This window comes from Haemaphysalis longicornis, unplaced genomic scaffold (genome assembly GCF_048455015.1).
Source record: "Haemaphysalis longicornis isolate Haplotype H1 unplaced genomic scaffold, Haemaphysalis longicornis Haplotype H1 scaffold_10, whole genome shotgun sequence".
Taxonomy (NCBI): domain Eukaryota; kingdom Metazoa; phylum Arthropoda; class Arachnida; order Ixodida; family Ixodidae; genus Haemaphysalis; species Haemaphysalis longicornis.
Genome location: NW_027526204.1, coordinates 119047961 through 119316701, shown reverse-complemented (window position 1 = coordinate 119316701; position 268741 = coordinate 119047961). Strand labels below are relative to the sequence as shown.

The window sequence follows — 268741 nt, the reverse complement described above, 5'->3', positions numbered from 1 at the left end:
CCACCTGCCAGGAATAAGGTACAGTATAGCCCACATAAAGCGAACCCCGTTTCAACAAACTAGCGGCTATAACAAACAAATGTACGTTTCCCGTCACCCTTTGGAAACATATTTTGTGTCCAGATATAGCGAAAATCGGATATAACGAACTGATTTCCGTTCCCCAATGTGTCCGTTATAAGCGGGCTCGACTGTACAATATCAAGAAGCTTTTGAAAAAGCGCTATGTATGTGATTGTTGTCACCTTAACAGCGGCGATGGGATCATGCGCAAGAAATTACAAGGTACGCCAATACACCCTGCAGTTCAATAGAAGCATTTTACTTTTTTGTAGCGTTAGCTACACTGGCCGAGGTTGAGCAGTTTTACGTGGCTCCTGGAGAGCCGTGCTACGCATGCGCGAGGAGGAGTGATGTCTCACGGCGCACAGCAGGTGCGCCGGAGCTGCCACCACGCGCCTGGATTGGATTGGATTGGATTCAGTTGTAGTGGATTAGATTTGATTGTAAATCGTTTTAGCAGCAGTAAGCATGATAATATCCTAATCCTAGACAACCAGGAAACCTAAGGATTACCAGCTGAACCTTAGCAAAGGCTACGTATATCCACGCATAGCCGAGTTAAGCCACTGCTAATTTTTCGTCTCTTTGTTCATAAATTTGTCCTATTTTGTTTGATGCCAAAAAAAGCATGATCCACCTTTTCTGACAGCAAAACTGGTGAGGAAGTACAGTTACAAATGTTTAATACAACGTACTTGAGACGGCGTTGCCCGTGGATGTTATGAGAAGGTGGGGGCTCGTAAGCTCTTTCAAACGAACAGCTGTTTCAAAGAATCAATGGTCCAACTGTTAGACACGACGAGTAAGGGTTTGTCTCCATTCGTTGTGTCGCTCAGCCGGATTTTGAAAAACTCGTGTTGATTTCCTAGAAGCCGAGAAATGGCTAAGAATGCTTCACAAGTCAGCCTCCTTTTTCGGCAGCTGTTAATCAGTCGACGTATTATACCTGGCTTTTTCTGGCCCTTCTTTGTTTCGAAATGTTGCAGACTAAACAGCTCGGACAATGTCGTGCATTGTAAACCACTCACAAAAGACGAAATCGAACATGACTCTTTTGAACGGTATACTGGTGCCGTGGCTTCCATTGCTCTCCACGTCTTAAAAACTCTGCTTCTAAGCGGGCCCACAAAAAGGTATTTTTCAAGCTTTAGGTTCCTCGCTCGCTAGTGGGTGCGGCATTATGAAGACGCTCATCAGCGAGGTAAAATGGTGAAAATGTTAAAGCTAGACACAGTGAAAGTTGCACTCCTCTTCGCCGTGCTCGGAATGGCCCCTTGTGAAGGTACGTATATGTTATGTTCTTTCGACCACTCAAGGCGGAACAGTGGTGGTGGAGGTGGGTAAGGAGGAGGTAGTAGTATATGTAGCGGTAGTAGTAGTAGTAGTAGTAGTTGCAGCCGTAGTAGCTGTAGTAATGGTAGCAGCAGCAGTTGACGAGTGGCAGCAGTAGCCGTAGCAGCAGTAGAAGTAGCAGTAGCCGTAGTAAACGTAGTAGTAGTAGTAGTAGTAGTAGTAGTAGTAAACCTAGTAGTAGTAGTGGTGGTAGTAGTAGTCGTAGTAGTAGTGGTAGTAGTAGTAGTAGTAGTAGTAGTAGTAGTAGTAGTAATAGCAGTAGTAGTATAGTAGTAGTAGTAGTACTAGTAGTAGTAATAGTAGTAGTAGTATAGTAGTAGTATTATTAGGCTTTGTTGTAGAGATACGACTATTTAGTTGCCGTCCAAGGCAGGTGTCCGCCTCGCCCTGTCCACCAGCCTGAGTTTGTCCTCGGGGTTGGTGCTGGCCCCTCCCACTGCTCCTTCGCTCGTTCGGAAACGAATTGTGTGTTGGCTCTCACGCGCTCCCACGCCATGTGGTACAGAGGGCTTGGAAGAGAGCTGCAGTTGCATTCGAAGTCGTTATTTTATGCGTACATCGTGTGTGGTAGTGGGTGCAGCGCCGGGCGAGTTTGTATGTAGTCGCCGCTTCCTCCCTGATGAGTTCAGGATCTGGTAGTGAGTACGTCCTTCGGCCTAGTAGGTAGGGCTTCAGGTCGTCCTTGAATCTTCTGGGGATTCCGAAATCGGAACAGAAAAAACTAAAGCAACCATGGTGTTTTTATTCGCACTGTTGGCACCAAGATGCTGGCATGCAAGTTCGTCACGACATCCCTGTTCGCATATGCAGCTCAGCGAATAAACACGCGCTGCTGTTACCCAATAAATCCTGTGAAATTGTGCTCTAACGAAGAAGCCTCTAACCCTCGTGAAGCAACGTTGAAAGTTATATCTCTACGAAATAAGCTCATTTGCTGTTTCTAGTTGCGGAAACTTCAGTTCGGCGTGTGGGCTCCCCGCCCTCCAAATATATAAGTATTTTTTAAGAATTTGTTTTTCCCTTCTTCAATATGTGATTCATCAAGGTCCGAGTGCTCGCGGAGAGTAATGCCGTAAAAGAACAACCAATCACAAGTGCAATATTGAGTCGCTAGAAAGGCGAACATTTAATTAGTGACGAGAGCTTTCACCTTCTCTAGAAGATTTTCATTAGCTCTCAGAAGATCGACGCCGTTCTTTAGGGCGAAGAGGAACAGCTGGAGTAAGTCAGTCTGAATTATTCCAAGTCGAGCTAATGCTTACACGTATGTCGAGTTGTATTATGCTGAGCTTGCTACAAATGACGAAAAGGGCAATTAAAACACGGATAATGCTGTTCCGTCATTATTTGCGCTCGTGCTGTGCCTTCCTACCTAGCCTATGAAGCTGCCAATTCGACTGTCCCACTTCAATACCACCCGCTTCCTAAGAAGAAACTAAGAAATCTTAAGAAATTCAGTGAATTGTCCACTAATGCCTAGCATTCATTTGCCTCCTGTCTAGGGTGTGAGTTCTTTACAGCCAAATATGGCTACGAGTAGCGAAACACGTTGCATAATTTTATTAAGTTTTCTTTTGTTTCTTTTAGTCAATGAGGTAAATATATACTATTACAGCGATTAAGTGCCTTCCCTTTCCTAATTATGTTTTTTTTTGAGGACGCGAAGCGTACTTTAGAGTCGGTCCGTTTACGCTATATTTATAAGTGTTCCCATCGTTTTTTTTTTTTTGCGGACTTCTTCTTTTTATTTTTCGGTTTTCATGGGAGATGTATAGGATGCACATTTTCGATTTTGTCGGATGATTTTTGTGGAAATTTTCGTTTTCTTTTTTTATTTTTTGGTTTGTCTAAGTTCTGTCCGACCAATTATCTCTATTTACGCTGTTATGATGATTAAAGAAGTTACTTCCGCCAAATCTGCATTTTTTGTGGAAATGCCGAGCGTTACACGGTCCAGTATGCGGGCATGCTCGGCAAAAATGATACGCATTACAACAAATCGAAACAAAGGAGATAAACCTTCGTGTAGGGCCAAAAAATTTGATTTTTTTCTTGGGGGAGGAAAAAGAGTTACGCACTGAAGCTACCCCTGGATTTTGCTGCGAGCAGCAGCGGCGCTTAGTTTTAGAGGCACTGCATTATATACACTTCGGATCCCCTATCAGGACAAATGTTTCTTCAACTGCTAAAGCTTCAAGAAAACTTCATAGCTTCCTTTTTAAGCCTTATGTCTGGTTTTAAGGTCAATGTGAAATTTCCCGTTGTACAAGGTATTTTGCGTGAAAAAAGCCCGGTCACCGCTACGAACGTACAGCCACTCTCAACAAGCGATATATGAAACCGGTGGCGCACAGACGCAATTCCGTTACAGAAAAAGCTATAAACAACCTTTTCTTACCCCGTTTCTCTCTCTCTCTCTCTCTCTCTCTCTCTCTCTCTCTCTATATATATATATATATATATATATATATATATATATATATATATATATATATATATATATATATATATATATATATATATATATATATATATCTCTTAACTCCGGTGCTAGCCTTAACCAGAATGCGACCGATTCCATCACAGTTCATACACAACGTCGTTTTTTATTCGTACCACTCACACGTTGGAAACACTTGGGGAAGCGAGCGAGCAAACGTCTCCTTTAAATTATTTCCACGGCAGAAAACGTTCGTGACTTTTTGCAGCGCATAGCGACAGTCGGTACTGTGTCCATGACCTTCATTTCTTTTAACTGGAGAACATAATTTGCCAGGCCCTGTGAAGTATGTCGCGCGAATAAAAATACTGTTTGCAGAGATAGAGACATTGGCCATTTATGAACGCTGCTTAGCGCAATAACGCTTACACAAAAAGCGACTAGTACTGAAAAGCATTACAGATTACAGCCCCAATGTGCATGCGCATCAATCGCGGGACTATGAACTCAAAAAGATTAAAGTCATAGGCACGTCCGCCAGCTTTATATCTCAATAAACCAAATCCCCACAAAAGCAATGACCTACGTCCGCGTCACGACGCCGCCGACGGGTCCTCCGCTTCTACGGGCGGTTATTTATGTATACTGCCGGGCTAACTTACTCCTCCCCAAAGGTTGAGTCCCTATCAAGCATACAGCTCCCCACACAGTGCTCGTAAATCCCAGCGAACGTCTTCACCCGTCTCCGCGACGAGAGCCTATAACGAGCGACGCGGCCAATGACACAAGATATCTCGGGGCTTAGCCTTATGATCGGGCAAAACATTTCAGAGAAGACTCGGAGACATATACTGGGCCCGATTTCTGTGGCTGGCCCGAAATCCAACGAGTCTGATTCAGTGCGGTACGCTTCGGTCGTCAGTCAGCCGTTACGCAAGTTGCGAGTCCAGTTAAGCCTATTCAAAGCCGCACTTACGAGTGCGAAAGAGAACAGGACCTGTTTTGAGTGCGGACTGGCGGGCCATGTAGGTGTGGCGCCAACCCCACTCGTACCCCGTCTGGCGTTCGTGCTTAACCTTCACTGTTAGCAGCTAAATGTTACGAAGAAAACAGCTCCCTCGGACTACGCCCTAGTTTTCCATGCCTCGTTTTGTTAGTTTGTTAAGCCTCGGCCGTGGCACTGGATGTTTTGACAGCCGGTATACTCTAAAGGGACGCCCTCCGTATACACGTAGGACGTATGCGGTATATTGAGTATTGGTTCATCAAAAATTCTCCAGAATGATTAATAGGAGCGGCCAAGTGTGCAAATTCGGCGAGTGATATGACCTAGCATTCAATTTGAGGTAAAAAGGGCATCTTCTGCAAGGACATCGCGCAATGCGAAAACGCCATTCATACCTTGCGTGTTGTCCCTGCGCACATTCATTTTTTTACTCAAGTTTTCCGGCCCAATCTCGGCACTCAAGACTACCTATGGTTACTACGAAGAGTTATTAACTGGACCTCACGAAAGCTTACACCAGATTACCCCCTGGCAGTAGACATGCAGAAAGCGTTTGATAATGTTAGCCAAGAAGGCATACTCAAGGAGATCGCGCAGGCCTTCCCCAGTCAACGAGCGCAAACCTGGATACTCAGTTTTCTTGAACGCCCAATTCGGCTCTCGACCCAAGATGATAGTGGGACCCCCAGCACATTCTTCCTCGACAGAAGGGTACCGCAGGGTTCCATACTAGGGCCAATGCTTTTCAACCTGGCTACGAACAGAGTGGCCAGATCCCTCGAACAAGACACGTCCGCTCGCTTTGCTATCTATGCCGATGACGTCGTGGTGAGGACGGAAGCGGTAGACTATCCAGACACTGAGCACATGCTAACGGAACTACAAGCAGCCGTGTTCAGCCTTGAGAGATCCCTCACAGCCCTGAACTTGCAATTGTCCCCAACCAAGACAGAATTTCTCAGTGTCGATGGCCGCCAGGCCACAAATCCGGATTACCAGTTACGGCTTGACATGGGAAACACTACACTTATGTCCCAGAATGGCACTATCCGGCTCTTGGGCATGGAAGTTAGCAGCTGCAACAGTCCCAATGCATAGATCCGTTACTAAAAACGACCTGGCGGCAAACTTTGCATTTAATTACAAGAATATCGAACAAGTATGGTGGAACCCAACAGCGCTCATGTCTCACCCTGGCTCGAGCCGTTGCAATAGGCCGAATGAACTATGGCTTTTCCACTTACAACCTCCGAGATAGACATATGAAAGACCTCGGTGTATTGCATCGTGCCACTATACGCGCCATTACGGGCCTCCCGCAACACACCAGATACGACCTCCTGGAGAAAGAAGGCTGCACCACTTCTACCCCTCCCCATCCTAGTGGAAGAGACAAAATTGCATCATCAACAGCGCCTTGACCTTACCCCTCAGGGAAATTGATCGGATTGGATTAGATTGATTAAACTTTATTTAAGCCGGCAGAACGACGTTTTTACGCGCCGCGACGCGGGCCTCGGCGTCGTCCTGGTGGCTACTCATCCGAGACGGGAGCTCGCGGTTGCCGACTCGCGAGTCTCATGCCTTGCGAGCGCCCGCAGGACCAGCTCTGCTGCAGGGAGACTGAAGACCAGAAGCACATCTTATGGAACTGTGTCACGAGCCCAATGGAAGCGAGGTCAAGAACCATCCCGCCACGGCTTGCAGAAGCCGCAAGGAGCTACACCTACGAAAATCAACACTGGGCCGTCCTCAAGGGAAAGCTCTCCAACAATGGGACCACCAAAACAGCCGAACAGATATCTCCAATATACCACCTGCTCTTCGCCATGGGAACGCCCGGCACTCGGCTTACTTCGTCGCCGCCCCATAGCGCGACGTCGTAAAAGTGTATACACTTTTACGACGTCGCACTGTTCCCGTATACGGGAACAGTGCATTGGCAAGCTGGCCACCGCCAAAGGCTCCGAGGAATTGGACATCGTTACAGATGCAGCTATTAGCGGCATGAGCGCAGCAATAACCTGGACTTGAGCCGAAGACCCAACCCTGAACGGATCTCGGCAGATCAGCAACACGTACGGTCTTACTTACAATGTCGAGCTACTTGCCATTCTTGGAGCACCCCAACAAATTCAGACCTCCCAGCAACCCGAATATCACCATTACCACTCATTACCGATTCACATTTTGCCCTCCAGGAACTCAACAAGGCCTATACCGATAATCTCACCGCCAACCACATTATAAACACAGTTCAATCCTTGCACGGACAAGGCATTCATATTCGTCTGGCTTGGACACCTGGTCCCACAGCTGGAGGGACTGGAAACCAGCAAGCACATAACGGAGTGCCTTCTTTCGACTCGTCTCCAGGCTACCCCGCCCGCTGACAAAGTCTCACCTACATCTTTAACCTGGTATCAAAAAAGACGACAACTGCGGCAACAACGTCAACGGCGGCTCCAAAAAGATGATGATGATGATGATTTCTATTGGTTTCCCCTTTGTATCGGGGTGATGACATGTCATCTTACCAAAAAGAACTAATATACATATGTTTTACACTTTTGGTTCAATACTAGCGCTGCTTAGGGCAGGCACAAAAAGCTTATTAGGCACAAAATACTTTTTTTTTCCTGTTACAGGTGGTAACTGTCCTAGGCAATATTCCCCTCTCTGCTTTTCGTCCACCAGCATTCTAATCTTCTTTTCGTCCCCTCGACAGCCTTGAAGGTAACTTCCTCTGTGATACCCTTAAATCCTAGGGCTTCTGAAAGCCCAATATTCCCTTCATGTAGATTTGGATGGATACCCTCACATTCTAACACGATGTGCCGCATAGTTTCTGTTTCTTTTCCGCAGACCACGCATACCCCATCATTTTGTGAATACTTTCCCACAAAACTCTTAGTTCGCAGGCAACCTGCTCTAGCCTCAAAAAGCAAAGCACTGCCCTGGGAATTATCGTAGAATTTTTCCTTTCTGATGTTCATCTTCTCAGCCCTGTACATCTCTAACGACGTTTTAGCTTCCATTTTTTCCCTCCATTTATTCGTTTCAATCTGCCTTGCCTCTTTTTTGGTTACCTTGGCTGTTTTCGATTCCCCACTGTTCTTTATTACCCCCCCCCCCCTCCCGGGCTTTCTCCCTGCTTGGATGTCCCTCTCTCGGCAGGGCGAAATCTTTGTTAACAAGGCATGCGCGGACGCCTACTACACTCTGGACATTGTTCGCAAATGGTACCACGGCAGCACACCCCTTTCATCCGCACCTGCGTGCAATTTCTACGGTGCCGCTAATACCCTCCCGAACTTGTTTCACCTAATATGGTCATGTCCGACATTCGAAATCGGCCGAGAACAGCTCGTAGCCTATTGCCCACCACCACGTACGAACGCGGAACACCTGGAGCGCCTGCGTTCCGATGCTATCCTTCTCGAACGCGTAGGAATTTATTCACTTGCCAGTAGTCTTTAGAAAGCCGTGTAGAGCGGTCTGACAGCCCTAGTAGGGCCTGCAAACGGACAAGTTGTGTTTAATAGGGTACATGAGACTTTCATTGAGGCTTTCGACTCCCCTTCCCTCATCTTCCAATAACCCCCAGGGCCTCAGGCCTATTTCTAAATGATGATGATAAATTCTTTTATTAGGAAGGGGAGGACCGAAGGTCGCTGGAGGGGGAAGAGGGGGAATAGGGAGGGAGGTAGACGCCCACTAAATCATGCTCGCCAGGCCACTGGCAACGCCAAACTGGGCTAAGGTCACCAGGTGTTGAGGATTTTCGAGAATGTCCCTATGTAATGCTTCTATATCTGAATTTTGAAAAACATTATGGTCCAGTCTATGAATATCAAAAGCGGAGCAGTGCAGCACAAGATGGTCCATATTTGCTTCACACACAGTGTGACAAAATGTACATGTGCAGGGGGCAGCGGTGCCAATGCCCTTCTTCCTGTCAGCAAGTGTCTGCCACTTATGGATGATATGAGGTGTAGTGGCCATGTTGGCAAGTACTTTGTTAATAAATATTTCTTGCGATCGGCTGAGGGGTAAATTCTTAAAGATTTGTGGAGGGGTAATGCTTTTTAATCTCTCGCGGTGAAGAAACCGGAGGTAGAATCGTACTCGCGCCATTTCGAAGTGGCTGCCTGGCAGCGAGTCCGCGTAGGGGTGGTCGCGGAGGTCGGGAGATCCGAGCAGGAGAGGCTGGAGATGTACAGGTAGAACTCCAGATTGTGAGGTGGCAAGAGCATGTGCCACCTCGTTACCACCCCCGCGATCCCCGACGTGTCCCGGCGTCCAGGTGACCCTAGCGTCAATGTCGTTCCTCTGCTTGTGCTGGAGTATCTGGCGGATGCGTTGAGCAGTGGCGTCGTCTGTTTTTGGGTCCTCAATGCTACGTAGTGCCTCAAATGAGTCCGTATATATGACGGAAGGCCCGGTGTTGTCCCTTAGAGCTGTCCAGATAGCCAAAAGTTCTGCTTGTGCAGGTGTTGCGTGGTCCAGTGTGCAGACGTAACGTCTGGCGTCTCTGGTTGAGGGTTTGTACCAAGCCAAGGCCAGACGAAATCCATCGAGAGCGGCATCAGTAAATACTGCATTGGCGTTGTGCTGATTGTGCCTATGAGAGAGGTGCTCTCTGGCTGAAGTGGCGTCATTTGCGGGGGGCGTGCAAGTCTTGGAGGGGTGCAGGGTAGGAAAACTCAAGGTCGTTGTTTCGCCTGGAGTGATCCGAGATTCTGTACAGACTCGTCGGGTGTCCCAAAGCAAGGTGTCTTGGCCCTGTATTGTGAGGTGCAGCCGGTTGTCCAATGACGACTGAGCGCCTCTGAGGATGTCCTCGATTGGCGGTAGGGGTGCAAGGTCCCGTAGCTTCCGTAGATCGGTGAATTTGGGAAGGCCCGTGATGGTCCGAAGGATGTGTCGGTGGAGAATTTGCACTGTCTTTTCAGCTGTTTTTGACAGGGTTACGACTGTACCCCCGTAGGTGATCTTACCAATTGCAATAGATCTCAAAAGGATCGTGCAGGCTGTCTGTCGTGTTCCGCCGAACTTATTGGAAACGCGTTTGATTGCGTGTAGGACCGCAGGCCATTGCTTTTTGAGTTCCATGATCCAATGACGGCCCGTGTTGCAGCTGTGTATAGGAATGCCGAGAATTCTGACATGTCCATGCTTAGTCTGAATTTCATGTTGTCCCAGTGTTAACGTGATTGCCTCTCCTGCCAGGAGGGCACTCCGCCTTCCATTGACACAGAGGAGTTCTGTTTTCTCCGGTGCTAAGGTAAGTCCTAGTTTTGGAAGAGTTTCCTCAAGTGCAATTAGCGCAGCCTGGAGCTCGGTGGCCATATCTTCAATATTCCCACTGTAGTCCCGTCCCTCTGTCCAAATGGTGATGTCGTCCGCATAAATGCTGTAGCGGGCACCAGTATTAGTTTCAAGCTCTTGGGCCACAGTAAGCATGGCTACATTGAAGAGCAGGGGACCCAAAATCGAACCCTGAGGGACACCGCGATCGAGATAATATGTCACAGGCTGGAGACTGCTGGTGCTCCGAAGTCGAATTGGTCGGGCCTCGAGGAATCTGGCAATCCAATCGAGAGCACGCTGACTGGGGTAAATGTTGGCCAGATTAGATAGAATGTGTTCCTGCTTGACATTGTCAAATGCTTTCTTTATATCGACTGCCAGGATGTAGTCTGGTGGTCCCTTTCTTGCGTTTCGGTTCAGGACCCTCCGAAGCAGCCAGAGGTTATTATGAGTTCCCATGTTGGGTCTGAACCCGGCCTGAGACGGATGTAAGCCTGGCTTGCAATATTCGATGTAGTGGGTTATCCTGGTGTGTATCATTCTTTCCACGAGTTTGCATATGGTTGGTGTCAGCGATATGGGGCGGAGATTGGTGACTTTTGTCGGGTCTTTTCCCGGTTTAGGTATTGGATTAATAATTGAAAGGCGCATGTGTTCCGGGACAGTTCCCATGGTCCACTGCTCGTTTATGATTTTCAGCAGAGCTGTCTCAGTGTCTTCGGTTAAGTTTCGCAACATCTTCCAAGTAATACCGTCATGTCCCGGTGCTGAGTCACTTCTGCCATGCTTAAGGGCGGCATGAAGTTCTCCCAGCGTAAAGGGGTCGTCTAATTCTGCGTTTGTAAACTCGAGCTTGGGTGTTTCGATGGGAGCAGGTGGCGTAAGGCTGGCGTGAGGAAAAAAAGATTTAATGATTTCCTCTTCGAGCGTATCGGTGTCTTGGCGGAGAGTAAGAGTTTCTAGCGGAGAAGGGCCTCTGCCTTTGTTGAGCATTTTCCGGACGACTGCCCACAGCTGCTTCATTCCTTTAACTTTGCCAAGCCGCTCACAGGTAGAGACCCATTGAGCTCTACTGAGTTCTTCCCCGTGTTGCTTGATGAGCTTGTAGGTGTCTCTGATCTGACGGAGGGTTTGATATCTTTTACCGTTGGTCTTGTACTGATGTGTCAGCTTATTAGCTTTCTTCCACAGTGCTACCATCCGAGAATCGGCTAGTCCCTTGTCTTCTTCGCCAACTGTTTCTTCGGTTGCAGAGCTCAGATTGCTTCGCATAAGCTGAGCGAACTCTTCAATGGTGTCGAATTCGGCCCCTATGCCATCTCGGAAGTGAGACCAGTTTACGGCTCGGATGGTTGTACGCTGTTTTCGAATTTTTTTATTGATGGTAACAATAATGGGGTAGTGATCACTGCCCCATGTTGAAGAATGCGTCTCCCAATGCTTGACTGCTTTCAGGGAGGAAATGGTCAAGTCAGGCGTAGTGTCGGCTTGTTTCGCATGGAGCCCTGCTCGGGTGTGCACTCCGCTTGTATTGCAGATATGAAGCGGTAATAGCTCCAGTTGATCAGCCAGGAGGCGTCCTCTCGAATCAGTGGTGGCATATCCCCAGATACTGTGCTTGGCGTTAAAGTCTCCCCCTATGATGATCTGGGTGCCACTGGCTTCGTGCACTAATTTTGGTATCCAGCTGTACTCGTCCGGCAATGTGGTGCCGCTATTCGGTCGGTAGTATACAGAGGCAACCACCAGCGAGTGCTGCCTGCTTTTGCCGGGGAGCCCAAGCTTGACTGCCACAATCTCTCTGTATTGATTGCTTTCCTGTGAAGTCTGCATGAGAATTGCAGTGCATGACTTGTGGACTAATACTGCTGCCTGGCCTTTCTGTGAGGAAACTGGGTCTATGCGCCTTCTGGAGCCGTGGGTAATAGTTGGGTGCATGAATGTGTGATAATTTTGCACCGAAACTTTGCCTCTTGTTTCCTGTAGAAGAATAATGAGGGGTTTGTATTGGTCTACATGATATCTTAATGCCTGGAAATTTTGAGAGATGCTCCTACAGTTCCACTGTATGCATATATTTGTTGGAGTTTTCATGATTAGTCTCTGCTGCGATGACGGGCGCGTCGGTAGTTTCTCTTGCATTCGTCTAGGTTAGCTTTCAATTGGGCTAGCTCCCGCTCGTTGGCGTCTTTGTGTTCCTTAAGTAATTCGTCCTGTTTTTCTAAGGCCCGTTCTATTGCCTCCATGCGGGAGTTCATTTTCTCGAGCAATTTCGTGATTGTATCCAGTGGCAAGTCCGTTGAAACAGGGTTCCGTTGTCCAAGAGGGAGGGGTGAGTTTTGTGGCTCTTCTTGCATCGCGGGTAACTGTGTTTTGGGAGCCTCGGTTTTGGGTTCCTGCGCTACCTTCGATAGCACACTTGGTTGCGACGTAGCGTTAGATTTCGAGGGGCGTTCCAGGGAGGTTAAAAGATGTTTCTTGGGGAGAGGTAATCCAGCTGAAGTTCTAGCCTTTGCGATTGGCTCTGGGATGATTGCTGGCTGTTCGCGGTGCCCTTGAGAGGCCTGCATCCAAGACATGATCTGTTTTTGCATTGCTTCAAATTTTTGCTGAATGAAGCTTTCCATCTGTTGTTGGAGCTTGCTAAGGGCGCCTGCCGGGACAACCTGGGCTTGCTCGACACACGTGGCCATAGGCTCAGTCTTACTGTTGTTTACACTCATGTTCAAGGCCGTTACCTGGGAATATGACTTGAGGGGGGTTCCTGCATTCTTTGCTAACGCTGACGCAAGCTCTCTGGATTCAGCTTTAGCGGGAGGGTTTTGTTTGGGTGCTGAGGAAGTTTCGGCTTTCCAGGCTCTGGTTGGGCAGGTGGGATCCAGCGAAATGTGGCCTGCCGCTTGGCAGGCTACGCAGAATGGGGTCTCTTCACATTGCTTATCTTCCTCATGCATGCGACCGCAGTGACCACAAACAGCCCTTGAAGGGCAGAATTTGGCCATGTGCCCGAGTGCGTGACATCGTAAGCATGCCAGAGCCCTAGGCCGATGCTCATACACAGGGACAATTTCGTAGTCCAAGGAAAGTCTCTTGGGGGGACGTGGCGTGTCAAAGGTGATTAGAAGCATCCGTGACTTTCCCATGATTCGAAAACCCAGAATGTTAGCTGATTCACACCGAATGTGATTAGCAATGTATGCCTCGGTGTGCTCTGGCCTAATCTTCACGACTCCTTTGCTAGTGACCTCAGTAGGCTGGGTTGCGTCCACGATCTCAACAGGAATCCTGCGCGCCTCACCTGCCAATGCCGGGGGCAGAGTGAGTTCTCGCTGGGCTAATAAATTTTCCAAGTGTTGTTGATCCCTAATGGAAAGCCGAACTGCATTGGCCTTAGCGATGTACCTAAATGCTGAGTGTTCAGCTGCAACACTGCTGGGAGCAGTGTGTTCGATGAGGCGAGTGATAACTGCCTTGGGGATTGCTTGTACGGACATTTGGTTGAGTGGCCTGACGAGCGCGAGAAAGTGAGGCCTACTCACCCGTTCCGCTCGCAGTTCGCCCTGAAGTCGTTTCGTAGTGTATCTTCGGTACGTGACGGTGTTCCACTCTGATGGGTCCTCGTCTTCATCTTCCATGCTGTCCTCTGTGCTCGTCATCGTGAATGGCGCCGTCGGGGGTGCCGAGCCGGCCGCCCCCACGTGTGTGTTGACAGCTGTGTTGATATCCCGATGGTCCACGGTGGTTTCACTCGGTTGAGAAGCCGTGCTTGCTGTTGTGGAGTGCTCGAAAGGCTGATGAAGGGCCGCCGAGGGTGAAGGGGTGCTTATCGCGTCCATAGTTGCACTGCGCCGAGGCCTATCACCGGCCGGCGCGGCCGAACACCAGCTAAGCCTAGGCGTGGCTCGAATTCGCCCGCCGACGTGAAGCAAACGTTCTTCCAAGAAATTGCGGCGAATGGTCCAGAAAGAACACTGTCCACTCACTTCGGGTGTGTTCACGGTCCTCTGCACCAAAAATCGCGGACGCACTGTGAAAAAATTTCACTAAAACAGCGAAAAAATACAGAGCCCATGCAGGGCGTGTCTGGCGGGCACGGCTGCAGGTGGCGCCCCCCTATTTCTAAATAAAGTCATTCATTCATTCATTTACTCAAGTGATATACTGCGCTTCCTCATTCGCCGAATTCGCACGCTTGGTCACTTCGATTGGTCACTCTAGAGCGCTGTGGTGAAGACGACATACGTGGGCTTCTTAGACTGCACCCCCCTCACCTCCTGCTGTCCGACACGCAATTCTGTATTCGTGCTCCGCGTGCTTTGCTATGGCGAGGCGTCTTCGGACAACCAGAAAATAGTCAGTGGTGAGTCCAGGACAGATAATCTAAATTCCCAAGTGCAAGTGACAAAACGTTTTTGAATATATATTGTTTTTTCTTAAAGGGACCCTGCAACACTTCCAATAAACTCTTTCACTCTTTCCTTCACGTCTGGGAGCAGTGCAAAAGCTTTACTTATCGCCTTCACGGAGCGGCACTGGGTGATCTGCTCGTCGCAGCAGATGCACCTTCCGTTTCTGCTTTGCCTTCGCGGCTTCCTTTTTAAAGTGGCTATCGAATGCGTCCATTGCCGCAACTGAGAGAAAGCCGGCCAACGTAATTCCAGAGGTCGAAGAATGTTGAAACCGGTAAAGAGGGGAAAATCTTTTGAGCAAGTTTTTGAGTTACCTCATGGGCAGAAAGTTGTAATTTTTGTTCGAGTTTCTTTGTGACCCCCTAATCTAAAAGTACTGGATTTATTGGTTGACTACGTTCTGGTAGGATTGAAGATTTTGAAAAAAAAATACTGGAGAACGTTTTGCAGGGCCCCTTAGTTCTTTCAGCCCTGTTTCTTTTTATTTCAAGCAAAGTAAAGTTTTCTGTGTGTTTTCTTAATTTTTGGATCCCTGTAAGCACACAGACAAGAAATAGCGCTGGTAGTGCAAGTGTTACCTGATTAATTAATAAAGCAAACAATTTGAACTTCTGCACCATAACATTTTTACATTGAGCAGAGACATCTTTTTTTATGCTGTCCTAAACGTAATCCCCACATGACCCTACAAACAAAAAATAAACTTCGTAGTGCACGTATTTATAGATTTAAGCTTGGGAATAAAACTAGGACCTTCGTTTTTTTTTTTTTTTTTTTTTTTTAGCGTCAACGTCGGAACTTTTTCTTCACTGGACCTTCTTCTTTGGAGCGCCCAGCTCCGCTAAAACGCAACAATGGTGACATCTATCGCAATAGACATCACTGAAGAACAATTCCACAGAAAAACGGCAGTTTCCGTTCCGTTCTGTATTAGCTAGAGGAATTTTTATGCGATATCGTCAATTGACACCCCCATGGACGAAAGGGTTAAGAATGCATGAGCATCTCGTCCGCCTTGCTCCTGCTTTAAGGCCCGTTCACTCTTGCGACGAAAGCGAACGACAGCGACGGGAATTCTGTCGCGCGACCAAAATTGACCCCAACCGTTCGATAAGAACGACCGTCACGCGCCAAAGCGACGGAATTCCCGTCGCTTTCGCTCGCTTTCCTCGCAAGTGGAAACGGGCCTTTAGAAGTCCGCATCGCCGCATTTTTCGCGTGGCCCTCGTGCACCGGAACGCATGTCCCATACACAGCGGGAAAAAAAACCTCGTACACCGGGAAAGAAAGGCAAGAAATACTGAACAAATTTCAAATTTCGCGCTGCACATCAGTAGTTACGCAATAAGAACCAAAACCCCTTTCTTATTCAGTGAAAGATTTTGAAAACGCGAAGCTTTAACCCGCGCAACTTGAGTCAAAGTCCGAAATCCAAACACCTTCGACCGTGTCGGAATGTTACGATCTTGAATGGACGTCACCTTCATAACGCGAGGGTTCGATTCCGAGCTCGCGAAGCCTTTTTTTTTTTTTTTTTTGAGCGCTTGATGTGTCGTCGCTTATCATCATCGTGCACCGTTCTGTGGAACCCTTTACGTAAAGTTAGCTTTTCCCGCAGTGCGTTTTCACGCGGACGACTCACGCCATCAGTGAGGCGTAGAAACCTTCGCCTTAAAAACCGACGTTGCAGTATTTTGTTACAGAAAATGGCCGCCGACGTAGAGAGTAAAGAACAGGTTTAAGTGCGTATGGGAAACGAACACCGGTCCGCCGGGTCAGACCTGAGTGCGTCACTATTACGCCACATCAGCACGTTGCCAGCGACGGAAGAAGGCTTAACCTATTGTGGGCGTTGCTGGCGCCGTTTCGCGTGACAGGTGAACGTTGCGGCACGCGAGTTTAGCAGGTCCACCGCAGGTGCAGAGAACTCTGATTCCGGAACAGCTATTGCATGACGTGTCCCCAGTCTTCCTTTCAAAGTTATCATCATCATCATCATCATCAGCCTGTATACTCCCACACCAGAACAAAGGACTCTCCCATGGATCTCCAAATATCCCGGTCCTGTGCTAACTGCGACCAATTTACCCCGCAAACTTCTTGATCTCAGATGCTTACCTAACTTTTTCTGACCCCTGCTACGCTTGCCTTCAAAGTAATGCGTGCTAAACGATGAAGAAACGAAAGCCACGAGAGAAGGGCTTGAACGATAGAACGGTAAAAAATTACACCATCTTGCCGGAGGGGAACCCTGAGTAGTATGCGAAGCAGCCAAGGGGTAGACTGAAGTTCCCATTAGTTTTCAGTTCGTCGTTTCTGTTGACGTTCAGCTACGCGTGCCTTCGTTGTATCAGTAGCTTCTTGACGTAGTTTGAGTGAGTGAAGAACATAAGGCTCGTTCGTAGCTCATGCTCCCGTCTCGGTTTGTAGCGCAGTGAGAGGAGCGCCACGTACCTCCCGTTGCGGCCAGATAGTCGTGGGATCGAAACCGGGTGCTGCCTAACTATTTCTTTTTATAGTGGACTGCGCTGACGTCAGCCCAAACGCTGACGGGGATGAAGAGACGCGCATGCGCAGTAGAGTGCGGACGGCAGACAACGACAACGAGGGAGGGAGGGACACAGCCCCGATCATGAGATGCTTCGCATCTAAAAATCTGATGAACGTCACCCAGGTCTAGGCATTATGTTTTCGCCTTCGAATCACGTAAGGAGACTAAAGTGGCCCCAGCGATGCTTGCTTTATGTTACCGCCTCACCGTTTTCCCGAGGCTAGGAGATGGTGGAACAAAACTTCTTTCGTAACCAGCACTCATTCACGCAGTTTGTGGACTTTCCTTTCCGCTGCTCATTGTGCTTATCGTTATTCAAAATATGTTTAATGAACCGGTCAATGGTTATTCGCCTTTAAAGTACACAGCCGGTTGTCAAGCACAGCCGGTGCAACCCACGAGTTCTCACTCCCGCTCTTCTTTTTTTTACCCGCAACAACGGAAGTCGAGCCACGTGCCAAACTAAGAGAAGGCCCTTCGAAATTTATTTTCTGACATCAAACTCGCCTTGTCGCTTGCATCCACCGAAGGTACACGGCTTCAGCCCAGCAAGTGCAGCTTTGTTCGTTTACCAACGTCCTGTCAGCCACACACGCGACCAAACCTTCTTTGCGAGGAGCCAAGCATTCAAATTAAACCCAGCGAACCACGAAGCCACTCCAGCGTATGAAGCTGCTTACAAGCATAATTACTTCCACACCGAAGGCGCTTTATAAAACTGCTTTCCCCCCTTTTGCGTGGCGTTCCATCGAACGGACCTGTCGGTTCTTTTCAAACGACACGCACCCGGTCCCTAAGTAAACTTGTAAGCAATCCCGACTGCCGGGAAAGCTAATTTGCATCCCACTGGGCTGAATGGGGGTGTTTGAATGGCGTACAAATAGGAACGTGCTCGAGCAAGCGTGTGGCGGCAAACTGCGACCAAATAAGCAGACATACCCAGCTTTCTCGCTCAAAATTCCGACCTCTCAGGAACCTAGCAAAACCACTTCACGAAAGTGATATTTGGCGTAAAGCAAGTAGTCAACGTGAACATCAAAATACTAAAATAATATTCCAGGATTATGAATATTTTGTGTGTAATTCCATGTCAAATCTTACTCCCCGTGCATTTCTATGGAAAAGTTTCCATGGCTCAGGAACCCGCCGCGGTGGTTCAGTGGCTAAGGCGTTGCGCTCCTGAGCACGAGGTCGCGGGTTCGATTCCCGGCCGCGGCGGTCGCTCTTCTGATGGAGGCGAAAAACAAAAATGCCCGTGTGTACGAGATTTCGGCGCACGTTAAAGATCCCCAGGTAGTCAAAATTAATCCGCAGCCCTCCACTACGGCGCGCCTCATCGCCTGCGTTGCGTCGGCGCGTTAAACCCCACAATCAATCAAAACCATGGCTCAGGAACCTAGTCGCGCAATGTGCGAGACTTGAAACTGCGCACAAAGCAAGTGTTCTCCCCCAATGTTAGCTGCGCAAAATAACTTTACATTTCGCTGAAGAACTACGGAGCAATCGCTGTTGAAAGGACTGCCACGAGCGGGAAAGCTGCACATGATAAACGAAGCCGCCGGGACTTTGTATGATCGCGTAAGCGTGGATATAATCTGCCGAAGTGGGAACAAGCTATTGACGAATTTGCTATCGCCAATATGCCGAAGTTGCTGCGCTATATCTTATTTCTGTAATATGAACCAACTCCCCCAACAACACGTATTATGTTTTTTTTTTTCGAAATCTTAAATACTTTCAGTAAACACTCAACAAACACATCCCGTACTTAGAATAAGAGGTCGCAAACTATCTCAGCCAAAAATCGCTGCTTGATGCCCATCATATAGCTTTGAAACTTGCTCAAAAGATTTTTCTCTCTCTACCTGTCTTGGCGTTTTTCGCGCGGTCAAATGACGTCATTAGAGAGGTAAAGCGGCTACTGGCCTCATTTAAGCGTTTAATGGCCTCATTAGCTTTATTTCAGTTTAAACGAGCCCTCTAACAATTTTTTCAACTTTTTTCTAAATCTTAAATTCTTCCAGAAAATACTCAACAAACACATCCAGTACATAGAATACGGGATCGCGAACTATCTCAGCCAAAACTTTTCTGCTTTATTCCCATCATATAAGTTTCAAACTTGCTCAAAAGATTTTTGGCTCTGTCCCAGCCTTAGCGTTCTTCGAGCGCTTGAATGACGTCAGTAGAGAGGTATAACGGCTATTGGCCTCATTTAAGTTGCAGAAATAAAAGCATCCAGTAGCCACTTTAAAAATAGCGCCACATAAGCACAGCAGAAGCCGAAGGCGGATCTGCTGCGACGAGCAAATCACGCAGCAACTATAGCTTTCACAGGGCTTCCAGACGAGAAGGAAAGAGGGAAAGCGCTTATCGGAAGTGTTTCACCGTCCCTTTAAAAGCAGAATGGCGTGGATTGGGGAATGCGCAGAGCGAAGAACTCAAGATGGAGGAAACGGAAAAAAAATGCATGCGGTTTCTACGCTTACATGTAGTGTACACTGATGACGTTCACTGATAGTGTACACTGATGACTATGACGTTCATAATAACTCCCTCAAGTTCACTACATTTTAGGGTTAGTGAACTTGTCGTCCGTGCTCTTCTTTTGCAGTGTTCGCGCCCATTGCCGTCTTTCGTTTGATTAGTGAGTGGGCTTCACTGTGCAATCTATGACGTGCAAGAACCAGCTTACAAACACTAAGTTTACACAGATCTTATCAAAGCCAGGTTCCCTTCTAAATATAAATGCGTTGCTGAGGAGACATTTTAAGTGCAGAGCACTTTAGAGGCTCGCTTTGTCGTCGTAGCTCGCTCGCTGGACTTAAGTAGAGCCGGCGTTCCGTCATAGCCGCCTTCGTCGCGGCGTAACCCAGAGGCTTCGAAAGCCAAGCGGTTTATATAGTTATAAGCGTTCAAAACTCGTGAACCGCTGGCGCTTGTTATACATCTCCCCGTTTTTTAGCGCAAAGAAAACTGCAGGTACGTTTGAGGCAAAACATTAGTAATTAACCGGCAGTGCCCGCGTTCATTTAGTTAGGAACGCTCGTTGGGTTGGTTTTTACGATAGTAAGCGAAAAAAAGTGGCAGTGCAACGCCGGCACGTGCGGACGGAAAAGCAAATACAATAAGAACAGAACTCCCGCTGGCGCAGTTTCAGGCAGGGGGCGCGCGAGCACTGCGAAGGCGGGAAATTTATTTGCATTGGGTGGTGGCACTGAGCAGATAACGGCGCTACAGCCCATTATGGCGAATCACTGCTCTGCACTTCCGACAGCTTTCACATTGAGTGTAACGGCTTTAATTTTTTTTTCTAGGGGTGATATACGTATTTCGGTTCAGCAAGGCTTGGGAGTGGGCTAGTTGGTGTTTTAACATCTTCAAGTGCAGAGGTGCGCTGCCTGACACGAAAACGTAGAACAGGGTGAATAACACAAAAACAGACAAGGTGAGGCGCAAACTATCAACTGTTTATTATCTTGTGAAGGGGGGTGGTTATATATGACTGAAATGAAAAACATACACGAAAAAATAACAATAAAACGCTACACGTGACATGATATCTATTCCTCACTCAGGAAACCTATTTCACGCGCCGAAAGCCGGATTGAAGGGGAGCTAACGCAATCTCCCTCCACTCCTGACAACATTGCACATGCTTCGTATATCTCGCGAGTAATCTTGTCTTTGGAGCGCAACAAGATGGTTGTCCCCTCAAAATCGGGCGAACAACTCTTGTCGCAACTCTTAACATGCGCGGCCAAATTTCCATTTGCCGCCAGTTGCGCGCATGCATTCTGATGTTCCCGTAATCTGTCGTTGAGACAGCGGCCTGATTGCCCCACGTACGACCTACCACAGGAGAGGGGGATCTTGTATACAACACCCTCTGCGCAGTTGACGAACTGGTGCCTGTGTCGTGTGCCACATTCGAAACCTTTTTTCGTCTTTTGATTTGCAGCCTTGCACAGTCCCTTTAGTTTCAACAGGGCAGAAAATACCACCGGAATATTATGTTTGGCGCCCACTTTCTTTAGCCGGTGCGAAACCCTGGGAATGTAGTTCATGACAACTGGTCGAGTCTTAGGTCTTTCCTTGTTCTTATCTGGGCTGTTCGCGTTTTTCACCTTCTTCAGCACTTTTTCTGCAACTGATACAGGGACATGGGTAGAGTAACCACCCTTTTTCAGCGTTGTGCATTGGCGGTCTAGGCTGTCCGTCACAGTGTGCGAGCACGATTTCGTGATTGCCTGCGTGATGCAGGAAGTTGCAACTCCACGCTTAATCAGTTTCGTGTGGGACGAGTCATAAGGCAGCAGTCCATTTTCCCCTCTCGTGCGGTAGGCCCAACATGTGTGAAATTCTTCTTCTTTTAAAAACAGGTCAAGAAATTGTAGGCACTTGTTTTCCGGCTTTTCGTGTGTGAAATCTAGCCCCACATGCAACCGGCTGAACTGTTCCATAATTTTACGGATGGCACTGTCGAGGTTTATTCGTATCCGCTACGTCGACGACTGTTTAGTATGCATGCCTTCCCGAACAAACCTCGACAGTGCCATCCCTAAATTATGGAACAGTTCAGCCGGTTGTATGTGGGGCTAGATTTCACACACTAAAAGCCCGGAAAACAAGTGCCTACAATTTCTTGACCTGTTTTTAAAAGAAGAAGAATTTCACACATGTTGGGCCTACCGCACGAGAGGGGAAAATGGACTGCTGCCTTATGACTCGTCCCACACGAAACTGATTAAGCGTGGAGTTGCAACTTCCTGCATCACGCAGGCAATCACGAAATCGTGCTCGCACACTGTGACGGACAGCCTAGACCGCCAATGCACAACGCTGAAAAAGGGTGGTTACTCTACCCATGTCCCTGTATCAGTTGCAGAAAAAGTGCTGAAGAAGGTGAAAAACGCGAACAGCCCAGAGAAGAACAAGGAAAGACCTAAGACTCGACCATTTTTCATGAACTACATTCCCAGGGTTTCGCACCAGCTAAAGAAAGTGGGCGCCAAACATAATATTCCGGTGATATTTTCTGCCCCGTTGAAACTAAAGGGACTGTGCAAGGCTGCAAATCAAAAGACGAAAAATTACCCCGCATTTCCCCGAGGGGGAGAATGTGAAAGTGCGAATGCACGGTTGTCGGCCCGCTTGCGGCGCTTGCGCTCGGCCCCCGCAGCCCACCGCCTCGCCGCCTTCTCTTCCATCTCTTCCATCGGGTTTGTAGTATCACGTGTACACCACGCAGTTATCAAGCCGCTATAACGCCGCTGAGTCGCCAACGCACGCCGCTGACGACGTAGTTTGAATGGGTTAAAGATATAAGGCGCGTCTAACACTGATATCACCGTCGCGTCCGTAGCTTGGTCGGTAGAGCGTCGCGCTGCGGTCGCAAAGTCCTCGGATCGAAACCTGGCGCCGGATGCTGTTTCTTTTTCAAATATAGAGGAGCACTGCGGACGCCAACGCCGCCGCCGGCGGTGGATGGTTTGGGGTCGCTTATAAAGTGTATTCACACTTAAAAAAGGTTTCGAATGTGGCACACGACACAGGCGCCAGTTCGTCAACTGCGCAGAGGGTATTGTATACAAGATCCCCCGCTCCTGTGGTAGGTCGTACGTGGGGCAATCAGGCCGCTGTCTCAACGACAGATTACGGGAACATCAGAATGCATGCGTGCAACTGGCGGCAAATGGAAATTTGGCCGCGCATGTTAAGAGTTGCGACAAGAGATGTTCGCCCGATTTTGAGGGGACAACCATCTTGTTCCGCTCCAGCGATAAGATTACCCGCGAGATATACGAAGCATATGCAATGTTGTCAGGAGTGGAGGGAGATTGCGTTAGCTCCCCTTCAATCCGGCTTTCGGCGCGTGAAATAGGTTTCCTAAGTGAGGAATAGATATCATGTCACGTGTAGCGTTTTATTGTTATTTTTTCGTGTATGTTTTTCATTTCCGTCATATATAACCGCCCCCCTTCACAAGATAAATAACAGGATAGTTTGCGCCTCACCTTGTCTGTTTTTGTGTTATTCACCCTGTTCTACGTTTTCGTGTCAGGCAGCGCACCTCTGCACTTCAAGGTGATATACGCGAATATGAAGAGCTGGAGGTGAGCAAATGGCCAAAGGGAGAGGGTGCACCGAGGTGAGAAGGAGGGGAGTGGATTTTCTCGTATGTAGACGCAAAAAGGACAGTTCCATTGTAAAAAAAACGGATAGATTTATTTCTGACTGTACTAAGCTTCACGAGTACTTAGGGAAATATTTCAATATTGTGTTGCATGGTTCAGGTCACAGGAAAAGAAAAGAAATGAGATAATTTTGGAGAGTTTAATAACTGTGAACCATTGAAAAATCAGACGTTCCGACATGACCATTGAGTCATTGCGTCTGGACTGTAATCAAAGAAAGGTACTCCGAACATTACAATAGCCATAACAGAAGATAAAACCATTCAGAACGTGCTTTAAGCGATTGTCGAGCATTTAAACGAGTCTTTAATTAAACGAGACCTCGATTAATGTCAAACTAGGACCGGAACTATATACAGAGATCAAAGCGCAGGCACCCAAATTAGTTGTTCCACATTCAACGGCCACTCAGAGCAATATTCTGTGCACACGAAAGATCAAAAGGCTCCCAACTTCCGCTTAGGACACCATGCCGCTCATACAGAGAGCAGTCTTTATTAATGAACATCTATGCCCAGCTACGAAGGAATTGCTCAAATACGGTAAAGTGATGCTTCTTTTCTTTGGTTGGTGGGAAGGTCACGAAGCGAAAAAACGAAGCCACGCCTATTTTATCCATGCGCGTGGCAATGAATACCGATCCAACTATTCAAAAATACGTTTGCAACAATTCTCTCGTACGGCTCCCGTAAATGGCTGGAACTACTCGTGATGTCACCTTTGCGGCAACCACTCCGAATATTAGGTATTGTTTACATCTTAAAGCAGCCATGAAGACAAAATAGAAGCTTGGTTCATCAAAGACACTGCTTTGACCCGAAGAAATTGCAATTCATCGCAAACTTCAGACAAATTGCGTTATAATGGTGGTTTTGACTGGTTGGTGCATACTAACTGAAATTGAAAACAGCTCAGAAAGACGAGCATGTTGCACAAACATACAAGGGTCAGCGCGAGTGCGAACTTCATGCAGCATACCTTACTCACAAGGCAGGCAGCGATTACGTTAGTAAGCCTTCTGTTGAATTACGAGCTAAGAAAATCCGCTATCTGGATTTATAACAGAAAAACAAACACTAAGAAAAAAATAAATTAGTAGTGGCTTAGCTCTGCTATGCCAGGATATACGTAGCGTGAGCTCAGGTTCAGAAATCCAGTCCAATCCAAGCCAGTCTAATCCAGTACAGTCCAGTCGTGTCCAGTCACTGCTCCTCGCGCATGCTCAGAACGGCTCTTCACGAGCCACGCAAAACGGCTATCAAGCGGCTCCGGTGCAGCGTCAGACTTGGCTACTGCGTAATTGACGCGCATACCTGGGCACGCGCCGGCGCCAGTGCGTCTGCCGCGGCTATGACGCAACACAATCCAACACAATCCACTGTAATCCAATCCAAATCCAGGCCAAGCCAAGCCAAGCCAAGCCATCTCAATGTCCCTCGCGCTTGCGCAGAACGGCCCTTCACGGCACACGCGAAACGGCTCAACCTCGGCCAGTGTAGGTTACGCTACAAAAAATTACGCCATCTTCCCGTAGGGGAACCCTACGGGAAGATGGCGTAATTTGGCGTAAGCCATGGGGTCGATTCAAGTGCCCATTAGTTTTCAGTTCGTCGTTTACGTTAGGTTGAGGTACGTAGCTACCGTTATATTTACCGTTTGGTTTCCATGTTAACTACCAAACTTTTCATTTGCCGGAACTACGAAATGGGAAATTGCGTTGACCCCATGGCTGCTTCGCATACTACTCAGGGTTCCCCTACGGGAAGATGGTGTAATTTTATTGGAGGGGGGTGGGAGGTGTTAGAGTGGAGAGGCATTAAAGATAGAGAGAGAGAGACGTTGTACGTGGTACGGGTTTGTCTTTATATAGGCATTATCATCATCATGTTCAACGTAGGTGACGTCGAGCAGTGGTTGGCGTTTCGCTTTGATTATGACCGCCTTATGGTCTGAAATGTAAAGTCAAGGGCTGTTGTAGTGGATGAACCCTAAAGTCGCTGAAGATGAGGTCGATGCACGTTCCCCGGATGGTTGTGGGCTCGCACGCCGCCTCCGACGACGATGAAACGTCGAAGGCGCGTGAAGAATGCTCGTCTCGTGCCGGCCCAGGAAGACACAGGCAACACTGTCGCTCCAGGAGCCCTTAAAGGATAAGACACCACTGGGTGTTCAGCAAGCCGAGCAAGCGCAGTGGGGGTGTGGACGCCGCACGGCGGAGGGAGGGACATAGCCCCGACCATGAGATGCTTCGCATCTAAAACCTGCACTGCCCAGGATTGCCTTTCCTTTCCTTGCGCCCCTTGCCACGTGTTAGATTGCTACGCTGTATCAGCATTGCTCCCTTCTTGGTCAATGGACGTGTATAGGCATTGCGTTGTGTGTGTATTGTTTGATGTCCTTACTTTTTTCTGTGATTCCTTCTCTCCTTCCTTTCTTTGGTATGTCTCGCAAGCCGCAAAATAAACCCTCCAGTTGCGTCAGCGCCGTGTGTCGTCGTTTCTTGTCCCGTATTTTCGCGCTGTTTTGAATTTCAGTTAGTTCGAACAAATAATTTTATATTAGTGTTTTACGCGCCGACGCAACGCAGGCGATCAGGCGCGCCGTAGTGGAGGGCTCCGGATCAATTTTGACCACCCGGGGATCTTTAACGTGTGCCGAAATCCCATACACACGGGCGTTTTTGCTTTTCGCCCCCATCAGAAAGGTCCCAACAAATGATTGAGATACTAAAGAAAGCACGTGAAGCAACGCTGACCCCCAAGCAACTGTGCGGCGACTTTTCTATGACGTCACAGAATCTTCTTTGTGCGATTGGCTAAAGCCGACCTAAGCCGCGGCCAAGAAACGGGACTGGGATAATGTAGTGTGGCCTCTAGTTTCCTCTGATCATAGCACTTCAATGCGAAAGTGCAGTTAAACACTGATAGATTTTTTTTAGTGTTGGCCCATATGATGTCATACCTGTCCGTAATACGTCACTATAGCGCAAAATTTGAAAGTTTTTCTTGGGCTACTTAAACGCAGAAATTTTGGTCTGTCTGTCTGTCTGTCTGTCTGTCTGTCTGTCTGTCTGTCTGTCTGTCTGTCTGTCTGTCTGTCTGTCTGTCTGTCTGTGACTCGATTCAGCCATCCGGCCGCAGAGAAACGAAATACCACAGCCAAATCTAAAACGATCTAAGTCTGGTGTTAGTGTTCATACTTTGTTGTTGAACAAGAACAAGACATTACGCAAATATCAGTCAGCAAATCAGTACATGAGTAATATTTGCAGTGTTTCTCTATTAAAAAATTTATGGATGCTCGTTTTTTGCGATAGCAAATGAAATACTACATCAACGGCAGAAAACCGTCGCCTGCTGTTGCCAGCGCTAACTCCTGGCGGCATTTAAGAAATCAAACTGCAATACCAACGAAAGGTTACACTGGATGGGATCCACGTTCCGCTTGAAACGCTCATGCTGTAGATAACCTTAGTTCTATAAATGTTGTAGTAGGGTGCCTTGATTCGCACGCGTCTCCAGCGTACGGTAGCGCTGGCATCAAGACACCGCACTTGGAGTAGTAGAACGCGGTAAATTTAAAGTGGCTTGAGCGAACCTCTAGCGTGTTATCTTGCGAGGAACGAGACGGGAGAGGGACAGCATGAGAGGTGAGCGGGAAAGAAAAGGGACGGCCTTACTTGGCAGGGGCGCCTGTTATCGTCTTTCGGCGGCACTTGCAACGAAATGAGCAGATAAATAAACCTTTTCATTCGTTAATCTTAATAAGATCAAAGCATGTTCTGGGCTGTGTTGCGCATGCGCAGTTTCATCTTCCTGTCGACTGCGCCAAGTGCAGGTCCGCTAGCACAGCCCACTGATAAATTGGAAGCTCCCAGGACGAAGAAAATAAAAAGGTCTATATGTGTTGCGTTTTTGTTGAAAAAACGTCTTTCGTTGATATAATGGAGCTGCCTGAGTCAGGAGCTACATTCTTTGGCAATCCCTCAAGCAAGTCCCTCAGAAAAGACACGCGAAATATATTTCAGTCCATTTTTTTATTTCAGTTTGCGCCAAAATGATGACGTCCGGTAGTTAGTATACCTTGAGCGCACTAGCTTACAAGCGGTAGCGTTGCAATAGCTTCGTCTGGAATCGCTCGGACGAGCAAGATTAAGATTCCAAAGACGCCGGTTAAACTCCGACTGCGGCTGTCATTTTTGTGGCGCATGCGAAAAACAAAAACACCTGCGTGTCGATATTTCACTGCTCGTTGAAGATCCGTAGGTGCTCTAAACTGAAATTCGTAGCCCTCCCCTACAGCGCGCCCCACTTCCCGGGTGCACGTAAAACCCCAAAATGTGAAAATTTCAAAATTTTACACCACGTGGTCGGGTAACAAGTTTAATAAAGAGTGATTCTGACAGTAGCATAAATTGTAAATTCTCTTAAATTAACGGGTACGAAGCACTCGTGACACAACTATTCAAAATGTGAAATTTTTTTCGGCGAGTAACGAAATTAATTGGTGTATAAAACACGCACACGCGCGCAATTTTTCTTTCCTCAATGGCAGAACAGAATAGCTTCGATATTTTTACAAGCATAGTGACGTGAGTTACTATGCACTCAGCAACACCCGATGACAATTAGGGGCGAAGCGCCTTAGCAGCTCGGGCTGTCTGCGTCTCATGTCGTTGCCCCATGTCGTCGCATTCTCATGTGGTAACGGTACTAAAGCACCGGTACACTAATTTTCCGACGCCTCGCTCTAGAACGTTTCATCTCCATGGCCAAAAACGCGCACTAAAAGAATCCACCAGGACACTCGTTTTCCAACATTACACGCTACTTCTTAACGTACACCATAGATTGCTGCGGCGTGTGACACGAACTTGCGCCCAGTATGTCTCTCATTTATTTTCTCAAATCCGGCTCAGCAGGCGCGCGATTGCTCCTCCCACCGGCGCTTCTCCGGCGCCCAATCAGCGCACGCCGTGTGGCAAGAGAGGGAATTACCGTCTTTGAATACACTTATACACGGCATGCTTCGCCCCTCCCCAGGTTTCACGTTAGTGGAGATGGCCAGAGATTTTTTTGATACTGACATCGACGCCAACCAAACATCATCCAGAATCTTGCTAAGCTGTATAAGAAATCATTTTACAGCGAAGCTGTTGGCCTCTCGTTGGTCGGAAAATTTCGTGTCGTGAACAAAAAAAACCCAGGCAGGACTCAGCAGTTCTCGCCCAAGACGCCGAGCGCGTGCGTCAAGCTAATCAGGCGTACAGTTTAGAGCTCAGTATACATGTAAAGAAAAATACCACAAAACCAGCATCGAAACCGCATTATGGATGATAAGGCACCGGTAAACAATGGGAACAACCCCCCTCCTCCATGTGTTCTGGTAAAGATTAGGTTTGCAGCAGCTCTCGAAAGGGCAGGGGAGGTTGACGTCGTTCTAGGGCTAGTGTATGCGTCAGACTAGGCAATACCCAGCAGTTCTCGCCCAAGACACCGAGTGCGTGCGTCAGGCTGATCAGGCGTGCAGTATAGAGCTCAGTATTCGTGTAGAGAAAAAACACAAAACAAGCATCCAAACCACATGATGGATGATAAGGCGCCGGTGAACAAAGGGAACCTTCCCCCATGTGTCCTGGTAAAGATTAGGTTTGCAGCTGCTCCCAAAAGGGGAGGGGTTGACGTCATACGAGCGCTACAACATGCGTCAGGCTAGGTAGGACCCAGCAGTGATCGTCCAAGACGCCGAGCGCATTTGTCAGGACCCAGCATTTTCAGCCAGAGAAACCGAGTGCAAGCCGAGACAACAGGGAACATTTCACACCTTCCCCATCAGCATGTGTAGTGGTTTACAACGGCTTCACTGGATATCTATTTTCGATGGGCAAGATGGCGCCATATTTTAACAACGTAGCTGTTGTAGCTGGACGTAATGTGTGGCACGTAACGCGTAACGCGTTAGAAATACCAAGAACATGCCGAGCGCTTGTTACCGTGTGCTTCGTGGCGACCGCCCAGCGTCCCCGGCACGCGCAATGGCTTCAGAAAAAAAAAAACTGCCGAAGACCCCGAGGAGCGAGAAAATCCCGAGCGCTCGTGAGCGGGTGCCCCGGGGGGACGGCCCAGTGTCACCGGCTCGCGCAGTGGCTTTAACAAAAAAAATACAGGCGAAAACACGGAGGAGCGTCTCGCGTTGCCTAGCAACCAACAACGCCACCGCTGGCGCAACACCAGCTCCACGGAACCTCGTCGCGACTCCAGGAACGCCGCGCATGCGTCGTGCACGTACGCGCCGCCGCTGCCCCCCCCCCCCCCCCTAGCTGTCGGCAAGCGCTACCGCGCATGTGATGCTTGGCATGAGGAACACGACGATATCGATGCATATAACGATGACTACTACTAGAACCTTAGATTTCAGTCAACCTAAAGAACAAGAAGGGTTTCGTAAAGGCTATTCAACAATGGACCATATTCACACGATCAATCAGGTGATAGAGAAGTGCGCGGAGAATACTGAACCCCTATATACAGCCTGCATAGATTATGAGAAAGCATTTGACTCGGTCGAAACCTCAGCAGTCCTTCAGGCATTACGGAACCAGGGTGTAGACGAGCATTACGCAAAAATACTAGAGGTATTTACAATGGGTCCACAGCTACCATCATCCTCCACAAGTAGAGCAGTAAAATACCTATACGGAAGGGCGTCAGACAAGGAGACACAATCTCTCCAATGTTATTCACAGCATGTTTACAAGAAGTATTCAGAACATTAGATTGGGAACAGGTTGGAGTAAGGGTTAATGGAGAATACCTCAGTAACCTCAGATTTGCTGATGACATTGCCTTGCTAAGTAACTCGGGGGACGAATTGCAAAGCATGCTTTCCGCACTGGACGGACAGAGTAGAACCGTGGGCCTGAAAATTAATATGCAGAAAACTAAAGTAATGATCAATAACCTCAGGACAGCACAGCGATTTCAGATAGGTGGCGAGGCAGTAGTAGTGGTAAGCGAATATATCTGCTTAGTCCAAGTTGCGACCCCGAATCCCAACCATGAGGCAGAGATAATTAGAAGGATAAGAATGGGGTGGAATGCATTCGGCAGGCAGTCTCAGGTAATGAACAGCAGCCTACCATTGTCCCTGAACAAGAAAGTGTATGACAGCTGCATCTTACCGCTACTTACCTACGGGGCAGAAACTTGTAGGCTCACTAAGAGGATTCAACTTAAATTGAGAACGACTCAGCGAGCAATGGAACGGAAGATGATAGGTGTAACATTAAGGGACAAGAAGAGAGCGGAGTAGATCAAGGAACAAACGCGTGTTAAGGACATATTAGTAGAAATTAAGAAGAAGAAATGGACGTGGGCAGTGCATGTAATGCGAAGGCAAGATAACCGTTGGTCATTAAGGGTAACAGAGTGGATCCCTAGAGAAGGCAAGCGTAGCAGGGGGCGGCAGGAAGTTGGGTGGGCAGATGAGGTCAAGAAGTTTAAGGGGATAAATTGGTCGCACTTAGCACAGCACCGGGGTATTTGGAGATTAATGGGAGAGGCCTTTTCCCTGCAGTGGGCGTAGATATACTGGTGATGATGATGACTACTAGCACAGTGCAAAGCGACGATAGAATATGTAAATAAACAATTTCAAATATGCACAAATGCGTGGTGATGTGTCCTTCAGTTATCACGTGGAAAGAAATCCTGCAGCTTTGCTATGGTTCAAGCCTTGCGCGACAGTTAGAGCTTCAGTTTTTTTAAGCTATTTACCACCTGGTGGGGAGAGGCATGACATATTCACGCATTTCTATGCATCCACCGATAAATCTTGTGTCATTATTGCTACACATTTATGTAGCTTTTCTTAGTGTGATTGTTATTTGCCTTTTCGACTCCTGTTCATGCGAGTCTACGGAAACGGCGGAAAATTTCGAATTGCCCAAACTTACAATTAAACACAACGCAAGCTCTAACCACTGTACGATCACGACTGAGTGAGCAACGGAACGGAAGATGATAGGTGCGACGTGAAGAGACAAGAAAAGAGCGGAGTGGGTCAGAAAACAAACGCGTGTTAAAGACATATGTAACAGAGTGGATCCCTAGAAAAGGCAAGCGTTGCAGGGGGCCGCAGAAAGTTAGGTGGGCAGAGGAGATCAAGAAGTTTGCGGGGGTCAATTGGTCGCAGTTAGCACTAGACCGGGATAATTGGAGATTACTGGGAGAGGCTTTTGCCCTGCAGATGTCATATATAGGATGATGATGATGATGATGATGATGATGATGATGATGATGATGATGATGATGATGGTGGTGGTGGTGGTGGTGGTAGTGGTGGTGGTGGTGGTGGTGGTGGTGGTGGTGGTGGTGTTGATGGTGAAAATTGCACAAAAAAGCACATAATGACATTGTTATAAGTTCGCAACACGTCTCCCCTCTTGACTCCGTTCAGAATGTCGACTTTCGTCGCCAAGTAGAGTGCCCGACACGGGTTGCCATGGTAGTTGAGATTTACCTCTAAATTCGAAGCCTGAAGCCTCCACCACACAAACTGTGCCCAAGGCGGTGTGCGCAACAAAGGTTGAGGACCTGAAAAGAGGAGAGAGAGATGCGTTCGCTGGCGTGAGTCTAAACTGGCCCGACGCTTTATCACCTGCGCCCTGCCTCACTTGCAATGGCGCTGACTTTGAAACAGAACACGACGCTGTATTGGCCTTGAAACTTTTGAATTTTATGGAGAAAAGACGGCCACTTCGACGTTTTTATTCGAAATAACTTCCAATTGAACGATACAATGGGTTTTAGCTTGGAATTATCGAATACCGTACTTACCCGATTCTAACGCGCACCTTTTTTCCGCAAAAATAGGCCGAAAAATTTCATGCGCGTTAGAATCGAATACGAAACCGAAACTGCCGAAACCGCTGAAATTTCGTTCCACCCATCGCCATCGCCATCTCAAGATGGCGCCAAAGCTTTTAGCAGCAATTTTTCGGATCTAGGCGCCTAGGCTTTTTTTTTTTCGGCGTTCACACAAATCGTCAAACTATTCCACTTGCGTGCTTGATAACAGCAATGGCAGCAGCGGCAACGAAGGTGCGCCGCGTCCGCGGCTTACGAGCGGCTCCCACGCGTTCACAACGAACGGTTGGCTGAAGCGTATGCCTCTGGAGAAGCTCGCGCGATGGGCATGCGAGGCGTGGGCCACGATCCCATCGAATATGGTTGAACGTTCGTTCAGAAGTGTGGCATCGTTAACGCGCTTGACGGCACCAATGCCGAGACGTTGTGATCAGCAGAGAGCGACGAGGAGTGAGATGAGTGAGATTACTTCGGGGAATAAATCGCCCGTTTCTCTCGCATTCGTTTTTCTTGCTCACAAAGTTCCTTGCGCATTACAAACGGAGGTGCAAGTTTTTTCGGTTTCTTCGCCTGGAAAATAGGGTGCACGTTAGAATCGGGGGAGCGTTAGGATCGGGTAATTACGGTAATATCTTCAAGTGGATTCCATGTAAAATTTTCGGCACAAGCACAATTCTAATTAACCAAAATTTTCAATTAGCGACTTCAAATCACCGAGAGCCTACTGCATTTTCATGTATCTTTCATTTTTATGTCGTTTACATAGTAAATGTAAATTAATAAGAGGCTTCGGTTCTTTGAAGTGAAAAAGAGTTCGCGTTTCATCCCAGGCTCACCTACATTGCCATGGAGTGAATAAAGTTACGCGGATGCTTGGAGCTTCTTGAGAATGGGAAGGCAAAAGCCCAGTTTAACCTTCCGCTGATCTCCTGTAGAGCTTTTTTGTTCAACTTTCATGTTGCTTAATCTGGCGCTTAGTCTGCTTCATCCATCGCCGCTCCCTCCCGACGGCGGTTACAACGAGCGGCATTTCGAGCTTCTCCATCCTCTTCCGCTGTGGCGCACTTTCTCGGTCTTCTAAGCTCGCGACTGGGGTTTGATGCGTCGTCACCCATAGCGATCACCCATAGCGATGTGGAACGAAGATCTGAGCCCACGCGGCGACGTGTACTGGGCACATCTATAAAACGTTCCTAAGTGCGTCGCCCATTCTCGAAACCCTCCTGCGGCGCTTCTGTTTCCATTCCCCGCTCGCGCTCCGATTTTCTGTGCGACTCTGTGCACCCCACAACAATTTTCAGTGCCTCACGCGTTTTATGAAACATAAAGATCTAAGGCTTGAGCCTTAAAAGATGCTGCGGAGTTCAAACTTCAAGCTGTCAAAGCTTGAGTTCTGAGAATGATAGTTAACTGCAATTTTAATACAGCTGTTACCACGGAATTCCGCCAGAAATATGAAGTCAGGATGCTAAATTTCATTAAGCATACCTGAGAGCTGACGTCTACTGGACTGTTATTCTGTTTAGCGAGGGAGATTATAGATCCGTTGAGGTGAGCAATTTTCATGTGCTTGAGCCATATCTGCCTCATTTTTGTTCAAAAACACACAGAAGCCACTAGTGTGAATTCTTAAGTACAGTCTCCGTTAGCACGGGTTGTGTTACAGATTTATACGTACTGACGGCGACGATAGTGTCTTAAAACAGGTACAGAAAAAAAATTCAGATCACACCGATTGCGAAATACTGCAAATATAAGGAAGCCAATTAATGGTTATTTCGTTTCACACTGCACTGGAAAGCTTAAAAGGTCAGGAAATTCAAACATTTTTTTTCTTAGCTCTGCTTTCATCTGCGGGAACTTTTAGTATATAATCTATCTGAGTTTCTCGAGGTATTTTCAGATGTTCATCGTTATGAGCCGCTTATTTGCAGACTCCTTCCAAAGTACTACCGGGACGCTTTCCGTAGACAAACAAGCGTGAGTAGAGTGCAAAGCCTTGGGGTACGCCATCAGAGCGAGCACGCGGCGTTGAGTTGACTCCCACTAAGCAAACTTTTGCCGCATCCTCACCGATCGAGGTGCCGTGATGTGCAGTTTAAACGGGTGTCCCCGTCTTCAGAATTTAGGAGCATGCAGTTCTAACTTCCCGCGCGTATGTATGCATTAGAAAGAAGACTGAAGGTGTGAAAGTGAAGGCGGAAGCTTGAAAACCCTTGGGGTTCATTATAGCAGAGTCCTTCAATGCTTTTATTATAGTAAGTGCCGTCACGAAGACGGCGGTGATGGAGCGTCTTAAATTAGCCGAAGTTTGTTTGAGGGAACTTGTGCTCTAGAATAAACATAAAATAAAGCTATTATCAGTCGAGGAATTCCATGGCACGCCATTTGGTCGGCCAGAAAGGACTGATACAGCGCCTTCCTTTCTAGAGGTGTGCAATGGCATCTGGAGCATTTTCCATCAAACCCGATTTTTGTCGGTGAACGGCGAACAAGAGATGGTATGACGCCCACAACAACAAGCGCGTGCTTCTTTCTTAGTTAGTATGAGGTCGCGAACCTAACTGAAGCGGCACCAAAACATTTACCAAGCATTAAAACAGCATTCCTTTCGGAAACAAATTCCCATAATTAAATATGACGAAGCATAGAGCGATACTTTTAGTGGTTATAAAAGGTGACCCCCATTCATCCATTTATTTTCACTTTTCTCATGAAATTTTCTTTAGCCCCTTAAAAAGTGAGTGAGTGAGTGAGTGAGTGAGTGAGTGAGTGAGTGAGTGAGTGAGTGAGTGAGTGAGTGAGTGAGTGAGTGAGTGAGTGAGTGAGTGAGTGAGTGAGTGAGTGAGTGAGTGAGTGAGTGAGTGAGTGAGTGAGTGAGTGAGTGAGTGATCATTTAGAAAGTGGCGCGCTTTTGGAAATTTTTAAGCGTAGTTACAAAGCTGCGAACTATGAGTAAACTTCAAATAATAGCAATGGAGCGCATTCATAAACCAACTAATCGACTAACAACTTAGAAACACGGAACTGGAAACAAAGATATAATGACAGATGCAACCATTAAATAGACAGGTGTATGGATCAGGCGAAAAGCTTTATTAGGGTGGAGAGCTAGCCAGCTCTATGAAACTGTTTAAGTGGTCTTCTCATCGATTTCCCCTCCTACAAGTGTACAAACATCTTACAAGCGTTGTACAAACGTCCTACAAACATCCTCCCGCACAACATATAAATGCGCGTACAAATGTTGGTTGTATCCTAGATGCTACTGCAGCTTCGGAGCCAGCGCCGAAGTCGGAGGAACAGTTGGAGCAAGTAGCCAACGAGGACTGTCGCGCCAGGCACCTGCAACCAGGCCACTCCTTCGTCCACTGGCACGCCGTGGCCAACGTGACGTCGTACTACTACCGCTGCAACTTGGACAAGGCCGTAAAGGTCGAATGCGCCAACGGCAAACGCGCCGACGGAGCCAGAGACGTCGTCTGCGAAGTGTTGCACGATGGTGAGCGCTTCCTGTTCCTCCAGTGTCCAGAAACGCGTTGACGAGTTGCCGCCTACGCAATAGTTAAGGTGTTTTGCTATATACCGAATGAGTTCGAGGTATCGGATTCGATTTGCGGTTGGTGACGGAGGCCCATTAGAGAAGAACAGAGTATGGTCTGGCGAATGCCCGGAAAGCCAGAAACTCAGCCTCTTCGATAGCCTACCTGGTACAGCATCGGACCGATATTCCGAAGGTCGTAGGTTCAGGTCTCATCCGTGGAGCATGTTTTTCTCTAGTTTCATTTTAGAAAATGTTGATTTATTTATTTATTTATTTATTTATTTATTTATTTATTTATTTATTTATTTATTTATTTATTTATTTATTTGTTTGTTTAAGTTACCCTCATGGCCCAGGGCATTATTGAGGCGAACGGTACATTGCAGTACAACGCAAACAAAAATAACAAACATGAGAGAACATGACAATGCATTTACAAGGCAAAATAGAAAAAGAAAAAACAAGATACATCAGTGATTTCATCCCGCTCATACGCGTACTAAAATGCATACACCCAAGAACTCCCATATGACAATGCATGTAGTAATGTATCAGTAAACAGATGGTCCATGAAAAAGATGAAGTTCTGGAGTGAAATGTACATAGGTTTTGATTGAACGGTACTCAGAAAGAAAAGCAATGAAATAAATAACTCGTCAGGTAAAATGCAAGTGACTCAAACGTCGCTTAAATTCATCAAAATTGTTTGTCAGTGCCAATGATCCTGACAGATGGCTCTACTTTGATGCTGTGTTGCGGATGAATGAATTGAAATATGCAGTAGTGTGACAACGCGGAATGCCAACCTCCCGCGGATGATCAGTGCGTCCTGAAATGTAAATTGGAGCACTTAGTAGTGTATTTTAGGTGTGTGTTTTGGTGATAAATTTTAAATGGACCTTGCAACACTTTTTTCAACTTTTTTCTGAAATTTTAAATGGTTTCAGAATGTAAAGCCAGGATGCTCTGGTTACTCAACACATCCAGTACTTAGATTAGGGGTCGCAAAGTCCCTCAGCCAAAACTTACTGATCTATGCCCATCAGATAACTTGGAAACTTGCTCAAAAGGTTTTTCTCTTTCCCTGTCTTGACGTTCTTCGACGGCTCGAATTACGTCACTAAGGCCATGTAGCGGCTGTTGACCGGTTTTCCTTCAGTTGCAGCAATGAACGCTTTTCGGTAGCAACATTTTTTAAAAAGCCACAAAAACAAAGCAGAAATGGAAGGCGTATCTGGTGCGACGAGCAAATCGCGAAGTGCCGGTCCGTGCTGGCGATAACTCTAGCTTTCGCAGTGGTTTCAGACGTGAAGGAAAGAGTGAAAGCGCTTATCGAAAGCGTTGCAGGGTCCCTTTGAAGAATAGGCGAAGACGTGCTACATTTGAGTGAGTTTCATTTAGCAGAATTCTAGCGCATCCGCACTCCGAGATATCCAACTGCGGAGTTGCATTGCCGTTCGCATGATTAAGAGTGCTAGACAGCGAATACCGGCCGGCTTTATCGCGGCTGAGAGCTTTATCCCGGCCGAGCTAAAGTGGAGCTGCGCGAGCGCGCCTCCGCTCTGATAACGCGCGGTGTACGTTTGACGTGTGACGTCAATACGTGAGCATGACTTTGCGGCGCTTTGCAGCCGCCGATCTCCATGGGCGTGCGTTCGGAGGACCGAATTATCTAGCCCATAGTTCGGCGGGCAATTACATTTTCGGAAATTTAACGCTGGATATCGGTGTGACTAATGATCGTCTACAATTTTCACGTTACAAAAACACGACTAACTGCAATAATTAAAATAATAGTTAACAAGTACTAACTGAGTGTTACCGTAAATATCACTGCATACTGGTCGGCTCCTCGCCACTTTTTCTCACACTCCTTAGCGTAGCATTTTCCTTCTCTCTTCTTTGCTGCGCCGACTTTTGAGCGCCGCCAGGCACGGATGGAACTCAACCTTGAGCAGCTCTGCTGCTCGCGGGTGGGTGCTACGCGTCGCTAGGAATGGAAGGCTTTGAGCCATTTGATCTGCCAAGGTCAGCGTGTCGTCTAATGCTGCAGCATCAAAAATCTGATAAGGAGCAGAGACAAGGCCATCCCAGGCATAGCTAGATGAACTGTACAATCAAAAAAACAAATCGGTGCCTCAGTTTGAGTTATCAATAATGAAGAACTTAGCCAGATAAGATGATAAGAGGCGCCCCACGTGCGCCTCTCTTTCCCGTCGTACTGGAAGAATCACCGAACTAATAATCTTGTTGGTGGGCTAAACAGAGGCAAATGACACCAAAATGCCCTTATTTTCCGAAAGAATGTGTTCAATCGACGTAAGGGAACATGCTGCAGGGAAAAAAAATTTCTGGTTCTTGAGAAAACTACAAGCGGTGGGTCTCAGAGCCAAGAAATTGGCGAGAAAAAACACAATTTTACCCATAGACCACTGCGGCCGGACAGCGACGCCCGTTTAGCAGCTGCTGGGGGCAATACTAGCAGTGTTCTAAAAGAGCCATGTCAAGGGCGCTACTGAGGGTGCGTCTAGGCGACCAGCCCTGTCCCATATGCCACCCAGTTCAAAGAGAAGCCTATCTACACCATTATCGTGATTGCAACAACACTATGATCATCATCTTTCTTCTTCATATGCGTTCACCGCGGACACGAGTAGTAGTAGTAGTAGTAGTAGTAGTAGTAGTAGTAGTAGTAGTAGTAGTAGTAGGGGTAGTAGTAGTAGGGGTAGTAGTGGCAGTAGTAGTGGTGGTGGTGCTGGTAGTAGTAGTAGCAGCAGCAAAAGCAGTAATAGTAGTAGTAGTAGTAGTAGTAGTAGGCCTAGTAGTAGTAGTAGTAACAGAAGCAGCAGTAGTAGTAGTAGTAGTAGTAGTACTTGTAGTAGTACTAGTAGTAGTAGTAGTAGTAGTAGTAGTACAAAACTTTAATGAGCCATAAAGTACGAGCGGTTCCCTAGTCCGGGAATCCAAGTGATGACCGGGACGCCGATGGTTCTCCTGACTACTGAACCCGTATCTAAGCTGCGCCGGCTCAAAAAATTACTTCCATGTCTAAAAGTATACATTTTTAGTACGTCACGTTAATAGGTATGCGACTTTGCCTTGCGTTTTTCTTCATTGGCTTACAGGCACTGTCGACCCATACGACTTCAAAGGGAAATGCCGGTGCACTTGTTCCAAGACGTGAATCACCAGCTGCAACCAAGTGTGCGTCCGAGCCGGCCGGGGAAGTCTTCTTCACAATAAACACTAATTGCTCCCAAGATCGTTCGTAAAAGACTTTGGGAGTGTAGAAGCCATGACCAACGATTAAAGGAGCCACACGAAGACAAAATACAAGTTTGGTTTATAAGAAAGACTGCTTAGTCCCGATAACAGTGATACCAATATCATCGCAATCTTCGAACAAATAACGGAGGTATTAAAGAAAACGTGTGAAGCAATCGCGACCCCTGAGCCAATTCCCCGCAACTTTTCTATGACGTCACTGAACCTTGTTTGTGCGATTGGTGGCCGCCTAACTGACCTGTCGCGACGACACATGACTGGACGTCTGTAATGAGGCCTCTAGTTCCATTTGACCGCATCACTTGAATGCTAACGTGCAGTTAACGCACTGAAAATTATGTTTTATTGTTGGCCCGTATGACGTCATTCTTGCTGATAACACGTCACTGTGGCGCAAAATTTGAAAGTTTTTAAATACTTCTCGCTTTTTTTTCGTTAAAAAAAACATCTTTTGTGGCTGTAATGGAGCTGAGTGAGATACTGAATCGTAGTTCCTTCAAATTAAACCAAGTTGTATTTTCTCTTCGTGGCTACTTTAAAGGGACTCTGCAACTCTTTCGATAAACGATTTCATCCTTTCCTTTGCGTCTGGAAGCATTGTGGAAGCTATAGTTATCGCCAGTACAGACCGGAACGGTGTGATTTCTCGTCGCAGCGGATCCGCCTGCCGTTTCTGATTTGCTTTTGTGGCGATTTTTTTAAAGTTTATACTTAATGCGTTCGTTGCTGCAATTAAAAGGAACCCGGCCAACAGCCGCTACACCGCTGCAATGACGTCATTCGAGCGCTCGAAGAACACCAATACCGGGAAAGAGATAAAAATCTTTTGAGCCACTTCCTAGGTTATGTGATGGGCATAAAGCAGCCATTTTTGGCTGCAGTAGTTTGTGACCTTCTATTCCAAGTACTGAATGTGTCTGTTGGGAACATTCCAAAAGCATTTAAGATTTAGAAAAAAAAAATTTAAGTGTTGCAGGGTCTCTTTTATAATTTCATAGCTAGCGAGTAGTCCGGCTGATGGAAACGTAACATATTGTACTGAACTCCTGGTCATCAGTTCGTCCTTCCCAGAGGCCCTCGAACCCTTTCTTCAAGCGGCTCCCACCACGTCATCCACCCTTCACAAATGCGACCACATTGTATGCATTGCCCGTTCCCGTTCATGCGTTCCCCCTCATGGCCTAATGCAGTCGCAGTAAATCTATGTTTCATGTATGTTTCGTGTTCTTAAAGCTACACCTATGGTCTGTGAATGTCTCAATTAAATTGCTTTGAATCTTAGCTATGGTCTGAAAAAGTTACAGTTTATAAGCTTTCCTATTTCAACTGTTTATTCGTATAGCAGTGGTCCCAAGCTATACTTAGGGTCCGTGAATAGTTCAATCGCTTTGAATCTTAGCTATTACCCTTATAGAAGTTATAGTTTATAAGCTAGCCGATTTCAAATAATGACTCGTATGTATAGCAGTGGTTTTACAGGGATTTATTGTAAATCGCCCTTAGTCTTCTAAGGCTATCTAAATCTTACAGCAGTTCCGTGGCGCTAGGAAGCAGTTCCTAGCGCCACAGAACTGCTGTAAGACTTGGGTAGCCACGGGAAATGTTTTAAAGTTCAATAACGTATCTATAGAACGTTACTGGAATGTAAGGGCACAAAACCCATCAGTGCCTAGAGAAGCAAAAGTTACGTAAATGAGTAAATTAAACACAAACGTCTTCCCCGCCTTGCTATCCCTTAACGTTTTTTGGGCAGAGGCATCTCAAGCATGACAGAATATAAAGACTGCGGAAAGCACCCTTGCGGAAAAAAGGCACACAAATAATCAGTTGATGTCTGTATAGCAATTCCTAGGGGCAATTAGACCCACCGAGTGAGCCGAAGGGGGAAACGCAATGTACACACTACACAAAAAATGCAAAAACATTGAGGACCACTTAAGCGGTGATTCGAGCTTCAAACTTAAAACGTTCAAATCGAGTGCAAAAACACATAAAACCATTGAACTAATCCGCTGCGTAAATGCCAGTACCGTTTCCTTTTCCCTGAAAGCTCACTTCCAGAAAAGAGGTTTCTACGCACTGCCGGAAAACAATGATGACATAAAATTAAAACTAAAAACAATTTATTCAGGCTTAACTTCCTTTGCTATCATTTTAGCTTCCTTTCCTATAGCTCATTTAGCGACACAAGCGGTGCGCTTCCAAGCCATCCCATTATTTTCCACGAAATTTATTCAAATTTTTGAGTAAGGAGCACAACTACTTTATGGCCGCGATATTCATGTGGAACAACGTTTTTTCCTGGAATGGTAGCACTGCGGCAAAACTTCCTGGGACACTTTAATTGAACAAGCGTACTAAATAAGGTGGGATAGTTGCTGCAAGATGCGGCATGAAAAAAAAAAAACTTGCGCTACAAACATTACACTCCATCTCTCAATTTCTTCGAGAGGGATTTTAAGTAAATGAAGTTATGATCGATATCTTACATGTGGACGGCTTTCATGGCTTAAAACAAGAATGTAGTCGTCGTTCTTCAAAATAGGAGTGATGAATTATTGCAGTGTATACTTTCACCTTCGTTTATGTCGTTTGAAGCACATGTGTATTTTTTGTTTCCAACTCGCTCTAAAATTGCTGTACAATGATGTCGTTACAAGGTGTTTCACGTACACGGTACCTGATCATGTCTGAGCATTGCAAGACCACTCATTGAAGGTTTTAGTATAAACCAAAGAAACCTTATTATTTTAGATTTTAACTTAGCGAAGACACTAGCGGGGCACCCCAGAACTTTTCGTGATTAGTCGCGAAACCGGACCGGACAGTATGGCTCAACTGATGTGCTTGCCACTTAAAGCAACATTTGGCTCTTTGAGTTTCATTGACTTTACAGACGACGTAAACCTGCTTTAATAAGTTCTCTTGCAAAACTGGTTGCGCGCAGTCTCACACGGCAGCCTCAGGCCGCGAAGGCCTTGACGAGCTCCGAATCGTGGTTTCTGTGCCAGGTCGTGTAATGCTTTCGCTGTTCAACCGCAATCGTGTAGGCTTCTGACAGAAGTCGGCTGTTTATCGTGCTCGCCAGGGCCGCTGTGAGGAGGCTAACCTCATGGGTCGTCTTGGCATTCTGGGCGACAATGCTGAAAAGCGCGTCGCGAACATCCCTTTCAATCTTGCCCGTGTAGTTGGTATCCACCGTCTGCCACTTTGAGAGCAGATACTCCAGCATCACGTCACTGGAGATCTTCGAGGTCGCCACGTTGTGCATCACGAAAGTGCTGTGCTCCTTCAGTAGGGATGACACTGTCGTCTCGTTGAGCAGTTTCCACAGCCGCTGCCGGTCCTGGGTGCAGCTGAGACCCTGGAGCACCGCGTCTAGTGGAACCGGCATGTGCCCTGGTATAAAGGCGGAGAACAGCTTGGACCAAAGCATGTCCCATAGCTCTACGGATCCGTGCTGTATACCGGCGCACAGTAGTTTTCCGTCCGCTAGCGGCAGTCCAATGATAGTCTTCCCTGGACCGGTCATGTAACTGTTCAGCACTTCTCGCGCGAGCTGAAGGCACTGTGGTTCCCCGTACCAGCACGCCCGCTCCATGATGTGTCTTTGAAACGCCTTGGAAGTGTTGTACGAGCCCTTTATGATTCGTCCAACGAAGTCCTGCAGTAACTTGTGGTTGAATGACTGCCAGGGTTTCTCGAGCTCGCTCTGAAGTAGCAGGGCGTCTAGCCTAGACGCAATGCTGCTGTACGCTGCCCAGACGTTGTGGTCCTGCTCATTCTTCAGGATAGCGGCAGCCTTGAAGAAATTTCCGAACGAGTTCACTCCCGCGTCAGCTAACTTAAAGATGTCGTCCAAAACGCGTATTCTTGTACTGGCATCCAGGTAACTGGCGTTGTGCAGCGCATTGATTATGGAAGTCCATTCAGTCGGTTCGTAGTTCACCCTGTAGAAGCCTAAGCCCTTGCTGTTAAACAGCACAAGCTCATCGTTGGTGGCGTTGATAAAGAAGTTAAGATCAGACTGCAGCAACCAGAGCTTACCTTCCGTGATATTGCCAGAATTTTTGTAGACAGTGTAATGCAACGGAATCTGCCATGTCTGGTTAAAGCACTTGGTGCTGCCGTGACAAATTGAACTTTGGGACAGCCGTTTTAACCCAGGCTTGTGGGCGTAGTTTCTCACTGTGACGAGAGGATACCCGACGTTGTTCACCCACGTCTCCAACTTGTCCGCTATGTCGGAGGAGCCGTTCTCGAGCCTAAATGCCAGGAGAAACTCCTTGATTCCCGTAGATCTGTAGCGCGTTCTGTTCAGGAAGGCGGCTACTGACGACACGAATTCCTCGACGGTGAAGCTCTGTAGGACGACGTCCATCACCATCTCAGCTTTACGCATGAGCGGATGGTCGCAGATCCCGGGAATCCACCTTCGGGGTCTTGGCAGCATCCTTTTGTTGTCCTCAGCCTGCAAAACTTCGGCGACGCGTCTTGCAAGGAGGCTGTCGGACACCTCGGACTTGAACAGATCCCTGAGCATGAGGCGCTGAAAGACGAAAGCGAGACCTTCGAAAAGCCAGATGTCTTCCCACTGTCGAGAAGAGACGAGGTTCCCAAACCATTGGTGGACGACTACGTGGGCCAGCCTCGTCAGCACCGCCTCTCGCCTGTCAGCATTGCCGGACTCTTCATCATAAGCCACGGCGGGAGCACCAATGATTATCAGACCCCAGTCTGGAGAGATGCTCTCCCTTACATCGGGAATGGCGACGATGTGGATCTTTTCAAACGGCAGCGGTACCCTCAACAGGCGGCCCATAAAGCCGAACATTTTCACGAAAGACTTGAGAGCCATTTCGAGGTAGGGGACGTCGTAACGGATGCCGTACAGTTTCGAGTAGCCGTCGTTGATAGCTTCGAGTCCGGTGAACACCGCAAAGGATAGCTGGGAGGGAGAGATTGGCACAGACATATCGAAAAAGTCCCTGCGTCTTTCTTCGCTCACTGCCGTGGTGTTCTTTAGGTCCCAAGTCGAGAGGGATTCGTAATTTTTGTTCCTCACGATAGACAAGTTGAAGGTCGCCTTAAGACTAGGCTCGTCGAAGCAGGGAAAGGCATACCTCGCTTTGCCATAGAGCAAGTGGGCTGCCATAACCTTGGTCACCTTGCCACCTTCTCTGGTGTAATTTCTGACCACTAGACCAGCGTTGTCGGCGCGAAACTTTCCGCTGAAAGTGGCCGTAAGATTGTACACCGTGCCGCTGACGAGCTCGAAGCCGAGGTCGAACACCACAGTGTCTACGAGTTCGGGCTGAGAAGCGCGCTGCCTGATGACCACGTGGCTGATCTGCTGCGTTCCCGAGTACGTACTGATGTTGGCCTCGTGCACAGTGATGTTCAACGCGTGGGCCGTTATGGACGTGGATCCCTTCTCGACGCAGTCGATCACTACGTTGACCTTGCCGTCGTAGTATCCTCCGACTTCAAAGTCGCTCACGTTCAGCTCGAGGTCATAGTGAACGGGTACCACGTTGCCCGGAAGCGTGGTCTTCTGCTCGGTCTGCGAAGAGATTCTTCCCTGGGAAAGAGCGGAGTCGATGCCCAGTACCGACGGGTGGATTGACGACGTTGAGTTTTTATTCTTTAGCCGGTTCGGCACGGCTAGGAACGACATGAGGAGCACGAAACTAACGAGGCAGGCGAACAGGACGAAGTTTCGCACCTCGTGGTCCGCACTGTTTGTGGACGACTGCGCGGAGCCCGAAAGTCCGAACGGCAGCCAGTCCAGGAACCTCCGCCGGGGTTCCGTGGGTGGAGGTCGCGGCTCCGGTAGGAGCCCCTCGAGGAGCGTTTGACTCTGCCTCTGCATTTCATTTCATGTCGTCGTTCTCTTCTGCCATCTTGGCTGCGCTTGGCTCAGCTCAGTGTGCGAGCCGTACCATGTTAGTGATGAGAGCAATGATAGTAGATGATAGCGATGATGCCAGGAATCTCAGTTTTAGTCCTTCCACGCTGAGCGCTAAGATTAATGACCCTAAGTTTTCTGGGACAGGCTGAAGGGACAAGATGAGGTCGCCGAGCTGTCTCAGACACGGATAATGCACCTGGAAAGAACGCACTGATTCTGTCGGCATGGGTTTCCGAGTGATATTGGCTAATCATCCGTGACTTGCGCGCAAAAATAAAGCGAGGGGTGCAGCCTTTAGCGTCCTAGCCTCCGCCCTTTATATTAGTAAAAAATAGCAACGTTTTGTGACCAAACTCTCAGAAGCATGCGAGATGAAAGGGAAAGATGTATGTACCAAACAAAAGGTCTGCCTACGAAAGGGCTTGGTGCCACATTTAGCCCTCCTGTCAGCGCGTTGGTCAAAGGGGCATACCTGGACTGACGGCCTTGTGACGAGTCTGCAACAGATCAGCCCGTAATTTTTGACCACGTTAAAATCGTAGGACCTGGAAGGGCCTTGGATAACCCCTCGGTGGTCTTGGAGTGACGTCGACGCTCGTCCTAAAAACCGAGATTTATGAAAACTATCAAGGGGAGAAGTAACTGCAAATCGCAATTAAAATTAGTCGTGTTCTTCTCTCCTAAGCCAAAAATGACATATGGCGGTGCTTGTAATTCATATTCTGCTTTTACTGCACTGCCACTAGAAGGGTCGAAACAAAGAAAGTGGTGCGTATACACTTAAGCATAGCTACCCACAGAGTAGCGGGTACTTACCGACCTGTAGTGGACAACGCTGCATAATTAGGAATAATGCAAACATCTGCGGGAACAACCAGGATTCATGAAAAGGAACCAAATGAAACTGGCTAGCATACCAAGGTCGAATCTACAACAAAACGTTCCATAATTGTTTTGACTGCTTGCGCAACATTGTCAAGAGTGATTGAACAACTCTTATTTTTCCCAATACGGGGATGGTGAAGAAGGAAGGCGGAGTCCTCTTCAGTAGTTCCCCCCTCAGACGGCGTCCAAGATTCCTTGGGCCCTGGCGGCGTCTTCGGCCACCTGTATGGCCCAGAGTTGAATTTCCGGGTCTGTACTAAGCATCACAGTCTCCCAATGCTACCAGGACGTCATTTGTAGTACGTTCACGGTGTACCTCAGTAGGTGCGTCATTACCACCACCATCTTGAATGTTGCGGAGAAAACGCAGTGTAGCATGCTAGCTTCATGGGTCGGTAGGTAACTATCGACTTTCTTGCAGATGGTCAACAGGCTAATCATTATTTATGGTAATTATCAGCTCATCGGCACATGGGATGGCATTAGCTAAAGCAGTTTTTTGCGTCCATGGTCTTCATCAACGCATGAGATGGGCCAGGAAGTTAAAGGCACGCCATATAGTAATTGTCTCTTGGCCGTGATCTCCCCTTCGAGTGGCCGAGTACCCACCCTTGCCAGTGATCCCCCCACACCGTTAACGAACGACTAACTGGATCAACCTTTCCAATACCAGAGCATTGCGCCTGCAATACTGAGAGGAAGCCGTCAAGCCTTCCCTGGAGAGGCGTGCGCAGTCTGCCAGAACTTGCCCTGGGCGAGGCATTTGAACACAGTAGGAGCATTTGGCAATCCTGTCTTAACCCAGTGCGTCTGAAGCTAACGCTCAATTCTGTTTCTCCCATTTCGAAATCCCCAAAATTACGAAGACGTCTAGGCATCTTTTGCGATATCATGATCGCGAAAAAAATTATTACGCCATTTGACGAACGTGTCCCTTAATTATTATCATTATCCTTTTTTTTTTTCTTTCGAGCCTTTTTCTTTCGGTTACTATAACTTGGCACACACCCGCGTCACGTCCCCGAGAAAATAACAGATTTACCGGAACAGCATTCTGACACCAGCCTAATAGCTCCTTCTGCAATTGTAATAATAGAATTACTCCCGTAGTTCTCAGTACGTGTCTTTAACACATGCTTCCAAGCCGAAGGCCACAACGCACTCACTGGGTTCGCGTAAATCATTTTCCTTCTCCACCTTTTTTTTCCTTCAGCGTGCCAAGCGAATCCACACGACACCGGCTGCGACATTAATCATTTCTGCCACGAAAAGCGGCCTAGTACGGGCAATTTGAACGTGGCCTACATGATTTTTAAGAAAGCCCTCGTAAGACGACCTCCACGAACTGAGCCCCCCTTCCCTTCTTCCCCCGCTGGTCACAGGCGTTCCTTTCCATTAAAGCGCACAACAGAATACTTCGGCGAGACAACCACTCACCGTCATTGCAGATTTCGCCCTCCCTATCATACTGGATAATGACAAATTTGCCTGCTGAAGGCCGCTTTACTGCTACTGCTATGCCGAGAGAGAACGCGCTCGGCTTCTGGTGCTCCCGTACGGGAGCCGTATATATTCAGGAATTCTATACTCGCGTCGGGTGGCAGCTGCCGCCGCTGCTGCATTATTCAAGCCAAGTGTGACTCAGAACCAGATTCCTTCAAGCATTGAAGGACTCTGCTGAGAACTCTCTCGCAATGGACATTGCCGCCCAACGTGCCGGGCGACCAGCGGCCATCGTTATCACAGGGCGTGTGGCCGCTAAAAAAGCAATTGCTGAAGGAACGTGCTTGCAAAAAAATTAGCAGTGGCTTAGCTTGGTTACGCCAGGATATACGTAGCGTGAGCTAAGGTTCAGCTGGTTATTTTTAGCTTTCCTGGTTGTCTAGAATTAGCTTGATTATCATGCTTACTGCTGCTTCAATGACACAAACACGGTATACGCATTATGTGACACATGTATATTTATCAAGGGGCTCCGGCACAGCGTCAGAAATCGCCCTAGAGCTAAGCTGGCTCCACAGGCGCACGCCGGTGTTGCTGCGACGCACGAGCCATCGGTTGCACACCTGGCCACCCCTCGCATGATCATCAAGGGGACCGGGCCGCCACGTGCGGAACGGAGGTCGGCGAAGACGCTGGTCGCGTGGGGTGTGTGAGAGACGCCGGACAGCGAGCAACGTTCTGTGCGCCGTATGCCGTCACTGCTCCTCGCGCATGCGCAGCACGGCTCTGCAGGAGCCACGCGGAACTGCTCAACCTCGGCCAGTGTAGCTCACAAAAAAAATGGCGCAGCTGTGACTACTGGTGCGTGGTTGGAGAAATAGCAGACCTGGCAACCCCTCTCCCTTCGTCGGGAACCCGGCTGTTGCACCTGACATGGATTTAGGAACTTTCCGCCGAAAGTTCTCCATGACTGGCAAGCCCGTATCGCTTCGTCAGCAGCCTTTCACATCTCTCCACGCGCTAGACTCTGCTACAAGCGGCTTCGCGAACTCGGCGCCTGTAGCGCGATCTCTCCGCCTGTGCTCCCCGCTTCAGGCCCGAACGCACGTGAACTGGAGTGTAGAAGAGCATGCGAGAGGTCACGCCTTGAACGCAGGGCAGAATGTTCTCGAAGGTAGAGCTGGCCGACGCCGGGCGCTCCTCACCACGCTCACGTGCGCTCGGTATTTTTTCTTGGTATTTTTTTTTCTGGTTGCGTTATACGGCAGAACTAGGAGCATAAAAAGCTCTGCTGTTAAAACAAAAAGAAATTAACGAGAAGACAGAAAGATTTGCATGGCATTACGGGAAATCCTGCAAACAAAATAAAAAATAAGTGAAAACTGGTTCTAGATTGAAATTTTGCAGTTTCTAGATGAAAGACACCGAAACATTGCAGCTTTGATTAGTCCTTCTTGCGTACGAAGCCTAAACCTTTAAAGTCAAACTACGTCAAACTTTCTTGGTTAGGCTCATTTTGAACGAAAAAGGAAACATCTGGGTAAATCAATTCATAAATAAAGCAATCATTTTTTTATTATTTTTTTATTCTGGCCAAAACAATTCGACAAATCCACCGAAAAGCAGCTGTTGTAATACCGCTATGCCTAAGGTAATAAACCAAATCCACATATCACCCTCCGTGAGTGCATTGCCCATGCATCCTTTCAGCTCTTGCGACTGACTACACTGTAGAGGTCACTCCTCATCTGTCTAGTGACCGGTATCTGGTTCCTGACGGCCTGCAGATAGTCGAGGTCGACGTCAGCGATAACCGTGCCTTCTTCGTGTCCGGCTGAGGCGACGACTTTTCCCATGGGATCGACCATCATGGTGTGACCCCAGGCGGGCACCGGAGCACGTCGATCTGTCGCCGGAGACGTCGTGGCCACGTACACCTTGATAGTGAAAAGCGCCATTAGATCGTAAGAAAGTGCTCACTCACAGGTCAAGTTTTACTGGGTGCAGATGTAAGAACTGCGCTGGTAGGGTATGAGCAACTAAGCACTGCGAGCGGCGACGTGTTTTGCGTACAGAGTATTAAAAGGCACGCAAAATGGCGCCAAATTTGAAATACAAGTGGATGCCTACGTTGCTTTGTAGGTTCCTTAAAAATTCAATCGTACAGACCACGAAAAGAGCCCCCAAGTTGCGCACGTAGTGCCATCTAGCGTCTGGTCGATTTCGCCACCTTTGCTATCTTGTGTACTAAAAGCAGCACTTAAAAAGATCACTGCGTGTACTGCTGGTATTGACTTCTGGAGTGAATATAAATGCTGCCGTGTGCCCCCTTCCTTAAAGCTGACAGTGTGCATATTTTAGGACGTCCTCATTACGCCTTGCCAGGGTAGCTGGGCTGGTATCACCACCCCTGCTGGAGATTTGCTGTCTCAGTAATACGACATACTTTACGATCGTTAGGCCTGGCATGTTTGTCTTGAAGTTACTTCTAGTAATACCGAAGCACTGGCAATTTCACCCCAGAAAAAGAACGCAAGAAACCTAAGCACTCCTTATACTTAGTGAATGCGTAGCTATAGCGGTCACTTGCGGAAGGGTAGGGCGAATTGGCCTTCTTTTTGCATGATTTTGCGATTTCACGATTTTGTCAATTTCAACGTCAATATGGAACTTCTGCTGCCGCCAGCGGTACATTTCCGTTTACAGCATTCTAGATAATCTGCTTATTGAAGCCAAATTGCTCCTACAATTCAGTGTCCCTACAATGTCAACTTCAATCAACATCAATTTCAACGTGCCGCAAGGGGTACATTTCTGTTTGCAGCCCTCCAGATAATCTACTTATTGAAGCCAACTTGCATCTACAATTCAGTGTCCCTTCAACGTTCACTTGGACCTGGATCAATATTGCGCTTCTGTCTAGGAAAAGGCATGTTTAGGGTAAATGGTGCGCCCTAAACTTCACACCTGTCACAAACACTACGTTACTGATTGGTAAACGGACTGCGAGGTGCAACACTGCCACTATTTTGGGCCAGCGAACCTGGTTGTCGACTGCCCTGATCCGTTGTAGCAGCTCCCAGTGCATCGAACCGGTGGGAATGCTGAATGCGCTTGGGTAGACCAGCAGCTTGCAGCCTCGCTGAGCGTAGATCTGAGCCATGGGGGCGAAGCGAAGGTCGTAGCAGATCCCAAGGCCCACCTTGAGACCAGGAGTGTCGAAGGTCGTCAGCGCGTTGCCCGCGGCGAAGCTGGCCGACTCCTGGAAGGTCATTTTTCCCGGAATGTCGACGTCGAAGAGGTGAACCTTGCGATGTTTCGCGATTAAACTGCCGTCCGGTCCGTAGACGAGGCAGGTGTTGTACAGTTTTCCTCCCTCGACCTCGGCCATGGAACCGCCGACGAGGTAGACGCCGTGTTTCTTGGCCGTCTCGGCCAGCATGGCGCTGGTGTCGCCGGGAACGGGTTCGGCGTTCACTGAGAAGTACTGAACGCCGAACGGGAAGCCGAAGCACTCTGGCAAACAGACGATCTTTGCGCCGTTCGCGGCAGCCTGCTCGACTTTGATTCTGGCCGTGGCCAGATTGTCGCTCTTTTTAGCCTTGACGATGTACTGGATCAGGGCGACGCGAATTTTGCTGCAAGCCATAGTTATCACTTCCTCGCTTACTGCCGTACCTGTTTGTACCTTACACGCAAGCTATTGAAAGCGGTGGTCATTCACAATGATGCTAATACTGGTAGTCATGATGGTGACAATGATCATTCTCATGAACTGCCAAACACCCAAGCCAAGGGTTGGCGACAAACTGGACATTCCTGCCAACGCACCCCAGATTTTTCCCCACTTCCCAACCCCACCTTCGAGCACTGGAGGGCTTCCCTGGCCAGCTGAAGCTGGTGGTCCGAGCGAAGACAGCCCGTCGAAGCCAAGGAATCGTGAACTAGGGATGCCCTTCACGGGGCGAGGCCCATAGCATCAGCCTCTGCTCGACGAATATATTTATTCTCTCTCTCTCTATCTCTCTCTCTCTCTCTCTCTCTCTCTCTCTCTCTCTCTCTCTCTCGTAGACGAGTGGGTGAGACGACTGGCTCTAACTCCGTTGATCTACCAGGCAATAGGTGTGAATCCTGCCCGTAGTTTATTTTCTTTATACTGTTATACTGAGTTTTGTGAAACGCTGGAATCAACGAATTGCTAAACAGCTTCGCTGTTTAAAAACTACAGATAAAAACCCTCCCCCGGCGAGAGGCACTCGACACGACCTTCACGCAGTGGCTTGAACTAAAAAGAAAGAAGAAACATAGAGCGTGTAAGCTCGCACCTCGTGAGGAGCGCCCGGTGTCGTCCAGGCTTGGGATCCGTGAGGAGCTCCCGCCTTCGTTGTCGGCGGCAGCGCGCCGGGTTGTGTTGCCCGCGCTACATTTTTGGTCGGTTGAGGGAATTCTGGAGCGGGGTCGTTGAGACGGAAACTGTCAAAGGACCGTGCTGTGTGGCGCTAGCGCCATCTGGTTTAACGGTGTATACACGGAGCCCTTTGAAGTTGGCCTCGATACTATACACATATGCATCGTTGGGGAGACATTTTTTGGGGGGCAAGATAAGAAGCTTGGCATCTAATTATGGTGGCCATAAGTCACAATGTCATCACAAATAGGGATAAAATAGTCATAGTAGCCGAGGAGTTCTATAGAGATCTGTACAGTAGCCGGGACATCCAGGATAATGCCGAACGAGAAAGTAGTTCAAACTTCAGAGGAGACAGACGTCCACCAGTAACGACAGAAGAAGTAAGGATGGCTTTGAAAGAAGTGAAAGGGGGCAAAGCACCTGGTGAAGATCACATAACAGAAGACCTCTTGAGGGATGGCGGGCAAATTGTACTAGTAAAATTGGCAAACCTATACACGCAATGCCTAATGACCGCGAGTGTACCGGAATCGAACGCGAACATCATCCTAATCCATAACAGAGGTGACATGAAGGACTTGAAAAATTACAGGCCGATCAGCTTACTGTCAGTCGTTTACAATGTACTTACCAATGCGAACAGAATTTCTGGCACCTTAGATTTCAGTCAACCTAAAGAACAAGCAGGGTTCCGTCAAGGCTATTCAACAATGGACCATATTCACACGATCAATCAGGTGATAGAGAAGTGCGCGGAGTATACTGAACCCCTATATATAGCCTTCATAGATTATGAGAAAGCATTTGACTCGGTCGAAACCTCAGCAGTCATTCAGGCATTACGGAACCAGGGTGTAGACAAGCATCATGAAAAAATACCAGAGGATATTTACAATGGGTCCACAGCTACCATCATCCTCCATAAGGAAAACAATAAAATAACTATAAGAAAGGGCGTCACACAAGGAGACACAATCTCTAAAATGTTATTGACAGCATGTCTACAAGAAGTATTCAGAACATCGGATTGGGAACAGGTGGGAGTAGGGGTTAATGGAGAATACCTGAGTAACCTCAGATTCGCCGATGACATTGCCTTGCTAAGTAACAGGGGGGACGAATTGCAAAGCATGCTTACCGCACTGGAGAAACAGAGTAGAACCGTGGGCCTGAAAATTAATATGCAGAAAACTAAAGCAATGATCAATAACCTCGGGACAGCACAGCAGTTTGAGATAGGTGGCGAGGCAGTGGAAGTGGTAAGCGAATATATATCTACTTAGGCCAAGTTGTGACCCCGGATCCCAACCATGAGGCAGATATAATTCGAAGGATAAGAATGGGGTGGGGTGCATATGGCAGAAATTCTCAGATAATGAATAGCAGCCTACCATTGTCCCTGAACAAGAAAGTGTATGACAGCTGAATCTTACCGGTACTCACCTACGGGGCAGAAACTTGGAGGCTAAGAGGGTTCAACTTACATTGAGGACGACTCAGCGAGCAATGGAACGGAAGATGATAGGTGTAACATTAATGGACAAGAAGAGAGCGGAGTAGATCAAGGAACAAGCGCGTGTTAAGGACATATTAGTAGAAATTAAGAAGAAGAAATGGACGGGGGCAGTGCATGTAATGCGAAGGCAAGATAACCGTTGGTCATATAGAGTGACAGAGTGGATTCCTAAAGAAGGCAAGCGTGGCAGGAGCGGCAGAAAGTTAGATGGGCAGATGAGATCAAGACGTTTGCGGGGATAAATTGGTCTCATTTAGCACAGTACCGGGATAATTGGAGATTAATGGGAGAGGCCTTTGCCCGGCAATGGGCGTAGATGGGCTGGTGATGATGATGATGGTCCCTGTGTATCGCCAAGAATATAGTGAGGGCCTTTATTGGCCCTCTATTGGCTTCACTGCTCTGCAGAATGGAAATGCACTGTTGGGAAGACACTTTATCAGGCGCAATGTAAGGAGTCTGATATCGAAGTATGAAGACCCCAGCACATTTGATTATCTGCCCACAAAGACCCTACGTATCTCTTTGGTAAGCTGTGCCCTGGGCACCCTGAGCGCCGTCTTTTCGTGAAAGTCTACGTTTTTTCCCGTGTCCGTCTCAGTGTTCTTAACAAGCGCAACTTGCCCTCAAAGGAATGCTACACCAACTAGCCCGACATCAAGCTTTACTGAACATCACCTTCGAAGTCGGCTTCATTGCACAAATATTGGTAGAATGGCGTTTTGTAGCGTGAGCTACACTGGCCGAGGTTGAAAAGTTTCGCGTGGCTCCTGGAGAGCCGTGCTGCGCGTGCGCGAGGGGCAGTGACGTCTCACGGCGCACAGCTGACGCGCCGGAGCAAAGCCACCTGCCGGAGCCGCCGCCGCCGCGACTAAACTAGGGTAGCCACGCGTACCTTAACTGGACTGGACTCTACTGGACTGGACCGGATTGGAAATCGTTTTAGCAGCAGTAACCATGGTAATCATGCTAATCCTAGACAACCAGGAAACCGAAGAAAAACAAGATGAACCTTAGCAAACGCTACGTATATCCTGCGTAGCCGAGCTAAGCCACTGTTAATTTTTTTAGGGTCAATTTGAGGGTTTTTACCGCCTGCCTCCATTGACACCATGTATTGTATACTGATCCTCCCTAAAGTCGGCTTACTGCTGCACAGGAATGCATTGCTAGGAATACATCTTTTGTAGGGCAATATATGAGCAGTTGTATGAAAATATCAGAGGCCTAGTTTCTTTTCATTTTCTTACGCGGCAAAAGTGTGACACATCGAACGTTAAGACAGAGGACGGTTTTTTCGTTTCGAATGAGCAAGTACAAACAAACAAAAATCTGTCCAGAGAAAACTTTGCGCACTGAAATGATGCATCGAAATTGCCTTAGTTTGACAAGAAGACTGAACGGAGCAGCGATCGACTGGCTGAGCAAACAGGTCTAAAGAAACATCCTCGTGTACCTCCGCTTCGCTCGCCTGACACAAGAAAGTATATTTGCAACAGCAGCCCGGGCGCGACAAAATTTAAATAAATTTGGTTGGGCTGAGCGGCCAGCCACCATCGAGACTTGTTAATCAGCAAAACATTTGGACTTCAAATAATCTTGGACACACTCTATTGAAGTGACATTTATATTATAGAACGTCCATATTAATTTACGCACCTATATAGAAATAAAAAGGGCAAATGGTTCTTTAGAGCTAACAGATTTCAAACAACCAAAAGTCTGAAATACACCGTTTGGCGCCTACCAGAGTGTTGCCAACTTGCCAGGAATGCAGGCGGAATGCATGATTACTGCCGTGCATTTTGTAACACGAAAACAAAATAAATAAATTTTCCTATGTCAAGCTTAAAGCCGATCGAGTTAGAACGGTGGTTTGGGCTAGTTGGTGCATACTAACTAACTGCTTTTAATTCAACTTAAAACCGATGCGCACAAGGCGCGTTTACAGGGTTCAACATGACGGGCATTCTATTTGCTACTTCACCATAAAGCCTTTCCATCAAATGCCGGCAGTGAATCCTTAAGGACTTTACCCACTGCTTCAAAAATCATAAGAGCTACAACTTGTCCTGCCTCCACATAAAGCACACAATGGTACTCCCAAAGACTGCAGCTGCAAGTGGCCAGTGCCTCCATTCTCTTTTCACTGAGCCAAATACGTTTTAAGCCAACTTTGAACCATTTACTGATCGGACAATGAAAGTTTAATTGCTCCCTTCAAAATAATAAATGCGCGACTAGAATAGACACCGTGGCCCACAGCATTCTTTCTAGAATTGCTGGCTAATAGTGCGAATCAGAATTTTCGTCACTTAACCCGTTTTGTTTTTTTAACCTTCCCATGTGTTCTTGTTGAATTCAACCACTGTGTTTTACCGTTACCCCCATTGCCGATTACCGTCAACCTTCTCCTTAACCGGATGTTTCAACCATGTCACGTTGTTCTAAACCATAGCTCTGCCCCTCAGTGATCGTATGTCACGGCACTACCATAAAGGCTACCAAGTTTCCAGTGTTGTTACCAGGTTAGTGGGAACATGCCGCTCCAAAGCGGCACAGACACTTCGCATTGGTACCACAGCAACACCAACGTTAACTACCCTCTTAAAATAAAACCTATTCTGAATCAGTGTTACACTTTGCAATTGTTGCTTATAAATGAGGACCTCAAACTAAAAATTGATCGCTGGTGTCCTACAACTAAGACTTTGGCAAGCAAAATGGGTACGGATCGGATTCTACAGCCCGATGGCTCTAGGTAACTAAAAATGGACGGAGTGAAAGCATAGTGGCTTTCGACTTAAAAATACCTGTACTGAAGCCTACTGAAGCCCATACGTGCACTGAAGTACTGAAGCCTACGTATAATGTGAGCATGCTGATTAATCGCACAAGTTGATTGATTCTGGGGTTTAACGCGTCGACGCAACGCAGTTGATGAGGCACGGCGTATTGGAGGGCTCTGGATTAATCTTGACCACCTGGGGATCTTTAACATGCGCCTAAACCTTGAAAACATGGGCATTTTCACTTTTCACCTCCATCAGAAAGCGGCCACCGCGGCTGGGAATCAAACCCACGTCCTCATGCTCAGCAGCACAACGCCATCAATCCCAAAAGTAGCAATCAGGCAGGCAGCAAAATACGTTAAAGCAAAATGTCCCCTTTGTTTGGTGATGCGAACGAGAGTATGTGCCAACCTAATGTTGGTGATGTCATCGTGAAGTATCGAGAAAACGTGCGATTGCACTGTGCTGCATCAGTAGATGCTGTTCAAGCAGTGCACACCAGGGTATGCGTCAGCCTAGTATAAGCATGACTGTAAATTGAGCGCACAAAAAAAAAAAAAGAGGACTGAACAAAAAAGACACGAAGACCAGCGCAGACTAAAAACTGCATCTTTATTCATCACACACCACATATATACCCTCTTTCACAACATCCGCGCATGATCAAATGTGTCCTATCGGCGTCAAATGAAACGCGAACACGAAAATATGAACCTGAACGCACAAATAGCACGATTTCTGTCCATGCAAGCCAAAATGACGCGTGGATTAGTTACAAAAACGGAGTTGGGAAAAGTGGATTTCCAAATATGCCGATAGCATGCCATTATATGAACTCTAGGAACAGTATTTTTCAATTTTGCACGTTTCGGTTGATATTTTCATGTTCGCGTTTCATTTGACGCCGATAGTACATGTCACGTCATACACGCAAACACAAGAAAAAAGGCACTTAACGCTTTACATTATCTCATGTCGTCTAACAACTTAATTTTCTTATCGGACAAGGCTACTGACGGTTGACTTATGGTCGATTATTGACTTATGCAAGTTCCCTTTATTTTAGACATTTGCCAGGCTTCCACTATCACTCTTGAAGTCCTATCTTGGTGGTGGAACTCCGTCAACGTTTGGTCAAACAACGGCTCGCACTTCACCAGTTCCACCACCAAGATAGGACTTCAAGAGAGATAGCAGTAGCCTGGCAAATGTCAAAAATAAAGGGAAACTTGCATAAATCAACCGTCAGTAGCCCTGTCCGATAAGGAAATTAAGTTGTTAGACGACATGAGATAATGCAAAGTGTAAAGCGCCTTTTTTCTTGTGTTTGTGTGCATGATGTGATACGTACACATTTGATCACGTGTGGATGTTGTCAAAGAGGGTATATATGTGGTGTGTGATGAATAAAGATCCAGTTGTTAACCTGCACTAGTCTTCGTGTCTTTTTTATTCAGTCCTCGTTTTTTTTTTTCTTTTTTGTGCACTCAAGTTAGTCATGAAATGTCACCAACTAACCTGCATTTCTGTGTTATTAATGTTAGCAGTAGCAGTAGTAGTAGTAGTAGTAGCAACAATTTATTGATCTATAAACTAGGAATGGTTCCCTTACCCTTATCTGATGTACATTGTGGTCTCACTGTGAAGAAGCGGCTTGTCCACACCAAGGAGAGCTAAAGAATAAAAGTAAATTTTTCCAAATGCAACTTAACTTATCATGACTTATGAATAGCCTATTACAGAGCATGGCAGGCCAAGGTTTTGTGGGCCATGCAACCATGCTAATTTACGGACAGCCTTCAAAAACCATACGTTAATTTGCTTCAACAAAATGGACATCAAGCCATAATGACCACGCAGTCAGTATACCAGTACACACATTGTTTTGAAGACATGTACAGTGCCATTAAAATAATTTTTTTCTTTTTTGTTACATTAGGAATTAATCATTCTCAGTTTTGCTCTCTTTATTTTGCAAATAACGTCCACTTCATTGCTTCCGTTTCCCAAATAATCACAAAGCTACTGCCATTTAACGAAGGAAGGTGTTTAAAATATACAAAATCCAACACCATCACTGCAGTCAACATACACAACAACCTCGATGCCAATTTTAAAAACCCCTCAAAATAAAACTTATTCTGAATCAGTGCCACACTTCGCAATTGCTTCTTATAAATGAAGACCTAAATCTAAAAATTGAGCAATGGTGCCCTTAAGCGTGCATGTGCATTTGTACGATCGGCGCTTTCGTGTTGCCGTATGCACGTGTCGCAAATGCAGTTGATTCCGCCTCAAACACAGACCTCATCATTTGGTACCGGTGACTGAAATAAGAAAATCTGCACTGACCCTACTCCAATTTGTTCATCAATCCACCTTCATCTGTAACAGGTGCACGCATTACTCCTAGTATGCAGTGGACGGTGTCACTGGGTCTCCTGTGTTTGAGGTGGTGCACATTTGACAATTTGTTACCTGGCTTGATTGACAGGGGGAGGAGTTTAACACGCCGACACAACGCAGGCGGTAAGGCACGGTGTAGTGGAGGGCTCCGGATTAATTTTGATCACCTGGGGATCTCTAATGTGCACTGGAATCTCCGACACACGGACGTTTTCGCAGTTCACCTCCATCAGAAAAGTGGCCGCTGCAGCCGGGAATCGAACCTGCGTCCTTTGGGTCAGCAGCAAAGCGCCTTGGCCACTGAGCCGGGTATTGGTATCTACAGTCAAACCCGTTTATAGCGAACTGCAATATGCACCGCGATTAGTTCGATATATCCAATAGTTCGATATAAGCGAACCCACCTACAACGAGCTTATTGTTACGAGTTCGCAATCCGCGGGAGCCCCCCACCCCCTCCCCAACTCCGCCATCCGTGTATGCAGAAACGAACACAGTGCAGTAGCCATTACCGGACCAAAATAATTCATTTATTGCAGGTATCAAAGCTACTTTCCGCCTTAACTGCCCACGTTGCAAAAAAAAAAAACGGCGATTTTTGTTTCCATTTTCGTTTTGGCGGCTTCAACTAGCATAGCATTCTCTACACGAAACATTGTTTGCACCATTTCGAGTCCGCGTCCTCAAATATCTAAGAAGCATTGGCGAAACACATCGACTGCCGAAAGCGCTTCATTATAAGCGTCAAACGGATTTCACTCGCGATATCATCGGGAACGTTGGCGAGCTCTTCCCACAGTTCACCGATGCTGCTGTCTTGGTCCGCACTCACTGACTGGGCGGGTTCCCTCACGAGTCCCGCGCATCAGAAACAGTTCCGGAAAGTATTGGGCGTCACGTCGCTCCGTGCGAGGCGCAATGTCTCGGACGCGGCTCTTGCTCCGAGATCATGCATTTCGGTGGCCATTCTAGGCGCCCAGAGTTCGATATATCGGATGTGAACTTCGTTATAAGAAATATGTTTCCGATGTACTTCCGTAACTTAATTATTTTTGTTCGATATATAGCATAATTCGCTCTATCCGGGTTCGTTATAGCCGGGTTTGACTGCAGCTGCTTTCATGGTTTGATGCTTCTTGCGTTTTGTGCTGCCGTGTAAGCAACAATTTCTGCTCATTTAGGCTATATTTTCAAGTGTTTCCGTGCAGTCCTCGTCTTGATGTGCGGCAGGCACAACAGTGCTGCATTCACCTCAGCCACTTATCTTTCGCTGTCACCATCCGACAACCCTTTGCGTACACTGCATGTTTATTTCTTTCGAACGTGGCCACAGCATCACGTTATTAGATTATTTCCGGTGTAGAGTAGCGCTTAAAAGCGACACCAGGCCTGGTACCTAGGTGAATAAACATATTGTGTGCTGTGACAAAACGACCGGACCACAACGGCAAAAGAATTGGGTTGCTCATGAAGTAAGCTGCGAAACAACAATTTTTGTTGGCTGGCTACAACAATGTAAAAACTTGCCGCTGCCAGAGATGCACACTGAATGAAGAACACATTCTGCATTTCCACCTGCGGCTTCGAATAAAAGTCACCGCAACCTCCGATACATGCCGGCATGCTGTACAAAATAAAAGACTCCAGAGTATTAACAGGCTGCTTTTGCAGCTGGCAGGAACATTCTCAAATGGCTGGCATGCAGTGCCAATCCTGCACACTATTCCGATGCCCCTGTCAGCTACAAGTTAATTTCAACTATGTGTAACCAAAGGCAGCTGAGAAATCGGGATCCAATACTGTTATAAACACTGCATGAAAATATTCAGGCTCGAGCACCCCATTATTATCGCTTGCTGGCAACACGGCAAGCATGGTAGCTTTGCTTAGTGATGCCACAGTGCCGCAATACGGTTTAAGGCCCAGTGCATACTATCTATACACTGGCTCAATCGTCGAGTAAGGTGGCAAAAGTTACAACCCAAGCTGACAACACTAAGAAAGGTTTAAGGCTTAATAATAGGAGACCATAGCAACTCGTGCTACAACACACATTATTAAAAAGAAAAACAAGACCCGTGGAGTTAAGAAAGAGCTACTGACACACGTCATGACTAATTCCCCACACATCACGAGGCGCGCGTGCCATCACCCGCATCTTTCAGGTTCACAACGTCGTAGATGTCGTTCCTCGTCTGCTTCGTGATCGGTATCTGCTTCCTCACCGACTCCAAGTGCTCGAGGTCTACGTCCCCAAAGACGATGTCTTCACCGGCTTCCGTCGCCGCAACAACTTTGCCCATGGGATCGACGAGCATACTGTGAGCCCACGCGACGTAGGAAGCCCCTTCGTCCCGAGCCGGGGACACGGAGGCCACGTAAACTTGGTTGTCGAGGGCCCTACCGCGCTGAAGCAGCTCCCAGTGAAGTGGACCAGTCGTCATGTTGAAAGCGCCGGGGTAGAACAGAAGTTTGCAGCCCTGCTTGGCGTAAAGCTGCGCCAGTGGCGCGAACCGGAGGTCGTAGCAGATACCGAGACCCACTTTGCAGTAGGGGGTGTCGAAAACGCTGAGGTTGCCGCCGGCCGTGAAGCAGTCGGACTCCTTGAACGTTATCTTTCCCGGAATGTCGATGTCGAAGAGGTGGAGCTTGCGATACTTCGCGAGCAACTCGCCGTTCGGCCCGTAGACGAGGCAGGTGTTGTAGAGCTTGCCGTTTTCGGTTTCCGACATGGAGCCGCCGATGAGGTAGACGCCGTTTTCTTTGGCAGCCTTGGACAGCATCTCGCTCGTCTCGCCGGGGATCGACTCGGCGTACTTGGGGAAGTACTGCACTCCGTACGGGAAGCCGAAGCACTCCGGCAGGCACACAAGCTTCGCGCCGTTGGCCGCCGCCTTTCTAATTTGCTCGCCGGCCCTGGCGAGATTATCTGCCTTGCTTGCCTTCACGGCCATTTGGATGAGAGCGACCCGAAAGCTGGAAGAAGCCATTTGGGGTAGCGGGGAGTATTGCCGAATGGTTTTAAATCACACTGCAAACACACACTGCAAAACGACGCGCGGGTTATCGGTGCGACGTGGTTGAGATTTCCGGCAATCACGTGGGCTTTGAGCAGACGGTCATGTCGAAGCTGTGGCGCAAGTGGTGCCTTAACAGCTGCTTGTTTTAGCAGAAACAAACCACAAAGAATTCGTAGCGTGATAACGTAACTAACAAAATAACGAACACCCGCAACTACCGACGCTCGCAGCGCTCCAACGGCTGCTACGACGTCCGACTTTTCAAGAAATAGAACACGACTATTTCGACGGTAACAGTAAAGGTATACGGATTATTCTGACGGTCAAGGTTTGTTTCGACCAGTATGAAACTCTATGGTTTCGACGACGGAGGGGATGGTACTGCTACAGTACGGAGAAAAGAAAAGGGAAGACTTTTAGGGGTGGAGTACCTTAGGGGATCGGGCTGTTGGCGACTCCTGTCGTCGTCGTCTCTGCCGTCGACACGGTAAATCAATTTGTCAGACGATGATCAGAAAATAAGTGTATAATGAATAAAACCAATTCAAAATAAACTAACATGACTTACACTATTTTAAAACACAGTAATTATCAAAATTTAATTGCATAACAAACAGAAATCGGTAAATTCTCTATCGAAATTGGTTTCAAATGCCAGGTTTTCTCCTGTAAAGCATTCTTCTTAGCATGCTTCGGCGTGTGACACGAAGACAACTCACGGCCAGTCTGTCTCTCGTTTAATTGATAACCTGTTTCTACAGAGAGGGTGCCACCGCCTCAGCAAGCGCACGATTGCTCCTTCCACCGTCGCTTCTCCGGCAACCAATCAGCGCGCGCCGGAGGGAGCGGCAACGGCTCGATGTTGGCTCCAGAAACGTTCTTTTCTGCGATAAACGCTTGCCCATTAGCAGCAATTTTGTTGTGGGAAACACGTCGCACACTGCATGTTTCGCCACTGCCCAGCTAGGTTTCACGTTAGTGGAGATAACCCGGTGTTTTTTCACTTTCCATCTGCCAGATTAATTATTGCTGCCAGTGACCGGTGCTCTTCAATTATTAGTTCTGGACTTGGACGCAGTTCGGTGTTCGTTTTTCGGGTGAGTTGCACCCAGAATCATCGGTTATGACACCAGATTATGCGTAATTACTACTAATCATTAATAATTAGAAATGACTCTGGCTTGTCAGTTAGCGCAACCGTTTTTTTTTTTTTTTTGCGGTTGGGAAAAATTCAAGACAGACTAATTTCGTGGCGTGATTTGGGCGGACGGGATCTGGGCGCCTGAATGTAGCAGTTATTACAGTTACGTATGAGGCTAGCTACAGCAAATGGTGAGCAGAATCATAACCTAGCCGCTCTCACGCTGAGTACGATCCTACCCTAATCTCACCAAGGAACAACACTTTCACCCACTTGTAAAAACATGGGAAAGCGCAAACATATGTGCGCCTCGCCTTTCCGAAATCTTTCCAAACCTGACCCGGCTGAAGGATCGGACTGCATGGACTCTCCAGCGTCTCCAGTATGAACACTGGTAGATACCTGCTGGGGACTGAGGTACCTCCCCCCACAGGAAAAACCCCTCCAACAACGTCCCTAACGTAACACAGCTCTTGTTTGTTTCAAACGTTCGAAACCGAAACTTCCGTTTATGCGTTCAAAATTTGCGCCACTGGCGCGGCGTGCCGTGGAGGGGCGCGGCAGTCGCTTGGGACTGTCACGTTGTCCCTGCTGTACGCACTGTGTGCGCTCGCGCTGTTCATTCTGTCGGCATTTGTAGCGAAGAAAGCCCGAAATAGCCTGCAATTTTAAGCCGGGGAAAGCCCGGAGCCGTCGACGACTGCAGCTGGTTTTCAGTAGAACTTTTTTGACGGTGCAAAACTCTTCGGACACATTGCACAATGGGTTTGCAGAAACTGCCAAGGGGCTTGTGGGTGTTCGTGGTTCTTGAAGTTTTGTTGCTCGCGTCCAACGTTCCGTGCGAAGCCCACAGTCATCTCAACAAAGAACGGGTACTTGACGGAACCGATGGATCCAGGGGCCAGAACCACGTAAACGTTGAAAAGCACGACTCCAGCTTCGATCACGAGGCAATCCTCGGTAAGCCAGTTTCGCATTGTAGGAAGCAAGAATGCTGCGGGTTTGTGAAGGCAATCTTTGGTCATATCAACGATGATGCTAGGCCAGCACACGTTTAATTCTTGGCGGTTGAGCAATTGCTGCAGCCGGAACGATAGACAGGCTTTGCTGCTAGCGAGGTCCGCGCGTTTCAACGGGGCAAGCTTGGTGCAATCTCGGCGTAAAACTGCGTTAACTAACCATTTGTGGTGTCTCTATGTGACGGTACAAATTCGGCAAACGTTTTGCCTTACCTGCCGTAGGATCTGTCATGGTGCTCATGGAAGAAATCATCACGAGACTACTTTGCCGCAGTCTTCAATCTACACTGTGGCCCGCGTAATTTTTATTTATTTATTTTCAGGGAGCAAAGATGCAGCCGAGGAGTATGACCAGCTACCTCCCGAGGAGGCGAAGGCGAGGTTGAAAGAGCTGGCGATCAAAATGGACAAGGACAAGGACGGGTTCGTGGACAGGGTTGAGCTGATTGACTGGATACTACGTTCCTTCAAGTAGGTACCGCATCCACTGAGCTAGCTCGAAGCTAAACGCCTTATGATGCGCTGACTGATGAGCTGCGACTGGGACAAGCACTTTTGGTTAAGAATTGACATGCGTGTCTTGACTCTTGTATCATACAGATGCAAGATGTGGCATTGTGAGTTATTATTTGTCAAACAAATGCTACCTTCCTTCTCACAACCTCAGCACCGATCTAGGGATGGTGTTTATAGCTATAGTTAGTTCGTGTGCTTTCTTCGGAATCGAAATGCTCACATCACACAAAAAATGCAGAACAGGACGGTTTTCCTGGAGAGAGCCAGTGGACCCATAAGGATTGCTGCATGCACCTCAACTGCCTATCTGTACTTTGAGGTGTGAAGCTGGGCTGGTTAGTTTATGCTTACGAAAAAACAACTGAGAACAGGATGAAAGAATGAGGAAAACGACGTACACGGACATTGTGTTTGTCATTTTCCTTGTCCTGTTCTTAGCGCGTTCTTTTTTTCTGTGAACTTTGTACGAGTGCTGCAACTTGGCTCAGCTCTCGCAGGGGGGGCTGGAGTGCTAAAGTGCTGTGTTATTTGTTGCAAACCAAGTGCACCAAAGAAATAAACTTGATTTGAATGTGTCGGAGGAATTCTGCTTCAGTGCAAAGTGACCCACAGGGCAAGCCCTGCCGCTTTGACTTTTGCCGCTTTGTTTGAAAAGCAAACAATGCAACTCTCCGATACACTGCTTCTGAGGACGTGGTACATCTTTTACGTATGTTCTTGTGACGATAGGTGAAGACTCCTTCATTGTTTCTATAAAGACCAAGTCCGCTAAGATCGCATAAAATGCTGTGCAAGTACTTCGTATGTAGTGTGAAATTGAGTTTTGCTCCCGCTGTTCCGGTCATAGTGGACTTGAGCAGCGATAGTGCATGGCTCAGGTTTCTTTCAAAGGGCACGGGCCTTGTGGGTTTTCAGTTTTCTGAACAACATAGGCTTAAAATCCTTCACAGACAATTTTAATATAGGTCAGCTCTTATGCAGGGAGGTAAACTTTTCTTTGCTGGCTTTGGGCAGTGCGTCATTTGCTCCGTCCTCAGTGAAGCATACGATGCAGATGATGTGCTCTGTAAATGGATAAATGTGGGCTTGCACATCTGATATTTCCATTGGCTACGCTAACCTTTGTGGTGCTTTTTAAAGGCTGCAGCTGTGTTATTTTAGTTGCTCTCTTCGTTTTTAAACTGGACACCCTGGTGGCTGTTCATAAGTTCAGTTTATTTGGCATTAGGCTATAGTGTTCACTTTCAGTTTTCATTGCTTTGTATTGTCATAGAACATGACGGTGGATTAAGGAAAAGTGTGCGTGCACATATTTGATTATACTCCTCGCCTTTTGCCTTGAAAGGAAATTTAGCCCTGCTTTTTTTTTTCCCTTTCTAAAGTTGCAGGCTAGGGTTGTAAGACAATTGCAGTCCTGTAGACCTCGACGGGGCTTTACAGAGTCATCCTTTGCACGCACAAGCTGAATTTAACAGGGTAATTTATTTTAACTCGGCACTTATAAAGAATACAATGGTAGCGTTAAACCGTTTTTTAAAGTGAAATTTTAGACATGTAAATGCGTAACTTGGAAGGGATAATTCACCAAAACTGTGGAAATTTACTTTCAAGTGTTGGCTTTGGGGGCCCGTGTTAGTATTAGGGTAACAATACCTACTGTACCTAAAAAGCATTTCAAGTCTTGTTTGTGGATAGAGATGTGCAAGTGCGCCAGCATTCCATAGCATTTTGAGTGCCGACCATCAGCTGTTGAGTTTCAAATGTTTCGTGCCAGGCTGGGGTGCGGTTTAAGTACCCTGAAGAACCACCTGAAGTCTCGTGCAGGCGTGGAACCAGCAGTTTTAAGAACATTCTTGCTCATATAAAGCTGAAAACAAGGGCTACGTCAACGTCTGATCCCTGTGCCCGCTCCAGATACTGTACATGTCAACACATACAGCCCGGCCGCATTTCGCGCCGGATACACCGAGCACACGTACTCACACATAGACTTGGCAATCGGTTCTGCTGTTCTTTTTCCACTCGTTGAGTGGCAGGTGGAGAAAAACCCGCTTGGAAGTGACCATTTCCCAGTATTCCTGAGATGCCTAGACAGAGACCCTTACACTCCCACCTCAACTAAAAGGTTTAAAGAAACTGCTGCAGACTGGGAGAAATTTAAGCAGAAATCTCAACTCACATACAGTTCCATAGAACACTTGGGTATTGATGAAGCTTGTAGCCTTGTCACGGCACATATCCTTGACGCTGCAGAGAACTTCATTCCCCAGACTTCTGGTAACACAAGTAACCTAAGGCGGCCCTGGTGGAATGAAGAGTGTCAACAAGCAGGCCAGGCACAGAACAAGGCGTGGGGCATTCTTCGCAGGTACCCCACTGCGGACAACCTTGTAGCGTTCAAGAAGCATGGGAAGGCGCATTCGCCGTCAGGCCAAAAACAATACCTGGAGGTCCTTCTTAACTTCAATAAATTCTTTCACCGATACAAGAAAGGTTTGGAACAGGATAAGAAAACTAAATGGACAAAGCACACATGGCTTACCCCTTGTTGACACCACTGGTGGCACCCTGGAGGACCAGGCAAACGCGTTGGCACAACACTTCGAACACGTCTCAAGCTCTTCACATTACACAAGCACATTTATACACTACAAAAAGTCAGCTGAGCGGAAGTCCATACGTGACCACAAGCAATCAAACGACTCCTATAACTCTCCATTCTCCCTTCACGAGCTCATGACTGCGTTGGCTGGTTGCAAGCCTTCGGCACCAGGTGCAGATAACATTACGTACGGCATGATCAAACACCTTCATACAGACACAATCGATACTCTCCTGTTTTTATTTAACAGAATATGGTGTGCTGGGCACTTTCCTAAGGCATGGAAACAGGCTATTGTTGTGCCACTGCTGAAAGAGGGAAAGGATGCATCCTGTGTCTCAAGTTATCGTCCAATTGCCCTGACCAGCTGCTTGTGCAAGCTGTTCGAAAAAATGATCAACAGAAGGTTACTATACTTCCTGGAATACAATGGTATTCTGGACAGCTGCCAGGCAGGTTTTCGGTTGGGCAGATCAACAACAGACCAACTTGTCGCTTTTGAATCCTATGTTAACAAACAGTTTTGTATGTCCATATTTTTTGATCTAGAAAAAGCATATGACACTGCCTGGCCTGAGACCTGAAATCTTTTGGAATTTGTGGGAATATGCTTAATGCCCTTGAAAGCTATTTGTCTGAACAAACATTCAGAGTGAGGGTCGGGGCTGCAGTATCCGGGCTGTATATGCAAGAAAATGGCTTTCTTTAGGGTGGAGTACTTAGTTGCACACTTTTTATAGCTAAGATGAACACACTTGGAAAAGCTCTGCCCCGTACCATTTTTTACTCCATTTACGTGGATGATGTTCATATCAGTTTCCGGTCCTGTAACCTGTCTATCTGTGAACGGCAGTTACAACTTGCCACAAACAGGCTTGTAAAATGGGCCGACGAAAATGGCTTTAAGCTAAATCCTCAAAAGAGCACATGTGTCTTATTTTCCAAGAGGCGTGGTATTCACCCTGAGCCCACCGTCCAGCTCAGTGGAGTGGCTGTGCCTGTGAAGAAGGAACACAAGTTTTTAGGGATTGTGCTAGATGAAAAGCTGTCATTTATTCCACATATAAAGCTACTCAAAATAAAATGTATAAAGGCAATGAATATCCTAAAAGTCCTATCCCACCACTCCTACGGCGCAGATAAGATGTGCCTGCTGCGTCTCTACAACAGTTTAGTGAAGTCGCGGCTGGACTATGGGAGCGTAGTATACGGGTCAGCTTCGAAAACCGCTTTAAAAATGCTTGACCCTGTTCTGCACCTTGGGCATCGCCTTTCGTCAGGAGCCTTCCGAACGAGTCCTGCACAAAGCCTATATGTGGAATGTGACCAGTGGTGCCTGGAAGACCAGCGCTTATACACAGATCTATTGTATGCCATAAAGCAACATCCATTAAAAATCACCCTTCTTCGTTTATTGTCAATGACACCTCTGCTATGCACTCGTTTCTCAGTCGGCCCTCTATATCTATGCCTTTTTCGTTGAGAGTGAGAGTGCACGCTGAAGAGCTTGGGGTTTCTTTTAGCGAGACTTACAAAACTTGGATCACAGACCTTGTTGCTCCCTGGGAAATGTCCCCGATTTCTTGTGATTTATCTTTCAGAGCCATTTACAAAAGAACTGCGCCAAGAGAACTCATCTTGCAGCACTTCCTACATCTACGACACAAATACCCCTACACAACGTTTTACACAGATGCCTCCAAGTCCGCCCATTCTGTGTCATGCGCTGCACATGGCCCAAACTTTGCTATCACAAAGACAATGAACAAAAATACCAGTATTTTTACAGCTGAGGCACACGGCATTTTAACCACTGTGGAACACATTACAGAAACCAGAATACACAGTTCCATTATTTTTACAGTTTGCAGTCCTCACAAATGCGCTGAGTGTAGTATTAGCTCTCCATTCAGGAAAACCAACTAGAAACATTATTTTAAACCGTCTTATCAAATCCATGATGTCTGCTTACGCTCTAAAATTGACTGTAGTAGTGTGCTGGGTACCTGGGCACAGTGGAATTTCAGGCAATGAAATTGCTGACCAGAATGCTGCTGTGGCGGCTCTCCGCTGTGTTGTAGATATCCCACATGTGCCCTACCTAGACATGAAACCACTAGTTCGGAGTATGCTTCGGAGGCGCTGGCAGGTACAGTGGGACACACAAATCGAAAACAAACTGCACATTATAAAACCACACATAGGGAAATACAACACAGAGAAACGGAACAGGTTCACAGAAATATCAATATGCAGATTAAGAATAGGTCACACACACGCTACACACTCATACCTTTTAAACGGAACCCCACCACCATCTTGTGAGAAATGCGGACGAAGACTTACAGTCCTCCATGTATTGATTGAATGCTTGGCATACCATGACGCAAGGAAACGACACTTCCCAGAACTATACACCTACACGATACCCTTACACCCATCCTTGTTTTTATCTGATCAACCCCCGATTAGAAGTGAACGCCTTTTAGCCTATCTCGCTGACATTGGATTTTTAGCACTCATCTCATACCATGTGTGACATCAGGGCCACCCAATGCAAATAGTGAGGGCGGTTCTGAGCGTTTTCATAACGTGCCAGGGACGTCACCGCCATCCCTGCTATGTTATGGCGCTCCCAGCACACACATAAACATCGTCACTGTTACCTCTCATCTTATTCATCTTCGCTTCTTAGAGTAAGGGCCCTTTACACCCATATATACACTATTTTTATGAAGTACATCACAATCATCGCCATGGCATTTTAACAAATGTGACAAAACAAACATTGTCTTGGCGCTCTTTGGCCTCAGACGCCCTTGCGCCAATAAAATATACATAGTAGTAGTAGCGGATACACCGAGCAGCGCCGGGAACCTGCCGCGAGCCGATCCAGGCAGTCCCGCTGTTTCGCTGGCGGAAGAGCAGGAAAAGCCTCATATAGGCATACATGTGGTCTGGACTTTGGCGTGTCATTCCTTGTGTTTACACTGGTACAAAGTATAATCACATAACAGAGCATGTCACTGTATTTTGTTCAGTCAGCTATCAATCCTTGATATGTTTATTTTTCTACCGACTTCGCATTTCATTGACTATTGCAGTTCCATAATTTCTGCTGTATGAAAAGCATTGCTCTGCCCATCTTGTATTTCCTCCCCATCAACAAAACTGTACAACTCTCTTTATTGCGGAGCTTTGTCTTTTTGGCACTATTTCATTGCTTCCTTGACCTCCCTCTTGGTTAGAATGAGCATTCTGTGTTTGCTTAGTCGGAATTTTACTGAAGCCATGTCTGTTCAATTGAACGGATAGCAATAGAATGAAATTTAAGAAACGTGCAACAAGCTCAACATTCAACAGCAGTTCAATAAGGTGTTCCGCTAAGCACAAGTTTACTATTCACATTACTAGCACAAAAGATAACAAAAAGGCGATTACTTAAGCACGAAGACTTCTACCTTCACCGCCATAATATACAAATGTGCCACGCGTACAATCCACTGCGATTCGAAGGTTATCGCGGGAAAACTACTCTTTCAAATCAAGCAGACAACACCCGCTTTAGCAAATCTTCCATGCCAGTTTCGTTATCGTCGGCGTAGATAAAAGGCAACCAAGTCTGTACTTGATAACAACGAATGTAAAGCTTGAAACCCAAAGGGTGTCAAGTCAGTCGTGCCGGTCATTGCTGTAGCACGGAACAGCCAACAAAGAGAAGAGTGCGAAATCTTGATTTTCATGGTTCCAAAATGAAACCGTAGGACAGTGACACGAGTGGCCGCTCGATGCTGGCACGATAACTTTATAATCGTGCTCGACTGTACTTCATAGCTGATAAGAAAACTTATTAGTCCCTTTCCTATAGGAAAATACAAAACATGCGAATCGTGATAGTAAACACCCAGTGTTGGCCTCCACTTCCGCCTGACGAACTTCGAGGACCGCGCGCCAATCACGATCACACTCACGAGCACGTGCCCGCATAACCGCCTGCTCTTGACGAACGAATCACCCGTGGCATACCCATAGATGGTGAACAGGAATTTAGGTCATCATCATTATCATCATCATCATCTAAGCTCCTTAAGGTGGGCTTTACTGTTAGCATTCAGCATACACAAATCGCATGTCAAAGTCAGTTATTTCAAGCTTCGTTTGAAAAACAACGCGCAAGAAGCCTTGCTTTGCGCGTCCCATCTCTTGGTCGACCGCCCCCCCCCCCCTGAAAAAAAAATTCCTGGCTACGCGCCTGGATCGCGCAAAATGAAGCAAAAGTGGCCAGCCAGGAGAACCAGTCCAGCTCCACTGGCCGCGCTTCTCTTAGGACTGCAGCAGGGGCGTTGCATGCAGGTTTGCCTGGCCAGCCAGTCGCGTGCTGCCGCTCACTGGCCGGCTGGGTCAGCTGGAGCGTCACTTCAGCGTGGCCGTAACAGCCACGCTCTCCTGAGTTTCGCTTCCAGAATCTGAGTTTTGGTGGTCGTTTGTGCCATAGATACGCATATTTCAGGTGTCATATTTTGTTTCTTGCAGTCTTTGCAGTCAACATTCATAAAACGTTTGCCCTTACTGTGTATGCTTGTGTTGCGCGTGTTTGTGAAGGTTGCTCACGCAAGAGGAAGCCGAGGAGCGTTTTGAGGACGAGGACAAGAACGGCGATGGGAAGGTGACGTGGGATGAGCACGTGAGCGAGGCGTTTGGGTCGACGGAGAAGATTTCCGGCAGCGACACTGAGGACAGCGACCTGAGGGTACGAGACGGGAGTTTTGCCCCGATCGATTTGATTGGTTGTTGTGTTCGTCCTCTTCATATCTTGGGGATGGTGTGTGCCATCTTTTTATAGTCTGTAAGGAAGCCTTGCAGCCATTTACCTAAGCCATAGCTAAGAAACATTACTGGGCAACTGTTGAGGGGCCCACAAAAGAAACACAAAAAGCACGAAAGAAACAACTTGTGGGTGGTTGTTTTAATTTATTGTCACTTTGTCATCCAAGAATTCTTTTCTTTTTCATTTTTGCACCTATGCAAGTTAGGGACAAATCCAATAAATGTGTCTTTGGTGCCAATATATTGCGTAGCAGCAGCTTGTCGACTGTCGCCTACTGCGAATAGCTGCAGTAAAATTAGCCACGAAAAATACCTCAAAGTGTACAGTTGTGGTGAAAAAGCGAGAAGATTATACTTCGGTGAGGGCAACAAAAGGGTCACTGGCAACAAAAAGTATGTTTATGCAGAAAGCCCGTCCTATGTGGAGTGAATTTACATGCGAATTCGCTGCTACGGCGTCACTCGTGCGGCAGAACGACTTATTTTTGTTGCGGTGGCAGTAAATCGATGTGCAGCACGCAGTCATGGGCACGTTACCGAAAATAAGTAACAGTGTTACAGTTACAGTTACCTAACCCAAAAAAGTAACTCTGTTACAGTTACAGTTACAGTTACGAAGTTTCCAAAAGTAACTAGTTACAGTTACTGTAAAAAAGTAACGTTACTTTTCCATTACTGTATGAAACTAATTAATACATAACAAGATTTAGCTTATTAAATAGAAACGTACGAAGGCATGAGGGCCCAGGCAGCGGTTGCACTTGCTGTGTCGGCAGAAATGGCTGCCAAACGTTTGAAAAAGTACAAACATGGAGGCCGAACTTTAGTACTAAGCTTGAGGACAAAACAGACGAAACAATCAATGACAACTAAATTCATTTTCACCTACAGTGTTCTCGCTGGACCGCCTTGCATAGTGAGGGAGAAGGGGGAAAAAAGGATGGGGGTGGTGGATCGCCGGAAGGCCCTTTGGAGGAAAACGGAAACGGATGTGGGAGTACTTCGGTTGTCAAGGTGTTTTTGAAGGCTACTAAAAAGAAAGCGCTGAGTTAACATTTTATTTCGTTGTACTTGTCGTCGGAGATGGAGACCAATTTGAGCTATTCCCGAAGCGACGTTTGTCCGTAGGCCCTCGGAGTCGTTCTCCTGCCCCAACCCCCAGCCACCCCCACCCCCGGAATAAGCCAAGGTTATTTCCAAAGGGAATAGAAACGGAACTGGACGCTTTACTGTTTTTTCCTGCGACCCCTGTCCTCACAAATGCGATTTTTGTCGCCTAGACCGAGAAACACTGTTCTCCCAATACCAGCCTTTCACAGCAACCACGTCCCCGATCCCAGAGCCCGCTCCCTTCGTTTTCTTTGAGGCGTAGGCCGAACGAAGCTCGTCCAAGTTTTCTTTGCGCCCAACATTCAGAAACAGATGTAGCTACAGTATTCGTTTCTGCCCAGCTCTGGAAATGAAGTTGCGAGGCTTTCCAAGAATATTTCCTCGTGTAGCGGCAGTGTGGTCAGGCGTCTTGCCGGCCAAGATGCTGGGTGGTGTGTTGGGGTCATCTTATGTGTGAAGGGGCATGGAATTATTTACTTCCTCGAGCTCGTTGGGGTACTGTTGACAGCTCGACAAAGCCTTTAGACCAGGGGTTTCAAACACGTGGTCCCAAATACGGCCAAGGGTCTCAAAAGCGCACAATGGTCACAAGCAACTGCAGCTTGTGAATCGAACACTCTACAGTGCGCACAGGGCTGGACGAGTGCGGGGACGCCGAGAGACTCCCCGCGGCGTTTTATGACCCCACAAACGGGGCTGCACGTCGCTATTGAGAAGGCGACGCATTGGCGGGAGTTTTCCAGGCTTCCGTAAAAGTGCAAAGGCTTCAGTGCGTTGTGCAGTGTTTGTGGATGTTTTTTTGTTGTTTTGTTTTTTCCTGTTCGCCTTTGTGTCAAACATTACTGCGCCCCAGAAGTGGCGAAAATGGTGCAGCCGCGCATCGTACTCTGAGCTGTGCTGTCAACATGCGCCCACGTGCGCTTAGGCGCGTGTCTCAGCGTTATTTATGGTCTGGGTGAGAGCGACATCACGCTGCTGAGGGAAATACTGCAGCTCATAGCTAAAAATTTCGAGCCCTTAGCAGACCGCGTGGGACACCACGCACACGTGTACGTCTAAATATTTTTAGTCCAGCTGTTTTTCACCCATGTGAAGGGAGTGAGCTGGCATACATGAAGTAGGCGAAGGCTCTGCAGAAGAAAGTCTGAAAAAGTTGAAAGCAGAAACTGTACATCGGCCGTTAACGAGTGTTGCTGTTGGATACTTTTTTATAGAAATGAAGTAACTGTAACGGTATTTCTCGTTACAGTTACTCCATAAAAAAGTAACAGTGTTACAGTTACAAGTTCCTTCAACTTAAAAGTAACTAGTTACAGTTACAAGTTACTGAAAAAAGTAACTAGTTACCGGTAACGCGTTACTAGTAACTAGTTACCGCCCAAGACTGGCAGCACGTACGGCGTCGCAGCAGCGAATTCGCGCATAAATTCACACCATTGAGAGAGAGAGAGAGAGAGAAAGAGCAATCATTCTTAAGCTCTTTTTCAGTTAAAAATGTGTTTCCAAGCTAGAATGGAGCTCCGTAAGTTATTAAAGGCTGCTTCTTTCAAATTGCACAAAGTTGTATTTGGTATTCGCGGCCCCTTTAACTACTGCCCTTTTAATTGTGACGGTGCCAGCTATTAGCGGCAGGCTTAAGGGAACTATCTTTTGTTTGTATGTTGTAGTAATTGCTCCATGCTATACAGTAGACTCCCATTAAAATGAAGTCCATGAAGACCATAAAAAGTGCCAATTAACCGAATTTCCAGTTGAACAAAAAGCACAAGAATAGCATTGTTATTAGTCGACAACACGTCTCCCTTCTTGATTTTGTTTAGAGTCTCGACTGTCATTACCAATTCAAGCGTACGACATGATTTGCTGTGATAATTCAGGGTTATTGCTACAGGCGAAGCCTAAAGCATCTACCACAAAAACTCCTCATACAAAGCTGTGCGCAAAAAAGAAGTTTAGGAACCTAAAAAGTGAGAGATACGCACTTTGGTGCGAGTCTCAACTGAACTGCCGCTTTATCGACGGTGCGATCTTTCAGTTGCAATGGCGCCGACATAGTGCAGGGCACGGCGGTGATTCGGCACTTACGATTTTAGCTTTTGTCGAGAAATGATGGTTATTTCGATTCCTTTGGTTTAAAATAACTTCCAGTCAGCCGATGTAATGGGTTTTAGCTTCAAATTATTGAGCGATTCCTTTCATTGAATTGCATGTGAAATTGCCGGGACCAGAACATCACCGCCAGTTAAGCGACTTAGAATGATCGAAAGTTGACTGTATTATGCATTCCTCAATCTTAGTCCTGCTTTTTTTTTTTCTTCGTCTTTTTCTTCACGCTTTGCTGTATGTAAAAAGACCAGGCCCTAACGATCTCCGCTGCTCACCAATTGCAAAGTAATGTTTGTCCATTTGTCAACTATGGGCATGTCTGTATGCCTGCTTGGTGCCGCGATCTTGATATATTCTTTTCTCTGAGTGAAAGTTCAGCTTTAAGTAGCGGCGAAAGTTTCCCACAAGAGTTCAACAGGTGACCTTCAAGCAACCTTTTCAGCAGTGCAGGCCTTATTTGACCTTTGTAGCTTAGACCAACTGTAGCCAAAAAAAAAAGAACATTTTATTTTTTTGTAGATCCTTTTTTACTCTGCGCTAGCAAGTATTGTTCATGTGCAGGCGTGTCATTCATATCAAAGGTTTTGTATTTAGAGAAGAAATTTCGGTTTTCTGTGTGCGGAAAGAACTCCTGTAATGCTACCACCAAGGCGCGAAACGACAGCTCTATCGAGAAAAGGACAGGTGCTTTTGCTAGTGGGAGTGTTGATCATTTCACCGTGCGTATAGTTTGTAAGCAAAGTCTGTACGCACATCTGCATTTCCCTGGGTATGATAGAAATAGCAGCCTTCTCACATTTTCTTCCATGTCCCGCTTTTTGTTTGGGACGGCTAGAGCTCAAATTACAACCACCGTTTTTCGCCATGGTCAATTTTCATGTGTTTTTCTCTCTGTGATACGAAACGGTGTCACAGAACAGGCTTTATTCACATTTTCCGCCTGTTTCTTCGACACACCCTTGTAAAATCACCTTGCATGGTCAATTTGCTCATACATTCCAGTTAACCTCAACTACATCAAACCCTGCGCAAACGGGAAATTGAATTTGTTGGTAAAATGAGTAAATTTGTGAAATTGGGGGTTGTAAAATTGGCCTTCAACTGCGTGTGTAGTTTGGGGAGGGTGAGAGGGAAAGAGCAGCAAGATGGGCACTGGGAAAGCTTGTTGTCTTTCTTTTGTGTGAAAGTAAGTGTCAGACAAAGACCGAATGTTAAAGGAGAAAACTGAATTCTGGACGCATTCAAAGTTGAGGGAGCTTTCGATCTATCGGGATACTAGTACACCCACCACGGTGGCTTAGTGGCTAGGGCGTTGTGCTGCTGAGCCCAAAGACGCGTAGGGTTGCCACCTGCCCGGTTTTGAACCGGCCCGACCGGTTTTTTAAACGGCGGGCCGGTTGCCGGTTCATACTTAAAACTGGCCATCATTGGTCGGTTTCTTGGCCCTCGTGCCATGATTATGTCCGTTTTGGCATTTTATAAGCGTCAATTCAACAACTAAGACGATAAATATGTGACGACAAGCTGCACAAAGGCACGCGAGCAGAGGTAATACGCGGACGAGCGCGCTGCCTGAGATGGAGGGGGACCTGAGGGAGGAACAAAACAACGAAATGGTGCCGCCGCGGTCAGCAATTGCAGTTACTTTTCAGTGAAGCATATACAGAGCAATAACCAAGCTCTCAATCACTTTCAGTACAAACGTTGTGTTGATTTCTCTCTAAGAAAACGCTACAATAAAAGGCACTGCATGTCAAAAACATGGTGTCCTTTTTTCAATACACATGAAAAATTCTATATACCACGCCCCTCCCCCACGTTCCAAAGGACCGGTTCTTTCTCTTTTTTTTTTTTCGGGGAAAAGTGGCAACCCTAAAGACGTGGGTTCTATACCGGATGCGGCGGCGAGTTTCCAGATGGAGGCAAAAAGTGAAAACATTCATGTGTGAAGATTTCGGCACACGTTAAGGATTCCCAGGTGGTCGAAGTTAATCGAGAGCCCTCCACTATGGCGCGCCTCATAACCGCAAGTGTAACTTAGGCACGTTAAACCCCATAATCAATCAAATCATCAGGGTCCTAGTACGATTGTGTCTGAAGATTTCAAGTTTGAAGACTCTAAGAGCACGTTTAAGATGGCTATCTTGGAGGAAAGGTCAAAATACATACACGATTCATTTTGAAGAAAGTAGGAGGAAGCCCTGCAAGTCTTTTTGCTCCGTTGGCCTGTGCAATCTCTCAGATATTTAGATTTTGAGGCTCTGATATCCAACAAAAGAGAACGAAAGTCCGTTGCACTTCATTCGAAGAGGTTACAAGTGCAGCGTAACACACGGAAAATTCACTGACAACAATGGTTTTCATTTCAGCTTCTCGAGGAAGACGACCGGTACTTCAAGGCAGCTGACGCGAACGGAGACGGCGTTCTCGACAAGGACGAGTTTCCGAAGTTCTCGCACCCGTCGGAGTTCCCCGAGATGAAAGAGGTGGGCAGTCTTGCACACTGGCTCGCAGTAAGAGAAGCGAAGCAGTTATTCGAGTCACCGTGTGCGTTCGCTAGTTGTGTAATCATCATCATCATTCCATGCAAGTCCAGTGCAAGACGAGAGCCTCTCCCATTGACCTCCGACCACAGCTGTCCTGCGCTGCTTCAGTCCATTCTTTTCCCCCGAACTTCCTTATTTCATTTCTCCATTGAGTAATTGGCCTTCCTTTCTTTTTAAACCCGTCTCTCGGTATCCACTCTGTCACCTTGGTGGTACACCGGTTGTCATTTCGCTAATTACGTGACTAGCCCAAGTCCATTTCTGTTTCTTTATTTCAGCTATGACATCTACTCGAGTTTGCTCCCGGATCCAGGTAGCTCGTTTCCTCTTTTTTAATGTAACTCCTAGTGCAGACTAAAGGTAATACAATAAACCTTGTTATAACGAGGTGGGTAATAACAAAATAATATATTGAGCAAATCATAATTCCCCTTGAAATGTAGCAGTAACGAAAGTTGAGCTAGTTGGTATGGTTGAATTCTTCTAACAGTGCTAAAATGACGGCGACAAAGAAAGAAAGACAAACACAGGCGCTGACTATCAAATAAAAAGTTGATAGTCAGCTTTTAGTTGATAGTCAGCGCCTGTGTTTGTCTTTCTTTGTTTGTCCCCGTCATTTTAGCACTGTTAGAAAAATGTCCCCTTGAAGGACCCCATAGAAAGTAGTGTATTTAGAACCTCATTTTAACAAGGTAATATTGCCCGTTACGGGATATAATGAACAAATTTCGTTAGGCAATGAGATGTTGAGCAAATTTCACAACAGTGTGCAATGTGGATTTAAAACGGTGCGCAATACAACTGTATTTAGCAGTTCAAAACTTCCGCCATGACGCGTTGGATGGCGCGCCATGCGTCATTTACTGTGCATGCGATTCCCACTTTCGTCTCGCTGCACACGGCACGCGGCCAAAGCACGCGGCACGCATGGCTGCGGCGCACTCGCCTGCGAACGTGCGCCGTGGCCCGCGGATACCATGTTGCTAAAATTGTGTGTTTTTTTGTTTTGTTTTGTTTTTAGTCCTTTAGTCTTACTTTGTATTGTGCTGCACGTGTTAATTGAGCAGTATGAATGCGCTGGGCAGGAAGCTAAAGCAAAAGACTAACGCCAGTCCAGAAGGCGGCTATGACGAAAGCCGTCACATCAAGCACGTAGAATCGGAAAGATGCATCAGCGACCAATTACGCACTTCATCGCAGCAAAGTCCGTTTGAAATACAAGTTACGTATTTTGAGCTCCAACAAAGTATGTGTAAGACTTTTCCTTTATATCTCGGGTTTGCGGTTATATTTTTGTGTATCGCCATGTGGCGAGACCCAATTTCTCCTGCTAATTGCTTTAGGCAAGTACAGTACAGAATATTTGCAGTAAATGCCTGCTATGGCTATAGCGAAATGTTGGTTATAACGAGCAAATCGCGGCGGAACTTCAATTTTGTTGTAACAAGGTTTAACTGTTCTCGCTGTTGGGATATTAGTACTTTCCTTGCCTTCTGCTGTTCTTGCCAGGAGACGACCTGGCTCTAGTTTTTTGGTGAAATCAGCTACAGTTGAACCTCGTTATAAGAGACACTGATGTAAGAGACAAATTGGTATAAGAGACACTATTCACCCACATGGTTGGCTGCCCTATCTTTCCCATTAAATCGACCTCTTTTGTAACAGACATTGGATGTAGAAGACAGTTGGTTATAAGGGACAAGTCATCCTTGAACTTTAATCAATAATCTCGCTTGTAACAGACATTTTCACTTCAGATGCAGTGCCACCAGTCACTAACTGCAGTTGCTTCCATTGTGGAAACACAGGTGGACGACAGACACCTGCAGACGCTATTTATTATCACTTCAGAAAACACAAAGTAATTCAGTCAGCTATGAAATGACAATGAGAAGCCCTGCCAATGGAAATGCAACTGACAGAAGTGGTTGAAGCTTACTGCCATCCATTGGAGCGCGATCGCACATGCGGGCTCTCCCACTCGCGTAGCTCCCAATCAAGAAGCACTGCAGATGTTGAGTCCTGCAAGCGTAATGAATAGCCTGAGCACACAGCGGAAGCTGTGCGCTCTGGCTATTCATCAGGCTTGTGAACTCAACATCTACGATTCATCTTCCACAAACAAGGAAAGGAAAAAAAAGCTTGTAGAATCAGTTGTAAAAAACAGTGTAAATACAGTCGTGAAGCAAACAAAGTTTCATAAATTCTGGGGGCCAAACATAAATTAGAATGAATCTTTTGAAACATGCTGTAGCGTTCTTTTGAGCTTATTTTAGTCATACGGTGCCCACATTGAACTATGGGTTGATCAGTTAGTGAAAACATAATACCCTGCTTATAAGAGACATCTCTTATAAGAGACAGAAACTGCTCCCCGGTACGTGTCTCTTATAAAGGGGTTCAACTGTACAGTGAAATCTGCTACCCTGCTGCTAGTTGCACAAAACAACAACAAAAAAAAAGATTACTGGAACTGTCTTGGCTTGGCTTGTTTAACGGGCCGTTCTATGCTGGCAATGTTGCCTGACGTAGTAGTTTCCTCACCAAAACAAGCGAAGAAAAAGCATATCAGGTGCCGGCACCGTGAAAGTCCGCCGTTACCATTCAGTGAACACGTTTTTTGCCCAAAATTTAGTCTGTTGTAGCTGATGCTCTGTTATAGCCAGGTTCATTAGGAGTGGAGCGGGTTCCACTTAAAATGCATGGGGACCAAACAAGCCAACAGAAATAGTCTGTTGTAAGCAGAAGTCCGTTTTTGCCCAATCGGCTGTAACGAGCGTACACTGTAGGAGAACACCTGCACGTCAGAGCCTATGTCATCACCCAACACGTACCTTCCCACCCGAACATCTGCGCCACAACGCGCACCGCTTGCACCTGCCCGTTGAACCCAAAGGAAATGCTATGCGTTGAGAATGCGGTTATGGCACAATCGGATAGGCGCCGGTTTGATAACACCTAAGACCCAGGATTGATTCGTACCTCAGGCAGCATTGTTTTTTTAAGTGCAGAGCACTTTAGGGGCTCACCTTGTCGTCATAGTGGGTGTCATCGCAGCGTAACCCAGATGCTTCGAAAGCCAAGCAGTTGATATAATCATAAGCGTCCGAAAAACCAGTGAACCGCTGGTGCTTGTCATACATCTCCCCGTTGTTTAGCACAAAGAAAACTGCTGGTACATTTGAGGCAAAATATATGTAATTAACCGGCAGCGCCTGCGTTCATTTAGTTAGGAACGCTCGTTGGGTTTATTTTTACGATAGTGAGCGAAAAAAATTGGCAGTGCAATGCCAGCACGTGTAGGAGGAAAAGCAAGCACAAAAAGAATGGAACTCCCGCTGGCGCAGTTTCAGGCAGGGGGCGTGCGAGCACTGCGAAGGCAGGAAATTTGAATTGCATTGGGTGGTAGCAGTGAGCGGAAAACGGCACTAGAGCCCATTGTGGCGAATCACTGCTTTGCACTTCCGACAGCTTTCACATCGAGTGGAACGGCTGTAATTGTTTTTTTAACTGCTGCCTGTTAGAGCCCCTTGGGAAAACATTTGAGTTTGTGTGTCAAAGTCTCTATCTCGCTTACGTGGCCGCAACCATAACCACCATGAGCGCGCAGCTGCTGCTGCAGGTGCTGACCTCCGAGACAGTGCCATCTTTAGTACAGCGGTCCTAAATGCGACAACATTGTGCGGTTCACTGCTGTGTATTGACGGACAATGCGCATGTCTCGCATGATTCAGTTTCTTCGCCCGCCAAGCCTGTGTCATGTGCGCCTCGAGGCAGTTCTTCTTGCTGTGGACCTCATTGACGCAACTTACGGCGCCGGTGACAACCACCAATTTAGAATATTCACGCCCAGCCATGCAGCTGTCAATCGACTTGGCCAGACCCCATACGTCGGAACCACGTGCAATCTCATCAAGACTATTTGTTGCAGACTGCGTGAGACACGCGATATAGTCGTTCGGGTAGACTGGGTACCGGGACACGCAGGTGGGATCGGCAGCAAGATTGCTTACACGTGCGCAGGCGAGCACGTTGAACTCCGATCTAACCCGGTGTTACCCGTCCAATTCACATGATACGACCCCGCTGCAGCCAGGCACGCGTCCAAGCAGTCGCTACGGAATTTAGTTCCACCAGACCCCGCTGCCCTTCCCGTTGGATTGCCCCATGGCGCACAAGTGCTGCTGCACACACTGATGATGTGTTGGCCATTCGGCGTGCCTACGTGCCCAAGCGCCACGAGCATGCCATCCAGGATTAGCAACCTGCTGCCGCAGTTGCGTGCACTGCCTGCTCCTCAGGAACCACGCCCAGTGTACACCACATGTTGTGGGAGTGTCCCTGCCTTCAAACGCTGCGTTCAAAGTGTCTCTCACCCAGCGTTCAGTGGCTTGAGTACTGGACAACGCCGCTGCAACCCGCCAGTACACGGGAGACGCTGCTTTCTCTGTGGTAGTTCGCGTGCTCCTCAGGCCACCGAATGTTACGTTCAAACTTCCCCCCCGCCACCATCTTCCTTTATTCCCCAAGTCGACCGACGTGTCCACCTTCTCTAATACAGTTTTGTTTATGTTTTTTTCTTGAGGCACGCCTTCCCCACACCTGCTCGTGGGCTCCTTGCCTTCTCGCCACTTCCCCTCACATTTCTTGGCCTAAAATTTTCCTCCTCACTACTTTTGTGCGCACATTTTTGGGCGACTCCCGGCACTGCTGGAACTCAAGCTTAAAAGCTCCATCGTTAAAAAGGGGTGAAAGGGAACAAAAGACACCATGAGCCTTGCCGAAATGTTATTTTTTGCTGCGCACGGGCTTGTCAGTTTCATGCCCGACTAATATGCGTGTCGCTGAGAGGGAAAGGGTCGACCACATTTTTGAGTTTCACTGGCTGGAAGTTGCTACATCACACACCTCCATCCATCTGGGCATCAGCCTGTTTGACGTCACAAAGCAGCAGAGCCACCATTTTGTGTCCTCTCAAAACTGTGACAATAATATTGATTGTAAGGTGGTTCCAGCAACGTTTGACACCCATATTTGCGTAACTTGTCGTTCATGATGCCCGTAATTCAAATTTTAGTCGCTCAGTTTCACACAAATAATGCATATTTTGTCGCTGAGTATACAGCAGGGGTAGAACAGCTGCGCCATTTGCGCCTTTGAGCGCCAAACTTGTTCACCTGCACCATCCTGCGCCGAACCGCCCCTGTTGCACCAAACCACAGCACCCGAATTGAGCCGCGATATACGACTTCCATGATTCCCCGTGCCCGAAAAATTGGCTGAAACGCTGTGTTTTCAGTTTCAAGATGGTTATGGTTTTAGTTTCGTCAAGGCTATGAGCGGCTATGGAATTCTGCTGTTGCTTAGCTGTGAGGCTGCAGGCACTACGTGCCTTCTTCCTCCGTCTTCGCTTTCCAATTTATTTCTGTCGCATGTGCACGGTTTTCTGTGCCAGTGCTGGCCGCTGCGCCACGATCGATAAAAATGACTAAAAGTGAGCGAAATGTTTTTGCGTCACATCGGAAACAGATGGAATAATATTCGCATGAAAGGTTTGAGTTGATTGGAGGTGAACTTCAAATTAGTCAACCATTTTTGACGAGCATAACTGCACGTATTGAACGAACGTGGTTTTGGACGCTTTGCCCCTCGCTTTGTAGTTCGGTTCACATTTTTTGTGAGCTAATTACTTGTTTTTGCCCGTGAAACTTGAAGTTAGCCTGGCCTGTGTGGATAATTGTCCAGCATTAATTATGCCTTCTAACACGCTCTCGTTACGCAGTCTATGGTGTACGTCCTTATTGACCCTTACAACTCTGTCCTTTGGGGGAAGACAAAGCTGTGTTCTGCTTTGCACTCACTGAAACCGCTGCTCGATAGAAAAAGTGCAAGCCAGCTGCTTGTTTTACGGAATGCCGCCATGAGTTCACTTAGCACTGCCATCTACCAGACACGAAGTGATGCCTGTTTGATTCTCTTCTGCTCTGCGCGTGAGGTTTACCCCTTTTAACAAAGGTAACGCGGTGCACTCGCTGGTGCCAAAGGTGCGTAATGCTGCATATAGTAAATTTCCAGATATAGTACGAGAACTGCATTACTGCTTCGGGGTGGGTTCTATAGATAACAGTAGAAAGCCTCATATAGTATATAAATAAATTTAATTTAATTGGCAGGGGGGCTGGCACAGCGGCCTGTGCCGGCCCCTGGTCAAACAACATTTCTGGCTGCTCCAAACCTGCTCCGAACCGGCTCCGAAATGCTTTTGTGGCTCCGTCAACCCTGCTACAAAAGGCAATGCTGCCTGCTCTCAGGACTGCTCCCAAACCCATGAATCCTGTTCTACCCCTGATACAGTTAAAAAGGTTTCTTTATAAAAGTTCAATCCTTGCGTTAAGGCAGCAATCCTGGTTTATTGTTAGTGTTTGTAAATTTAGCAAAGTCTAGGTTGTTACCCCATGCAAGTTTCTAAAAGAAGAACTGAGATGTGTAGAATGCAACCAATATGTTTCTCGTGTCGTCACTTTCTCTCTTGTTAAACATTTTCAGTAACGATCCCTGCTCCCTTCATTGATTCTTTTTGCCAGACGATGTACGAGGAGACGATGAAGCGCAAGGACACCAACAAGGACGGCTACCTGACGCTGGACGAGTTCACGAGCGAGGACCCGGACAAGCCGCTGAGCAACGAGCAGTACATCGCGGAGAAGGAGCGCTTTGAGGTGGACTACGACAAGAACGGCGACCGGAGGCTCGACAAGGAGGAGACCCTCAGCTGGCTGCTGCCAGGAAATGAGTAAGAGCACGTCAAGCACTCCGTTCTTGTTCTTTTTACGTTCCTTCCATTGCTGCTTGTTCACCTTGTTTTCTGCTCATGGTGTTAAAAAAATTATGGTGCCTGCTTTTGTGGGAGCCTCTGCAAAATCCAGTAGCCATGGAGCTCTATACTAACGTACCATATTTTCGAGCATGTAACCCGTCCCTGCTTATAATCCCCACCCTCACTTTCAGCTTGCCAGAAAAGAAAAAAAAATTGCATATCGCCCGCACATTTGATACAGGAAAGGCTGCACCAAAGGTACTGCTCAAGCAACACATCGCATACTGCGTAGACAGAAAAAGTGTATATTTAGCAAGTGGAATACACTGACTGCAAGGCGAAATTCACAATTCACCTGGTGTCACTGCTCACTGCTCTCGCTAGAGCTATCACTTGAACCGCAATCCTTACTGTAGTACACAAGGTCACCCGCCGCGGTGGCTCAGTGGCTAAGGCGTTGCGCTGCTGAGCACGAAGTCGCGGGTTCGATTCCCGGCCGCGGCGGCCGCTTTTCTGATGGAGGCGAAAAGCAAAAACGCCCGTATGTACGAGATTTCGGCGCACGTTAAAGATCCCCAGGTGGTCAAAATTAATCCGGAGCCCTCCACTACGGCACGCCTCATCGCCTGCGTTGCGTCGGCGCCTTAAACCCTACAAATCAATCAATCAGTACACAAGGTCATCTTCATGGCCCAACCCGGAGTGCAGCTTCACAGCACAACACGCATTGCCATGAAGCTGCACCAAAGGAAAAGCCCCGCGTATTATCCGCACCCCTACTTTGCCACTGAAATTTTCTCGTTTTTGGTGAGGGTTATACACGTGAAAATATGGTACACATTCGAATTGAGACATATCAAACTCCAAGGGGATTGCGAAATAGTTTGATACATCGATAATTTTAAATATAAAATATGCCCATTCAGAGCTTATCTGATAGCTTTGCACATCACTGTGAACTTTCACTGATTATGACAAGCGATAGCTTACTAATTTTTCTCAAAGTGTGGGCAATTCGAAGCGCAGTGTGCACTTAATTTAGCCTGAAAAAATTCCGTTAGCTTCGCTTGCTTCTTCTTCTTCTTCTGTGTCGTCAAGTTCATCAGACTATCTTCACGCTTACTTGATGCCATCTTCACGCTTACTTGATGTACCCCAACAGCGGCAAGTCACACTGGATGCTGACACAAGCTGAGCTGCAGCAGGCGGTAGTGAACGTTGTCAGGGTCGCTAGTGTTGTTCGCTTCTTGGGCATTGGCGATGTCTACCACGATCCCCTCATTGTTGCAGATCGCCACAGCCTCAATGTTGTCGGCAGCCCTTACAAACTCGCACTCCGGGATGGCTCATGGGAACGCTGACGTCTCAGAATTCACTCTCGAGCACGCACACCGTTGTGCTCTGTGTTCAAGTGCTTCTTGTCTGGGGACACCACAAAGCCGCTTTGTGGAACCAGTTGTGGGAACACGCACGCAATGCGCTTCAGGATGGCCGGGATGCGCTACCTTCACTTTTAAGTAAGCTTTGTTGCGCTGTGTCACGCTCCAAAGTGCTGCGAAGAGTTTTGTATGCTCTTGCAACCAACGGCGCCTTTTCATTGGTTGCCCTCCACCTGTCGAATGATAGGTGCACATACCTGCCAACTCTCCTGATTTGCCTGCGAGACTCCCGATTTTTTGCCTGTACTCCCGATTGTACAGGAACAGTCATACATCTCCCAAAAAAAGTGCCCAAACTGCGTTGCAAAAAACACACACACACACACACACACACACACACGCCGCACGTACGCACACACACACACACAGACACACACACACACACACACACACACACCATCAAGCAACATCAACACATCATAATTTTCAAGTTGGTAGCCAGCCGAAGTCAGTGGAAGTCGTACGCAAGCAACATGAGTTTAGTGAGCATGTAGGCATAGCATCTGTGTAGGCCTTTTTTGTAGCTCCATTGACAACATCACGTTGTTGAAGCCAAGGAAGAAGTATTTGCAGCTTTTTTTAAGGCGTTGTACTACATAATTTTCGTGTTTTGTGCTACCCCGGGAAGGCGAGCACTTCAAATTTGGCACAACCTGTGCATGTTATGTGAGCGTGGCGCACGGCGGGAAAAATGATATAAAACTGCATTTGGTAACCACGAAGCACCGGAACATTGTTTGTGCCACTGTTAACCAAGGGAACGTGGAGAGTTTCTTGGTCAACAGCAACGCCATTTTGAATTTGCTTATTTGCTTAGTTTGCGGACTGTGGCCTTGATATCAGGGCTGATCTCGTAGGCTAGACAGGTCGCGTATGCTGCCCCCCCTCCCCCCTTCCAGTCTCCCGATTTTTTAGGTCCCCAGGTTTTGGCGGGTATGTGTCCACCTTCATCGCTAATTCTAACCTCTCCCTTTTTTTGTGACTATGGCTTCGAAACACGTGGCATGATGCTGCTAACAAAACTTGCATCACCCCACGCCTGCCTCTCTGCATCAGCAGAGCAACACTAATTGGTCATTGCTCAAGTCCCGTTGGTTCCCTTACCTTCTTCTTTCACGAGTAATCACTCCCCGTGCTGTCGTTACCATTCAGCCCCATGCTAGCCCTGCAAGCAGGTGTCGAAGGCCACCAAAGCAATGCTGTGCCACCTTCAATACACAGAGCGGCATTTTGTAGATCGCTGATGGACACAAAGCTGAGGTTTAGTATCATCGTGGGGCTGTGCACTTGCGAGAAGTCATCACCACCACAGTCCCATCAGAAGAAGTGCAGTTGCAGGGTCACTTGCGGTGCGGCGTTCGATGTATCAAATGTGCTGGTGAACGGGAGTTTGATGCCTGCTTACAGCAGCGCTGTACTTTTGCATGGTATTTCCAAGGGCATGCTTCTACTGTTCTATACATGCAATAATTCGATGTATCTTGGTTCGATATATCCGGGTTCGACTGTACTAGAAGGAAAGCTGCCAGTGGGGCCATGGGGCTGCCATAGTTTCCATTAGAGCACTGCACGGGCCTGATTTTAAGGCCCGAGCCCGGCCCGAGCCCGCTTTGTGAAGCCCGAGCCCGACCCGGGCCCGTAACACCGAGCCCGGGCCCGGCCCGGGCCCGGGAATTTATAAGAGAGCCTAGCCCGGGCCCGGCTTGGGCCCGTCGTCTCAAGCCCAGGCCCGGTCCGGGCCCGTCGCCTCAAGCCCACGCCCAGCCCGGGCACGGTCTATTTTTTTTTTTTTTTAGCCTAGGGAGGGCCCGCATGTGTGTGACCAGGCCTGGTCTTAAGCGTTGAAGAAAATTTATTATATTTGGTCGAGTGTCTTCGTAGCGGGAAATCAGACGGAGCATGTAGTCTGTACAAGCACGCCATAAATTGTAACGCAAAAAATAAGGGTTTAAGAGTACACGTAGTTTAGCTCACACCGTCTGCAGTTCACGCCACATGGGCGTAATAATAGCTCGTATTCTTACACGAGAGACACCATCACCGTGGATCACCAGACTTGGCAACTTCATGGGGTTGTTTCGGTCACAAGTTGGTATTAATGAAATTTCTTGCTCTCCATTTGAACCCACGAGTATGTGCGCGCGTTGAAATATTTTCCCTGGAGTGATTGTTAAGCGGCGGCGCTTCTCTAGCACGCGAGTTTGATTTCCAGCCACGGCAGCCGCATTTAGATTGGTTCGACATCTAAAACACACGTACATAGACACAGGTGCACAGCTCCAGTGTGGCTTAATTAATTCCTTCCCCGCTAGGGCATTCCTTGTAACCGTATCTTTGATATGTTATACACCAAAATATAAAATCTTGATGCAGTACATGAAATGTCATTAAAGTTACAGTATAGTGCCCTAGCAAAACGCGTTTTTAAAACAATGTGTACAACTAACATCAAGAAGCGCGTAAAAGTATACTCAGAATATTCAATTTTATGCTCTTTTCTACACTTCACGTCGGAACTATTAACGGCCGGGCCTATGAATTCAAGCCCGAGCCCGACCCGGGCCCGTGGCGTCGAGCCCGAGCCCGGCCCGGGCCCGCGGCACTGAGCCCGAGCCCAGCCCGGGCCCGTGGCACTGAGCCCGGGCCCGGCCCGGGCCCGACGATAATCGACTTCGGGCGGCCCGGCCCGGCCCGCGGGCCGGGTCGGGCCCGGGCTTTCGGGCTGGCCCGGGCCCGTGCAGTGCTCTAGTTTCCATAGTTATTTTACCTGGCCTCCAATGTGGCTTCATTTCACTCCTGATGCCAGAATCAAGAACAGTAGCAGCATTTTTTCTTGTTTGCCTGGCGTGAAGCCGTTAAGAAACCCCTAAACATGAAAAGCTATGCCTTTGTATTTTAACGACCACTTTAAATAGTCTTTAAACAACAATGTCGTCATTTTTTGCAGCCTGAGGCAACTCTTGAGCTTGTTCTTGGGCAATGCCAAGTAACGATGAAACGCTCATATAGGCATGGCTCATCTGGACACTAGCACCATATTTTCTTCTGGTATATATTAGACGAAAACTATGCTAATAACTGTGATGAAGCTATGAAAGCTTCGGCCTATTTATAGTTGCTAAAACAAATTGGCAGTCCACCTTTCAATGAAAATGGCATCAAATGCATAAGATAGGAAAGAGCCATATGAATAAGTGAGGAAGAAGTTCCGTGTGCAAAGTTTATTGATTTTTGGTCAATTCTGAATTCAGATATAGGCCAACAAAATGAGGCATTTGTTTTTTTTCATGCCAGATTACTAATACCCCTGTTACAATGGCACTTGCAATGGCCATTAGTGCAAGCGGCAGTTGAATGCGGGAACGGCCGTGGGAACGGAACGGCGGTGGCTGTGCTCACACAGCCATGGTCAGTCGGTTCAGTTCCATTTGGAATCATGTGGCTCTTAAAATTTTTTCTCGAGAACTTCAAAAAATTTTTTTTTTCTGGGCTCTCATGCTGCCATCTAGCTCTGCCTAATGGCCGTTAAGGGCAACTGCCATTTTCTTGAACCGCCGTTGAAGTGCCCATGTAACAAAGGTATGAGACCATTCTGTCTAGCAACCACTGGGCCTTGGCTCATCTCCCAAGGGGTATGGCATAAGTGGGTATGGTACCATGGCAGGTTTCCATTCTTTTTTTCCGATGCTGGACGCACCTTTGGATTTATTTGTAAGCAGCCAGTATTTTTGTCATCTGTGGCGGAGTCACAAACCCTGGGGAATTATTCATTTGCTTCCTGAAGCATGTAATGAAGTAGAACTTGTGTATAGAGCCCCGAAATGTCATACCAGCAGATGAGCTTTGAAGTAGTAGTTTAAACCCCATGCAGCATGAGTTCAATTTGCGAATACTGGATTGTGTAGCATTCTCCAAATGTGGGGTAGGAGTGCCCATTTGCTCATGTGTATGTACAAAGAAGAAATTAAGGGTGGGCTGGATGTCGATTCAAAATTTTAATCCACCTAATCGGCAGGCTTTAATCGGTCAATTGATCGAGTAACCAGTTGCACTGGTGTGTGAATGAAAAGTAAAAAGATATTTTAATAAAATTAATAATAATATTGGAAGGAGTAATGTCGATTATTTATTGAATCAGGATCATCGGCACTCACTATAATCTCAGGGGGAACAGATTGATCGTGGTTCGGTTACGCCAGAGTCACTCTATGCTATGGTAATCCAGTGTGAGTGCCCGCTCGCATTTTTTTTTGTATCTTGCATATTTGTATTAGAAATAGACATTTTCCCGTCTGTCTTGGCTATCATCTTGTGGTTTTCATCACTGTTATCTCTGAGCATACTTGCATAGTTTCTGCTGTTACGTAAGGCGGGTTATTCTGAACACAGGTATGAGCCTTCACCAGCTTCCGCAGAACTTTAACATGGCACTCTTGGGTCATGTCGCTCACGCCAATCCAGCCAATTAACCGGTTAAACGAATTAACCACGACTAAAGCAATAATTGATTGATCAGAAAGTTAATAAATCAGTCGCCCACCCCTAGTACAAACTGCATTTAAAGGCCAACTGCACTCAAAATTTCAGCCTCTTGAAAACACCATTTCCATATAGTCTCCTGAAAAAGAAAGCAAGATGCAAGATACGGCAGCTGAAATACGCTCGTGGACGCCGCAAGAGGTCAGCGAAAATCGGCGACTTTGAAACCGAAATCGAGGAGAGCGTGGCCATTAAAATGACGTTGCAGCCGGCAAGCGAGCGGCCGGCCGGTCAGCAGCTCGGGAGCAAGCCTGCGCGCAAGCTCTACGCGCGCGGGGCATCAAATGGGTGAAGCGTTCGCAGCAGAGCTCGACCGGTTCTCCAGCTGGCCAGAGGAAGAAGCCCCCGTCGGCTGGAGCGTCACAGGCGCGTCATGGCAGTTTACGCGATCCGCCGGCAGGTGCAGCGTGGTCTGCGGCGGAGCTTTTTTAAATGCTTCTGACTGATTAACGAGGCGTTTCACGGGGCTACCACTCGTGTCCCAGCTGATTTGGTGGTACTTACTACACATTAAAAATACGTTTGGTCCAGGTGAAATTTGAGTGCAGTTGGCCTTCATTGCCTGGCAGTACCATCTCCGCCTGATAATGACAGTTACCAGGGTCATCGTAACATAATAAATTAAGCAAAGTATAAAGCAATTGCGGATTAAACTACAAATAGGTGTTGATACAAAAAGGGAAAGCCGTTTCTCATCGTTTATTGCCACCATGGAAAGAGCGAGGCTCAGCGGTCCTTGGTGATTCAAGCGCAGCGTTCTGAACCCATGCGCGTGCCTGCCACAGTCCCCATGCACGCAAACGTGCCACTTCGTTTTCCATGCCTCTATCATCATCATCTAGACTGACCATGCTGGCGGCAAATTTAAAATCAGTGAAAGGTGTAACGTAGCACCACCAGAAAAGTGTGTTCACAAATGGTTTAAAGCTTTCACATGATACTTTTCCGACTGGCAGTGGTAGGGGATATGTAGAGTAGACAGCTGTGGTCAGAGCCCACTGTTTATTCATGCATTTTATATTGCTCTCGCAGCACTGGCTATACTATCCCATAGCAATGCTAGTACCGCATTGGGGTGCTTGTCACTTCATAGTTGCTGTTGTTATTTGGGTATAAGGTCACGTCTGATGTGACTTAACAAGGGGAGTACAAGTATGTGAAACCTTACAGTATCAAACCTAAAAATCTAAAGTTTGTTATCACAAATTGACAAAAAATAAAAAATAAACTCGAGTTGATGAGATTATGCGCCATTGGAAACAATAAATACCTGGCTAAAAGCACAAGCGAAATATTGTGCCTTTGGGAATGAGCCTGCATGTATCACACTCTGGGCTAACCCAACAGGCCAATGCTCAGTTTTGTACCTAAGCAGCTTGAGAGTGACCATATTAAAGGGAAGGATTGAAAGGACTCTGCAACAGTTCCGATAAATGGTTTCACTCTTTCCTTTGCATCTGGAAGCACTGCGAAAGCTATAGTTATCGCCAGCACAGAGCAACACTGCGCGATTTGCTCGTCGCAGTAGAACGCCTTCCATTTCTGCTTTGCCTTTGTGGCTTTCTTTTTCAAAGTGGCAGTCGAATACATTTACTGCTGCAACCACAGAAAAGCTGGCCAGTAGCCGCTACACCGCTGTGGGGGCGTAATTTGAGCGCTGGAAGAACACCAAGACCGGGAAAGAGAGAAAAATATTTTGGGCACGTTTCTAAGTTATCTGATGAGCATAGAGCAGTAATGTCTGGCTGAGGTACTTTGCGACCCCCTAATCCAGGTACTGCGTGTGTTGGTTGACTTTATTCTGCAAGCATTTAAGATTGCGATAAAGTTAAAAAAGGTGTTGCAGGGTCCTTTTAAGGCAGAGTTGTCCCATGTGCCAAGGAGATAAGATGTGCTCCATGAGCGCCCTGCTCACGCCCCTCGCTATGCGTCTCCGGCGCTTTGCGGGAAAGCCTGTCGCCACTGGCGGAGGGTGCTTTGCGGCGGTCGATCAGAGGCACTCAAAATGGCGATACATCCATGCCTAACCATCATCAACAAGTCATAATTGCATCTATCTGAGTTTTTTGAAACAATGGTCCCTTTGTTGTTTTCAAACTTCGAAATACTTTATGTTCGGGGAAGTTTCTGAATAGTGCCATTCAGTTAGAAGCCAAATTCAATACAGCTTTACTGAAGTCGATATTCCAAAGCTTGAATATTCGCACATTCTCATCAACTAGAAAATCCTGTGATTGAAGAGTGACTAGAAAGGGTAGAGACAGTTTAAGGTGGCAGACCAGTCTTAGAGCTATTTTTTATTTAGTTACCAATTTTAGTGCAACTGCATAGCATTATGTATAGAGTTTTTTACGCTGATTTGAAAGCAGCAATTAGATTTTTTGCAAGCTGATTATTTCTTGAGATAATAATAATTGCCACAATTTCGGCTTGCAATTAGAAAATAAACGCTTCATGCAGATGGGCAATTACCACATGGCTAGGCAGACAAATGACTAAAGAATGCAATGTTGGAAAAACTTCTTTGGTTGAGCTATTTTTGGTCATTTTACAACACACTGAACTTCACTCCTCCAGCGCTCTGCCAGAAATGGCTCACAGGTGGTGTCAATTGAGCACAATAATAAATCTCCAAAGCCTCCATTTGAAAAATTTGTTTCCAGCATTGTATTCTCCATACATTCAGGTATCAGAAGCCAAAAGAATTACAGTTGTACCTGGTTTGGGTGCTGAGATATCCAAGGGCAAAATGCTAGCTTCGCATTGCAAGAAAAGGGCCGTTTCACCATCGAATTCTGCACGAACTGAGCTGTAGAGGGCACTTTAAGATGCTATTTAAAATAAAATTGGCTTTTGATGAGGAAATTCGTGGACTGCTAGAAAAATGGCCGTGGACACCGAAAATGCCATTTTTCAGAAAACGATTTTTTGACCATTTTTAGGCCCCAAAGACCCATGTGCCCCCTTAACTATAGTTGTTCTCTTTGCCTACTAAGTTCCTTATCAAACCCCGTACAGCTTTTCTGGGCGTTCGCGTCTTGCTCATGACAGTGCCTACCGACTTGTTGTTGCAGTGAAATTGCGGAACAAGAGGCGGAGCATCTTCTGGCCAACGGCGACACAGACAACGATGGCAAGCTCTCCATCCAGGAGATTGTCGACCACCACGAACTGTTTGTTGGAAGCGAAGCCACCGATTACGGCGAACACCTGCACAACACGAGCAGGTTCAACGACGAGCTCTAGACATCGTGCATCGTCTTCCAACCGGTGTCTCTTCTTACCACGTGGGGTGCGAGTGCTTCTGCGCGAGTTGTGGACGTGGGGAAATGAACCAGGGTGCATTTGTACGTGTGGAACAACTCTTTGTGTTTTTGTTTCGTGAACTTGTGTTTCCTGTGTGTGTGTGTTTATGTGTATGGATTCAATGCTTAGCATTTATTTATCTTTACCTTTGAAGGTGGCGAGAACTTAAGTCCTTTTTTTATTGCTTTCGAACAAGAAGAAAAATGAATCTCCGACACTGTCTTCTGAGTGTGCTACATTTTTTGTGTGGGTGATAATGTTGGCATATTTTGCTGCCGTAATTATAAGTCGGGTCTGGGGATCATGAACTGCTCACCATGGCAGCTCAACGGCCAACATGGGCAGCAAAACGCAGCATCACAGGTTGCATTCCTAGCTTGTTCTTTTTTTTTTTTATGGATGCATAAAATTAAAATGTCAATGTGTAAACGGTTGCTATGCTCATTAAAGATTGCCAGGCAATATACGCTAATCAATAACCCTCCAACACAGTGTAAGTTGCGGCTCAGTTTTAGCTTTGGTGCAGAAAGCTGCAATTTGTTTTCTTCACAAATTAAGAAATATTTCAAATTCAGTTGGAATAGTAGGTGTCGAGAAGACGTGTTAACACAGTCTAGACATAGATCACGCAGGAGTGAGCCAGTGTAGATGTGACATTAAACACGAGTAGGCAAGCAAGCAAGCAACTGGTCCTGCAGAAATGGCGGTCAAAAAATGAATTCAGCTGGTGCAAGATAGGAGTGGTTCAAAGGGCCGTTGTTCAGTAGTGGATACCCAGTGGCTGACAGGGATTATTATTTTCATCTCTGAACGAATCTCCTAAACTTTACGTGTATGGCGACAACTGTATTTCATTCACTTTTCTCGGAAACTCAAAGGGGCCACAGTTGACCCTAGCTACTGCCAACATCACCGAGCCAAACGTGAATAATATGCAGAATAAGTGGTCCTTGGCGCAATGATTTCTAGACAGCTGAGGAGCACTTTTGTAGTGTTTGTAGAATCTTTCAATTACCTTATGTAAGTATACACCTTGATGCACAGTAGACTTTCATTAAATGCATCCTGAAGCTCTCTCTGCCATTGCCCTGCCATTGCTATGACGTCCTATAAAAACGTTTGTTAATGTGATCGGTACTGGAGGACATGGCATATCAGAAGAGTGCGCATTTCTCCCCGTAGTTGAATGCACAGTGCAATATGAATTCAAATTGAATAGCACTGTATGGAAACGTCGAATATTTTGAAAGTTTGAAAATGCACATAGCTCAATGAACAACAAATTGCTGGAGCTATGTTGAATGAAAATGCCAGTTCCACTAGTCCCAAGCATCGATCTCATCCGTCTACCCTACACTTCGCATAATGCTTTCTTGTGAGCGGCCTGTTTATATTTGTATCACAGCATGTTGCAAGTGGTGATCTTTGTATTTATTGGGTGGTGGCTGTAATATAGCACGTTTATCCACAGAGGAAGGCTCAGGCACACTACTACGTTACGCTTTAACAAACTTAATGTGGAGCGGAATGAGGGAAAGGGCACAGCATTTAAAAATAAGAGAAAATAAAGGTAGAAAGGGAGGAAGAGAGCTTAGAGGAAGTGGCAGAGATGTTTCCAGGAAGTATCGTAGAACAGATAGTAAGCGCGATTCACAACTTTGATTTGCTCTGGACAAGCTGAAAACTTGGACTTCACTTGCCTCCCCTATCCAAGGTAGCACGATAAGTATCAGGCCCAGCTTGCATTCCAAGAAAACACAAACACCTCCATGTGGTGTACGGATAAGCCACTAACTACACTCCATATAATACAGTGTAAGGTGTGTGTACCTCCGATGCATCATGGGTTCCAATGAGCTGGGAATGCTAAAGGGGTGACCGGTACAAATAAAAATGTTTCAGTAAAATAGAAATATTCACACTGGCTGTGAAAACAAGGTTTTTATTCTCTGAGGCTACAGCCAGAAACACATGCAAAGAGCGTTTCTTTGGGGCTAAACAGAAAGGAATAAAAAAAAGCGGCCTTTTCCAGTCTCGAATCGAAGGCAGTGATTCTACTCAAACTAGCTCCAATTTTTTCTCCGACATTTCAGCGGTTAAATGTGTACGCAGGAAAGCCCTTCACGCCAAGGCCAGATATCTTGAAGATGGACCCGGCGAGCGGTTCTGCTTGAAGCCGCTCCGTGGGCAGCCCTTTCCAGGCCGAAGTGACGTACAGCTCGTCGTAGTTCTCCCCGCCAAAGCAGCATGACGTTGTCCTAGACACGGGCAGGGAAATGGTCCGAAGCAACTTGCCTGCAGAGATGCCGCATAAAGGAAGAATGTTACAGCAAGGATGAAAGGGCCATAACAGGACGAAAAAAATAATCCCTCACGTACTTTGAAGGTGAATTCTGGTGATTACTTAACAACTTCTTACTACTACACCGTAATTGCGTCTTTTAAGTGCAAAGCACTTTGGGCGCTAGCCTTGTCGTCGTAGCTCGCTCGCTGGACCCAAGTAGAGCCACATGGCGTTCAGTCGCAGCGGCTGTCGTTGCGGTGTAACCCAGAGTATGGTCCCTAGAAATATATGCTAGTCTGCCGTCCGCGCGCTTTCTCTATGGGAAGGCGTGTCCGCGCCGCTGATGCAAGCACAGCGCTGCGCAGAGGGCGCTACGAGCAATCGGAGCGCCCGAGCGGCCGGAGCGAGAGCGGCCGTAGGCCGGCCTTTGCCCGGCGCTACTGCCGCGGAGCGTGAACGCGCATCGGGGTTTGTCGGCCACTTAGAGCGATGAAATCGAATGGTACGAGGTCAATCAGCTCACAATTGAAGGTACGATAGTACTATAAGACCTTTTAGTTTCACGCCCCGAGTTTTTCGCGAATTGGGCTACGGAGCCTCTTTGCGGCCGCTGAATTTCGCGAATGAGACCGAAGGATGAAACCGCAGCAACCAGTGCAGCCGTTTCACTACCTTTTCATGTCTCACTGATGGCCTATGTCACCTCGACAAAGCACTGCAGGAAAGCCAACTGTCTCTGACGATGGTGATGTTTGTGAGTAAAGTGAGAGCAAAAAAAAAAAAAAAAAACTCTTCCCGTGGTTAGAATCGAAGCTGGCTCATCGCGTTATGAAGCCGACGTCTATCGCATTGCGCAATTCGAACATGGTCAAAGCAGTTTGGGTTTGGAGAGGAGTGCATGGACGTGCACATGTAATTAGTCAGGAAAATTATTCACTCCTCCACTCCGCAACAATGGTTGAACACGAAGCTTTCTTCGCGTGAAATCAAACGGCAAAGGGTCGATGTCAAATATGGCGCGATCATAAGTCCAAAATGCGTGCGAGTCAAAGTTAAAGCTCAATGATTCAAAGTCAAAACTCAGACGACAAGGAATCGCTCACAAGAAAGCTTCGCGTTCAACCATCAATCTTCAGACAGTGAGATCCCGTTCAAAAAGAGGTCCCTGCGGCACCAGAAGCTGCGTTTGTTCCACATCGAAACTACCGGGTCATTCCCGAACGTCATTATTGACGGTGACAAGCACGCAGCCGGCTGGTAGACTGACAAGAAGAAAAGCGAAAGCTTGAGTAAAATGTTGTGACAGCAAAAACTTGTTCCTATATACTTTGGGCAGAGTGCGGGGGGAGGGGGGATAAAGCAAGGTATATATGGTCATGACAGTATAAATAAACCTCAATATTTTTACTCCTTGGTTTCAAACAGCCGCGATTATAATGATTGGCCATAACACAAATATTCTCCCGTTTTGCTTTCCTCGCGTTCGTCTCGCAATTCACTCCGAGTGTGTGGGTGATCAAAAAGAACCTGTGCAATGAGGAATGCAAGTGAAGTTACTGATTTGCAGCCGGGTGTTATTAAAAATCAGTTTCACATACCCAATGCTGGCGAATGTTTCAAATCGTGGTATTCACGAAAATTACAGGCACGCCAAAGAGGTTTGATAGTACCCAAATTTTTGAAAATTTCGAGGTAAGCGTAGTGTTGGGTTAAGCGAAATGCGAAAAATGTATGGCCAGATCACTGGAATAAGAGCTAGTGCTGGTAACAAACGCTCCAATGCACAGGGACGCTTCCGGAATACAGGCAAAATAATTTGCAGAAAAAACTTTTTTTTTTTTTCGGTATTGCGGAAAAAAAACTGCGTGATGCTCGCCTGTTTCGCCTTCGCATCTGGTCCCGAAAAAGTGTTCTCAAGCTTCTCAATGCCGCATCAACTGTTGGTCACCAACGCCATATTCTATCTTGCTGTGAAGCAGGCAAAGCATATGTTTTTCTTGTTCCTGCCATTTTTGGCACTTCTTGAGACACGTCGTCGTCCACATGATCAGAATCGTCTTCCCCAGCTATATCAACGATGTAGGCGTCGGGCAGCACTACGATGACGGGACATCGGCCGCGCACAGTGCGTACCCCGCGCAAATTTGCCGTTCGCGACGGTGTTCGGCGCGTAATGGGAGCTAAGCCTTAACCGAGAGCTTGTCAGCTGCCTGCAGCGGATGTTGCATTGCGTCCTCTTTGTCAACATTTCGGGATATCCGTGGTCCCCAAAAAGTGGTTTCGAGACAAAGGGTGGAAAATGTCGCCTATGGCAGGTATATGCACGGCAAAAAAAGGTTTCCACTTAACCGATATCGATATATCCATGCAGCGAAATGTAGGCGAAAAGGCAGCGAACGTCGCCCGGCGGCGGCTCCGCCGCCGGCGTCGAAAATACGGCTGTTCGTCGGCGATCTACGCGAGCTAGATGTCGAACGCGCGGCGGCGAACGCGACCGGAAGCGGCAAACTGCATTTTGAGGGCGCAGCCAATCACAGCCTCGTACTTCGTTGTACTTCCTGTCCTGTCTTCCATCGGCGGCGTTCGCCGGGTCACGTTGCATGGAGGTTGGGGCGGACGAAAACTGAGCGGCGCGTCAAACCACGGCGTCCGCCGCGCCAAGTTCGCCGAGAAACTTCGCTGCATGGAGGTATGGAGAAATCACTGTATCTGATGACTGAAGGTGATAAAACTTCGTATGCATGTGCACACCTCTCGTTTTTTTTTTTCGGCATTTACGTTTAACAGATTCCCAGTTGACTTCCCAGCTGCTTTATTTACATACACGTACAGGGGACAACGTCCTGGGGAAATTTCAAAGAAAGACGGTTCCAAACAGCCATACAAAAAAGCGGAGCGCCGACACACCGCACACACATTTTCACGCACTGACTAATCCATCGGTTAACAACGGCGGGGGTACTCACAAAGAACGGTTGTTTGCTTGGTAATCTGAAGTCCCGCATGATGTCTCCAAGCTGGAACACCGTGCCGTGCCGGCAGTGTTCCCGAAGCCCCCGAGTATGTGTCGAAATCGGTTCGACACATACTCGAGGGCTAGCGTAGCGACACGATTCCGCGGTTTTTACAAGGCTCGATACTTCATAATACGCGAAAACGTACTCCTGTCACTGCACGCTTCGGTTAAAACTCTTCGTGCTGGTTAGAACCAACTTATTTGGTAAATCTGGTTTGTCGACAGAAACGGATAGGATTCGAAAAGGGTAGTCAAAATGGGCTGAACCCGCCCAGAAATAGGGCAGAACTACGAAGGCAGCAGCGGCACGGCAGAGCGCCGTCCGCCGCTGCCCATCGCGCCCGCCGGCCACCGCGCTCCGATTGACTGCAGCGCCGCCGCTGCATGCATCACGGAGGAGCCCCCTTCACGGCCGGTGGACGGCAGACTAGCACATATTTCTAGGGACCATACCCAGAGGCTTCGAAAGCCAAGCGGTTTATATAGTCATAAGCATTCGAAACTCGTGAATCACTGGCGCTTGTCCTACATCTCCCCGTTGTTTAGCGCCAAGAAAACTGTAGGTACATTTGAGGCAAAATATGCCAATTAACCGGCAACGCCCGCATTCATTTAGTTAGAAACACTCGTTGAATTGGTTTTTACGAAAAAAATATGAAAAAAAGTGGCAGTGCAACGCCGGCACGTGCGGGAGTAAAAGCAAGCACAAAAAGAACAGAACTCCCGCTGGCGTAGCTTCAGGCAGGGGGCGCGCGAGCACTGCTAAGGCGGGAAATTTGAATTGCATTGGGTGGTAGCAGCGAGCGGATAACGCCGCTACAGCTCATTGTGGCGAATCACTGCTCTGCACTTCTGACAGTTTTCACATTGACTGGAAAGGCGTAAATTTTTTAAATCATGGTTTGTCTCATCTTTGCCCCGCCACCATGTAAAAATATTTTATCTGTGATACGCATTTTGTTGTTGTTGGAATGACAACTCACCCGTTTCTGGGTCGATATTGATCACCCTTCCGGCATCCCAACACGCCAGCCATAACTTGCCATTGGAGTCAACTGTCATCCCGTCAGGTAAACCGCAGTCTTTGTATTCGTCCCTTACGTTGAAGTCTATGAATACCTGCTTGTTAGCTGCATGATAGAAAGGGGGATGGCCTTAATTTCCCAGCAATGTGCTCTTCGCACAGGGAAGGTTATTCATTCATTCAAGAATTTCTACAGACTGTGATCAGATCACTGACTGAAATTTTCGCAGTCAAGCTTAATTTCTATCCTCTACACAAAAAGAGCCTGGCTAGAATTTTATGGTTTAGTGATCATGGACAACCCAGATATGTTAGATAGTATTGGGCTGGTACAAAAAAGCATGTATTTTTTTTTAAATATCGACATATGATCTCGAAAGGTCCAGCCAAAGGTCCGAATGCCCAGATCCTAAATAAAAAAAAGGGTAATTGGTACATCGAAATACAGGTGTTTTGTGTACTCAAAATGCTGATGATAATAGCTCGGCACAGGTACCAGGGTAGGAATTAACGTTCTCATAGATGGAAGCGGGGTCATCAAAGGTCAAGGCATAGACACAGCACACCAGACACCATGAACCATTCAATGGTCACCATCTGAATGCACCTTCAACAGTTGCAACAAACAAAAAACTATGAAGCGCTCAGTACTACTTACAGAGTGTTCCGCTGGCAGCGTCGAAGCCGAACGAATAGACAATCCGGCTGTAGGAGTCGACGAAGAACATGCTCCGGTTGTCTGGCGACCACGTCATCCCGTTGGATATGCTGACCTTGGTAACATGACTCCTCACCTCCAGAGTGACCGAATCGACGCTGAACAGTGAGCCGTTCTCCTTCTGCAAGATGTTGTCTCCATCCATCTGGCTGAGCGTGCCTTGAACAAACAATTAAGATACCGAGATTTCTGTGCATACCTCCAATGTGTTTGAAAGGTAGGTAGCAGTGCAGGGACTAAGCCTGTTTTCGACTCGCCTGAATTGCCAACGTAAAAGATACTTTTGACATTCTGCATTTCAGATTATTACCGCCAGTATATCCCTCGCGTTCTGCCTTGCTCGCCATCATCTAGGCTCTCCGCAACACTAGTTCAGACGCCCTCCTCAAAGATCATTCATTGATTGATTGATTGTAGGGTTTAACGCGCCGACGCAACGCAGGCGATGAGGCGCGCCGTAGTGGAGGGCTCCAGATTAATTTTGACCACCTGGGGATCTTTAACGTGCGCCGAAATCTCGTACACACGGGCGTTTTTGCTTTTCGCCTCCATCAGAAAAGCGGCCGCCGCGGCCGGGAATCGAACCCTCAGCAGCGCAACGCCTTAACCACTGAGCCACCGCGGCGGGTGCCTCCTCAAAGATCAGTTCACTAGACATTTATTTTGTTACTGGGTCTTGTAAAAAGTTTCACAAGAGTCGCAGACTCTTGGAATATTTAATATAAAACATCAAATCTAAGTCGCCCTTACGGCTTTTGTATTACGCTTTCTGAAAAAAAATCACGCCGTATCCACGGAATGAATGATGGTAAGTGGGGCGAAGCTCGAGAGGGGGAGATCATCGGTAACCGTAACTCTCCCGTGAAAGTTCGCCCATTACATCATTAAGAAAGACGTAAGACTGTGTGCGTACATTGTACAAATCAACTTTTATTTTCGGAGTCAATGCTCCCAGGCCCAGACCTGGTGAAAGACCCCGCGCCATCGAGGACTAACCCGGAGCTCTACCACAATTTGTCACGTAGGATGGGACACAACGGTAAAGAAAGAACTTTTATTTAGGGCGAACTTGTGCCCGAACAAGACGAGAGGAAACGAGCAAAGGTCCTTGCGTCTCGTTCGATCTCCGAGAACGACTGCCTGCGTTCGTGGCGTGATCTCTTGCGTGATCTCCCCCTCGCAGTGCACGTGCGCTCGCGCCTCCGTTGGTGAACACAGACAAGCTCGCGCTCCCGGTGCCGAGTTTGCGCTGCCGGTTGCAGCCGGTTCTTGCGCGTGCAACGCGGCCCACTTTGCGACATCTCCGAAAGCATGCGGCGGTCACGTACCACGAGACACAAGGGGTGGACAGACCGATGGCTTTAGGAGCTTCGCCCCTAAAAAGAGTATCAGTTTAGAATCGATTAAACAGGGTACATATGTCGTTAACCTCAACAATTTGCACCAAGAGTACGCGCATTTGAGTGGGCGACCATGTTATAAAAAATTCTGTGCGAACAGAGATATGCTGGAGCGGGTTCTTGCTTGGCCACTCTTTGGTGATGTCAAGTTCAGCTGACTACTCCAGAACTAAATGTTTGGTTGGCTTAAAATGCTAAATTTTTGCGCGAAATCTTCATTAACACGCAGCTTACCTGCCCAGAGGCGACCAGCAACGTCACACTTGCCATCGTTGAAACCGTTCATTGGTTTGTCGGCATCCACTTCCGCCAAACGCGTGGTCTCAGACGTCGTCCAATCAAAGCTTCGAACTTCCCTGTTCAACGTGATCACATTCAGGTTGGGATTGGATGCGTATGGAACGACAAGTGTCACAACGCCCTCTGGAACAGAATACAAAAAAGGTGAAAGCAAACAAGTGTAAAGCGGATGCTGTAATGCGGCGGTTCTCCACTATGAGTGTGCCGCGGACCCCTTTCAGGTTCGGAAAAGGGAAGGGCTACCACATGATGAACTATGTTGATCGTGTCGTAATGTCAATTAAACAACTTGCAATCGCAGCTAACCTCACCCAGAGACTTATTTAATGCCCTCCTTTTAGGGGCGAAGTTCCTTGGGGGCTGGGGCTCTTGGCATCTCCTGTCGTCGTCGGAATCGTCGTTGTAATCGTTGTTTCATGTAGTCACTGTACTAAAACACCGGGAAGCTCACTTACACCTCGCGCTAGAACATAACGCGTGCTAAAAAACAGTCGTTCAAAACAGACACTCGTTCAAGCCTCACGCCGGAGCGTTGCGTAACGTGTGCTAAACAAACACCGGGACACTCTTTTACGCCTCGCGCTAGAGAGGTTCGGGCTTCAAAGACAAGTGACTTTTACAGCAAAGTTGTATACGCCTCGAGCGCGGCCTGTAGGGGCGCCACTGAAATCCCCCTAGCGGCCCGTTTCGAAAGCAGGCGCGGGAGTCGGCGTCCCGCTCCCCAGTGCCGCAGCTGCTTTTGCGGCACCTCCACGACTGAGATTTACCGTGTGCGGGCGTTTGAAATCCATGTTTATGTGGAGCAGTCACTCTGTTCGCAAATGAGGTGTGTTTTCGAGAGTGTAAATGTTTCTGACGCGATCTTAGTGTGGCATATTCGGTCTGTATAAGCGCCAGGTTTGTCACAGGCCAGCGTCGCGGAACCGGCGTGTGATGGAGCCGATTGTAGTTACACTGACCTGAATTTACTAGCAGTGTCTCTGTAACCACCGGTTCCTCAGATGTTCATGCTACGGCTATACGGTATATGATTTAAATTGGTTTTGTGAGCTTACATATAATCAGCGGGGCACTCATACCTGACAGCACGCCAGTTAACGTTTGCCAATATTATACTTCAGATATTGATCACCACCATTTAAAAGCCAGTCTGTGTTAATTTCTGGAATATTCAACAAAAGTACGATGGACAATGCATAATTATACTCGGGAATCAGCACACGGCAAAGTCTTGTTGTCGTGAGGTGAGCGCCCGCAAGCATTCATCTGCTCCTCTGCGAGCAGCGCGGAGACGGGCTTAGAATAGAATCCGCGTCCGCGACTAATGCTTCTTCGAAATATCGTCATATGGCACAGGGAGCCTGCAGAATAAAGCAGAAACTGAAATCAGAGGACCTTATCACATACCACTCTCTTCCAACGACACCTTTCATCACTTGTTGAACAGCCTACCCTGTATACTTCCAAAAATGCGGCCGCCGTATGATCAGCTGTTCGTTGAAGTAGAAAAACAAAAGGAGAGTAAACGCGAGATTTTTGTGTGCGTGTGTGTGTGTGTGTGTGCGTGTGCGTGATTACTAAAACGTTCATTGCTTGATTCCGCTCCGTATTTGTAGACGGCGTCCCCCTCCTCCTCCCCCCCCCCCCCCCCAACGATGTCTCGCGAAATAGCAGTGCATTTCGCGAATAGTTGGTCTAGTGAACCCTACCTGGCTTAATTTTCGATAAACGTCTTTAGCATGTCAGAAGCTGCACTGTTTCTTTTTTTTAATTTCTGTTAGAGAATTATGTTTCTTAATTCCGCACTTGCACAGCATTTATTTTTCCGTGGTTTCATTAACTTGCCTTGGTGTGTGGGCACATATTTAACGACGCACAGCTAGGCTTGGAATATACTTAAAATTTTCGCATGGTTTGTATGCTTATAAAACGCATAAGTTATTGTCCGGGATTGGGTAATCACATCCCCGAAACATATTTTTCTGCGACTTATATATTCGAAACGAAGCCGCATTCGTTGTCGACGCTGCAAAATGAAGCCAACCTTTCATTGTGCCAGTATCAGGTCTAAACGAGGCGACAGTAGAATTCATTTGTGCCTGATGTTTTGGGGGTGACAGGGGTGATATGTTGCTACCGTCGCCGACGCCCGGAAGAGCGCCGACGAAGCGCACAGCACCGCGTCCACCGCGTCTCCGGGTAGCTCTTGCAGGCGATCGCGTATTCTACGAAGACACAGCTGCTTTTTAAGTGACCTAAACGTACTCTTTGACTATAGACGTCACATAACAAGTTTTTTTCAGGGCGCGGAAAGGCGAAAAGCAGCGAAACAGAACCTAAACACTGCACGCGGCCCTATCAGCCACGCAGCGCAAATCCCGTCAACGCCGCGGAGAAGCGGCGGCAGGCGGCGCAGCGATGGCGAAGCTCGAGGCGTATACTCTACCCCCCAACGGTGTCATCTCCGTTGGCAAAAACGCCAAGGCGCCAAGAATACACTTACATTGCATGATTTGCCCCTCTCCGGGTTTCACACAAGTGGAGATGTTTTTTATGTCTCTTATGCATATGCGTGCAATGCTGTCAAACAATTTGTCTTGCAGCTAAAAGTCACCGAGCCTTTTGTGTGTCTGTCTCTACCGCATAGCTCGTGTGTCGTGCAAATAGCCAACGTTAGAACATTGGCTACATGGAGAGATTAAACGTAGAAGCCATGTAACGAAGCCGCCTTTCTGCATTCACAGTTTTTAAATTTAGCACAAAGGAGAAATGAATGAGGCATGGGGGGGGGGGGGGGGGGAGAGGACTGGGGGAGGACGTCGCGGACCCCTGAAGTGCCCTCGGGGTCCCCAGGGGTCCCCGGAACCACATTTGCGGACCACTGCTGTCGTATGCTTCGTGCAATATGTGCCAGTTGTCATACGGCATCCTGGAATGATAATCGCATCTGCTGCGGCCTGAAGTACAACTATCATTGCTGAAACTCACGTGTTATGTGAAATTTTGCTGGGGATCAACACCGAAAGAAAGAGTTGGGGTGTAAGGACGCCCAGAGCGCAGACCATTTGCAAGTAACAGCCCTTAATAAAAACTTAACAGTGCTTAACAGTCTTTACCATAAAGGAGTACTGACGCAAAATTTTGAAGGCGAGATAACTTCGGATATAGATTGGTGGGAACAAACTTACATCACCTGCAAAATATCAGCGGCAAATACAGACTAGAACAAAATCAATTTTAAAGTGTGCGAAACGCGACTGAGCAGCTAGCGGAGGACTTCGCGCAATCCACGTTCCCTGGATGTGAACTAAATAAACAACATCCAAACACGTCCCGAGTTAGCGTTGGCCGCTTCCGCACTACCGGCGTTTCTCGCCGGCTCGCCGCTCCGATCGTTGGCGGCGTAGGCGCCGGGATTTCGTTGGCTCCTCGGGCAGCTGGCCGCGACGAAAGTTCTACAGTGATTCCGGGCGCTCTGTATATTTTTACTGCTTTTTATTACACTGGGTGCGAAAACGCACCGGGAACACGAAAAGCGCGCTCAGCGAGCCGCACGTACGGTCGCTGCGTAGGCGGCGGCCATGGCCGCGAAGTGGCGTAGGCCGGCGCAGGTTTAGCTTGTTACCGCTGCGCTAAATGGGACTCAAGTCCCGAACAAGGCAGCACATACGAGAAAGGAGTTAATGACACGATGTCGAGTTGCGTTAGAAAATAGTCATCTGCACCGCTTACGAGAGCGGCAATGGAATACCCGCCGCAGTGTTAAGCCTAACACATCTGTAGGCAGACCTGCACGCCTGGCAGACCGGCCGGCTGCTCCCAGCGCGCGTCTCCCCACCCACTGTCTCGAGCGTCGCGCGTCGTTCTCTAGCCACAGAGTATTTCTTTCTCTATGCTCTATCTGCGGCAGCAATTTGCACTCGCGGCGCTTGCATCACGCCCACGGTCACTTTTTAATTAAGTGGCTGACGAGATCGGTACAGGCATTAGCAGAAACTGCTGCCGACACAGAATCGACAGTGCTACGGCAGCTCTGCTGTGTGATATCCGTCCGACAGTCACGTGGGCAGCTTTGTTTATACCAAATCCAGCCTTCCGCGGAACCCGCTGAAACCAAAACTGCGACTGGCCGCATTAAAACGTCTTTAATTAAACAACCATCGCGCTCTGAAGGAAATAAAATTTCTGCACTTGATAAAAAGGTAATTATCGCGAAAAAAATCAAGATCCAAAATTTTTGTGTCTGTTCCATTAACGAAAGTCCCGATTTAACGAAGATATCCTGAATCCCCTCAGACGCCAAAGAGTTCAATGCTTTGACTAACTCGAAATAACGAAACCATGACCCGTCCTGGTTTAACGAACTTTTCTGAAAAATGTGACTCAAAAGGTGTTACTGTTGGCCTATTTTGTGAAGAGCACCTCAAAATTGATTCATGGCGCACCAAAGTGACATTGCGGGACACCTTTGTCCCGCTTTTACGAAACTGCGGGGCGGAGAACGGGGGGTGTAAAGCAAACAAAGATCACGGACCTTTTTTGGTGGGAAACAATTTTTTAGTTCCCCGTGGGCTGTTCCTGTTCACGTAACAATTTTCGTGGTCTCCTTTCACACGCGAGGGTTGCAATTTTATTTTCGGAGCATTTATTCTTCGCAATTACCACGCCGCATAAGCTTGCTGGATGCGGGATGCGGCTGTGTATTATCGAATGTACCGTATTAGCTTACCAAGAAATGCCTGACTCGATTTACCGAAGTTCTCGATTTAATGAAACAATTCACGACTCCCATCAACTTCGTTAAATCGAGTTTTCGCTGCTGTAACAAAATCTCCTTCAAAACTCGTATTTAGTTTTTTTCAGCATAACCAAGCCTTCCAGTGGACACTCGAGCTTATTATGAGGCTCGTTTAAGACATATATTCGGCCCGTAGAAGTCAGCAACTTCTTCGAAGAGTATTTATTTGCGCTGTTGCATCGACATTACAACGGTGAATTGTTCGGAAATTAGTGATATTAATTGTTAGGCCGCGGTGGCGCCACTTTTCTAGTGGAAGCGGAAAGCAATTGCCGCGATTGGATTGGATTTATTGTGCCTGCAGTTGAAGTCCAAGTTACCACTTCAGACCTGGCCAGTGTCGTCCTCGCTGTCGCCACCAGTGTTAGAGGCCTCCCGCCCGTTGCCGAGCTGCGAAGACTCCTGCTTGGCCAATGCCACGATGACCCGCTGGACGGCCTCGAGTTGGAGGTCTTGGTTGTCTGATCGCTTCGCCTCTTCAAAGGCGGGCGGAAGTCTTCCTGATGTGGAATCTTCTGGGAAGTTGAGACAGTCCCAGGCGATGTGCTCGAGAGTCGCGGCGGCTTTGCGACACACCCTGCATGTACCGCCGGGGTATGCATTCAGGAAAATCTTGTGCATGAAAGCCGCGCTCATCACCCTTCTTGTTTGGAGCTGCCTGTATATGACTGCCTGCTCCCTGCTCAGCCCTTTACAGGGCGTGGGAGCGCGCGTCTGGCGAGCCGATAGGCCTTGGTGATCTCTTTGAAGCTAGCCATTCTGTCTCTTGTGCTGAACCACAAGTAATCACCGCTCGACCCGGCGCGGTGTATACTGCTCGTCGTGCTGGCCGCTACTCTGATGCTCCCCCCGGCATCGACGACAACCACGGCGAACCCTCTTCTGCTCGCATATTCGGCAGCATCGACGAACCGGATGCCCGCGTCGCCGGCATGTAGGTACGCCAGCGCCTTGGCCCTCGCCTTGCGTCTGCCTTCATTGTATTCGAGATGCACATTACGCGGGATCGCGTCCACGCGGATTTTGCTCCTGATCTCGTCCGGGACGGGCGTCTTGGCCCATTGTTGTTCGTGGTATCGGATTCCCAGCTTCTTCAGGATCCTCCTGGCCTGGTCATAGAGAGCCTCTCCAGCTGGGCGATCCTCTGGGCCTCGGCGATTTCGTCGAGGGTGTTGTGGATGCCCACAGTGTACAACCTCTCCGTGCTGGTGGACTCGGGAACTCCGATGACCGTCTCGTATACCCTCCGGATGACTGCTTAGAGCTTGTTCTTTTCGTCCCTCTTCCACGTGTGGTAGGCGACCACGTATGTGATGTGGATCAGGACTAAAGAGTGCACGAGCCTCGCGAGGTTCTCCTCGCGAAGTCCCCTCCGTCTGTTTGTCACTCTTCTCATTATTCTGATGGCGTTGGCCGCCTTGCCGACGACCCGTGTCAGCGTTTTCCCGTTGCCCGTGTGTTCGAGATTTCGGCGCACGTTAAATATCCCCAGGAGGTCAAAATTAATCCGGAGCCCTTCACGGCAGCATCGGCCTGTTAAACACTACGATCGATCGATCGATCGATCGATCGATCAATCAATCAATCAATCAATCAATCAATCAATCAATCAATCAATCAATCAATCAATCAATCAATCAATCAATCAATCAATCAATCAATCAATCAATCAGTTAGTCAGTCAATCAATCAATCAATCAATCAATCAATCAATCAATCAACCAATCAATCAATCAATCAATCAATCAATCAATCAATCAATCAATCAATCAATCAATCAATAATTGGGAACAGTGATGGGGCGCTACGTTACAAAAAAGCTACCCAGATGGGCCGAAAACAGGGAATATTCGATCCAGGTGTCCGCTGCCAGGTATTCCCACTTCAGGGGGTGCCGTCTGTGAGACCTGTCCAGCATACACACATGCCTACATGCAAAGTGGGAGATGATCCTAGGAGGTGTGTCGTGATCTTCAGTGCAACGCTGCGTGACTTTTTCAAACATCGGGAAAGGATTTAGCGATGTCACAAAAAGTGCGGCAACGCATTCTCCACATTGCATGCCAGCCAATTTGTTTGTGAGCTGTCCACACAAAGGTTGTTAGCAGACGCTTGACACAGCTGTGGACAGGTATCAGATGGTCGTTCAGAGCACTGAGGACACCTTAATATCATGCCGTACGTACTGCACTGTGCATTATGCGTTGTTTCTGAGTAAAGGCTACGCTGGGCATATCAGTCGTTCGCTGTGTGGGTTGAGTACTGGTAAGCTAATTGCAGTATGCGTGGGTACACGTACCCGCGTATACGTACCAGGTCAACACTGCCAGGAGCATACCTCAGTTCAGTAAGCACACGACATAGAACCAGCTCTCCAGGACACTTGCACGGGACGCACGAAGTGTACACAGGTCATCTGTAGACCGCAAAGGGTCACAGGTGGGGCTTTAAAAGTGATGCCTCGGCAGCTTCGTTGAAGCACATTTGTGCCACCAGGTTCATTATCGAGTCACTTTGTGGAGTCGCATCACCATTGCAACTTCTTGGGGGCGGACACCTCGTAGTCCGTACACCGCACATGCCGCAGTTGACCCACGTTGTGGGGTCCTGTCACTGTCGTTCGATCGCAGTGCGCTTTCACTGGAAATGACACGGTACAGGTGTACGCTGCTCGGGCTGGCTGCAGCTAAATTTACTACGCACTTTCCTTAGAAATGGAACGGTGCTCCCCTGCGTCTCTCGGGAAAGCTGTCTACCACTCGCTCCTTTGCCGTGCACTTTCTGTGTTCAAAGCTTACTGCTGTCCGTTGCTTGTGACAGCTGCCACTCTCCTTCGCAGTCTGCGCTATACCTTTGAAAAACTCCCACCTCCCCTCGCGGGAACCCCTGTGTAGATGCGACGCATAGGGGGTTCCGTTGTTGTTTCCGTTAGGTTGATTCTCCCATCGCGTGAAACGTGCCGTGAACCCCCTGCCGCGGCTATGACGCAGCGTGGCGCGGCTATGACGCAACACAACCCAACACAAGCCACTTTAATCCAATCCAATCCAAATCCAATCCAAGCCAAGCCAAGCCAAGCCAAGCCAATCGAATCCAATCCAATGCCCATCGCGAGAGAGTGTTCGCTATCGGAGAGGAGGGGGTGAGCGGCGGAGAGCGCAGCTGGCGCGGCGAGGAGAATGGGGGAGGGGAGGACAATACCGACGACGACGACGTCGTCGCCGGAGGGACAAGGCGAGTGAATCAGATGCTCTGCATCTAAAATGGCACGGCTCCGTTACACGTCGCCTCGCTGCCGTTTCACGACGCTAAACGCGAGGCTACCGCTTTGGCCCCCTCTCTCTACTGCGTGCCAACCTTTGCGCAAGCCAGTTATAAAGTTGAATATACGGGAGGATTCCGATAGAGGTAGGTCGATTTTACAAATGGGCCACTTATGCATGCGCGTAAGCGCCAAACATGGAGCACGGATAATAGTCCTATTTGTGTGCTCGAGAATCACAGTAATAATTCGAAAGTCTCCGTTATTGAAAGCGTCCAGCAGATTGGCTCCTTCAAGGTAGTGGACGGTATCGCACTTTATTCGGGGAATCAGAACCGCTTGCTCGGGTCGCCTGACGCTTTTGGGGTAACTGGCCTTCCCCAGATTGTGCACTCGAGGCAGGGGCCTACGACGAGGGTCAGGCGCTATTTTATTTTTTGCCGAAGCAGTCAGTTCTATCGATGGAGGAAAGCCCAATCAAATACAATGTGACCTCTCAACAGCATCATCATAAACAGCTACGCTGTAGAAAAATCGTGACCTAAAACTGGCTGTCACGTCTCAGAACAAGCTATGGGAGCTGCCGTTATCTTATCTGCTGGCAGACGGCGCGTGAAGGCTAGGAGTGGCTCTCAGAAACTGTTCTGATAACGTCCCGAACGATCTGAGTTTGATATATGCAGCATCGAGTGCGTTAACAAGTTGACAAGAAATGATGATGCACAGGGGGCGAAACGGTCTGGTGGCATCAAACCATCCATGTGAAGCCAGTTTGCAACCAGATTTGACTTATTTCGCACTCAGGACAACATAGCACATATGTCCTTGGCTGGCAACAGTTATTTTCCAAGTAAGGATTTAGTGGGGACTTTGGTAAAGCTACCTTAAATTTTTTTTCTTTTATATTGTAAGGAAAATCATTGTTTCTTTGCAAAAACGTACCCCCAAAACTAAACATCCGCTCAACGATGGTAGAACGGAAAAGCCACTACTCCTTCATCGATGACGAGTAATAGCTTTCATTGTGTTGGCTGAACAATGAAATTCGAAAACCAATTCCTGAAAAAGAAAAAAAAGAACACTACTGTTGCTAAGTGCATGTTTCGCGCACACGTGTGGCTTTTGGGCCACCTTTCACAGGTAATTACAGAAGCTATATTTTTAGGAATGAACACAGTAAAGATAGCTTTTATTCTCACTCAGGTAATACTGAAAGTAAACGGCTGTGTGCAGCATCACGTTCATTCCGCGACGTTCCAGGCAAGTTGGACGCCATTTCTTTTGATGTCATCAGAGGGCGTTGTTTCGGACAAATTACACAACGCTTCTACAGCGTTCTACGAACATGCCATGCAGTGTTAAATTTCAGGAAAAAGCTTGCTGGTCAACGTCGCAGTGATAAAATGTTTCCACTACACTCCCAAAAGGACGCTATTGTGGAAAATTGCGGGACCTCGTAACCCTTAGGTATTGGTCTTTTTCATTCTTATTAGGCTCGCGTCCGCGCATTTATCGTACCAAAAAGACGCACATTCTCTTCTTTTTACATAAATTATTATACAAACGCCAATAATATTACAGAAAATCTGCAAAATTTACTTTCTTTGCACGGTATGCACTGGAAAATTTCAATTTAGATGTATTCCTTGGCCAGTTTAAAGTATCCTAGCGCATAAGGAACTTTTTTATATGTACCTCTATATTTTTAGTATTATAACTTTGACCTTCAGCAAACAAGGCCATAGACCGGAGAGATATGGAGTTTTTTTCACAAAAATCCAAACACCAACAAAACGAAACATACTGAAATCTTGGTAATCGCCTACCACACTCTCCGGAATTTTCCAGCTTGTTCAAGTTAACGAATTTTACTCGCTAATTTTGAGAATGAAAAAGAAAGTAAGTTCTGAGAGCTTATCACTTGGGAAGACGAAAGCACAGTTAGACTTCCTGTTGATCTGCTGTTGAACTTTCTATTGAACTTAGTGGCCGTACCCCTCACCACTTGAGCGGCCCCCTTTCGACAGCACCCTCTGAAGCTCCGCTCCGCTAGCTCGCCATCGCGAAGACCCTCCTGTTGGTCCCCGTCTCAAAGCGGCTCGTATCACACGTGCGGCAGAAGCCCCTCCACCAACGCACGTTCAAATTTTCTGTGCGGCTCTGCACACCTCACAACAATTTTCTACACCTCACGCGTTCCATGAAAACACCGTTGGCAAGTATCACAGTCAAATCCGTGTCGTGATGGATCGGACCAATATGAACCCACACAACCCAAAGCAGATATATAGCGGTGCACAAATGTTCCCGCCATCGAGCCAAAAATTCGCGATGCATGAAAACTCCCCAACCCGTAACACCCCTGCAACAAATTTACAAAAACCTACTCAAATGCACCGCAGAGGTGTCTTGCGTGGTCACGTCCAGCCGGCAGATGTCCCCGACAGGGGGGTCCACGTAGAGCAGGGTCTTGGAACTGGCATCCCAGTGAGGGCCCTCGGCGAGGTTGGATCGCCGTATCGAAGCCACGGACACCGACATAACTGCTTATTCGCACCAAGTACAAGACGAGACACGGAGAGCGGAGAAGGCCGTCGTTTACCGCCCGGTAAAAAAGCGCCGCCGAGTGCTCCTATCTTGCGCCCTGTCGTGCTCTCCATTGTGGCGTGCCTCTGTCGCAGTGCCGCTGTTGTGCGTTTCATCTGCACTCTCTTTAGTTCCGTTCAGTACAATGGAAGTTGGCGGCCTGGACAGCTGCACTTGGCAGACTATTTCAACAAGACCGAGGTGGTAATAAGCACGAGGCGTGCACTTAAAAGATACCGCGAATGCTTTGCCTTTTGTTAATCAAATTTTATTACAAGTTGAAACGGGATCACTCGATATTGCATCTATGCTGAAAGCACGAGAGGATACAAGCGTAGCCTGACCACACCTGGTTAAACCAAGCAGCCAGCGATCCCAGTTCCACCCCAGAGCGGGAAAGGAAACCTTCTAAAGGGAGCGATGCTTGCGCGTTCTGTGAAATCGACCCCTCAGGTCATGGTAATATAATCCCCCCAGTATGACAAGATTAAATAACTAGTAAAGGGCAAGTAATTTTTCCAAGGCAAACTACGCTCTAAATTTGAAGCCAAGCGGCGAAGGTTAATTCTGCCTCTAATTTCTCATCCGGGTTTTGCAGTGCTTCTAAGAACCTTTGTTGGCTTTTTAAAAGCGATTACATGACGTATGAACAGACGTAGCCTTGCCTGCGCTGAAGGAAACATCGCGATAGCGTACTCTGCGCTTCTCTCTCCAGTCAGATTAGGCCGTTAAGGGGGAGACGAAAGGAGTGCTTCCCAGATAAACGAAGATTCCGGGCTTCATATCTATATACTCTACCTCTTTCGACGTCGTTCTCTAGTCAACTTGACGCGCTGCCACTTCAATGGCACACTTCTGCAATTCTACGAAATGCGTTTCCGTGTCCGCACGTCGCCGATACTCTAGGCTCCTATTTCAGCAGCCCTGCTTTAATTGCGAGGGCATAATAAGCTGCACTGACGGCGTCTTATTTATCGGAACTGCATGCCATAGTTAGGTCCAGGCAGGAGGGACAACAAAACAACAACAAAAAGCGCTCTCCGCCGCTCACCCCCTCTCCTCTCCGATACCGAACACTCTCTCGCGAGGGGCATTGGATTGGATTCGATTGGATTGGCTTGGCTTGGATTGGATTTGGATTGGATTAAAGTGGATTTTGTTGCGTCATAGCCGCGGCAGACGCACTGGCGCCGGCGCGTCCCCTCACCGTTATGCGCGCTATAAAACGCGGCGCCTGCGCCGCTCCGCTCCATCGTTCCAGCGCCGTTCCTCCGCTGTCCAACGCTGCAACGTGAACCCCCTAGGCGTCGCATCTACACAGGGGTTCCCGCGAGGGGAGGTGGGAGTTTTTTGTGCTTGCTTTTCCTCCCGCACGTGCCGGTGCTACACTGCCACTTTTTCTCGCTTACTATCGTAAAAACCAACCCAACGAGCCTTCCTAACTAAATGAATGCGGGCACTGCCAGTGATTTACGTATATTTTGCCTCAGATGTACCTACAGTTTTCTTTGCGCTAAACAACGGGGAGATGTATGACAAGTGCCAGCGGTTCACGAGTTTCGAGTGCTTTTGACTGTATAAACCGCTTGGCTTTCGAAGCCTCTCCATGACAACAGCCACTACGACGGAATGCCATGGGGCTCTACTTGGGCCTAGTGAATGAGCTAAGACGATAAGGCGAGCTCCTAAAGTGCTCTGCACTTAAAATCTTTTGTGCGAATTTGTAAGTTATCTGATGAGCATAGAGCAGTAAATTTTCGCTGAGGTACTTAGCAACCCGCTAATCTATGCACTGAGTGTGTTGGTCGACTACATTCTGCAAGCATTTAAGATTGCAAAAAAAAGTTGAAAAAGGTGTTGCGCGATCCTTTTAAGGTACAGTTGTCCCAATGGCAAGGAGATAATGTGCTCCATGAGCACCCTGCTGTTGCCCCTCACCGCACGTCTCCGGTGCTATGCGGGAAAGCCTGTCGTCACTAGCGGAATATGTTTTGCAGCAGTCGATCACAGGCACACAAAACGGCAATACATCCACGCCTAACCTGTTCACACTCGTAAAGAATATACTTTTGTGTCTTTTTGGCAGGGCATTTCTCATCATTGACAAGTCATAATTGCATCTACCTGAAGTTTTTGAAACAACGGTCCCTTTCTTGTTTTCAAACTTCAAAATACTTTTAAAATGTTTGGAGAAGTTTCTGGATAGTGCCACTCAGTTCGAAGCTAAATTTAGTGTAGCTTTACTCGAGCCAATATTCAAAAGTTTGAATATTCGCACATTCTTATCAACTAGGAAATCCTGTGATTGCACAGTGACTAGTAAAATTAGTTTCAAGCGATGCATCAAAAAACTGCTTCGATTATTGCATTCACCAGGGTTTATAGTATCGGAAAAAATAAAGATTACTGTTTTATGACTAAGACTGTTTTGTCTATTGTTCCTTCAAAAATGACTCATTATCTGTAATTATCATGGTAACTAATTGACTTACTCGAAAAATAATGGCATATTTGAAGCCACTGGAAAAAAAGTAGCAAGACTGACAAGTTTCACAGAGTTTACTTAAAAATTAAAAGAAATTGTTTTAAGAGCCATATTTCCCCTTAAATAAGGTTGTTCTCTTTGCCTACTAAGTTCTTTATCAAACCCCGTACAGCTTTTCTGGACGTTCGCGTCTTGCTCACGACAGTGCCTACCAACTTGTCGTTGCAGCGAAATTGCGGAACAAGAGGCGGAGCACCTTCTGGCCAACGGCGACACAGACAACGACGGCAAGCTCTCCATCCAGGACATTGTCGACCACCACGAACTGTTTGTCGGAAGCGAAGCCACCGATTATGGTGAACACCTGCACAACACGAGCAGGTTCAACGACGAGCTCTAGACATCGTGCATCGTCTTCCAACCGGTGTCTCTTCTTACCACGTGGGGTGCGAGTGCTTCTGCGCGAGTTGTGGACGTGGGGAAATGAACCAGGGTGCATTTGTACGTGTGGAACAACTCTTTGTGTTTTTGTTTCGTGAACTTGTGTTTCCTGTGTGTGTGTGTTTATGTGTATAGATTCAATGCTTAGCATTTATTTATCTTTACCTTTGAAGGTGGCGAGAACTTAAGTCCTTTTTTTATTGCTTTCGAACAAGAATAAAAAATGAATCTCCGACACTGTCTTCTGAGTGTGCTGCATTTTTTGTGTGGGTGATAATGTTGGCATATTTTGCTCCCGTAATTATAAGTCGGGTCTGGGGATCATGAATTGCTCACCATGGCAGCTCAATGGCCAACATGGGCAGCAAAACGCAGCATCACAGGTGGCATTCCTAGCTTGTTCTTTTTTTTTTATGGATGCATAAAATTAAAATGTCAATGTGTAAACGATTGCTATGCTCATTAAAGATTGCCAGGCAATATACACTAATCAATAACCCTCCAACACAGCGTAGTTTGTGGCTCAGTTTTAGCTTTGGTGCAGAAAGCTGCAATTTGTTTTCTTCACGAATTAAGAAATACCTCAAATTAAGTAAGAATAGTAGGTGTTGAGAAGACGTGTTAACACAGTCTAGACATAGATCACGCGGGAGTGAGCCAGTGTGGATGCGACATTAAGCATGAGTAGGCAAGCAAGCAACTGGCCCTGCAGAAATGGCAGTCACAGAATGAATTCAGCTGGTGCAAGATAGGAGTGGTTCAAAGGGCCGTCGTTCGGTAGCGGATACCCAGTGGCTGACAGGGATTATTATTTTCATCTCTGAACGAATCTCCTAAGCTTTACGTGTATGGCGACAGCCGTATTTCATTCACTTTTCTCGGAAACTCAAAGGGGCCACAATTGACTCTTGCACTGCTAACATGACCAAGCCAAACGTGAATAATATGCAGAATAAGGGGTCCTTGGTGCAATGATTTATAGACAGCTGAGGAGCATTTTTCTAGTGTTTCTGGAATCTTTCAATTACCTCACGTAAGTATACACCTTGACTCACAGTAGACTTTCAATAAATGCTTCCCGAAGCTCTCTCTGCCATTGCCCTGCCATTGCTATAACATCCTATAAAAAAGTTTGTCAATGTGATCGGTACTGGAGGACATGGCATATGAGAAGAGTGCGCATTTGTTCCCGTAGTTGAATGCACAGTGCAATATGAATTCAAATTGAATAGCACTGTATGGAAACCTGGAATATTGTCGAAGTTTGAAAATGCACATAGCTCAATGAACAACAAATTGCTGGAGCTATGACGAATGAAAACGCCAGTTCCACTAGTCCCAGGCACCGATTTCATCCGTCTACCCTACACTTCGCATAATGCCTTCCTGTGAGCCGCCTGTTTATATTTGTATCACAGCATGTTGCAAGTGGTGATCTTTGTATTTATTGGGTGGTGGCTGTAATATAGCACGTTTATCCACAGAGAAAGGCTCAGGCACACTACTACGTTACGCTTTAACAAACTTAATGTGGAGCGGAATGAGGGAAAGGGCACAACATTTAAAAATAAGAGAAAAAAAAGGTAGAAAGGGAGGAAGAGAGTTCAGAGGAAGTGGCAGAGATGTTTACAGGAAGTATCGTTGAACAGATAGTAAGCGCGATTCACAACTTTGATTTGCTCTGGACAAGCTGAAAACTTGCACTTCACTTGCCTCCCCTATCCAAGGTAGCACGAAAAGTATCAGGCTCAGCTTGCATTCCAAGAAACAATGCAAACACACCATGGGGTGTACAGATAAGCCACTAACTGCACTCCATATGGTACGGTGGAAGGTGTGTGTACCTCCGATGCGTCATGTGTTCCAATGAGCAGGGAATGCTAAGGGGGTAACCTGTACAAATAAAAATGCTTCAGTAAAATAGAAATATTCACAGTGGCTGTGAAAACAAGGTTTTTATTCTCAGAGCTAGACTACAGCCAGAAACACATGCAAAAAGTGTTTCTTTGGGGCTAAACAGAAAGGAATAAAAAAAAGCTGCCTTTTCCAGTCTAGATTCAAAAGGAGTGATTCTACTCAAACTAGCTTCGATTTTTTTCTCCAACATTTCAGCGGTTAAATGTGTACGCAGGAAAGCCCTTCACGCCAAGGCCGGAAATCTTGAAGATGGACCCGGCGAGTGGTTCTGCTTGAAGCCGCTCCGTGGGCAGCCCTTTCCAGGCCGAAGTGACGTACAGCTCGTCGTAGTTCTCCCCGCCAAAGCAGCATGACGTTGTCCTAGACACGGGCAGGGAAATGGTCCGAAGCAACTTGCCTGCAGCGATGCCGCATAAAGGAAGAATGTTACAGCAAGGATGAAAGGGCCATAACAGGACGAAAAAAATAATCCCTCACGTACTTTGAAGGTGAATTCTGGTGATTACTTAACAACTTCTTACTGCTACACCGTAATTGCGTCTTTTAAGTGCAGAGCACTTTAGGCGCTAGCCTTGTCGTCGTAGCTCGCTCGCTGGACCCAAGTAGAGCCACATGGCGTTCAGTCGCAGCGGCTGTCGTTGCGGTGTAACTCAGAGGCTTCGAAAGCCAAGCGGTTTATATAGTCATAAGACTCTAGGGCGGCCACTCGAGCCTTCGCCAGGGGAGTGGTTGATGCCAAAGTCTCCAAGTTATTGGAAGATAGACACATTAGTAATCATTCGATAGTCTGGTTTCCAGCCCACATGGGCGACCTCGGGGGAGGACAGCGGAACTTCAATGAATCCGCACACGAGGCGGCGCGAGGACTCAGCAGCCGCGCACCCTCCCAACCACCCCCGTCTCCACAAAGGGCTTTCAAGGATCAACTTCAGACCTACAACGAGCTCACCAAGCACTTCTACTTAAATCGACGGGAATTTGCGCTCCCACACAAAGGACTCAACAGGGCGCAGTCAGTCACTCTCCGCATGTTACAAACGGACTCATACGCCAATCCTTGGAGGATGAGCCACATCGACTCGGACTACGACGGAACTGCTACGTGTTCAAAGTGTGATGGGCATGTGAACTTGGGTCATATGTTGTGTGGTTGTGCTACGCAAGCCTCCTATCTGGAGGATAAGGTCAAGTGGGACAGTGCTCTCAGGAGCAGTGAACTTAACGATCAACTCTGGGCTGTCCAGAAGGCCCGCGTAGCGGCGGAGAGTCTCGGGCTCCCCGTCCCGACGTGGGAGATGCCCTCTACACCTTGACACCGGTCAGGTGTCCTTCAGGACCCTTTTTGGAAATAAAGTTTCACCACCACCACCACTGGCGCTTGTCCTACATCTCCCCGTTGTTTAGCGCCAAGAAAACTGTAGGTACATTTGAGGCAAAATATGCGCAATTAACCGGCAACGCCCGCGTTCATTTAGTTAGAAACACTCGTTGAATTGGTTTTTACGAAAAAAAAATGAAAAAAAAAGTGGCAGTGCAACGCCGGCACGTGCGGGAGTAAAAGCAAGCACAAAAAGAACAGAACTCCCGCTGGCGCAGCTTCAGGCAGGGGGCGCGCGAGCACTGCGAAGGCGGGAAATTTGAATTGCATTGGGTGGTAGCAGCGAGCGGATAACGGCGCTACATCTCATTGTGGTGAATCACTGCTCTGCACTTCTGACAGTTTTCACATTGAGTGGAAAGGCTTAAATTTTTTAAATCATGGTTTGTCTCATCTTTGCCCCGCCACCATGTAAAAATATTTTATTTGTGGTAGGCATTTTGTTGTTGTTGGAATGACAACTCACCCGTTTCTGGGTCGATATTGATCACCCTCCCGGCGTCCCAACACGCCAGCCATAACTTGCCATTGGAGTCAACTGTCATCCCGTCAGGTAAACCACAGTCTTTGTATTCGTCCCTTACGTTGAAGTCTACGAATACCTGCTTGTTAGCTGCATGATAGAAAGAAAGGGAGATGGCCTTAATTTCCCAGCAATGTGCTCTTCGCACAGGGAAGGTTATTCATTCATTCATTCAAGAATTTCTACAGACTGTGATCAGATCACTGAAATTTTCTCAGTCACGCTTCATTTCTATCCTCTGCACAAAAAGAGCCTGGCTAGAATTTTATGGTTTAGTGATCATGGACAACCTCAGATATGCTAGGTAGTATTGGGCTGGTACAAAAAAGAATGTATTTTTTTTTAAATATCGACATATGATCTCGAAAGGTCCAGCCAAAGGTCCGAATGCCCAGATCCTAAATAAAAAAAAAGGGTAATTGGTACATCGAAATACAGGTGTTTTGTGTACTCAAAATGCTGATAAGAATAGTTCGGTACACGTACCAGGGTAGGAACGTTCTCATAGATGGAAGCGGGGTCATCAAAGGTCAAGGCATAGACACAGCACACCAGACACCAGGAACCATTCAATGGTCACCATCTAAATGCACCTTCAACAGTTGCAACAAAAAGCTATGAAGCGCTCAGTACTACTTACAGAGTGTTCCGCTGGCAGCGTCGAAGCCGAACGAATAGACAATCCGGCTGTAGGAGTCGACGAAGAACATGCTCCGGTTGTCTGGCGACCACGTCATCCCGTTGGATATGCTGACCTTGGTAACATGACTCCTCACCTCCAGAGTGACCGGATCGACGCTGAACAATGAGCCGTTCTCCTTCTGCAAGATGTTGTCTCCATCCATCTGGCTGAGCGTGCCTTGAACAAACAATTAAGATACCGAGATTTCTGTGCATGCCTCCAATGTGTTTGAAAGGTAGGTAGCAGTGCAGGTACTTAAGCCTGTTTTCGACTCGCCTGAATTGCCAACGTAAAAGATACTTTTGACATTCTGCATTTCAGATTATTACCGCCAGTATATCCCTCGCGTTCTGCCTTGCTCGCCATCATCTAGGCTCTCCGCAACACTAGTTTAGACGCCCTCCTCAAAGATCAGTTCACTAGACATTTATTTTGTTACTGGGTCTTATAAAAAGTTTCACAAGAGTCGCAGACTCTTGGAATATTTAATATAAAACATCAAATCTAAGTCGCCCTTAGGACTTCGGTATTACGCTTTCTGAAAAAAGAGTATCAGTTTAGAATCGATTAAACAGGGTACATATGTCGTTAACCTCTACAATTTGCACCAAGAGTACGCGCATTTGAGTGGGCGACCATGTTATAAAAAATTCTGTGTGAACAGAGATATGTTGGAGGGGGTTCTTGCTTGGCCACTCTTTGGTGATGTCAAGTTCAACTGACTACTCCAGAACTAAATGTTTGGTTGGGTTAAAATGCTAAATTTTGCGCGAAATCTTCATTAACACGCAGCTTACCTGCCCAGAGGCGACCAGCAACGTCACACTTGCCATCGTTGAAACCGTTGGTTGGTTTGTCGGCATCCACTTCCACCAAACGTGTGGTCTCAGACGTCGTCCAATCAAAGCTTCGAACTTCCCTGTTCAACGTGATCACATTCAGGTTGGGATTGGATGCGTAGGGAACGGCAAGTGTCACAACGCCCTCTGGAACAGAATACAAAAAAGGTGAAAGCAAACAAGTGTAAAGCGGATGCTGTAATGCGGCGGTTCTCCACTATGAGTGTGCCGTGGACCCCTTTCGGGTTCGGAAAAGGGATGGGCTACCCCATGATCAACTATGTTGATCGAGTCGTAATGTCAATTAAACAACTTGCAATCGCAGCTAACCTCACCCAGAGACTTTTAAGGCCCGCCTTTTGGGTGCGAAGTTACTTAGGGGCTGGGGCTGTTGGCATCTCCTGTCGTCGTCGGAATCGTCGTTGTAATCGTTGTTTCATGTAGTCACTGTACTAAAACACCGGGAAGCTCACTTACGCCTCGCGCTAGAACATAACGCGTGCTAAAAAACACCGAGACACTCGTTCAAGCCTCACGCCGGTGCGTTTCGTAACGTGTGCTAAACAAACACCGGGACACTCTTTCACGCCTCGCGCTAGAGAGGTACGGGCTTCAAAGAGAAGGGACTTTTACAGCAAAGCTGTATACTCTACCCCCCAACGGTTTCATCTCCGTTGGCAGAAATGCCAAGGCGCCAAGAATACACTTACATTGCATGATTTGCCCCTCTCCGGGTTTCACACGAGTGGAGATGTTTTTTATGTCTCTTATGCATATGCGTGTCATGCTGTCAAACAATTTGTCTTGCAGCTAAAAGTCACCGAGCCTTTTGTGTGTCTGTCTCTACCGCATAGCTCGTGTGTCGTGCAAATAGCCAGCGTTAGAACATTGGCTACATGGAGAGATTAAACGTAGAAGCCATGTAACGAAGCCACCTTTCTGCATTCACAGCTTTTAAATTTTGCACAAAGGAGAAATGAATGAAGCGTGGGGGGAGAGGGGGGGGGGAAGACGTCGCAGACCCCTGAAGTGCCCTCGGGGACCCCAGGGGGTCCCCAGAACCATAGCCCGGAACCACATTTGCGGACCACTGCTGTCGTATGCTTCGTGCAATAAGTGCCAGTTTTCCCTACGGCATCCTGGAATGATAATCGCATCCGCTGCGGCCTGAAGTACAACTATCATTGCTGAAATTCCAATGTCATGGAGAGGTTTTACGTGAAATTTTGCTGGCGATCAACACCCAACGAAAGAGTTGGAGTGTAAGGACGCCTCGAGCGCAGACCATTTGCAAGTAACAGCCCTTAAGAAAAACTTAACAGTGGTTAACAGTGTTTATCTTAAAGGAGTACTGAAGCAAAATTTTGTAGGCTAGATAAGTTCGGATATAGATTGGTGTGAACAAACTTACATCACCTGCAAAATATCAGCGGCAAATACAGCCTAGAACAAAATCAATTTTAAAGTGTGCGAAACGCGACTGAGCTGCAGCCAGCGGAGGACTTCGCGCAATCCACGTTCCCTGGATGTGTAGTAAATAAACAACATCCAAACACGTCACGAGTTAGCGTTGGCTGCTTCCGCACTGCCGGCGTTTCTCGCCGGCTCGCCGCTCCGATCGTTGGCGGCGGAGGCGCCGGGATTTGGTTGGCTCATCGGGCAACTGGCCGCGACGTAAGTTCTACAGCGATTCCGGGCGCTCTATATATTTTTACTGCTTTTTATTACACTGGGGTGCCCAGTGTAATAAAAAGCAGTAAAGGAAGATCGCTCTTTCCTTGCAAAAACATTCCCAAAACTAAACATCCGCACAACGATGGTATAGAACGGAAAAGCCACTACTCCTTCATCGATGACGAGCAATAGCTTTTATTGTGTTGGCTGAACAATGAAATTTGAAAACAAATTCCTGAAAAAGAAAAAAAAGAACACTACTGTTGCTAATGCATGTTTCGCGCACACGAGTGGCTTTTGAGCCACCTTTCACAGGTAATGACAGAAACTATATTTTTAGCAATAAACACAGTAAAGATAGCCTTTATTCTCACTCAGGTAATACTGAAAGTAAGCGGCTGTATGCAGCATGACATTTATTCCGCGAAGTTCCAGGCAAGTTGGACGCCATTTCTTTTGATGTCATCAGAGGGCGTTGTTTCTGACAAATTACACAACAATTCTACAGCGTTCTACGAACATGCCATGCAGTGTTAAATTTCAGGAAAAAGCTTGCTGGTAAACGTCGCAGTGATAAAATGTTTCCACTACACTCCCAAAAGGACGCTATTGTGGAAAATTGCGGGACCTTGTAACCCTTAGGTATTGGTCTTTTTCATTCTTATTAGGCTCGCGTCCGCGCATTTATCTTACCAAAAAGACGCACATTCTCTTTTTTTACATAAGTTATTATACAAACGCCAATAATATTACAGAAAATCTGCAAATTTACTTTCGTTGCATGGTATGCACCGGAAAATTTCAATTTACACGTGTTCCTTGGCCAGTTTAAAGTATCCTAGCGCATAATGAACTGCTTATAAGTACCTCTATACTTTTAGTATTATACGCCTCGAGCGCGGCCTGTAGGGGCGCCACTGAAATCCACCTAGCGGCCCGTTTCGAAAGCAGGCGCGGGAGTCGGCGTCCGGCTCCCAAGTGCCGCCGCTGCTTTTGCGGCACGTCCACGACTGAGATTTACCGTGTGCGGGTGTTTGAAATCCATGTTTATGTGAAGCAGTCCCTCTGTTCGCAAATGAGGCGTGTTTACGAGAGTGTAAATGTTTCAGACGCGATCTTAGTGTGGTATATTCGGTCTGTATAAGCGCCAGGTATGTGTCACAGGCCAGCGGCGCGGAATCGGCGTATGATGGAGCCGACTGTATAAAAAAAATTATATATTTATACCTGAATTTACTAGCAGTGTCTCCGTAACCACTGGTTCCTCAGATGTTCATGCTGCGGCTATACACAACGATTTAAATTGTTTTTGTGCGCTTACAGAATCAGCGGGGCACTCATAACTGACAGCGCGCCAGTTACGTTTGCCAATATTATACCTCATATATTGATCACCGCCATTTACAAGCCAGTCTGTGTTAATTTCGGGAATATTCAACAAAAGTACAATAGACAATGCATAATTATACTCAGGGATCAGCACACGACAAAGTCGTCTTGTCGTGAGGTGAGCGCCCGCAAACATTCATCTGCTCCTCTGCGAGCAGCACGGAGACGGGCTTAGAATATAATCCACGTCCGCGACTAATGCTTCTTCGAAATATCGCCATATGGCACAGGAAGCCAGCAGAATAAAGCGTAAACTGAAATCAGAGGGCCTTATATACCACTCCGTTAGAGAATTATGTTTCTTAATTCCGCACTTGCACAGCATTTATTTTTCCGTGGTTTCAGTAACTTGCCTTGGTGAGTGGGCACATATTTAACGACGCACAGCTAGGCTTAGAATATACATAACATTTTCGCATCGTTTATATGCTTATAAAAGGCATAAGTTATAGTCCGGGATTGGGTGATCACATCCCCGAAACATATTTTTCTGCGACGTATATATTCGAAACGAAGCCGCATTCGTTGTCCACGCGGCAAAATGAAGCCAACCTCTCATTGTGCCAGTATCAGGTCTAAACAAGGCGACAGTAGAATTCATTTGTGCCTGATGTTTTGGAGGTGACAGGGGTGATATGTTGCTACCGTCGCCGACGCCCGGAAGAGCGGCGACGAAGCACGCAGCACCGCGTCTCCGGGTAGCTCTTGCAGGCGATCGCGTACTCTACGAAGACACAGCTACTTTTTAAGTGACCTAAACGTACTCTTTGCCTATAGACGTCACCATAACAAGTTTTTTTCAGGGCGCGGAAAGGCGAAAAGAAGCGAAACAGAACCTAAACACTGCACGCGGCCCTATCAGCCACGCAGCGCAAATCCCGTCAACGCCGCGGAGGAGCGGCGGCAGGCGGCGCCGCGATCGCGAAGCTCGAGGCGTATAACTTTGACCTTCAGCAAACAAGGCCATAGACCGGAGAGATATGGAGTTTTTTTCACAAAAATCCAAACACCAACGAAACGAAACATACTGAAATCTTGGTAATCGCCTACCACACTCTCCGGAATTTTCCAGCTTGTTCAAGTTAACGAATTTTACTCGCTAATTTTGAGAATGAAAAAGAAAGTAAGTTCTGAGAGCTTATCTCGTGCGAAGACGAAAGCACAGTTAGACTTCCTGTTGATCTGCTGTTGAACTTTCTATTGAACTTAGCGGCCGTACCCCTCACCACTTGAGCGGCCCCCTTTCGACAGCACCCTCTGAAGCTCCGCTCCGCTAGCTCGCCATCGCGAAGACCCTCCTGTTGGTCCCCGTCTCAAAGCGGCTCGTATCACACGTGCGGCAGAAGCCAACCCTCTACCAACGCACGTTCAAATTTTCTGTGCGGCTCTGCATACCTCACAAAAATTTTCTACACCTCACGCGTTCCATGAAAACACCGTTGGCAAGCATCACAGTCCAATCCGTGTCGTGATGGATCGGACCACTATGAACCCCCACAATCCAAAGCAGATATATAGCGCCGCACGAATGTTCCCGCCACCGAGCCAAAAATTCGCGATGCATGAAAACTCCCCAACCTGTAACACCCCTGCAACAAATTTACAAAAACCTACTCAAATGCACCGCAGAGGTGTCTTGCGTGGTCACGTCCAGCCGGTAGATGTCCCCGACAGGGGGGTCCACGTAGAGCAGGGTCTTAGAACTGGCATCCCAGTGAGGGCCCTCGGCGAGGTTGGATCGCCGTATCGAAGCCACGGACACCGACATAACTGTTTATTCGCACCAAGTACAAGACGAGACACGGAGAGCGCAGAAGGTCGTCGTTCACCGTACGGTTAGCGCCGACAACTGCTCCTATCTAGCGCCCTGTCGTGCTCTCCATTGTGGCGTGCCTCTGTCGCAGTGCCGCTGTTGTGCGTTTCATCTGCACTCTCTTTAGTTCCGTTCAGTACAATGGAAGTTGGCGGCCTGGACAGCTGCACTTGGCAGACTATTTCAACAAGACCGAGGTGGTAATAAGCACGGGGCGTGCACTTAAAAGATGCCGCAAATGCTTTGCCTTTTGTTAATCAAATTTTATTACAAGTTGAAACGGGATCACTCGATATTGCGTCTATGCTGAAAGAACGAGAGGATACAAGCGTAGCCTGACCACAACTGGCGAAACCAAGCCGCCAGCGATCCCAGTTCCACCCCAGAGCGGGAAAGTAAACTTTCTAAAGGGAGCGATGCTTGCGCATTCTGTGAAATCGACGTCTCAGGTCATGGTAATATAATCCCCCCAGTATGACAAGATTAAATAACTAGTCAAGGGCAAGTAATTTTTCCAAGGCAAACTACGCTCTAAATTTGAAGCCAAGCGGCGAAGGTTAATTCTGCCTCTAATTTCTCATCCGGGTTTTGCAGTGCTTCTAAGAACCTTTGTTGGCTTTTTAAAAGCGATTACACGACGTATGAGCAGACGTAGCCTTGCCTGCGCTGAAGGAAACATCGCGATCGCGTACTCTGCGCTTCTCTCTCCAGTCAGATTATGCCGTTAAGGGGGAGACGAAAGGAGTGCTTCCCAGATAAACGAAGATTCCGGGCTTCATATCTATATACTCTACCTCTTTCGACGTCGTTCTCTAGTCAACTTGACGCGCTGCCACTTCAATGGCACACTTCTGCAATTCTACGAAATGCGTTTCCGTGTCCGCACGTCGCCGATACTCTAGTTGAGCAGCCCTGCTTTAATTACGAGGGCATAATAAGCTGCACTGACGGCGTCTTATTTATCGGAACTGCATGCCATAGTTAGGTCCAGGCAGGAGGGACAACAAAACAACAACAAAAAGCGCTCTCCGCCGCTCACCCCCTCTCCTCTCCGATAGCGAACACTCTTTCGCGAGGGGCATTGGATTGGATTGGATTGGATTGGCTTGGTTTGGATTGGATTTGGATTGGATTAAAGTGGATTGTGTTGCGTCATAGCCGCGGCAGACGCACTGGCGCCGGCGCGTCCCCTCACCGTTATGCGCGCTATAAAACGCGGCGCCTGCGCCGCTCCGCTCCATCGTTCCAGCGCCGTTTCTCCGCTGTCCAACGCTGGAACGTGAACCCCCTATGCGTCGCATCTACACAGGGGTTCCCGCGAGAGGAGGTGGGAGTTTTTTGTGCTTGCTTTTCCTCCCGCACGTGCCGGTGCTACACTGCCACTTTTTCTCGCTTACTATCGTAAAAACCAACCCAACGAGCCCTTCTAACTAAATGAATGCGGGCACTGCCAGTGATTTACGTATATTTTGCCTCAGATGTACCTACAGTTTTGTTTGCGCTAAACAACGGGGAGATGTATGACAAGTGCCAGCGGTTCACGAGATTCGAGCGCTTTTGACTGTATAAACCGCTTGGCTTTCGAAGCCTCTCCATGACAACAGCCACTACGACGGAATGCCATGGGGCTCTACTTGGGCCTATTTAATGAGCTAAGACGTTAAGGCGAGCTCCTAAAGTGCTCTGCACTTAAAATCTTTTGTGCGAATTTGTAAGTTATCTGATGAGCATAGATCAGTAAATTTTCGCTGAGGTACTTAGCAACCCGCTAATCTATGCACTGAGTGTGTTGGTCGACTACATTCTGCAAGCATTTAATATTGCAAAAAAAAGTTGAAAAAGGTGTTGCGCGGTCCTTTTAAGGTACAGTTGTCCCAATGGCAAGGAGATAATGTGCTCCCTGAGCACCCTGCTGTTGGCCCTCACCGCACGTCTCCGGTGCTATGCGGGAAAGCCTGTCGTCACTAGCGGAAGATGTTTTGCAGCAGTCGATCACAGGCACACAAAACGGCAATACATCCACGCCTAACCTCTTCATAATCGTAAAGAATATACTTTTGTGTGTTTTTGGCAGGGCATTTCTCATCATTGACAAGTCATAATTGCATCTACCTGAAGTTTTTGAAACAACGGTCCCTTTCTTGTTTTCAAATTTCGAAATACTTTTAAAATGTTTGGAGAAGCTTCTGGATAGTGCCACTCAGTTCGAAGCTAAATTTAGTGTAGCTTTACTCGAGCCGATATTCAAAAGTTTGAATATTCGCACATTCTTATCAACTAGGAAATCCTGTGATTGCACAGTGACTAGTAAAATTAGTTTCAAGCGATGCATAAAAAAACTGCTTCGATTATTGCATTCACCAGGGTTTATAGTATCGCAAAATATAAAGATTACTGTTTTATGACTAAGACTGTTTTGTCTATTGGTCCTCCAAAAATGACTCATTTTCTGTAATTATCATGGTAACTAATTGACTTACTCGAAAAATAATGGCATATTTGAAGTCACTGGAAAAAAAGTAGCAAGACTGACAAGTTTCACAGAGTTTACGTAAAAATTAAAAGAAATTGTTTTAAGAGCCATATTTCCCCTTAACTAAGGTTGTTCTCTTTGCCTACTAAGTTCTTTATCAAACCCCGTACAGCTTTTCTGGCCGTTCACGTCTTGCTCACGACAGTGCCTACCAACTTGTCGTTGCAGCGAAATTGCGGAACAAGAGGCGGAGCACCTTCTGGCCAACGGCGACACAGACAACGACGGCAAGCTCTCCATCCAGGACATTGTAGACCACCACGAACTGCTTGTCGGAAGCGAAGCCACCGATTACGGCGAACACCTGCACAACACGAGCAGGTTCAACGACGAGCTCTAGACATCGTGCGTCGACTTCCGACCGGTGTCTCTTCTTACCACGTGGGGTGGGAGTGCTTCTGCGCGAGTTGTGGACATGGGGAAATGAACCAGGGTGCATTTGTACGTGTGGAACAACTCTGTGTTTTTGTTTCGTGAACTTGTGTTTCCTGTGTGTGTGTGTGTTTATGTGTATAGATTCAATGCTTAGCATTTATTTATCTTTACCTTTGAAGGTGGCGAGAACTTAAGTCATTTTTTTATTGCTTTCGAACAAGAATAAAAATGAATCTCTGACACTGTCTTCGGAGCGTGGTACATACTTTGTGTGGGTGATAATGATGGCGTATTTTGCTTCCACAAATGTAAGTAGGGGCTGGGGATCATGAATTGCTCACCATGGCAGCTCAATGGCCAACATGGGCAGCAAAACGCAGCATCACAGTTTGCATTCCTAGCTTGTTTTTTTTTATGGGTGCATAAAATTAAAATGCCAATGTGTAAACGATTTCTCTGCTCATTAAAGATTGCCAGGCAATATACACTAATCAATAACCCTCCAACACAGTGTAAGTTTCGGCTCAGTTTTAGTTTTGGTGCAGAAAGCTGCAATTTGTTTTCAGCACGAATTAAGAAATACCTCAAATTAAGTAAAAATAGTAGGTGTTGAGAAGACGTGTTAACACAGTCTAGACATAGATCACGCGGGAGTGAGCCAGTGTAGATGCAACATTAAACATGAGTAGGCAGGCAAACAACTGACCCTGCAGAAATGGCGGTCAAAAAATGAATTCAGCTGGTGCAAGATAGGAGTGGTTCAAAGGGCCGTCGTTCAGTAGCGGATACCCAGTGGCTGACAGGGATTATTATTTTCATCTCTGAACGAATCTCCTAAACTTTACGTGTATGGCGACAACCGTATTTCATTTACTTTTCTCAGAAACTCAAAGGAGCCATAGTTAGCACTTGTACTGCTAACATCACCAAGCCAAACGTGAATAATAGGCAGAATAAGTGGTTCTTGGCGGCGCAATAATTTCTAGACAGCTGAGGAGCATTTTTCTAGTGTTTGTAGAATCTTTCAATTACCTTACGTAAGTATACACCTTGATGCACAGTAGACTTTCATTAAATGCATCCTGAAGCTCTCTCTGCCATTGCCCTGCCATTGCTATGACGTCCTATAAAAAAGTTTGTCAATGTGATCGGTACTGGAGGACATGGCATATCAGAAGAATGCGCATTTCTTCCCGTAGTTGAATGCACAGTGCAATCAATAGGAATTCAAATTGAATACCACTGTATGGAAACGTCGAATATTTTCAAAGTTTGAAAATGCACATAGCTCAATGAACAACAAATTGCTGGAGCTATGTTGAATGAAAATGCCAGTTCCACTAGTCCCAAGCATCGATCTCATCCGTCTACCCTACACTTCGCATAATGCTTTCTTGTGAGCGGCCTGTTTATATTTGTATCACAGCACGTTGCAAGTGGTGATCTTTGTATTTATTGGGTGGTGGCTGTAATATAGCACGTTTATCCACAGAGAAAGGCTCAGGCACACTGCTACGTTACGCTTTAACAAACTTAATGTGGAGCGGAATGAGGGAAAGGGCACAGCATTTAAAAATAACAGAAAAGAAAAGTAGAAAGGGAGGAAGAGAGCTTAGAGGAAGTGGCAGAGATGTTTCCAGGAAGTATCGTAGAGCAGATAGTAAGTGTGATTCACAACTTTGATTTGCGCTGGACAAGCTGAAAACTGGCACTTCACTTGCCTCCCCTATCCAAGGTAGCACGATAAGTATCAGGCCCAGCTTGCATTCCAAGAAAACACAAACACCTCCATGCGGTGTACGGATAAGCCACTAACTACACTCCATATGGTACGGTGTAAGGTGTGTGTACCTCCGATGCATCATGCGTTCCAATGAGTAGGGAATGCTTGGGGGGTGACCTGTACAAATAAAAATGTTTCAGTAACATAGAAATATTCACACTGGCTGTGAAAACCAGGCTTTTATTCTCAGAGCTAGACTACAGCCAGAAACACATGCAAAGAGTGTTTCTTTGGGGCTAAACAGAAAGGAATAAAAAAAGCGGCCTTTTCCAGTCTGGATTCAAAGGCAGTGATTCTACTCAAACTAGCTCCAATTTTTTCTCCAACATTTCAGCGGTTAAATGTGTACGCAGGGAAGCCCTTCACGCCAAGGCCAGATATCTTGAAGATGGACCCGGCGAGCGGTTCTGCTTGAAGTCGCTCTGTGGGCAGCCCTTTCCAGGCCGAAGTGACGTACAGCTCGTCGTAGTTCTCCCCGCCAAAGCAGCATGACGTTGTCCTAGACACGGGCAGGGAAATGCTCCGAAGCAACTTGCCTGCACAGATGCCGCATAAAGGAAGAATGTTACAGCAAGGATGAAAGGGCCATAAAAGGCTAAAAAAAAATCCCTCACGCACTTCGCAAGTGAAGTCTGGTGATTACTTAGCAACTTCTTACTCCTACACCGTAATTGCGTCTTTTAAGTGCAGAGCACTTTAGGAGCTAGCCTTGTCGTCGTAGCTCGCTCGCTGGACCCAAGTAGAGCCACATGGCATTCAGTCATAGCGGCTGTCGTCGCGGTGCTCCACACAGGCTTCGATAGCCAAGCGGTTTATATAGTCATAAGCATTCTAAATTCGTGAACCACTTGCGCTTGTCCTACATATCCCCGTTGTTTAGCGCCAAGAAAGCTGTAGGTACATTTGAGGCAAAATATGCGCTATTAACCGGCAACGCCCGCGTTCATTTAGTTAGAAACACTCGTTGAATTGGTTTTTACGAAAAAAAATGAAAAAAAGTGGCAGTGCAACGCCGGCACGTGCGGGAGTAAAAGCAAGCACAAAAAGAACAGAACTCCCGCTGGCGTAGCTTCAGGCAGGGGGCGCGCGAGCACTGCGAAGGCGGGAAATTTGAATTGCATTGGGTGGTAGCAGCGAGCGGATAACTGCGCTACAGCCCATTGTGGCGAATCACTGCTCTGCACTTCTTACAGTTTTCACATTGAGTGGAAAGGCTTAAATTTTTTAAATCATGGTTTGTCTCATCTTTGCCCCGCCACCATGTAAAAATATTTTATTTGTGGTAGGCATGTTGTTGTTGTTGGAATGACAACTCACCCGTTTCTGGGTCGATATTGATCACCCTTCCGGCGTCCCAACACGCCAGCCATAACTTGCTATTGGAGTCAACTGTCATCCCGTCAGGTAAACCGCAGTCTTTGTATTCGTCCCTTACGTTGAAGTCTACGAATACCTGCTTGTTGGCTGCATGATAGAAAGAAAGGGGGATGGCCTTAATTTCCCAGCAATGTGCTCTTCGCACAGGGAAGGTTATTCATTCATTCAAGAATTTCTACAGACTGTGATCAGATCACTGACTGAAATTTTCTCAGTCAAGCTTAATTTCTATCCTCTACACAAAAAGAGCCTGGCTAGAATTTTATGGTTTAGTGATCATGGACAACCTCAGATATGTTAGATACTATTGGGCTGGTACAAAAAAGTATGTATTTTTTTTAAATATCGACATATGATCTCGAAAGGTCCAGCCGAAGGTCCGAATGCCCAGATCCTAAATAAAAAAAAAGGGTAATTGGTACATCGAAATACAGGTGTTTTGTGTACTCAAAATGCTGATAAGAATAGTTCGGTACACGTACCAGGGTAGGAACGTTCATGGAAGCGGGGTCATCAAAGGTCAAGGCTTAGGCACAGCACACCAGACACCATGAACCATTCAATGGTCACCATCTAAATGCACCTTCAACAGTTGCAACAAAAGGCTATGAAGCGCTCAGTACTACTTACAGAGTGTTCCACTGGAAGCGTCGAAGCCGAACGAATAGACAATCCGGCTGTAGGAGTCGACGAAGAACATGCTACGGTTGTCTGGCGACCACGTCATCCCGTTGGATATGTTGACCTTGGTTACATGACTCCTCACCTCCAGAGTAACCGGATCGACGCTGAACAGTGAGCCGTTCTCCTTCTGCAAGATGTTGTCTCTTTCCATCTTGCTGAGCGTGCCTTGAACAAACAATTAAGATACCGAGATTTTTGTGCATGCCTCCAATGTGTTTGCCAATGTAAAATATACTTTTGACATTCTGCATTTCAGATTATTACCGCCAGTATATCCCTCGCGTTCTGCCTTGCTCGCCATCATCTAGGCTCTCCGCAACACTAGTTCAGACGCCCTCCTCAAAGATCAATTCAGTAGACATTTATTTTGTTACTGGGTCTTATAAGACGTTTCACACAAGAGTCGCAGACTCTTCAAATATTTAATATAAAACATCAAATCTATGTCGCCCTTAGGACTTTTGTATTACGCTTTCTGAACAAGAGTATCAGTTTAGAATCGAATAAACAGCTAGGTACATATGTCGTTAACCTCTACAATTTGCACCAAGAGTACGCGCATTTGAGTGGGCGACCATGTTATAAAAAATTCTGTGTGAACAGAGATATGTTGGAGCGGGTTCTTGCTTGGCCACTCTTTGGTGATGTCAAGTTCAACTGACTACTCCAGAACTAAATGTTTGGTTGGGTTAAAATGCTAAATTTTGCGCGAAATCTTCATTAACACGCAGCTTACCTGCCCAGAGGCGACCAGCAACGTCACACTTGCCATCGTTGAAACCGTTGGTTGGTTTGTCGGCATCCACTTCCGCCAAACGCGTGGTCTCAGACGTCGTCCAATCAAACCTTCGAACTTCCCTGTTCAATGTGATCACATTCAGGTTTGGATTGGATGCGTAGGGAACGGCAAGTGTAACAAGGCCCTCTGAATCAATACAAAAAAGGTGAAAGCAAACAACAAGTGTAAAGCGGATGCTGTAATGCGGCGGTTCTCCACTATGAGTGTGCCGTGGACCCCTTTCGGGCTCGGAAAAGAGATGTTGTTGTTGTTTCACGTCTTTATTTCACTTAAATTGCCCCGGGAGGGGGGGGGGGGATGCTGTGAAATGAAAAAAAAAAAAAAACCTTAAGGGGATCAAAAATGAAGAAACGAGGTCCTGAGCAGTTGCGGATCGGGGGCCCACGGCGCCATTGTCCATTGCGGAGGTCTTCCGGTGTGCCCCTCAGGTGGTATGCCCGAGGGCGAGGAGCCTGGCGCCAGTGGGCGGAGCAGCTGGATCCAGAAGGAACTCGTCCAATGCCCGCCAGAGCTCGACGGCGGTCGCAATTGGGGTAGATGAGTCCGGGCAGGCCCAAGCCCGCAGGGAGGTCGGGCGTACCTCGGGCCGCAGAGTGGCCAGGGCTCGAGTCCGGGGCAGCGAGTAGAGCGGACAGGCCCAAAGCAGATGCTCCAGGTCCGCTCGAACTAGGCATGTATCACACGAGCCCAAGCTGTGAAGGGATGAACCAGTGTTTTGGGGTCTACGAAAACGCTGCAGTAAAAGTGTGCCAGGCTGGACTTGGAGGATAGTGACTTGCTGCCGACGACTGAAGACATGGCCAGGAAGAGGAGGGATGCCCAAAGGGTTGTGGGCGCTCGTTAAGTATTCCCGGCGATACTTCTTAGCTTGAACGAGAACTCTTAGACCGTAACTTGTTGGTGGCGTCTCTGTTTCGTGCTCGATGTCGTCCTCCGAACTAGGGCGTCCCGATTGCGCGGATGTTACCTCTCAACAGCATCATTATATACAGTACGCTGTAGAAAAATAGTGACCTAAAACTGGCTGTCACGTCTCAGAACAAGCTATGGGAGCTGCCGTTATCTTATCTGCTGGCAGACGGCGCGTGAAGGCTGGGAGTGGCTCTCAGAAACTGTTCTGATAACATCCCGAACGATCTGAGTTTGATATATGCAGCAGAGGGTGCGTTAACAAGGTGACAAGAAATGATGATGCATAGGGTGCGAAACGGTCTGGTGGCATCAAAACATCCATGTGAAGCCAGTTTGCAACCATAGTTGACTTATTTCGCACTCAGGGCAACATAGCACATATGTCCTTGGCTGGCAACAGTTATTTTCCAAGTCAGGATTTAGTGGGGACTTTGGTAAAACTACCGTAAGTTTTTTCTTTAATATTGTAAGGAAAATCATCGTTTCCTTGCAAAAACATTCCCCCAAAACTAAATATCCGCTCAACGATGGTAGAACGAAAAAGCCACTACTCCTTCATCGATGACGAGTAATAGCTTTTATTGTGTTGGCTGAACAATGAAATTTGAAAACAAATTCCTGAAAAAAAAAAAATGAACACTACTGTTGCTAATGCATGTTTCGCGCACACGTGTGGCTTTTGAGCCACCTTTCACAGGTAATGACAGAAACTATGTTTAGCAATCAACACAGTAAAGATAGCTCTTATTCTCACTCAGGTAACACTGAAAGTAAGCGGCTGTGTGCAGCATGACGCTTATTCCGCGACGTTCCAGGCAAGTTGGACGCCATTTCTTTTGATGACATCAGAGGGCGTTGTTTCTGACAAATTACACAAAAATTCAACAGCGTTCTACGAACATGCCATGCAGTGTTAAATTTCAGGGAAAAGCTTGCTGATCACCGTCGCAGTGATAAAATGTTTCCACTACACTCCTAAAAGTACGCTATTGTGGAAAATTGCGGGACCTTGTAACCCTTAGGTGTTGGTCTTTTTTATTCTTATTATGCTCGCGTCGGCGCATTTATCGTACCAAAAAGACGCACATTTTCTTCTTTTTTACATAAATTATTATACAAACGCCAATAATATTACAGAAAATCTGCAAAATTTACTTTCGTTGCACGGTATGCACCGGAAAATTTCAATTTACATGTGTTCCTTGCCTAGCGTATAATGAACTGCTTTTAAGTACCTCTATACTTTTAGTATTATAACTTTGACCTTCAGCAAACAAGGCCATAGACCGGAGAGATATGGAGTTTTTTTCACAAATATTCAAACACCAACAAAACGAAACATACTGAAATCTTGGTAATCACCTACCACACTCTCCGGAATCTTCCAGTTTGTTCAAGTTAACGAATTTTACTCGCTACTTTTGAGAATGAAAAAGAAAGTTAGTTCTGAGAGCTTATCACTTGCGAAGACGAAAGCACAGTTAGACTTCCTGTTGATCTGCTGTTGAACTTTCTATTGAACTTAGCGGCCGTACCCCTCACCACTTGAGCTGCCCTCTTTCGACAGTACTCTCTGAAGCTCCGCTCCGCTAGCTCGCCATCGCGAAGACGCTCCTGTTGGTCCCCGTCTCAAAGCGGCTCGTATCACACGTGCGGCAGAAGCCAACCCTCCACCAACGCACGTTCAAGTTTTCTGTGCGGCTCTGCATACCTCACAACAATTTTCTACACCTCACGCGTTCCATGAAAACACCGTTGGCAAGCATCACAGTCAAATCCGTGTCATGATGGATCGGACCACTATGAACCCACACAATCCAAAGCAGCTATATAGCGGCGCACGAATGTTCCCGCCATCGAGCCAAAAATTCGCAATGCATGAAAACTCCCCAACCTGTAACACCCCTGCAACAAATTTACAAAAACCTACTCAAATGCACCGCAGAGGTGTCTTGCGTGGTCACGTCCAGCCGGCAGATGTCCCCGACAGGGGGGTCCACGTAGAGCAGGGTCTTGGAACTGGCATCCCAGTGAGGGCCCTCGGCGAGGTTGGATCGCCGTATCGAAGCCACGGACACCGACATAACTGCTTATTCGCACCAAGTACAAGACGAGACACAGAAAGCGCAGGAGATCGTCGTTCACCGTCCGGTAAGCGCCGACGAGTGCTCCTATCTAGCGCCCTGTCGTGCTCTCCATTGTGGCGTGCCTCTGTCGCAGTGCCGCTGTTGTGCGTTTCATCTGCACTCTCTTTAGTTCCGTTCAGTACAATGGAAGTTGGCGGCCTGGACAGCTGCACTTGGCAGACTATTTCAACAAGACCGAGGTGGTAATTAGCACGAGGCGTGCGCTTAAAAGATGCCGCGAATGCTTTGCCTTTTGTTAATCAAATTTCATTACAAGTCGAAATGGAATCACTCGATCTTGCTTCTGTGCTCAAAGAACGAGAGGAAACAAACATAGCTTGACATCAACTGGCTACAACCAAGCAGCCAGCGATCCCAGTTTTATCCCAGAGCGGGAAAAGAAACCTTCTAAAGGGCACGACGCTTGCGCGTTCTGTGAAATCGACGCCTCGGGGCATGGTAATATAACCCCCCGGTATGATAAGATTAAATAACTAGTCAAGGGCAAGTAATTTTTCCAAGGCAAACTACGCTCTAAATTTGAAGCCAAGCGGCGAAGGTTAATTCTGCCTCTAATTTCTCATCCAGGTTTTGCAGTGCTTCTTCTAAGAGCCTTTGTTGGCCTTTTTAAAGCGGTTACATGACGTTTGAGCAGATGTAGCCTTGCCTCCGCTGAAGGAAACATCGTGATCGCGTACTCTTGCGCTTCTCTCTCCAGTCAGATTAGGCCGTTAAGGGGGAGACGACAAAGGAGTGCTTCCCAGATAAACGAAGATTCCGGGCTTCATATCTATAGATTCTGCTTCTTTCGACGTCGTTCTCTAGTCAACTTGAAGCGCTGCCATTTCAATGGCACACTTCTGCAATTCTACGAAATGCGTTTCCGTGTCCGCACGTCGACGATACTCTAGGCTCCTATTTGAGCAGCCCTGCTTTAATTACGAGGGCATAATAAGCTGCACTGACGGCGGCATATTTATCGGAACTGCATGTTAGGTCCAGGCAGGAGGGACAGCAAAATAACAACAGAAAGCAAAAAAAAAAAAAAGAAGCAAAGCGAGACTTATAGACTAGCATCATCGCAGACAAGGCAGGAAGTATACCAAATAAATCAGAATACATCAAAGTACGTCACACATTAAAGGAGAATGCAGCAAGCCATTCATAATCAGAGGGCAATCATAAGCAAACAAGAAGAGACGCTTTAGTTCTAAAAAAAATTCACTGGACTCAAATTCTGATGGCAGCGAGTTCCCCTCTGAAACTACGCGTGAAAAAAAAAGTTGTTTGTGAAAGCAGGCGTAGGAGCGAAAGTTATAGTGAGCTATTCTCAACTTGCCAGTTATACAAGTACACCTGCAGGATGCCAGCCGTTTTCAGCATGCAATAAAGGAACGAAAAATTGGGCCCATCTCCCCGCGAGGGGGACTCGAGTAAATGCGTCGCATAGAGTGTGGGTGTATTGCGTTAACGCTTAGTCTTTGGGGAGTTGGTGGTAGTGAATGCGTTGTATCAGCAGCTTCTTGACGTAGTTTGAATGAGTCAAGGATATAAGGCGCGTTCATAGCCTCCCATTCTGTGTCGGCTTTGTGGCGCAGTGGGTAGAGCACCATGTACATTGCGTTCCGCCCGCAGGGTCGAGGGATCGAAACCAGGCGCCGGATAGTATTTTTTTATATATACAGTCAAACCCGGCTATAACGAACCTGGAAAGAGCGAATTATGCTATATATCGAACAAAAATAATTCAGTTACGGAGATACATGGGAAACATATTCCTTATAACGAAGTTCACATCCGATATATCGAACTCTGGGCGCCTAGAATGGCCGCCGAAATGCATGATCTCGGAGCGGCGATTGAGATGTGGATTGGCCGCGACCACGGAGCAAGAGCCGCGACTGAGACATTGCGCCTCGCACGGAGCGACGTGACGCCCAATACTTTTCGAAACTGTTTCCGATGCGCGGGCCAAGACAGCAGCACCGGTCAACTGTGGGAAGAGCTCGCCAACGTTCCCGATGATGTCGCCAGTGAAATCCGTCCGACGCTTATAATGGAGCGCTTTCGGCAGTCGATGTGTTCCGCCAATGCTTCTTACATTTTTGAGGACATGGACTCGACTGGAGCTGGTGCAAACAATGTTTCGTGTAGAGAATGCTATGCTAGTTGAAGCCGCCAAAACGAAAGTGAAAACAAAAATCACCGTTTTTTTTTGCAACGTGGGCAGTTAAGGCGGAAAGTAGCTTTGATACTTGCAATAAATGGATTATTTTGCTACTGTACTGTGTTCGTTTCTGCATACGTGGATGGCGGAGTTGGGGAGGGGGCGGGGAGCTCCCGCGGATTGCGAACTCGTAACAATAAGCTCGTTATAGGCGGGTTCGGCTATATCGAATTATTGGATATATCGAACTAATCGCGGTGCATATTGCAGTTCGCTATAAACGGGTTTGACTGTAGTGTAGGGGGAGGGGTGCGGACTACGACTACGGACGTCAACGCGGGTGACATCGCGAGTTACTGAAATGCTCTGCATTTAAAAATTCAATATGACAGTGAGTGATTCATATTGCCGCGTGGCGGTTATTAGAGAAATGAGCTAACCGAGAAATGAGCTGTCCAGAGACTCGACTTTCAAAGGGCACAATCCCCCCAAAGTGGGCATGTGCCATGATGGTTGTGCGGCAGCCTAGCTAGCTGTCGAGGAAGAAGAAGACGCTCGGGGGGGGGGGGGGGGGGGGGAGGGACTAGCATGTGCACGAGCCGAGACCTAGCTGCCTGTCTGAATTTGCTTAGCTAATTATCTGCCAATAGAGAATCATTCGTTTATTACTTGTGAATAGGCATTTTCCCTGCTCCGCAACAATATATTTAACGTATTCGCATTCAAGAAGCAAGACGCTACAAAAATAGAGTGAATCCTAAAGCCAATGTTTCCAGATGTGTTCGCAATTTCAGACAATGCAATGGTTCTTTCATAGCACTGACTTGCATTCAAAACGGCTCACGTGCTGATACGTCCTAAGTAGCAATTAAAAAAAATGTTTTGCAGGAAAACTTCTCTTGAGAACTCAACCGTGGGCTATAGTGTATTTTATTTGTGTTACTGTTGATCGCATGATCGCATATCTATCGCATATGTACGAAAAGATCGCACTTAACAATGCAAGTTTAAAATCTTATCACCCCCGACATTTACGTAGAAAGAAAAAGAAATAAACCTTGCCTACTATTTATGAGCAGTAAGCTGCGAAAAAAATTGAATTTTAATTTTTTTTTGCCTTTATAAGTAGCAGTGTTACACTGCATGCACAAGGGCTATAGCACGAATGAAGCGGCAGCAACGTCCGAGACCGCTTTCGGTGGCAGCAAGAAGACACCCCAAAACGCGACGGGCGTCGCATTTCTCGCGCGGGACCTTCGAGACGACGCTAAACTTTCTTGTCCTTATCGATCGCTTCTCCCGGTTCCGGGCGAGGAGACACGGTGGTGACAACGCTGACTTCGTCATCTAGGAGCACGTCCTCCTCCTCAGCGGTGAACTTGAGCAGTCGCGGTTCGGGCCGAGGCCCAAGCACGCCGCTAGCTAGGGCTCCAGATGGCAGGAGGCCCGTCGCCTTCTTAGATGGCGCTTGCAAGACCTGCTGCTGTGTGTCAAAGCTGACCTCGTCCTCGGTCAGCAACTCTGCCGGGCCCGCTATGACCGCCGCAACTGCCCTCGAGTCGGCGTCTGTAGAACGTCCACGGCCACCAGGCCCACGCAGCTCGGCTTCGCTTCTCTTGTCGCCCCGTCCTTTGATGAAAGCGATGTAGTTGCGGAAGACCACTGGGTCCTCGGGTCCCCAGTCGTGGGCTGGCTTGAGGCTTTCCCGGAAGTTCTGCGGTTGGTGGGGTGGGAGTTGTAGAATGAGATGGAAGTCATAGAATGAGCATCTAAGCACCTTTCAGGTAGTCTGGTGGCGAGAGCAATCATTTGCAGTGCCGGACAGTGACTTTCGAGGATGTTTGCGACTTAGCTATATGCTTAAGTTGCAAAGAATCTTGCGAAAGTATTCAGCAACTGGAAACTTTGGCGCAACCAAAAATGCTGAGCTCATCTCGAATGTCCGAAATAGCTCCGCCTCCGTCCCCGACGGAACGATTGCTGAGCAAACAATTCAGAATCTTAATTCTGTCTCGGAAGAAAATTCCCGTATTCGCTGCATTAAAACAACACTGGCAAAGGTTTTCAGCGGCAAACATTCTGGCACTACAGACGGAATTAGATCATCGGCCGCTCCAAAGTACAAACACGTTCCGCCAACTTCAGTTTTTCGCTCACTTTAGCATTGGTTTTACGCACACAAATATCGACTGAAAGGGGACAAAAGTTTAAGCCGTAAAACATTGAGATGTTGCTGGTTTGCCGGGGCTTTATGCCGGTCTGGTTTGCCGAGGTTTGCCGGGGCTTTTTCCCCCTGCCAAATCACTCTACATTTCACGTAAATCCGTTGAAATGGCGATACTTGTCTGGCAAATTTTCGCGAAGCGAAAATAACTTTCCCGTAGCGCAAGATTTGTCCGTTATTTTTATTGAAAGTCGAAAATTTTTCTGAAATACGCTGCTGAAGTAAATACAGTGGACTCTCAAAGGGACCCCACGATTTTGTTTCAATTATAGGAAGTTCTGATAAATATGACTGGCGACAACATACCAACTTGTGTTGTAACAAAACATGCACATATGCTTAACAACGCAACACTCAAACACAATACTCACGTGCTATTCACACTTAGAAAAAAAAAAAAAAAACAAATGGCTGAATGCTTCACCTTTCATGCGAGTTCAAACAGTTTTCGATGCTAGCAAGGGCGGCAGGTTTACCGCAAGAGTTTTCTGCGCTGGTCAAGAGCTTGTGGATCCTAGCAATGTTACAAATTAAAAACACACACCGACCACGAGTGTTTATAAAAAGACAAAATACGTTGTGTAAAACGAAAACGCTTATAAAACGTTTATAAAACGAAAAAAAAGATTGTGAACAAGGCTCCTACGGGAGCCGAGACGTCTTTTTTTTGTTTTATGAACACTCGAGGTCGGTGTCTGTTTTTAATTTGTATCATGCGTTTCCCCGACAAGACGGGCTTCCGCCCAACACTTGATTTCATCCTAGCAATGTGCTCAAAGGGTGCAAATGTGCTGCTTCGAGGGGCAAATTCGGCAGATATTTTCCGGCAAGGACAAGAAAAAAGCACGACTTAACCAAATTTACGCAACGAAACAGTTTGAATTAAGCGGCTATGAAATACATTGAAGACGTAGCGGGCCAGCCAAAATTTTGAAATTTGTTTGAATTAACCGAAAGTTTGAAGTATCCGAGTTTGAATTATCGTGAGTATGCTGTACTTTGAGACATGCCTAAACGACAGTATGGACGCCTATCAGTAATTTCTGATAATTTCTGCAAACGTGGTCCGGGCTAGCGGCTATAATTTATGAAAACGTGGTTTGGGCCAGTTACTATTATGGGAATTGAGGAGAACCCCGGCCCGCGATCCCGAGCCGGCGCGAGCTTCGGGAGAGACGCGTTACGCTTAAACCGGTCCGGCGCTCCAATGGTTCGTCGGCGCACCCCCGAGATATGGCACCACCGGTCCGTGCGGGGCATAGGCGCGCGGGCGGCGCGAACGTATGCGCACGGAAGAGGGAGAGAGTCTCGCGGGAGTTTTGGTCGGGGCAGCATCGGCGGAACAACGCGACGGCGGCGGATACCGTGTATCTCAGGTGGGAACTGTTTGTCGCGCGCCGTGAGTGCCTGCCTCCCGTTCGCGATGACTACCCAGACGGCGTAATTCGTGAATGCCATCGAGCCTTGTGCTTGCATGCTTTGGGAGTTCCCAAATAAACGGCTGTGCATCGGCACTACTGTCTTTTGTGTTCTCGTATCAGCGAACCTCACCGGGCTGCCGTAGGTTCGGGAGCTCGCGTGGTTGACATGCCGGGAGCATGTCAACCACGCATTATGCATTGTTGCATATGTTGCGTGGTGGCCTACGCCGGAGTACTGGCTAGGTCGCTCGTAAGAACCCCACGATATCCACACTATAGATGACCTGTGCGACGACGTCATTTCATGTGGACGACTACGAGAGTTCGAGTCCATTGGTTTGGGGTTTGTCTGGCTACTGTCACTGCAAAAATACTTGTGGCAACGTGTCTATGAAACACAGAAGGTAGGTTTACTCGGGCTATTCTAATTAAGCCACCGCATTAGGATGTACACGCGCTTAAGATCCAGCTGGTGCAATATTAAAACTTCCCTGCAACGATCCCGATGAACGATTTCACTATTTTTGTCTGCTGAAGAACTTCGAAAGCTATAGGTATTCCCAGCACAGCGAATCACTGCGTGGTTTGCTCGTCGCAGCAGATACCACTTGTAATTACTACATTGCTTATGTTGCGATTTTTAGGCGCCCGTCGAATACGTTAAATGCTGCAACATGAAAGAAAGGTGGCTTGAGTGACGTCACTCAAACCCGCAATTCTAAGACCGAGAAAGAGAAAAATGTTTTTACTGAGTTACTAAGCTCTCTATGGGCATATAACACTAAAATATGGCTTATGTTCAATACACACATTTTGAATGCGTCTTAAAATCACTTTAGGTTTTCATAGAATTTTAAAATCGTGCACCTCTCCGTCTAACAACGACGATGGTTGAACTCGAAGCTTTCTCGTGAGCCATTTTCTGGAAGGCTGAGTTTGGATCGCAGACGATTTAGACTTTGACTGGCTGAGCCGTGACTTGACTCGAGCTTTGACTTTGACTTTTGCAGACGATTTGCAGACTCACACGCAGTTTGGACTTTTCATCGCAGCGGCTTTGACTCTTCGACCCTTCGCCATTTGATTCGCACGAAGAAAGCTTCGCGTTCAACCTTCGTCGTGATTAGACGGAGGTGTGCGCGATTTTTCTGTCTAATTTTGCACGTCCATGCACCCCACTCCAAATTCAAGCTGCTCCGACCGTGTCGGAAAATGACGCTATCGGTTAGACGTCAGCTTTATATCGCGAAGGACCCAGGTTGGACTCCGACCACGGAAAGCGTTTTTTCCCCTTGTACTTCGCCCACGGTCATCATCATCGTTGGAGAAAGTTGGCTTTCCTGTAGTGAGTTTTAGACGCGACATAGGCCATCAGTAAGACGTATAGAAAGCTTCGCTTTAAATTCATTGCAGAGGACATTCGAAGTGCTAAGTTGCCGTTTTCCGAATATGAGACCATAGCACATAGTTTTGTGTGGCTGACCTCTTTCTGTTAGTTTTCCTGTGCCTGTATAAAACATTTTGCAGTAAAAAAAATGACGCAGCTTTTACTAGTGATGCAAGGCTGGAGAAACAGCAATGGGGGGTGTCGACCTAGCTTCTCCCGGCTTTGCTAAGTTTTGCTGGGCTTTACTACGTTTTACTAAGTTATGTGATCATCTTGCTAGGCTAGGCTAAGTGTTGAGGGGAGAGGCCAAGCTTAGCCGGATTTTAAAAGGCTGTTCCAGTCGGTCCCCTACATTGACAGCGGATTCCAGGGGGGAACAAGCTTGGTCTACCCCCAGCTTTGCTGTTTTTCCAGCCTTGTGCCACTAGAGCAAGCTACGTCCATTTTTTTTTGCGTTTCAGTAGCCCAAGAAAGACTACTAGAGGGTGCTTATACGCATAGGCCCCTTGGGCTAACACTCGGTCAGGTGCGAAAACCGGCTTCACTGTTAGCATACCCTATTTGCGGTAGTGCACCTTTTACAGGAGGCTCAGTATTTTCCTTGGTATTTTTTTTTTGCTAACGCCACCGGACGAAGTTCCAGCTTAAACAGCTCCGCGGTTAAAAACGTGGTCATTACGAATTTATTTTTCCTCCAGTAGAGGAAGGCGAACAGGGGCACTTGAAGCAGGCCAACGACCACGATGATGACGCCGAGGACGTCACTCCAGGCCGGGTACAGGTGGCCCCTCATCGAGGTACGCGGATGGCGGGCCACCGACATGATGACGATTATCTGTGGAAGACGGAGGGTTGTAGGAGCAATCTATTGAAGAACACATGAAGACGAAATACAAGTTTAGATCATTAAAAAGAACGTTTTGGCCCAATCCAAATGGTACCAGTTTAATGGCAAACATCGAAGACACAATCGAGATGTCAAGGAAAACAGATGAAGCGGCCAGCCACTTTCTGGCGATTGATCAATGACGTCACGGAATTTCGTTCGTGCGATTGGCAGCCGCCGACTTTAGCCAGCGCCAAGAAGCAAAACTGTGGGATTGTAGCAAGGGAAGGAAGGGGACTCTAGTTCCGTTCAATTGTCACTTAAATGGTAACGTGTAATTATAATTATCTTCTATAATTCTATTCCCTAAATAATGGTAATCATGTGAGCTATAGTTATTTTATATTACACGTCGAGAACAAAAATAATTGCAGTGGCTGAGCACGGCTATGCTAGGATATACGCAGCGTGAGCTACGGTTCAGCAATCCAATCCAATCCAGTGCAGTCCAGTCACTGCTCCTCGCGCATGCACAGCACGCCTCTCCAGGAGCCACGCGAAACGGTTATCAAGCGGCTCCGGCGCAGCGACAGACTTGGCTACTGCGCAACGGAGGCGGACAGCTGGGCACGCGCCGGCGCCAGTGCGTCTGCCGCGGCTATGACTTCACTCCTCTGGAATGCGCAGACCGGCGAATGTGCAGACACAATTCTCTACACACCCGTACTCGAAATCCAATCCAATTCAATTTAACCCAATCAAATACCATCCAAATCCAAGGCAATGCTCCTCGCGCTTGCGCAGCACGGCCCTTCAAGGTCCACGCGAAACTGCTCAACCTCGGCCAGTGTAGCTTACGATACAAAAAGAAGAGCTTTGAATATGCAGAAAACACGCCAGTTAGATTTTTTGTTTTCGGCTTCGCACGCATGGATAATAAATGCAAAAACAAGAACTGCTACACGTAGCAGTGATGCCGGGGCGAAAATGCAAAAATTGGCTCCTACACGACGTCAGACAAAAAATTGATGTGGTTTAGCTTTGGTTAAGACTAGTTGATAGCGAAAGCTTCACGACCCTGGCTAGGCCCATTATCGATGTGAGGTCGAAGTGCGGTTTCGCCATGATATACAGACATGTTTGCAACCACAAAAGCTAACATATCTAACCAATCAGCTAGACCGGATAAGATGCTGTGCATGTTACAATTGGTAGTTATGCAGATATGGTTGGGAGTTAATACAAATGAAACCACTCTACAGGCTGCGCGTTAAAGATATTGGTATGAGCTTTTCATTAACTACTTTCTCACTGACGTGTTGCCATAAAACGCAAAACTACGCGAACAGCACTCATCATTCGTACCAAATTACAAAATCCCGCTGCTTGGTTTTTCTATGGGGATTTTGAAGGCAGTAGTCTTTCCTGGGATACATATACAAAAAGATTTTGGTCTGTCTGTCTGTCTGTCTGTCTGTCTGTCTGTCTGTCTGTCTGTCTGTCTGTCTGTCTGTCTGTCTGTCTGTCTGTCTGTCTGTCTGTCTGTCTGTCTGCCTGCCTGTCTGTCTGTCCCCGAATTCAACCTTCCGGCCAAATGTCCAAACAATTCGTCAAGAAGTAAATGTAGACAGAACCGTTACAAACAACTAAAACTGTGGGCGTAGATCATACATGTCCCCATTATTTAGCGAAAAGGAAATGCCAGGTACATTTGACGCAAAAATGTAAGTACGTAGCCGGTATTGCCCAAGTTCGTTTAGTTAATAATGCACGTTTGGTTGCTATTTACGATAGCAAGTAAAAAAACAAGCACAAAAACAACAGGGCTCCCGCTCGTGCTGTTCCATGCAGAGAAAGAAACAAAAGGAAAAGATGCGCATTGTGCCAGGCAATGGCGCACGAGCAATGCGAAGGCGGGAAAATTGGATTGCATTGCCGAGAGGAGCCATCTAGGGAGCAAACAGCGTAAGGAGTGGGAGTGGACAGCAAGAAATGAGTTACGAGGCAGGGGAGGCCGAAGACTATCGTCTTTCAACGACATTTGTACCGCAGCAAGCAGATCTATACGCGGTCAATGTTTTTCAATGCTAGGTGAGCGGTAGCTGAGTTGGCCTTTTCAATCTTACGCATTACACTAATATGTAATCGATGACGGGCTCCTATTGCAACAATTTCACAATTACGAAGTCAATGCACTCACTCTTTTAAAGTTAGGCCTCGCCATCATTCCAGCTGTATTTAAAGCAGACGTGCCGCGCAGCGGCTGACACAAAACTTACGCGAGCCCGACTGGCTTCCTCTAGAGAAAAAACAAAGCAGTTCCACTCAAGGTGAAAGCTGTCAAAGTGCGGAGCAGTGATTCGCCATAAGGGCTGTGGTGCCCTCTCTTGACTAGTTTCAGTATCAGCCTGGCGTTGATACCGAAATTAGTCATGAGATTGTTCCGCAGGTCCTGAGAAAAACCTATAAAGAGACACTGGATTTAGTTTTTAGTAATTTGGGGTAATCAATGCGTCAATTCATGCTTTCCTAATACCGTATTTACTCGCATAGTGATCGCACTCGCGTAATGATCGCACCCCTGAAGTTTGTCGTCAAAATATTTCCCGCGCAATGATCGCACTCTGAACTTGCCGCAGCCATATGTCGTATGTGTGACAAGTCTAGATGACGATGGTCGTGCTTACCTTAGTTTCCTCTTCTTTCAAAGCCGACATGGCTACGTTATTGCCGCGGACTTGATTATATTAGCGATATCGGCAAGCATGAGTTCATTATTAGTGCGGAAGAAACTCACTAAATGCACATTATGTACTCACAAGACAAATAAAAAAACGCGCTCGGCTTGCTGCATCGGCAGCCGTGTCTTGACGTCCCACACTGACAGCAGCAGCCACTTATTGGTCGACCTGTTCTCCCCTCGCACCAAACTCATTCCGGCGCGTTCCGTAATTCTGGGGCGTTCCATAATGAAATACTGCATTTTGCGTCATTTGGTGGTCATTCGGTGGTCGGTGGAGTTTTTATTATGTTTTTATTTTTTTATGTTTATTATGTTCATGAGACTTATCATAATCATTCTGACCTGCAACTTGCGTTTTCTGCGCTGAAACTACTTTGCGTAATGAACGCACCCCTAAATTTGCATCATATTTTTTGAAAAAAAGTGCGATCATTACGCGAGTAAATACGATATTGTATTATTGTGTACTTATTTGCAGTCTAGTAACTGCAGCCTCCGCGGAAACGGCGCAGTTCGAAGTTCACCCCCAACACCCCCACTGAAATGCTACTTAGAAAGCCTTCGGCGTCACTTCGTCTTACCGTGAGAAAAAAAGGGCACACGAGCAACCAGCAGATCTTAACGAAAGCGCCTGGAGGGGATCCCAGCATGAATTCGATGTCGAGACAGAGTCGACGTTGGCCTGCGGTCACAAGGAGTTCAATATTTCCCAGAGTACTTTGAAAACATGTCATGAAGACAAGGTACAAATGCGACTGTTTCGTAGAGTTCGCCAGTAGAATAACATTCATGCCGGTTTTAACATTAAAGGTGAATGATAAATAAAAAAAGTAAGAGCAGTGGCTCGCCATCCACTTTTCCGCACCGGCAGTTACGTCACGGGGAGGAACTTCAGGTGCAAACATTCCGGTGATTAACTGACGTCGACGAAGCGAGAAACACAAAGCACATACGGGCGGCAATATATGGCGCCCGTATACGTCGTTTGGTGCCCGAAATAAGTCGTGATCCAACTAGCTCAACAACAAGTTTTGTGAAAAGGGAGTAACTTGACAAATATGTCAGGTAGCATTAAAAAAATTGGCTCCAATCCATGCTTTGAAGGTGATTGGAAAGCGAAGCATTAAATGACACCCACAACAATCGCTCATTCGACGTCACTTGAATTCACACACGTGGCTCTACAAAAAGTGAAGCAAGAGCTACTGCCAGCCGTTACTTGGAATTCGCGGGGGCGACGTACAAAACGCAGCAGCGTACCGGCCACGGCCGGGCTAGAATGGTGGACGACGCCGCCGTAGTCCGGCCGTGCGTTGGCAGAAAGAAAACGGAGAGGAGCGTCTTTCGAAGGGTGACACAGCGGAACTTAGCCATCCTGATGTGATAGCTTGGGGCTACACCACCGCGTGACTCAAGCGCAGACACCGAAACGATTTGGCATGTGAGCTTAGTGATTCCCATTTATACTGATTTAAACTAGTTAGCTTAAAGGTGAGAGAGGTGAGAAAGGTGAGCGAGAAAGGTGAGCGAAGTTTTATAATCGCTATTTATCAGGACCAGTTGTTCCTTCCGCCTTTTGTAATACCTCTTAAAACATAACCGAATTGGTATTCACCAATCTAGAAAACAGAGTCCCATTCGTGGCAAGCAGTGCGCAACAGGTAGCGTTTCTCTAGCGGCCAGATGTCTGTATGTGGTCTCCACATTTTGTTTTCCCGCCATGCAAGCCAATCATTAACGAATCTTTGTCGTACGACCAATTAATTCCGTCGTGCTCAGGTTACACAGGAGGTGCTGTCGAACAAGTTAATCAAGCCGTGCAAAGGAAGCGCGCAATGGACGCGAAGCTGCACCAAAACAGGCCCAAGACAACCGTTGCTAAAGCAGACGACAAAGCCGTACTGCCGCCGCCGCCGCCGGCGAGCAGGAAATTCCGTGCGGGGAACGCTGCGCAAATTCGCCGCGCCATCTCTAGTGTGCTCCGTGAGTGAAACCCTTGTCACCAACCCTTCCACTTTCTTCCTTTTCTTGAACAAGATTCTCAATTTTTAAGATTCTAAGATTCTAAGATTTTAAGGGGATGGCGCAGTAATTTTTTGGCAGAGGTACTTAGCGACCTTCTATTCTAAGTACTGGATGTGTTTGGTGACTACGTTCTGAAAGCATTTAGGATTTAGGAAAATAGTAAATAAAAACGTGTCCCAGGGTCCCTTTAAAATTCGCTATGTTTGTTACTTACTGGCCAGTGGTTCGCACAATGCCGATGCGGTTTTCTGATGGGTAGTTAAAAACAATTAAAAGCAACAAGAGCAGTCCTAACTTTTCAATCAAATCTTTCAAAAGCGTCACCGCTGCGTTTAACAGTGATCGCAAGGCTTCGTTTCCTTCGCATCAAATCCAGTGTTTATTGGCTAGTGTTTTGTTGCTTAACTAAGTTTCAATTTTCGCTATTTTCGGCTTCGTACCGTAGAACCAGGACACCGTGTAGAGCTCCATGACGGCGATCATGGGCAGGATCAGCCCACCAATGTACGTGTCGATCAGGTTCAGCACGTACATCCCGCCCTGCGAGAGATTTCAGCGAAAGGCTTCACTTGGAGATTACCGACAAAATAAACTGGCCCCGCATCTGCTCGCGTCGGTGGAAATGTCGTTGAAAGACGACAGTCTTCTGCCGCTCCAGCAACGTAATGCCTCTCCTGCCTCATCCGCCCACCCTCTCACGCTGTTCCCATCCTGTCCCGGTGCACCCGTCGGAGCTTTGCGTAGTTCAATTTTCCCCCTCCGCACTGCTACCCCGCCATGTCTTGGTGTTGTTGCACATAAAAGAAAAGGACAGCCCATCCACGAATTTTGGCAGGGGCAAAGTGTTTGGTGTTTGGATAGTTTCAATGATGAATAAGTGTAGTTCACGGGTTCGATCGATCGATCAATCAATCAATCAATCAATCAATCAATCAATCAATCAATCAATCAATCAATCAATCAATCAATCAATCAATCAATCAATCAATCAATCAATCAATCAATCAATCAATCAATCAATCAATCAATCAATCAATCAATCAGGGCAAACATTTAAGGGGCGTCGTCGGTCTAAAGAAATTTCCTGGTTAATGCCTCTTCTGAGCTAAATCGAATGACCCGATGACACGTGGCGGAAGTATTTATGTGTAATATTACATATGCTGGAAAAAGGTAGGAGAAACTATGTTTGTACACGTATGGGCCGCTACGTCAATAAGCCTCTTTTTTTTTTTCAACGAGTGCCAGACGGGAAGAGGTGGTGACGACGTCGCGACTGAACGACGGTGGATATGAGTACGTCATCAAGCACACCTTGCGGCTCAGAAATAAATCGCAGAAATGGAGCAGGAAGTTCAGTTGCTAGGCAACGACTGTGCATGCGCGGATTGATCCGGTTACGTTGGCTTCAGAAATACAACGGGTTTTAACACGACTGCGCTATACTCCAGTACAGCTCAACTGCCCCTGCACCTCATCACCGCAAGCGGCTGTTCCTCCGCGCGCCTCAAGGAGTGCGTTACTGCGAGCATTTTGAACGTGGCACGAGTCGTTTCCGCGATTTTTCGAAATATCTACGCTTATAAATAACTGCAGCGGCGACAAAAGAACTAGGTAAGAAGAATCAGACGATGTCACGTAATTGCGATAAGCACAATTTTCATTCAAAACGCGCGCCCGCGCGTTGATGTCACGAGTCCGTCGCTTCAGCGGAGTGATACACAACATGAGCTATTGCCGTTCTCAACTGGTACGCGAGTATAGATGCTTGCCTCACGAAATGCTCTCGCTAAAATACGGGCAAAATCTGCGACAACAGTCAAAGCCCCGGATATAAACCTTTACTCGAAAAGCGCGACTGTAATCATTTCGCTTTCCTACACATAAGCGGTCTGTATGCGAATTATCGCTCTCACTCTGCTCTTTCAAGCTACTTGAGAGCCTGCGTTTTTGTTTGGAAACTGCATGTTTGAGAGGCCCCCTTTAATTTCAAACTATAACCCTTGGCGACACGGCGTGTACAATTGTACACGCGACTTTAAGCGCATTTTTGTGAGTTACAATCGTCGTCGTCCCCACTTGAACCGCTCAGCCAGCATTCACATTTCCCGCTCTACGGCGGGAAATGCGAATGCTGGCCGAGAGGTTCAAGTGGGGTTCAAGAACACCTACTGAGCGGTTCAAGAACAGCAACTTGACACGCCAAATGCTCGGCGCGTCAAGTAGGTGTTCTTGGTTTTACGTTTTCTATCCAGTTAAAACGTTTATTAAAGCAAAACAGAAGCTGTTAATTTAATACATAAGGGCTACAGATCAGAATGAGAATGATGTGTACACGTCTTCTATTGTAGCAATGGTTAGGCAACGGTGGTCACGTTTACGATAGTGTGTTTACGATTAAGACACGACCTAATTTATTAACTACTGATGAGATCGAGTTGCTTATGGTTTCTAGGCGAAATTTGGTTATCAATACATACACAGGCAGTTTGAACTTTTTCCGACAGCTACATCATAATGCGTGTCGCAAAACGATATTGCATGTGAGTGTGTTGTGTGCACGGGCGTACTAGTGGTGGTTCATGAGGAGTGATCTTCTAGGTCAATTATCGGGATCACTATCAGGCTCTTAACAAAAATAAATTGAAGAAGAAACTCTTTAAACGAGACTATGTTTTTATATTATACGCGGAACCAAAATAAACACACACAACAGACACGGATACAAAGGTGCAAGACCAACGACAGGTAAGCGGAGCTAAGCCTCGGCGAAAACGTTTTAGTCCTAACTGGAAAACGCCACAGTGTGAACATGCCGGACGAGTCAAAGTCGGTTAATGAAAAGTCCACAGTAGGTGTTCGATGCTGGAACGGGGTTGCACTACGTCACGTCCAAGAGGCGCAGTCGTGGTGTCTCGGTGTTCAAAGGTCCAGGTGGCGTGTCGAGGCAGCAGTGGTAGAGCGCGCACCGAGCTCCCGTTGCACAGTCGTGGGGCCCGCAGCTCTCTTGAGGCGTCGCTGCCTCCTACCGACGTCCGGCCATCCGACTCGCTTGCAGAGGGAACCTCCTGGAGGTTGCAGTCGTGGAAGATCTCTTGGGGCGCAGCATTGGTCCGGTCGCCCGACATCCCGGTCACGCTTCACACTCTGACTGTCTGCTCACTCGGTGTTCTTCACTGGATCGCTTCTCCCCCGGGCCGCTGCCGCTGGCAGTTTCTTATTCGCCAGCGCCCGCCGTGAGCTCGTCCTGTCACCTCCAGCGTTTTGCGTCGTAGCTCTTGGTGAAGATGATGGTGCTCTTGGGCTGTTTGTAACGTACCCCACAGCGCGCGTCTTGTTTATGGTCGTCGTCTTATTTTATGGGCGTGCATTTTCATAGTGATTTCTTCGCGTCACAGCACAACCGATAACAAGAGGTATCACCACATCTGCTCTTAGCAGGGAGTTGATCGACGAGTCGTTCTTCCCTGCTGTGCACCGATTCAACGAGCTGATAAGGACCGGGTAATCCCCTGGTGCAGGAGATCATTGGTGCCCACCTTGTCAGCCAACTAGAGCGGCTCAGGCAAACTTCGACCGGCCGCACGGTGCTGAGGCAGCTAGGATACCAGATAGCGGACGCCAACCACCCTCGACCGTTTGAAAACTGTGCCACAGGACATCCGTACGCTCATCAGGGTTGCTCCGCTTCCGGGAAACATGCACCCTGAGCATCATGCACAGCGCAGACAAGCACGGGTACATTTCCTACAAGGGAAGTACTCGGACCACCCTCATGTGCGATTGAGGGACGCGACCCACTACGCATCCCATCCAGCCACAGCAGTAGCGTCATCGACGGCTCAGGCGGTGTTGCTCGCACTGCGACCGTAAAAACCAAAAACATCGTTGAAGCCGAAGAAATGGCCATCGCACTGGCGATGGCGTCTCCAACTTCCAATAAACCACTTCCAATAAACCTACAGTAAATAAACTTCCAACAAACTTCCCATTAAGCAATGAGCCAAGAGGCCTGCAGAAACTAAGGCAACGGTCGTATCTCAATATCCGCCCTAAGACTACAAAAAAAAAAAAAGCCGTTCTACTGAATGTGAAAGCTGTCGGAAGTGCAGAGCAGTGAATCGCCATAATGGGCTGTGGCGCCGTTGTGCGCTCACTGATACCCCCCATCACGCTCTTCGCCGCCCTGTCTCACTCCTGTCTTGATGAACATGCAATTCAAATTTCCCGCCTTCGCAGCGCTCGTGCGTCCCCTGCCTGAAACTGCGCCAGCGGGTGTTCTGTTCTTTTTGGGCTTACTTTAATTTCGTATGCTGGAGCCTTCAGCGTCATTTCGAACGCGATATTTTTTCTTGCGCGGCTGGAGCCTTTCTGCGTCATTTCGAGCGCCATTTTTTTCTCGCGCAGCCGCTTTTTACGCTTACTGTCGTAAAAACCAACCCAACGAGCGTTCCTACCTAAATGAATGTGGGGGCGGCCGGTTATATACAGAGATTTTGACTGAAATATACCTGAAGTTTTCGTTGCGCTAAACAACGCGGAGATGTATGACAAGCGCCAGCGGTTCACGAGGTTCGAATGGTTATGACTATTTAAACCGCGTGGTTTTCGAAGCCTCAGCGTGACTCTCTGACGGCGGTACACCAGGCTCTACTTGGGTTCGTTATCTCTCCGCGCCGCGTGATTCCGGCAGTTGCTTGACATCGGCCGTTAGCGAGCTACGACGACAATGCCAGCCCATAAATGCTCTGCACTTAAACCCTACTTTACTAATATGGACGCCAGGTCCCGCTGGGCTTTACGAAAACGAGCGAGCACACGCTACCGGCCGAGCATGCACCATCCGGGCCCCGCACCAGTTGCTCCGTGACCCAGAGCCTATACAGCACCAGTACCGGGCACTTCTGCGACACCACCGCCTTGACAGATGTGCCCATCCACCATCGCGCCAGAAGCTCACTCGAGAGTAGCCTGTAGCCTGGCGGCAGCTACAAACAAGCACATATCCCCAGCTTAGCTTCCTGCATATCATACACCCCATAATATGTCCACCAACATGCCCACACTGCAGCGAACATCCAACACTGTACCACACCACGTGGGCTTGCCAAAAAGCACCAGCAGCCGTCATTATTCGCACCCCCACCCTCGAGCAGTGGGAGGCCGCGCTGTGCAGTTCGGACCCTGGGGAACAGTGAGAGTTGGTGGGCCGGGCACGCAGGACCGCAGCCGCCGCAGGGGCCCTGGACTGAGGGCTTCTCCCGCTTTATAGCGCGAACCTCTTTTACTTGAATAAATCTTTCGCCACCACCCCCACCATCCCCTGGTTAGTCAGCAGCAGCAACGGGTACTTAAGCAACAGAAAGAGAAACGTAAACCCTCCCAAATTTTTAATAATATCACGAGAGCGACCATCGATCGGCATGCCAGCACCTTATCGCGGTGTTCAGCGGCGAAATAGGCGGGTGTACGCGCAGCAGTAAAAGGCACTTTCATGTGCGAGCAGCGCCTGCTGCGCTGTTTCCTAGAGAATGGTTTACCCCCTGCTACGGTATTTTTTTACGTGCAGAGCACTTTATGGGCTCGTCTTACCGTCTTAGCTCGCTAACGGTCGATGCGACTGCCGGAATCAGGCGGCGCAGCGAGACAACGGACCCAAGTAGAGCCTTCTGTACCGGCGTCAGGGAGTCACGCTAAGGCTTCTCAAAACCACGCGATTTAAATAGTCATAACCGCACGAACCTCGTGAACCGCTGGCGCTTGTCATACATCTCCCCGTTGTTTAGCGCAGAGAAAACTTCAGGTACATTTCAGGTAAAATCTGTGTATATGACCGGCAGCCCCGCGTTCATTTAGTTAGGAACGCTCGATGGGTTGGTTTTTACGATAGTCAGCGAAAAAAGCGGCCGCGCAAGACAAAAATGGCGCGTTCGAAATGCCGCATAAAGGCTACAGTCACGCAAGAAGAAAATGGCGCGTTCGAAATGACGCAGTACAGCTCCAGCGTACGAAATTAAAGCAAGAACAAAACTCCCACCTCCCCTCGCGGGAACCCCTGTGTAGCTGCGACGCATAGGCGGAGCGGCGAAGGGACCGCGTTTTAAAGCGCGCATAACGTTGAGGGGACTGCGTAAGCCGGTCCCAGTCGATGACGACGTTGGCGTACTTGTAAAGCGGCGTGGACTCTAGGTGTTTGAGCCAAGCGTGGATGTTGCTTCGCCGGAGAACGGCACACCGGTTATATGTGCAGCGCGCCCGAAGGAGAGGAAACCGCGGAAGAGAGAGTACTGCACATGCGCCGGCCCCAGCGCGTCTGCCGCGCCTATGACGCAACGTGCCGCGGCTATGACGCAACACAATCCAACACAATCCACTTTAATCCAATCCAAATCCAAATCCAAATCCAAATCAAATCCAATCCAAGCCAAGCCAAGCCAAGCCAAGCCAAGCCAAACCAATTCAATCCAAGCCAATCCAATCGAATCCAATCCAATGCCCCTCGCGAGAGAGTGTTCGCTATCGGAGAGGAGAGGGGGTGAGCGGCGGAGAGCGGCGGAGAGCGGGAGAGAGCACAGCTGGCGCGGCGAGGAGAATGGGGGAGGGGCAGACAACGCCGCCGCCGATGACGACGACGCCGGAGGGACAAGGCGAGTGAATGAGATGCTCTGCATCTAAAAACGAGACTCCCGCTAGCTCAGTTTCAGGCAGGGGCACGCGAGCACTGCGAAGGCGGGAAATTTGAAATGTATTGGGTGGCAGCAGTGAGCGGATAACGGCGCTGCAGCCCGTTATGACAAATCACTGCTGTGCACTGCCGACAGCTTTCACATTGAGGCTCTGCACTGCCGACAGCTTTCACATTGAGTGGAATGGCTTTTAATTTTTTTTGAAGCAGATGCGCAATTCACATGCGCGTTTGACTTATGTCGTAACACTTGCCCGGCACGCACGTCAGGATTGTATACGTTGCTTATTACCTTTCGCGGCTAGCGGAACGGTCATCGCAGATACGAAAAGCAGGGGGTGTGTTGCTGTAAGGAGAACAGCATAGTAGACAACACTCATCTAGCAGATTTTTCTATGCGCATGCGCGTACTCCCGCCTACTTTGCCGCAGGACACCGTGATAAGGCGTTGACATGCCAATCAGTGGTCGCTCTTACCATATTAAAAATTTCGGAGGGTGAACGTAACAAAAGTACTTTGGCTTCGCATACAGAAGTTGATTATGAGGTTTAATCGCACGGACGCTACACAGGCGATGAGGCGCGCAGGAGTGGCGGGCTCCGGATGAAGGTTGACCTCCTGGGTATCTTTACGTGCGCCGAAATCTCGAACACACAGGCGTTTTCGCTTTTCGCCTCCACCAGAAAAACGATCACCGCGGCCGAGAATCGAACACACACGTCCTTGGGCTCAGCTGCTCAGAAGTTAAGGGGGGGGGGGGGAAGAATAACAAACTGCTGGCAAGGTGAGAGAATAGGAAGATAATAGCAAGAGAATAGCATAGGAGAATAGCAAACGGCTTGCAAGGGAAGACATGCAGAGTATTCTCACACGAGTTGTCATGCAGAGGCCGCATACGAAGCCGATGAACGACGTGATGATGGACATCGCAGCCGGGTATTGCCTGAGTATCGGGAACTCGTCCTTCAGTGGCACCAGCACGGACTCGAACATCGCGAACTGGTAGGCACGAAAAAAAAAAAAAAGGTACCGTTGGCACATGCGTCATGGTACTGTCAGAGAGCGGTCATACAAAGTTTTTAATCTTTTTGATTCTTTAATTGTTCTAGGAAGTAATTTCTGCAGAGTTTGGTCGGAACATTTGCTGCACCTTAAGGATGTTTTGGCCCTTATTTGAACAAGTGCGATGCTTCACACTACTGGTTTTAAGTTTTCAGACGATTTAACGAAAGTTTGCTGCTTTCGATGTTAGATATTTGGACGTACCTTTGTATACGGCTTAGACTGGATTAGCTGTCACTGCTTATTGTAAGGACTGAACTTGGCATCTAGGCGAAAGCAACTATTTGGAATGAAGAAATTAGTAATCTAGACATACGAAACAGTCTCTATTAAACAACATTTCGTAGGGCTTCCGTAATAAACAGTGTTTTTTTCTTTGTAGCATTTTTACCGCAACTAGGAGCTAGTTATCTTTGTACCTAAAAAGGTCATTCAGAGAAAATACAAGTTTGGTTCATTAGAAAAACTTCGTTGCCCCGGTAACACCGATATCACTCTTACCGCAAACTTTAAAAAAAAATAACATAGAAATGAAAAGGAAACACATGAAGCAATGGTGACACCCCAGCCACATTCCGGCGACGTCGCTATGACGCCGCCCACCAAAGCCACCACCAAGAAAGATGACTGGGCGATTCTAGTGGGGCTTCTAGTTTCGTTTGATCGTATCACGTAATGATATCGTGCAGTTTGCACATTGATAACCATGTTTTTAATCCAACATTACGTGACTGCTACTCATATTACGTCACTTTAGCGCGAAATTTGGAAGGTTTTCAATATCTCTTGCGTTTCTTTTTGTTTAAAAAGTCCTTTCTTGGCTGGAATTCAACTGAGTGAGTTACGAAAGACTGCTTCTTTAAAATTAGAAAAAACTCGTATTTTGTCGTCCTGGCACCTTTAAAACTACACTTTTCCACGTTTTTTAACCCACCTGGCTGTCCACTGCTAACAGCAGGAGCATGGTAAAGAAGGCGAAAGCCCAGAAGTTCGAGCCAGGAATTAGGCTGGCTGCCTCAGGATACGCCACGAATGCCAGCCCGTGTCCTGAAAGAAGCCAGGCACGTTTGAAACGAAGTCAATGGAGTTGCAAAACGACATAAAAATGGTTCAGGTTTAATACTTGTAAACGTAGTTATGGCGAGCGAAAGGTCTGTTTCGTTTGGCTTTGCAAACACTGTGCCGACAGTGTGCATGACAGTTGGTCTCTCTTCGCTCCACCCGCCGCGGTGGCTTAGTGGCTAAGGCGATGTGCTGCTGAGCTCAAGGACGCGGGTTCGATTCCCGGCCGCGGCTGCCGCTTTTCTGATGAAGGCGACAAGGGAAAACGCCTGTGTGTTCGAGATTTCGGCGCACGCTAAAATCACGAGGTATTTTGTCTTGATGGACCGGTTAAGTGCGTTTTTTTTTGTGAAATTATCATTTCATGTTGTACCATTCTCCATACAAGGAGCCGTGTACATATAACTGATTATCAATGATCCGAATCTACCCTGATTCTGTGTGTATGCGGGCCCACATGCGGCCACAAGAACATGATGGGACACAGTTCCTCCCCGTGTTTCGGATGCGCTCGATGCGTGGTCAGGTCGTACTGCCAGCTCTTGCTATCGTACACATTTCCGTGCAAGTCTTGCATCGATAGTGTTGAAATCAACCCGGTGAAACACGCTAACCTTTGTCAGCAACGCTGGCAACCGGCAGGTTCAGGTTGTGAGCCATGTTTCCGAGCACAGCAAACACGACAATGGCTCCAGACAGGCTGGTAAAGAGGTCCGCCATAGTAATGATCATTATGTCCCTGTGGGCGGAAGAGCGCGAGAGCAGAACATAAGTTTTCTGTAAACTGCATCATCATAACCACGACTAGTATCATCAACATTACCACACCACCACCATCATCAGCAGCATCACACCACCAACCACACCACTGTCATCATCAGCGTCATAATCATCCTCATAATCAACAGCGGCCCAATAATCATCATTATCATCATAGCAATCAGCCAGCTTACGTGCACAGCAAGATGAAGCATGCATGCACCCACCCAGACTTCGAAGCCACCGCTATACTGTGTCAGCGGAATCCATTCTTTGTTGCAGAATACCTTCCTCGTCTGTCTGCAGAGGAGTTAATTCCATCGCTCGTAGTTATTCTTCTTGCACAGGTGGTCCTTAAACTTATTCTTTATTTAACGGCACGGGAAAAGAGTCCTGAAACACTTTGTCGGCAGTGCAAGTAAACTACTTCAATAATTGTTAGGAAACGTGGCCCAGGGCACTTGGGAGAAAGAGAATTTTGGAACTGGCATTGGAAAGACGGAGGCACTGCTAATTTAGGGACCCCTTCTTGCGCCTGTACGAAATCCCGGCTTTTACGTATCATTGCCGCTACTGCGCGCCACGAAGCAGGGATGCCCAAAACTGGATAGCTTCTTCATGCCCGGGTGAAGCAGTGGCATCATTCTTGCCATGAAGACAAAATACACCTTTGTTTATTTTTTGAACCAACTAGCCCCTGCTACGTCACTCGGTTTCTTGCCAGGCACGAAAAACGTTTTTTCATTTAAAAAACGTACAAAATATTGAAAATGTAAGCTCAAATTTCGCGCTTCCGCGACGTAAAATGAACTGGAGTGAAATAATGTTACCTGCACTAAAAACAGAGTCATCGATGTGTTAACTGCACGGCAGTGTTCCAAGTGATACGATCAAACGATCAACTAGATCAACGATCAACTAGACGCCCCACTACAATTTCGCAGTCATGTTTCTATTCTATGACTTAGGTCTGTGCCCTGCCAATCGCACACACACAAAAAATCTCTGACGTCATAGAAAATCGTTGGGAAGTGGCTGTGAAGTCGCCGCTGTTTCGAATGTTTTCTTTATATATCGATTAGTTGATAAACTCTGTAATAAAGTCGTTATCATTGTTATCGGGACAAATTAGTTTTGGTAATCAATCGTACGTGTATTTTGTCTTCATGGTCTTTTTTAGTACAAATGTCACAGGGCATCTATCTATGCTAGCGTTGCATATTAGAAGCATCTGGGTGTATCGTAGAAATCTCACCGGCGAAGGTCGTTCTTGAAGTCATTAAAGCTGCCGAGACATATGATCGTGCCCATGGAGGCACCCAAGGAGTAGAAAATCTGTTGGCATGCTTGGTTCCACACCTGCAACGAATTGATGTTGCGGCGAACACATCAACACAGGTAAGTTTCCAGTGCAACTAAAAAAATGCGCGCCAATCCACCCTGTGAAGGTGGTTGGAAAGCCAAGCTGTAAACGACACCCACAACGATTAGCCATGCGACGTCACTTGAATTCTCATACGTGGCTCTACAAAAAGTAAAACCAGAGACAAGTGCAATGCACTTAGCCACACCCTTAATAATTCAAAGAGATATTCTTTGCTAAGGTTAAATGAATGAATGATTCATGAACGGTGGTTGGTTGAGTTGTATTAGTGAAGCAAATGAGTGGAAACGTTTTTGACAAAATTAAAGGAAGCTCAAACCTGGTGTTAGGCGATTTAACTTCTCCTCGGTGTCTGGGGCACACCGACAAAAGAGAGGAGATCGGTGGTAGTGACGGAGGAAAATTTACGTGCCATGCGTTGGTGTGAGCTTACTTTTTTTACAACTCCTAGAGCATGTCCAAGGCACGCACACGGCCACTACACCTGCCGTGGGCGGAGCTCACAGCGGAGCAAGAGGTCGCGCGACGCTATCACGTGGCATTCAGCTCGAACAAAGGGGGTAAACCCGAAGATGTGCTCCGTATGTGCACCGTCTGTCTCCCCCGTCTGCGCGTGCGTTCGTAGCTCAATCGGAAAGACAACGGGCTCTCGCTCCGTTTCCCTATTCGCTCCAGGTTCGTTGCCTGGCGGTGCCAGTAACTTCTTTTATTTGTTCGCGGGAGTTTTCTCTTGACAGCAACGGTCACGACAGAACCCTAGGGGGGTAGAGCTAAAAAGGCTCGCTTTAAAACTGGTGTTTCAACGATTGTGTCGGCAAGTGTAACTTTACCACTCGCGACGTCAAGTTAAGTCGCAGCAGACGGGCTTATTTTTGTGCTGCCATATTTTGAGGGGTAGCCACCGCGTGACAGAAAAGTTTCAGTTTCTCAAAATTTCTTGGAGCACTTAAGTCTGCTGACATGCATTGCATGCGAAAGCATTGCGCCTTCCCCTGGCGATACTTGTAAAATACTTCTTTACGGCTACATTGTGTTTGCGTGTGTTTATTATAACTTTGGTTTCTTCGTCTTTGGAGGCGAAATATTTCGACGGGCAGACTGGCGGCACTTCACGGCACAGCATTACCAGAATCACGGTTCTCCGCGGCTGGAGTGCGCCTGTTGTACTCACGTGCTGGCACGTTCACCTGTCACGTGATATGACGTCAGCGCTGTGCGCACCCTGCTAATTCTTGTTCCGCCGCTGGTGATATGCTGAGTTCGCGCGGTGCTGACGCACTCGCCTCCTACTCTGAAAACCCAGAGTTTAAAGTCCAGCGCTTGCTGGAAGGTGTGTTACTTTTATTATTTACGAAACTGCGGCCATTTGCTTTACCGGAAACAGCAGAGAGACTGGCTTTCGCTCAACAGAACAGTCAAGGCCTTCGCCTTATATAATATTTCCCTGAGAAAAATTCTGAACTAGCATGCGGAGAAGCTACTCGACAGTGACAACTGCCGTATATACAGTGATTAGGATAAAATTTACGTTTATAAAAAAAGGGTACGAAAATTTTGTTACGTTTCGTTATTGTTACTTGAAAAATATTGGCAACCCTCTGTTCGGCGTAACTTCCTTTACGCTTTCTCATCTCACACACCGACGCTGGAGAGAGAGAGAGGGGGTGATCACATGTTACCCTGGAGGGTTTTGAGGTAAGTCATCTACAAATACTCCCAGAAGTTGTGCTAGCTGATGGTGTAAATATTGTAGGCATATCGTAGTCACTCTAATGCATCATTCTGGGTGACTCATTTATCAAAATGTCACAGCTGAAAACGACTGGTTAATTTTTAAGGTTGTAATTTACAACGTAACCAAACACCAAATATATAACCGAACACTTACAGAAAGAAGAACCTAAATATTTGCCGGAGGTATAACATATAAACAGTGTTTTGGTTAGTTTTGTGTTAGAGTGACTTAAAATTTGTGATATATTTTTGCGAGTGTGTTTTGACTGACCTTCAGGAAATGGAATAGTATCGCATCCTCTTGCATGCTTACTGCGTGAATTTTTATTAAATATTGTGAATTTTTCGAAAAATAAGTCATGTATGTGTGTTGACTATTTCATTCTCCTGTTGTATTCCTGTTATTTTACTGTATAGGTTTAAGCGTACACTTGACTTTGTAAATATTAAACTTTGTTGTATCCACGTTATTTTGCTATGTTCGAGTGTAATAAGCTTGCTTCGTATGGTTACGCTGGTCGCTGAGCCTGGTTACTAGGGCTTCATCAAGCTGCCTTTACGGCTTTTACCTAGAAAACTGTGCAGTCTTTTCTGAAAACAACATTAATTGAATTGAACCTTTATTGCAGCCCCGCTGTCAGAGACAGGCAGGATGTGCTTTTGAGGATGTGTAATGAATAGCAGGACTATTGCATATACCATTACCACGTCTTAAACAAAACATGCCTGACAGAGAAGGCATGCCGTACCATCCCTACAATCAAATTGTAGCCCAGTAACAAGCAAGATACATTTACAAAATACATTTACAACAAGCACGATGCAAGATACAAAACGCCGAGGCAGAATATTGAGGTTGCGATTACTGTTAACCGGCTTATCAATCCTGCTTTTCAGGGAGCGCGCACTTGAGAATTATAAAACATTTTCAGTACTTGTGAAATCCCGCAGTTAAAAAAAAACAGTGGTCGCTCTCCGCAAGCAAGGATGTCAGATACTGAAGAGTGAACAGCGCACATTTTTTAAAGCGAAGCTTTCTACGCCTAACTTGTGCTGCCGTGATTTCGTCAGAACAAAAAGTCAATTTGCACAATGAGTTTCTACAAGGGCAGATAAAGTGCCTCCAATAAAAAAAACTGTTGCCGTGGTCGGAATCTAACCTAGGTCCCTCGCGTTATAAAGCCGAAATCTATCTGATTGCGTCATTCCGACACGGTCGAAGTAGTTTGGATTTTGGACTGACTTTGACTCAGGTTGCATGAGACAAAGCTTCACGCTTTAACCATCTTTGTCTGAAGGAAGAGGCTTTCACTCTTTTGAAAAGGACGAAGTAGAGCTGCACATGACACAAACGCTGCGTTGCGTGCATCTCTCCTTTGTCCCGGTGAAAAATAAGTGCTCTGTGAATTCTCCAGTATCTAGTCTCCAACAAACTCAACATGGTACCCTGAATGACGTTGGAGGCATCATATCAGTTTTTTAGCACGAAACTGTGTACATGAAACCCTTTGCTCTACTACACAAATAAACAGGGAACGGTGAAGTTTCGAATATGTTTGATACAAAAATAGAACAAACTAAGCGATGACGTCCGAGACCGACGCTTACTTCCTCTTCAAAATTTTGTTAGGTTACCTTGTGTAACCTTTTCCTCGGCATTCCCGCCAAGCATTCTAGACTGATGGCCTTCCTTTCTAATAATTCACCATCAATGTATGGATCAACCCAAGCAAAAGATCACACCATCAGTCAATTCTGATCAATGATAACTTCAGCTGTCACTGCAATTTGCAGCAGGCCGTGGCCGCGTGCATAGGAAGGTTCAGCCTCGAAAAGCACTTACACTGAAGTTGATAATGACATCCCAGCGCGGAATAAGGAGGTAAGCAATGCCATTTCCAGCTCCGGGGAGGGTTATCCCGCGAACCAGAAGCACGGACAGGATCACGTACGGCGCAGGGGCGGTGAAATAGACGATCTGCACGTGCATGAACGCAAGCAATTAAATAACATAAGAGCAAAAAAAAAAGGAGTAACAAAACAGCGCGAATACAGAGGAAACCTATGACATATTACCTGTAACTACTGTAACTCATGAAATTTGTGAACGCTCAGGGTTTGTCGGCATGCGAAAAACTAAGTTAAAACCAACGTTTTCCTTTCCTGACTTAAAGAACAGATTTTTGTGGAGTGAACATCCCCTAGCTCACATCACAGCCAGTGTTTTATGTAATAGGGAAACCACAAGGATTTTTTAAACAAATTGGCGGTAATATTTTAATTTGCCACTAAACTGTCTGAAGTCCGCAAGGTGGCGCCACGTACTGCCTAACATGACACTGCTGTACACATGCAAACAGGTCAGTCGAATAACATTGAGGGGAGGGACCTCATAAAGAATACGAAAGGCTGCATTTCGTTATTGTTATAGTTGTGGAGAAGTTTTTAAGTATATACTGAATCACAGCGCGAAAGACGGGACAGACAGAGGAATAACCACGAGAAAGGCGCTGACAGCGCCTGTCCTGTGGTTATTCTTTTTTGATGAAGGTTATTTATTTGATGAAGGATGTGATCTTCGTCTGGTGGATACTCACAACACTGAGCGGGATAAGTTTTTCACAGTGTCCACGAACAAAAGGGCCTTTATACTTCTGCAGTTTAGGATTACGGCGGGTTTTTCCAATTAGCTTCTCAGCCTCCTCGTCAAATATCTCTTCGTTATATCCGATATAGCCCGTGGCTCTCACGGTTTCAGTTTCGTTATAGAATAATAAGTGTCACTGAAATAAAGCGGGACCAGCCAAAGTCTGTATTTAATTTGCTATAGCCGATAATTCGCTGTATCAGTGTTCGTTATAACGAGGTTCAACTGTACCTCTTTCCATCTTATGCACAGTTAAAAGTATATTACCGCGCGCCAACTCACCACGGTTGCAAGCTTTTGCTTTGGCAGGAGCCTACGTAATGCTGGTCGATTAAAAATTCCGCTTTCAAGCGTTCTAGTGCCCTATCAGCAAAACCGTTTCAGTTTGAGTTGTTTTAGGTGACCCCCTTTCATTTCGGATAGAGAGCATATACTCCTCAAAAATCGGTTGCCTGACCCTTCAACGTGAAGGCTTTGGTAACATGCGAAAAAGAGAACGAGCAAAGGTTTTTTTTTTCACAAACACAAACATACAGGGCAGCATACTTGAATTACCCAAGCTTGCATTTGGTGGTTTAAAGCTCTAGAGGGTGGTCAAATGTTCATCCGAGTATTCCAGGTGAAATTGGAGAAACACGTATTAGAAATGAGTGACGTTTCGAGTACTTTGTTGAGGACTTCATGGAGCTATAACTTCTTGAAGATAAAACCAATTTTAAGCTACAATGAAGCCAGCCAACTGGTAAATACAATTTCGGAGTATCCTTCCGCCATCTGGAAGTGTTCCCAGGAGGCACTGTGTAAAGGCGAGCCCAAGCCACCATGAGGGTTGCGTAGTCAAGTCAAATCGTTTCTGGGCTTCCTAATTTTCTTCAAGTAAGGGCTAAAAGAACTGAGCTAGTCTTTTGTACAGAAGGGGTTAATGGGCAGCTGAAGCCACCATAAGGGTTGCGTAGACAACCGAAATCGTTTCTGAGCTTCCTGCGTTTCTTAAAGGGTAAACGAACTGAGCTAGTCTTTTGAGCATAAAGGGTTCATGCCGAGCTCACGCCACAATGAAGTTTGAGTGGTCGAGTGAATTCGTTTCCAGGCTTCTTTATTTTGTAAGGGTAGAGGCTACGGAGCTAGTTTTTCTACATAAGGGGCTAATGTGGAGCTCAAGACACGATGGAGGTTGAGTAGCCAAGTCAAGCCGTTTCTGGGCTCGTCGTCCTCATTTTGTAAGAGTAAAGGCCGAATGAACTGAGCTAGCCTTTTGTACAGAAATGGTTAATGGTGAGCTCAAGCCACGATGGGGGTTGCGTAGTAAAGTCAATTTGTTTCTGGGCTTCCTTATTTCCCGAGAATGAAATCTGAACGAACTGAGCCAGTCTTCTGTACGAAAGGGGTTCAAGCACCAGGCAAACAGAAGTGTGCCCTCAAACCACCTTGCCGGATGACTTGATGCCCTTGAGCAGCGCGATGCAGACGAAGAACCATGAAATGAAGAGGCTGATGGTGAGGTCTACCTTCAAACCACCTGGCTCGTCTATTCCGTCAGTGAGCTGAAGGACGCTTTTGCTGCAAAGGTACAAATGAAGCAAATGGTTATATAGTTTAGAAGGAGTGTTGCAGAACGTTTGAAAAACTCTGATAAGGAGCAATGATTTACGTATTGCGACAGGAAAGCTCCAGGAAGGTCTGGGATTGTGCATTAACTTTAAAAGACGATAGTCTGTCTTTCTTGCGTTACTTAAACCCGAACATTTTTGTCAGTCTGCCTGTCTGCATGTCTGTCTTTCTTGTCTGTCTGTCTTTCTTTCTTGTCTGCCTGTCTGTATTTTTTGTCTGTCTGTCTGTCTTTCTTACTTGTCTTCCTGTCTGCTTGTCTTTCTTTCTTGTCTGTCTGTCTTTCTTTCTTGTCTGTCTTCCTTCCTTTCTTTCTTGTCTGTCTGTCTGTCTGTCTGTCTGTCTGTCTGTCTGTCTGTCTGTATATCTGTCTGTCGGTCTGTCTGTCTGTCCCTCGATTCAGCCATGCGACGATCAGTTAAAAATATGTTCTTACACGAGAAGTCAATATAACCAAAACCCTCACAAACCTGCAAATCTGTAAACGTTATTCGTCGTTGTAAACACTGTTCAGCAAAATGAAAGCGTTACGCATATTTGAGGCACACCATGAATGCCAAATTGGTATTCGCCGTGTTCTTTTATTCAAAATAAACGTGTGCCTAATATTTACGAGAGCAAATAAAAATACGCGTAGAAAAAACATTTCGGCCCTAAAGTACAAAAACGTTTTCGCAATCCTGGACCTAGAAGTTCAACAGTAGAAGTTCAACGCTAGAAGTTCAACAGTAACCAAAGGTTCCAGCAGATGGCGCGCGCAGTGGAACGCGGGAAAGTTAATTCAATCGAGCAAACTTCCTCCGAATTTATCGTGGGAGGATACAAAGAAAGCATATACGTGGCAGAGGCGGCCGAAGGCGATCATATTTTGACATTTGCCGCGAAATCAGGAGATACACGAGATTTTTGTTGTTTTTTTATCGAGTTTCGAACGCGTTAGGTTTCACAAGTGCCACCTCTGCACCGCATTTATGCCGTCGAATTCGCGTGTATCTACCCTCCGGCGGAGAACGGCCCCCTCAAGTAGTCATATCTTTGGTCATATTTGTCCCTGGGCCGTGCGGATTTACGTTGAACCAGTGAAAAGATTTGTGTTCCGTTGTCTTGTTTTGTGATCTGTGCCACGCAGAGTATGTACAGTCATGGACAAATGTAACGCGATCAGGAAAATGTGAAACAGAACACACAAAAGTGAGAAATACTGTTCGTTGAGGTTCAATAATGGCGGGCTATTGGCATATTTTGAAAGCTACATTTCCAAAATTCTGAAACTAAGCCACGGGTCATTTTGACTTGCATGAAAATAAATCGCGCTATTTGTGTGCTCTGGCACATATTTTTGTGTTCGCGTTTCATTTGTCTATGACTGAGCGTTACACAATTAGGCGGAGAAATTTGTGACACTCCACCTCACTCGCCACGACTCTTTAACCCACTATTTTCTTGTCGCCACACGCAAGCTAGCGTGGGAGCTAATTCATCAACGGTAAGACGGTTTTGCATTCAGTCCGTGTGCAGTTATAGCAAAAGCCCTCGTGGCGTGTTAAGTTCTGTTTCTTGCTGTTAGCGGGAACGTCAATCGGATCTACAAGCTACTCGGTCAAAAAAGAAGCCCAAGTACGCTGATACTAAAAGGAACTGGCAACTTTGGTACCGATATAATAGTTCGGCATCAAACGACAATTTTTACCATTCACTGCATCAAAAGGATTGCTGAGGTGTTTAGATATTTCTATGTGTACGACGCAAACACTGTCAGGTTTTATTGAGCGCCAGAAATCCGCCTCCCAAAAGCGCTATCTTAGTAACCGCCCAGTGCCCTATTTATGCGAATGCGCGAAAGCTTGGTTTTTACAAACTGCACGACGAGTGCACGAACCTGCGCAAAGCTACATGACGTCGCCGGTGGGCGCTGGTTGAGATCAGCCATGCCTAACTGTCAGCAGCAACTGCGCGCACACGCTTGCAGAGTTTAGCTCCCTATAACAGTGGCTGTTTTAAGATACGATGCGCGGACAGCTAACAATGTTCCCGAATTAGACCAACACGCTGCGTTGCTTCTGAAAGTATAACGTGCGTCACACAAACGTTAAACAAGGGTGGTGCCATAGTTACTCACTAGAAGAATTGCTCGGCAGAAGTCTGCGTGGCATTCGTGCAGCCCGCGGTCAGGTTATAGTAAGTGGAAGCGGGTACCAGATACGGCTGGTTCTCGTGGTACAGGAGCACCGTATCATTGGTTTCGGCTTGGCTATCGCCAAACCTGTAAGAAAACAAATCGAGAATATCACTGTACAATGCATCAACATTTCTTCGACAAAAAAAAAACGATGCCGTGTTTGAACGCAGTTAAACCAAGTTTGTCGAGCGAGAGCTCAATTTCCGCGCCGAGAGCACGTGGTGAACGAACTCACAGTGCACCACAAGACAAAACAAGACAAGACAAGACAAAATTTTTGTGGAGTTGAAAGCTGACCCAGAGCTTTTTCTTTTTAATTACACTAACACTGAAGTGGCATATAATCTCCGGCATAAAAACTTTATAAAAATACGAACCAGAACGAATTATAGAACTCAAACACTTAAATGGCAAATTCCTAATCTCCTGAACAGTCACCCTGTAGTGTTTGACATGACTGAGCACACTTCCTCGGTAGCCGCTTTTAGACGGAAAACGAAAACGTGTCTTCTACGTGATGTGTAAGATTTTCCTGTAATTTTGTGTTATTTTGTGTATATGTTTACGCTATTTTGCAAAAGCGGAGTGTTTACGCGGTAATTTTATGTTAATTTTGTTACGCAAGAAAAGCGTGTATTTCTTTGTCTTTATGGCTTTAGCCATTGTCTTTGTAGCAGGTATTCTTTTGTTTTATTACGCTAAAAAGTGTGTATGAATATTAGTATTTATTTACAGATTAATAGTTGCTTCTGTTCCTGTCGCTTCAGGTGCTAGGGGCCTAGTCAGTCGGCTATTACAGGGGCCTTTTGCCTCAGCGCATTGGCAGTTTTTTTTATTGTCAAAAGTAAAAAAAAAAATTCACAGCATATCCACGGGGTGAATGATGATGAGTGGGCGAAGCTCCTGAGGGGAAATCATCGGTAAAACCGTGACTCTTCAGTGAAAGTTCGCCCACTACATCATCAAGTTATCCATCGGGCGACTCCGAGCGCGCGCCAACAGCGAACGGATTTTATTACAACGCTCCCCGCCATCTAGTAAACAATCCAAGAACTAAACTACAGGTAGCCACGCCATCTAGTAAACAATCCAAGCGCATCTTTTCATCATATACAAGTACCGCCATCTAGTAAACAATCCTAGAACTAAACTAGAGGTAGCCACGCCATCTAGTAAACAATCCAAGAACTAAACTAGAGGTGGCTACATACATACGTCGAGGATGGACAGACCCACGCCTTAAGGAGCTTCGCCCCTAAAACAAGCTGCTCGCGGCGCACCCGGTGCTGTAGGCGCGAACGCGCGGTGAACTTGGATTCAACTTGGATTGGATTGGATTCGCTCCTTCGTATCGTTTCCTGAAGGCACGTGCCTTACTCTGTTCCCATATCCCCCATTCTACCCCCAAACTGGAATAAACAAGTGACTATACGGTTTCACTACGCAACAGCAAGATGTTCTGGCTTGACCTTGGCTAAGCTCTTCAACATCGCGCTCCTGGATCTCCCAGAGCAGCTGAGAAGAATACCGAACTTAAGCCATGCTCTGTACGCGGACGGCGTGACCATATATATGGACAGGCCCAGATTCCCTAGGAGGGTTGCAGGCCACACTCCAGCTTGCCGCCGACACTGTGAATAAGTACGCAAATAGATGTGAGCTGTCGTGCTCGTCACAGAAGTCTGAGCTTCTCGTGGTGAGGAGACGCCGAACAACGAAGGGTGTCGACAACATCGAAATCGCCCTCGATGGGCACGACATCAAGCCAAACAAATCCATCAGGATTCTGGGCCTGCTCATATAGCGGATGGCAAGAACAACACATTGGTACAGCAACTCACGACGACCATTGATTTATTGATTGTAGGGTTAACTCACGAAGACCACCAGGCAGGTCCCGCATATGATACGCAGGGTCACGAACCGACACAGAAGCATGAAAGACGGTGACATGGTAAGGCTTATCCAAGCGTTCGCCCTCTCACGCATAATCTAGGCGGCTCCATACGTCACCCTGAGCAGAACGGAACAGGGCAAGATCGACGTGCTCCTACGCAAGTCTCTAAAACAAGCCCTTGGATTACCCACGAGCGCATCCACAGACAAGTTGCTACTCTTGGGGCAGCACAATACCGTAACGGAACGAGGTCCACATGTCAAACAAAAGGCACCGCTCGCTTGTACACGAACGCGCCGCAGTGTAGTGACCAATGTTAAGTGGGTTCCGCGAGACCGGTCCCAGTCGAAGGTGATCCCGAAATCATGGCGTAAATCTATAGTATTCCACTCGACACCTACCAATACCTACAGGTACCTACTCGATACCTATCCGAACCACCATCATGGCAGCAGAGAAGCGCGCGCAGGAACGCTAAAAGAGATTTACTCCCGAATCCCGACAACGACCTTCACCGACGCAGCCCACTACAACGGTAAAAGAGCCATGGAGGCCGTGGTGACGGGTGGGTGTAAGCACTTGATTAGTGGCCCCATTCAAAGAGTCACGGCCAAAGAAACAAAAGAACTTGCCATCAGTCACGCCGCCGCCCAGACCAATACCACGACCGTTGTCACAGACTTACAAGAGGCATGCGTAGCTTCATGTCGGGATGGGTAGCACCCGTCACGCTACGCATCCTAAAAAGGAAGACGCCATACAGGAAGGGCGCAATTGTGTGGACACCGACCCACTCCTTCATAAGAGGCAACGAGCACGCCCATCTCACGGCCCGAGATCTCGCCCACCAGGCCGCGGAGGACACACTGGCACCCACGCCACTCACTGTCTTCCACGAAATTACGCGACACTACAGTCAAACCCGGCTATAACGAACCCGGATAGAGCGAATTATGGTATATATCGAACAAAAATATTTCAGTTACGGAAATGCGTGGGAAACATATTCCTTATAACGAAGTTCACATCCGATATATCGAACTCTGGGGGCCTAGAATGGCCGCCGAAATGCATGATCTCGGAGCGGCGATTGAGATGTGGATTGGCCGTGACCACGAAGCAAGAGCCGCGACCACGGAGCTCCGTGGCCGCGACTGAGACATCGCGCCTCGCACGGAGCGACGTGACGCCCAATACCCGTAAGTGTTTCCGACGCGTGGGACTCGCGACGGAACCCACCTTGTCGCCAGTCCGGACCAAGACAGCAGCATCGGTGAACTGTGGGAAGAGCTCGCCAGCGTTCCCGATGATGTCGCGAGAGAAATTCGTCCGGCGCTTATAATGAAGCGCTTTCAGCCGTCGATGTGCTCCGCCAATGCTTCTTAGATTTTTGAGGACGCGGACTGAAACTGGTGCAAACAATGTTTCTTGTGGAGAATGCTATGCTAGTTGAAGCCGCCAAAGCGAAAGTGAAAACGAAAAGCGCCGCTTTTTTTGCAACGTGGGCAGTAAAGGCGGAAAGTAGCTTTGTTATGCTTGCAATAAATGGATTATTTTGGTATGGTAATGGCTACTGTACTGTGTTCGTTTCTGCATACGCGGATGTCTGAGTTGGTAAAGGGGCGGGGGGGAGGAGGGCGCGGGGGGGCTCCCGCGGATTGCGAACTCGTAACAATAAGCTCGTTATAGGCGGGTTCGGCTATATCGAACTATTGGATATATCGAACTAATCGCTGTGCATATTGCAGTTCGCTATAAACGGGTTTGACTGTATAGGCTCAGTAGAAGAACGTACCCGCCACCACACCCAGAGCTTTCGAATACCCAAGAAACCACGCTCAGACCAGTAGAGGTAAACACGTTTCCCCATCCAGTCAGGATGAATCTGTTGTTTCCCGCACAATTCGACGCACAATGTAAATTTTGTACTCAACCAGGCACTCTGCGGCGCATATAACGTGGGAATGCGACAAAAACACATACTTCCCACACCGTTTTCTTCCCCTACCTCTGAGCAGTGGAAGATATGAATCAATCAATCAATCAATCGATCGATCGATCGATCGATCGATCGATTAATCAATCAATCAATCAATCAATCAATCAATCAATCAATCAATCAATCAATCAATCAATCAATCAATCAATCAATCAATCAATCAATCAATCAATCAATCAATCAATCAATCAATCAATCAGTCAGTCAATCAATCAATCAATCAGTGTATACGGCACGAGAGGAAAGAGCGCCTCACACGCTGTAAAGGTCTTGCTCTATGACCCGGCAGCTTTTCCTTTTGGGGTCGCGCACGAAGCAGTTCTCGTCCGCCCAGGCCGGGTCGCAGTAGCTCCAGGGCAGCGGACTCTTGAACGAGTGCACCATGTATACCAGCGCGTACGCCAGCAGCACGTTGAAGTAGAGGCAGACGAAGAAGCACGTGTAGGCCATGCACACTCCGATGCCTGCGCGGGCGCACATAGTGATTTAACACGTGCCGAGCGTGCTATAAAGTAGAGTAGAACTAAATAAAATTAAGCGTAAGAATACTCCCACGCTGCCGGTCGGGGAACACGCGAGAAGTAGCGAATAGCGCCGCGCAACGAGGCGATCTAGACTATCAGGATAAACGATACAGGCCTCAACAACGTTTCCGTTAAGCATGCATGACTTTCCGGTTTAATTTGTTAGCGTTAAATGCAAGTATAGCAAGCTTCTGCCGGGGAATGTGTCATACTGCGTTACTTCGTGAGCAATAATAAATACAAGAAAAAAAAACTCAGTGAACGAGACTGTGTTTGTAAATACTCGAAACGCACAATGATACCTGAAAGACGCAAAAATAATGAACTAACAATGGGGAAAGCACTTCGGAAACGCTGCCGACAAAACGGTAAAAAGTTCATACACACATCTATGTCTCAGTCCGGAAACGAAGGGAAAAAGCACAGTTCGAATTTGCGGGGAAGAGTCAAAGTCGGTTAATGAAAAGTCCACAGTAGGTGGTCGCTGCTGGAACGGGGTTGCCCTACGTCACGTCCCAGAGGCGCAGTCGTGGTGTCTCGGTGTTCAAAGGTCCAGGTGGCGTGTCGAGGCAGCAGTGGTAGAGCGCGCACCGAGCTCCCGTTGCACAGTCGTGGGGACCGCAGCTCTCTTGAGGCGCCGCTGCCTCCTACCGACGTCCTGCCATCCGACTCACTTGCGGAGGGAACCTCCTGGAGGTTGCAGTTGTGGAAGATCTCTTGGGGCGCAGCATTGGTCCGGTCGCTCGACCACCGTGCATCCCGGTCACGCTCCACACTCCGACTGTCTGCTCACTCGGTGTTCTTCGCGGGATCGCTTCTCCTCCCGGCCGCTGTCGCTGGCAGTTTCCTATTCGCCAGCGCCTGCCGTGAGCTCGTCCTCTAACCTCGAGCGTTTTTCGGCGTAGCTCTTGGTGAAGATGGTGCTCTTGGGCTGTTTGTACCCCACCCCACGTACCCACCCCACGTACCCCACCGCGGGCGTCTTGCTGATGGTCTTCGTCTTTTCTTTATTGGCGTCCATTTTCATCATGATTTCTTCGCATCACACATACATACATACACTCGCACACTTTTATTTTGGCACATCTGTTCTTAAAAGTGACGCGTATTAATGTTAATTATATCCCCTTTGAATTCATATCCAAGTGACGAGCTGTATAAGCTTGAGGTAGGAATCATGTTCGGAACAGCGTGCGACTTTGGCGGTGACCGCGTTCGATCTAATAGCTCAAACAAAGATAAAAACGTGGCGCAAACTAGACGGGACAAGAGAGACAAGAAACACAGATACAGATGTCTCTCTTGTCCCGTCTAGTTTGCGCCACGTTTTTATCTTTGTTTGAACTATGTACCAACTAGCTCAGCAACAAGTTTTGTTAAGTCGTAGATCTAATAGCACACACACTGAGTCCAACTCCGTGCTCTTGGTCGCCTGATCAGGCACAAACTACGTCATACACTACGTCACGCACTACGTCACACCTTTTCGGAGACAAATAGCTCCGACGCGAGCGGTGACCTGAGTTTGCTATTGTTGTTGGCTCTAACTCTCCCTTCGATGTTTCACTCACTGTTTGCAGATAATTCCGCAATATGCGTTTTCTTGCGTTGACTCTCACTTTCTTTTAAAAGAGAGTTTCCGCTTCTACGCGAGCGGCGATATGCCTTTAATTTAGCGATAAGCTTTCTGTTTGTTAGCTGGCTTTCTTACACTGCGTTTTACCGCGCGCGCTGTCCCGCATTTAAGCCGTAAAAGCTTCGCTTAAAAACCTCGTCTACAGGGGATAATGTCCCAAGTTACACGTAATATCCCGAAGAATTGCCCGCGTAGTAGCTGGTTGGTACTTTTCAATTTTCATTATCGATTATTAAGTAACTGAATATTTAGTAATGAACATCCGGCGAAAATGTGGTACAAACCAATGTGCTGACATACTCTTACTAAAACTAAGCTGTTTGACATTTGTTTACGTGGGTCTCACATGACGTAACCACCGCCCTTCCTGGTGCGTTGCTCTGAGCTTTATCAGCGCTGTCTGCGATAAGAGCGGCTGATAAGTTCATAGCTTTCACCGTGCACCGAGTGCCTCGCGATGGAAGTTACAGTGACGTCAGTGGAACCTATGTATACGAGTTCTGTAAGTGAGCTCTTAACCCAAATCCTAAGGATTAGCAGATGATTACATGCATGTAATGCGGTTATTCCGCATTGTCGTACCCTAAGCTCCTGCCTCCTCAGAAATCAAGCATCATAGATTGACATTGTAATCATCTACTAAAATTCTAATTATAACTAACAGCCATATTGGCAATAGTTCTCATTGACCTTTGCCAAGTGCACTATAGCATAGTTGAACATGCTATGCTACATCCTGTAAAAGCAAGCTGAGATGATAAAGATGACAATGGTGACGTTGGCAAGGACGGTATCACCCGCCGACATCGCCCCTATAAAGGGGCCAACGTTCTGTAATCGCGCTCTGTTTGCAAGCTATCTCAAGTTTAACGGGCTATGAAGATACAATACAAGTTTGGTTTATTGAAAAGATTGCTTTGTCCCGATAACAATGCTGCCGCTTTTATTGCGAAGTTCAAACAAATAAAGGAGATAGTAAAGAAAACGTATTACACAGAGACGACCCCCCAGAAACTGTCCGGGGACTTTTCTATGACGTCACAGAATCCTCTTTGTGCGATTGGCGGCCGCCAATGTAAGCCGATGTAAGAAACATACCTGGGTCATTGTAGTGGGGCCTCTAGTTCCGTTTGATTGTATCACTTAAATGGTAATGTGCAGTTCACACTGATAACGATGTTTTCCGTGTTTTTTTCGTTGCCCTGCCCCATTACCTCACTGTAACTCAAAATTTGAAAGTTTTGTATGTCTTGCCTTTTTTAAAAACCTCTTTCAATTCTGGAATGGAGCTGTGGGGATTTCAAATCGAGGTAATCAAATGTTGTCATCAGGGCAACTTTAAGAAGAATAAATCCTCGTTATAACAAAATCACGTTATTCGAATTTCCACTTTATTCAAGGTTATCAAGCTCCCATATGGGGCTAAGGGAGAGCAATGTATGTCCGCGACGTATCGCCTATTCGGCGTCTTCGTTATAACGATGACTTCGTAATAGCGAAGGTGTTCTATATTAGCGCTTTTGCATAAAGAAGGGAAGCCCTCGCTGATACCTTTGGAGAGCGGGAAGCAGTTGAAGGCGTGCGTCTGGCCCAGGCTCTGGAACTGTCCAAGGACGAGCTCGAGGAAGTACATCGGCTTGCCCACGCAGATCATCAAGATGGCGTAAGGGATCAAGAAGGCCGCTGCAAGCGTGAAAAAAGTGTGTCATCATCATCATCATCATCATCGTCGTCGTCGTCGTCGTCGCCGCCGTAATCCTGGTTGCGTTTATTGCAGGACAAAAGCCTCTCAGATCTACAGCCACGTCTATCGAGAGCTAGCTGAGTCCATGCTTTCCACCCAAAATTTCGTAGGTAATCCCTACATCGGGTCCTCTGCCGACCCCTATTCCGCTTACGGTCTATTGCTAGCCACTCTGTTAAACGGATGGTGCACCTGTTGTCCCTCATACGCATTACGTGACCCGCCCATGGCCAAGTACATGGGCGTTAATCCTGGTACGTTTGTGACGTTGCCAAAACAAAGCTGCTCTCGGATCCATCCCCACCACTAGGCCTCAAGGGCGGGGCACTGCAAAGTAATTTATACCTTAAGGGTGTAAACTACTGTTTATAACTAAGACCCCTACACCCGAGCAAAAAACAAAAGAAAACACCCCTTAGAGTGCTTTGTCGCTTCCTTACACCATATCAATACACCCTTCGAAATTGTATTTTATCGTTATTTACACTCTTTCAAAGGGTGTTTTTTCATTTTGGTATTGGGTGTAAGGGTGTTAGTTGTACACAAAAAGGGTGTAAATAATTTTACAGTGTGGGTGTTTCGACCAAAGGGCAGCTAGCGGAACGCTCCGTTAAAAAACTTAAATGCCCGAAAAAAGTCCCGCAGGCACGATCGAATATGAATATTATAGTAAGTGAATAACTTATTTATCCTGTTGAACTACACGGTAAAATTATTTACGCCCCTTTAGTATATAACTAACACTCTTACGTCCTGTCAAAAACAAACACCCTTTGAAAATGTGTAATTAATAATAAAACACCCTTTAAAAAAGTGTATTCTTGGTGTTTTTTGCTAGGGTGTAAGCGTGTTGTAAACGACAAAACATCCTAAGGGTGTTTTTTGTTTTATGTTAAGATTTAAGAGTGTTAGTTATAGGAAGGGTGTAAATCAGTGTACCGTGAAGTTCAAGGCACGTACCAGTAATACTCGAAGATGTCCTGCTGGAGACCTTCCTGGTGTTCGGTTAATACAACCTGACTTTGGTATGTAAGTGCGTGCTTTGGGCAAGCAAAAGCAAAATACGTTTGTGAGGCAACCAAGACCGTCATTTCCGTATTTGACGGTACGGAGAATCGAGGAGGCAGGATGATTTACAAGAGGATTGTTAGCAAGAACAGGGACATTCCGGTTGCTTCTGTCTTTTGTTACCAACACCGTCCCCTCCAGAAAAAGTGAAGGCGGACGTTTGGGTACGGGTTGGGCCAATTCCTTTTAAAATGCGCAGCAGCTGTGGGAAAACCAAACTTTGATTAACAGGGTGGGGTTTTCTGCGCCAAGAAGCGACACTCCTCGTCTGAGAGGGCATTAGAAGGCAATAGAGAGGGCAATGGAGCGGGCAAAAGGGGATGTCCGTTGTATTGACTGTACAGGAGCCCCAAAAAGTAAACAAAGCACTGGCTGGCGATTTATTTCTCCGCCATGTGCCTAGCCAGCTACTTCTAATTGACTTTTCAAGAAAGGCATTCTAGAATAAAATGTGGCCGCACATATTCTATTTATGCTGGCTGCCCGATAAAAGAGAAATTATACTAATCTCAAGAAGGTGCTCCGTTTACTTTTGGGGGTAGCTGTACTTCTTGCCCCGAAAGTAGATTAACGCGTAAAGAAAACGCCGTCATTAGGAAACGCAACGCTTACGTCCTCTGAAGTGCTCACGTGTTAAATTAGTGTTTCCTTATTTTTTTTTTGTCTATGTGTGCATAAAAACCACTGGCGTAAGTAATAGAAATCAGTTGTTAGTCAGCGCTGTGTTTGTGTCCTCTTTTTTTTTTTTTTGTCTCGCGTTGTGTGCGCTGTTACTCGGAAAAACTGTACCAACTCGCGCAATCGCCCGTTTTAGCTACAAGCTTTCTTTCGTCCGTTTTAGCTACAAGTTTTAGCTACTAGTTTAGCTACAGGTACAGAAATTGCGCACGGCAGAACCACGACTGTTGATACACCCGAAATGGGTGTTCTTACACATTTCAACAAAGTCAAGTTTTCAAGCAAGATACGACGCTTGACTGATGGCAGCATCAAATGAAAGCTGAGCTAGCATTGTTAATAATGTTTCGCGGAAATTTTATACAAGAGGCTCGCCTTTACTAGAGCTGCACATCACAGAGTTAACGCAATACGGTGAAAGTTTACGCAGGGTCTACCGTTCAGTCCAACGGTGCTTTTTTTAGCTCAGTGCTGCAGCCATGGCTAGAAGGCAGTCCAACGACATTCGAATATTTAGGACTAGGCTAGCACCGCACCAACCGTTTGGCGTTGTGGTGTAGGGTGGTTCAAGACTGGCTCTTGCTTGCCTCGATTATGCTTTTCACCGTTAAATTGACTCATAATTCTATGACTTGCGTTAGCTTGTGGCGTTTGAAACGATTGCCTCGTGTTCGTTGGTTATGTTATTTTATGTTATGTTAGGTTGGGTAACCTTACTTTACGTTATGTTAGGCTAGGTAACGTTACTTCGCCTTAGGTAGAGCGACGTATGTTTCAGGCAAAGAATTTTTTCCCCGAAACGCGCGTGGACGGCGATATAGTGGAGTGCATACAATACCGCTGACGGCACTCTAGGCTGTATATAAAATAAGGCCGTGTCTAGAGTGCCGTCCGACGGTATTATAAGCACTCCACTATATCGACGTCCAACGGCGTTTTGTGGCAAAATTGCCGTGCCTGGCAGTACATTGCTCTAGATAACGTAAAGCTAGGCAACCTAACCTAAACATAACATAAGATAACCTAACACACACAAACAAATCATTTATAACACCAAAACTAACCTAAGGTACAGAAATTACACTTCAATTAAATTATGAAAAAAAACAAACAACCGTGGCAAAAAAAGCCGGTCTCGAACCACCGACTTTGGGATCAAGAAGCTAAGACGGATCCTCTACACTACAACGACAGACTCTATGGCCGCTGCTAGCCTAGTCTTAAATACTCGAATGTTGTCGGACGGCACTCTAGCCCCATGCCTGCAACGATCAGCTAGAGTGCCGTCGGGCGGCACTCTAGACACTGCGATAAAATAAAGGTGCTAGGAAAGCGCGGGTTGCTGGTGTACCTCCCCCGTTGCTGTACGCCATGTACGGAAAGCGCCAGATGTTGCCAAGGCCCACTGACATCCCGACGCAGGAGAGGAGGAACTCCATCTTGTTGCCCCACTTCTGACGCTCTGGTACAGTAGTGCCGCCCGCCTGTATCCACGGGGCTATTGATGTCTGGGCCATGATCCCGCCTTCGGCGTGACGTCTTGGTGCGCGTGTGGCCGACGAGGCCTACTCCTCTGGGCGTCAAATTTCGCTTGCGTTCGAGGGCCGATTGTGGTGGTGGTGGTGGCCGGAACCTCCGCCCGCGCGGCAGCTTCGTACTTCTTTCTCGACCTTTGTCTTCCAGGGCAGACTGCGCGGGTTTTCGCTGGAATGCGGTTGAGCAATCTACGCTTGACGACTGAGGACGCTGGAGCAGGCTATTGAAAACTTTGCAATGAAAATAAAGGAGAACCGCGATACGAATCCGATTTTATGCTCTCTTTTGTCGGTGCCAAAAAAAGAACACCCACAGAGGGGGATTGGCCAAGACAGAATAACATTTCTTAATGAACGATGCGCTGAAAAAGGGCTGCGTCTAATCTCACGGCAACCGTGAGAATTATTTCCCGGAAATTATCCATAAAAGCTGTTTCCGGCAATTTCCATGAAAGCTGGCTCGCCTAAAATTCGCTCAATAATATTAACTCCCAACGTAACTTAACAAAACCTAGCCTAACGTAACCCAACCTTACGTATCATAACCAACCCAAATCCAGCCCAACTGCAACAATCCTAGTCTAACCCAGCGCAACGACACAGCATACCATCTATATTTATCCTAATTCAACATATTCTAGAAGTCCTATGCGTCCATCTTTTCACATAATATGACCACGATAAAAAATCATTAACAAAATCACCGTGAGAGAGAACTTCGAAAATTTCGAAGGCTAAAAAAATAAAAAAGGATTCATCATCATCATCATTTATTGTACCCTTAAAGGCTCCTTGCGGGGTATTGCATAAGGGGGGGGGGAATAACAGTACACACATAGCAAGAATACAGACAGTAATACAGGAACAATTCTAACATACATTCGTGTAAAGAAAGTAAAGACGTACAGGCATGGAAAAAAACCTTTAAGCACCTCTCGGGATGAAGAGAATGCAAAGTAAACATCGCCCTCGCGAGGGGCACGATCAAATGCAGAGCATTTCCGCGGGGGGCGCGCCTGCAAGTCGTATGGATTACGTATTGGTTGTTGTTGTTGTAATTGTTGTCTTCCAGCGTAGACATTGTCGATGAAGTCAATGGTGAAACGTGAAACGTGCCGTGAACCCCCTGCCGCGGCTATGACGCAACGTGGAGCGGCTATGACGCAACGTGGCGCGGCTATGACGCAACACAATCCAACACAATCCACTTTAATCCAATCCAAGCCAAGCCAATCCAATCGAATCCAATCCAATGCCCCTCGCGAGAGTGTGTTATAGCGCCGAAATCGCGCCACCACACGAACGCGTGATGTTGACGTCACGATCACGCCACAGATGTTAGCGACCGGAGCGCGCGCGAACGACATATGGGGTTTAAGCGCGAACCGACCGCGGCGAGAGAGCGCGATGCGAGCGCCCCCACCTGTTCTTGCGCGCGAACCGACTGTTGCTCAGCGCGAACCCTACGCGGCGAGAGAGGGTGTTGCGCACGTCCCCACCTGTTGTGCGCCCGAACCGAACGCGGCGAGAGAGGGTGTTGCGAGCGGAGAGAAGGCGAGGAGGACGCGGGGGAGAGTGCTCACCTGTGGCCGACGGTTGAATGAGTCAAGGATATAAGGCGCGTTCGTAACCTTTTAATTCTGTGTTGGCTTTGTGGCGCAGTGGGTAGAGAACCATCTACCTTGCGTTCCGCCCGCAGAGTCGTGGGTTCGAAACCTGGCGCCGTAAGTATTATTTTTTTTATATAGGGGGAGCGATGCGGACTACGGACGTCAACGCGGGTGACATCGTGAGTTACTGAAATGCTCTGCATTTAAAAAACTTCGACCTTGCCGGACTGGAACCGGAGCCTTCTCGTTTAAAATCAAGTTCTATAACACAGCGCCACAGGAACATCCGTGGGATCAAGTTTTTAGGCAATATTTGTCCCATAAAATCTCCTGGAGTCGTGCTTAGCCAACCAGAGGCGACTGCCGTGAGAAATTCCTGACGGTAATTCTCACGGTCGCCGGGATAATAGACACTACCTAGAAAAAAAAGCCTCATCGCGCCAAAGTCTGCCTATGGGCCTTGAAGGCGAAAGCCTGCGATACTCCTTTACAACCGAGTCCTTTACAGCTGCATCGTATTTCAATCGCCTTGGCTTTTTTACGTTTGGCGCAAATTACTTCGACCGGATTCTTTTCTTCTGCTCACGTGAAGTCACGTTCAGGTTCCGCGCAGCCCGCATGGTTCTACACCTTTGACGTTTACAATTCATAGCTTCGTGAAAAGGGAAGACCGCGATGATTGGAGATCTACGGGAGAGTCCTTTGCCCTGCAGTGGGTGAAGTCGAGCTGCTGCAGCTGCTGCTGCTGATGATGATGGCGGCGACCCCTAAAAGCTTTAGATTCCTGGCTAATCTTCCAAGTGGGCATGTGTCACGAAAAACAGGGGGTGGTGGTGGTAACACGCAAGTTCATTGGAACCACAGCAATTACTTTTGCTCTACCGCGGCTAACGTGCGGAGATAACACACTGCAATAAAGAAAATAAGTGGAGATAGTACAGCGGTAGCCCATCGGGATGCTGCTGTTGTGGAGACCCGGGTTCAAGTCGCTTGGGTTCCCGAACGTGTTTTGATTTATTTACTATTTGCTGCGGCGTCTTTTTCTTTGACCGGACAGGAACAACGACGACAACGGCTTTACGCAGAATCTGGAACTTAAGGCTCTGCCTTAATAAAACAAGGCGGACATTTAAGTGACAGAGACAGAATTAACTTTTCTTTGAGCAAATGGTAGGGTTGAGTCGTCACTCAGTGGAATGTGTTGGCCTCTGTCGAGGCACCCTTGGACCTTGCCTGCAGCCCTGGCACGGGTGATCAGGGAAATCTGGCGTTGATCAGAGCGGTGTGACGACAGCCTGATGACGAGACCGGTCCGATCTGGTCATTAGGACCTTCGACGGCTCGGGAGAAGAGCTGGGGATGGGGACAGGGAGTGGAGTGTGTTAGCAAGCCCTCCCTGCGGTGGGTGATTTTAGGCGAAGGGCAGAATCGACAGGTGAGGGGGTATTAGGTAGGAGGAATAGAGTCTAGGATGAGTGCGCTGTAATAGGTGTTTGTTTGTAGGCTGCGTCTAATCTCACGGAAGCCGTGAGAATTACTTCCGGGAAATTCTCACGGCAGTTTCCATAAAATCTGGCTGGCCTAAACTTTGCTGAATAATATTACGTCCCAGCATGACCTAACGTAACAAAACCTCACCGAGCATAACGTAGCCTAACCGAACGCGTCATAACCTGCCCGAATCCAGCCAAACTGCAACAAACCTAATCTAACCAAGCCCAACGATGCAGAGTACAACCTATATTAAACGTAGTTCTACCCATGCTAGAAGTCCTGTGCGTCGATACCTTGATATAGTGAAAACTAGAGTCCGAAAGAAAACATTAACAACATCACGATGACCGAAACATTCCGAAAGCTAAAAAAAAAACACATCGCAATGTCGGACTCGAGCCTGAGCCTCCTCGTTTATAACCAAGTATAATAGCACAGCGCTACAGGGGCAGCTGCAAACACGGCTTTTTGGGGAATATTTATTCACTAGAATCTCCGGGTAGCGTTCTTAGCCAATGAGAGGCGACTGCCGTGAAAAATTTCTGATGGTAATTCTCACGGTCGCTGTGATAATAGACACTACCTTTTTTGTAAGGGGTACGCCATATGAATACTTCTGCCTTGCTTAGTCGAAGGCATTAAAACAGCTCACTGAGCGATTTGGTATCGGTTCGTATAGAGAAAAACTCCGCGAAACACAAACATTTCAGAAGAGGAAATGAACAACAAGAGTGCAAACTACATTCTATGCAGACTTGAGTAGTTGACGCGCGTTTTAGTTTTATGAAGACGACGCGCACACGTATATATTTTTGTCTGTGTTAATAAAAATGTAATTGATTGTCTGCGCTCGTGTCCTCCATTTCCTCTTTTATAATGCGTTCGTTTGCCTTTTGGTGCGAATTACTTTGACCGGCTTCTTTTCTGTTGCACCGCATTCGCGCCTCTTTTTTCGCTTTGGTTTCTTCGTGTTACGACAGAATTAAGACAGCATGTAGACTCCACACGCCACAGCTTCTGCTAGACTGGTACACGTGCACTTGTTCTACTCCCGTGCGTCACGTTCAAGTGCCACGTGGCACGAAGAATTCCAGAATTTTGCGTTTCCAAATCATGTTTTGTGAAGTGGGCCTATTAGCCATCCAAAGCTGCCCATTACGGACCAATAGCGAGAGTGGGTTTGTTCCACAAAAAAAGAAGAACAACGACAATAACGTTTGTATGTCAGGCAGGGACAGGCTATTGTCATACAGGGACATTACCGGTCATTATCGTTTAGGCCAGGCCCGCTATCCACCCGCGCACCCATCCCTCAGTAAGCGGCATTCGGGGGTCTGGCGACTCCTACAGACCCACTCCTACCCACACCCACCCGTGAACAGCTACTTCTACCCAGGGCACTACTCCCCTGAGTGTCATAGATGGCAGGAACGAGCGGACCTGGCGCACATGTAACGGCAATGTCCGCAGGCGATCACAAATGGCCGCACAATCACTAACATTGAGCAGTGGGAGACCGTGCTGCTCAGCTACTGCCCGGAAGATCAACTCTGGGCAGTCCAGTGGCTGAGGACACTGGCAGAGCCCAATGCCTCACGGCGGACGTCTAAGCAACATAGTTGGCAAACTGAATGAAGTTTATTCTCTCTCTCTCTCCACAGCTCGCAACGTGCGGAGATAACACAGCTGTAGTGCATCGGGCTTCTATTATGGAGGCTCGGGTTTGAATCTCAGTGCATCCCACACGTTTATTTACTTATTTACCCTTTGCAGTGGCGGCTATTTTGCTCTACCGGAACAACAAGGACGGTTTTGCACAGAACTGGTAACTTGAGGCTTAAGCCTTTAAAAGGCGGCATTTCGCCGTCGGCGTTTATTTCGCTTCGCTATACTTAAAAAAAAAACGCAGCCTACAGGCACTTCAAACGCGGTGGTCGTTAGGAGGAGGCCCCAGAAGCCGCAGCTCCCGAGAACCAGAAGCCTGTTCCGTTTCGCCTGTGCACGTTCCGTTGGAGCACGACGTCCTGCCGTGTGTAGCGGTTTTGTTCTCGCTGTGATGTCCCGCTTTCAGCGACTTCGCGCTATCCTTGGGGCTCCAGAAGACACGCCAGGTCACGACACCGATGATTACGAGTGCCAGCACTACGAGGGCGCAGGTCACGATGAGCATTGTGCTCACCTGGCACGTCGTGCTTCTGCTGACGCCCAACGACATCCTGCTTCGAGTCATTCCCTGCACGTAGAGTAAGAGGTACTCGTTGGATGTCCCGTTTAGGGGAGAGATGATGCAATTTTAAACGTTTCAGAACGAAAGCTCTACTTTGCCTCGCCTCGCAAGGTCATTCATCACGTCGCAATGACCTTGAACCACGGGAACGCAAACGTGGCAGGTGTGACGTCACGCTACGTGATCCGCTGAGGAGAAGCGTCGCAGGTGCCCTCGCTCGAAGCCTCCTCGCTCTGCTACCGCGTACTAGGGGAGGGTTTAACAACTGCTTCGCCGGCGCCTGGTCGCTCAATCTCGGGCGAGCCGGCTCGGAGCGCTAGAGTGGCAGGTGTGACCTAACTTTTATGAGGCATTGCGTGCATTTTTTGCAAAACCGAGCCAAACAGACCTTTCGCTACGTTTACGAAATGAGCCAGCTCCACCTAACCCGAATTTGAGAAACAAGCGGACGTTTGTTACCGTAACTAAATGCAGCGGTGGCAGAAGTATAATGTGGTATATTTGACACGTCTGATAGGGGAAGTTTATGGCCACAATTAATTATGCCGTGATTTGGAGCAATATTTGAGGGATTGAATTGAAACACTCGAGTTGATGCTGCATTCTTATAAAAAATTTATTCAAATTGACTTTCAAGCATAGTGCGATTGAGTTTTGGTGGAAAAGGCATTACAAACATGCAACAGGGCCTCAAGAACAGTAGAACTACACATGGAGAGAAGTGAGTCCCCTTAGAACCGTTAGCTGCTCTTTTCGAATTCTTCCCTAGGGAAATTATCTTGGGCACGCCTCAAGGCAGTAACGGAGTATGCAAGCTCTTCATTGCTTTGCCATGAATTTCCTAAACGCTTCACAAGAAGGCTGCTCATATTTTATTCGTCACCTTGAAGAAGTGGTTCGTACTCTCAGAGCGGGAGGGGGAGGCGGGGGGGGATTTGTCAGGGCTTGTAAGTCGCGGCTATATAGGTAAGTACTGAAATGGTAAATATGGGAGTAAAAAATAAATATATGGAGAGATGAAATGAAATCATTGTTTTACATCTGTTTCATTTTGTTCACTTCTTCCGCTCACATCGTCGTTGACATCGAAGGCCAAATTTTCGTCGGTCTCATAATTGCCGCCTGAATTCATAATCGGCCAGCTCTAAAACGCATAAAAAACCTCCAAAAATGCCCGTGGAACAAACTGAATACTCAAGCGAAAACCGAACGCCCATTGGGCAAATGCATTTGGCTCATTGTGATCCGTGAAACGGCTCGTTTTCGATACGAACTACGATCGACGTTCCCGTTTTCAGGGCGTTATCTCAACTATTTTCTATCCACCCCTTTTTTAGGGGAAAGTTGGGCGAGTTTTTCTTGTCACTGCAGTTTTATCCGACTCAGTTTTGGTTTTGGATCCCGCTCATTTTAGAAAAAAAAAATGCCTCAAGTGTTCAAGCTGACCCATTTTTAAAGCGATACCTTTCCTAGCGGTACCGGTGGCATTTTTTATTTTCATGTATTTCCACCTTAAAAGCTCGAGGGCACTGCATAAGAGGGGAGGGGGGAGGGGGGGCTCTTGGCCGAGAAAAGCAGCGTATGAACAACAAACAAGGGTAAGCAAAAGCGAAGAAAAATAATTACAAGATTACAGAGGTAAAACTCAACTCGCAGAAGCGAACAGCATTACACATATTTAAACGAAGAGTTTAATCACAGAAACACCGGTAGTGTAGCAATTTGACGGTTTAACTTTTCACGAAATATTTATCGATTACTTTTTTTTTGATAGAGTAAAAAAGTGTCAGTTATAGACAAAAAAGGATGTAAATCGTTTCGCAGTGTAATGTAGTGTAGATGGAAACAGATTTGTCGTTATATCGTTATAGCGCACAAAGGATGACTCTGGCTATAACAGAACGCTATAATCTTCTCCCTTTCCCATTTTTTGCGGACACAGAATACCCAAATAAACGTACGTAACTTATGGTGCCATGGGCGAACTTGGGTTCTTCAGAAACGCGGGATCGGCGCACGGATTGTTGCGACCGGCCATCATGTGACGGCCTCCTCGCGAATGAGCGAGGTGAAACGCGCTTGAAGACGCCAAGCCAAGAAAATTTGTCGTGTGACCTGCAGAAACAGAAACGCATGGATGCATCCCTTCATCTCAACCTGCACGTTGAGCACGTTGAGGCTGAACCTGCACGTTGAATGTTCACGCCATGCAAGCTTTCACTATTTGCTACCTGCTATTTTCACTACCATTTGAACTATTACTATTTGCCTTACTATTTGCACTATTCGCTATCAGCGCGTACAAAAGGTGATGTAAATATCCTTAAGCAAAGGTAAAATGCGGGTTGGAACTTCTGGAAAGCAGAAGAACAAAGCAACGGCTGAAATTTCTTTTCCAGATATTGCATGGATCCTTAAAACTAGATAAGGAACAGTATATGAAAGTGCCTCCAAAACCTAGTTCCCGAAAAAATCACAGCAGAGCAATTCGAACTGTTATTACGCACACTGACGTGTATCGGTATTCTTTTTTTCCGGATGTCATTGAAATGTGGAATAAACTACCAAACGATGTTGTGGAGTGCTCGGGTGTACATCAATTTGAATTAGCTATAGATATGTGCGTCATCCGAAATCTGTTCATGACTGTGCGCTAAGAGTATTTTAGTTCACCGTTTTGTTCCCTCGCCGTATTTTGTTTCCTTGTTTTGTTCTCTTGCAGTATTTTGCAGTGTTTTGTTCATCACTGTGTGTTATTGCAGTGTTTGTTCCCTCCCTGTAACGACCCTCACTAGAGGGTCAACAGTATTACCAAATAAATAAATAAATAAAATTGCAGAATCCAGAATAAAAATGACTTTGTTGCATTAGGCTTCACGCTTGATCCTTCAGTCTCACCACGAATGGCACGCCGGCTCGGCTGTCTGGGCTGAACCCAATTCAAGCGACAGGCTTAATCCAATCATTCGGTAGCCTAGCTTCTATGAAACACTGTGCGCATAGTTGTTGCAAAACTAAGCCGAGCAGACATTTCGCTCGTGATAGTCAGGTTCAGAAATGTTTGCCCTGACCCATGTTATGCACAGACGGGGCAAGTTGAACCTGACTAACGACGATCGAGATACCCTAGGTAGGTTTAAATTGCGACGCTGAGGTCCCATAATAGATCGAGCGTGCCAATCAGCGTTTGGAAGCCACCGTCGTGTCTCAAGCTTCGTCTCCGCAGGCGCTCCAGATAGCAGGATGCGCAACAATGACCTTGGTTGTCCGTCCGTGGTTTCTAAAAGCATTTCAAGCATGTCAGCTGCATGCCACAGTTGCATAAAAGGGTCATGGTGCGATTTATGAAAATGATCTGTCACGTCGCCCGGTCTCACCTTTGGGGGCTCAGTGCAGGCGAGCTGGCGGGTTCCTCCTCGTGCGCATCGAGCTGCTGCGGAGATGCCCGGTCGGCTTCCGCCATGTACGCTGAGCCCACGGCGGCTCTCTGGTCGGGTGACGTTTCCCCCTTGGCCTTGGCCGAACGCACGTGGCATTTGGGGGAATTCGCGGCCGCCCCCCGATTCGGCGAATCCGCTTCTTGCAGTGGCGAGTTCCCTGCAAAATTATGGTAACAGTAGCGTGGCCTGAGCAAAGCTTGGCTCATGCATGGAGAGAAAGAGGGAGGGGGTCACATTTAAAGATAGGAAAACAGCAGCGTATGTAAGAGAGAAAATAACTGGGTTGAAGACATTTTGGGCCAGATTAAAATTAGGCGAAAGAAGTGTGGTTCGGTGTGGTTTATCAGTGGCACCGTCCTTCGGAGCGCACGCACACTCGGTTTGCCTGTGCGTTGAGAGTGTCTTTTAGAGGTCGTTGTTGAGCGGCACACGGGATTGAAGCTGGCCAATCCCGTGCTTACACGTGTGTCCGTGTGTCATCGTGAATGAACGGCCGCTCGCAGGCTCAGTGGCTGTTTGGGCTCCAGCGGGTCAAGACTCGTACAGTGCGCAACAAACTTGTCTATAACACTGAGTTCAACTGCAACCAGTTACCTATCAAAACTGCGGACTCAAACTTGTCACAAAAAACGTTGAGGTCAAAATATATCACTCTTAATAAAAAAGGTCGTAAAAAGGTAGGTAGGTAGGTAGGTATAGGAATAACTTTATTGATGCCGGCAACCGACGGTTTAACTCGTCGTGACGTTGGCCAAGCGTCGACCCGGGGTTATGCCTTACTCTGCTATACCCCAGTTCGGCCCGTTTGTGGCGGGTCGTGAGGCTTGTGCTTTTCGAGCGCACCCCGGGCCTGCTGGACGGCCCATAGTTGAGTGTCCTTGTCTTCAGACTCCACTGCACTTTGAAGTTCGGGCGGGTATGTCCTGGAGGTAGCTTCAGTCGGGAACCTGGCGCAGTCCCACATGATGTGCCATTGATCCGCCAAACCCACTGCACAAACACTGCACATACCACTCGGATAGAGTTCTGGGTGAAGCACGTGTAGCACTGCCGGGGCGGGGAGTGACCCGGTCTGTATCTGCCTTAAGATAACGGCCTCCTCCCGACTGAGTGCCGGGTGGGGAGGCGGCATTGTCCGTCGAGCTAGGCGATAACACTTGGTAACTTCGCTATAACTGGTCATTCAGTCCTTGGTTTCAAACCACCACACGGAACGGTCACTCTCGGGGGAGCGGAGGGTAAGCGCTCGCGCCGCCGAATGGGCCGTCTCGTTGTGGTTGGGTGAGGATGTACACTCGCCCGCGTGAGCCGGGAACCACTTGATACGGATGGTGCTGCCGCGGTCTTGGAGCTTGAGCTTGCCGATGATGGCGGCCGCCGGCGCGCACACTCGCCCCTTGGCAAAGTTGCGCACGGCGTTCCTCGAGTCGCTGAGCACGGTGCGACACTCGGCCTCGGAGATCACCAGAGCGATGGCAACCTCCTCGGCGTCTGTGGCGTCTGTGCACCGCACGCTCGCTGCCGTTGTCTTGGTCCCGGTAGCCGCCGCAACGACCACTGCCGCAAAGCCTTCTCGTTCGTATTCCGAAGCGTCTACGTACCGGGCGTGCGGGTCTTGGGCGTGTTGCTTGGTGAGGGCCTTGGCCCGCGCCTGCCGTCGTTCTTGGTTGTACTCGGGGTGCACGTTCTTCGGGATGGGGTCCACGTGGATGTGGGCCCACGCCTCGTCGCTGATCTCGCACGGTTGCCGGCTGGGAGCTCGCGGGTTGTAACCTAGGGACGCCAGGATACTGCGGCCCGTCTTGGTGGCAGAGAGGCGCTCCATTTGCGCGGTGAGCTGCGCCTCGGCTATTTCCTCTAAGGTGTTATGGACGCCGAGCTGCAGGAGCCGAGCCGTACTCGTGGTCTCCGTTAAGCCCAGAGCCGTCTTGTTAGCCCGTCGGATCAGCGTGTTGATCTTGGTCCTGTCGGTGACGTGCCAGTTGAGGTAGGCCGCAACGTATGCGATGTGACTGATTACAAAGGACTGGACGAGGCGCACGAGGCTGTCTTCACGCATGCCAGCCCGTCGCGTCGAGACTCGGTGTATGAGCCGGATGGCTTCCATTGCCTTGGTGGTAAGCTTGTTGATGGTCTCGTCGTTGCGGCCGCTCTTGTTTAGCAGCAGACCCAGGACCCTGATTTTGGAAACTTCGGGAATGCGTTGCCCCGATGCAGTCACAATCTTGATGTGATCGCACTCTCGAGGGGGAGCGCGTTTCCGTCCCGCTCGTAGCGGTGTGAAGACGAACAGCTCGGATTTGGCGGGCGAGCACACTAGGCCGGTGCCTTCAAGGTGCTGCTCGATGGTGGTAACCGCCGCTTGCAGCTGTTGCTCGATGCTGGCGTCGGTGCCGTCGGCCACCCACAGGGTAATGTCGTCGGCGTAGATCGTGTGCCGGACGCCGGTCGCCGCCACTGCCCTCGCTACCCCGATCATGACGAGGTTGAACAGCAACGGCGAGATGACTGAACCCTGCGGTGTACCCATGCTGCCGAGCTTGCGTTCAGGTAGCTTGAGGTCTCCGGCGTGCAGTTCCATCGTGCGGTTGGTCAAGAAGTCTTCGATGTAATTGTAGCTCGTTACCCCCATGTTGAGTCTTGATATTTCGGCTAATATGGCTGAGTGTTTGATTTTGTCGAATGCGCTTTGTAAATCGAGCCCCAAAATTACTTTGGTGTCTTGTGTCTTGTTGTCGATGATTTCTTGTTTTAGTTGCAACATGGCGTCTTGTGTGCTGAGTCTGTGCCTGAAGCCGATCATCGTGTCTGGATAGAGGCCTTCCTTCTCCAAGTATTCTTGCCATCGGGTGGCTAACACGTGCTCCAGCACCTTGCCCACGCAGGACGTGAGCGAGATGGGACGCAGGTTGCTAATGTCCGGTGGTTTGCCCGGTTTCGGGATCAGGATTGTTCTTGCCGTTTTCCACTGTCTAGGAAGTTTGCCCGACCGCCAGCATTCGTTAAAGTAACAGGTTAGGGCGTCGATCGATGCATCATCGAGGTTACGCAGCATCTTGTTGGTGACGAGGTCAGGGCCGGCTGCCGAGCGGGTATTGAGCTCGTGCAGCGCTACCCGTACCTCTGACATGGTAATATCTCGGTCGAGCCACGTGTTGGGCAGCCCACTGTACGGCGGGTGGGTTTCCGTCGGCGTACGCACCTGTATCGAACGTTTGGCCTCGATAAGATGTGCCAGGCGGCTGTCCATGGTAACGACGTCCTCGTCCGTTTCGATGGTCTTGGTGGCCGACTGCACTGCATCGCGGAGCTCTGCCGTCCAGGTTTCTATGTCTGTGATGTCTTGTGCTGTCGTGGGACGTCCCTTACGGAAACTGTCCCAGTCCGTCCACTTGTGTGCAATGGTGTGGCCCCGGAATAGGTTGGGTACCGTAATTTCGAGGATGTAGTGATCGCTGCCCAGGTCGACGCCGGTGTTGTGCCATGTTGCTTTGCCCGTGTGGTCGTTCTTGATAAATGTAAGGTCTGGTGTGGTGTCTCGTGCTACGGAGTTTCCTATGCGGGTGGGATGTGCGGGGTCTGTTATCAAGGCACAGTTGTGGTCCAGGGCATCCTGTAACAGGTCCCGTCCCTTGGCCGTGTCCTTTATGTAACCCCACGCACGATGGGCGGCGTTGAAGTCCCCTCCGATTAGCAAAGTGTTGTCTTTGGCCTGGGTGCTGGCTGTGTGTAGTAGGGTCTTGAATTTCTGTGTGTGGTGCTTGGGGTTACTGTAGATGTTGGCGATGAACAGGCTGCATTTCCGTTGTTTGCTTGGAAGGATTTCGGTGAAGGTGTACTCCACCCTGCTGCGGCCGTGTTTGAGTTGGTGCTCGATGAACGTGATTCCTTTGCGGATGAACGTGCAGACGCCTCGTCCCTCCGCCGGGCTAACGTGAGCGCGATACCCAGGGAGGGTGGGGGTCGCCGTCGCCGTTTCTTGCAGCAGGGTGATGTCGGGTTTCTTGGTTACTGTTGTGATGTGTTGTTGCAGCACTGCTCTCTTGTTGTTGTAACTGTGGCAGTTCCACTGCCAGACCGTAAGGCCCGGCAGCGATCCTATTCTGGCTTGGGGCTGGGACATGATTGTAGCGGAGTTGGGGCTTGCGTCTGTTCTTGGAGGTATGGGTGGTTGCCGAATTGCGCCGCAAAGATGGGGCTGCAGACTATGGGCTTGAGAGTCTGTTCAATGAAGCCGAACTGCTCTTGTATGTTGCGGAAGGACGTGGTGATCAACTCCTCCAGTCGCGCAAGTCGTTGGTCGGTGACGGCAGCCGTGCTGGCGTACGTGTTACCGATCGCTTCAATTTTTGCTTCGAGCTTAGTTTCCAATTCAGTCAGTTCTGTGTGGTTTTGTGATGACGTGCGTGCTCGTTTCTTGGGAGTTGGATCAGTGGTCTTCTCTTCCTGGGGCGCGTCTTGGGCTGTGTCCATTGATTGTGTGCCTTGGTCTGATGGCGTGCAGGTGCTCTGCTCGTTGGTAACGGCGGGTGTAGGTGTCTCGTTAGACTGTCGTGGGGCAGTGATTGGCTGGGCTTGTTGGGCTTGGAGTTCTTTCTTGACCTCGGCTAGCTCTTGGGCAAGCCGACGCGTGGTTTTTACCAGCGTTGCGTTGGTCGCGCGGAGTTGTTCAAGTTCCTTGTAGTAGGGGCTGGTAGTCCACGCCTGCCAGCTGCTCGGAGTGCTTCGGCCAGTAGTGGCGCTGTTGGAGCTAACGCTGCTACTTTTGACTTTGCCCCTTGCTGCGTCCGCCCCGCTGACTCTGTCAGATGAGTCACGGCCGCGGGATGCGCTGCGCGATGCACTACGGGAAGCGTGGCGTGACGCATGGCGCGATGCGCTGCGTGACGCGCGGCGTGATCCGCTACGGGAAGCACTGCGCGAGCGGGAACGTCCAAGGCGTGGAAACGAGCTTGATTCGAGTGCTTGTTTTTGCCGTTCTTCGGCGTTACGGCATTCCCATCGCCTTCGCCGCACGACGTATGGAACCTTGTATTTGGCTCTGCAGAAGCGATCCCCGGTGGGGTGTTCTCCGCCGCAGAGCTTGCATTTGGGGACACACTTGTGGCCCTCTTTTGGATTACAAACGCCACATGTAAGGCAAACACGTACGCTTGGTGTGGGGCACACGTCGCGCCTGTGACCAACCTTGCCGCATACTTTGCAAACTTCTATTTGCTTCCTGTAAAGACTGCACGGGTAGAGCGTGGATCTGTAACGCACATACCTGGGAACCTTGGTACCGTTGAACACAACGATTACTGTCGTCGTGTTCCCGATACGCTTCGCCCCTGCGGCAAGGGGGTTGTACTTAGTAACGATCTGCTGCATTATTTCGGCTTCGCTGTCCTCAAGCCCTATGCCCCTAATCACGCCCTTGACTGTGTCGTGGGCGGTCGTTCCGTAAGCGCTCACTTCGTATATTTTGCCTTGGACGTTGATAGCTTGAATTCGAGCATACTTCTCCGCTCGCTCGACGCTCGGAGTGCTGAGCACCATAATGTTCTGCTGGGTGTTGGGGCACGCCATATCCTCAGCGCGATCTGCCTTCTCAATTCCTGCTGCGGCCATGATGGCGGTTGCCACGCACGCAGCTCCTGCCTTGAAAATATCGAGTCCTCCGCGGGGCCGCACGACGATCTTAATTTCGTCTGCAGGCATGGCTGGCATGCGAGCTGCCCGAATCACTGCGGTCCGAAAGTTTTTGTTGAACTTCGGCTTCTGCTGATAGCTCGGAGTATCGGTACGAGAAGTCGACTCACCCTGCGTTGCTTGCCGGCGTGGTCGGCTCTTGTGCCCGCCGATGTGCAGCCATCCGGGCGAGCGCTGAAATTCCTCGGGTGTAATTTCTTCTCCGTCTACTTGCACGCACATTTGGGAAACCTGGGAACCATGCGTCGAAGCGGCGGCGGAGCCCTCCATGTTGTGCGTCGAAGCGGCGGCGGAGCCCTCCATGTTGTCGTGGCAGAAGAACGGCTGGCTAGGCCTAGCGAGCCCTGGGTTCGCTTAGGCTTAGCGGCTCCTCGTGGCGATGAACCAGGAAAAGTCCGATAAATCGATGAAAAACACACCTTCGATGGAAAGTCGGGTATCGGGTGATAGCGGATGCCTTCACGAACACATTGGTAATCAAATCTTCGGGATCCAAACTAATTAGCACTGCGAAAGCGGGCATTAAGAACGGACCCGATATGAACACGTCTGTTCACCACGGCGACCGCAGCGCCACCCCCGTAAAAAGGTAGTAACGGCCGTATTTACTAACTCCTTACGAACCTTACTACCGGGCGGTTTTGTACGTAGGCTCTGGCACTAACAACGGCATGGTTAGTAAATTAACTTAGTGTAGGAAGTGGTAGCACTAGATTAAGGTCGTGCTTATGACTAGGTTGTGCATGGCCAGTTAGTAAACGCATGTAGCTCGGAAGAGTGCTATCGCCGGGACTTTACTAGTGGGGGTAGTGGTGCTTACTGCCTGCTTCGGTTAGTAATTTTGACAAGTGCTACATTTACTACCTCCAGTTACTAAGTACCTAGTGTATACTGGGACAAGTAATTTGTTAGTATTCCACTAGTGAATGATCCGACCTTTTTTTTAAGAGTGATGGTTAAGACTTCAGAATGACACAATAGGTTTCTTCAAATGGTTTTCGGCCGATGCAAGATAAGGCTATAAGTACGAAACCTGTGTTATACCCGTGCTACACGAGCGTTTCAAAGGCCTTCGAGTCGAATGTCATTTGATTCAAATGACACCTTTGAGCTGCTACACGACGTTTTTCAAATGCATTTTGTTAAAACGCCATTTGAGTTAAAGGAGCACGACAACTGACCTTTGAGAGTCTCAAAGGCCTTTGAAACACGAACGGTCGTACCATCGGGCTCAGTTTCTGCAAGCCGTAATAACAAAAACAATTATTTACGAGTAAAACTTTGTGTTTGAAGTGCAAGATCTTCATAATTTTTCACTGGTTCACTTGTTTTCGTTCTCTGTCACTCGCTCTACGATTACGAGGTAACTTGGTACTCTCAACACCGGCGGTGCGAAAAAAGACAAAAAGAAACTGGCTGCATTGTACATGTTTTGTGCGCGCTTGTAGATAGTTATCAATTTGATCTCTAATAATTGCTTTCTTGCCCATTTTAACTCTAAAATTACATTTTCGCCAAGAACGAAACATGTCAGCAGTGGCGACACCAAAACACGGCGGGCGAACGCGGAAACGTTCAAGTGCCTTTGAGAATGGTCGTGTAGATCGACAGAACTCCTTCCAGTTCGAATGACATTTGAAATTTCGAAGGCCATTCGACTGAAATGTCCTTCCAAACGCTCGTATAGCACAGGTATTATAGACAAGTGTGTTGCTCGTGCCTGTCTATTCTCGCTCCAGTTGCCTAGTTCTTGTCTTCGGCTACCGCCCGCGACACAGCATTTTCCTTATCGATTACCTTCATGTGATGAAGATAATGGACAAATGGTGAACCATCCGTTTACCAGAATGGTTGACAATGGACCGTAAACGAAATGGGGGCAGACCGAGGACTCGATGGAGGTAAGCAGCTAAAAATCTTTGGCCTTCCTCCTGCGGTGGACAGGAAGGGTTGATTATGGTGATGACGGTGGTGGTGATGTGGCCAGAGCACACCGCAAGACAAGAACGGTGACTGCTGCGTTTCTGCTGCGTTCTGTGTTTCTGCTGCGCTACATTTGATCACTGTGACATTCCACCTTGGGCTCTGCGGCATAGTCGATATAACCCTATCAATAGTAACACAAGGAAGAGATCAAATCATTCAAGCACGCTGATTTCTTGCTAGCCTAACTTCAAGCTTGACGTCGAATTCCAAACACACCCGGATGGACGACTACAGTTTTATAGCTGAAGCAATTCGTGGTGACCTTACGAGAAAATCCACCTGTCAGGTAGTTGCAAAAGAATAAAAGGCCCTACGGACTTGACATCTACATTTGCTCTGTGAGCATCATACCTTTTTGTTTACGGGGTGTTGGTGGACCCGTGTTCGCGTTTCCTGAGGAGGGCGGGGCAAGTGGCGTTTCTGGTCCCGTCTCCTGTGGCAAGTCGTTAGGAGTCGCCGGAGATTCCCCAGGCGTCGGTACCCTGTCTGTGCCCATTGGCGCCGACCGACTCGGCGGCAAAGCTTCTATCTCAGGCGAACGCCCAGGAGATCCGGCTGCCGGAGGTGTATTTATGGGCGTTGGAGGCTCTGCACCTGGGCTCAGTGGCGGTTGATCTTGTCCAATTGCCGTTGGACTTGCCCGCTTCGGCGAGCCTCGCCCCGGCCTGCCGGATAACCCTCGAGGAGTCGAGGCTGGCGTCTTCGGCGACAATGTCCCGACCAAGGCTCCTCCACGTTTCGGTCTTGGAGAATCACTTTGTCTCGGAGGAGATGCCATTGTCTTGGAACTGCTGGCTGGGCTGGATGGTTCCCTCAACCTTGAATTATTTTTGGCTGATGTCCCCGCGATAACTGGCGTAGGCGATAATTTTGATGATGATGTGATGATGATAATGCTCTCGATGTGTTTAGCTCGTAGCCGTACGGGAGATTGGCTAGGGCGAACTCGTTGACCGTGCTCCGGGTGGAGCTTATAGGATTATCTTTTTTCGCGAAGGGAACATAAAAAGCCGTGAACAAGAAGTCCACTGTGATAAACATCCCCAGGTTGCTCTCGGAGAGCAGCCAACGTTGCCCACACTGACTCAACGCCAAGCCTTAATAAGCAAACATTACGTTGAGGACGACGATGATAACGAGTTAAGTGATGACCATGATCGCGGTGATTCCGATTGGCGCTTTTGTAAACACGCGTAAGAGATAAAAAGAGAGATAAAGAGGAAGAAAGAGACAGAGCTTTTATTTTGGCAAGAGGAACGGGGCAAGGAAGCGAGTAGTAATGTTGCAAAGGAGAATCGTTGTAATCTGTCGTTTCCAACCAGACAGATCTCTGTCGAATGTTTACGCCCGTCGCTGTATAGTCTGTGTTAATTCACGGCGTCTACCCGCCGCGGTGGCTATGTGGCTAAGGCGTTGCGCTGCTGAGCACGAGGTCGCGGGTTCGATTCCCGGCCGCGGCGGCCGCTTTTCTGATGGAGGCGAAAAGCAAAAACGCCTGTGTGTACGAGATTTCGGTGCACGTTAAAGATCCCCAGGTGGTCAAAATTAATCCGGAGCCCTCCACTGCGGCGCGCCTCATCGCCTACGTTGCGTCGGCGCGTTAAACCTCTACAATAAATCAATCAACTCACGGCGTCTACTGTGTTAGAACGCGTCGATTCCACAAGTGGCTCTGTTATCGACTTTAACGTTAACGCGGGATGTACTGCGCTAGAATCCAACTGCGCAAATCCTCACTGATATGGAATATGAAAATGCACAACGGTGCGCAGCAAGAAGGAGTTCAAACAAAAAAAAGTCCCCCGCATTTCCCCGAGGGGGAGAATGTGAAAGTGCGAATGCACGGTTGTCGGCCCGCTTGCGGCGCTTGCGCTCGGCACCCGCAGCCCACCGCCTCGCCGCCTTCTCTTCCATCTCTTCCATCGGGTTTGTAGTATCACGTGTACACCACGCAGTTATCAAGCCGCTATAACGCCGCTGAGTCGCCAACGCAACGCCGCTGACGACGTAGTTTGAATGCGTTAAAGATATAAGCAGCGTTCCTAACTCTGACATCACCGTTGTCAAACGTTACGCGTAAACGGTTATCCTGTGATGTTGTAGAACTCCTGTGTCCCGAACCAGTGTATAGAATGAAATACCTCGGAGGTCATAAGCATGACGTGCTCAAACGCGTCAAGAAAATGAGCATACCCGCAGGAGTAAAAACATTCTTTTTTAAATTGCGCACTGAGACCTTACCAGTCCTAACGTGGCTTGACGAAAGGGGGTTGTTTTTGCCTTGGGGCAAAGATTGTCGACTGTGTGAACAGCCAGAAAGCGTGGAACATGTTTTTGTCGATTGCTGGGACGCCGTCTTCTTCTGGGACGTCCTCCAGAGGACTCTAAAAAAGGACCTCCCGCTGACACCGAAAGGCATACGTTTTCTTGAAGTTGAATGTGATGAGGCTCCTTACGATGTATTCTTCCTCCTCGGCCTACATGCTATATGGCGTAGCAGAATGGCAGTCAGAAACAGTGATGAGAATCCCAGGCCAGTGGATTCTTACTTTGCAGAAAATGTTAGCAAACTGAAAGAAGTGTACGCCAAACAAGAATATGATGATGAGGTTTTGTCGCTTATGAGTGCATTAAGCGTAATTAAGGCCCACAAATATTAACTACCAACTATAGGTTCGGCAGCGTTGTTAGGCCAACCTAAAGAGTTTTTACGGTGTGTGAGACCAAACCAGGCTCAGAAAGAAAATGTGAGAGTAAGGGTTGTGTACGACCGTTACTACACGCAGTTGTGAAAACAAGGACAAGGCCAAGCCGGAGTTACGGTTGGCCGCCTTATGCATTGTATGTTTTGTACCAGGTTTCGTTGTTGGTACTTTTTCTTATCTGTACCGTGAGTGTATATTTATAAATGACCGGCAATAAAGAAAAAAAAAAGCTTCCGTGGCTTAGTCGGTAGAGCGTCGCGCTGCGGCCGCAACGTCCTCGGATCGAAACCGGGCGCCGGATGCTGTTATTTTTTTATATAGTGTAGTGGCCTGGCTGGCGCGCCGAGAGAGGGTGTTGCGGGCTGGAGAGTAGGCGAGGGGGGAGAGGAGGCGCTACGCGAGCGCCCTCACGCGTCGGAAATCCGGCGCCGTTGCTAGGCACGCTAGCTTGCTCCGTTGCTAGGCTGCGGACGGACGGACGGCGGTGGACGCGTGATTCAGGGTCGCTTAAGAAGTGCATTCGCACTTAATAATGAACGCAGTGTCTAGAGTGCCGTCCGACGGCGCTCTAGCTGATCGCTACAGGCATGGCTACAGCGCCGTGCGACGACATTCGAATATTAAAGACTAGGCTAGCACGGTCCGAAGCGCCTGTCGTTGTATGGGAGAGGATCCGTTTGGCTTCTTGATCCCAAGGACGGTGGTTCGAGACTGGCTGTTGGCTGTTCATCGAGACTGCCTGAGTTGTTTTTATTTTCATCTCTAAATTTAACTATAATTTTTATGGCTTAGGTTAGTTTTGGTCAATTAAATGATTTTTTTGTGTGCGTTAGCTGTCATCTTATGTTATGTTTATGTTAGGTTCCCATACTTTACGTTATCTAGAGCGGTGTAGTGGCAGACGCGGCAATTTTGTTACAAAACGCTGGTGGACGTCGATATAGTGGAGTGAAGCAGTTAGCCCGTGGCGCTAGATGTATGCATGAAGTGCCGGGCTTGTACACTGGAATCACGGTGTAAGAATATTCTTACACCGTGACTGGAATGCAATGTCGCGTTGAAAGGTTCCCGCTGTTTGGCGGCGTAGCATGGAAGTAACTTTTAGGTTAAAACCAAACTTTCTGCCGGAGATTTTTGTTTTTTATCAAGTTCGTAAGATTCCAAGGTTCAATGGGTTTTGCCCTTCTTGCCTTCAGATGGCTTCTGTCTTGTCTAGTCCTTTTTCACCACATCTGCCCCTCATCGCCATCAATGCCCTCTCCCTCTTCCCTATTCTTCTTGCTCAGCAGATTTTATGTATTCCTTACTTTTTTTTATCTCATTCTGAGCACGCTTTCTGTGGTTTTTGTTTGTTTCATCACACTTAGCTAGACAAAGGGATTGGCCAAGGTTGTCCGTAATTATGCTGCCGAATTGGTAATCATCTTTCTCCCTCGAATCAATACTCTAAGGAAACATTATGTCGCCGGCCATCATGGAAAGGCTGCTGAAATTCGTCGTTCAATACTCAACTGCAGAAATATCTACGTTAGGTAAAGGCAAACGCTTGTGAATTTACGTCAGAGAGGGGTCTCGTGACTTGTCTCGTGGAGACTCTGGCCCGTGCCCTAAGAAGAAGTCGCAAGCTAACAATCGGCCTCTCTGTCCGAAGCAAGCAGTTAAGGGGACTTTTATCCACGAAGCTGCCACAAGCGACCACCTCGCTTGGACTATTTCGGGCTCGACCTTGAGATAACCCTCCTCGCCCCACCGAGAGGTCTGCTACGTACTGGACCCAGTCTCATCAGGTCTAGGTAGCCCCAGCCTCCAACAGTCCCCTAGCAGCCAGCTCGGCGCACCACAGCGTGCACGCCGAGGGAGAAATGGATGTCGAAGTCGCCCTTTCGGACGTCCAGGCGGCGGACAGAGGCTTGCCCTGGTGCGCGGCTGTTTGCGTCAACACGTACGTGGTGACGGTCATCGCTAGCCTGGCGTACGCAAGCCTGTACGCACTCGTTCCACGCCTGGTGGGCACAGTTGTGGCGCCGCGCTGTTTCTCGCCCGACTGCTACGATTTTCCCGAGGAACTCTCCATGGCCATGGACACGAGCGTCGACCCCTGCTCCGACTTTTACCAGTTCGCATGCGGCCACTGGTGGCAGGCGAGTGCATGCGCGTGTCTTCTGCGACGCCATTTTGAATCGGAGTGTGCTGCTTAGCTGCATTCTAGCAAAAACGCTGTCAAAAATCTATTCTCCACGATAGCCAGTGGAGGATAGAACGACAACGAGTTCAGGACAGGGATCAGAACCCATCTTATTGCGGAATAAGTAATATTTCACAAGTACATTCACCACCTGCGATCACATTCTCTGTTTTTCCCTATCCGCAGACGTTGGGAATTAACTGTGAATTGCTTAACTTACAGCGAAAGAAGAACGTAATCCACCTTTGCGTGGTGGCAGGCTCTGCGACATTTTTTAGAAGGCTTGCGTGGGCGTTTTTGCGCAGATGTTGGTAGGGTGTACTGTAGGTTCCTGTGTTTTATGTCAAAGCGGCACTAATGGCGGAAATAAGTTTAAAATTTCGATGTTCTACAAAGCTGATCCCTTATAGACGTGTAAATTAATGAACCTGTTGGCCGCTCTACCGTAAAGCCTGTTTCATTATTCCGTTAACAGTTGTGTATGGCTCCGAAGAAAGTTTTCCCCGAAGTTTATTTCCTTTATAATGTGCAGAAATATGTACTTCAAAAGATGAAAGGTGGGGAAGTGTGATGTAAGATTTAGTTTTAACAGGGGAGCTCTTTAGGCTGACACAAATCTCTCCGGCGTAGACAGAAAACCCCGAGCGCACTTAAGCGCATGCTTCACACTGACCGTCCGGCATTCTCGGCGCTAGGCGCAAGGCACGCCCTTCGCGCAACGGCTTAAGCAAAAAGTAAATACCGAGCGCACGTGAGCGTGTGCCTCGCAGCGGCCGCCGGGCGCCGTCCAGGCTTGCGTATGGGCTTACCCCACAAGAGGAGCTCCCGCCTTCGTCGGCGTCACGGGTCCGCTGCCCCGGAAGCGATGACGACGAATCTGTCTAGCCATTCCTTCACAGTCCACACGATGGAGACGGCCACCCGACCAGCTGGCGGAGAAGTGAAAGCCTACTAAGGCGAGGACGCGCTACCAGGTGATTTTCCGTACGCGGCTGTGCTATCGTAAGACGACGACGGCCACAAAGTAAAGATGGAGGAAAGGGGGAAGGGAAAAAAAGGATGGGAGAATCATAGGTGGAACCCTTTGTCCAAGGTTCCAGTGGCTTTTGCTCCCGTCTTCGCCTGGCTGATTAGGTCCTTTTGGATCTGCAAGTCGGGGTTGAAGAGGGCGGCCTCCCATGATTTACGTGAAGTCAGTGGCGGGTCCTTTTGGTGTTCGGCCCCTGCCCAGATATGTGGACAGGCTCGTGTGGCATGGGATAGGGTACACCAGTCTCTCCGCATAGCCTGCAGTCTTCTGTGTAGTCGGGGTGCCATTGTTGGAAAATCTTCGCCCAGCGAGATTTATGTATGAAGGTATTCGTTTGAATCTTACGTAGCATCTGGGTTTCAGTTGCCGTTAGTTCGCGATGCGGGATTGTATATGTAGCTCGCTCTTTTCTGGAATTTTATAGGTATTCACCGTAAATAGACGGAAGCGCGGAAGCGCCATCTCGTGTTTGGTGCAGTTTTCGCGAGGCGACGCGGCCAAGTGAGTGAGTGTTGGAGACGGCAGCACTCGCGAGGGCTAGTGGGGGGATAGGGGCACGTGTGCGTGAGAGAGAGGCAGAGAGAGCAACAAGAAAGTGGCTGTTTGGCAATCTTCTTCTGACGCGACAAGCAATGCTATACAAGTGGCTTTGGTAGAGACAACAGAAGTGTGCAGCACTAAACCGCAGACGTCACGCGCTACTCTCGCTTAAGTACGATCTCGGCACTGTGTACATCCACTCGCAGGTACACCCAATGGACTTGAATCAGTTCAGCATCCTGCAACGGAAGATATCCTTCAGCCTGTACGACGACATCCGGCAGCGCTCACCTGCGGCCACCCAAAGCCTGGCCGCTCAGGAATCGGCGCAGGCTCTGCGCATGTGCGAGGACATTTTCATCAACCGGGAAAACAACCTCGAGGGCCTGCGCGCCTTCCTCAGCGACCACCAGCTGGGATGGCCCGACTCCCCAGACTCCGAGTTCGATGCCCTGGACACTCTAGTCCGTCTCAGCCTCGACTCCGACGTGCACGTGCTCTTCCAGGTGAAGCTAGTGCCAAACTTCAAGCTGGACGACCGGCTGATCCTGTCCATGAGCCAGAACCCCAACCTGTTGTCGTGGTTCCAGCACCGAGCATTTCGTCTTCCCGGCGCAGCCTTCGGCAAGGCGCTCTTGCACATCGCCAAGGCGATGGGAAATCCTAGGGAGAACTACGTGCCGCTGGTAGAAGACCTCGTGCAGATGGAAACGTACCTCATGTCGGTGTACTTCGAGGTCAAAGAGAAGGACGTGATCGGTTACGCGCAGTTTCAGGTAGTGCTTGAATCTGTTACAGTTGCTGGAGACAATGTTAATGTACAAATATTGACGTCGAGCGTTCGACCCGTGTATTTCTAGCCTGTTCAAAGGTCGTCTGTATCAAGTAGCCAACTAACCCAACTTTTCAGCTTTGACTGTTACGAACGATTAGGTCACTTTGAGTAAAGCAGTTCTTCGGGGTTCCTGAAACCGCAATATGTAGCTTACTGGCTCATCTAGGTAACTATTTGCTGTCGTAATTCCTACTACGTGTCTTCACTGCGATACCTATTATTTGCCCTGGCACGCTAAATGAATGCATGGGCTAACGTTTAAACGCTCGGCAGAAGTTTGCAACAAATACCCCAACGCATCATGGCATCTAGCTCCCATAGTTGAACTCGCGGTGCTTAAGTGGGGGACAGGCGCTCAGACGTGTAAGACTAGTTCTGGTTTGTGAAACATTTATTTCTGATCGCGGCGAAAAGCAAAAAAGCCCGTGTGTTCGAGATTTCGGCGTTCGTTAAATATGGTAAAGATCGCCAGGTGGACAAAGTTAATTCGGAACCATCCACTACGGCGCGCCTCATCGGCTATGAAGCGTCGGCGCGTTAAACGTCATAATCAATCAGTGAAACATTTTAGACCTGGAAAACAGTTCAGGCCTCAGCACATGTAGAAATGTTCGTAAGTAGGTAGCAGTTGTTTGTTATTAAAGCTGTAATTTATACATCACGTCTTTGAACACGGCTTCAAAATAAGTTCAGGTCAGCAGACAACATCTCTGCTCCAAGTACAGATGACATTAAATTTCGTAATTCGGGAAGGAAGGCCACGTTGAGACGAGGTCTGTGAATGCTCAATATAAATTGAGATGACGAATGGTAAACTCAATTTAGCTTTCAGACGAGCTGGTGTGAGAAATGCTTAAGCGAACTGAAATATAAACGGTGGGGTTGAATTTGGAGGGCGAGTCCAATAAACTGCTTGAGTGTGGTGTGAGGTCAGAGCCAGTGGCGCCACTTGTCCTTGTCTATTCCTCAGCACGCGCTGTCGTGCGTCAAATGTTAAATAAATGTGATGGGTAGGGTATAAAAAAGACATGTATCGCTGACATCCAACAGGAAAATAAGACGTAGAAAACTTGGCATTAAGCATACGTGCATCGCATGTTTGGAACGAGGATAATGAAGACTTAAGCCAGGGCATCGCAAACGCAACGCAGGAGCTCGGCGACTTGAGTGCGGGCCGCATCTCCTCCGAACGCTGGAACATGGCCCTCAATCGTTACCTTCCGGAAGGCACCCAGATGAGCGCCGTCAGCGAGCTGTACCTCATCGGTTCCTCGTACCTGGCCGTAACGGGTCACTTTTTGAGCAAGTACAGCCGGAACGCCGACAGACTGCGCTCCTTCGTGAGCTGGCACGTGGTTCGTTCACTTCTGCCACTTGCCTCGTACGACCTCTACAAGGTCCTCATGGCAGAGGCCAACGAGGCGCAGATGGCCGTCAGCTACCTAGAGTTGTGCATTGGATACGTGTCCGAGATCGCCCCGTTCGCCCTGTCGCACTTCTTCTTCGCCAAGTTTCTCCCGGAGGGCTCGCTGAGGACCGCCTACAGCATGGTCAGCAAGATCAGGGAGTCGTCCGTGTCGGCGTTCCGCAACCTGTCCTGGATGGAAGAGTCGACGCGTCGCGTGGCCGTCGACAAGCTGTCTTCGCTGCACGAGGTTGTGGCCTTCCCTAAGGAGCTGTCCTCGCCCGAAGCCATAGACGCTCACTACTCCCACCTGCCCAGGTTCAGGTAAGTTAGCTGGAAACTCCATCATTTTTCGATACTAGCGATTACAAGATATCCTCTGACCTTGCGAGCGTGGTCCAATTAGAGATAAGTAGCACGGAAAGCGATTCCTGCTAAATCATGCCTTAAAGGCAAAGATATGGGAACGCTAATAAATGCAACTTTTATGTCGTAACGCGGTGATATATGGGACACATAAGAGCGCGGAGGTTGACGAAGACTTAGAAGGCACTCGCAAGCGCCGTGCCACCCAACGTTACTAACGTTGGTGCCACCTACGTTTTCGCCTACCTTCGCGCTGTAATGGGGGTCGGTAATTTCGATAAGCCCTTATTGATTTTAAAATACTTGATGACCTGCGTAGTAATGTAGCATTGAAATAGAGGAGGCTTTGCCAAAAGAACTCGAACTTTAGCAACCCTTAACACAAACTTTCTTTCCCTATTTCCCCAACCGGCCAGAGTGCCATCCTTGTTTAATTCATTCATTCATTCATTCATTCATTCATTCATTCATTCATTCATTCATTCATTCATTCATTCATTCATCTTTAACCACCATACCTGCCAATTAGCGCGAGGCTTGCTTAGTTTGCTCAACTCTTTCGCGAGAGTGATAACTGTTCCCGCCATTTCCGTTCCTTCGCTTCGACCACCCTGCGAAGGCGTCCGTTCCTGCGCACCTACACGGAATCTCTGCGCGCGTCCCTGTTCGTGTCCAAGCCCCTGCTGCTCGGGGGCCGCGGCAACCGGTCCATCAACCGCGAGCTGTACCTTCACGCGCAGCCCATCGCGGTGAACGCGTACTACATGTTCGTGTACCACGTCATGTTCATCCTGCCCTCCATCCAGTTCCCGCCCTACTTCTCGCGATCGCTGCCCGCCGCGGCGCGTTTCGGGGGCCTGGGACACGTGGTGGGGCACGAGATCACCCACGTCTTCGACCCCTTCATGGGAAACATGGACCAGACTGGTCTCCAGGTGCGTACCCTACAAGATCAACACACCCCATGCGGTTTGAGTCCTGGGGCCTTTCCCGTGCTTGAACATCACCACTTCAATTCCTCACCATGACTGTCTTCACATTTTACATTGAGGCTTCAAGAAAATTAAAAAGAGCGCAAAGGACGAGGACAAAGAAACACAGTAGACGGGACGCGCGCTCACTACCAACTAGTGGGCGCGCGTCTAGCAATCCTAGTTGGTAGTGAGCGCGCGTCCCGTCTACTGTGTTTCTTTGTCCTCGTCCTTTGCGCTCTTTTTAATTTTCTTGAAGCCATGAACCAACTCGCCCAACAATCCATTTTATTACATTGAGGCATCTACACACTTTATTGATATTTTTGCCTACCTCACGGTCACCACGTTAAAGGGTCTTCGCAACGGTTTTTTTTTGCTTCCCAACCAATTTTGATGAAGTTTTATGGGCGTGTACAGTTTTATTTGCTGATTTCAAATATACAGTTACTTTTGGTGTAAGGTAGGGTTTAACGTGCCCAAGCAACGCAGGCGATGAGGCGCGCCGTAGTGGAGGGCTCCGGATTAATTTTGACCACCTGGGGATCTTTAACGTGATGTCAGGTAATTACTTTCCAAGATAATTAAATATCTTTCCTGATTGTTCTCGAGCACAATGGAAGGAAAACATGCAATAAATAATTACCAGCAAGGCACGAATAGATACTCGAAGTAACGGAGAATGCTTTGTTGCTAAAAGCAGCTTTTTCGTCTAGCAATCCCATGCAAGTAACATGCATCAATGTCACCTTCTGAACTTAAAAGTACTCTTGCTAACGAATTAAAAATAACCATAATTAAACAACTATTTAAACATAAAATGAAAAGCTGTTTCTCTTATTGCAAAGTTTATACCTTCAACTTTATGCTGCAATAGAAAATACATAGCTAGCTGCCAGCTGCACTAAATGCTGGTGTGTACCCCTCGGCGGTTTTCCTATCAGTGCGCTACCACTCGTGGCGTAGAAGTGAAGAATTATGCAAAATCTGTAATTCTGGCACCAGAATCTCGACAAAATTGTGCCTGTACAGCTTTTTCAAGTACAAGGCTCTGTTCAAGTGCCGACTTTTGTGAGAAAAAACTCTGGAAACCAGGAGAAAAATGATTTTTAAAAAATCTTTTTGGTGGGAATTTTTTTCGCTCACAAAGACCCATGTGCCACCTTAAACCTTAGTCACCAACATTACACTGAAAGACCTTGCGGCGAAGTTTTGGTGCTCTCTGGCCTCAGACACTCTTGAGCCATTAAACCGTGCATACTCTTACTAGTGTAATATAGAGCACAGCCTTGCGTTTTTTTTTTCCTGTTCTCAGTTGTCTGCTTATAATCTGGCGTGTAAAAGTTTCAACACACTCTGACTCACAACACCGACACATTATTTCATCATCATACAGGAAGAAATAGTCCATTCCAATGTGATTCTAACCTGTTATTTAACGTAAGTACGTGTGCGTGAAAACGGGATACAGAGAGTGACGACAACGTGCATCTGCTGTGAGAAACAGGGTGCAACTCTTGTGTTCCTTGTGAAGAGAGATCATAATTCTATGACAAAAGGATCATTACGGGCGGGGAGTAGTTTCACGACCTCTTCATAAAGAACAGTGTCAGGCCATTCCAGACGTTACGGAGGGCAGGGTAGCCAGTTGGATTCATACCCCACTCTTTATGGCCTCCTTCTGTCGCCCCTAAGGTACAAACACATGTAAATGGCGTTCCCAAGTGCTATAATACCCAACCGTAGCATTTTTAGGTTTACCATTACAGTATTGTATATTGAAAGCGCGAGGAAATCTTGCACACCACTTCGACGGGACTAACCTACGATTTATCGGGTGTAACGCTACAACACTGAAACGCGGGCTAGTTGGTGACCATTCATGACTGTAACTTGAGTGCGCAAAAAAACAAAAAAAAAAACGAGGACTGAACGAAAAGACACGAAGACCAGCGCAGACTAACAACTGGATTTTTATTCATCACTCAGCACATATATACCCTCTTTGACAACATCCGCGCATGGTCAAATCTGTTCGTATCACATCATACACACAAACACGAGAGAGAAAAAAAAAACACTTTACACTTTGCATTATCTTTCAGGCAGGCGACAGGGTCTACGTCAAAGTATAAGATTTTTTGATGGAGACGACATGAGATAATGCAAAGTGTAGAGTTTTTTTTTCTCTTGTGTTTGTGTGTATACGCACACATTTGATCATTCGCGGATGTTGTTAAAGAGGATATGTGCTGAGTGATGAATAAAAATCCAGTTGTTAGTCTGCGCTGGTCTTTGCGTCTTTTTCGTTCAGTCCTTGTTTTTTTTGTGTGTGTCCGCTCAAGTTAGAGCCATGTAACGCTACGCCGACAATCCAGTTTGAAAGGCGGGTTGCCACACAAGCAAATCCCGCTTATCGCTGGATACGCAGGTGAACTGGTTCTCAAAAGCTTCCCGCAATCGCTTCTTAATGCGGCTCGAGTGTCTCGCTCGCCAGTACAGCGAGCTGCCCGACCAGTACCGCGAACCAAGCTCCCTGACGCTCTCCGAGGACTTCGCGGACAACAGCGGACTCGAGCACACGTTCGCGGCCTACCGCCGGGAAGTGCCCGACGGGACGGCCGCGTCCGGCATCCGGGGCCTCAGCAACGACCAGCTTTTCTTTCTGGCCTCGTGCCACAAGTGGTGCTCGGCCATCGGCCAAATCAGCTCGCCCACCTACTCGCCAAAGAACAAGCGCTGCAACGTACCCCTCATGAACAACGCCGACTTCGCGAACACCTTTGGATGTCGGCCCGGTTCAGGCATGAACCCGATCAGGAAATGCACTTTTCAATGAACTTTAACTTTTCGTTTTATACTATCGCTTTTGGCCCGAATTTTCGATTTGTGTTCCGTGTTCCAATGCTGTGCCAACTACAGGGTAATTTGTTATTTTATTAAGGAACCAGTACCATTCACCAGGACCAGGACCTAGGACCCAGGACCCAGGAACCAGGACCATTGGTTGTCATTAATCATGCTACATCGTTAGCTTGTGTGGAAGATGGCACCGGTTATCACGAGCGCGGCACGAGTCCCACGCGAAGATTGTCACTGAGCCCAAACTCGATTTAGCGCGCGATATATCTTTCTTTTTGGTAATTTGTGGTGCTGTGCACATTTATTAAGGGCTCTTGAGAGCCGTTTACGCTGGTGCAAAAATGAACAAGTGGCTTCCGTTCACGACAATATTTTAAATAAACGCACGCTACTCTGTTTGCATGCGAGAAAAAACAGTCCTGTTATGCAAGGAGCGCTTGTGTGAATATTCCATGCATTGTACCTGTTGCGTTATGTCTGGAAGTTCCCTGTCTTGTCTACAATCGCCGAAGAGGGGTGGCTTCCTCTCTGGTTAACCGAAGATGAGGTGGTGGGAATTTCCTACTGCCAAGTCTATAATGTTCCAGGACGTCTGAATGCCGGAGAAGTGGGCCCGTTTCGATGTCAGCAGAAGACATTCCATGTCGGGTAATGGCCCAGTGTATGTACGCGCGGGGAGCGGTGTGATCTGCCTCATTACCGTCGATGGATTCATGCCCAGGAACCCAGAAGATTTCCATCTCAGGTAGCTCTGCGATGGCGTTCAAAATGGTCGGTGCTGGTGTATGCTGCTGTAGAGGTGCACCCCCAGTGATAACTTCGACATGCCGCTTGCGAGTCAGTTAATATTGTGATGAAGTCCTTGCTGGCCGTATCTGTGACGGAACACGTGTCTTGTGGTCTTGCACGGGTGGCGTCGCATATCCTAGCTGTCTTGAAGTAGACCTTCCGGTGGGATTTAGCTTCAGTTGTTCAAGCTGAGAGGTACGGTGTGCTTCCTCCATCTCCTCCAAAGTATTATGTATTCCCAGTTGGAGCAACCTTCCTATTGGTGTCTTTGATGGTAGCCCTAAGGCGATCTTGTAAGCTTGTCGAATTAAAGTTTTGAATCTGGCCTTCTCCCTTGTTTTAAGGGCAAGATAGGGTGTGCCATATGCGACTCTGCTGTCGAGAAGTGCTTGTATGATGCGCAGGATGTCCTACTCCAGCAATCGAAACCTTCTACTCGACACCCGATCTATGAGATGCATCAGCTGGTTGAGAATGAAGTTGAGAGGGGCAGTTGTATGCAGTCCTGAGCCATTTTTGGGAATCACAAGCCCTAAAATACACAGATAGGGCACACTCCGTGCGAACTGGTTTGCCCTGTATTGTGAGCTCGGGCTCAGGGATGCTCTTTTTCCTCTGAGTAGCTTTCCCAGGTATCAGTGTAAGCAGAGCTGATTTCTCTGGGGCACATTGTAGGCCTCGGGCTCGAAAGTATTCGCGTACCTTGTCGATGGCTAATTGTAGGGCATCTTGTTGCTCCCCTATTGATTCCGTGGGGGTCCAAAGGGTCAAGTCATCCGCGTAAAGCGCATACCGTAGATGCGGTATGTCATTGAGTATCCGAGGGAGATTTTTCATTACTATATTGAATAGGAGCGGTGATATCACCGAACCTTGTTGAGTGGCCTTTGGCATTGTTCTAAACGTTCTTGAACGGAAGTGGCCTGTTCGGATGGTTGCCGTGCGTCCTGTCAGGAAGGCCGCAACATAGTTATATAGCCTCTGTCCACAGTCAGTTGATGCTAGTCCACGAAGAATGGCTCGGTGGTTGACATTATCCCTAGCTTTGATATCCAAAGCTGGTATGCATTTTTGTGCGAATTGGAAAGCCTGTCTATTATTTATTTTTTAAGTTGCAGCCGGATAGCTTACCTATTGCCTGTGTAGCATACTCGGTGTACTGTTGCATGCTCAGTGTACCCGGCCCTTTCTGCATATACCTTGCGCCATCTGCTGGCTCACTTTAACATCCCGATATTCTCTTGAGGAACTTCTATTACAGCTCGCTGTTCATTCTCTGTGGACTAGGGATAGAGTCTCTGTTCTCCGTTCGTGCTAGTCCAAGCGGCCAAAGTACACCATGGGTTCATGTCATACCCCAACCTCATTCTAGGGCACCCCGAAGAAGACATATTCGTCAACAAACCTCTCACTAATACAATTAACTTACTATCCCAGAGATCTTCCGAAACGGCATATAAAACGTCTTACGGAACGCCCGCGATACACCCACTATCACCACCCCCATTACAGCCGACATGATCAATCACCTCATCTGGCACCGTTCCACATTTTTTCGCTATGCCACCTACACTAATCTCCTTCACCACGACAGCGAAAACTCGAACTTACGCGACAGCACTGTCAATCGACACCGTCTTCGACAACGCTCCAATTTTTTTCGCTGTGCCACATTCAAATCTCTCTTTCACCACGACATCAAAAGTCGAACTTACCCCACAGCACTGTCAATCGACAACGTCTGCGACATTATTGCGCCAAAATAGGCCCAGTCCGGGTAATTTAGTCATCGTCCACACTAGGAACTGTGCTTGTGGTGCCTGGGTTCACGCTCGAGACGGCCAGGCATTGACAGACACGACACCGGCGTAGCCTAGAACCAAAAACTCTCCTTCATTAAGGTGGCGGCTAATGTATAGAAGGCCAACTGCTGGGTGCCCGTTTTCCCCATTTGTGGAGATGATAAGGACTGTATATCACCTATATATAGAAGCGCCGTTATATCCTCTCTCTGCGGGCGCCTGTTCTTCAAATGATTGTCAACTTCAAGTCCACAACCGTAAGAACTGAATCCCCCCAACTTACGCGCCCCCTCTGGCCACTGCCCTTACTTTCAATAAAGGTAGCAAAATATGTCGTCTTCATCAATTGATTCAAATGTAGGCATTTATTTTGTCGCTGAATGTGGTTCGGTGTTCTTTATTCAGTCTGTGAGCTGGTTGCAGCGGTCTCCGCGTTTAATTAACGCTCTGCACCGTGCAGTTAATGCTGGTTCTGTACCTATCAGGGAACGCTATTTCGCACGCCCGCATTGCTGCCCATTTATCCTCATGCAGCTAGGCGCAGAAATTTCAGGCTCTAGTTTGAAACACAAGTTGCGCGTACGCAGCTTAACATACAATTCACAGAGAAACCACCAATGTAGCAACCACAAAAAAAAAACTCTTGTTTTTATTCCCAGACATTTGAAGGTCGTGTAACGGAACCGGGAGATGCTAGAGTTCGTTTTCAGAATCGCACGTGCACGCACTTCTCTGAGATTGCAGAAAAGGTTCACAGCCGAGGTTTCGCGTCATGGTGAGGAACAGGTTGGCCGTAGATGCGCACGATTCCCTAGCGGCCGCCTTGGTCACCTTAGTGTCGCAAACGTGCGACATGCACTGCTCGAAGTCGCTGTCACACCGCGCCTTGTCCGCCAGGCAGGTGTCGTAGCAGAGGTCGTGCTCGTTGCAGCAGGTCTCGAAGTCCGGGTGCGGCAGCGCTGAGGCCGGTAAACGGAAGCCCTCGGTTCCGCAGCCATTGGCCGACTTCTTGTGCGAGGCCCGGGGTGACGGCTTCGTCGCACCCGAGCACTGGAACCGACACTCGAGGGGCCCGTCGCCACGTGATCGAGCCGCCCCCGATGGCGTGGCGGCCAGCAGGACACCCAGGACGACCAGAGGGATGAGCGAAGACGACATCGTGGCAGGCTTGGTCATTCTTCTTTTACTTCTGGCTGCCAGCGATTTGGAACGTGCGCAAGAGCCGGGAGAAGACAGCGCGTGCAGTTCGCAGAACGGGAGTAGGGATAATAATAATTAGAATGTGCCTTGATTATATAATGTTATGTTTGATTTTTTTAAATAACATTTAGATAACAATTTAGCCATCTGCGCAGAATGAGCGTTTTTTTTAAATATATTTAGTTGTATGTATCCGCGAACACAGTTGGACATGCTTCAGGGGTCAATTCCCATCGTTGGCACAAGTCGTCTTCTTCATCGTCGACTACAAAAATAAGTAGCATATTTGTGCACAATTTCATTTTTATTATTACTAACTACGATACGTTCGTACCACTTTAGCATTACCCATTTCTTTGACCCTTGAACACTTCCCATCAGTTCTTTCTTTCTTTAGAACAATCACTTTCTCAAGTAAAAGGCGAAGAAGGAAAAGCAGAAGAGGAGGAGGAAGAAGAAAACCAAAAAGTAGAATAGGAGGAAGAAGAAGGAAACCAAGAAGAAGAAGAAGAAGAAAAGGAGGAGCAGGAGGAGGAGGAGGAGGACAAAGAAGGAGGTATAAGAAGCGTTAAAAATGTAGTAGAATATGGGGCAGACGGGGAAGATTTTTTTGCGTACGTTACCACCTGCTAGGTGCTGGTAAACTTCCGGTGGGAGTACTTTCCATTTTGTTTTCTAGAGAACCAACCAGCCAAATAATAAAAAAAGAAAACAAAAAGAAAAGTAAAAAAGTAAATGCTCCAGCCCATGATAGTGTGGTCCGCCGATAGGTGGCACATATCGGAGCAACGTACCAAATTAGTTGCATCAGCACGGCTTGATGTGAAACAGGTGCGGATCGACTTACCTGCAAACTTTCCCGACTTCGTCACCGGTTCTCAACCTTTAATGCATATCCCCGGTAAACCGGCCAGGTCAGATATCCTCTGCGGCAGAATAAAATCTGTTTCTGGTTATTTGCGTTTGTGTAGAGGTGCTCGTCTGCCAACTTGTTGTTGCGCTTTGAGTGTGTGTCTTCATAGTATTCGTGTGCATGTTACAATTACGGCTGTTCGTACATTTTTTGAAACCAAGGAATGTGAACGATCATCATCGTCTTTACCATCATCATCATCATCATCATCAACAACAATCTGGGGCGGAATTCTCAGTTTTGTTCATTTCATGTCCATTTCACCGTTTCGAGTGAACCCTGATTGGCTGAAAGCAGGCGACCAGATGTGACGTTGCACATTTATTGGTTACAGGCCTCGAAAGTTCACCTACGTCACGACTGAAACGAACGTGAAACGGACATTTTCGAAACGGACACAACTCAAGAGTTCCGCCCCTGTATGGCAAGTGCATCACGAATGCCTGTCCTATGTTCCTCCAGCTGTTGCTCTTTTGCAGTTCCCTAGTCCATTCTTTGTCTTGGAATTTTTCTCATTGCTTGTCTCCATTGAGTTAATATACTTCACCTATTTCTAGTCCAGCTCTGGGCGCCCACTCTGTTAACCTGGTGGTCGGTCCACTGGTCGTCAAAATTCTACACATTGCATGACTAGACCCAGTCCATTTCGTCTTTCTTCAGTTATACTTTCCTGTGATTCTTTCATGACGTCATTAAAACGTGTTGTGGTCGGTAGCTATGTTCGCCTCGGTCATGACTAGGGGTGGGCGATTGATCGATTAACCTACCCGTTATTCGATTAATACATTTTTCGTGAATAACTTTCTAGTCCAGTTAACCGGTTCAACTCACATGAGGCGGGTGGTCCAGATATCAAGCCGCTCCCCAAAACTTCCCGTAAGCGTATTTGACGGTGCCGGCTTGCATCGCAACAACCAGTTATTACAATAAAAGTCAAAACAGCAAACGCATGTAGTGGCAACGAAGACGACATTCGCCGACCTCGCTTATTCGAGATATAGCGTCAGTTAAACAGGAATTCATGCCGCATATCTACCACGCGAAAGTCTGTTTAACCCACATAGACAGCCAACCTGGACGCACATGGACGACACTGCCTTAAAATGTGAGAATGAGTAATGTGATTTCGTTCCTCGATTTTGATGACTTGACAGCAAAAAAAAAAGACTTCGAACTCGAAATCAGCTCTGCAAAGCACAGCAAACCACTGCTCTGCAAACCTCTGCAAACGATTAACTGATCAATTATCCGAATACTGCGTGCCGATTGATCGGATTAAAATTTTATTCGGCGCCCACCTTTAGTCCTGACGCTAACCTTCACCAACACAGAACACATATTGCAGAATGTGAATTATTGCCTTCTTGATTTTTAAATATTGTCACGTGTGTATGGGCGCCTTTGAGACACAGTCGCTATTCCCCGTGTGGGCATGGAATGTGGCACGGTGTGAAAACGGACCACCGAAGACGACTGCGAAGAAGCGCGAGCGCTTGTGCTTTGGTCGCCATATTGGACACACCTTCGGTTCTCGTTCGTCCCTAACCTAGAGTGGAAAGTGTCGCTGCGATCGCACGCCGCCATGGGAATTGTGGGTACTGTGGGAATCGGATTGGCAGCAAGTGGCTAGTGCAAAGGGCTCTGGATTAGGCTTCTCGGCTCTGAAGCGTTTGTTAGTTCTGTTTTCGGGATGCCCTGTTTGGCATCCAATGGCTATCAAGGACATGTCTAAATAACAGCGTGATTAGCTCTTAACGCATGTGCTCGCGTTAGCGGTGAGTTTCTTAAGATGAAGGGGTGACCACATGCGGCGACGGCGGCAAGCGACGCGAAAAACGCAACCCAAAAGGTGCAACAACAGAGTGTACTTGGCGAAAGCGACAAGCGAAAAAAATTAATACCCTGCTGCCTATGTCCTCTGTCGTCGTCGCTCGTCGCTACAGTTCACTGTATCGTCACTGCCGCTCGCTTGAGGGCTGCTTCTGGCCGGGAAAAAGCGAGCGAGGGCCCCGGCGGCCCCTGGCTGCTTTATACAGCTTGCTGCTGTCGCCCACCCTATAGCCACTAAATAAGCTCCGCTAGCACACACTATGCGTTTTCTGTACCCATTCAGTTATAATTTTCGTGTCACTCGTCGCCGTCGCTGCGTGCACTTACCCCTTGAAGCATGCGCTGCCTTAAACAAGCGCAACGGGGCAACATACATAGCGACTCGACAAGCCAGTATTTATTTGCCATTTGAAGCATTCATGCAATTTCGTAATGCTTTGCGCGCGTACTTGAAGACTTACTTGCGGTAATAGGCTTTGCCTCTACGTTTATTTTTACCTGCTTAGACAAAACAAATAAATACAACGCGATTACATCATTCTTGCATCTCTATGTTGCATCTGCATCGCCTGCCAGGGCGCGTAGCATACGATAATGAGACAAATGAGAGGGAGCATATTACAAAAAATCAAAGAAACCCGTACCAAGTTTGAAGTATGTAATAAATGAAAAATATATCCGGGACGGCACGCTGTATCTGGCACCGTTAGCCAAAGGTAGGGCTTCTACTTTTTTCTTTTCTTTGTAACCCCCTAATTTTTTTGCAGCATATGACTACTAACACAGTGTCTTATACAAAATAAAATTTGTTAACAGCGGCACTTTTGGCAGCAATTTTTTATAAACAAAAACTGAATTTGCATAGCCACAAAGTCATTTCTGGCCATGCCACGCCGAACTTACGGCCGAACTACACTCTATGGCGGCGGCACTCATGCAGGCGTAGAGCGCTTCCTCCAAATCACGTTGACGCTAGCGCCAGATTCCACTCTAGGTAAGCTAGTGAGAGACTCTATGCGTTCGTCCTGACCTCGCATTTATGCGCATCGCCTAATGAAGTCCTCCTTCCTATGTGTTGCCAACTTGCGTCATCATTTGGCAGGACGCAACAGTAAACATGAAGACAAGACGATAATACTAGCTGCAGGCCAGGCAATTGTTAAATGATCATAAATAACAGAAAAGAAACAAACGCTTAGCCTTGTCCTTTTTGTTGTTGTTGTTCCTTTTCTGGTGCCACATACCCACGTGGGGGATTGGCCAAGAAACAAGGTGGCTTTTTGGGGCTAAAACGCCCACCTCATTGCCCTATACAATCAGCCTGTAGGTATTAGGGAAACGGTTACCGAATTATATAATAGATCTAGAGAAGAATCAGTGATTGAAGCCATTTTTGGAAGAAAAGGCTAAAACGGTTTTTGAACGGGTTAGCAGGACATGCGTCTGGTCTCTGATGTGTCCGTACGCGTGAATGGCCGCAATAATCCCATGACAAAAACCCGAGGATGGGGCCCCGAAAGAAATGTGCACAGTCATCGATAGAGGAAGGCCATTGCGTTGAAATGGTGCGGCTAGATACCGTTTCCGAATGAAAGAAGAACCACGGCAGTGCAAGAGAAAGTGTTCAGTTCTTTCAATTTCACCGCAAGCTGCACGAAGACCGGAGGAGGTGAGACCAACGCGATTTGCTGACTACGCGCGCACGTATGTGCTGCGGTAGGGCGAACAGAAGTAGGAACAATTAGCGCTAAATCAAGCGCACGTCGTCTATTCTTAAGACACTCTCTATCTAGACTGACACGTCGCAGCAGCTAGTTAAGAATAAATCACATTACCTCGAATTACTGCTCTTCATTGGAGGCCAGTCCATCGTGCTGTCATTTTCTCTCATCTGTAACAGAGGGCTCGACACATACAAAAAAGATTTCTGACGTGGTTTAGTTCTTGAATGCGTTTTGGTGTAAGCAATTTGAGAAATTTTACCAGCTACATAAGCGGCCTAACTACGAGCAGAACACTTCGTGTAATATAATTTTCTTAACGTTGCGAGTTGTAACTGCAAGTTTGTTTTAGTGTTTCGTTTATTGCGCAAAAAGTACGCGGGTAATTACTTCATCGCAAAGCTCTTTGAGTGCACCAACATAAAAATTGGCTTAGTAGCTGCCACGAACAACTGAGGGCGATCTTATTCAATGGCCTGTTGCATGCATAGTTTTCCACGTCACACAGACTTCTTTTGTTCGAACTTTTATGGGTTGTAGGCTTATTAAGTTAGCAAGCACGCACTAAGCCGAGGCCCGTTGTTCCTAGTAGATATGTATGTGTGGGCAGTATTGCATCATGCGAATAATAAAATACCTCTACAAAAAATAAATGAGCGCAATCGCTCATTTGAAGCTAATTCGGGTTCTTTCTATGTGCGAGGACCAGGGGTTTGAGGCTTTAAGGAGCTAGCAGGGTCTTTACATGCGCCCACTGCATATTTCAAACAAGTGTACTTTTTTTATTAAAGCTAGTGTAAGTATGCGAGTATAGAAAGGGATACGACGAAACCAAAGGCTTGCAGCGACGGTGACACAAATTAAAACTGGTAATTTAAGTAGTCCCAGTAACATTCGAGAAGTTCAATTACTGAGTTAGCTGTTTCGATTATTTCGCGGTAGATACCCGTGCCGTAAACAGAAAACAAAGTTCGACACATCTTACAGGATTAACCCTTGTAGACAGTAGCGTTGCAGTACACCAATACAGATTCCCACAAAACGACCCCTGATAGTAAGGCTTGTTCAACAGTAAGACCGCTGGAGGCCAATAAACCTAAACTGACATTGCTTGTTCTATGCACACGAATGATAGATAAAACAATGAAACGCAGAAAGGAAGCAAAATGTGAAGCGTTAAAAAAATATAACTTACCGCCAAAAGGGTAGTCTAGCCATTTTGCTGTCCAGGTGTTGTAGATGCACACGACAATCACAGCAGTTTCATTCCAAAAACCAGGAAGGTAACGTAGAACCATTTGAAAATCACATTTGGGGCATTCTGCGTCACTAACAAAGAAAGAAGCTAATGACCCGGGCGCAGCCAGGCCTCCAACGACGTACGCTTAGTTCGCGTTGCAACCGGCCAGCCAGGTTGCGGCGCGGGCCAGGACGCTCTTCGTGGCATGCAACAGCTGTTGAGTGAAAAAGAACCATCACTGGCTCTTGAAACTGACAAAGAGAAAAGTCTCGCCGGCTTGAAAACACCGGCAAGAAAAAAAGGCAACGCAGCGTGAAGGCCTTGCTGCTGACGCAGGGGAAGCAACCGTCTCTGGAAGCGGGGACGCATTGCGGTACTCCGAGCTTGCCGTCACCTAGAGCTGTCACCGCGTGGAGCCGACACATGTTTTCTGTTGTCGGAGCATTGAAAATGTGCGGTAGTATGTGGAGCACCACCAGGCGGAACCGAAACTTTGGCGATGACCCCAGATACCCTGTGGAGAAATCAATACTTCATCGTCCACGGGTAGTGGAAGGTTGGACGTCAGTAATGGGGCAAGATGTATTGCAGCCCTTAGATGGGCTTTTATGGCCAATCTCTTCAGTTTTTACTGTAAGTTGACGTGCCCTACAAGACGTCGGAGTTTGCAAGAAAGAACAGAAGTTGCATTTGTTCAACCCCCCCCCCCCCCCCCCCTGTTGGCGTGCCTCATTGCGGCTGCGGCTTGCTACTAAAAACTAAATAGTCTGGGATGATCGCTTTTCTTTGCTTGTATGCGGTTGCTGCGGGACGTGATTGACTACATGCATGGTTGCACCGGACACACGGCGGAGCGTGCGGCTTTGCTTGCAGGCTCAAGAAAAGGAGAAGCACATTCATCTAGCGGGACGAGGAAGTTATTTCTGGAAACTGAAATTTGATGTGAAGCCTCACGTCTTCCCTGTTCTTCTCTGTGAGACCTTATTTACCACCATAGTGACAATCAAGATCTCTTACTGTGGATGTGGCGGAAGAATTCCGCAATGCTTTTCGCAAGCCAAGATCGATCCGCTATGCTAACCATCATAACCCATTATGTTTCTCTGTCCCCCTAAACTGCTACCACGCGGCGTGGACACTTTCAGGAATCGTTAAGGTCACACATACTGTAGCTTGGTATCTCACGTGAAACGCAGCATGAGTTTGCTTATCTATACTGGCAGCAAAGATAATCCCTGGCTTTATCAAAGTACTAAACATTTTGCGCGGGTTCTTACCCTTGCCAACCAGGGCTTCGAAAAAAAAAAGTCCGAGCGCGTTTATACGGGTATACCTGACCACGAAGGTCTCAGAGTTCAAAAGCTTTCTTTCAGCCACTTAATATAAGCTCCTTCAATTGCCAGTACGAAATCTAACCACGGCAGACGAAAAATCAGTTTGGGTTTACGATACGTAATTAACCGGCACTGAAGGTTATCTTGCACACACACAGGACAGGTAATAAGCTCAGTGAGCTTCGCCCATGCTTTTGGTACAGGTGAAACGCAAGACTCCCAGTGTATGTAGGTATATATATATATATATATATATATATATAGCGAATCAGAGTGGGAAATGAGGGGCTCGTTAAATTAAGACAGAAATAAGGGTTGGCAGTCAAGAAAACCTCGGAAAGTAAAGGGGGGAATGTGGTAGGTCATTGAAACAGATAAAGAATGTGGAAAGACAGGAAGAGGAGGACAAAAAAATGCCCGCCTGGTGGGATCCGAACCCACGACATCCAGAATACGCGTCTGGTGCGATGACCACTACGCTACCGGTGGGGTTATTTTTCCCCTTCACTTTCTTAGGGTATTTTTGTTTCCTGCGCTCGGGGGGCTACATGCATAGCGAGGGCCTCTGTTCTGGAAGTCTTGGTGCCACAGGGAGGTTAAGATGGTTCAACGCTGGTCGACAACTCTCGACATGTCATAGACACTCGAGTCACGACGGGGGGGTTAAAAAGAAGGTCCCCTTCAACCCGAGTAGTCCGAGTACCACCCCCAAGAGCATGAAACAAAAATACCTTAACATAGATACCCCAGAATGTGGAGGGGAAAATAGCCGCCCCCCCCCCCCCCCCCCCCGGTAGCGTAGTGGTCATCGCATCAGACGCCCCAGAGTACCGTACTCTTTGCACGCGCCGTGCCTGAACGCATTGTGTTTTTCTTTCGTGCTGCATACACAGCCGCTCCATTCGGACACCTGTTCCTTTCTGACGCTTCGTACCTTGATGCAAGATGCATATATTGTTCATAAAGATGTCTTCTCAGCAAAGAACTTGAGTTCAGATGTGAAGCCCACTCTAAACGGATCGGTGTAAGCTTCGGCTTTCTAAGCTGGCTTTCCCACATTGTGGGTTGCGCAGTGAAGCCTACTCATACAGATAGGCGGCAATTAATGGGCACTAACGTGTGGCAGGAGACTACCGACTACGATCGGGCTGCGTGAACCAAACGTAAGCGCGATGCCCGTCGGGTACCTGAATACCGCGAGGCGGAATAGGCAGGTGTTGACGTGGCTACAACCCCGGTTCGCCTGCGCGACGGCGCAGTTTGAGCGGGAGTTGGTGGCCAACGAATAGCCCACAAACAGCTCCGCTGGTCAGCCATCTTCCAAGAAGGAAATGCCACTGATTTATTGTTTGCTTTTGCTTTCACACGGCAGCGCGCTTGCCATGCACGACGTCTTCACGCAGAATATTACATCATGCTCAGTAGGCAGCAAAGTAAAGCAAAGTTGGGGTGAAAGCAAAGTTAAGGTGACGCGGCACTTTTCAGTGTCTAGGATCATGAGAAAGATGGGACATGCTTCTACGATTGTAACAGCGGAGCTGTTGTGCGTCGAGCCGTTTCGTAAGTCTGGTGTAGGTCGTGCGTCCTGCAGGGTAGGAGCGGCCCCGTAGATACCGGTTCCAAGATCCACCGATAGAGGGCACGGTGGTCTCGCAGGGGCTGTTCCTCTTCCTCCCGCTGTGGGAGGGAGAGGGGAGGCTCCCTCCCCTCCCCTCCGCCGCTGACATTAGAGAGTCAGGGACGGCTACCTGTCGCCGTCCGCTCACGCTACGGCGGCAGGTAGCGGGACACGACCGGGCAGGTGCGCATTCGCTCCGTGGGGGCGGCGTCCATACCTCGCCGAGCCCGCGCATTCGTTCTGGTGAGGGGGCGACCTCCCGGCCCTCCATGCGCGCGCATGCGCAGTCTGGTCCCGGTAACCCGCCGCCGTAGCGTTACCGGACGCCACCCGCTATGCTAAAACTGTCTATTTACCCGTAGGTTACTTGGCGCGAAACGTTGAACTTGCGCGGCGACGGCGCCGCCGTTCTCGGTCGAGCTCCCGTTGACATTCGAGAAGACGCAAGAGAAGCACAGTTTCGCTGTTTCGGCAGATTTCACACTAGGTGGAACTGGGTTTAATGTTTCTTCCTTTTAGTCTTGTTTTCTTTTATGTTTAAGAAAGGCACAGTCCCCACTGAAGTAAGCATTCAAGATTTATTTTTTCGGGTATTCATGCCGAAATACAGAAACCTTGAGGACACACTTCTTCATTCGCAATTCGTAATGTGCATTACTCGCAGCGGTTGCATTTACGTTTTATTAAGTTTGAGAATTACGTATCCGTCAGTACGTTGAATAAAAACGCGTTAATTTTGAAGCGTAATTTTGCGACCATTAGTAAGAGAATTTTCGAAAGCCTAGTTACGCATCCATAGCGACATCAAAGAGTTAACAACCAACACTCAGCACGGCGTGAAATGGGATCTCGCCAAGCAGAGGCGGGTTTGCCGGTGTTGGGGGTCCTGGGGTTTTCGACGAATTCCGCTATGTCCGTCAACCCCAGCGTCTCCAGTCCAGTAAGGCTTTCGCTTCAACCTGAAAGCCAGGACGGTGTAGCGACCTGCACAGAGAAGGACCACGGTGGCCGAAGATTGCATCCGGCCTTATCGAACACGAGTGATCACTTCCGAGTACAAAAAAGCTGCGAAAACTCAAATGGGCTCCCAGGAGACGCAGATAAGAGTGGGTAAACCACATTCACTTGCATATGCGATAGGAGGCGGAAAACTTGAAAAACGGAATACATGAGTGTCATTAAAATTAATTCAATTGGTATACCTCATGCCACATCTATCGAATGACCTTCCTGGCGTTATCGCTTTTATATCACACCGTGACAGATTCCGTGAAAACCTAATTGCACAATTTCTTCCTCTCAAATATTTGTACCTCCCACATACTCGATAAATGTGTATTTGCATCTCTGTTTATTCTTTCCCTGAGTTTTGCTCTTGCTTTGGTTGTTCATAAATTTTTCAGGGTACTTCTTATTAAAAAGTATATAGTGGGGTTCAGATAATCTTGCTTCTATTCCCTTTTCCGTGTGTTGGCTGTATGTCCTCAACTTCCTCTACATTGTATAGCCCCTTACACCATGCGCCACCTAAAGCCAGTACGAATTTTCTATAAAAATAAATAAATAAGTTAACCATTTAAATATGCGAATACTGTTAAGCCTAGCTGAAACTCGGTATTTTCAGAATTTGTAGGTAAGAATTTTAGGTCAGCGTGGATTTATGGGGAAGCCGTTAAGTAGGGCTGCCGATGAAAGCCGCAACCTGCACGCGGAATTCATAAATAAATAAAATAAGTTAACCATAAGCTTTATCTCGAAGAGTTGAATACTGTTAAGCCTAGCCGAAACATCAAATTTTTAGAATTCACAGGTAAGAATTTTGGTCAGCATAGATTTATGGGGAAACCTTTAGGTAGGGCTACCGAAGAAAGCCGCAACCAGCACGGGGAATTAAATAACGCAAAGAATAGGCAAAAAATGCCTAAATTGATTGTGTTTAGAATTCATGACGCCGGACTAACAGAAAATTTATAGGGCGCCCGTGGCACATGCATGTAGTTATTGGTGGTTCTGCGGTGCTGAAAGAAAAATTACCAGGGCATGTGTGTTCGTAGCTGCGACAGAGACACTCACGTTCTTTACTTAAAGCTAAAGCTAATCAAATCCGGTAAGTACTTATGTCAAATCTCCCCTCAAAAAGTCGGTGTTATCTAAGAGGGGGTCACTGCTTTGAGGCAGCAAAGAACCATTCCCAATGTGATTTTGACGAAGTTCAGAGCCGGTGCTCGACTGATATTAGGACGCCTCCCTTGTAAGATACCCGCGATTTCAAGTTTGCGCTCGCCATCTGGCACACAGCGTAAGCATCACCTTAACTCTTCCGTCCTGTTGCTTTACCATGCGTCACTGTCACCGTCAGCACAGTACCAGTATTTTATGTACGCACAAGTGCAAATGAATTCGCGACTACACGCCCAAGCCACGAGTGCTGTCCACGTGAACAACTCTGTTTCTACTCCAATGTAACTGTCAAACATTAGCTCACAAATTAAAAGCACGAACGACTTGCCCAGAAGCCAAGGTTATAGTAAACCACCTGCAGGTGTGGCGTTTCATCCTTTTGATGTCATCGTAAACCGACAACGCATTAATAAAAGCTTAAGACATGCTTCCCAAGTCGAACTGGTATACTAAACGAAGCTAAATGCACGTTTAAACGTGCACGTTCCCCATGCGTTGTGTTCAAATTTTTCACAGGAAAAACACAACGAGACTTGGTTCAACGCGGAGCCTTCTCGCTAAGGATTCCTTGGTTGTCGTCTGAGTTTAGACTTTGACTCGCAGACGGTTTGGACTTCGAATCATTGAGCTTTGACTTCCACTCGCACGCTGTTTGGCCTTTTGATCGCAGCGGCTTTGCCTTTTCGCCTTCGCCTTTTGAATTCGCGCAAAAATTTAACAACGTGTGGATACGAGCGAGTTGGTAATCCACTATAACTCCGTTAAGCGCAGTGCAGAAAACACAGGACAGGGACCAGAGTTATAATTCGCATAAAAGAGTCGCTTCCAATCATAGTCGTGGTTAGGCCGAGGGGCGCATAGTGTTTCTGTCAAATTTTGCCCATGCACCCCTCTCCAAATCCGGACTGATTCGACCGTATCGGAATGGCACAATCGAATAGACGTCGACTTCATATCGCGAGAGGTTCGATTCCGACAACGGGAAGCGCTTTCTTTTTTTTTTTTTTTTTCACTTCACCCACGATCATCATCATCATTGTCAGAGAAAGTTGGTTTTCCTGCAGTGCATTTTGGGGTGGCCACGGACATCATCAGCGAGCCATAGATAGCTTCACTTTAAGAGTGTGAGGAAATTGCCTGGTGTAGACTGCGAAAAGTGATGCTCACGGACAACTTCGACTCGCCTTTTTCTTGGCGGAGACACAGTGCCGCCTTGCTCCAGGCCTGGCTTCAAGGCGGCCTTGCCTGGGGAGAGCCCGGCGGACGAGCAGCCGCCACGCCTGCGTCGGAGCTTGAAGACGCAGTGGCCTCCTCGTCCCTGATAGGAGTGATTATGCCGACGATCTTCACCTCGCACATGCGCTTACCGCGGCCGGCAGGGTACGATGCAAGCCGCACCCGGGATGCTCTCTGGTCCGGCCCGGTATTCGCAAACCAAGAAAAAGAAAATTAGCAGTGGCTTAACTCGGCTACGCAAGAATATACGTAGCGTGAGCTAAGGTTCAGCTGGTTATTCTTAGCTTTCCTGGTTGTCTAGGATTAGCTTGGTTATCATGCTTACTGCTGTTTCAATGACACACACGCGGTATACGCATTATGTGACACGTGTACATTTACCAAGCGGCTCCGGCATAGCGTCACCAATCGCCCCAGAGCTAAGCTGGTTCCAAAGCCGCATGCCGGTGTTGCTGAGACGCACGAGCCATCGGTTCCACTTCCGGCCACCCCTCCTCGCGTGATCAAGTGGACCGGGCCGCCACGTGCGGAACGGAGGACGGCAAAACCTCTGGGCGCGTGGGGTGTGTGAGAGACTCCCGGCAGCGAGCAACGTTATGTGTGCCGTGTGACGTCACTGCTCCTCGCGCATACGCAGCACGGCTCTCCAGGAGCCATGCGAAACTGCTCAACCTCAGCCAGTGTAGCGCACACTACAAAAGAAAATGCAAGAGATTGAGCCAAAGCGGGGCGATCTGGAAGGAGCTGAAACTTACGCAATCCCGAGGGCTGTAGAGAACCACGTATAATAACAACTGGAGCAACATATTACAGAAGAAAGGGAAGCAAACTTGCCAGGAAAAGCTTGCGCAAGCCAAAGCGTGAACAAACAATTATGTAGGTTTACTTTCATCCCAACCCTTACCAGGAAGAGTTGGAATAAAAACCCTTCCCAGGAAGTTCCCAGGTCAACCTGGATCGACAGGAGTACTGCCGAGCATCAGCATCAAATCAGGTACTTACCGTAAAGTTCCGAAAGTACGCCCACCGAAAGTACACAGATATCAAGTGAAAAATATGGGATGGGCGAATTTTCGGGTCAGGTGCGAAAAGCTTCAATAAAGTGATCACACCGCCAACCACAACTGCGAAGATTTCAAGAAAAAATACGAGATGGACGACCTTTCGAGCCAAGTGCGGAAAAGACAAATAAGTGACTAAATCAACAAATCAATAGATGATTCCCGTTTATTTTGTTCGCTCATCGGTGCGAAAGTGATCTATATTGAGGGGTGGGCGTTCTTTGGGGTCTTCTAGTAAATTGAATATTTCACAGCTAAGGGGGGGGGGGTGGCAATGTTTCGGGGGAGGGCGTTCTCTCGGAACTTTATAGTATTCTGACAGCTTTACTAGACATACTACACCGTTGTGAGGGACCATAAAAGTACAAATCTGCTCAAAAACTACATGTGTCGCAGTTAGCAAAGCACCAGTGAAAAAGTCGCGCCAGCAGTAGGGCCTTACACTTTATAAACACAATCAACTCAAAATGTTTCACTAGGCATCTCAAAATTGCTGCAGGACAATAAAAAAATAGTGCAAGCGCATTAAGCACATGCGGTTACAAAAAGTTTGGCCTGCACCACCCGCACAAAACAGCAGCGTGAAACGGACGGGGAGGACTTGCACCCGCCTTTTATACAGGAATGCACAGCATGCATACACACATGCACGTACACACACATGCCCACCCCTTGTGTACGAATTGGACACGGTGCTATGTCTGGCCAAGTCATTGGCCACTGGCCAGGCCATACGACTCTGGCAAAAATTCGCTCAGCCGGCTTCACTGTTCATGCTGGCTTCACTGTTACGATACCCTACCTGCGGTGATGCACCCTTCACAAGCGGCTCAGTTTTTTTCTTCGTTGTATTTTTGCTAACGCCACCGGACCCAGTTCAAGGTTAAATAGTTCCGCTGTTGATAAAAGCGGAGTTAGCGATACTGTACGCCGCCACTGTGACTTATCTTTCATCCCACCAGTTTTGTGCCATGTGTATTTCAAAGACGCACGTCAATCAGTTAGACCTGTTACACTGTTTGTCACTCAGTCATTCTAGCCACTGAAATCAGGACTAGAGTGAGGAAAAATCACACCCCATTTACATTTCATTCCATTAGGCCGCACAGTTTTTCACTAGCTTCATGTTCAGAGTGGTCCTAAATAAGAGCGATGCTTGGACCTGTACTTCCCCATAGGGACGAACAGAGTACTGTAGAACTGTACTGTACAAAAATTGGCAAGTACCTAAATAATATGGCAGGCGATTGCTGTACTCATACGCATGCACATTCACTTATTCTCCTTACGTGAGTGGCGCTTCGCACGTTGTCCCTTGTATGAACAATAATACGCCACACTATCGTGTCCACTGGCGCCTTTTTTAAAATTATGTCCACTTCATGATAATACCCTGGCAAATAATCCAGAAGTACCAAGCTGCCACACTCCAGAAATTCCCGAAAGGCAGGAGTCCCAGCCACATCAATCCCCTCCATGCAGGTGCCTCGATGCGCGTGCATGTATAGAAGTACCGGAATTTCATGTTAGTCAACGGACCATGCCGCTTACCGATGCAACATTCTGGTGCATGCTCGGAAATAAGTAGTCAAAGCCTTTCCTATCAGGCAGCTGCCTACACCGTATCACACGATGAAAAGAACCTTGAATTAATAGCCTTAAATTTAACATTGGTGACAAACAAAAGAGTGAATTGGCTATCTGGAAAATAAATAAAGCTGTTCCTGATGCCTAAATTATGACTTCTACGTGTTCACGCACGAAACAAGTAACGGCCATTCAGTGTTGCAGGTCGCGCTACGCGCAGGTGTACGTTTTAGACTCTTTATAAGTACTTCTAGTGTAATTTTCAGTTTTCACGTATTTCGTATACCTATTTCCACAAAATAGGTAACTATTAATAGGTAACACAATAGGTAACACAATAGGTAACACAACAGGTAACACAAAATAAGTAACTATTTCCACAAAAACCCATAGACTGGAGCTGCCGGGATAGTCGACAGGATGTTCTCTGTGCATTCAATCAGTGTCCTTTGCACTTCCGCGCTGGATTAGGCCAACCTCCTTTCCCATAAAGTTGGGATACGATTGGATATGGGGGAAAGTTTGTGGTTCTCTGGGCACGTCCAGAGAGTATAATAAACGCTGGGGCAGTCCCCGCAATTCGGACACTTGGGGGGTCCCCGGTAATTGCTGGAATCGGTGTGGGAAGTGTACAGTTGGTAGCGTGTTAGTCTGAATTCGCCTTACTGTGGCGGATTCAAGCAAATTCAAATAAATCGCTCAAAATAAATCAGCTGAAACCACTGCGATTCACGACACAGGGCATAAGCATCCTTAACAATCTAGGACCCGATACTGAGCCAACATGAGGAAAGCACGCACGAAGAACTGGAGCGTAGCATAAGAGCTAGGAAGTGTGCCACACGAACAAAAGAGAAAGAACAGTACCATGTGAGGTGGCTGGCCGAAGATGTTTCCACCGAAACTCGTCCTGTGGACTTCCGCCCTGCGCTGAGCCGCCTCGTCGTAAACTCGGTCGCTGTAGCTGTCGGCGTAGCGCCAGATATGCTGGGACGGTCCAGTCTCCCTCGCGCTCTGCTGCAGCGGTAACCAAGTTCGCGGCCCGCGGGTGTCATCGGGAGCGCTGGCAGTGACGTCGGCACGGTACACTTCATTACTAAAGCGTCCCCGGTCAAACCAGCGGACGCCCCTAGCGGGATGCCTGGACTCCGGCTCAAGCTCACCCTCCGAATGCCCTTCCGGCGCCCCCGCCTCGGGATTGTAGTCTATTAACTCCGTAAACATGTTATCCGGCATTTCGCCAGGACTACGGCAAGCCTGACCAACCGAAGCCACTTCGGAAGCACGTCTGTTCGCCTCTCGGTCGTCGCCAGGAAGGCTGGGTAGCGACTGCATGGTATTGGTCTGAAGTGGTGGAAATCTTCCCGCGATCAAAGCGTTGTAGGCTCGCCGGTTTGCGGCACTAGAGCTTTGTCTATCCCGCCGACGTGACGGCGCCGAATCGGTCCGGACCGCTGGACGAGATGGACCGCTGTCGGGAACGTCGTCTGTAATGGTGACATCCTCATCCTCCTCTGAAGAATCGGGCAGCGCGTCCTTAGCTGATCGCACGAAGCGCTTATTGGAGCCTCCTCCGTGCCGTTGCGGTTTCAAATGATTTCCTCCTTTCTTCCCCATTTCTGGAGAGTGCTCGGAAGATGAAGACGGCGCAACGTCTCGGAAAGAATGGTGCCTCGAACGACGGCGAGATCTCCAGTCCTGTCCCCTCACCTCAGCAGAAGCCTCCGGAGACAACACTTCACCGGATGACATGGTTGACTCGTGCACCTCCCGTTCCGGCTGGCTTGAGGTTTGAGATGACATGCCATGTTCCGTTGCAGTCGCCGGGGTCAGAGATTCCGTGAGGCAAGAGCCCTCGTCCCTTCTCTGTTGGTAGACAGTCGTATTAAGCAGAAGGGCCATCTCGTTAAAGATCTTCGACAACCTATCCAAAGAGGCATGCATTCCTTCGCTTATCGGGACTTCCGCATTAACCTCGCCCCAGTCTTGTGGATTTGTGCCGGCGCTGATCGGCACTTCAGAGGGAAGCAAGCTCGTGGCAAAGGCCTTCCAGTCGAACGCGAGACTGTTTCGTGGATTCGGCGCCGGGCTCCGGCGGTGGTGGTGCTTCGTTTTTTTCTCCCTTTTCTTTCTCTTGGCGGCTTCTAGGTCCTTTCCGTTGGAGGTGATGGAATCTATGGAGAGAGACCTCTCGAAACTACTGTGCCTTCCTAGACCCCTGTGGGCGTGGTACAGCGCCAGATCGGCCTGACTTGACAAAGAGCCAGCTCTGCTGCCCTGCAAGTCAGCACCAGAAGAACTGTTAAAGTGATGCAGAAAAACTCTCCAAAGCCTGTCCTTGTTATTTTGTAATAGCACTCATAGTGTTGGCTCAAACTGGCAGTTATAGCGGAAAACACCCGGGATCGTTCAAAATGGGGAGCTCCCGTGGCAATGGAAAGATAATTTCTAGCAAGAAATCATGATTTCCGGCTTCATTTCTGACTAGATTATTAGATCCTAGCTGGAATCGACAGCTTCTAACTAGAAAAATTCTTAGTCTAGCTAGAAACGATTATTTCCAGCTTGCGGGGTTTTTTTTTCTTCTAGCTGGACTGAGAAATGCTAGCTGGAAGTAAATCTCAATCCAGCTAGAAATGAACTAGAAACTGAATTTCTAGCTAGAAATTCTGCCATTTCTAGCTAGAATATTTCTAGCTAGAAGAAATTTCTGGTTCAATAATCCAGCTAGAAAAGACATATACGTATCCCGTGAATGGAGGTGGAGGGCAGACAGGGGAACTCTTGTAGTCTTCTGTACTTGAGACCGACAATTCTTTATGCGATAGACCAGGTGGCTTATAAAGGAAACTGACTCAACAGCGAGAATATTCCCGTTGGCGAAGAGCATGCATTGCGCATAACAAAATAGAACCCAAAGAAAATGTTAAGCGACAACGGTATCGTCCCATTGGCCACGATTAAGCATCAGAAATAAACGATCAGAAATAAAAATAAAGAAAATGAGCATGCAAACGGTGTCGTTCCGACTGTTTGTGGCGCACGGCAGTTACAGGGAGACGCGAGTAGGCAGCTTCATCAAAGCAATCTGACGGGCTAGTTGCTCTGACATGATGGAAATAAACTTGTACTAAAAACGACAGGACGAACAGAAAGAAGACACACCACACAGCGCAATGCTGTGGTGTGCTGTGTGCTGTAGCTTGTTTCTGTTCGTCCTGTCCTTCTTAGGACAGTTTTATCGCCATTATGTTACGCATAACACAACGCTCGATGATGAATTTTTTTATTTGAAAATGCGCTGATCCATGCTTCGAGCTTCCCGTATGTTTCATTGGTAAGTTTATTAGGTGCGGGTGCCACTCACGACGGAAAGACTATTAGCAGGTGTCCTTATAGAGTAACGGGCCGAGTAAGTGGCCTGGTTTCCACTCCCTTCCCTTTTAATCCTTAAACTTTACAACGCATCCCAACCCCCACGCGCCCCACTGCTTACGCCTGTGTTAGCACTTTGTGGTCAACTGTTACCGTCAAGAACAACCATTACGTCTAAAGCCGACAATTTGACGAACTCTGCTTCTTCAGAAACATTTTTACTCTGTTAGTGCGTGTTTTGCTGACCTAACAATACTAACGCAGCTTAAAGTAAAACAATATCACTTTTGCCCGAATTTAACGCTCTCAGACGAAAAATTTCAGTGTTGGTAGTTATAACATAGCGGTACAGAATAGACGCTCAGCGCAGTCGAGCTGGTAATTTTTCACATTAAAAGTTAAAGAAGTGCCAAGGAAATACGGGCACAAAAATGCCCTTCATGCTATGAGTAACCGCAAGAAGTCGCGCAAGCTATATTTCGTGACAATATCCAGTGGATAAGATTTCTGGCCCTCAAAGGACCGCCAGGTATAAATTCCAGCGTAAACAGTAGTGGGAAGAAAGGCTTAAAAATGGCACCAAAAAAATCCCAGTAAGCTTTCTATGTGCAGTAAAACACAAACAAGAGATAAATATGGAAAGACAATTGAAGCTTGCTACTAGAGCCAATTGGTATGTGCAGCAATATGTAAGACCCACCACATCTCCATTTGCAGCTTCCACTAAAATACCCGTATAACATTCCCACTGTGAAATTATTTCAGTCCACTTAAACGTTTATTAATTGAAATTCATTAAGTGGCTCCATTGCTTGTTTAAAATACGCCGAATGAGCTGTTGCTGCTAGCTTCTGAGCATATCTGCACGGTGCACTGGCAAATGAAACTTCTTCCTAGTAAAGCTACGTGAAATGAACAAGACAAGCAAAATACAAAAAATCGGTGATTGAACATGTCACATGAATTGATTGAAGAAAAAAAAATGAACGAAGCTCACACTAACGCTTGTAAGACTTGAAGGCAGCGAAGCTGTCCGCAACCTTTCCAGCCATCACGACGGTTAAAATCAACGATTGCAGCCGATTTGCTTCTTTTTCGCTGCCGCAACGACCTTTACTCCATCATTGTTGCCATAAGTGTGAGCTTCCTTCCTTTTTTTTGGGAAGTGACAATTAGTGGACGTAACATTGGAGGGGCGCCCGCTATGACGTGTCTTTCTCGTTCCGTGCAAGTGTTGCCAGGATCACAGTGAATGCTGGAGTCTTTCTTGTTCCAAACAAATGTTGCCACGATGACTGAGAACGCTCGCGATTTTTTTTTTTTGCCAATCTTGGCCACTCTTCCCAAGTGGGTATACTCGGCTTGAAAAACTTGCGCAGGGGACGCTGGGCGGTCGTCGCGAGGCCCGCGCGCACGTGAGCGCGCTCGGCAATTTTAGATGCAACGCATCTCATGCTCGCCCCTCTGTCCTTCCTGCGTCTGTCCGGCGTTGTCCGCACAGCTGCGCCTCTCCTCCTCTCCTCTCTCCGATAGCGAACACTCTCTCCCAAACAGCTGCGGATTGGCGCAGCGCGCTCTCACTCCTTTGCTAGGCGCCGGTGGGCGGCGCTGCGCGCGCTGCGCATGTGCAGTACTCTCTCTCTCCGCGCTCTCCTCTCCTTCGGGCGCTGTGAATATAAAGCGGCATGCCGCGCTCCGACGGTCTCAGTCGACGGTCGTCCGCATTACGCTTGCACTCTCTCGCAGTACTCGACGATTGCTTGATGCAATCATCGAGCCCCTAACTGTGCACTTTACGGACCACAAGGCACTCATTCTCGTCTGCAATAAAGACCGTACCTGACCATACGTGTACTGCATGTGCATTGCATGGTGAAAATGGAAAATTACGCCCACCTCCCCTTCGCGTGAGGATCCACGCTGTAAGCGTAATCAATACGATGGAAAACGCCAATGGAACCCCCGCCCCCCCCCCCCCCCCTTGAGATGCGTTGCATCACACCAGGGTTCCCGCGAGGGGAGGTTGGCGTAATTTCTTGCTATTTTTAACTGCGGACACGAAAAAATACCACTTGCTAAACATCTCCGCTGTTAAAAATCCTTCGTGCACTTATGTCTGCTTTTGTTATTTGAAGGTGAAAGTCTAGTGATTATGGCACTTTGCGCCTACATCATGTTCGCGTCTTTTTCTTTTTTTCTTCCTTTTTCGGCAGTAATGGTTACTGCTACAGGCAGACTGGCCACACTTCCCGCTGAGCTTCCCCACAGCCAGAGCTCTCCTCCGCAAGCACCTGTTCTACGCACGTGCCGTTACGTGCACTTGTCACGGCGCACGGGTAAAGCCCGTTCTACATGGAGCGAATTTCGCCTGCGAATGCGCTGGAACGAACATTCGCACTTGCGAAGTTCGCAATGCCTGGAATTGTCGTCTACATGGGGCCTGCGAACGCCGCGATTTTCGCATTTCAGATGCGCCTTGTTTGCAGACTGGATTAAGTTTGCCACCAGCAAAGGTTGTTGTTACTTTAACAAGGGTGGTTTTATTTTACTTTCTTGGCAAGTTGTTTATGCCTGGTTTGCGGTAAATATAAGTTTATTTGCGGTTTTATATAAGAATCGCCAATTCTTTATCAATATACGCACACACAGCAGAGAAGACAAACGTTTTGGTGTGCCCGCGCTTTTGTCGCGCTCATACAAGCAACGCCATCTGGTTTCCAAGCGTGCAAGTGGTGCCGAGCTGTGCTCCTATTGGCCGCACGTCCGGCCCCTCTACGCCGCACACGCCGCACGAGCGGCGTTTGCTCGACCGCTTCAAATGTTTGGCACTTTGCCGCAGCAACGAAAAAAGGTGGTTTTGCCGCACGAGCGGCGCCGCATCAGCGAATTCGCAGGCGAAATCGCTCCATGTATTACGGGCTTAAGGCTAATTACTGTTTCATTCTACCAGCATGCTGAGTTATCGTTGTGGTTAAAGCACTGAGCTGCTGCTCCGGCTACCGGCGTTCGAATCCCACACGAATCCAAGTTACTCCGTTTTCACAATGGCGGCCATTTTGGTACCGTTCAGGTTGTCGCTAACGACGACGGCTACTGTCATTTCTTGCGTTCGATGAGACACCTACGGCTCTCACCTTATTAAGCGGACCGTGAAGACAAAACACGCGTTTGTTTTATTCAAAAGATTCGGTGTTTTATACTATCCCCAGCGCTTGTACGGCAGGAATTGATGCTTTATTCGCTGAAAAATTAAACAATTAAAGCCGAATTTCAATTCGCTCGCGAACCCGCGGCATCGTATGTTTCATGACGCGAGTAATGACCTATCCAGGGCAGGCAAAAAAAAAAATAGTAAGTTCACCAGGGCGGCCGCCACCTCCCAGACGCCTGTTTTATTGCCTCGTTTATCGTCTGCGTTCCTACATGGCGCAGCAATACCACTCAACGACTGGTGTTGGCACTCAGCTACTGACCGGACTGGTATACCTGCCGTATTTTGGTTACGGTTGATAGTAATCGTTTCGCGAAACTTCACGCATGACTCAACAAACAGGGTCACATGGGTAGCCGCGCAGCCCATGTTGGCCAGCGTTGTGTCACAGAAGCCCAACACGACCGGCGGCTGTTTTAGGCAGTGTCTGCCGGCAAAGTACCGTACTAACTACTTCTATGCTAACGAGTTCGTTCGTAATTGTCATCGTTTACCCCAGCACTCTTACTGCTCTAAAAAAAATATGCACTAAATTTACGCGCAAGAAGCTCATTCGGCAAGCATATATAATTCCTGTTTATTTTCCATTCGATTTTGCCGGCCTCAGCCAATTGCAACGAGCTGCCGTTAATAGGTCATAGGGTCAGTGCGGAAAAATGCGAGTGAGTCGCACGCCTATTCGCAATTTTCCTTATTTTATAGCTTACTTGAGGGAGCGCACGTTAAATGTGGTGCCAGTGTTATTGTAACGAGGAAATTTTATGAATTAATCAAACTTGCATCTTATCTTTATGGCCCCTTTAATAACTCGACGCTGATAGAACTTCAGGTACCAAAGTTCCGGGAAAAAATAGGCAAAATCCATGCGATACCGGCAAAGCTCAGGCAAAATGTAAGCAGCAAAAGTTTGTACGAATAACCACACGTACCTTCAACGCATCGGGCGAAGAAAGCAAAGCAGGCGATATAAGGGAAGCAGGTGACACCGGGGAGGCGGGCGTCATGGCGGGTTCTGTGGGCGACGCAGGCGACCTGATCTCTTCAAGAGAGTCCACAGGGTCTGGGGTGTAGGTAACATCACTAAGCCCCGCCTCCTCTCGGCTGCTACCGTAGACGGTGTTCTGATGTCGTGGGAGGATGATTGTCTGATTGTCTTCGGCGAACTCGACCGCTTCCCTCAGCTCCTGCAGGCTCCGCAGCTGGTAGGAGAAGGTGTCTTCGTGCTGACCGTCCATGATTCTGTTTCTCAGCCTCTCCCAGTTCTTCTGAGCTCGCCCAGCGTCCTGCCTGCTGCGCTGCCGATCGGGTGTAGACACTGGCGGAGCCCGACAAGTGTGGGGTCTGCATCGATAGACGTGAAAGGATGCCCAAGTGATAAAGTCTTGAAAGAGATTGTTGCGGCAACGAATTTGAAACGAGAAACTTTTCATGAACCAGCCACCAGTAAGTCACGTGACACGTGTGGGTGGCTCACCGACCTGTAGCCCACAAATATCTAGTGGTCCTCCTGTGATGAATGAAAGACGTATGCATGGTTCACCAGTTACGTTAACCAAACGGATCGATCACGTGATGCAGGGGCAGCTAGATAGGAAAGGTAGGGCTAAGGAGAAGGGGAGGAAAATGTGATGAGAGAGAGGAAAGAGAGAGGAGAGGTTGGGGAGAGGAGTGTAGTGAAATGGGGAGGAGTGGAAGAGAATGGTAGGCAGAGGGGAAGTGCAAAAGGGAGAAGGGGAACGGACAGGAGAAGGGTATGAAGGGGTGGAAAGGAAAGAGTGAAAGCGCTTATAGAAAGTGTTGTAGGGTCCAAAACCGGCCCCTGTAGTAGCCCCTTCAGTGTACGTTGGTCTCTTTAACTGGGCATCGCTTTTTCTCACATTCCTGCTACTGTTTCTAGTGTTGCGCGCCCTACCCACACTTTCCCGTTCCGCCACTCGCCGAATGCTGAGAGCTGTCAAAACCTGTTGATGGATGATGCCCAGTCAAGAATAACGGCCTGCTTTTATGATTATAGTGATACTTATGGATGTCACGCACAAACACTGACAGCTGTGAGAACCACGTGATGGATGATATGCAACCCGAGAAAAACGCTTGCTTCTACACGTGTAGCACCAGGAGTTATTGCCCATGGACACGGAAATGGTACGGGTACCTTTATACAGCATCGATGCAATCAAGTTGGGACTTGTTTACGTAACCAGATACTAACGCTTTTAATGTAGGTGATGTCATCCGCATTTTTCAAATAACCCTATCAATGGGTAAAAGAATTAGCAAAAACCGTAGAAGGATACCAATGAATTTGAACGCCAGCTGTAACTCATGCCTACCATAAATTATCTGAAAGCGTGGTCCGTTAAATTTTCTGCAAAACAAAAGCAAGAATCTTCGAGTGATGTGAACGCTTTTAAGATCCCTTACTGAATTGAAAATATGTAGTCTACTCTTAAAGGCATAGATAGCACGTAAAAGGCAAAAACAAATTTCCATGTTTCCAGAAATCACCAAACTAGCCTGTTTGACATATGCTGTGGGCTAGATACGGAAATGCTTGCAAAGACAAAGTAAATACAACTGGGCCGCTCACGACCAATAGCGGTGGCGTAGTTTTCTCACAGTTCCACTTAAAGGGGCCATGCAGACAAAATACAAGTTTATTTTATTCGAAAGATTTCGTGTTTTATAGTGCGCCCATCGCTTGTGCGGATGCAAACTGTTTTATTCACTGTGAAATTAATCACTTTAAGTGAAATTTTGAATTTCCCGCTAAATCGTGTGTTTTCGTGGTCTGCAATGACATCACGGGAACCGACCGCTCTGCAGCAGATTGCGAAGTTTTGTTTACCGTTAGTGAACCTATAGATGGTGCCACCATGCCGTGGCAAGCCGTTTTATGCCTTCGGTTTGTTTTCTGCCGTATTTAAACCTGGCATGTTGTTGTTCAGGGACAAAAATAATCGTCACGTAAAACTTCGTGCTTGCTCGACAAATATGGTCACGTAAGACACCGGTGCTTGCGACAATCGGCCAGTGTCGTCTGAGACAACCCCAAAGCCCCGCAGTCCTGTGCAGCTAAACCAAGCATATTGCGCGCAGTACCAACAGCAGTAGGCATCGGCACTTCTATGTTTACGTGTGCTTTCGTAACTTCCACTGTTTGTCCCTCGAAAAAGAATGTTCCCTAAATTTAAGCGCAAATAGATCGTTCTGCAAGCTTATAAGCTCTGCCTAATTTGAGTTTGCTTTTGCCGGCCTCCACCAATCGCAGAGCTGGCTGGTATGATATCATAGGTTCTGTTGCGGGAAATGAGCTAGTGGCTTGCATGGCCATTCCCTTTTTTCCTAACTATATAGCTTTTTTTGAGCTAAGTTTACGTTAAAAGTGGTGTTAGTATGACTCTAACGATGGAATCTTTTGAATGAACCAAACTTGTGTTTTGTCTTCATGGCCACTTCAAGCACACACGACCGTCCGTGCAAACGTACCTGATGGCTAGACGAGCGATATCCCGGTGCAGTAGCTGCGCATGTCGTCGCAAAACTGCGGCGATGTCGAAAGGGTTGCTTCCCGATTTCGGCCCCGCGTTGGGCTCCATTCCAACCCTTGCCGAAGAAAACCTAACGCATGTATAAAAAGAAAGAGGAAGAAGACGTAGCTTTTATAAGTTAGCCTTAATGCAGTAACTTTGAAGACTTTGAGTATTTATCGGAAGGTTTCAGACAAGAAAAACTATCGTCCAACAACAGCGTAAATACAGAGACACTAGGGCAAGAAAATGACGGGACGACGCTGTCATTTACTGCGTCGACGTGTTACTTTCTTCCTCTAGTGTACAGTCGAGTCCACCTATAAAGATAACGTTTATAACAATATATCGGATATAACGATGAACAGCTATGGTACCGTCAACTTTTGTATTCTTTCTATGGTAAAATAATCCGCTTATTACAATGCTCCAGTGCCACGATATGGGATATAACGATTGAATCCGGCTATATTGTGCACCAAAAATGCAACAGTGATGACTCTAATGACGCGGTTGCGCAACCTACTAAGGTATACTGTCTTCGTAGGAGGCCCAATGGGTGACACAGTCTCTCGGGGACTTTGTTTCCGCAAAGGACATTTACCTCAGCTAGGTGAAGCACATATAAGGTGCTCTTCGAACAGATTTGCGCTAGCTTCACACGCGGCAATCAAAGGTGACCGACTGTGGCTTCTTTTACGCAAATTAGAAGTAGTACGTCCTTGCTGGCATGCGAATAAAATGTTGAGAGCTCTGTTCCGCCTTTTTATTTCGCAACCCGGTTATAACAATTATCGTTTACAACGATGGGATTTCCTTGGCACTTGGATATTGTTATAAGTGGGCTAGACTGTACATGTATTTACGCTGTTGTTCGAAGATGTTTAACCAGTACCAACTTGCCCAAATGTTGATCCTTCTGCAATAAAAACTACCGTACCGAATAATTTTTTTTAAACTCACAGAAACAAACAAGAAAAGGCCACATAAAAGTGTTTTGCAACGTACGCGAGTAAAAAGCTGAGGCATGTAGGGGCCTCTTGACATTTATAGTGCACTGTAAAAGGCAACATTCAAATGTGCACTAAACGTTAAAATGACTTCGACTAAATAACCCTCGTCACCAAGAATTATTTTTTCAACAGGCAGTTTATACTGCCTGCCGTTTGCATTTTCCTGTTTAAATGTGAGTGATAATCGGAGATTAATGGGAGAGGCCTTTTCCCTGCAGTAGGCGTAGATAAGCTGGTGGTGGTGATGATGATGATAATAAGAGAAACAGCCGCTGCTTACGCTTTCAAAACGTGCTATCGAACTAAGTGACGCCATTAAAGTAGAGATGTGCGAATAGTAATCTTTGGTTTGGAAGCGAATACGAAGCGAAAAATGATTTTGATCGAATAGTTGCGAATTGAAGCGAAGGTTTTCGAATTGAAGAGAATATTTATCAGTTGCCCATGAGCGAGCTGGTCTACGGTTCGTCAAGCATGCTTCAGTAACTGGCCTACAGAAAAAGGAATTGCTCGCCTAAAACGGCTGGCAGAATTTTCATGTGAGAAGCATAAAGAAGCTATATCTTGCTGATTTTAGCTTTATTTAGGGCCTTATTATATGCGGCCAACTTTCACTTCGCAAATCCACAAGGGTTGCAGTATTAGTGTAATAAGGGTATATTTTCTGGCAAGCTGCGATTGACACATCTCTAGATCAGGGGTTCTCAGGCATGTTGGTCTCGGGGAAAGGAACCCCTCCCCCCTCGCCATTTTTCATTCCGTTCACGCTGCATTAACGTGCAATAAATTCAAAAGGAAGCAAGCTTGCTTGCTTTTGAATTTATTGCACGTGAATATCGACTTCACGCGAGCGAGTACGCTAGCAGCACCTATGTCGAAACAGGAGAAATGCGTATGGGGGTAATATAAAGCCGAGATTCAAGTGCAATAGTTTAACCACGCGGCCCGTTTTCGGAGTCTGGCTGGCTACAAGCTGCTGGCGGGATTTATTGCGCAGCTCGCGCCTTTGCGTTATCCACTGAGATGTGCTTACTGACACTCGAGCATGAGTAATGCAGGTTCCTTAGATCCATCGCTTCTCGGGTTCGCCGTCTAGTTACTTCGCGAGTGCGGAATGAGGGAAAATTTATCAGTGGCTCGCGGAACCCCGAGGGGGAAGGGGGGGGGGGGGTGCTGCGGTACCCACTTTAAGAAACAATGCTCTAGACTAATCTCTCTAGAAATTAACACTTTATTGAAAAAAGAAAAGTAATTCATCTGTCATTCCGCTCTGTGAAGGTGAATGACCAGCAAAGCTTCTTAGCAGACGACATCGAGGTGACACCGACTTTCGCTGAAAGGTATAAGAAAATTTTATTTCTATCGAGCGTTACCAACCAAAGGATGACACACACACACAATTACAGCCGTTCTCTGCTGAGCAAAAGTGATAAGGTTGGCTTTGTCGTAAGACGTTTTGGCGAATGCGGAACAAGCAAAAAAGAAAAAAAAATGGCACAGCTTGCATTACTGGTGCAAGGCTAGAGAAACAGCAGAGCTGGCAGCCCCTCTTCCTTCATCGGAGACCAAGCTGTTGCCCCTCACATTTATTTCTGGGGCGGTATTCCCGTGTTTTGTCCCTTTTGTGTCCCTTTCAAAAGTGTCCCTTTTGAGCGAGCCCTTATCTAAAAGCGAACACCCGGATATGACGCCCAGCAAGCACGGTGGAGCTATGAGCCGTGGCTACTATGAGCAGACGATTTGGAGCAGACGATTTTTTGTCGCGGTTCGCTAGCGGAACAATAAACACATAAAAGATACACTGATGCGGTTTCAGTTCTTTAAAATGCGTTTGCAAGAACAGTTACGCTATTTGAATCAAAGGCCCACTGCTTAACCGGAAGTACGTCACGATGAAAGGGACGCAAAAGGGACGTTTTCAAAAGGGACAGTTACGAGAATACCGCCCCTGAACTTGCCGCTGAAAGTTTTTCATGTTTGGAGGACTGGATCGTTTTGTCCGCAGGCTTTCGCATCTCTCTTGCAGCGAACCACGTTAGCTTGTGCTAGAAACCGCGGCAACCGGCTTCGCCAGCTCGGCGTCTGTAGTGCAAACTCAGCGCCTGTGCTCCCCACTTGAGGCGCGAATGCTCGTGAACTGGCGAGGAGAACAGCACGCGTGAATTCACGCCACAAACACTGGGCAGAGTGTTTTCGAAGGTCGGCTGGCCGGCATCGGGCGCTCGGCTGGGCTGAGTTTTCTGGTAACGCTGAACAGCGGAACTATAAGCTTAAACAGATCTGCGGCTGAAATGCACGGAACCCTAGCCTAAGTCCGTTACGCACTCGGACCACTTTATCCTGTAAGTTAGGTAGCATCAATAAATGGAATGCTTTCTCGACGCGTTCTAGGAGTGGGACGGGTTGTATTATACAAAGCACCTTTTAATAAGAAAACGAACATTCCGGTGTGCTCTGTGACTGCGTGATCAGCAACAAAATGATAGCTCCATTTGAAACATGACACACACAACGGGATGTTTGTTTTCCAACGCCTCACACGCTTTACAATACCATGTACTTCAAAGAAACGTGGAGCCTTGGTAGTTTTGTTCGCAGATATGAAAAATACACGGAACCTTAGTCATACAAGCTTCGCTTAAAGCGTAAACTGCAGTACTGCTTGCGTTCACGTCATTTTTATGAAGGAAACGGGGTGTATAGGGAAGCGCGATAGAAAATTCACCCGATTTTTGAACTCTTGTCTACATGCGTACCTCTACGAATGAAAAGCCTGGTGGTGTCACCCCGCTTTGTACTTGCTTGCGGATATCTTTTCTCGTACTACAACAATGCATGAGTCATGCTTAAAAAGCACTCGCGCTGCGGATGTTCGCAAACCCACACACGCACGCGCAAGAACCTTAAGTACGGGTTCCGCGGCATGTTATGCCCAAGATAAACAAACAAAGAGTTAAGACAAAATTTGGCGAAAATGCGTTGCAACGTGCGGTGTGGGTGGGCAGCTTTGGGAGTGCCGCAGTGTCAACGCCTTCTAGTCAAGAAAGCTTTATCTCGGTGCTTTTATCAGGCAGACAAGTTCATTTTTTACTGTATGGAAAAAGGAATTTTACTAAAAGTTAAAAAAAAAAAAGATCAGATTCAGAAAACTGGAAACTCGGGGACTATTTCAGTACGCAGCTGGGCTTTCTTGCCTAGAAGGTGTTAACCGGAGAACCTTGAGTGCGACCACGTTACCACGACGTGAAAAGAGAAGCACGAGGGCGGAGTTGGCCAAATCACACCAAAGAGATGCGAAGCGCTCCCTAAAAGCACGCTCCTCTTGCCGTTTGGCTGCACGACACCGGAGCAGTGCGGGAAAGCGCGCCGCCGCCAGCAGAGAACGTTGATGCATGTTTTCAAACTTCGAAATACTTTTAGATTTAGTCGAAATTTACGAATAGTGCTATCCCATTAGAAGCCGAATGGGATATTGCATTATTCGCTTCGGCATTCGTAAGTTTCAAGTATTCAAGCACCATTACCTTTAAGATTACATGCATCACAACGGTGCATGCATACGCAAAGATATGGAACGAACATTGCGTTTCAGGCACATTCCCCAATTTAGGCTGCTGTTACCATTTAGCAGCTGTAAGGGGGATACTAGAGTGAGAATTAAGGGAAGACGTGGCAAGTAAAACTATTTTTGTTATTTATGGGCCAAATTTAGTCAAATTAGGAGAATTTATGCAGTTAACTAACCTAATAACAAAACTCAAATCAGGTTAAAAATATCGTCTATACTTTTTGAGTTACAGGACTAATTACCTTCACAAAGCTGCTCCAACATTAATTAACTAATTAGGCAAGAACTGAACGAGATCTTTATGTGAGCATGATTAGGCAGGTCTATTCTGGGCAAGGAAGCTATTAGGTTATTGCTTTATTTGCTTTAGGTATCCAAAAATAAAGACAGAAGTTTCACTTTCTTTTTGAAATGAAACTATTTGTGATTTCGAAAGGAAGGTGAAACTTCTCTTGTTCTTTCTTTATGCCTAAAGGATACAATGCAATAATCTATTACCTTCCTTGCACAGAATAGACCTTCCTGATCACACTGACACAAAAAATCTTGTTGACTTCTTGCCTAATTAGTTAATTATGCTGAATACAAGTTTCAGGTAATTAGTCTTCTAACTTAAAAAAGTATACAAGGTATCCTTAAACTGATTTCAGTTTTGTTGTTTAAATGACTACTTACATAAATGCTCCTAATTTTATTCAATTTGATCCATAAATAAAAAAGTCATTTTAATTTCCACGTCCCCCCTTAATAAGGGGAACACCACAATGTGGAATAATTATTAACTAATTACTCACGTTTAAATGAAGTCAAGAAAGCTTCTTTCAACACCTTTACGCATTTCTTCAGCCCATAAAAGGTGCATAAAAGTATCCCTTCTCCTCACAATGTTCTCAGCCTATACGTCGACAAAACTAATGACGCATCAGGAGCAACGTATTGAGATGATACCACGAAAAACTCACGGTTAGCTATGTTCAGTGGGAAATGCCTGGTGCGGCTGACCACAAAGGGCTAATCGAGCCATGCCAGACATGGGCCACCAAAGATGACACGCAAACTTCAGTTGTAGTGAAGAGGAAGGTGAGGCAGCAGTAGCAGCGAGTGTAATACCCCTGTCACACGGGCACTTTCATTGAGTCGATCCGGATCAAGCTCAATCCGGATCGGGTGCTGCTACACAGCAGTTTCAATCGCGATCGAGCTCGATCCCGCTTGAACTCAATCCTTGTTTCTCAAGTGCGATCGAGGCTTCCAAGCGCGATCAAACGAAAACGGCGATACTTTTGTCCCCGCTCAGTAATGGCACAGAAGGTGACAACTTGAACTAACGCCACAAATTGTGTCAAATAACTTGACCCAAATAAGTGTGCGGTAACATTTACATAGTTATGTATACCTACAACCGCGCGAAGTTACTAGACGCCGGCCGCAAGTACATTGTTAGTGCCATCTGGCGTACACGAGTGCAACTGGTGCAGCTTCTCGATCGCGATTGAAACAGGCCGTGTAGCAGCGGCAGTGCGTTGAGCGCGCTCGAAAACTCGATCGCCATTCACTTCAATCGGGATTCAGAGTGCCCGTGTGACAGGGCTATAAGACGATGATGGACGTAAAGCCCAAATGAGAACTGAACGTCCACATTCCTATCAGCTTGTTACCTCCAAGTCTTAAGCAGTATCTTACAGCCGAGGCAGCGTGAGGGTAAGAAAAGCCTTAGGTGGTGTAGCTATGTCAACAGTGCTTTACGACATTTTGTTCCAAAATAACCTGTCAGATGTTGCCACCTGCCCCGTGTGTTCTTGTGATGTCGCAGCAGGCAAGGTACTATTTCACGAATTTTGAGTGGTATCCGCTACATCACTGTAACAGAACCAGTGTAACAGATACAGTCGAACGTTGTTTGTAACAAAGTAGTATCGAGACAGCAAATTAGTTTGTTATAACTGGTATTCATTGTAACATTAGAGGTGAAAATCGGCTACAACCAATCAACAATCAAGATCGCGCAAAAATACTTGATACAAAAATGCATTTTTTGAGGCTTCGAACCCACTACAAACAAGGTAACCCTTACCTGTCTCCTTGTTGCATTTCAAGCTCAATGAACTTGGACATGACTACGTGAAATTACAACAGAACAAAGTTCACTTGACAAAACAGGCCTGCGTCCTTATTTATGTGATGAAGCATGGAATCTTCGTCTGGTGGCTACTCACAGCCCTGAGCAGGATGAAATTTTTCACAGTGTCCACGATCAAAAGGGTCTTTGTAGTTTTGGAGTTTAGGACTACGAGGCGGTTTTTCCAAGTAGCTTCTCAGCCTCCCGGTCAAATATTTTTTCGTTATATCCGATATGGTGGGGCTCCAACGGTTACAATTTCATTACAAAAGGTTAGGTGTCCTTGAAATAAAGTGCGACGAACCAAAGTATTGTATTTAGTTCGCTATAGCTGGTAGTTCGCTACATCAGTGTTCGTTATAACGAGGTTCAACTGTAACTTGATGACGAGACAAAAAATACAAATTGGGGGAGGGAAGGGGCCAGGAATGAATTCCGACAGTGAAGGAAAGGCGAAGTCAGAAGTTATATGAGATCACCCATGCTATTTAATAGAGAGGCTGATGATGTAGATCAACATGACGTTATACTAAAGCTCAATATTGATGGCAGTGTACGAAGCATCTGCCCGCACATGTCGACGAAATACAAAACCAAAGTGTGTTTGCCGTGAGGCTTTTTTAGTCTCCTGGTGGCGCAGCCGAGAAGCCTAACCGATTGCCTAATCCATTCAGTATTTCGCCATGAGTATTTTCTTTCCTTGCTTACGAGCATGTATGTTAACCAGCTCTCCTTTTTGCATTTGAAAGCAACCTGAAGGACAGAAATAGTCAGGTGTAAACAGTGCAAAAGCAACCCGTGTGACTCTGTCAACAAAAAGCAGTTCCAGCCAAATCTGTGAACTCTCTCTAGTGCACCCTCAGATGGCGTTACAACTTATTACGTGGGTTTTACGCGACAAAGCTACACCTGGCCGGTGAGGCACACCGTAAGGGAGGGCTCCGGATTAATTTTGACCACATGGTAATCTTGGTATGTGGTCGTTTTTGTTTTTGCCTCCATCAGAAAAATGGCTGCCGTGGCAGGGGTCAAACTAATGACATCACGCACTGCAGAACAACACTTTAGCCACTGAGCCATTGCAACGGTCGCCCTCAGATGACAGAAACACACCCTGTGACTATGTCATTCAAGTACAGTGAAAGCTCGCTAATTCGAACTCGGTTAATTTGAACTTACGGTTAATTTGAACCGACGCCATGGTCCCGGCACAGCCCGGCATATTTCAATGCGGGAAAACACCAGATACTTCAAACGCGTCGGTATCCACAACGGTTAATTCGAACTGGGATCGCCTAGATTCCATTGCTCCTTGCAGAAGAAGTCGGCCCAGAGTGATTACAATGTATTGCAAATCTAAAACAAACCAAATTTACTGAAGAAGCAGAACAATGAAACAAAAAACAACAGCATAGCACGTGCACTACGCTGATGCGGCAGCTTATTTCGCATCCACAGCGGCGCCGCGGCGCCAGCCCAGAGCTCCAGTGCATGCTGTTTCAGCCTTTTTTTTTTATGCTGTGTCGCTGGTCTGGGGGTCTGGGACCCACAAACGTGTAGTAGCGGCTAATTCACGATAACAAGTACAGAGGTGGCTTCTTGGTGTTCTGCTCGTGCAGTGTGGTGTGATTTCAATTAATTCTAGCGCCTGCTCCTTAGTTCGAACTCCGCTTAATTCAAACAATTGTATGGTCCCCTTTGAGTTCGAATTAACGAGCTTTTACTGTATTATTGATACTTGATTTGTACCAATACAATTTTAATTTATTTCAGGTACATTTTTTCAACTCTTCATTTATTCTCTTTTTGTATCTATGGGGTATGAGTTCAGTCAGGGCACGATACTGTTGCACTCTTGGCAAAACTAAAGAAGAGTGCTGACCCGAACGTTCGTAAGGTTGACACACACTGTTCGCAAAATTCAACAGTTGTGCAGGGGCACATGAATGAAGGAACGATTGATTGATTGTAGGGTTGAGCACGCTAACGCCATGCAGCCACTGACGCGTGCCGTAGTGGAGGGCTCTGGGTTAATTTTGACCACCTGGGCGTCTTTAATGTGCGCCAAAATCTTGTACACACGGCTGTTTTTGCTTTTCGCCTCCATCAGAAAAGTGGCCGTCGCGGCCGGGAATCGAACCCGTGACCTCGTGCTCAGCAGCAAAAGAAAAGAATGAGCCTGAACAGCTGCTGGTAGAGTGACGGTCGAAATACAGATTTTTTTGCATTTCTTAGCACCCCCCCACCCCTCCCTCCGATTCTGAGCACTCTTTCGTACTTTCGGAAGAAAATTAAAAAAAAAAAAAAGTTTCCCGTGAATGTAACCAACCATCTAAAAGTGGATTTCAGACGTGTGGAAGTGCTTCCAAGTGGACATTGCGCCCAAGTTATGTATCAAGTGTTCAAATACAAACCACTTCGACAGAACAGGAGACGATTTGCTGTGGGATACTGAGAGCGGCGGCTGAAGTGCTCCAACGGACTCGAGTGGTAGTGACGGTGACAGAGTATCATATATGTATAAGCAGCCGGTTCACTGTCCCTAGCTATTTTTCCTTCGAACATTGGCCAAATAAAGTACTATTCCTTGCATCCGTCTGGTCGATATACCGCCATGAAAAAGAGGAGGAGTAGGGGCAGTGTTGATTTAGGTTTTTCGAATCTACGCATCCTTGCTCAGTTTGGGTATCGAGATCATGGAAAAAAAGGGGGTGCTTAGAATCCGAGTACATACAGTATTTTCAAAGTTTTCAGGGCTGCAAGATTTTTCTCAGAAACTTGGAAAAACTGTCGAAGATGGCAATACATACCGTATTGCCATCTTCGACAGTTTTTCCAAGTCTAGATTTGTTTCAAACTCACCTAACCAGTCAAATTAACACGAGCTCAAAATGAAGCTGACACGCAGCCCTGGTCGGCACTGACGGGATATCTGTGCTTGTATGTACGAGATTTTCGGCGCATCTCAAAGAACCCCTGCTTGCCTAAGTCAAAGTGTAATCCTCTACTATGGTACACCAGTCAGCAGAGGTGTCACGTCGGCATACGGACCTCAATCTGAACTTTTATTTGAGACGCGGGAATTTCCCTTGGAGATGCACACTTCCAAGCATAGCGACGTAGGCCTAACTTAAAAACGGCCCAACGTGTTGCTCTAGAAAATGTTAGCTTATATCACACACAAGAAAAAGATAAATCACATGTGAGCACACCCGCAAATTAGTTTTATTGCCGTTCAGCCTCACCAATCGGTACATCTGAAATTTCATAAACTGAAGCGAGGTTTACTAGTATGCAAGTGAGTAGCACCAACTTCCAATATGAATTTCGTGTGTTAGTAAGTGGAAGCCCAGTTATATGTTCCCGGGTTTTATGACAGAGTAGTCGAGTCCTGGCGAAGTTCCCATAAAAACAATGAAATAAAAAACCCCGGTTATCAGACGCGATTTCATGTCTGACCCTTGTTATCTGACGACCCACGCGAAGCGCACGACCGACCGATGGATGAAATGGACGAGCCACAGGCCTGTTCCGCGGACCTTGAGCCTGCTCAGTTGAGCCTCTTCGGCATAGCTTTCTTGTAAGTGCAGAGCACTTTAGGGGCTCGCCTTTTTGTAGTAGCTCGCTCGCTGAACCTAAGTAGAGGAACACGGCATTCTGTCCTCGCTGCGTAACCCAGATGCTTCGAAAGCCAAGCGGTTTATATAGTCATTAACGTTTGAAACTTGTGAACCGCTGGCGCTTGTCATACATCTCTCCGTTGTTTAGCGCAAACAAAACTGCAGCCACATTTGAGGCAAAATATACGTAATTAACCGATAGCGCCACGTTCATTTAGCTAGCAAGGCTCGTTGGGTTGGTTTTTATGATAGTAACTGAAACAAAGTGGCAGTGCTAAGCGAAAAAAAGTGGCAGTGCAACGCCGGCACGTGCGGGAGGAAAAGCAAGCACAAAAAGAACAGAACTCCCGCTGGCGCAGTTTCAGGCAGGGGGCGAGCGAGCACTGCGAAGGCGGGAAATTTGAATTGCATTGGGTGGCAGCAGTGAGCGGATAACGGCGCCACAGCCCATTATGGCGAATCACTGCCTTTCACTTCCGACTGCTTTCACAGTGAGTGGAACGGCTTTGATTTTTCCGTCTCACCTTTCACTTCTCTCCCCTCCAGCAGCCACCTACTCCTTCGCACAATCTATTTCCCCCTCTCCTCACTGGCATCCCGTCTTATTATGCAGTAGTCACCAGAGCAGTGTGCCGGTGTTCATTACTCCCACTCAGCAGTGAATCGTCAATGAGGTTACGCTGACAGCCTTAGGCTTCCACATGCATTTATCGTGATCGTGAGTGCCATGATTGGCACTGGTTGGTGCGAATCGTGGCAGTGAACTATGGTACAAGGTTTGCTTTAATACAGCGTGACCTGCCCTGCACTGCAGTATTGTTTTTGAATTTAGTTTTTTAGTGATTTGGGTTTTTCAGCCAGGGAAAGAATTAGTTTGTAGTTTACATTGACGTCTCTTGCAAATCCTTTGCACGAAACTGCATTTGTGGACTGTTCGGATTTTACGCCCCCGATTTTAAGACACAGACTTTTTCAACTTTTTCACAGTCCCAAGAAAGTCGTATAATTGGAGTTTCACTGTACATGTTCCTATGTTGCGTTGCTGATATTGAGCCAATTTATAGTGAGTTCACATGCTACTAACCTGTCGTCTTCTTAAAACATAATGCTTGAAGAAGGCGATGGTACTGCAGCTAGTATAAAATATGCGACCACCTTGAATTAAGCAACCGACAATTCCTGTATGCACGTCTGGATACGTTCGTTATCCCCAATCTCTACTAACCTACCTCTAAAGCATGGTTTCTCGAAGTAGGTTCCGCGGAACCTAGAGGTTCCGCAGGCCCCGCCTCGGGGTTCCGCGAGACACTGATCAATTTTCCCAGGTTCCGCACTCGCCAAGTAACTTAGATGGTGAACCCTAGGTGCGATCGATCTAAGGAACCTCCATTGCTCACGCCCGAGTGTCAGTAAGCACATCTCAGTTCATAACACAAAGGCGCGAGCTGCGCAATAAATCCCGCCAGCAGCTTGTAGCCAGCCACGCTCCAAAAATGGGCTGCGCGGTTAAACTGTAGCACTTGAATGTTGGCCTTATATGTATTACCCCCAGGCGCATTACTGATGTTTGGAGATAGGTGCCGCTAGTGTACGCGCTGCCGTAAAGTCAGCATTCACAAGCAAATAATCGAAAGCAAGCAAACTTGCTTCCTTTTGAATTTATTGCACGCTAATGTAGCGTGAATGGAATGAAAAATGGCGAGGGGGGGGGGGGGGGGGGGGGTTCCTTGGCACTTAACAGAGCTTAGCATGGTTCCCTGCTGGGACCAACATGCTTGAGAACCTTTGCTCTTAAAGCATCCATTCCTTGCAAGCCACCAAAAATGAAAAAAAAAAAGAAACCTAGCAAACCGTAGATTTGTACTGCCTCTCTTGGTATCATGAAGCTAAGACAGAACCTTTACACTGGTAAGATGCGCATTCTCAGCTGCATCAGTCCAGCCTAAAAAATTTGAATTCTGCCGGACGGAACTGTAGGCACTGCGCTGAATCCCCTAGTTGGCAATACACAAAGCCCACCTCTGTTTCATGGAAGCAGCTGCATGTCTGAGCCTAGGCTGTTCATTCTAGCGTTGGGTTTAGAGTGCAGCCAGTACAGCTGCATGTACGGGCCAAAATCTACTGTCCTGCACAATGGAGCGGGTTGAAACTTTATGATCATCATCGCTGCACCAATGAGAGTATCATCATCAATGCCCGTCATCATGCAGGGGCTGCTCTAGCTCAAGCTACTCTGTCTCCCACTCACCACCATTTTTAAAATAGAAGCACCACCGTATCACGAGGACGTTGCGGCCCTTGGGTCTCCCCTCTTATTTTACATTTTTGTGCTGAAAAACCCAGGATGAAGGCCCCTCTGCAATTCGGAGTCTCCTGAACTTCGGCCTTTTGAAGGAGCACCCCTACGATGCTGACAGCGTTTTGAGGGACCGAGTGACGGTGGTGCTACCCAAAGTAGACCAATGTGATGGGCAGATGAGACGGCAAGGCACCCTCACCTCCAATGATTTTCTTCGATGGGTCTAGGCAGCGATTCGGGAAAAGCTGAGGGGAATGCTGCAGTTCATGCTACGATGAAAGGATGGATATGACCCGCCTCATAAACACAAAGAGACAAAAAAAAAACGGTTCAATCACTGGAAAATTGTGCCGAGACGCGAAAGCAACATTAGACTTGCCCACAGCAACCAGTGATGTCTGCGATGTGTTGACGAGCTTTCTGCACTAGCTACGGCAAACTGAAGTTGAATAGAGATTTTTGAATGAGGAAATCAAACAGTTCATTGATATCGATCACTTAGATGAGGTACTTGCCATTAACGCTGAATATGAAGATCAAATTATTCATGTTGTGGTTGGAATATACTATCAATTGAAGGACAAAGAATCCGACACTATGGAACAGTGTCAAATCATCGAGAAAGTGCATTAATCGGCAAACTTCACGGAGTCTTTATGCTGACAGAACAATGCTATGGAACAGATGATTTGAAAAACTCCGAAAAAGAAGAGCCTATGACAGAACCTTTGCTAGTTTCACATGTCCTACTGCAAGCAAAATGTGATAGCGCGACACTTTCGTTTGCTGAAATCGAACTTCAAACAGAAGATGCCTTGCTCTCAATTGCATGTGAAGAGTTCATCAAAATGACCGCGAGCAAGCCAGGCAGCTCATCGAATCCCATGATGTCGGCAAAACCTCTGTATAGCGGATGTCTCAAACACATGATCGCGAATGTACCACCTGCAATACTGAGAGAGCAATACGAGACAAAAATATTTGCAACTAACCAAAAAGCGATGCACGACACTGAAATGCGGGATACTGAAGCTTCTGCGAGACTTCCAAGGAAGACTATTATTGCATGACTGCACAACAAAGTTGAAGAGTTTGTGGCAATCATACTTTTTAGAAACAGAATGCATCTGATGTTCACAATCCAATTAAGAAGGCACAAAGATGAAGAAGCAGAAGGCACAAGAAAACTTTTCAGGCTGACGTGTACAAATTTGATGAATACACATCTGAGTACAGGAGTGTCAAATATCAGCGTTGAATTTTCACCTGGCTGCATCATCTGCACCGACACTCCTGACACGTGCCAAGAAGACGGCCCTTGCAGCAGTTTCGCCTTCCAATTGCCTCACCAGCTCTGACAGGAACGAACTTGATGTATCTACTGATGCAGACTGACCACGCCTTCTTTGTGGTCTAGGAAGATGTTAAAACTTCATTGCTGCACCGATGAGAGCATCATCATAAGTGGCCATCATCACGCGGGAGCAGCTCTAGCATGAGCCGCTTCATCTTTCTCTCATCACCATCTTGAACATAGAAGCACCACCATATTACTAACACGTCGCGGCCCTTGGACTCTCCTATTCTATATAGGGCAATACACATGGTGCCTGTAGAATGAAGGGAAGATTGCCACTAAACAATTGTGTTGCACACGTGACACTAGCACAACAAAGAACAAGCATGTGTGGCTTAAGTTCAAGGTAGCGTCCCATCCTTCTGCGAATTCATACCACTTGCTATTCTATTCCAACGAAATTCTATTGGAGCAAATTTCGCAGTCATCCCCCAGTATGCAATGCAATCAAGATACCGAGGTACCTTGTCTCAAGCAGCGCACCGACACCACCTCTCAAGAAGGGTGATTTCAAATTTCCCGCTCATTATCTAATATTGAGAGCTTTCTAGCAACCGCAGCATCCCCAACAATGCACAGCTGCCACCTCTGACTCTTTGCATAGAGAAAACATTGTTTCTACAGCACAGAAGCAACACCAGTATAAATAACATCACCTATCACGACAGCTGATAATGGCGAAACGGCCACTTTCCTGTAGCTCTCCCCTGCCCTTCCCCACTCGCTAGCATTTCTGCGTGCTGCGTGCCGTCTGAGCACTGTCCACCGCGCATCCCCACTTCACAAAGACTATTAAAAATGGTTTATACCCCTGTAACACGGGCAATTTCAATCGCGATTGAAGTGAATCGCGATCGAGTTTTCCAGCGCGCTCGGCGCAGTGCCGCTGCTACACGGCACGTTTCAATCGCGATCGAGAAGTTGCACGGGTGGCACTCGTGTGCGCTAGATGGCGCTAACAATGTACTTGCGGCCGGCGTCTGGTAACTTCGCGCGGTCGTAGGTATACGTAACTATGTAAATATTACCTCACGCTTATTTGGGTCAAGTTATTTGGCACAATTTGTGGCGTTAGTTGAAGTTGGCACGTTCTGAGCCATCACTCAGCGGGGACGAGAGTATCTCCGCTCTCGTTCGATCGCGCTTGGAAGCCTCGATGCTGCTTGAGAAACCAGGAATGGAGTTCGAGCGGGATCGAGCTTGATCACGATTGAAACTGCCATGTAGCAGAGGCCCGATCCAGATCGACTCAATCGCGATTGAAAGTGCCCGTGTGACAGGGGTATTACACAGTTCATCAAGCCTTTCCAAAGTGGTGATCCTACGTCTCCACATTTTAGGCCCCTAGGACGTCTAGTTTCTTCACTGATACGTGGTGTGGCGTGCACTGGTGGATATGCGTGTCAGGGGTCCCTACCACTTCTACTGGAAAGCGGCTGACGCAATGGGGACTGTAGAGGCAATGTTGACAGAGAGTAGTGTGCTCGCTTGGAATTCAAGAAGCTCTTAGTTCGAAACCAGCTAGTGGAAGCAAAGGTTTTTAAAGTGAAGCCTGTTAGCTCTACCCCCCAAGGGTTCTGTCGTGACCGTTGGTGTCAACACAAAACTCCCGTAAACAAATAAAAGAAGTTAATGGCACCACCAGGAATCGAACGCGGAACGAATAGGGAAATGGAGCAAGAGCCCATTGACTTTCCAATTGAGCTACGACGAGCCCACGCGGAGACGGGGGAGACAGACAGTGCACTCACTGAGCACATCTGCGGGTTTACCCCCTGCGTTCTCGCGGAAACCCATGTGATGGCATCACGCGACCTATCGCGCTGCTGTGCGCTCCACCCACGGCACGCGTAGTGGCCGTGTGTGCACCTTGCGTATGCTCTAGGAGTTACTAAAAATTAAAGGGAGCTTACACCAACGCATGGCATCACACTTCTCCGTCTCTGCCGCCGATCTTGTCGTCTGCGTCGGCGGCGGCAACGATGTAGGAGAAATGAGACCGTCTAACAACGCGTTTGAGTTTCCTTTAATTTTATAAAGAAAAAAAAAACAGTTTCCACTCATGTGCTTCACCAATACAACTCACCAACTACCGCTCATGAAGCATGCATTGATTTAACCTTAGCAAAGAATATCGCTTTAAAGTAATAAAGGGTCCGGTTAAGTGTATTTCACTTGTCTCCGGTTTTACTCTTTGTAGAGCCACGTGCGTGAATTCAAGTGACGTCGAATGGGTAATCATTGTGGGTGTCATTTACCGCTTCGCTTTCCAACCACTTTCACAGAGTGTATTGACGTGCATTTTTTTTTTCCTTTTTGACTGTGTAGCTTCATTTCTTCACCTACAGCACACGTAATTTGCTTGGAAAGTGGCCTAATAGCGTTTCGTGTGAAACGTGTTTCCAGTGGCCGTTCGTTTCATTTTGCATAGTAGGGCAGCCAAGCCTATGCTTTTAGGCTTGAATCGTGCTAGTTTGTATGGAGTTGCCAGCCAACTTGCCCCTGTGGATACATCTCACCCTTTGCATAAAGCCAACTGTGCTGGAGTTTAAAGGAGCCATGAAGAGAAAATACAACTTCGTTTAATTTGAAAGAACTAGGATTCAGTATCTCACTCAGCTCGATGTGTAATGAGCAAGAATGACGTCATACGGGCCAACAATAAAACATAATTTTCAGTGCATTAACTGCACGTTAGCATTCAAGTGATGCGGTCAAATGGAACTAGAGGCCCCATTAAAGATGTCCAGTCGTGTCGTCACGACAGGTCAGTTAGGCGGCCGCCAATCGCACAAACAAGGTTCTGTGACGTCACAGAAAAGTTGCGGGAAATTGGCTAGGGGGTCAAAACTGCTTCACACGTTTTCTTTAATATCCCCGTTATTTGTTCGAAGATTGCGATGATATTGGTATTATTGTTATTGGGACTAAGCAGTCTTTCTAATAAACCCAACTTGTATTTTGTCTTCATGGCTCCTTTAATGATGCAACCTAGTTGTGAAGCTTCGTTATGCAGGGGTAATGAATATATTACGGCCTATTGTCATTAGCGAAGCCACTGTTTTTTAGTTCTTGCTGTTTAAGTTTTCAATGTAATTTCCGCAAATACACTTCTTTTCACAGTCACTTCTCGATGCCTCAACATCCCCCCACTACGCCAACACACTTTTGCAACTACAGGAACTATTGAACGATCAATGAACAAAACACAATTACTATCCCACTTGTCCACTTCTTTTTAAAGCATGAGAGTATGACGACACAACGATACAATCCTGTTTTTCCATGCTCACGTTCATGACAGACATACAGATCAGCGGCTAAAACTTGTTATGCTGACCTGCTAACCTGTGGCCAAATTCATTTGTTCCGAAAACCAGCTTGCAATGGAGCCACATTCCAATCTACATCGGCTTCGCGAACAGCACTTTGCACATCAAGCCTGTAATCATGGAATATTAATTCTAAACTCCTCTGTTATTTCCTTGTATTTTTACCCGCTATGGGCCTCGTGCACTGCAGTTTCAAATAAACATGTGGCGCCACCTGGGAGCGGCGGCGGAATTTTTTCTTAAGAAAAAAAATAAACATATACAGCAGTTCGCTACGCGGCTTAGTTTAAACAACAACCGTAAAATAAGTATACAACAATTACCACGTTTTTTTTTAATTCACAATTGTTATAATAATAGAAATATTACGCTGACGAGTTGTGCGGGAATACAAGCCGAAATAATTTAGAAAGCGCCCCTTCTCCAATACAAGCAGACGACAGTACACGGATCAGCTGCCTGCGACGCCGACGTTCCCGAAGCACGTAGTACCCGAAAAGAAATAAAAAGAACAGATCCATAAATGCATTTGCGTATGTGCACGCTACTTGCCGTAAGACCGCTGCAAAAAAATGCCGTGTATCCAGTGCATATTTTTGCAGCGCCTCAATTAGCCTTTGGTGTGCACGCATCAGAAAATACATGGAGCAACCCACGGATATGCATGCTTGAATTGTACGTAGTCATACCAGCAAAATATGAAGCTTTAAAATGAAAACAGAAACGTAAATATTCACGCTACACTGCGACACAACCGTAAACAGATGTACACACACCAGCCACAATTCGGAGACTCGCATCTACACTTTTATTTAAAGGACTCTCAAATATCTCAAACATGTACAACTTGTAGTTTGCGTTTGAAAAACGAGTTGAAGTGGGGCTTGTTGCGCAAAATATTTTTGCTGACAAAGATAACTTGCAGCGTAGTCACACAAACATCACGTACAACTGTCAGCTTTGAAACAATCTCCATTATTCAAAATGGTCTTATTTTATCAAGGTCACTCCGAATGCGAGAGGAATCATTCGTGCACAATTAAAGCTCCTGTTGTGCGATCTACCATATCTGTGCCCGTGTCTATGTCGAGCGATAAACAAGGTAAATAAACGTTCAGAGGCTTTCATGAAAGCCTCGTCTCGCGCATCTACGTCCAAAATTATTCGCATATTAAGTATGCATATATAAACCTATGAAAGCACTTCAAAAAGCACTGTAATATTTTTATGAGCCCATCCAACGAACTCATCGTAGTTTCAGCAGTTTGAGGTAGAGTTTACTCAAGCAGTTGGCATTTTCAAATACCTGCCTCTACAAACCTGAATCTTCGGGCTCTTGAAGCCGCTTATCCTTGGTGTCGCAATTTATACACACAAACCTTTCGCCGCGATTTCACACACACAACACATCAAATCACTTCCTGACATGTACAAGGCACAGGGGAGTGTACACACGGGAGAAATTCGCTTCTGCAAGCACCATGAAGTCGCGTAGTCGGTCTTCTCCTCACAATAAGCTTTCCGCCAACTGCTTGGTTATGCCAGCAGTTCTAACCCAGCCGTTCTGATCTACGGCTAAATAAATCAAATCCACCAAAGCCACCAAAGCGACCACAGCAACGAAGGCGTTGCTGGCGTCGTTTGGACGTTATGCCGTTATTTCATGCTGTTCGGGGGCCGGCGGCCCCACAAAAAATTTTCCACTGGTGGAGCCAGCGATCACACCCTCCCTCACACATACACTATCGCTTCCGGGAGGCGATGCACACACAGACGCACACTCCTGCACTCCTCTCGTTCTCTTGGTAACATCGCGGGCTTCCGTCTTTTTATTTTTATCTTTTATTTGGGCGGCGCTGCTGGTGTTCAGTGGAAGCCGTTGCGAAATGACAGCGTGACCGCGCGCTGCGCGGAGACAAAACCGCGCTTGTTTAAAACTGTTTTTTTTTGTGTGATGCATCGCTTTCCTGTCGCCTTTGCGAACCATATACCATATTCTATTTAATAAAGTACCGTTTGGCTGTTCGTATCGCATGGCAACAGAATAGCGGTCATTCCTTCTTTCTCTTCTAATAATCGTACTGCGCGGAATACTATCCTCCGGACGTCGTTTGCTCACGGACTTCAGAAATTATGCCTCCGTTGTCCGCAAGATGGCGCTGAACACAGCGCATCAGTGGCGCCACCATACAAGCGCACGAGGCCCATACACACACTGTCTCTCTCTAAAGCATCACGGCCACCGGAGCAAAGAAATGAAATAGCTGTGTTTTCCAGCGCCAACAACAGAACAATTTCTCAGCCGCACTGCAATTTATTCTAACATCATAAACACCGAACTGGCGTTCAACAAAACAAACGCACTAAAAACCTATATTGCACTGGTAGCAATGCCAAACGGGAGAGGACAGTGCCGCACGGAGCAGCTGTCAACGACCGTGCCGGTTGCATTGGAGATCGCACACGACACTGCGAGCGGCTAGCGCCAAGGTTTGAGCACCGGAATCGCGGCACAACCGCAATCGCTCTCACGAGCACCTCCACAAACACACGGCGAATTTCGGGCAGCAGGCGAGGTAAAGGATATTCCGCACTTCGTGGGTGATCTCGAGACCGAACGCTGCGCCGACGACGACGTGCCAGGACGAGCCGTGGCGCCTGTCCATCGTCTGTTTTATCTGCTTGGCGGCCTTTTCGTGACTGTCGGGGTACTTCCTACACGCGTCCCTGCACACAGACACGCTGTCGCGCAAGAGCGAACCCGTCATTTCGGTGTACTGAAGAACCAGTTTGTCGTCCATGTCGCCCGAGGCGTCTCCGACCACGCCGAGCGGCTTAACATCGACGACCATATTCTCGCCCTGCGACGAAGCTCGGCACGCCGATTGAAGCACTCTCCGACACCTTCACACGCATTTAATCCATGTCAACATGGCAGAGAGGTTGTTTTCACGGCACGAAAACAAGCTAAACAAACAAGCGCGCCACGACACAACAATCAGACGGCCACACACAGCGGGAATCCCAGTTGTAGAGAGAGGACCGACAACTTCCTGACGAATGAAACCGAAACCAACTGTAGCGAAAATGCACGATGGTGTATGCAAGGTTCCACTGTATTACGCACTATCATTAGGCCGACACGTTATTTTTCAAGAAAAGAGACTTCAGCTATAATGACCTGATTCACAACAAATTATGAACAAATTGTAGTCTCTGAATGCACTTACCATAAGCGTCAGCCGCGTCAGATGTTTAGCAGGTGGGAACGAGTACGCCGTTCTGCGATGCCCGTCATCGTCTAGATATTGACTGGATGGTTGTAGCTATTTTCATTTGTTTATGCAACACGTACCCACGCGAGGGATTGTTCAAGAAAGCGATAAAAAAAAAAAACCGTTATGAATATCGGGTGAAAGATTAATGAGTGAACAACATTGAATAGTCAACTGGTAAACGAAGGGTGGAACGCAACTGGTAAAAAAGTAAGTCGTTTATTTTTTTTTTCGTAATGGTAAAAATAGACGCGCGAACAGCAGCTGGAAGCGAACAGTTACCACACCTACGTTGCAGGTCTAGTACATGTTAGCCAAGTTGTAAAAACGTCATTCCCGCGAGCGTGTTGTTCTGCGCAGTATTCGAAGTCATTCAGGGCATAAATGTAAACTGATAAACAAAGTGAGTTGTATTTAGGGAAGTATTTTCCTGCGGGATAATCACGTTATTTCAGTTTCGTTTTTGTGTGCCGTATGTATGTTTTGCTCTCCAACCAGCGGCGCAGGACAAAACTGTAAATACAAAACACGCAAAGGCTTCAGCGTACACGAGTAGGAAAGAAAAGTCTGTGTGTTTACTTTCTATTTGAATGTAAAGATTTACTTGCATTTAGTTCAGTGCATAATGATTTAGTTTCGGTTACGAGAATGATGCCGACGGCTTGAGCGACAAAACGTAGCCATAGCCGCCTAGAAGTCGGCTAGTGGCTCTAAAAAGTGGCGGAACCGGCGGAGCGGTACGTCACCGCAGCTAGTGGTAGCCGGTGTGTGTCTGCGCGTATTTGGACTTGCAAGAACATTAACAGAAAGTCTTCTGCTAATCTTCTAGCCGAAGTAGTATATTTCAACGTGCTAAGTCTTTGACTGGTTCGATACAGCAGTCGGTGATCGGCTCAACGCACTCGCGCTACCAATTGGCTCCACCGTGAAGTCTCTTGGATCTGCCGTAGTTCACGGTTCGCTCACGAAACTTCTCCAACCTCTTCTTTTGCGGGACGACCGACATGAACGGCGTGATAACTCGCGTAAGCTTCTTCTCTATTGTCTTTATGAGACGAATCCGTGACCTGGGAATCCGAAGGTAGCGTGAGAGATAGCAGTATTCCGCCGCATTTTTTTTATCCAGTTTTTTATTTCTCCCCGAAATCTTCGACGCGGCGCCCCTTGAACTTCATGTGCAGGTGTTGAAATGTCACGAGATCGCGGCGATTAGTCGCAGCATGGTGTGTCTTTCCCCGAATGTCTTCTAAAAATGCTTTTATACGTGCGTCGTACACCTGTTAATTTGCGTCCGCTGCGATCGCTTACGTAGCTGCCGATGAAGCAAGTAAAGCGCGTTGTCGCCATTTCGTCACGAAGATTTTAAAATTTGCGTAACAACCTGCGTCCTTCTGACCATTATTGCTTAGTGCTGACTGCATGACCATTTTCGCAGGTGACAGTGCACTTGATTGGCAGCTGAAGAACGTGTTTAGCGTAATCAATAACTGTACGTGATCAATCTCGTATACTAGCGCCGAACAGCGTTTTCCGCTATATTGACTGCACCACGGGTGCGCTGGAAGGCAAGTACTGGATAATTTACGGCCATGTCAGTTGGGCCGGTTAATGCGCCAGAAAAGTGGAAAAATAGTACATTACTGTGCACAAACATCTAGAAACAGCGCACGGATTGGCCATTTAAAGATAGACAACAGGACGAGGCGCAAACAACGAAATGCTGAGTTTCCGAGAAAGTCTTTTAAAGGCATGCTGAAGGGGGAGACGAACAAAACAACATTCATGCACGTTCAGGCAGTCTGACAGGCATCTAATTTCTTCCAAGAGTGAAGCCCATCATTGGAAGGGCTTACCCATGTGCCACTGCATTCATGTGAATTGTACGCCTCACAAATCTCTCGACTTTGTTGGTGCTTGTAATTTTTTATTCTATTGCAGCTGGATAACTGTTAGTAGGCCTTTCAGTGTGTTTGTATGTTCGTGCAGGTGATCTTGAATGCATTTGCTTTTTTTACCCATGTAGCATCTCTATTGTGTAACCTCCGATATGTTCTCCGATACATTGGTCGTCAAAAAATTGTTTTGTATTTCTTTCATGCGTTTGAACCTTACATTCCTGCACAGACTTGCTAACCACTCTCTAATGCTTTTTGAAAATTGTTTTTTTGTGTGTGTGTGCGTATAATTCATGCTGACAGACAACCGTTTGCAGCAGAGGAAGACAGTAAAGATAATGTATCCAACATATAAAGGACAGTTCACATTGTGTGATTTGTGTGTGCTTTAAAAGCAGCTGGTGTGCATAATCAAGCACAATGCAAAAGCCCTAGGCATGAAGTTTGAAATCAACTGTACATTACAAAGCTTGGTCTTGTTAAACAGTTTTCTATGCTAGGTTAACTTCCTGGCTCTGTACGTTACTGGTTGCATATTTAAATTTCTTGCTAAATATTCTGTTGGATGGTAAATTGCATATCCGTTAGCATTCGTGCCAGTTTTCTAAAGGTGCAGTTGTCATGCTGCATGTCACTTCGATGTTAATGATAGGCACTTGCCTAAAAGCTAAACTTTTTTTTTTTTCTAATTTAGGACTTTTATGCACCAAAACTGCCCCTCCGCAAAGTTGTTGGGAAGACGATGAAATAAATAATGTACCTGGGGTTCATTAATGTGTGCCGAAATCTCAACACGCGAGCATTGACGTTTTTGCCTCCATCAGGGATACCCGCCGCGGTGGCTCAGTGGCTAAGACGTTGCGCTGCTGAGCACAAGGTCGCGGGTTCGATTCCCGGCCCTGGCAGCCGCTTCTCTGATGGAGGCGAAAAGCAAAAACGCCCGTGTGTACGAGATTTTGGCGCACATTAAAGATCCCCAGGTGGTCAAAATTAATCCAGAGCCCTCCACTACGGCGCACCTCATCGCCTGTGCTGCGTCGGCGCGTTAAAACCCTACAATCAATCAATCAATCAATCCATCAGGGATATAGCCTCCGTGGCTGGTAACAAACATGTGGTCTTGTGGTCAGTAGCACTACGAAGTAATTGAATACCTGGAGGTTTTTTTATCTGGGCCGAAATCTCAATTCACAAGCATTTTTATTTTTTGCCCCCATCAGAAATGTAACTGCCATGGTTGGTAATGAACCTGCGTCCTTGTCGTCACAGGTGCATTAGCCACAGTAATGCCTTAGTAACGCCAAATGGCCCTGTGTGTGGCTAAGTAACGCGTTAGCCACAGGGCCACTGAGGCAAGTGTTGAGGACAATGGCTGCCACTTACATTCTTTCTACTTTCGACATTTGCCTGCAGCTTACCGACGAGCCGTACGAGTGCGAAATATGTGACAAGAAATTCAGCGGACCGGCGAGCTTCGCGCAACACAGAGACAGCGAAAGGCATCGCCGTGCTGTCGAAAGGCATCGCCTGTGCTCCTCAAGTTCGTCTCTCGACAGCTGCGGTGCACCGCAGCAGATCGTGCCACCCGGGAATTTCATAAGGTGTGCACCTTGCGGCGTCGATATTTCTGGCCCCGATAACTTGATTCAGCATAACCAGGGAAAACGGCATAAGAGAGCTGTAGCTATGTTCGAGCAGTCTGCCATTGCTGAGTCTGTAGAGACCGCCTCTACCGTGGAAGTCACATTGACCTCAGTATCTCCTCGTGATAAGCGGTCTGTGGTGGGCTTAGGGGCAGTTACAAACTCTCTGATGTCGTTGCATCTTGGCGACTGTGTGGGGGGAGAGAGCGACGAGGTGGGCGAAAAACCGCTCTCCGGTTCTGGAAGTTGCAACAGCAGCCGTGCTTCTACACTGTTGTGTCCTGCCTTTGGCCCGGTTGAGTGTGCTTCTGAGCCTGAAGATGGCACTGTCGACAGTGTGGCTGACGAAACAGCTGGTCGGCTAAAAGATGAACCTCAGCGTTCGAGCTTGCCGCCACCAAAAGGGGAGATAAGAGCTCCTGAGAGCATCTCCACCGAAACTGGAGGCCGTGTAACGTACATCGATAGTGCGTCCAGCATTCCAAGAGTCAGAGTTGAAAGTGGTACTGAAGGTTACGCTTGCTTTAAGTGCGGCATTCTGTTGTTTAAAGATGGGGATGCAGCTTTGGATCACTGTATGACAGACAGCCACAAGGCCAAGTTGCATGCTGCCAGCGAAGCAAAGTAAGACGGAACGTGTGTGCATTTCGCCTCTGCACGGAATCGCAAATCATGCTCGACATGCAGGAACACCGATGGTGTAAGACAAATTGTGAAATCTCCTGTGCACACGTGGCAGACTTTACGCGTAATCTGGTGGGGCAAATTTATACGAAATTGTTTTCTACAAGCTGCCGTTTTGTACACCTAGGAAGGAAAGAGAAAGTGTAGCTTTTCTACCATTCTCGTCTGCATGTAATTAACATTTTCAGGCCTTAAATAATGAGCTTAATTTTGTAAATGGGGCAAGGCCCACAAAAGCCAAGCTCTGGTTGCTAAACTATTATCATGTTACATGCTCATACCATTTTTTGCCTTTGCCAAACAGTGTCTTATGATGTTTGGATGGTATGAACGGCTGTGGGGAAGAGCTTAGAATTTGTACCCCACCACGGATATTGTACAAAAATATTAGTCAGGATTTTTTGCTCAAAGCAAATTGGTCCATGCTCCTCCATAGCCAAGTGTTTACAAACTGAATTGTAACCAACGCATAATCTATCATTTTTCATGACGAAAGGCCACTAGCGAATACCGGAAGACGGTGACCAGTTTAAAAAAGCTCATTGGAGTCTTGTAAAAAGTGTTAAGAGTGGAGGTTTTCTTAATGCTCAGCCCACCTTTGTCCTCCAACTCCACTCCTCATACTAGTCAGTATTGGAATGAAATGCTACTGGGGATTCATGAAAAGTGAGATGTCCTGAGCAATACTATGAATCGCCAGTGCCTCTTTTGGGGAGAAGGTCTATATCCTGCTCGTCGTTTCACTCCTGATGCCGGCAACAAGCATCATGAAATGCCATTGCCTGAAATAGAGAGTGGTATTCCAGTTTCAATTACCACTCTTCTATTGGTAAAATAGCACTCCCCCCTTTCAAGACCAGGATTTTGATCCTGCCTGTAATTTCGCTTCATGGGCCAGTTGGGAGCTGGGCTTCTCGGGAGCAGTAGGTTTATGGTACTGCTCCTTTTGCCGGTTCTTTGTTGATGAGGAGCTAGATCAGACACAGTGGCCCTTAAAGGGCACCATCATTGCTTCTTGTGCCTAAACATTTTGCAACGCTTCAAGCCTTGCATAGCCATGTTAAGATGCCAAGCCCTGCCACTGGTTTCTACAGCCTGTAAAGCACTCTGTTTCTGGTCAGCGTAGCCTGCTGTGAGGCAATGCTTTTTTGCTTGTTGGCTGTGACATTATGGGGTCGAGTAGAAGCTTGTGTGCTGAGTTTTGAAAGGAGGAGGGATGCAGAATTTGGAAATGCCTGCACCCTTGCTTTTATTTTGAGGCAGCTGTGCACATTCACTGAAAACTTAGGTGACCTTAATCTTCTGCCTGAATTTTGTCTAACCTGCACTGTTCACTGACAACGTTCTGGTTATTCATGTGAAAACCAAAACATATTTTTAGAAGGTTTCTGCATTGGCGTTACTTAAAAGCTGTGTCTAATTTTATTCTGCAACTTCTGCGCTTTCACGGTTATCCATGGGCTTCAGTAGCAAGTTTGTGTCAACTTCAATGCATGGGAGATGTCGCTAGCCATCGCAGACACTCGCCTGATGTATGGGGCCATTGTTCCATGTTGTCCCCCGGTCCCTTCGGACTTTGATGCACAAAGGCTTTGTTCGTACTTCGGTTTTATCGACACTGAATGGTTTAGGTGTTGCCGCGTTCAGTTTTTTGAAGTCGAAGCTGTCTGTAGGATCACTCCAGCTGAAAGATGGCATGAATAGAGTGCTGATTCTGTTTTTGTAATTTGTAGCCTCAGTTTTGGGTAGGCAAATTGAGTGAATAATGTCGTGGGGCCTCAGTTGCCCGAGACAAGGTTTCTTGTTGGCGGTGGTGTACAGTTAGCGTTGCTTCAGTTACTGCAGCCAGCTGAAAATGAGCTGTCAGCTCGCAAGTTAGAGGTTTATAATTCGAGTCTTTTTATTGCTGATGTTTTAGTGACTTCAGGTTGCATTCTAGTGTTAATGTAGCACAAGCATTTAACACAAAGTTTACCTTGCCATAACATTTGATCATTGTAAAGTTTAGGATGATTTATGGGACAGGACTAGAAACACCCCATAGCACATCATTGTAGCCGTAAATATGGGTGACCACAGGGGATGTAAATGTGGCGGTGAGGAAAAGGAGGGTAGTTTTCCTTATGACAGTGGTTCTCAAATGGGGGTCCGCGAAACCCTCCCCAAAACTTTTCAACCACCCCCCCTCCCCCCCCCTCCCCCCCTCATTTTTTCTGTTTGCTAAACCTTGCTGGAAACGCAAAAAGATGGCTTTGCCACACTACGTTTAATTTTTGGCGTAGCTAGTTTAGTGTGGCCTATGGCTTAACGTTGGCTTTTTGAACGACACACCAGCTCTGCGGAAAAGCCAGACACAAAAAAGGCAGCTTGTATGTGTTTGGGGGACTAGTAACTGCAAGTGCAAATTTTTGAAAATTATGAAACGGATCAAAATTGTCCATGGTGGGGTCCTCCATCCATTTTGCAAGCCTAAAAGGGGGTCCCCAAACACACTCATGGTTGAGAACCGCTGCCTTAAGAAATTGGGATCAAGATGATGAAATACTAACATATCCAAATTTAATTTGAAATGTTTGACCATTCCATTGGCGTATTTTAAGAAATGTGCTCATTTTTATTCGCCAGTTCAGTTTTATTCGCTGCGGTGGCCCGGTGGCTAAGACGCGCTGCTAAGCCCAAGTATACAGGCTTGATTCCGGTCACCATGGTTGTCTTTTTGATGGAAGCGAAAAACAAATTGCCTTTGTGTTGAGATTCTGGCACACGTTAAAGTTCTCCAGGCGGTTGATATTAATCTGAAGCCCTCTACTACGGTACCCACATAGCTGAGGTGTAACTTTTGCATGTAGAACCCCCAAACCTTTAATTTCTCATTGAGTTTCTTTTATGCTCAAACCACTTGAAGGAATAAGAAGGGTTCAACATGATGACATGCACACTTTTCGTTGCTGGATTGCAGAATAAAGCAAAGGTAAAAGCGGGACTTCAAACCTGAAGCCCATGGTAGTAGCATTTGCGGAACTTTCAATTGAAGTGTTTGTACTGTGCTTCATGCAGCCTGTTGGGCAACATTTTTTGCGGTTCTTTGTACCAGCAGTGTTTTTAAAGTTAGAATGCTGTATTTGTAGTTCTCATGGCTTCTATTCTGGGAATTTGTCAATGTTTGTGAGGCTAATGAGCCAGTTTTGACGTATAGTGAAATGTTTTCGGAAGAAAAGTGATGTTTTGCAGTGGTTTTTTGCGCACCATTTACATTGTTCTCCAGGTGTATATGACTGCTGATCTTTATGGCTGTCAAGCGACTCAGTTTTTTTATGTGCATTTTTTACTGCTTTTAGGCAAATTTGTATTCTAACCTCAACTGTTTGTGACTTTGTATCTGTGTGCTAAGCTTTATGGCTCTTCAGAGTCTCAATTTTTTACGTACTTTTTTTTTAATTTTTAACTGATTTAGTGATGTTATCATAACCTGAAATGTTTATGACTGCGTACCTGGCTGGTAAGCTTCATGGCTATAGACAGCCTCAACTTTTATGTATATTTTGTACTGTCAAAAAGTTTTTATCGTATTTATCGTAACCCCAAATGTACGTGGTTTCAAACCTGAGTGCCATGCTCTATGGCTCTCTAGAGCTTTAAAGGGACCCTGCAACACTTACCATCGACTACTCGGAATGTATTTTGAGGTAAAGTCTATTGTCCCAGCAATCTCCTCCCACGGGAATTATGAAAATTCGTTCACTTTCACCGAAACTACGCGCGATGAAAAATCGCGCATAAATGTTCCCTATCAACTCAACCGCGAACAACGCGACGAAAGCTGCGCTCTCTCTCCCGGAGAGGGGGGCGGCGCGTGGCGTTCTGTTCGGCGGCCTTCGATATGTCACAGGCCGGGGAGTTTCGCCCTTTTCCCCGCAACATGGATGGGTCTATTTCCGGTCTGGTGCCACAAAAAAGCAGGCATGGTGGCCTGCTCGCAAGCAAGCGCTCAGGTTGGTAGGGCGTTTTTGAAGCAATAAACGTTTGTTGTCGAGTGGGCTCATTGAAAGTGGAATATTTAGTTCGTCACTGAAAGTCCGCGCCACTCAAAACAAAAGAAACACTAAAAGCATGTGGACAGGTTCAGACTTAGAAGAGGTTGATACACAGCACCGACGATGGCGGATCGTCACAGGAAATGCCAGAATTTAGCGAAGTTGACCAGCGACAGCCAATAGGATAGCCATGGCCCGATTGACGTCGCAAATGCCATGCCAGGGGTGCCTAATGAGGAGACTTGAAGAGAGCGCAGTTGGTTTTTCCGCGTCTTTCACGGAGATTTGCGCGCTTAGCGCTTCACGTGCACATGTAATATTTGGCTCGGCTGTTCCTGGCAGCGTAATCTAAACGTCGCGCAGGTTTACTTGCACTGCACGACGAGTGTTGCAGGGTCCCTTCAATTGTTTAATGTATGTTTTTTGTACTGTCTTTTGTCAATTATTTACAGTAACCTCAAATGTCTGTGACTTGTGCTATTTCACATCAGTCATATAATAGTGAGATTTGTGTAAGACTTGTCAGAAGTGATGGATTGTGTCAATGTTTATTGTCATAGTGGAATTAAAGCTTTCTATGTGCACACAGGATGAATTTTGTTGGCGTTATTTTTATTGTCAATTCATTAAGTCTTGTGCTTTAAAGTCATTATTGGTGTTCAGGAGCTTAAAAGCTATGAATGGCCTATGTAAATCGGAAATGTGAATGTATGAAACGAAATTCGGGGTTGCACTGTTTAAGTAATGCTATGGGTTAGACGAGTGCACTGATTTCTATTTACACATGCAGCACACCTTTATACACATTACCCCCAAATGATGGTTAGTTCATTGAGCGTGATTACGTGATCTCTAAAGGTTACAGTGAGTTCACTCAATGCCATTTGTTGCTGGTGGAGTATGGAAGTCATTATGGCCTTATAGTTCAGAACTTCAAAACTTGAACTGCTTTGGAGGCATCGTTAGTCATTTTGTATCTACAAATACAACGTTTGTTCAGACTTTTCAACACAATGCTTTATTCCCTTCTAGCTCCATCATGTTGGATTCGACGTGAAAGCTTGCAACAAAATCAAGTCTTGTAAAAGGAACTTGAATCGATATACGTCCTCCTGTCGCTGCAAAAATAGCTTTGATCATTTCTGAAGGCTGCATTTCCAAAGCATAGGATTAATTCAGCAAAGAATCACTGTGATTTGCAGGGACCAGTACTGCACTGATTAGTAATATACAAGCTAAAATTCCGTGACAAACATCTACACACATTCCGTCAAGGGAAAAATGCCCGTATAGACTATCGACAGCCGTTGGGGCGAAAGAATCGACAGCTGGGCTAGTTGGTATCCGTCCATCCTAAACAGCGCTCAACAACACGATGACGAGGAAGAGGGGACACAAGACTGCGCTGACTCTCAACTAAATCTTTAACCGGAAGAAAACACACATATATACAATCATACACCACACGTGTGTCTAAACGTCATCACTACACAGCAGTGCGCCAAAAATCTTATCGTAGCCCACTCCCCCCCAAAAAACACAACCTAAGGCATCGTCTTTGACTGGAAGGCAAATTCCTTATCGTACAGTGTCACAGAAGCATGGATAATGCACTTCCCTTCACAGTGAAGGAACGGGCCGTTTCCCTGCTAAATGGCCACAATCTTGAACGTCTTGCAGGCGTTGTAAAACACGAAAAGGGTCGAACTCTGGAACTGTTCTTCTCGGCAAAAACACATAAGCCCGGAGTGCCTTTTCGCGCAATTGTTTCGGAGCGGAACTCGTAGCAGAGGGCGGTGTCGGGATATCTGCAGAGACACCGGGACTCCCTACGTCTTCACGATCCATTTTTGAGAACGGAGAATCCAGGCACGTATCAAATTTTCAGTATTGATGTCGAAAATTTGTACTAGTATTCCATTCCCCATGGTGAATTAATGAGCAGCGTTAAGCGGTGCATCACAGAGGAAAATGATGAAATGAAGTTCATTAACCATTGTTGGGTACCGGTGAGTGGTTTTCTGGAAATTCTGTATTTATGCTTGAAGTCAACCTTTGGGGAGTGGGAGGGGGGCTTGCATTTTAAAAAAAACCGGGATATGTATTGGTTCTAGGGTAACCCCTGTTCTTAGCAATATTTTCCTCGGTGGAATCGACAGACGTATTGGACAGAACCTGTGTGGGTTGGCTATGAAGGTAGGTAGATATGTGGACCATTTCCTGGTTTTTGTTGATATTTGCGATGTGTCACGCCGAATGGTTGATGTTTTAAAGTTGTTTAAAGAATACGCCCTGGGGCTTCGGTTTACATGTGAGCTTCCGACAGGCGGTCAGCTACAGTTCCTGGATTTGCGTTTGTCTTTAGAACCAGGGCATGTATGCTGGGCATACTGCCCTAGGGCTGCCAAACCGCTTTTGAATTACAGCTCTGGGC

The 268741-nt window shown here is 47.4% G+C and overlaps 12 protein-coding genes and 1 long non-coding RNA gene across 15 annotated transcripts; 3 read left to right on the top strand and 10 right to left on the bottom strand.

Annotated features, from left to right (window-relative positions):
- Positions 1 to 41990: 41990 nt before the first annotated feature.
- LOC144159185 (aminopeptidase N-like) lies at positions 41991 to 44900 on the bottom strand. Its single transcript, XM_077690516.1, has one exon. The coding sequence runs from the start codon at positions 44898 to 44900 to the stop codon at positions 41991 to 41993; it is 2910 nt and encodes a 969-aa protein (XP_077546642.1).
- A 3966-nt stretch (positions 44901 to 48866) lies between these two features.
- Positions 48867 to 51005, bottom strand: LOC144159187 (omega-amidase NIT2-like). The gene is made up of 2 exons (XM_077690518.1): positions 50311 to 51005; positions 48867 to 49204 (listed from the first exon to the last, which is right to left on the bottom strand). The coding sequence occupies exons 1-2, from the start codon at positions 50914 to 50916 to the stop codon at positions 48974 to 48976; spliced, it is 837 nt and encodes a 278-aa protein (XP_077546644.1). The 5' UTR covers positions 50917 to 51005; the 3' UTR covers positions 48867 to 48973.
- Positions 51006 to 51510: 505 nt separating this feature from the next.
- On the bottom strand, positions 51511 to 62013 carry LOC144159188 (uncharacterized). Its single transcript, XR_013320264.1, has 3 exons — positions 61844 to 62013; positions 57599 to 57659; positions 51511 to 51714 (listed from the first exon to the last, which is right to left on the bottom strand). It is a non-coding gene; the product is annotated as an uncharacterized LOC144159188 (long non-coding RNA).
- Positions 57936 to 61656, bottom strand: LOC144159186 (omega-amidase NIT2). Its single transcript, XM_077690517.1, has one exon. It carries the CDS (start codon positions 61380 to 61382, stop codon positions 60522 to 60524), a length of 861 nt encoding a protein of 286 aa, XP_077546643.1. The 5' UTR covers positions 61383 to 61656; the 3' UTR covers positions 57936 to 60521.
- A 1116-nt stretch (positions 62014 to 63129) lies between the features above and the next one.
- LOC144159183 (reticulocalbin-2) lies at positions 63130 to 115936 on the top strand. 2 transcript variants are annotated; one of them, XM_077690514.1, is made up of 6 exons: positions 63130 to 63513; positions 63896 to 64043; positions 71293 to 71440; positions 77103 to 77219; positions 83864 to 84072; positions 115482 to 115936. In XM_077690514.1, the coding sequence occupies exons 1-6, from the start codon at positions 63315 to 63317 to the stop codon at positions 115651 to 115653; spliced, it is 993 nt and encodes a 330-aa protein (XP_077546640.1). In that variant the 5' UTR covers positions 63130 to 63314; the 3' UTR covers positions 115654 to 115936. The 2 variants fall into 2 exon arrangements, with proteins under 2 accessions (XP_077546640.1, XP_077546639.1); XM_077690513.1 differs by lacking the exon at positions 115482 to 115936 and adding an exon at positions 93149 to 93597 and having other exon boundaries at positions 63134 to 63513.
- On the bottom strand, positions 95302 to 113760 carry LOC144159184 (regucalcin-like). Its single transcript, XM_077690515.1, has 5 exons — positions 112570 to 113760; positions 102057 to 102245; positions 100363 to 100581; positions 99664 to 99810; positions 95302 to 95675 (listed from the first exon to the last, which is right to left on the bottom strand). Exons 1-5 carry the CDS (start codon positions 112721 to 112723, stop codon positions 95470 to 95472), a joined length of 915 nt encoding a protein of 304 aa, XP_077546641.1. The 5' UTR covers positions 112724 to 113760; the 3' UTR covers positions 95302 to 95469.
- Positions 115937 to 117630: 1694 nt separating the features above from the next.
- Positions 117631 to 126560, bottom strand: LOC144159181 (regucalcin-like). Its single transcript, XM_077690511.1, has 5 exons — positions 125711 to 126560; positions 120992 to 121180; positions 120153 to 120371; positions 119456 to 119602; positions 117631 to 118008 (listed from the first exon to the last, which is right to left on the bottom strand). The coding sequence occupies exons 1-5, from the start codon at positions 125862 to 125864 to the stop codon at positions 117803 to 117805; spliced, it is 915 nt and encodes a 304-aa protein (XP_077546637.1). The 5' UTR covers positions 125865 to 126560; the 3' UTR covers positions 117631 to 117802.
- A 4200-nt stretch (positions 126561 to 130760) lies between these two features.
- LOC144159182 (regucalcin-like) lies at positions 130761 to 136661 on the bottom strand. The gene is made up of 5 exons (XM_077690512.1): positions 136303 to 136661; positions 133398 to 133586; positions 132608 to 132826; positions 131918 to 132064; positions 130761 to 131136 (listed from the first exon to the last, which is right to left on the bottom strand). The coding sequence occupies exons 1-5, from the start codon at positions 136454 to 136456 to the stop codon at positions 130931 to 130933; spliced, it is 915 nt and encodes a 304-aa protein (XP_077546638.1). The 5' UTR covers positions 136457 to 136661; the 3' UTR covers positions 130761 to 130930.
- A 3034-nt stretch (positions 136662 to 139695) lies between these two features.
- On the bottom strand, positions 139696 to 179644 carry LOC144157933 (sodium-dependent proline transporter-like). Its single transcript, XM_077688646.1, has 14 exons — positions 179310 to 179644; positions 176020 to 176151; positions 172565 to 172772; positions 168353 to 168496; positions 166053 to 166185; positions 163822 to 163956; positions 160116 to 160219; positions 158716 to 158840; positions 157974 to 158086; positions 156848 to 156976; positions 149732 to 149831; positions 147848 to 147948; positions 144377 to 144532; positions 139696 to 140379 (listed from the first exon to the last, which is right to left on the bottom strand). Exons 1-14 carry the CDS (start codon positions 179473 to 179475, stop codon positions 139933 to 139935), a joined length of 2193 nt encoding a protein of 730 aa, XP_077544772.1. The 5' UTR covers positions 179476 to 179644; the 3' UTR covers positions 139696 to 139932.
- A 20864-nt stretch (positions 179645 to 200508) lies between these two features.
- Positions 200509 to 208817, top strand: LOC144160054 (neprilysin-1-like). The gene is made up of 5 exons (XM_077691672.1): positions 200509 to 200787; positions 202608 to 203177; positions 204388 to 204965; positions 205627 to 205942; positions 208476 to 208817. The coding sequence occupies exons 1-5, from the start codon at positions 200509 to 200511 to the stop codon at positions 208815 to 208817; spliced, it is 2085 nt and encodes a 694-aa protein (XP_077547798.1).
- Positions 208818 to 212072: 3255 nt separating this feature from the next.
- Positions 212073 to 214412, bottom strand: LOC144157932 (group XIIA secretory phospholipase A2-like). Its single transcript, XM_077688645.1, has 2 exons — positions 213479 to 214412; positions 212073 to 212624 (listed from the first exon to the last, which is right to left on the bottom strand). Exon 2 carries the CDS (start codon positions 212605 to 212607, stop codon positions 212125 to 212127), a length of 483 nt encoding a protein of 160 aa, XP_077544771.1. The 5' UTR covers positions 212608 to 212624; positions 213479 to 214412; the 3' UTR covers positions 212073 to 212124.
- A 7528-nt stretch (positions 214413 to 221940) lies between these two features.
- On the bottom strand, positions 221941 to 258255 carry LOC144159179 (uncharacterized). 2 transcript variants are annotated; one of them, XM_077690509.1, is made up of 6 exons: positions 258007 to 258255; positions 237428 to 237559; positions 234868 to 235279; positions 228220 to 229629; positions 224653 to 224878; positions 221941 to 222271 (listed from the first exon to the last, which is right to left on the bottom strand). In XM_077690509.1, exons 2-5 carry the CDS (start codon positions 237535 to 237537, stop codon positions 224699 to 224701), a joined length of 2112 nt encoding a protein of 703 aa, XP_077546635.1. In that variant the 5' UTR covers positions 237538 to 237559; positions 258007 to 258255; the 3' UTR covers positions 221941 to 222271; positions 224653 to 224698. The 2 variants fall into 2 exon arrangements, with proteins under 2 accessions (XP_077546635.1, XP_077546636.1); XM_077690510.1 differs by lacking the exon at positions 237428 to 237559.
- Positions 258256 to 258777: 522 nt separating this feature from the next.
- On the top strand, positions 258778 to 266902 carry LOC144159178 (uncharacterized). Its single transcript, XM_077690508.1, has 2 exons — positions 258778 to 259076; positions 261360 to 266902. The coding sequence occupies exons 1-2, from the start codon at positions 259056 to 259058 to the stop codon at positions 262215 to 262217; spliced, it is 879 nt and encodes a 292-aa protein (XP_077546634.1). The 5' UTR covers positions 258778 to 259055; the 3' UTR covers positions 262218 to 266902.
- The last annotated feature ends 1839 nt before the right edge of the window (positions 266903 to 268741 follow it).

Excerpts from the sequence above, each read along its gene's own strand:
- LOC144160054 (XM_077691672.1), top strand. The coding sequence starts at position 200,509 with ATGGATGTCGAAGTCGCCCTTTCGGACGTCCAGGCGGCGGACAGAGGC. Across the intron at positions 200,788-202,607 it reads CATGCGGCCACTGGTGGCAG|GTACACCCAATGGACTTGAA; the intron begins GCGAGTGCATGC and ends ATCCACTCGCAG. Across the intron at positions 203,178-204,387 it reads TCGGTTACGCGCAGTTTCAG|GAGCTCGGCGACTTGAGTGC; the intron begins GTAGTGCTTGAA and ends AACGCAACGCAG.
- LOC144159185 (XM_077690516.1), bottom strand. The coding sequence starts at position 44,900 with ATGCAGAGGCAGAGTCAAACGCTCCTCGAGGGGCTCCTACCGGAGCCG.
- LOC144157933 (XM_077688646.1), bottom strand. The coding sequence starts at position 179,475 with ATGGCCCAGACATCAATAGCCCCGTGGATACAGGCGGGCGGCACTACT. Across the intron at positions 172,773-176,019 it reads CTGCTTCCCGCTCTCCAAAG|GCATCGGAGTGTGCATGGCC; the intron begins GTATCAGCGAGG and ends GCGCCCGCGCAG. Across the intron at positions 158,841-160,115 it reads TTCAAGAACGACCTTCGCCG|GGACATAATGATCATTACTA; the intron begins GTGAGATTTCTA and ends TTCCGCCCACAG.
- LOC144159178 (XM_077690508.1), top strand. The coding sequence starts at position 259,056 with ATGAACGGCGTGATAACTCGC. Across the intron at positions 259,077-261,359 it reads TGAACGGCGTGATAACTCGC|CTTACCGACGAGCCGTACGA; the intron begins GTAAGCTTCTTC and ends ATTTGCCTGCAG.
- LOC144159183 (XM_077690514.1), top strand. The coding sequence starts at position 63,315 with ATGGGTTTGCAGAAACTGCCAAGGGGCTTGTGGGTGTTCGTGGTTCTT. Across the intron at positions 63,514-63,895 it reads CGATCACGAGGCAATCCTCG|GGAGCAAAGATGCAGCCGAG; the intron begins GTAAGCCAGTTT and ends ATTTATTTTCAG. Across the intron at positions 64,044-71,292 it reads TGGATACTACGTTCCTTCAA|GTTGCTCACGCAAGAGGAAG; the intron begins GTAGGTACCGCA and ends GTGTTTGTGAAG.
- LOC144159181 (XM_077690511.1), bottom strand. The coding sequence starts at position 125,864 with ATGTCGGTGTCCGTGGCTTCGATACGGCGATCCAACCTCGCCGAGGGC. Across the intron at positions 120,372-120,991 it reads TGCTGGTCGCCTCTGGGCAG|GCACGCTCAGCCAGATGGAT; the intron begins GTAAGCTGCGTG and ends TGTTTGTTCAAG. Across the intron at positions 119,603-120,152 it reads CGCTGCCAGCGGAACACTCT|CTAACAAGCAGGTATTCGTA; the intron begins GTAAGTAGTACT and ends TCTATCATGCAG.
- LOC144157932 (XM_077688645.1), bottom strand. The coding sequence starts at position 212,607 with ATGACCAAGCCTGCCACGATGTCGTCTTCGCTCATCCCTCTGGTCGTC.
- LOC144159184 (XM_077690515.1), bottom strand. The coding sequence starts at position 112,723 with ATGTCGGTGTCCGTGGCTTCGATACGGCGATCCAACCTCGCCGAGGGC. Across the intron at positions 102,246-112,569 it reads CACCTCTGCGGTGCATTTGA|AGGGCGTTGTGACACTTGTC; the intron begins GTAGGTTTTTGT and ends ATTCTGTTCCAG. Across the intron at positions 99,811-100,362 it reads CGCTGCCAGCGGAACACTCT|CTAACAAGCAGGTATTCATA; the intron begins GTAAGTAGTACT and ends TCTATCATGCAG.
- LOC144159182 (XM_077690512.1), bottom strand. The coding sequence starts at position 136,456 with ATGTCGGTGTCCGTGGCTTCGATACGGCGATCCAACCTCGCCGAGGGC. Across the intron at positions 133,587-136,302 it reads CACCTCTGCGGTGCATTTGA|AGGGCCTTGTTACACTTGCC; the intron begins GTAGGTTTTTGT and ends GTATTGATTCAG. Across the intron at positions 131,137-131,917 it reads CAATATCGACCCAGAAACGG|GCAAGTTGCTTCGGAGCATT; the intron begins GTGAGTTGTCAT and ends GCATCTGTGCAG.
- LOC144159179 (XM_077690509.1), bottom strand. The coding sequence starts at position 237,537 with ATGGAGCCCAACGCGGGGCCGAAATCGGGAAGCAACCCTTTCGACATC. Across the intron at positions 235,280-237,427 it reads ATCGCTCGTCTAGCCATCAG|ACCCCACACTTGTCGGGCTC; the intron begins GTACGTTTGCAC and ends CTATCGATGCAG. Across the intron at positions 229,630-234,867 it reads CTTCGCCCGATGCGTTGAAG|GGCAGCAGAGCTGGCTCTTT; the intron begins GTACGTGTGGTT and ends GCTGACTTGCAG.
- LOC144159187 (XM_077690518.1), bottom strand. The coding sequence starts at position 50,916 with ATGGCTTGCAGCAAAATTCGCGTCGCCCTGATCCAGTACATCGTCAAG. Across the intron at positions 49,205-50,310 it reads TCAGGGCAGTCGACAACCAG|GTGTACGTGGCCACGACGTC; the intron begins GTTCGCTGGCCC and ends TTCACTATCAAG.
- LOC144159186 (XM_077690517.1), bottom strand. The coding sequence starts at position 61,382 with ATGGCTTCTTCCAGCTTTCGGGTCGCTCTCATCCAAATGGCCGTGAAG.